This window comes from Stegostoma tigrinum, chromosome 4, assembly GCF_030684315.1.
Source record: "Stegostoma tigrinum isolate sSteTig4 chromosome 4, sSteTig4.hap1, whole genome shotgun sequence".
NCBI classification, from domain to species: Eukaryota; Metazoa; Chordata; class Chondrichthyes; order Orectolobiformes; family Stegostomatidae; genus Stegostoma; species Stegostoma tigrinum.
Window position 1 is genome coordinate 111,207,058 of NC_081357.1, and position 231,868 is coordinate 111,438,925.

The window sequence follows — 231,868 nt, forward strand, 5'->3', positions numbered from 1 at the left end:
TCTCGCTCTCTCTCTCGCTCTCTCTCTCGCTCTCTCTCTCGCTCTCTCTCTCGCTCTCTCTCGCTCTCTCGCGCGCTCTCTCGCGCGCTCTCTCTCGCTCTCTCTCGCTCTCTCGCGCGCTCTCTCTCGCTCTCTCGCGCGCTCTCTCTCGCTCTCTCGCGCGCTCTCTCGCGCGCTCTCTCTCGCTCTCTCGCGCGCTCTCTCTCGCTCTCTCGCGCGCTCTCTCTCGCTCTCTCGCGCGCTCTCTCTCGCTCTCTCTCGCTCTCTCGCGCGCTCTCTCTCGCGCTCTCTCTCGCGCTCTCTCTCGCTCTCTCTCTCGCGCTCTCTCTCGCTCTCTCTCTCGCTCTCTCTCTCGCTCTCTCGCGCGCTCTCTCGCGCGCTCTCTCGCGCGCTCTCTCGCGCGCTCTCTCGCGCGCTCTCTCGCGCGCTCTCTCTCGCGCTCTCTCTCTCTCGCTCTCTCTCTCGCTCTCTCTCTCGCTCTCTCTCTCGCTCTCTCTCTCGCTCTCTCGCGCGCTCTCTCGCGCGCTCTCTCGCGCGCTCTCTCGCGCGCTCTCTCGCGCGCTCTCTCGCGCGCTCTCTCGCGCGCTCTCGCGCTCGCTCTGTCTCGCGCTCGCTCTGTCTCGCGCTCGCTCTGTCTCGCGCTCGCTCTGTCTCGCGCTCGCTCTGTCTCGCGCTCGCTCTGTCTCGCGCTCGCTCTGTCTCGCGCTCGCTCTGTCTCGCGCTCGCTCTGTCTCGCGCTCGCTCTGTCTCGCGCTCGCTCTGTCTCGCGCTCGCTCTGTCTCGCGCTCGCTCTGTCTCGCGCTCGCTCTGTCTCGCGCTCGCTCTGTCTCGCGCTCGCTCTGTCTCGCGCTCGCTCTGTCTCGCGCTCGCTCTGTCTCGCGCTCGCTCTGTCTCGCGCTCGCTCTGTCTCGCGCTCGCTCTGTCTCGCGCTCGCTCTGTCTCGCGCTCGCTCTGTCTCGCGCTCGCTCTGTCTCGCGCTCGCTCTGTCTCGCGCTCGCTCACACGCACTCCTGTCACCCCCCACCGCACAGTGTCACACCCCAACGTATCTAACTTCCCCATCCCACAGTATCACATGTTGTATCCCCCATCGCAGTCTCTCCATCCCACAGCACCCCTCAGAAACCCCCACACAACTCTCAACTTCCCCCATCCTACAGTAACCCCCCCTCCCAGTGTCCCTCATGACCCCCCCAGTATACCCCACACACCCTTTGTGTCCCCCACACACCCCTCCCCCCAATCCTACAGTAACCCCCAAACACCCCCCATCCCACACCTCCCCCCTACAGTACATGCACACACCTGTCAGCCCCCCATCACACAGTGCCCCCACACGCTTCTCAGCCCCACTATCCCACAGTACCCCCCCTCATCTCACAGTACCCTCTCTCACACCTCTCACCACCCCACCCCACACTAACTCCCCAACACTCGCCCTGCCACCCCGCAGTACCCCCCCAACCCTGACCCCTCTCATCTCCATACCTCTCACCCCCCAACCCCGACAGCACTCCCCCACACACCTCTCACCACTCCCCGTCCCATAGTATACCCCCCACCTACCCATCACTCCTCCTCATTGCCTCCCCCCATTCCTTTCAACATGCCCCCTGTCACACCCTTGTCCTTCTCCATCCTTCTCTCCCCTTGCCCCTCTCTGCTCTGCCCTGCCCACCAAAAAAAAATCTGTTGGTGTTGATGATTGAAAGGCTGGTCAAAGCACCATGGTTTAAGAGTCTGCTTAAATCTAGAGAGAGATTTAGGGAGGTTTTTCCAGCCCCTAACCCTGCCTTCAACAGCCTAAGCGCTAACAAAATAATGATGGAGCGCGAAAACCTTGAAGGTTGTTGGGGAGAGTTGAAGCTATGGCGGGTTTGGGATGTAAGGATGAGAGTTTAGATATTCGGGCACACCTAAACTAGTAACCAGTGTAAGTCAGCAAGCACTAGCATGTTGTGTGAATGCACTTAGTATATACTTTGTAAAGTAAGGCCTCCTGTGCTGCAGTGGTACGTCCCTATCTCTGAGCTGGAAGACCTTGTTGCAAATTCCACCTGCTCCAGCCGTGTGTCTTGAAAACATCTGAACAGAGTGATTTAAAATATCTTCTTTCTGAAGCACACAACGTTGTTTAGCAATTCATATAATTCTTCAGCAGCATCTATTATGTACTAGATCAAGTATGAGCAGGTAGTGAGTAAATTAAAAACATGAATTGGGTGTAGTCTTTTAAAAACAAGTGAAATAATGAGAATGACTCTGGAGGTTTGTAATTTTTGAAAATGTTCCTGACAAATGGAAGTAATGGTAGTTAATTAGTTCTACTTTGTCTTTGTGAATGGAATCAGATTTGGTTCTTACCACACACAGAAGTTGGAACCTATTGACATGTGAAATTCAAGAAAGTCTATTTCCTGATCATTAAGGTTTTCTTAGGCCAGAAGAAAAGCTAGAGTGTTCTTTTGTTACAAGATCATATTTGTAATGAAATTAGAATTGCTTTGTCTGAAGCGTATTGATAAATTTTAGTTTTATGTCTAGCTTTTTTCTGGTTTCTTAGTTAACACACAAAAGACTATTCCTGTGAGCTGGAGGGCTCGGGCCTTGATTGGGTTGACCGAACTACTAACTCCCTCGAATTTGGCATCTTTTTTATCCTTTGCAGCTTTTAACTAAATTGATATTGAGTGCTAAGTTGCTCAAAATATGTTCTGCACACTTCCCACTTCCCAAAAACAGAACAGAAATGAAATAAATGAGTGACAAAACTACGATTAATTCTGAATAACAGTCAGTAATAAAAACAGGAGTAGACCAGTCAACCCATCAGGCTTGCTTCACTGATCAATGCAATCATAGCTTTTCTGTGCCTTTTACTCTGCCAATCCCCATAAGCCAGTATGCCGCTGGAAATTAGAAATCTACTAATCCCTATCTTAAATATACTGAAAGGTGGAGTTTTTGCAGTCCTACCAGGTAAAGAATTCCAAAGCTTCCCAACATTCTAAGAAAAAAATGCTTCTTCATCTTGAATGTTTAAAAATTTATTCCTCATTGATGGGGGAGCATGTCATCTGCATCTACCTTGTCTACCTCTTTAAGTACCTAGTAAATTTCGGTGAGATCACCTCTCATTCTTCAAAATGCTGGGGAATACAGGCCGAATTTGCCCAACCTCACTCGGTAGAACAGTCATTTCTTTGCACCTCCATTGTGACAATAACATCTTGAGGTAAAGGGACCAAAACTGCACAAAGTATTCCAGTTGCTGTCTAACCAAATTCCTGTACATTTGAAGCCAGACTTCACTACTTCTACACTCCAATTCTCTCGCAATAAGGGCTAACATTCCATTAGCCTTTCTAATAGCTTGCTGCACTGGCATGTTAGCCTTCAATGACTTATCTTGCAAGGACACTTGTATCCCTTTGTACATTTACACTTTCTGAGCTCTTATAGTTTAAAAGATAATCTGCAACTGTTTCTCATTGAAAAGTAGATAATCTCACATTTTCCACATCATATTCCATCTGCCATGTTCTCGCCCTTGCACTAAATCTGTCCAGATCTTCCTGACATTTCCACCTTACATTTTCCTCACAACGCATTCCCATTTAGTTTCGTACCACCAACGAGTTTGGAAGTATGACTTCTGGTTCTCACTAGAAGCCATTGATATATATGTTGTGAAAATCTGAAACCCGAGTACTGATCCTCGCAGTACCCTGTAAGTCAGAGCTATGTGCTTTAGTTTTTCTCACCAGCTTCCTGTGGAGTACTTTATCAAAAGCCCTCTGAAAATCTAAATAAACTGCAACCATTGGTATTCTTTTGTCAGTTTTGTTAGAATGTATTCAAAGACCCCAAGTTCATCAATCATGGTTTCACATTCCCAAACCAATGCTGACTGCCTAATCAAATTATCAATGAGGTGCCTGTTAATCCCATCATGCATAATAGATTCTAACATTTTTACCTACTACTTCTATAAATCTAACACATGTAGATTTCAGTTTTCTCCCTCGCAGCTTTATTGGTAAAGCCAATAGTGAACCAACACCTAAGATTGATTTGCAGGTATGTGAGATAATTCAAAGTCCGTTCATTCTTAACGTTGTGATGTGCACCACTGTTTTATTTAATACTTGTAACCTGATCAGTGAAGTGCCTATTAATATTAGATTCGAGAGTAGGATTATGTGTTGTTGATTTTGTTTTTTAAAAGTTGATCGCCATGTCTCCAGATTCATAAATCTTACGATTACTCGGTTCAATGATAGACATTTCATGTGGTCATTTGACAAGTAAGGAAATGTTCTGTTTAACACTGGGCAGGGGGTGATGCATGATAATTATTTTGCTATTTATTGAGTTTGAATGATCTAAAACAGAAGGAAAATATGTGGGGAATGCCTGATGGAGATATTCATAATGGCATGCTGGATTAGATTCCATTATCTCACTATACACCATAATTCTGTTCATGCCAAATATTTGTAGAACTGTAATTCACTCTTAGTTTAAAAGTGAGAGTGTCAGTCTTTCTTTCTTTCTTTCTTTGTGCAGACTTCTTTGTACAGGTTATAAAGTGACCATCCAATGTGTGATGGACTCATCGTAGTACAGAATGAGGCTATTCAGCCCAATTATACTGTGCCAGCCTTTACAGCAACCCAATCAACTTCACATCCGGGTGGCCCTGAAAGTTTATTCCCGACTTCCTTTTGAAATCATTAATCATATTTACTCCCACAATCCTCATAGATGACAAGTTCCGGATCATTTCCAGTTGGTGCACAAAAGAAATTGTTGTTATTGTGACCCTGCATCTCTTTTAGCTCCTTAAATCTGTGTCCCCTACCCCTTGCACCATCTGCTAATAGGAGCAGCTTTTCTTTATCTACCTGATCTAAACCTGTCGTAGACTTGTCTACCTCGATAAAATCTCCCCTTAGTCTTATTTGCTACAGAGAGATTAACCCATCTTCTCCACCCTCATCTTTTCACTGAAATGTTCATCCTTGGAATCATTTTGGCAAAACCCCTCTTCTTCCTGTCAAACACCCTCAAAATTTTATAAAGCTATGCCTGTTTTGTGACATGAAGCCCAGTGGAAAGAACTCAAGACTGAGTAAATATCCTCAGATTGAAAGGAATCCCAATTACAACCGCAGCTGGAACTACATGCAATACTCTAGGTGTTGTCTAACCAGCGTTTTTATAAATGTTTTTATGAGAAATCTATAAAATGCTTTTTTGTACAATATGGTTTTAATCAGTCTAAAAATAAATGTTTGAATTTAGCTTATGCTACCACTTTTAATAGGCTGAATTTTTCATTTGCAATGACTGCAAAGGTGGTAGTGTTTGTTGTTGTTAAAACTGTGAAGTGAACAGTCATTTCTGTACATAAGTGCAGTTAAATGTTGAAACCCAGAAGTTGCTGTCCATCCTCCATAGGATATTTATTGAAAACCTGTAAGTGGAAGTCTTTGGCAATAGCTTGAGTTGATGTGAACGTACCCTTTTTTTTAATGTTGCATTTGACTGTAATTTCCCAATACCACCACCACTCCATCCCATCATGGATAAAGGTCTTCCCTATGCACTGAGAGGGAATTGGCTAACACAGATGCAGAGTGGCACCACCAACTTAGGTTCCGTTCTATATTGGCTGAGGTTGCCATGAAGGACTCTCCTCCTCACCTCTTCCACTCACCTGAGGTGGTATGTTAAACCACCACCAGTCATCTCTCTAATGTAAGAGCCTGGCAATTTTACCTTTACTATGCTTTGAGTAGGTTTTAACAATTCATTACGTTTTAATTACTCCTACATGAACTCTAATTTCATATTTAGGAATGTCAAATTTCTTTATCATGATGAAAAAAATTGATTTTTTTACAAGTTTGCTTCACCATTTGTTTTGTTAATTGTCTGTTGCAATCTTTGATTTGCTGTCTACAAAAGGATTTAAAATAAACAATGATTATTTTATTTCCAGACTCGGAACATCTTAATTCTTCAGTGTGAGGTTCACTGCTTAATCTGTTTGATGGCATCATTAATGTCCAATACCTAATAGCTATCACTAGAATCAAATTTAACATTGGAAGAGTTGAAATTGGGACCACAGATATTACTGGTCTCTTGTGAGCAGTTTCCTTTGAGGTTGGTGTAATCACCTTGATGCTGACCACAACATCTGGGCCAACATTATTTGTTTGTTGAATATAACTTGCTTGTACAGTTGTAGCAAAATTCTATAGGTAATTCCTGAATTTGTGCACTTTGATTACAGGAAAAGATGGAAGATCTTCAACTCGACCCTCCGGTTACTGATACAACAACGTTGAGCGTTAATGATGAGGTTAATGATGAAGAGCATGTGAACGCAATGCTACAAGAATCTCAAACTCAGCAGCAGTTGCTGTTTGGAACTGAAAATATTGATCTAGGTCCAGATACATTCATTTCTGAGCCAACAGATAAAATATCTGATGCATGTTCAGTGAATCTCATGGATAAACTTAATGATCAGATGATGGAGAGTGTAATAATATCTGATTCACCTAGTAATAGTGAGGGTTATGCAGGAGATCTAGCAATCCTGCATGACTGTGAAGAGGCTTTAGAGATGGGATGCGGTGATTCAGAGAGTAAAGATTGTAAAGAGTCTTCTGGTGAAGATAGTGAACTCGCACCTTCTGTTGTACATGATGCTGATGATCGGTCTCCAACACAAGATATGAAATCTGCTGCACAAAATCTGGAACTAGCAATCGAGTCAGAAGAAAAGCATCAAATAACAAATCAAAGCCATGAAAATGGATCTGAAAGCCTGGTTGATTCAGAATTGCAGGAGAAGGAGACACTGGTGCCAGTTAGCACCCAATTGTCCAAGGATGAACATCTACCAGTGTGCACCATTTTTAGTCAGGACAATCGGTCTAAATCCCAGGTTCATGCTCCTTTGAAAGCAGATGGTTATGAACCCCAGATGGTGAAATCTCCTAGCTTTGGGACAATTATTGATACTCCTAATAAGCCACCATTATTTGGAGTACACCCTAGTCCTAGCCTCAGCAAATTTTTCACAGATGATGCCAGTTCAAGTTCATCGGCAGCAGAATTTTTTGACTCTTTCACGTCAACTTCTTTCATTTCAGTTAGTAATCCGAATGCTAGTGCTTCAGTACCTGACAGACTGTCATCCCTTTCTTCTTCCGGAATAGCCAATCAACACAATGGTACAACTCAGTCTTTTATCATAGGAAGTGATGTCACACCTTCTTCAGCCTCATTTATGCAAATACCTCTGTCACCTAAGCCTTTTACCCAGATCCAAGCAGCATTTGCAGGAAGTGATGATCCCTTTGCAACAGCATTGAATATGAGCGAGATAGATAGACGATATGATGCTTGGCTTCCTTCTGAGGACACCAGGAAGATTCTCATTTCTGTCGCTACCCAACAGTACAGCACAGTGTTTATCGACAAGGAAAAATTAACCATGCCAGGTTTGAAGTTTGACAATGTGCAAGTAAGTCAGTTTTTGTTTGTGTTCATATTGATTTTACAACGTATACTTGATGTGTTCTAACATTTATTGGGGAAAAATTAATTATTTGAATGTAAATGCTATGCTGTGTATAATAAAAATTCTAAAAGGCATCCAACCTGCTGTTCCTTTTTCCCCTATTTGAGTTGACTTCTTTTCAGAATTAGATACTTAAGTTTTTGTGCAGAATGTTGCCTTTTCCTTCTTTGTCACTGCCTTTCACTTGGATAGCGCAATGGAAGCTTAATGACATTTCTGAGAATTCATAGATCACTTTTCTAGTGTGTCGAGTCCTGCTAGGCTGTAGCAAAGGCTACAAATCCAAGGGATTGATAGAGGTGTTTAAAGTTGAGGATAGGGAAAAGTAGATTTAAGTTCTGAAGCAGTCATATTTAACTCAAAATCAAGAAGTTGATTCTGTCTACAGATGCTCTGTTTTTATTTGTAGAACAAAAACAGCTTGTTTCCAGTGATGGAAGATCTGAGAGAACAGGAACATTTATGGAGATAAAGCAGAGTTAATATTGGTTCAAAATTGCTAGTAGCTAGGAAAACATAAGACAGAATGGGGGAGAAAGGAGTATAGGTGGTGATGGAGCCGAGGGAAAGAGACTGTTAGTCAGACACAGGGATGGATAATGGTAAGCCGAGGAAGGAGAACAGCTGATAATGAGGTAGGTGAAAATGGGTTGGCTGTGCTGAAAGCAACTCGTGTCACGAGAGGACCTGGGTTGTGATATTCTGGATAAAGGACATTAGAGGTGTTCAGGCTCTGAAACTATTGAACTCACCATTCAGTTTTGAAGGCTACAGGGTTTCCAAGTGGAAACTGAGGTTCTGTTCTTCCAGCTTGTGCTGAGCGTCACAGGAGCACTAACTAGCCCAAGACAGAAATGTCAGCTAGGGAATATCGTGTTGAGTTGAAATGGCAGGCAACGGGAAGCTTGGTCATTTTTACGAACAGAACATAGGTGTTCCACAAAGTGGCCATCCAATCTTCTATTCCACCCTTTTTTTAAAAAAAAGGTGCAATGACTCTGTCTTTCCTTGACTAATAAACCACTATGCTAAATTTAGGATTATGAATGCAAGATATCTACCAGAAAGGACACATTAGACTTAAACTTGCCATCTGAAAATTGTTAGTATACTGTCAGCTTCACATAACATGTTCAAGTCCTGGAGTAGGATTGAATGAAATAGCCTAATAAACAGAGATGAACTTTTACAGAGCAACGGGAACTACCTCCAAAAATGCCAAACTGACAGCAGCAACAAACAGGTGGTCCCATTTAAGGATGTATTGTACTAAAATCTGTTGCAGATAATCAGTAAAATTGAATAGATTCTTCAGTTTTCATACAGGAGGTAATTTCAATACCATTAAGTGAGATTAAGTGATTCAGTGTACATGGTTAAAAAATAATATGTCACAGTGAACTTACAATGGTTTAAATGTGTACCTGAAAAATGGGAAAGAATAACGTACAAACTTGTGCAATTTAACTGCTGTACATCCATACAGGAAACAACTGGGCTACATAGTGTGTCCTACATATAAATGAATATGTAAACGACATGTACATTATGGGGAGTTGTAAGCATGGATGTATTGCTTCCTAATACCATCTTGCTGAAAGTGTTTTTGAGGTAAACCTGTTAGTGGTTGAGCGCAATCTGGAAGTTGCTGTCTCCTTAAGTTTCTAATGAAAGCAGTAATAAGTTTGCGTCTCAAGGATTATCAGTTAGAGAATGATGTAAGGCACAAGATTGGGAGCATATGGAACTCGCTGTGTTTGAGGAGTAGCCAGTGATCTAGGTAAAGAAAATTCTAATGTCTCCATGTTTATAGCCAAGTATTGAAAGATACCATTGATAATGCTATCAAGCAACTTGTGCTTGAGTTCTGTCATTCCTACTTGCAGCCATGATATAAAATTGGACAAAAGAACTGAATTCTAGCGGTGAGGTGAAAGTGGTTGCTACTGATGTCAAGGCAACACTTGATGTGTCATTGAGGCTTCCAACCAAAATTTAATTACAACGGCATGAGGAAAAATCTCTGTCCTCTGGTGGACTCACACTAACGTGTAAGTGGATGATTGTAGCTACTGGAGATCAATCATCTCCCAAGAACATCACTGCAGGAGCTACTTAAGATCATGTCCTCAGCCCAACCATCTTCAGCTCCCACAGCATGATCTCCCCTCCATCACATTATCAGAAATGGGAAGGTTCCCTTATAATTGCCCAGTGCTCGATACTTTTTATAACTCCTCAGGTGTGAGGCAGTTTGTGCATGAATGTAGTACGCGAACCTGGATGGCACCAGGCTAGGGTTGAATGTATTATCACAAACGGTATGCAGTGATTAATCCCAACAAAAGAAAAGCAAATCATCTCCATGACAATTAGTTACACTATCACTGAATCCCTTCCTGTCAATCTTGGGCATACCCATTGACCAGAAGCTGAACTGAATCAACCACATAAATACTTTGGGTACAGAAACAGCTCAAAAGCTGGAAGTCTGTGGCAAACAACTCACCTTCTGATTCCCCAAAACTTGCCCTCCATCAACAAGGCACAAATCACCATTGTGCTATGACATACTTATCTGGATGAGTGCAGCTCCAATGACACTCAACATAGCCTAGGACAAGAAACCCCATCCACCACCTTTGTTAATTCCTTCCACTACTATATAGTGCTATCACTGTGCCATCAACAAGGTACACCATTCATCACTTATCATATGTCATCATTCCTTCAGTCACTGGGTCAAATCACCAACAGCCTATTGAGTGTACCTACGCCCCAAAGACAGCAATGGTTCAGGAAAACGGCTTAACACCACTTTCTTGAGGATAGTAGGAGGTGGAAAACAAATGCTGACCTCCAGCCACTAACGCTCATGTTCCGTGGATAAACAAAAAGCAATATTACAAACAGGATCACGATCAAGTTCATTTTTTGACAAATTTACATCAGTAGTTTGTCTCAAATATGGACATCAACTTTATAACAAAGGCAATACATGTGGTGTAAGTTTTTTTAATAGTATTGGTAGAGTTTATGAATCATTTTATGTACTTGCTCGTGTTAAATGTAAATGCATAGAATGCAAAAGACTTGTTTTGCTCCATTCCCAATAGCATGTGCATTTCAAGATTGAAGGTAGCCTTTTAAAAGCTGTTTCATCTGGTATAAATAACTGACTGGATGTCTCCTGACCCTTTCAGGGTGATGCAGTCAAGGAAGTAATGCTGCGGTTTTTGGGAGAACAGGCTGCAATGAAGAGACAAGCTTTGACTGCAGATGCTGTGGAGCAGTCCTTTGTGGGACTCAAGCAATTAATTGTAAGTAAAGGACCTTGCATTTAGAATTTTGTCATGTAAGGTAACATTCTTTTAGGTGAGAATGTGAATTTGAAAGCACCCATTGTGTTGAAAGTATTATATTATAGTATAGTATTATTATATGCGTAGAGGAATGGCTAACCCATAATTGGGATAAGGGGTGCATTTTCAGTGCCACAGTGATCAATACTGGTGTCACAATTATTTACAAGATGTGTATTAATTTTGATAAAAGTGAATGTACTATAGCTAAATTTGCAGTTGACGCAGTTAGGTAGAAGGCAAATGGTAAGGAATATACAAAGTGTTTGCAGAGGAATATAGACAAATAAAACGAGTGAGCAAAAACTTGGCAGATGAAATATAATGTGGGAAAGTGAGATTATGCACTTTGGCAGGAAAAAAACAATTCTATTTAAAAGGAAAAACACTGTAGAAAGTTGCAAAACAGAAGCCCTGGTGCATAATCGTTTTTAAAATATCATACTAGCTTGTAAGTTCATCAGGTTATGAGGAAAGCAACTGAAATGTTGGCCTTTATTTCAAAGGGACTGGAGAATAAAATTAGGGAAATCTTGCTAAAATTACACCTGGCACTAGTTAGACCACAGCTGGAATGCCATGAATTATTTTTATCCCCTTATCTAGGGAAAGATGTACCAATGCTGGAGATGGTTCAGAGAAAATTCACTCAGTTGTTCCCAATTCAGGAGAGACTGTCTTTAAGAGGAGAGTTTAAGTAAATTGGGTCTGTGCTCATTGGCGTTTAAAAGAGATAGAGCTGACATAATTGTAACATGCAAGATTTTGGTGGATTTGACAGGGCAGATGTGTGGCAGAAATGTTGCCTGTCTCTTGCAAGGGAAAATGGGACCAGAGATCATAATCTGAGTCAGGGATCACCCGTTTAAGGATGAATTTCATCTGTGGGTAGCGAATTTGTGGCATTCTTTACTGTAGGGACTGATAAGACTGCATCATTAGTATAGTCATGGCTGAGGTTAACAGATTTTTAATCAGTAATGGAATCAAGGGTTACAGAAGAAAGACAGGAAAGTGGGGTCATGTATCATCAGATCATCCACGATCTTGTTGAATAATTGAGCAAAATGTTCAGGCTGAATGGCCTAGTGCTGCTCCTATATGTTGTGGCCTAACCCGAACCATCAGCCATGGTCTGTAAATGGCAGAGGTGGCTCAAGGTGCCAAATTACCAACCTTTCCTGTGTCATTTGTTCGTATTTCAGTGCTCTTAGAAGAACTGTTCAATTTTTCTGGGTGAATTAAAACCAAGATTTTTCCTTACCCAGGACTCTGGCATTTCTGATTGACGTTGAAGTTACTTCATGTTCTACTGCTCCCTATCGGTTAACTTGAATGTTTACCCTGAACAAAAACCATCAATCTTTCCTAAAAGTAGCCTTCTTTTAATGTAGAATTCACTGTTGTAACAAGTACCCTGTTTGAAATATCCTAACTAGATGTTGATGATGGGATATCTTTCTTTTGATGTTAACAGAATACAAAGAACTGGAGAGCTGCAGTTGATCTTTGTGGAAGATTACTCACAGCACATGGTCAAGGCTATGGCAAAAGTGGTCAGCCAACTAACCACACTACAGATTCAGTTCAGGTCAGTTGGCAAGGTTGTGATTTTGATGAGCATTTGTCATCATTTTTCTTCCAAAACCCTTTGTTTCTTTTTAAAAGAAACACAATGTTGTTCGACTCCTGGAATGCAACCAGCATTTTTTTTGTATTAAAATTAGTTACACCAATACATTTACTTCCTAGTATAGAACTTAAATATTTCTGGAAGACCAACATACTGTTGAATCTTTTTCGCTTTGCACTCATCAGGGCTATTGCAGGAATGCCAAATTTAAAACGTGGATATCAGTTTTTCTGTAGGAAAATCACCCGTTTGTCTTGATGATTACATTCTAAGGTTTTACTAATGTAGACAAAGAACTGCAGATACTGGAAATCTGAAACAGAACCAAAATCACAGCAGAAAATCGGGAGGTCTGACAGCACCTGTGGGGAGAAAACAATTAACACATTGAATCAAAAATTAACGTTTTGACACAAAATAACTTCTTGTAATGCTGCCAAATACTGTCAGATCTCCTGAATTTCATAGAAAATTTCTGCTTTTGCCTAAGGTCCTTGCTGTTTGAGATTCTTTCTGTTTGGTAAAACGCCCAAAGACATTTCACATGATTATGAAATTACAAGTTCATTCTGCTTTTAGCAATCTTTAAAAAATGCATAAGCTGTCTGGATATGGTACTGGACACAATTCTAATTCTGTGATGCTGAAGACAAATCAGTTGGAGGGAAGTTGAACAAGTGCAATTGGAAGTACGTTGTGTCGAATTGAGGAGAAAACTGAAATGCGAAGGAAGCATGAATACAAAGTTTTACTAACTGATTGAGTGCGCTAAGTCATGTCCCTGAGGAAGCAAGGGAAGAAAGTATATATCACACTTTTCTCCCCCCAGCTCAAATTCGCAATGTTGGAACATAGTGTCCTGGCTCTTTATCCAAGTTTAATTTACTGTCACTCTCCATATGCTTTGTGTAAATGATGGCTGAGACTCATGCACACCCTTGCTCCTGCTCTCTCTATTCCAAAACCTGGGCAAACACAGATTCTCCAGCTTAAATTCAGTTTCATTGGACAGAATCCTTTGACAGTGTCTCTGGCTGGTACTTGCCCCGAGTCTAAATCTGATGCATTGTCATACTATCCTTTATACGTTATCTTACAAATTCTAGCACATCCCTGGATTACATAACGTTAGTCTCATTTTACAATAATGTAATGCAGGTTCAGGAACAATAACAGCCCATGATTGTCACTATTGAAATAATTCAGATGTTCAATGAAATGCTATCAGGACATCTTGCTGTTCGTAAATTCATTCAAAGTATAAAAGGAAAGAAAGTTAATTCATATTTTCTGAAGAGCAGAATATGCATCACGTGTTGAGCAATACTTCACTTGACAATTGGATCATTCCGTTTGGGTATAAATAAACTATGTTGGGTTCCATTCGAAATCCTCCATCAGAATCGTTGTTTCCATCCTAAAGGGAAGTAAAATGCATTTGTCGCTTTGCACTCATCAGGGCTATTGCAGGAATGCCAAATTTAAAACGTGGATATCAGTTTTTCTGTAGGAAAATCACCCGTTTGTCTTGATGATTACATTCTAAGGTTTTACTAATGTAGACAAAGAATCGTTGTTTCCATCCTAAAGGGAAGTAAAATGCATCTTTTTCGCTTTGCACTCATCAGGGCTATTGCACTCATCAGGGCTATTGCACTCATCAGGGCTATTGCAGGAATGCCAAATTTAAAACGTGGATATCAGTTTTTCTGTAGGAAAATCACCCGTTTGTCGTTTTGCATTGATTTTAATACGAAAATAATAGACTGTTTTAAGTTAGAAAACCTCAAAAAAAAAACTCAGGATGCTCTAACTTGGTTTTACTGTCAACAGAAGTTACCTCCACTAACAATTTGAAATGAAACCTGTTGTTCCTCAGTACAACTTTGTGATTTGTTTGTGGAATTGCTGAAAGTAAGAATGTGTGCATGTTTTAAATTACCAAGGGTTGCATGATATAATTCGTACATGATTTTGTATTGTGTACTCCTGTTTGCCTAACCTTAACGATACAAATGAACAATGTGAAAAGAAAGCATCAACACAAGTAAAAGAAACGAGAACAAGACTTAAACAGTTAATGGTAGGGCCCTGGGTGGTAGTGTTGAACAGAGAGCTAGGGGTTCACCTAGGTAGTTCTTTGACAGTTGCGTTGCAGGTAGACAAGGTGGTTGAGAAGGCATTTAGCATGCTTGCCTTCATTACTCAGACCATTGAATATAGGAATTGAGACATCATGTTGAGGTTGTACAGAATGTGGATGAGGCCACTTTTGGAGTACAGTGTATGGTTCTGGTCACCCTATTATAGGAAGGATATTATTGGTTTATAAAATTCATGAGGGGTTTGGATGAGGTGAATATAGTTTTTTTTTCGCTTTCAGTCACCCTTTGGGATCATCCCCCTGTTGTTGCTTGTTGCTTCATAGATTAACAATTGGCTATGTTCCATCTGTTCAATTTTAACTATAACCATTCTCTCGGCCTCACCACGTAGCAAGCTGAGGCCCTGTGCTTAAATTAGGCCAGGAACTGAAATATAAGAAACACTTACATTGCTTTTCAATACAATCCTGCTGACTTTGAAGGAAATCTGTTTTTCTTAAAACTTATTATCATTGAAAGAATAGGAAAATTTGCCTAAATGACATGACAATAATCAATATTGATACTGCTCTACTTTACATGGTTTAGAATTGTGCTTACGTTCTGGATGTGTTTGTTTTGAGTAGCTGGAAAGGAACATTTTAAGTACGTTTTCTCCCATGTTTTCTAGCCATTTTTCTCTTGATCTACATATATAGACAAATGCATTTTACTTTTTTCCAGAATAGTTACATGGGTGATTACCTTTTTCCAAAACCTTCCCCAAATGGCTGATATTTTGCGTGACCTTTGTGGTAAATCATTGGTTCCAAAGACCTTGGCATTGCCAAACTTGATGTGCATACTTCCGGGATAGATTGCTCAATAGTAGTAGGAGTTAGAAACCCTGGTATTTTTCTTTGTTTCCAGCATTGCTAACTGGGGAGATTGAGACCGATTGTTTCGATTTATTGCATCCAGGTTAGTTATCTAACTTCAGACATGGGATTAAATGCCGCATTTCTTCTGTATGGTCCAGTTGTTCATCTTAGAATCCCTACAGCACAAACAGGCCATTCGGTCCAACAGATCCACACCGCCCCTCCGAAGAGGATCCCACCCAGACTCGTTCCCCTACCCCTGTATTTCACATGTCTAACCCAAACATCCCCGAGTACTGAGGGCAATTTAGCATAGGCAATCCACCTGACCTGCATATCTTTGGACTATGGGAGAAAACCGGAGCACCCAGAGGAAACCCACGCAAACACAGGGAGAATGTGTGGAGTTTGCACAAAACACCCGCCTGAGGCTGGAATTGAACCTGGGTCGCTGGCGCTGTGAGGCAACAGTGCTAACCACTGAGCCACCGTTTCACCCATCAGGTTAAATCCAAGTCATGTTGAAGTGATAAGCACTTTGGTACTGAATGTATGTAACATTTTCACATACTTTTAACATTTTTGATATTATTTTATGAGTGCAAGCTCAATAACAACAATATTTTCATTGTTACAGCTGTGGTTTGTGCGACTAGCCTTGTTGATGAAGCTAAGCTTATTCCAAAATGCTGAGACCGAATTCGAGCCGTTTGGGAATCTTGACCAACCAGATTTGTACTACGAGTACTATCCTCATGTATACCCAGGACGCAGAGGTTACATTTTATTGCATTCAAAATGAATGTGTTGTGTTTGATTTTCTCCAGTGGTAGAACTTATTAATTAAATGATCTGTTTTGTTAATGAGAAATAATAGCTAATGCCAACTTTTCATATTTCCATAGATAATTATGCATATGTACTTAAAACAATTGCCTCAGCAACTATTGGTATATATACATTATATGTTCAGTATATGTTCTAGAGACAGGGAGAGAAGGAAGCGAAGGATTATTGAAACTCTAATGATTATTAAAGCACAATTGATTTTGCATGATATAACAGAACTGAGAAGAATAATGCTCTCGAGAATGAAAAGCTAATATGGATGGGGTTAAGAACATTCAAGGAACTGTTATCTATTACATTTTAAGTGAGTGCTATAGGCCACATTATAATTACAATAAGATGGTAGAAAGATGATAGGTGAGCAGCTTTGCATGTATGTTTCAGAAAGATACAAGTACAAGAAAGTGGTGTTGACGGGCTAACACTAGTTCTGATACACAAAGTGGATATTTTGGTGAGAGCGCATTTGGGAATCGGTGATCGCAGTATAATTAGCTGTAGAATAATTGAATAAAATACAAAGAAAAATCAGAAAATACATTGAAAAGGAGTCCATTTTTGTGGGTTGAATAAAATGTAAGCCCTGGTGGGTTGGGTTCAAAGATTAGGAGATAAAACAGTAAATGAGCAATGGGAAGCCTAGATGGGAGCATGTGTTTATGTAATCACAGCCCCACGTGGAGGAAAGGGAGAAAGGAAATGGACTATTGATGGATCTGTTCACGGACCTGACTTTTTAAAAAAAAGTTAAATCATTGTTGACTGACTGGGTAGAAAGTAGATTTAAGATAGGAGATCAGCAATGATTTTATGCATGGCAGAACTGGCTTGAAAAGCTATGTGCTGATCTCTGCTATTTCTTATGGCATAACAGAGGATTGATGAGGGAAGGCCAAGTCTAGAAGGCTGCTTAAGAAAAGCACGTAGAATCTTTGCTTCACAAATAGAGTTATGAAGTAGAAAAGCAAACAGGTTATGCTAAACATTTGCAACAGATGGGCTAGCTCACTTGGAATTTAACATCCAATTTTGGGCTCCACATTTAGGAAATATTTTTCAAGACCTGACTGCAACTACAGAGGAGAGTTATTAGAAGGGAGGACCTTAGGTTACATAGAAAGAGTAGAGCATTGGGCTTCCACAGATACTTGAGTTGGATGACTTCCCAGGGTGCCATGATGAAAAGGAGCAAGTCTTGTCTCCTCCTGCTGCTACACTGTCCTGCAGTTAGAGCGCTGAATGAGTTCTGGAGATTTTTCCTTATTTCTCCCTGCAACACTGTGGTTCTCATTATGCTGTGTCTCTCGCTCTCGCTCGCTCTGTGTCTCTGTCTCTCCAAGTTGATGTACTAGACCATATATATATATGAGCCTATGCATTGCTAGCTGAAATAACATCCAAAATAAAACATGTTACAAAATGTAAGAAATATAACACGGCCTATTTCCTCTTGAACGTACGTTTAGGAAAATGCTGACCAATAGTTGTCTATATTTTTAGATTGACTAGGTTCCCCTGCAATGGCAGAAGTTGGGGGGAGTAGGGGGAGAGGGTTTTGGTGGTGATGGAATGTGTGTGTGCACGCACATGCGCAAACAAGGCGGAGCCGACGCGGGGGCAGTGGGAGAAACTCTGGGAGGCACGGCGTTTTGGATGTGGTGGAGCAGGCAGATGGAGAGGCAATCACATGGGGATTGTGAACATAATGCAAGGAAACAGGCCTTGGAAAATAAAACAACATTTAAAGCAAAATTATATTAAGTAGAACAATGTGAAGCAAATACTTACTATATCTGAGAGAAGGTTCAGTCATAACTTCTGAAGAGGAATTGGATTAATACTTTAATGTAAATATTGCAGATCTATGACAAAAGGGAGAGTCACCTTCCACGCTCCAGACTTCTATGATTTTGTTAAAAGTGGGTTTTCAGTTTGTGACATGGAAGGTGTGAATGAGTAGAAATCATTATACCATTTGGAGGGAGTGGAAAGAGGGAGAGCAGAGATGTCGAAACGGTGACAGATCTAAAAGTCTGACAAACTGGAGAAGATTTTTTTTCTCAATTTGGGGCCAGGGCAGAAGCAGAATATAATGGGATGGTGGGTACAGGAGGGACTCTGAGTAGGAGCAAGCAAATAAATTATCTATATATCACACAAAATACAGATCGAGCTGAGAACAATTCAAAGTTTCTCATTCACTGATGCAACTGGAGTCAAGTCAAAATAAGTTCATCCAGGTAGAGGAATGTAGTGGTGGCAAATGATTGTTTAAGCATCAATTCAAGGAGGAAGCAGAGGGGCTGTGGGCCATCCTCATGGCAGGTGGACCTGATGATGGCATCCACGGTGGAAAGGAGAAGGTGGGGAAACTGAAATTGTTAAAAGTGGTGGAGGATGCCCGAGTATTTGTGGATGTAGTGGACATGAGACCACACATGGAAGATAAGACCAGATGAGGGCTGAAACATTTTACCAGGTTGTCCTGTTGGGGAATCTTGGCAAGGAGGCAAATATATAAGTGGGCTCAGAATTTGGGGGACTGAGGTGAAAGAGTGTTGAAGTGGGATTAGGGAAGGAAGACTGCAGTAGGGAAGGAGCATGTGATGATCTTTCAGATACTAGCTTGATGTTTTTGATGGGTTCACAGCCCAGGTGGAGATTTAAAGATATTAAAGAGCTATGAGAGTGCCACCCCACCAGCAAACTTACTGATCCTGTCAGGATCGGACCTGCGAGAATGGAACACGCGATGTTCAGAGGGAGATAGGTTAGAGTGGGTGAGGGATAGCAAAGAAATTGGGAACTGGTGACATGACATTTTAATGAAAAGATCTAGAAATGGTTAAAAAAAACGTCCAGATGGAACAATAATTTTGAAGACTGATAAAATGGGTCTGTTGTGTGAAGGGAAGACAACTATCCGAAGAAGTAGATGTGAAAACAAAAGTGAGAAGAACAACCACTGTGCCACTCTTGAAAATTCTTTGGGGTAGGGATATAGGGTAATGCTGAGACCTTTGCTCAAGACCATTCAAAATCAGAGAGGAGAAGGCTAAAGAGGGTGTTGAAAACAGGATGGTGGTATAATTGAGAGAACAGATCATATAAGAAAGGTTAGAGGAATATCAAGTAGAGGGTCATTGGAGCTCCTAATTAATGTAATATGAGATAACATGGTGTGAAGCTGGATGAATACAGCAGGCCATGCAGCATCAGAGGAGCAGAAAAGCTTGACGTATCAGGTCAGGACCCTTCTTCAGAAAACTAATTAATGTAGTTGTTATTTTCTCTGTGTCAAGAGTCTGTAGAAATCTCTTCCCAGAGTACGTGGAAATAAAGTCATTGAATGTTTTTAAAGCAAAAGCAGATAGAGTCTTAATTAATGTGGGAGTCAAAGGATATAGGGGGTCAACAGAAAAGTGGAGTTGAGGCAGTAATCCGATCAGCTGTGATCTTATTGAAGGGAAGAGCATGCTTAAGGTATGGAGTGGCCTACCTCTGCTTCTGGTTCATGAGTTGATATGTCAGTATTTGAAACTTAAATCTTTGAAATCCGAGGAAGGCAAAAGTAGGTAGAAGTGACAATGAATGTGCCATGGGACTTGCCTTTAACCAGAAGGGTATGGGTTCGGGAGGCACAACTTGGATAGTTTGCATATCTTGGTTTACAAATTCCAGGAAATGGCAAGTGTAATTATTGATAAATACTGCTTATTGTGGAAATAAATTAATTGGCTAATCTTCTTGTGAGTACATCCATCCTGAGTTGGCTGATATCCTTTATGATTTAAATGGTTTATTGTGGTAATATTTGTGGCAAGGTATGCTAGTCTACTTGAATTACCTCCACAAGTTAATTTTTTTAAAAAACTGGGCTTTGTGGCACAGTAGTAGTGTGCCTGCCTCTCAGCCAGAAGACCTGGTTTCAAGTCCCATCTATTCCGGATGTGTGTGTCATGACATCTTTGAACCACACGGACTGCGATATATTTTGTAATCCAAGGTAGTGTCCCTACTCCTGGAACAGGAAACCTGGGTGACATCCCAACTGTCCCAGAGATGTTTCATTTTGATTTTTTTTAAAAATGACATTTCCAGTGTAAGCAGGAGTACCATGTTATGAGTCCAACAGCCATTGGTTAAACTGATGGATGTGTAAGTCTTTGCACGCTGTCATGATCTGACTAGAAAAAAAGCCAATACTTGTGTCTGCTATTCCATTGCTACCTTAGCGGTAATTTTTCTTAAAGGAATTGCCTTGAAAGTAGTGTTGTCATTCTCCATTGCTGTAAGGATACACACTGGTGTCCTGTTCTAATTTTGGTTAAAGGTCTGATATCATCAATTAATACTTGACTAAATGGTTCTTCAAATGCTGGTGTGGATATTGAAGATAGAGACGGTAAGGACTGCGGACACTGGAAGCACTCTGTCTGACCTGCTGTGCTTTTCCAGCCTCATCTGTTTAGACTGAGTATTGAAGATAGTCAGAGTTGGTTTGAGTATATGTTGAGACTTTCATCCTAACTGACATGCATGGCATGTTTTACAATGCTGCACTGTGACCTTAAAGTCTTAGCCGGGTAAAATGCTTGGTTATCGACACTTTGGTTTTCCATAGTCCTGCCATGGGAACTACATGTGATACTTGCAATATCTCCTTATGATGTGTGGTGGTACCATACGTCATGACAAACTGTGAGATTTTTAATCCATCAGAGTCTGAAGTATGGCTTCTGTCCCTAACTAGAATATCTGAGACTTTTACTTTTAGCTATTAAAGTATTGGTCTAGAGGGTAGCTATAGAATATTGCCTATTTTTTAAAGCAGTCATCATTGTTTCTTCTGTAACATTTCATAAACTGCGATGTCTATGTTTTTGTCATTCAACTAAAAAAATCCAAGAGTCCTGTCTCCAGTAAGAAAATACAAAATTGTCCTTTTATCATATAAGGACTTTTACTTGGGTATTTGAATTATTTTGTTTTTCATAATCATTGTTCACATGGTGCTGCTTTACTATAGAGTGATAAACTCAGGAAAAGAAATTACTTAGGAGCAAGAATGGTTAGTGAATTCAGATGCTTAATCAGCAGTCTTCAGCATCTGCTAGGAATAATGAGCTGTGACTATTTAATAGCTCTCTGCCAATTCCTGTCTGATCAGTTTAATCCCATTACATCCCATTTATCCAATGCCTTCGAAGAATGTTAGTGACTTCTCCAAAGCTACAGGCCTTTTAAAATGCGTGAACTGCGAGGTCTACGTTTTTGTCATTCAACCAAAAAAATCCAAGGCTCCTATCTCTTCAGTACTACTCAATTAAGAAGGAAGAAGAGAATTGCATTTAAGCAGTACCTTCCATGATCTCATGATGACCCAAAATGCTTTTCTGCCAATTAAATATTTTAAAAGTGTGGTCATCTACTATAATGTTATCCCTAAAGGGATTTGAATTATATTCCAGTGTCTTTCCCAGAATTTTTCAAATGATGATGTAAGAGACATCTTTCAAATAATAGTTCCTTTGTGAAAAAGACATCTCAAAAGTTTTCATTTAGTTATGTCAGCCAGTAATAGAAAACACTTGGCTGGGCAAGTGCAACAATATATGACCTTGAAACCATCAGGGCAAAGCGGTCTATTTGATTGGCACTCCACCTTTATCATTCAACCCTCCACCTCTTTGCAATATGCAGTAATGAGCACGTCCATAAAACGCGCTGCAGCAACTCATCAAAACCCCGTCAACAGTATCCTCCAAACATGAGCACTGTACCACATCAAGGGATGATGAGAGTACGAATATGAGAGTACCACCATCTTCAAGATTCATCTCCATAAAATACACGTGAACTTGGAGTACAACCTGTTGGGAACAGAATGAAAGTTTTAAAATACATCTTTTTCCTTATTCTCATCACCTACTTGTAAGCAGATAGCGATTTTCGTTTTTTTTTGTTTTGTTTCTGCCTTTTTAAAAAGTGGCAGCATATTTCCTCCAAATCCTCAGTTATATGGTTTGACTTTGTAATGTCTGGAACAACATTCAAAGGTAACTAGAGAAAAGGTTTATTTCACATGGCCTTTGACAGGCCATAGGCTTTTTAACTTTATTAGTCGTGTGGAGATAGGGGTTTCCTATTGTCAATCGGTATGTAGCAATCTTGATCATCAAATACCTGGTATTTCCAAATTGAATATTTAAAAGGCATTTTTGTTCTGTATTTGGGAGAGCGATATAATAATCAGCGAAATAATCAGTTACCATCAAGGCAAAAGCTTTGCTTGCAAATAAGCAGCAATCTGTAGCACCATCCCATAGGCTTAAGTGGAAAATCATTAAATACATCTATCCTGTTAGAAGATGTAAGGTGAAATTCTGTTGTCAGTTTTATTTATTCAACATTTTTGGCAGACTGTTATATTCATTATCCTTCCAGATCCATCAGGAGCTACCATTGATATTCTTTTCCTGATTTTTGGCTTCTGAGTAGCTCTTAGTAACTTTCTAAGTTCAATCATGGATTAACTAGCCACCTTTTGGCTGTTGAATGTGATTTATGAGCAGGCATTAATACAGAAATGTATTAATGTTGTCCTTTAATCCATTCAGAATGATAGAATTTCTTTCCTTGTTGCTGGGTCGGTAAAGTGTTACTGCTTCCTAGTAGTTCTATGGGAGATATCCAGCTAGGAAGTGTGCAAGCAATGATCCTGCATATAAATGAAATCTTTAAAGTGTAACTTTGTATTTTCATATTTGATTAATGAAGCTTACGAAGATGGTTCATGTGCAAAACTGAAAATTTAAAGTTCCAGGTTTTATAACAAATGGATCAAGGTGGATGGTTAAAATGTAATAAAGAGTGATTTGCTATAGTCATGCTGTGCTACCTCAGTGCTCGTAGTGGTGACAAGTCATTGGAGTAGAATTGAAAATACTTCACAATCAGCACAAAAATGTACAAACAAGTGTGTAATATAAAAATAACATTGTCTGATTATTCTTTCATTGACATTAATTATTAGAATTGATTTGCATCTACTGCAGACTGGCATAGCTCTTAGTCTTTGTAAAGGCCAATCAACAAAATAAATTGCCTACTGTCCCATCAAGTTTGTAAAGCTGATTACTGTGAGGACTTCTGAGCTACTACTCTTTCCCTGATTTCCCCACCCCCCAGCAAAATACTCAATAATCGAGGATAATGAGGAAAATTGCTTGTACATTCAGCCATGTACTGGGATTCAAGAGCTACTCTATTAATTTGCTTTATTGCACACCAGAAACCACTTTCCCATGCATCATATATAATTGATGGGAATAAGTAGATGCGAGAAGAGTAACGTTCTTGAGTTCATCGAAGAGACTTTGAAATGAAATTTTCCTTGTCAAATAGAAGCTTCAAATTATTTTCTGCATTTTGCTGGAAATGGACAGTTTTCTGCAGAAATAACATAAAAGTAATGTGCTCAAACACTGTCATTGCCATTATACTGATTCTGTACCTAAACTAGCACCGAATATCAACATCTGGTAGATTGTTTCTGCCTGATTTTATCTTAAAGCAGTTTGAGAATGTAATTGTACAATTTTGGAAGAGGAGTATGTAAGGGAGTAAATGGAGAAAGGGGACAAGGATTTGCTTTTTTCAACATTTGTCGTCTTTGTGCTGCTGTAACTCTTTTTCTCTCTCATGTCCTGTCACTCTTTCTTCCCGTTACTTTTCTCCTTTCTTCCCCTCACTCTCCTCTCTCCAGATCCATCAGGAGCTACCATTGGTATTCTTTTCCTGATTTTTGGCTCCTGAGTAGCTCTTAGAAAGTTACTAAGTCCAATCATCTCCTCCATTCCTTCATCCTCTCCCTGTGTAACCCCTCCTTCACACCCTCCGTTTCCCCGCACGCACTCACCCGTGCCCTTTCATTCCACCAACTCCCCTTTCTCTGCACAGCACAGTGTGATCCCTCTTCCACTCTACATGCCCTCTACTTTTCTCTCCTGTCCTCCTCTCTTCCCAAACCCTCCACCCCCACCATCCCCTCCCAAACAAACCAATGAAAGCTTTTGAAAATATGTTTACAGTTTATTGACACAAAGTTCCTTTACGTAGAATTAATTTGACAGAAGAATAGAAAGGTAAGCCAAAGGTGCACGACCATGAATATTGTTGCTCTTTTGCAGGTGATTTAATTGGAAGTAACCCTTGGAATTTTTTTTTAGTTGAAATTTGCATAAGCTTGAGATACGTTGCCAGAATTTGTCTTCAAGCAAATATTCTTAAATGCCACAAACAAGTTAAAAATAAATCAGGAATCCATTCAGTTATACTTGACAACATGAAAAGATAAATGCAAAATTTGTTGCTGTTATGTAATCGGTTTTTCAAACCCATTTTTAGGGTCCATGATACCATTTTCAATGAGAGTGTTGCATGCAGAACTTCCACAGTACTTGGGGAAACCACAGGAATCATTGGACAGGCTACACACTATGAAAATAGCTTGTATAAAGGTAGGACCTTGGAATTTTAAGAACATATTTGTGTGTTTTTCCGTTTGAATCCTACTCCTAAGAAATGCGGTCAACTCGTGAGGTTTGCCATTGCAGAAAAATCCATGGTGGATCCTGTTGTGAAGTCATAGCATGGTGAAAAATTTTGTTGGAGGTATTTCTTTTCCTGTTATGTATAGTCACTTGTGAATATATTTTCATACATTCATAAGTTAGCTTTTATTAATAGAGGGATCGCGTTCTGGAACCAAGAGGTTATGCTGCAGCTGTACAAAACTCTGGTGCGGCCACACTTGGAGTATTGCATACAGTTCTGGTCACCGCATTATAAGAAGGATGTGGAAGCTTTGGAAAGGGTGCAGAGGAGATTTACTGGGATGTTGCCTGGTATGGAGGAAAGGTCTTACGAGGAAAGGCTGAGGGACTTGAGGCTGTTTTCATTAGAGAGAAGTAGGTTGAGAGGTGACTTAATTGAAACATATAAAATAATCAGAGGGTTAGATAGGGTGGATAGGGAGAGCCTTTTTCCCAGGATGGTGTCAGCGAGCATGAGGGGGCATAGCTTTAAATTGAGGGGCGAAAGATATAGGACAGATGTCAGAGCTAGTTTCTTTACTCAGTAGTAAGGGAATGGAACACTTTGCCTGCAACGGTAGTAGATTTGCCAACTTTAGGTACATTTAAGTTGTCATTGGATAAGTATATGGACATACATGGAATAGTGTAGGTTAGATGGGCTGCAGATCGATATGACAGGTCAGCACAGCATCGAGGGCTGAAGGGCCTGTACTGTGCTGTAATGTTCTATGTTCTATATTGCCCTATCACAAGTGAAAGCAATTTGTATATTTACAAGGCTGTCACAAGGATTTTCAAAGAGAGCTCCTTCTTATCCTGTTTCTCCATGTGTAACTTAGGATCGCCATTCATTAACCATTTAAATGTTAGTGCTCTGCTCCCATCCCTGTGATGGTTTCTGCAGTTGAATAGTTGAGGTTTTCTTTTCTACAGATGGACTGAGCTGAAGAAGTCCTAGGAGGAGTTGGAAGCTCTTTAAAAATTTTACTTGTCAATGCTGCAGGTCATAGTAGCCTGGTTCAGCACTGCAGTCCTTTCATTGGATTGTCTTGCAGCTTGCTGTTGAGAAGCTGCTCTGTATGATGCTCTAAGTTTTTTTTCTTGGAATTCTGTTAAAATGGTATCTTTCTGTCAGTCTTGCCTAGACTAAACTTTAACATGTCTGCTATCCCAAATCTGCTGTATCATCTTTCAAAAGTAGATCGTGGAACCATCCATTGTCTTTGGTCAAAATGATGTTAAACCGTTTCATGCATCATTTTTGGATAGTTCTCATTGTCAGGTTATAGTGAGTTAAGAAGACCTGTTTACACCTCTGGGAGAACCTTTTATCAGGGAATTTCTGCTGACAGTGGAAATGCTCTTTCGGTTTCAAATGCTCGTGATTTCTTAGAGATAAACACAATCTAGCTCCAAAACCAGCTCAATCCATAAGTGTCATGTGACTTTTGGGAGTCATTTGGTGGCATTGTGTCCATTTAAAAGACAGATTAGCCTTCTTTCTGAAATAGCCAATACACTACACACTCGTGACACTTCAAATAAAGATGTATGGATGCATTCTGTTTGCATTTGTGTTTTAGAATTGTGATGAAACTTGATAAATATTTTTTCCAATACTTTTAAAATTCCCAGTGCTTTGAAGGATAGGCCAGAATGAACACAGTCTACTTTGTCATTATCTTAAATTATTCATCTCACTTTACATCATTCGGTCCCTCGCTCTTCGTGTGAACTCTTATTGTGTTTTGTATTCTTTTTCTTAGTTTATAATGTCATGAAATGAGAGGCTTCAAAATTTATTTCACCTGAATTTAAATTTCTTTGGATTAATTTAAAATAATAATGTATCTGTGAAAATTGATTCTTTTGTCTAGCTCATATCTTTTGATGTGTACTTAACCGCAGCCTGCAACTTCTTTTGTTAGCATCATGCTAGGATACCTACAAAAATCTGTTCTGAGAATGCCACCTGAGAATTATTTGGTTACTTTGAATATTGTAATGATACAGTTTTGCGACTGTTAGAGTTTTTTTGAAAAATGTTACTTGCCTGTCACACAGATCATTGATAACCTGGAAAATGGACTAGCTGAAGATGGAAGCATGATCAGTGTATCCTCTGAGAACAGGCAAGGTGTGGATTTTGTTACTCTCTAATCAAATGATCATTTTAATGTCAGTTTCGAGGATAACAATACCATTGCACAAATAGTGTTCGTTTAGAACATTTGAAATAGTGGAACAGCCTGTAGTAATCCAACTATTTTCAGAATTATTTTTTATTGAGCTTCTTTTCAACTTGGAATTGTTATAGAGACTTTTATATGTTCTTTGCAAGGACAATTCTGCATATAAAATTAATATAAAAAACTAAATTCAGAATCACAAAACCTTAAAACTCCTATAAATTTTGAAGGCTTTCCTATCACCTGTCAATAAAGTCTGCAACTGCACATCAATCTTAATCTTGATTTGCAGGCATTCCACAGCTGCATAGAAAAGATAACTTAGGCTGACTGAAAATTGACAGTCGAGTGCATATCTATGAAATGTTGGATGCATGCAGCTCGGAAAACAGGCACAACTGAGATGCATGACAATAGCTCTGAATGCTGGTGATCTGATTTCATGGCGCACCTGATAATTGTTTATCCCCATTATATGCATATGATTTTCATTGCTTGAGCTAAAACGCTTCAAATTCATTACCATGCCAAAATTGGGTATGTTTTCACTTTTGCACCACATTAAAGAATCAGTATTCTTCTGATAGAAATTATTAGTGGTAGAGTGCTTGGTTTTTTTACTCATTGCAGCCTTTAGAATTAAATTCCATTCTACAAATGTAGGGACTGGTAGAGAAAAATAGTGCATAGCTGCTGATCTGAGTCAATTTATTTGAGAAGATATTGACCCTCAGAATTAGTTGTTGGGAGGTAGACAGGAAGAGTTGGGTCTGATGCCCGTTTGTGGAAGCAACGTGCATCACTAAGTGAACGTGGTGTTTCGTTTTTGAGCTTTGAATTCATGCAAATGGCTGGGTTAAAATAGGAAAATGGGGAAAAGGAAAATCCTATTTTCCCACCCCTCTATGAAAATTTAGTATGGTATTATGAATGGACCAGATATAAACAATTTAGAGAAGCCCACTCTTGGATCTTGATCAGATGGGCCAATGGACTGGGGAGTGTGGAGTGGCAGATGGTGTTTCATTTAGATAAATGAGAGGTGCTGCATTTGGAAAGGCAAGTCAAGGCAGGACTTATGCACTTAATGGTAAGGCCCTAGGAGTGTTTCTGAACAGACTTTGGAGGTGAAGTTTACAGCTCATTGAAAGTGGAGTCGCAAGTGGATAGGATAGTGATGAAGGTGCTTTGGTTTGTTTGCCTTTATTGGTCAGTGCTTTGAGTATAGGAATAGGGAGGTCACGTTGCAGTTGTACAGGACATTGGTTAGGCCACTTTTAGAATAAATAGACATTTATAAAATCATGAGGGGCATGGGTAGGGTAAATAGACAAGGTCTTTTTCCAGGGCAGGTGAGTCCAAAACTTGAGCACATTGGTTTAAGGTGAGAGAGGAAAGATTTAAAGGGGACCTAAGGGGCAACTTTTTCACACAATGGGTGGTGCATGTATGTAATGAGCTGCCAGAAGAAGTGGTGGAGGCTGGTACAATTGCAACGTTTAAAAGGCATTTATATGGGTGTATGAACAGGAAGGGTTTAGAAGGATATGGGCCAAATGCTGGCAAATGGGACTAGATTAATTTAGGATATCTGGTCGGCATGGATGAGTTGGACCAAAGCATCTGTTTCTGTGCTGTGCATTTCTTATGACTCTAAATGCTTGCTCCATTTGAGACCCTCCATAGACTGCAAACAACATACTTTTACTAACAGGAATTAAAAAAAGACCTTTGATCACATTCAGACATATTTCAATATTGTCAACAGCTGATAACATATAAATCACACCGCTAATTTGGCCAATGAAATCTCACCAAATGTCAACGTGAAAAGAAAACATTGCTAATATTTGCATTATTATTCCTTTATCTCCTTTTTAATTCTGTATTGGGATGATGGAGGATGAGGCAATTTGGACAGGAGAGAAAAGCACATGATAACTCTGGTCCAGTAGAGAGTAGTAGAATATTGGGACAAAAAGAAGAATAGTAGGTGTCCAGAAACAACAAGATTTAAATTCAGTGAATAAAATGGAACAAACTGAATTAATCTCACATTGGCACTGCTTTTAAAACTCTACATATCCGAAACAAAATCCACTTCTTCCTGTCACGAACTAACTAGTTCTCTAACTCCAAGCATAGACGATCCGTTATTTCAGCTTGAGAAATTCTTGCTCAAAGTTTAGATTGATTAGAAGTAGAGTAGAATTATTTTGAGCAAATTCAACTGGACCCTTATTGTTTACAAAAGCAGTCATACTGATGTACTTGTTTTGTCAGTGAAAACTTAATTATTGCCAACAGTTATCACTAAATTACAATATTAGACTTCAAGACAAAACTATTTTATCCAGTGCATAGCTCAACCTAAGTCTAATAAAGTACCGCTCCTCAACCCTCTGTCTGTGTTGATTTGGCTCATTGTGGCTTAATTGGAGATATATGTAGCAGTGCTTGAGGAAGGGGATACAGCCAGAATTCCTGCTTTGATCAATGAAAAACAACCACTCAACATCCGCAGGATCAAATTAGGATGTGACACTCGCTTGAATTGTCCAACACAGTTTTATGTTAAATTTAATACAATAGCAATACTGCAATATATACAATAAGAAGACACAACACAACCATTCTCACTAATTAGAGATAATGGGAACTGCAGATGAGCATCAACAAACACCACCAATTCTTACTTGTTTCACTGCACACAAACAATGAGGGACTAATTTGACTGCACATCCATAATCGCACAAGCTGAACAGAAACATGCCAGGGAATTCCTGAAGGACTTGTATTCCGACTGGAACTCCATCAACAAACACGTTGAATTAGACCCTGTGTACAAAGCACTGAGAAACTAAACCAGAAGTAACACCATCCACCCCAGCAAACTGAGGAATATAAATAGCAAGCGGGATAGAATACCGACACTTCGCTAGAGATGCACTGATGATGTTACCTAGCAGGGTGATGAAACATTTGCAACCAAATCTACTGATTTGGCGAGCATGTCCACAACCTCGTTCATGACCCAAGCTACACGTCTTCTCAAAAACTTTAAAGCAATACTGTATTTATTGTGTCTTTTAATGTACCAAAACAATAGACATTTTGAAACAGAATTATCAAACAGTATTTGTCACTTTTAAAAGTTCACTCGTTGGACATGGGTATCGCTCGCTGGCCAGCATTTATTGCCCATTCCTAGTTGTCCTTAAAGTGATGATGAGCTCCCTTCTTGAACTGCTGCAGTCCATGTCCTGCACTGAGAGCCAAAATGCCTTTAGGGAGGGAATTCCAAGATTTTGACCCAGTGACTGTAAACAAACAATGATATATTACCACTTGACACTTATCAGCCCAAGCCTGGAAACTGTCCAGATCTTGTTTCATTTGAACATGGACTGCTTCAGTACCTGAGGAGTTGCGAGTGGTACTGAACTTCATGCAAGCATCAGCAAATATCCCTAAATCTGATGGAGGAAGTGTCTTTAATGAAACAGCTGAAGATGGTTGGGCCTAGGACGCTACCCTGAGAAACTCTTGCAGAGATATCCTGGAGCTGAGATGACTGACCTCCCAACAGCCACAACTGTCTTCCTATGTGCCAGGTATTACTCCACCCAGCAGTGAGTTTGCCCATTGATTCTAGTTTTACTATGCCACCTTGATGCCAAGGGCTGTCCCTTTCACCTCACCTCTGGAGTTCAGATCTTTTGTTTCAGCTAAGGCTGTAATGAGGTTAGGAACTGAGTGGCCCTGACTGAACCTAAACTATGAGTAGGTTACTGCTACTTGATAGCACTCTTGAAGGCACTTTATGTCACTTTACTGATGATCCAGAGGAGTAGTCTAATGTGGTGGTAATTGGCTGTCTTGGATTTGACCTTTTTTTATGTACATTGTTGGGTAGATTCCAGTGTTGTAACTGTACTGGAACAACTTGGCAAGGGAAGCAGCAAGTTCTGAAGCATGTCATCAATGCCACTGCTGGAATATCGTCGGCGTCCACAGCTTTTGCACTGTCCAGTACCTCCAACTGTTTGTTGATATTATGTGGAGTGAATTGAATTGGCTGAAGACTGACATCTGTGATGCTGGAGACCACCATGGGAGGCAGAGATGGATCATCCATTTGGTATTTCTGGCTGTAGATTGCTGCAAATGCTGCAGCCTTGTATTTTTCATTGATGTGTGGGGCCCATCCATCTTGTAAAGTGTGTTTCATTAATGCAATTTGGCTGTAATGCGATTGATGAATAGTGGATGCTGTTTGGTTAACACAAATTTTCTGCTGTACAGCTATAGCAATTTTCTGTAGCAATTTCCCTATAACGCAATTTTCTATGGCAATGTCCTTCAGCAAAGATCAAACAAGATCACAACGATCACTTGAGAGGAGAATGACCTGTATTAGTGAAACCATCTCCTTCAGTGAATTGTTTATTGTACACCACCACTCGTGACTGTGTGTGGTGGGCTACAAAGCTTAGATCTCATCCATAGGTTGTAGGATTACTTAACTCTGTCTATTACTTGTTGCTTATGCAGTTTGGTACACAAGGAGTCCAGTTTCGCAGCTTCACAAGGTTGACACATCATTTGTAGATATTTTGGTGCTGCCCCTGACATGGTCTCCTGCACCTTCATTGCCCCAGGGTTGATTGCTTGGCATGATGATAATGATTGAGTGGGGTATATGCCAGACCATGAGGTTGCAGATGATGTTGGAGTACAATGCTGCTGTTGATGGCCCACACCACCCTGTGGATGCCCAGTTTCGAGTTGCTGGATCTGTTTGAAGTCTGTCACATTAGCACAGTGGTAATGCTACACGATATGATGGAGGATATCCACAATGTGAAGGTGGGATTTCATCTCCTCCAGGATTGTGTGGTGGCCATTCTATTATGGACAGATGCATCTGCAACTGGCAGATTAGTGAGGATGAGGCCAAGTATGTATTCCCCTCTTGGTTCTTTCATCACTTAACACGGCCCAGTCTAGCAGCTGTGTCTTTCAGGACCCCATGAGCTCAATCAGTAGTGCTACTGCTGAGCTACCTTTGATAGTGGACACATTGAAATCCCCCAATCAGTACATTTTGCACCCTTGTCACCATCAGTGCTTCCTCCAAGTGTTGTTCAATATGAAGGACTACTGATTCGTCAGCCACTGGAGTGTGGTATGTGGTAACGAGCAGGCATTTTCCTTGTCCAGGTTTAACCTCTGGTCAAGAGACTTCATGGGGTCCAGAGTCAATGTTGAGGGGTCCCAGGGCAACTTCCCCTCAACTGTATACCACTGTGCTGCTGCCTCTTCTGGGTCTATTCTATTGTTGAGATTGAACATACCCAGGTATGTGTTTGGGACATTGTCTGTTAGATATGATTCCAGGAGTACGACTTGTCGAATGTTGCTTGATTCATCTGTGAGACAACACTCCCACTTCTGGCACTAGTCCTCCCCAGATGTTGGTAAGGAGGACTCGCAGGGTCAGAGGGCTATCTTTGCTGTTGTCTTTTCTGGTGTCTAGGTCAATGCCTGGTGGTCTGTCCAGTTTTATTTCTTTGGTGAGACTTTGTAGCAATCAACACAGCTGAGTGGCTTGCTAGACCATTTTAGAGAATAGTTTAGTGTCAACACATTGCTGTGACTGTGGAGTCATTTGTAAACTGTACGAGGTAAGGATGACAGGTTTCCTTCCCTAAAGGATGTGAGGGAGCCAAATGGGTTTTTCCCTGATAATCAGCCTGGTATTCATGGTCATCAGTTTCTTAATTCCAAAATATTTTCGTTGAATTCAGATTCCACCATCAGCCATGGCAGAATTTAGCTGAATTAATAGTAAGCAATAATATCACTCGGCCATTCCCTCCCGTGTCACCAAGGTTAGGAGATTTTAGGATAGGTAGTTAAGGACTTTTATATGGAATATATTAAGAGGAGAAAATGACAGGAGTAAGGAGGGAATGCTAGAGCTTGGGGATCTGGGCAGCTGAAAACCCATCTCCCAATGGTGAAATGGTAAGAATTGGAGGAGAACATCGTGTTTAGGGATTGGAGAAGATCAGAGAACATGAAGGACAAAGTCACAAAAAGTTAAAAGGATCAGAGTATTAAGATCAAGGTCAACTGGAGGCCAACATAGGTGAGCAAGTATGAATAGAAGTGATTCTGGTGAGATATTAGAAAGCACGAGATTTACAGTTGCTGTTGTGGTTGGTTGGCTTGCTGAGCTGGTTCATTGTTCTGCAGACGTTTCATTCCCCTGCTGGATAACATCATCAGTGCAACCTCTGATAAAGTGCTGTTGTGTTTTCCTGCCTGGTATTTAAATGGTGGAGTCTGTTGATCTGGATTACCTCACTGATGGCTCTCTGATGAAGGGTCTAGGCCCGAAACGTCAGCTTTTGTGCTCCTGAGATGCTGCTTGGCCTGCTGTGTTCATCCAGCTCCACACTTTGTTGTCTTGGATTACATCACTTTTGGTTTTCCTTCACAGTGGAGTGTAAGTGGGATCTGGCTCTATGTGTTTATTGATGGCTTTCTTAGTAGAGAGCCAGGCTTCTAGGAATTCCTGTGCTTGGCTCTGCTTTGCTTGTCCCAGTCAAATTGGTAGTTTTCCATATCCATGTAGATGGAGATGAGTGAGTATTGGTCGTGTCTTTTTGTTGCCAGTTGATGTTTGTGTACCAGATTGACTCTAAAACCTTATTTACAGTTGCAGTAGAACTTACGGAACTGGAGGACAAAAGTTGATGAGGGTTCAACCTCCTTCACAAGAACCATGTTTTGTTTGGCTAGAGTAGGCTGTTATCATTGTTGCTGCATATTACTAGCCTGCTGCGGTCTTATCTTCCTGCCACAGACAAGTGGTGAATGTGTACAAGAAACACTATGGAGGCTGTAGGTTTTGTAATTTGGAATGAATCTCTCTGGAAATGTGAGTTAAGTAATGTGTCCTTAATCATTATTAGCTGTTATTAGACTATTTAAAAATAGCTTCCTAATGTTTTAACAATGCAGTGCTCTACCTTGTGCGCAAGAAATTTAGCAAAATTTAGCCCCCTGTTTATCAAACAAACTTAGAGGGGTTACTGATATAAATTTCAAACACTGAGCCTTTCATGTTTTCGCCTGCAGTATTAGTAAATGCCCCAGTGTGACACCCCTTCAGAAGTTATGTTTTTAATGTCCAGCAGTGTAAGCAATGACATGAAACACCGTGTAACTTCTGTATTTGGGAGGTCTGATAAAGGTACCTGTGTAGTGAAGACCAACCTCTTGAACAATCCTTAAAGAAATTGCTTTTTGTTTTGTTACACATCCTGTTTTCAGTGGTCCGTGCCATGTGCATCGTGGTAGCTATCCTAGTGGTTAAGAAAGTACAACCATGCCCATTCTTATTTAGTAAATAATGTATGCTTTACAGAAGTAAGCGGACAGCAGTATAATTCTGTTATGGAAAGGAAGACTTTGATTTAATTTGTGCCTTAAATTTCTCAAATCTGAACTTCATATACAATGGGTTATGTTGATGTCCAATAATTATCACAGGCAAATATGGCAGCCAATACATGCAGTGCTGAAAAATGAAACTAATTGTAAACATTCAGAATTTCATCTTCAAATGTACTCAAGTTTAGCTGTATTGAAAAGGTGTTGAAGTGAGTGTCCCTCATTGAAATAACAGATTTTTCCAGTAACTTCATTTTTTTGGTAATTCAAGAATACTGTTGTATGTGCACCACGTTACTGACACTTAATGACTAAATTGAAGTTTGTGCATGAGACTTTGGGATTTGGTTTTACCCTGTTTACAATACTTGTAAGCTACTCCTGATGGAAAATGTATGCCGTAAAGTGCTTAATTATTGTTGCAGGCGTGAATCAATGGAAGTGTGACAGAAAAGGTGTGAATTGTACTATGCAGCAAGCCACTGGAGAAATTTGTAGAGTTTTATAGATTAGGTATGTGATTCTAGTGCAACAACAGATATAATTCATTTCCAATACATAAATAGCTATTTCCCATACATAAATACAGAAAAAACTATGTTATCAAACCTTGTTGTGACTGATTCACGTGTAACTGAAAGCTAATTTTAATTACTGCATAATTGTTGTCTTCAGATTTAGTTTGTGTCCTTTAATTTTTTTTCTTTCTGCCTATTATCACATTTTTGGTTTGTTGCACAAGGTGCAAGGCAGGATATAACGTTACAGAAGAATAAGCAGCTTTTGACTGGTGTATGAATTTTCTGTTCTTTGTCTTCAAATGTTGCTATGTTGAGACAGGGCCAAGAATTCTGCTTTTTGAAGATAAATGTTGGGGGATTGGTTCAAGACAGGATTAGTTCTTTAGCGAAGTCAAGTAATGAAAATGGCAGTGTCGGATGAGATCAAAAGTGAATATAAATAAAATAAGGTGGCAGCACGAAGGAGCAATTAAATTGGGTGGACTATCGTTCCAGCATTGATCTGAATTCAATTTTTGGCCTGGATTGATATATCCTTTGATTGAAGCAATATGAAAATCTGGAATAAAGCAGAAAATATTACAAATACTTGGGTGGAACAGCATCTGCTGAGAGAGATACCTTATTTTTAATGAAAGGCTCGTGACCTAAAACATTGACCCAGATATTCCATTGTCGGACAGTTGTTTTTGTGTAAGCAGGAGTCGCACAGTGACCCTGCAGCATCCTGGTTGTAGCACACTCCCGAAGAAATACCCAAGAAATGTAGTCTTCTGTTAGAAAATTATCTATACCTGCAACCCTTCCAAAATCAGAGACTTCAGATGGCTCTGATGAAATTAAATAAAATAGTTACTCAGGAAATGTCGGACTGTTAAATTGCTCATCTAACTCTTGAGTAACTATTCGGCTGTCCCCATGCTGACCTCACCCCCACCCAATCATGTGTACACATGCATACACATCCCCACAGGCTGACCCAATAACCCAGGGACCATCATCTGCACATCATCCTTGGACTCAATCCATTGCCCATAAACCATCCCCACCACCCTACCTGAAGACTCATCTCTGTCCTACCCTGACAGACTGATTTCTTCTATCCCAAGTACTGCATTACATCCCTTTCCATCTTGTACCTTAGCATTCTCCCCAGCTAGCACCCAACTTAGCCGGCATCCTGCTGCCTACGCACCTGGCATCTTTTTCAGCTGCCATCCTACTTATCTGGCACCTAATCATCTAGAAGCCCACCCTTTCCAGCTTTCCCTAACGTCTCACCTACCTTATTCACTGATGAGTTTGCAGCAGCTGTGTCTGTGTGTCCATCAGGAGCTTTACATTTGACAATAAGGCTACTGACTGCTGTGAAAAGAGGGTGTTTTTGCCACATGGAGACACATAGCTGAATAAAATCAACCTTTCCACTTCTCTAGCATAGTAAAATTAAATCCTTCAAAGACCTTCAAAATTGACCGCAGTAGTTCCTGACCAAACTTTTGTGGAATCAACCCCACACTCTACAAATAATCGATTCCAGACACTGGTTTGTATCTTAGCAATTAATTACAATGTAGTAACTTTTGCAAAAGTTACACAACAAAGATCAAATAAACAATTTAATCTATAAAGGTGTAGCTTTTGTTTTGTTTTCAGCCTCATTCACACAAAGGACAGAGAGACAAACAAATACAATTAAAGGATCAACAAATGAAAACAAGAGTTGGCCAGATTATCTAAGCAGTTTTCACAGTGAATAGCATAGATGATTGCTTCTTGGTTAATTTCCTGAAGATGGCAATCAGATTCATGTTTTCAGTTCATTCGGTGAATGAGTTTTTCATTCCTATTCTGTGACCTTTCAAGAGCTACTAATGGGAGATTAGGCAGAGAGCCATCAGATCTTCATGCTGACTAAACATGTATAGAAATGTTTGACCAGTAACCAACTTGCAGTTAATTTCCAGGCCTGGCCTCGTGAAAAAACAAGAACTTGTGTTAGCCTGTTTTCTTTGTAACACAAGCTGTTAAATACTGCCCAAAAGTCATCTTGAGATCTCAGTCCCTAGAACACAGCTCCAAACCAAAATTTTTTTAAAAAAGTAAAACTATGAAAGATCAGCAAAGGCTCCAACACTTCTATTGGCAGTTCTGTGTTAAAGAAAAACGGAAGTGCAGTTGCACATTTCTAAGGAGCCCTGAGTGGAATCTCCTGTCAAAAATGTGATAGAACAGAAGGCCCACAGTGGCAATTTGCCTAAGATTTGCTACTCATCAGAAAATCCAGCCCAGTCGGTGCGTTTGAGGTCAAGTGGTGAAGAGGGTCGACAGCTATCCGTGGCATCTCTGAATCCAGGTAGACGAAACCAGCCAGTATTTCTGTCACTTAACATTGATGTGGTGAATCCTGTTATAATGGTTATCTGAGTGTTGAGAATGCTTGAGATAGCTCTCAACTAGATTGGGAGAATTCTGGCAGCCAGGGTGGGGAAGAAAATCAGAAACTGGAGAAAGCTAAAATGGGAAAGTTGGAATTCGGAATTCAGACACACTATATTAATAGGTGACTAACAAGGCAAGTATGTAATCCGTGTAAGTAATGCAATACTGCAGCTACCCTTGAGGCTGCAGCTATATCAGTATGAGATTAGTAAGCTGTGAAAATTTAATTATTCATCAGTGTCGTTCATGTCAATGTTAACAGTGTGACCAAGGAGTGGTTCTGCACACTGATGTTGTATTGGTTTGTGTTATTCATTCCCAGTTTACTATATTCTGGAATATAGTAATTAGCAAAAATCAATAGAATTTAAAAACAAAATGTGTTATTTTTGTTATGAAATGAATCGACTGGCAGAATTTTGATCATTTGTATTCTAAATCGGCAGATAGTCTTTTGGCAACCAAGTGATTTTTAAAGGAAATTTTACATGGACTGCACAGAAGGCCACATTGCCATTATAAATCTGTGTGTTGATCTATTGTTCTCTTGCAGGAGAGAAACAAGGATTTTTTTTTCTTCCCCCCCCCCCCCCCCCCTCCCCTTGGATATAATAATAAATTAATTGTGACTTAATATCATGCATTGGCCAAGTCAAGAGCAAGTGAAGCAATGAAGCCAGTAACAAAAAAACAAATATTTGTGTGCCATATCTTCATGAGATGCTCCTGTGTCTTGCAGCCTCTATGCAGTTGTGGAGGTCACGTCTGGGGCGTGTGATGTACTCCATGGCAAACTGCCTGCTGATGATGAAGGTACGTGGGTGGCTGTGAGCTGCAGAATTACCGTATGTACCGTATAATCCGAGCACTAATATAGACATTGCAACAGTTTAATCAATTCCTGTCAGTGTAAATTGCTGGAGGTAGAAGAACTGGGGATATATAGTGGCTTGAAACCATACACGCAGGTTGAAATCAGTATCTGTTTCCACATGTAACTGTCTTATTTTGAAATGCATATAACTTGTTTTAAAATCAGAAAATGTCCTGTTCTGGAAAAATGCATTCTCTTTCTAATAAAGCATTAACCACAGAACCAATACTCAGTACCTCAATAGATGATCAGTGATGAATGATCCTGAGTACCTTGCTTGACCAAATGCATATTTGTTGATTATTGTGATTGTCTTATTTACTGAAAAAAATTAAGTATTTTGGAGGTGGGGGAACCGTAGGAAGGATATGGTAATGCTTGCTGTTCAGATCATTTTTAAAGCCTTGACTGAATCAAGATACTTAGACTCCTATGGATTATTTTTTGGTCTTATTTAATGAGCTGCTCTGTTCTTAGCTCTACATATAATATGAATGTTTATGGGATACTATTTAATAATTTAAAGATGATGAGAGAAGAAGCACAAAACGGTTTTTTGTAAAACTAGATAAGCAAACATTGCTAACTAATTAGGTAAGCTCTCTTTGTTTAGGGAAATGAAATCTATCTACTTTACACAGCAACATTTAGCGATGGTACCTCAGAACCCAGCCAGTCCAAATATTCAGTTGATAGGGCATGTCTTCTAAAGTGCCTCTTTGCCAGATTCTAGATCTTCAAATTAGAAATGCTACGAATGTGTACCATGTCAGGTTGCCAGCTGTGGTATTCAGCATGAAAAATCAGTGCATGTTTATATAGGTCAATTTATTATTGTGTAAAACATCGCCCTCTGCTGTTTATGTTAGCATTACAACTAGCATTGTCTTAGTAAAGAGCTGGAGGAATGCAGCAGGCCAGGCAGCATTAGAAGAGCAGGAAAGTGGACGTTTCAGGTCAGGGCCCTTCTTCAGACCGAGTCCCAACCCAAAACATCAGCTTTCTTGCTGCCTGGCCTGTTAACGTTTCTCTGGCTCCAGCATTTTCTATTCTTGCTATCTCTGATTGTCTGAATGAATTCATCTGGACTTTGTTTTAACACGTTTCCGAATAGCAGTTACTGGAGTTCTGTGAGAATGACCCATGATTTCCATCTGCTCTTTCCCCATGAAACTCAAGCACCTGTTTGGAAGTCAGCTAAGTCAGCAAGTTTAGCAATCAAGCCCAGATCTTTTGACCATTTCATCCTGCAAATAATACATTTGCCTGCTGAGGCATAGGAGAATCTTTACCCCATATACTTTTGGAGCTTCTGTATTTGTCGGACTTTAGTAAAGTGATTTGGGAGAAATGTGCAGTAATCACGAAGACTTTTGAGATCATGACATGCACACAACTGAATAGGATAATGGCAGCTGACTGGCTGCATCAGAAAAACTTTGTGGCTGAATTTTAATGTGAAAACTTTGGAGGCTAAAAAACACCAGTATAAGTCTTGACTTTATTAACAGTTAATAAGCACCCTCATGATGGACTAATTTCTGAAACTTTGTAGGTAGACAATGTTAGTGGGCATACTGTGAATTGTGTATATGTTCTTTATGTAGTTTTTTGTCCACAGATTAAGGTGATAATGGCCACCAGTGTTTGTAGCTGAAGTGTGCTTTGACATCTCTGGAAAGGTTTTAACACAATATAAAGCTTAGTTATTCATCATCCTGATGACTCAGTTTGTTGCACAGGTAATGTGATACTATTCAATAGGAAGGTCACATTTAACTTAGATTTGTGGTGTTAACTAATCTCGGTCAGGATAGTGCATTGATAAAGCTACTACAGTTGTCTCTACACTTGTAATTCTGAGTGGTTCCATACAATTGAATAGCTTACTGAAATCTGTAGTGTAGGTTTGAATGCAAAGAATGGCTACTTAGTTACTGACCTTGTGATTCAGGAATTGTACGCCATTAAGATGTTGAAACTTTCAGGTGCAGACATTTAATGTGATGATTGACAGAAAATAAATGCTACTTTTTCAGTCGAACCTAATACTCGACTTTTCTCAAAGCAGTGCATCCAGTAATTTGGTTGCTTAAGGCCTTTGAGATGCATTATAGCATCCTTCTGGTTAGTCTGAGATTTGCCAAATCCCTAAAGGGCAAGCAGGATGAATAGAGCTCTGAGAAAACTACAGTCACAGTTGGGATGAAAATTAAGGAAAGACTGGATAGGCTGGGTTTGTTACCCTTGGAATAGAGGACGCTAAGGGGGAAATCTGATGGACATACACAAAATTGAGATGCATAAACAAGTAGATCTCTTTTCCATGGCAAACGTGTCTAAGACCAGAGGTCAGGAGCAAATGGTTTAGAGAAGATCTGAGGGGAAAACTCACCACCCAAAGGATGGTAGATTTATGGAATGTGCTGTCTGAGAGGGTGGTGAAACAGTATTCTTACAACATTTTGAGTAGCTAGATGAGTAATTAAAACGGCAAGGCATAATAGGATATGGGCCAAGTGCAAGTAAATGGGATTTGTGTAGTTTTGGTGTATGTTGGTTGGTGTAGACATGGAGGGCTGAAGGGTCAGTTTCCGTGGTCTTTGATATTGAAAATCAGAGAAATCTCTAGTTCAAGCCATCGAACATAGAACAATACAGCGCAGAACAGGCCCTTCGGCCGTCGATGTTGCGCCAACCTGTGAACTAACCTAAGCCCCTCCCCCTACACTATCCCGTCATCATCCATATACTTATCCAAGGACTGTTTAAATACCCCTAATGTGGCTGAGTTAACTACATTGGCAGGCAGGGCATTCCACATTCTTACCACTCTGAGTAAAGATCCTGCCTCTGTCATCTGTCTTAAATCTGTCACCCCTTAATTTGTAGCTATGCCCCCTTGTACAAGCTGAAGTCATCGTCCTCGGAAAAAGACTCTCACTATCCACCCTATCTAATCCTCTGATCATCTTGTGTGTCTCTATTAATTCCCCTCTTAGCCTCCTTCTCTCCAATAAGAACCAGACCCAAGTCCCTCAGCCTTTCTTCATAGGGCCTGCACTCCAGACCAGGCAACATCCTGGTAAATATCCTCTGCACTTTTTCCACTGCTTCCACATCCTTCCTGTAATGGGGCGACCAAAACCGCACGCAATATTCCTATTGAGGCTGCACTAGCGTTTTGTACAGTTGCAGCATGACATTACAGCTCCAGAACTCAATCCCTCTACCAATAAACCTAACACACCGTAAGCCTTCGTAACAGCACTATCAACCTGGGTGGCAACTTTCAGGGATCTAAGTACGTGGACACCAAGATCCCTCTGTGCATCCACTCTACCAAAAATCTTTCCATTGACCCGGTATTCTGCCTTCCTATTATTCCTCCCAAAGTGAATCACCTCACATTTATCCATATTACACTCAATTTGCCACCTTTCAGCCCAGTTCTGCAGTTTATCCAAGGATCATGTCTAACATAGAGGAAGATGGTTGTAGTTATTGCACTGCAGAGTGATGTCAATTGCATGGCTCAATTCCAACACTGGCTAAAATTACCATGAAGGACTCTACTTCTCAACATCTCCCCTGACTTGAGGCGTGGTGACTCTCCTTTGAAACTACCATTACTTGTCACACTCTAATTAGGGAATAGTCCGTGGTCCAGGTGTGGACTTTACAATTACAACTACGATTAAACTTCAGAAATATTTCATTAGCTGTGAAGAGCTTTGGGATGTTATGGAATGGGAAAATGCGAAGTAAATATAAGTTAATGTTGTTTGTCTGTTATTTATGTGTTGACAGTAAGCAGTTCTTTCGACTAGATAAGTATATGGTCAGGTAGAATAGGGAATGGCTTCGAGCAATGCTTCATGGAGTTACCGTTAAAGGTGACTGGACATGTCACGACATAGTCATACAGTGCACAAAATATCCATAATATAGATTGCCTGGGCACTGTGAATTATAATGTGATTAAATTTAAGATTATCTCACCATAAACTGTCTGTGTTCACCACAACAGAGCATATAATTTCAGGAATGTAAGTTTCAGAGGAATAAGAAATTAATTGTGATATTCTGCTGAGCAAGCTCCCTTTTGAGGCAAAAATAGAAGTCTGTTGTTTGCAAATTTTAATTTGGGCATGTAATCTCCAAAATAGCTGAATTAAGCAATTAAATTGGAAATAAAAAGGAAAAAGGTGTTGTTCAACTACAAGGAAATAAGTGAGGATGAGATCTTTTATGTATAATGTATAAGTTAAATGTGATGTTGGGTCCAAAGAGAATCATAGTGAACAAAACAAAGGACAATAGAATTTGCAGCACAAAGAAAAAAAATTGAGCCTCTGTTCTACTACACTCTGATCTCAAACTCTCATTCCAGTGTTCTCTTCATATCTTTGATGTCCGTATGCTTCAAACAATGCTCCTATTAAGGGATGTTATAATGTATGTATCTAAACATTTGATTCAATTTTTCCATGTCTAATATCCAGTGTGCATAGAACTTCTGGCTTCTCACATCTCTTTCTAGTGATCAAACATTGAGTCAAGACCTTCTTTTCCCATCTTGGGTAGACCAAACTGACCTATGCCACGTTCTGAGTCATTCACTTTATCAAGCTTTAAATGGAAGCCACTAATCAATATTCCTGTTAATTTTAAACTAGGTACTTACTTGCAGACTTTTTCTATAAGTACCTTTGCCTTGTACTGCATTGATTTCTTCTTCAAATGTGGTGTTTCTTAGTTGTGTTTCTGCTTATCATATTTCTCATTGTCTTCCCATTCCTCCCCATATTTCTAAAGGTGCTCGCTGCTTTTGGACATAATTCTGTGGTCACGCTCATTTGCCATACACAACTAGCCCTTTGTGTCATAAATATTGTGCGCGCAAGGCCAAGTCATACCATTCTTTCAGTAAATTAAAATGCATTCCTTTTCTCTTTTTGTAAAAGGCATTGCAGGTGTCAAAGTTGGTATATTGGATTTGTGATGTTAAGCTGAGCAAGTTGTTTACTTTCTTTTTCCCTCTTTATCAGGATTATGTACTTGCAATTGATATGTACCATTCAGTCACCCAATACCAACCAGAACAAGAGCCTCAGCTTCTCAGTGGCATAGGAAGGCTGCTTTTGCAGGTATGATCAATGGAAGAGGTCATAATCGGGAGATTGTCCTATGTTTCATCCTTAACCTTGTTTACTGAAGCAGAAACTTAGGGAATTTTGTAATAAACTAATCAATATTCTGTGGCTATTATAGGGAAATCGAGCTATATCTTCTGAAAATGTTTTATACTAATGTTCCCAAACAATGTAATGACAGTCAGCTCTCAAATAGTTGAGAAATGAAGATAGCTGTGAAACAGCATGAAGCTTGAAACATAACATAGTAGAGTGTTTAATTGCACTTGTCTTGTTTGAATTATAAAATTCTAGAAGGCTAAAAATCAAATGTGCTCAAAAAATACATGTCAAGTATATGACAGTTCACTGACGGTGTAAGAAATTCTGCTGGAAGTTGCTGCAAAGGCAGGCATGATTGAATTAATAATCTAACAGATTACTTGTCACCACTGAATAAATTCATGCACAAGCAGACAGCAGCAGATCAATAAATTAATACAGAAGCATGTAAATTTTACGACTCCATCTGTGCACTTGTTAGCCTGCAAATTTGTTTTGATCCCTGCTTTGGGGCATAAGAGAAAAGTGAAAGTGAGGTGAATATTGGGCAGAAATGGTTTACTCCTTAGTACTGTTTCACAAGAGTAATGCAATTATTGTGTGAGGTAAAGATGCGATGAGAGATATTTTTGGATGTCAAAATGGGGCCAGTAGACTAAATGATTTGAGCAAGTTGACAGAGCAATATTCACGTAGAAAATCGAGTTTAAGATAAATTTCTGTTCGGTTCTCTGTAGGAAAGCTTAAAAGAAAGGCTATCGTGAAAAATGGCTAAAGAGGTACAATTTAAAAATAAAAGTCACTTAAGTAGAGAATGAAAATCAGAGGAAAAATGTAGATGAGCTGGAAAGGTGAAAAGAGACCACAGCATGCTAGAGCTTAAATTGAAGACAGCAAACTTGTTTTGATATTGTACATCTCTTTCTCTCTCATTAGTGTCATGTGTATTTGATCTTGGAGTCAGTACATATCTCTACAATCATCTAATTCACAAACTTCCCTTCGTATTTTTACCCAATTTCAATTTCTCTCAATCTATTCCGACTGAAAGAGAAGCAACAAAATGCTGGTAATACTCAGCAGGTCAGGCAGCATCTACGAAGAGCTGCCAAGTTAACCTCTGAGATAGAAATCACCTTTCATCAGAACAGCCCAACTGTGTTGATTTCCCTTGATGTGTGACCTTTAACCCTTTCAGGTTTATTGTTGCCCACCCATTTTATTTTGAAAATGTGGGCTAAACAGTATTATATCCAACTCTTAATGTTAGTCCACCCCCTGTCCGTCTTTTTGTTTTGTACCAGATCGTACTTAATTTCTTTGGAAATTTTTCTCCTATTTCTGTATTCTTTTGCCTTGTAGTCTGATGCTCCTCTCACTGCTGACCTCGCTGATAATGTGTTATCCCATCTCTCTCACTGTATTGGGTTATTTTTATTTGTTTCTCCCTTTCGTTCACCCCATACTGATATCTGTCTCTCTCCTTATCTCAACCAGTGTCAACTCTGGAATAATGTTCACCTAAATCTTACTTCCAGCGTCTGGTTATAGCCGTGACCAGGCCTAGCAAGAAAGTATAAGTCATTGGTAGAAATCTATATACATGACATGAATGAAGAGAGAGAAAGAATGTATGTTTGGTAAGTTTGCAGATCAGACAAAGATGGGTAAAAAATGTTCGTGAAGGAACATGGAGTTTGCAAAAAAGTTTGGCTCAGGGGGTGAAATATTACCGGCAGGAGTATAATCTGAGGAAAATGTGAAATAATCCCCATTGACAGAGATGAGAAAAACAGTATATTTAAGTCGTAAATCAATCTTGATACATTGGATCTTTTTGCTCTGGTGCATGAATCCTAAAAGATTAGTATCCAGGTACAGCCGATGATGAAGAAGGCACAAGGATTGTTACTGTTTGTTGCAAGGGGAATAGAAAATGAAGGTAAGGATGTTTTGTTACAGTGGTATAAGGTGTTGATGAGACCATGTCCAGAGTACTGCTCTCCTATTTAAAAAAAGGATATAATGCCATTGGAAACAGTTCAGCAAAAGTTCACTGAAGATAACTTATTCCTACAGTGATGGGATTATGAGGAACGGTTGGACAGATGGGCCCTTTATCCATTAGTGTTTAGAAAAGGAAATCTGATGTTGAAATACCTAAGACAGTGGACTTGAGCGGATGTACTCCCTTGTAGAAGAAGCTGTGTATTGAAGTGGGTCTGATTTACTTCAGAGATGAGAATGTATTCTATCGGATGATAATCACCCACTGGAATTCGTCAGGAGAGGGGAGGCAAGTGATGTCACAGCAGAATATTCAAAAGAAATAAATTCAAAATAAAATCAAACCAATTCAAAGTAGTTGTTTAATTTTTTTCTTAAACCTGCCGCTTCCTAAATGGATCTCGTGCCTCTTCAACCAGTGTCTACATAACTTGCCATTGGGCCTGCTTATAAACCTATTGCCATGTATCATTGAATCTTTCCAATCTTTGATAGATTGACCAGACAGTGTGTTGTTAGATTGAAGCTTAGACTGTAAACCTTCAGGCAATTTATTCAATATGTAACAAGTAAATGGCTAGTCTGAGCAACATTCAGTACCATGGCCCAGAAATTCCTCAATTGACACAATCTGCATTAGGCTACTGTTTACTCCATTTCAAATTGAACAAACTGCAATGGAGAGTGTTTTCTTTCATTTTCCCATTGGTTGGATTGAAAATAGAGCTTTTCCTGAGTATCAGGGCTATCTGCAGTATTTCTGATACTGTTTTGGCTCAAACAAATATTTAGGTACCTTTAGTGGCTTCTTTAAACAAGCATCTTGCAGATGCTAATGTGAGAATTAAAAAGTGTATAGAAGCTTCTGCAGTTGGTTGGTTTCTGAGCAGTATGTACCCGACTTAGCTTTTCTGATCCATTCTGCAACCGTGTTGTAGAATGAGTTTGATGCACTCCATAAAAATGCAAAGCCATGGATACTTCACTGAAGCAGTGCAAATCTCCCAGAAATTCTTGGATGACGCAGGTCCACAATTTGCAAACCTCACTTCTTTATGATGCATAAAAAAGCAGTTTTGGTCGTTTGGTCAACATTATTTAAACCTTGTGTGCTAAGCCTGTGCTGTGGAGTCGAGCTTTGAGACTGTCTGTCTGCTCGTTTTGACCAATTGACATTTCAGGCAGACCAATATAAGTTTATAATTGTAAATCCCTAGTTGCCAAATGGTCAAAAAAGCTTATAGCCAATTATTGATTTTATTTCTGCTCTTACAGTTCTGGGGCTGTCAGTCACAAATCAGCTTTGCTCTGCCAATTCACTTGTTAACGGATTAACACTAATACCTATAGGCCTGGTTAACTTGAGCATGCTAAAGTTAACCTTAATTCCATTAGGAACACAGCACAGACTTTAGTTATTATTTGCAGATTTCTCTCGGTCTAGATTGGCCTGCTCAATACGTATTCAGTTTGCGGACATTTTGTGAAGTATGATATTGCAGCCCTCGTGTTGATCCTATTACACATAATTAGTGCACAAAGGCAATTTGATTTTCAATCACATTAGAAGCATCACACAATGGAACCCTCACTTAACATGAATTAATTTTTTAAATCAGATGGGATTAACTAGTCCCTCCGGGGTTATAAGCCAAAAATTGGAAAATAGAACAAGTGTGGTCAGATCTTTGTGGGCAAGAACAGACATGATGGGCTGAACAGCTTCTGTAGGAGTGTACCATCCGACCAGGGACGAAGATTCAGGAGGCAGTCAGGATTCAGGCGAGTGGAAGTGGAAGACATTTATTCAAGTAAGAACGAGTTGATGCAGGGAGAGAGCCAAAAGATCTTCTCCGAATCTGGCCTTGACCTGAGAAAGCAATTTTTCCCTCAAATTGTGGCTCAGATCAGAAGAGAGATCATTGACACAGTCTAAATTTTATGCTGACACACAGCATTTTTGTACACTTTTCATGACGATGATCAAATACAGCGTAGTCACTGTCCTTCCCCCTTAGTCCGTACACTCAATCCTGTGGGATATCTAATAAATGATGAGCATTCTAATGGAAAGCCCCAGGTTCCCATGATCTTATGGTATTTACCAGACATCGTAATCTGTACATCTTGGAATCTTTCTATGCATCCTATCAATTCACATTCCAAAAGTTATTAGCTGTACTCTTTCTGACCTGTACGAGATTGCTTATCTCTCAGGGCTGCTTGAATTACATTATTCATTGCATTCCATGTGCTGCCTTACCAAATTCAGTCATTCCTTTCATATTTCCCGCAGTCCCAATTATATAGATTTAAAAACACAACAATGTTAGTGCTAACTAACTGCTATAACATTTGTAACATTAACTTCTGTTTTGCAACTACTTCTGTTAGCACTTTGTAATTCATAAGTTGCGACCACTCTGTCGTTCAGGGCTTACCAGGCATCTAATTAACTTTCACATCTATGTTTAGATGTATTTCCCCGAATGCTCCCATTATACATTTAGATGTACACGTACCTATCCTTGTGTTTGAAACTTCACCCAGTGATTATCTGAAGAATCTTTAACTCGAGCCTATTTCTTAATATTATTGGGAACTTTTTTTTAAAAAGTTACACAATATCCTTAGCTGTTGTTTTTGCAGCTGCTTAGGGAGTTAATCTGGCTAGTTCGTGGGTTAAGACTGACACCTGGTGTTACTAATTTACTGGGGCAGCCAAACTTTCATTACTGAGGCAAGAATCAATTGCTCATCTGCTTAGGCATCCTCTTAGCTAAACTGTCTTGAGTAGCCCTGATCAAAGGCACTGTTATGTTTCACTTAAAATGGGACAGCCTGCTCTAACATTTATTTTAATGCTTGTCAGCCATTCTGTGTCCTCAAACATGGGCTGCTCTTACAGCTTCCTTGAACATCCAAGGGACGTTATAACAAGAAGACTGCCAGAATTCTTTTGTTCCCAAGATGATGGCATAAAATATCGCATCCATCTATGACAAGCAGCTTTTGCATGCCGTATCCTTTCTCTTCCATGGGATTGCTGATTCACAAAATTAGAATGAAGAATCCCTCTGCCAGTCTTGTGAGCATGAAAGAGAACTTAGCTATTGGATTTGTCTGCTGCTTTTATTGATCGATCTAGATTCAATACAGAAGACACCAGGCACTTCACATGATATGTTGCATATCAGCCTCTGAACGTCTGACTATTAAATGCCGAGTTTAACTCATTCTACTGATCCCAGGCACCCTTAAGAGCCTGCTCCTAATTCGTTCCTCCTGGGCCGAACATGCTCTGACAAAGGGCCTGGTATTCGCCTCATCCTCAATCCACAACTCTGAGTAACTGACTCCATAATTAAGACCTGATCTGCCCCTGCTGGGCCCACAACTCCCTGCACTGTTGCCAGATCCAATGGATCTCCGAGCCATGCCGTACCCTAGATTTTCCACCTATGTGCCCTGAACTACTGTGCACACTCCATCAGCTACCTGGCCCCTTTGCATCCTGGCAGCCTACTCTCTCACCTGCTGTAATACTGCTTTGACAACAACTGTCTGTGCAATACTTTTTTTTTCAATTTCAGAATATCACCACTGAATACTGTGGTGGGGGGGGAAGGGGCATGGTTTGCTTTCCCATGACTCTTTCCCACCTCAAGGGATCTGTCAGAATGAATGTACAGCTCTGCATTTCTGATGAAGCCTTAATCAGAATCTCCTGTCAGAAATGCAGAGCCCTTCTGTGGTACAAAATAAAGGCACAGAGTGGTAGACTGTGCAATAAAATAAATCCTTTATTTTTAAACCAAGTTTTTTTACACCATGTTTTGAACTTTCATAAACCCGTTTTTTGAATCCTCTTGAACTATGTTGCTGTGGAGCACCTGTTATCTAAATTAAAGCAACCAAGCATATACTTGATGCATATTAAAAATATAGGCACACTGGTTTAAAAATAACCCTGTAGCATCTAAGTAGGAGGAAATCAAAAATAAGTTCATACTGTAGAAAAAAGAATATATATATTCCTGAAGATATTGCTTAAAGCTACTAACATGTACCTGTCCTACATTTTCAGCATCTAGGGTTGATAAGTGACCGTTGTGTCTAGAAGCATTCTCTCAACAACAAGCTTCATGTTTTGTAGGCGCACTGTATTCTGGGTGCAGCTGTGAATGAGAGTTATTGATCTCCATGCAACAAGCTGTAACTAAATAATTTAGTGTTATTACTCCTACACAAAGCTAGGCTGCAGATTTATTGGAACAAAACAAAATTTTAAAAAGCCCCAAAACATTTCTACAATGCGTCAGTGAAGCAAACACTGGCAAAAACACAATTATGCCGGTGTGTGTTTTTTTTTAATGGTGTAGTGAGTTGGAATGCTCTTGATTCGCCTCTGAGGTCTGGCTTTGAGTGTACCTCTGATGAAAATTATCTCCCCGACAGCAGTAAAGTTTCTAAGCAGAGATGGTTTAGGAAGTTGAGTTCAGTTCCACAGCACCAAACTGCCAATAATTCTGCACTAAACAGGCAGTCATACAGAGCTGCCATAAGAATGGCTGGTATGGACAATGAAGAGACTGAGGTCACAAGCATACTTCTGTTCCACCATAGTACATATTTGGAACAAGTTTCAGTGTTTTCTTCCTCCTATTCCCAGCTGTCTTTTATTTGTTGATTCTTAATTTGTTGCAAACAACTGTTGTTGGTTTCTTTAGAGTATGTGGCTGAAAGAGAAGTTATTATTTTTCCATTATCCTTTTTACGTTAATGTCTACTAGTTACAAAAGTGTTTGGTGTTCTTGGAATTATTTTTATTTGTGATGCATCGTCATTAAAGCAACTGATAAAACCATGAAGTACAAAATGATGGTTCAGTAATGGTCAGTCTCAATAATGAGTCTATGAAAGAACATCAACTCAGAATTCCTTACTGTTTTCACATTCTTCTTCTGAGCCTCATGATAGTCATGGAAAATTAGTTGTCATTACTCTGTTTCCCTACTTAATTGGGTATTCATTTTAAATTTCCAACACTTCAGTTTTCACATTGAACTTCTTAGGCTGCTGAGTAGTTGTAGAATTACAGCAATTGAATTCGTGAGTTCAAAATAAAATCAAACCTCAATCTTTCTCAGGCAAAAGCCAACAAACCACTTTCCCGACGTAATGTATTAGGTACATTGCATGTGTGATGCAGTGCAACAAAATGCATAAAGATGTCGATGACAAATCGAGAGTTGGGGCAATATCATTAGTTTAGGTATTTGCATCAGAAACCCAAGACTTTTTCAGTTGGGCCTCTAGTCTCAGCAGTAACGTTCCAGTGAGTTGCTAGTGCCTTTTGAGCCTCTTGAGACAGAGCAGTGACTTCTGTTAGAGATAGTTGGAACTGCAGATGCTGGAGAATCTGAGATAACAAGATGTAGAGCTGAATGAACACAGCAGGCCAAGCAACATCAGAGGAGCAGGAAGGGTCTGAAGAAGGGCCCAGGCCCGAAACGTCAGCCTTCCTGCTTCTCTGCTGCTTGGCCTACTGTGTTCATCCAGCTCTACACCTTGTTATATCAATGATTTCTGATAGACTGGTTGGGCCTGTTTATAGGGAGTGGGGGAGTGCTGGGAAGGTGGACATTAATTGGCAGGAGGAGGCAGTGGTGCTATGAAGGTAACCTAAGCACTCAAGCCCCTAGTGGCTCCATGGAATGGAAGGTTTAAAAATTACCTTTTGCATTGGCAGCTTCCAGCAGTCTGTTTAAGGGATGGCTGTGTTTATGGACAACACCACTACGAAGTGAAGAATAATCCATACATATGCAAAATCGTTACATAACATCACAGTATTTCTATGACTGCTTTGGGCAGTTGCTGCAAGCAGGGAATATTGCATTAAAACAGTAATTTTGTTGAAAAACTATCTGAACAGGGCATTATGTATGTCTGTAGTCATCTAACAGTGGACAAGATAGTAATTAATCTATCAGCTTTGTGTTTTGGATAGTGCAGTACATGAAGGGAAAAGTGAATATTTCAAGTCCTGTTAATCACTGTCAATTTCTAAAAACCCAGCCAAAGCACAAGATCTGTTAGCTGAAACATTGCATTTCCTAATGTTGTCAAGGTTCAGGTGACACTGGAAGTCGTTCGTGTCGGCTAGTTCTATGCTCTCAGTGCCATTCCTAAATTGGGAGGGCACTATCTATTAAGAGCTCCTGTTTAAGGTGCAGAGAAAACACCTCCATTTCTGACTAGTTTCCAAAGCAAGGGTCCTTAATTTATCAGTAGGCCTCTTCTTTGAACAAAGAGCCGGCTACCTATTTAAGGCAGCCAGCAGGAATTCTTGAATATCATTTAAGTCATTATATTGTGGCACATATTTTGGTTGTCTCTAGACAATTCAGTGCCATTGACCTTAAGGAGCAGGATGATCAGAGGCAGCAGGGGCTATTTTTCCTTTTGTTATCTGATCAATGGACTGTCAGAGGAATATTAAGGCCCACCAAGTGCAATCTTCAAGTAGTGTTGTACATGCCCAATTTCAGACACGAAGCTGTTTACATATGTAGACCAGGGTGGCAATGTAGAGATGGACAGCCGTTTGTACTGGGTTGAGAGAAACCAAACAGTCAAAACTGTTTAACCAGTGTTTGTGTGTGTGTTGTAAACTGAAATGTATACTTCAGTGTTCTACTTCCTTGTATTTAGATTGGTGACATCAAAACAGCTGAGCAATATTTTCAAGAAGTTGAGCAAATATCTCCAAAGTTAGGAAATGAATTACAACAGAATGTAATCATTCAAATGAACAGGTAAGTCCCACAAGGTATGCTTTCAAATATGTAGATTCAAGTTCACCCTACTGGGTGCTATCTTTTCATATTCCACACCCCCGTGTTAAGTATTTAGAATATGCGAAACAACTTACAATGCTTCAACAAGAGATGCTGATGGTGCAGTTCACAGGGTCAAAAACTACCTCCAGTGGAAGATGCATTGGTCTGGATTTTGCCATCAGTGGCGAATGAGTGGCTCACATTGCTCATTATTACTGCATCTAGCCCAAAGCTTTCATGGGCTATTTGTGTTGTAAGCCATAGTAATCAGAAGTATGATACAGGTATCAGAGATCAGGTAAATAATGAGGCAATTTGAGTCTGCTCCACCAAGTTGATTGAAACATTGAATGTTTCAACATTATAATCCAATCCAGCAAGTGACTGTAGGAATATTTGATACAATGTAAAATTATGCACAGAAAATATAAACAGAACTAAGTTGGGTTTGGGAAAAATGAGACAGTGATTTTGTTTTGTTTTAAATCTGGAGGAATCTAAATAAAAGTTAATTTTCAGCACCACATAGTTTGTTTGAGAAGAAATTATTCATTGTACAGGCAGTCCCAGGTTGCAAACAGGTTCTGATTTTGAGCCCACTTATGGGTTGATTTGTGCACCAGTTGGAACACAATGTCTACATTGTAATGTGGCCATTTGTAAGTACAAGAAATAGCTTGTATGTTGAATCTTGAAAATGTCATCCATGTATAGGATTGTGCTCATAAATATGAGCAGTTGTAAGTCAGATCTTTGATATTTTAGGGACCCCCATACAGTGAAAAAAGAAATGGATGGACGAGCTTTAATTCAAGCCTTTTTAGTACGTGACTAGTAGGTGAATGCTGCAATTTCACACCCTTTATTTGATTGAATTTTGAGGCTGAATCTCTGAGGTATAGTAGAAAGGCTGTGAAGTAGCAGAGAAATGCAGAGAAGCAACTTCTTGATTTCCACTTCTGACCACTCCTGCAGATGTCTGAAGTTGCTGTTCAACTGTTTAACAATGAGTGTTAACAGCCTTGCTGCTTTTACTACTGCAGAATTAGAGACATTAATTTGCTGGCCATTGGTAACCTGTCTATAGTTAACCATAGGAAAGAGATTATACAGCAGCCTAGTGGTTCAGAGGGGGCTGGTCACATTTTACAAGACACATCCCATGTCCTTCGTAAGACTTAGTAGTTTGACAACAGGCTATAATCATAACCTTGATGGAGTTGATCATAACTAATGCTTGTGTATTTCTGCTTTTCAGTTGTCGTCTTCTCCTGGCCTCTTCAAATTTGGTCAATCATTCAGTAAATTTATATATTTGATTGCAGTTCTGGGTAGATGCAGTCCATTTTGTTTTCTGTAGTTATTCTTATGTTAATATATTTCTTGTTAATCATTTCAATTTTAGTGACTTCTTGTTGTTCCATTTTTTTTTTAAACCTTCACTTGCAACCAACACTTGCATGTACATTCTATTTTGGAGATATTCAAAGTTTAAGAGATATTCATGTTAATTAGAACTGCAATGTTTGAGATTTTATTCAAATAATTCACGAAAAGCATTACAAAGGGAAGACAAGACAGTTTATTGGTATATATTGCAAGTGATTCACTCCAAAGAGATAAAAGTTAAGTCTAACTGCAGCCTCCTGACAGAATTCAATCTCATTAGGCTGGAGCTGGCAGGGTCCAGACAGTGTTGATGCATCTCCAATCAGGTTTATTTTAAAAAAACAGAATATTGCAGGAGCAGCATATCAGTTGGCTGTCTCCAAAGGAGAAGATTGCCAACAAAGTAATGCAGATTTTTGGTACACACTTACAGAATTCTGCTCCCACAGACTAGAATGTTTTGAGGGATTTTTGAAGGCGTCTCCAATATGGCTTTGCATGTATGATACAAGTTTCTCTTTTTTTTAAGGAGTTTTGAAGGTGGGAGGAAGGAAACCCGGAAAAGGGATTAGTTGGTTTGATGGCCAAATGCTGAAATAAACAACTTCTGGCCACCTACCCATCCCAGAGGAGTCGGCTCCTCCTAAACCACATTTTTGCAAGCTCCGTTGGAATCGCCCTCCACAACCTTGTGTATTTTCTATTTTAATAGTCAAATTTAAAACATGGTGACAGCTATGTACAACAGGGCATGGCTAGTGATAATCATATGAATGCGGGCTGAATATATTGGCATCATTCAAGTCCCAAACGGTGCTTAATTTCTAATGCACTTTTGCACTAAAATCTGCAAAACTATATTGCATTCCTTGCCCATGCAGTCAAAAGAGTGTTTGGGAGTTGCTGAAAGTATAAAACTATGATTTTCTTCATATAACAAAATTGGAAACTATAAGATAGATCCAACTCCTCCCAGCCCTACCCTTCCATGCACCTGGCAAAAATGCTAAGCATAACTTGTTAGAGCATTTCATTTCATGTGGTTTTATTTGTTCTGATTTTGCCTATATTTTGCCTGTAAGTTATTTAGCACAAATAGCAAAAGCACTAAAGATGTTAATTTGTTTTTAGGGCATTCCTCCATCTTGGTCAAAATAACTTTGCTGAAGCCCATAAATTCTTCACTGAAGTTACCAAATTAGACCCGAGCAATCCAGTGGTAAGAGTCTGTGGAGTATTGTTTAATATTTTCATAGATATAGTGACATTGTTCAGTCGCTTTCAGTTGTCGGTTTTGCCATAGACTTGGGATTATTTTTACATGTTCCCAAAAAAAAAGCCTGCTTTAGAAAGCCACACCAGCAAATCCACAATGTTTGTATAGCAGGAAATGTTATATCTTCCATGACGTGTGTTTTTGAGCTAGTGTATGTTTTTATATCTCAATTCCAAGGGTAGCATGGTGGCTTTCTGGCTAGCACTGCTGCCTCGCAGCACCAGGAGAGCTGTGTGGAGTTCTCCCTATGTCTGCATGAGTTTCTTCTCGATGCTCCAGTTTCCTCCCATAGTCCAGAAATGCTAAATTGCTTGTGGTGTCCAAGGATGTGAATGTTAGGTGGATTAGCCATGGGAATTACAGGGGTAGGTTGGGATGCCCTTTGGAGATTCAATGTGGACTTGATGGGTGGAATGGCCTACTTCCACACAGTAGGGAATCTTTGATCTCTGATCTTTCAATTTCCAAATGTATACGTTTTAGTGAAAAAGCCCTGTTGGAGATTCTATAATTTTCATCCAGCTGGCTGACATTTGAAGTAAAATTGTTCCCAAAAGATTGTCACCATCTAGCTCCTTGGTATTCGACTGTGCATTTACCCAGTGCTAAATCTCAACCAACACATCTGGTTTCAAGTTATGAGTTTCCTTATTTCTCTGCTTATTGCCAAATATGCCTGCTGTTCTTTGGGTAAAGTGCCATAAACTCCACTTTCATCTCACCACCCACTCAGCAGGGGAGAAGAAAATCATCCCCAGTTTGTTTTTTTTTCACCTATTGCCAACTTCCAATCCCATGAAATGTTAGGCCATTTTGCATCCTTTTGACCCTTCTACAAAACAGCTGTACTCAATAAACTCTTGCCATTTCTGCATGTTTCACACCAAAATTCCCCCAACTTCCCTTGTGTGTCGTCAGGAATATCATCAGCCTGTAAATCATCTTGCTATATTGCAAATTTTGATCACTTTGGGAATCTGATTACTGTATTTATGCTTTCAATAGCATAAGATTTTAAGAACCTCTAGCATTAATTTAAAACAATTAAAATGTTGCTCTGACCCCCAGTTATTCGACTGTTACTTCCATTTCAGTAAGTGACTGTTGAAAACATAAAAATTACAACTTTTAGAGAATTAAATGTTTTTTTTTAAAATCCAACAGAATGTGGGAAATGCAAAAGAATGTGATGAGCTCTCTGTGTTATGATAAAAGGCTTCATTCTGTGCTGAAATTATGAAAATAAAATCTGAGAACGTTCTGACAAAATAACTTTAGACCAAATGATAAAGCAGCTAGGTCAATGGCACACAGCTGCGGGTGTGCTCATTAATTAAATCAATCATCGGGCATGTTCCTGTCATTTTCACATGTTGTTTTTCTTTAGGCAAATAATAATGCAGCCGTTTGCTTGTTGTACTTGGGAAAACTGAAGGACTCCCTCAGGCAGCTGGAAGCGCTCGTACAGCAGGATCCCAAACACTACCTACATGAAAGTGTTCTTTTTAACCTGACCACTATGTATGAGCTTGAATCATCTCGCAGTACGCAGAAAAAGCAGAGTTTGCTGGAGTCGGTGGCCTGTCGTGAAGGAGACAGCTTTAATATTCAGTGTCTGAAGTTACTGTGAACTGCTTTCTGTCCAGTTTGTATTTAGTTATTGTAACTTGAAAGATGTAAATATGTAATTACGTATATTTTAATGATCTTTAACTGCAGCTTTATTGTCTATGTTGCAATTAAGTGCCCCACACATGATATATTTTGCAACAATCAGCTTCTGTTTTGGGGGGGGATAAGGAAACACTTCACATTTCAAATGCCTGTACCATTTTATATTTGTTTGCTCCTACACTCATTTCACTGTGTATTCTGACAGGGCTGTTCCAAATTGGTTGTTAAATAAATTAGAATAATGCTGTTGTTTTAAATAAACACAAATGTAAATCATGTTTATAATTATCATTCATTGGTCTTATCTTTACCTCAAACTCCTCTTCCGGTTTGATGAATGGGTTTTTTTTTAAGAAGGTCAGTGTGTTTGACATATTGATGTAGGTTTTGATATTTGTGATACCTCAAGTGAGACTTGAACCCAAGCCCTCTAGTCCTGAGATAGGGACACTATCATTGCGCCACAAGTTCTCTGCAAGAGGTAAGTTTCAATGTTGTACCAGGACCAAGAGTAATCAGACTACAAGGCATTTGTTGCTTGGTGGACAGTGCTTCATCCTTCCTAAAAGAGTTCCCAATGCACCAATTTTGGTTTCAATCTATTCAATAAATAAGAGGCAGTTCACTTCTAATCCACAGCATATGTTCTAAGAAGGTTAATCTATTGCCCAGAACCAAAAAAAATACAACTTTTGTTTGGTATCTTAACTAAGTCTGTTGTGAAATATTTAGAATTCCAGAAACTCTAGGAAACAGTAGTACATCAGGATTGAGGGCTACACAATCCGGAGACTACACCTGAATGAGAGACAGATCGAGCAATGAAACAAATTTGATTTATTTGGTAGTTTATGATATGTGTTTCTCAAATTTAAATATAGATTAATAGTCCGGTTGTGACACAGAACTAACAACCTTCAAGCAAGTTAAATGGTCTTGTTCAACAGGAAGCTGCCTCATGGTGGTGTTTATGTCAATCAACTGCAAGTAATTGGTTGAATTGGTTTTAATTATTGAGCAAGAAGCTAAACTAGCTAGTGAATCATAGTCTCTAAAGTAAGGCTAGGGATTTGAAATGACACGGTCAGTAAAGGACTTGCAATCTGGAAACTACAATGAGACATAAGGAGTTCAGGAACAATATAGATACAAGTGGATATTCATTGCAAGGGGAAAGCAATGATTTAATTTTTGTAACCAGTTACAATACTATCGTGATTTTATTCATAGTTGTAAAGCTTAAAATTGGTAAAGGATTTTAAAGCAGTTGCAAAGATTAACTGATAAATAAAGGAATGAGGAGAATCCACATTCTGTGCCAGAAGTGCCAGTTTTGATGGTTTTAGCTCCATGTTTTTGAGTAGTACCTGGCATTATTGCTGTGCATCTCTGAACTTTGTGGGTGGATAGATGTTTATAGATAGCCTGTTTATGGATGATGCCACCCTGCAACTTTGGAAATTACAGGAAAAGGAATGGGTGACCAAGCATTCAAAAATGAAAAGAGAGTACAGGTATCTGCTGCTGCCCAACCACTGTTCAGGTCCAAATGTTGATGAGCACAAAAGTTCATCTAAGGAGTAGAGCCAACGTTGAGCCTCTGACACTGTGGCTGCCTAGGCTACATGGGTACGATGACAACTGGAGGAGCCAGAGTGGTAGATAACCCGATGGGGACACAGATGTTTTTATAGTAGAAGATGAGACCAGGATGAGATATTGCCTCCCTGGTGCCAGGGCCCAGAATATCGCTAGCTGCAGATCACACCAAAGGAGCCAGCAGCTATGATCCACATTGGAGTAAATGACTTAGATAGCAAACAAGATGTGATTGTGCAGCCAGAATTAAGAAAATTACAAAGGGTGACCTCAAACGTAATTTTGAAATTATTTCCAGTGCTTCCTGCCAGTGAGAATTAAAAATGGGGAAGAGGCTGATGGAATGTGCAGGTGTTGGAGCTTTTGCCCGATTCTGGAAGATGACACCAGTAGAGGCTGTGCAGTTTAGACCTGAATAGAACTGGAACTGTGCAAGCTGTTTTGCTAGTGCTGTTGGGAAGAGTTTAAACTAACCGTCCCTCAAATGTTCTTCCCCACTGAGATTATCGATTTCTGACACCTGCTTTCTAAATAGCAGTACCTCACTTCTCATTAGGCTGGAAACATACTGCTGGAAATATTCACCTGAACTCACTCTAGGAATTCTTGCCATTATCTGTACTTTACACTACTACCCCAGTCAGAGAATTAAAATCTCCCATTACTTTTAATCGATAATCTTTGCAAATTTGTTCTTCTTCATACTTGTCACTAGTCTGGCTAAAACTACAACAAGAACGTCTGTCTGTATAGCATGCAAAACAATGCTTTCTACTATATCCTACTACATGTGACAACAATAAGTCAACCAGTCAATAACTTGGGTGTGGGAATGAAGCGATAATGGCCAAGAGAAATACCTGGGAGAGATTGATAACACTAGAACGGAGATTAATAAATTAATTGATGGGGTCAGGCTGAAAGTAATGAATATTAAAGTTGGGTTATTGTGCATGTGAGTGTGCAAGAAATATGGTAAATAGCATAGGTGGTCGGGGCTGTTGTGACACAGTGGTAGTGTCTTCATCTTCCAGCCAGGAAACCCAGGTTCAAATCCTGGAGTGCTGTAACTCTGAATAGGCTGATTAAAACATTTTAAGATGGGTGACTTCCATGTTCAGATTCCCAAGTGGAAATATAACAACATGGATGTTATTAATAATGGAAATTCAACTGACAAAAAAGCAGGACTGCCTGTTAAACATTCCTGGATGTGAGATATTCAGAAAGGAAGGGAATGTAATTGAAGTGTCACCCTTCTAAAGGCAGTATTGGAATGTTGGAGAATGAGGATATTGAACAGGAGTGAAGGAGAGAATCCATTTTGCTTGAGGTAGCAAATAAAAATGGTGCTATTAAATTTCTTGTAGTTTTTGCCACAGGCTAGTGGGAGATATAGAGAAGTACCAATTAGCAAGGATATTACATAGTTGCAAGGATAATAGAATAATTGAGACTTTATGTGACTAGGGTAGTACTAGTGTAAAGGAGAGAGAGGGGCAAGGATTCCTAGAGTAGGTTCAGATGAATTTTTCTGCAGTATGTTTTCAGCCCAATCAGAAATGAAGCACTGCTTCTTCGAAACCAGGTGTTACAACTCAATCATGTCGGTGGGGAAGAATGTTTAAAAAAATCATGATCACGATATTGTTAGGGTTAAGGCTTCCTACAGAAAAGGATATCATACAATCCACAGTGAGAAGAATTATCTGGAGAAGCCAATTGCAATGAGCGAAGAGTGAACCTGAGTCAAAAATTTGGAGTCAAAGGTTGGCAGGAAAAATGGTGACTGAACAATTGATACCTTCAAAGGGGAAATGGTTCAGGCATAGTCCAAGATATGTTCCTTTGAAAGGGAAAGACAGAGCAAACAAGACATAAGCTCCCTAAGTGCAAAAAAGATAGAAATTTTGAAGAAGAAAATTGTTAATGACAGGTGCATGAAAGACAATTCTAATGTCTCCCATAGACATATAAATAGTAGAAGGGTGACAGTAGAAAGAAAATGGGAATGATTCTGGAGCAAAAACAGATTTACACATGAAGGCAGAGAGCATAGCCGAAGTATTGATGAATTCACAACATTTTCTACTAAGAAGGAAGACACGACCCAAGTCATGGTATAAGAGGAAGAAATTGATTTGCGCAAAGGAATTAACATTGGTGAAGAGGTAGTATTGGATGGTGCGTTCATTCTCAGAGATAACAAGGCACTTGGATTGAGTGAGATATCTCCAAGGATATTGAGGAAAGTGAGAATAGAAATTGCAGAGATATTGGCAATAATTTTTCTGTGCCCCTTAGACACGGATGGTACCAGGAGCAGAAAGACTTGACTGTATATGTACATAATTTCTCCTGCCATATTTATTAAGAGACAAGTTAACAAAGCATACAGTTTCCTAGACTTTATTGATAGTAGCATAAAGTACAAGAGCAGCAGAAGATTGTACTGAATTTATATAAGACACTACATTGTCCTCAGCTGGTGTTCGCATCCAGGTCAGGTTGCCACACCGTAGGAAGGATATGAAGGCATTGTGAGAGTGTAGAAGTTTGGGAGAAGAGTACCAATGTTGAGGAATTTCAATTATGAAGATAGATTGGAGAATCTAAGACTGTTCTCCTTGGAAAAATGACCATAACATGTTGGAGCAGAAGTACACCATTAACCCAGTTGAGCCTGCTCCACCTCAATGAGATTATGGCTGATCTGTTAATCTTCCACTTTCCTGTCTTTTTTCCTCTTAACTCTTGATTCCCTTACTAATTAAAAATCTGTCTATCTCAGCCTTGAAAAGCCTCTAGATTGAAAGAGCTCTGAATAGAGCAAATTTAAAGGAAATGTCCTGACTTGTAAAAAGCTTGAGAATGAGCGGGCGCAGACCTCAAGCTATTCATAAAATAATGAAAAATGTGAAGAAAATATTTCAAACCACAATTGGGATTGGTCTGGAATGCACTGCCTGAGAGTGTGGTGAAGGTAGGATCGTTTGATGCGTTCAGAAGGAATGGGAGGATTATTTGTAAAGGAAGAAAAGTGCAGCACGGTGACTCAGTGGGTAGCACTGCTGCCTTGCAACATCAGGGACCTGAGTTAGATTCCACCTTTGGCGTCTGTGTGGAGTTTGCACATTTCACCTGTGTCTGCGTGGGTTTCCTCCTACAGTCCAAAAGTGTGCAGGCTAGGTGGATTGGCCATGCAAAATTACCCATAGTGTGCAGGCTAAGTCATGAGATTGGCCATGGGGAGTACAGGGTCCAGGTGGTGTGCTCTGCAGAGGATCAATGGGAACTCGATGGGCTCAATGGCTTGCTTCTACATAGTACAGATTCTATGATTCTATGAAGGGTTGAAAAGGCAGGGATGAGGAAAAAGGCAGGAAAATGATACTAGATGAGAGGCTTAGTAGGAGAGCTGGCACAGACATTTTAGACCACAAAGGCCTCCTGCACTATAACAATTCTGTCATCAATGCTGTGACGCTTATAGATTTTAGTTTCAGTGCACATTCTTTGGCTGATAACTCCATGAGCAATACAAAATGACAAATGTTAACAGACCTTTAATGAAAATGCATTAATACACACTTTAATCTCTAAATGAAGTAACCCCCCAGGGCAGAGAAAAATAAAACTGACATGCAAAGAACTATTATTTTCTGCAATTAGATTTAATACAAATTATATTTATGTTTCATGAATTTGAAAGAAGAAAAATTACATGATTTCTTTATCAGTATCAAAATATGAAGAAATACTCTGAACTGCCACCAGGGTGCAGGCTTTAGCTCCAGCACAGTATTCGCACTGATGTGGCAACGCTCAAGTATGCTCCTTGAACATATGAATAAAACATGAGTAACATTGAACTGATAATATACCAAATTCACCCCTCTGGCCAAAATGCACAAATGTGATCAGGAACACTAGGAGCATACAGATAGGCTGTTAAGATGAGTTGATTGGTGACAAATGAAATTCAGTCCAGATAAATGTGAGCTGATGCTCTTGGGCAAGGCAAGGCAAGGCAATACATGATGAGTGGTAAGACCCTGGGAAGTACTGAGGATCAGAAGCTAATGGGACAGGTTGATAAAGTGGCTAAGAAGGCAAATGGGATGCTGATATTTATTAACCGAGGCACAGAATTTGAAAGCAGGGAGGTGATGCTAAAACAATATAGCACAGTTTTGGATCGAATTGCTGATGGCCATAGTTTGAATCCTTCTGGTGCTAAACATATGTTACTACAGTATACATGGAATTGTCTCACCCAGTTACATTGAAGGTGTCGAGTAAGCTGGCTGATAGTATTAGGCTGTAGGATGGTTCAAGATCTGAGAGGTCGGTGGGGAGGGGCATGCTGTCTATGAAGAGGAAGAGAAATGGCGTGTACCTACAGTGAGGAAGGACATCATTTTTTCTTTCTCGTGTTCCCAACACACTGAGCTCACGACGCTTTGATTGGCTTCCTGAGTTCCCATTCCTTTTGAGTGGAGCATGCAGCAAGTTGTTCATGATCAAGCACTACCTCCTGGCGACTTTCTGACATAACATACTACTGTCATAAAATAATTTCTCAGAGAATTTCTGAAATACATTTTGATCAAGCATTGAAGTTTTGAGAAAGTGCCCCAGGAAATCTCCTGGCCTTTCAGAGGTCCCCCTCACAGCAATGGTTATGAAAGAATGATTATCTATCAAAAAAGGCTATGGTTCTAGTGTGGTAAAGTGGGGCTAGTGCAGGTAAGCAGTGCATTTTTGGCAGTAGAGACTAGATGGGCCAAAGGACCTCTTCTGTACTGTATGACTCTATGACTGACTCGGCAATGCTCCTACACTTAGCATCTGCCACTAAGTGTATCAGTAGGATTTACAGCCTGGTAATCAACCTGTTTGGTCACTTTATAAACAAGTCATTTGTGGCCATCAAGTGCTGAAGTTGGACTTGAACTTGCAGCTTCTGACCCAGAGGTAGGAGTGCTACTTTTGTACCACAAGAACTCAGTGGCAAACCAGTTAATCTTATATTTTCCCCTTCAAAACATAAGTCATCCCAAATCGGTTGTTGATTGTCATTCCTTTACTGTTAGTCAAAGATCCCAGAAATATCATTACCTCATAATCAGCACATGGGCTGCAGAAAATTAAGAAGGCCAAACATCATCTTTGGAGAAACTAGGAATGGGCAATGAGCTCAGCTTTGTTAGTTCAACCCACATTGCAATAAATATATTTTTAAAATTACACTTCAACCCTTAGTGTTGAAATACATGTCGATGTAGACTCATTAATTTATACATTCAGTCAAAGTCTTTTTTCACTTTCTTCTGAGATCTGGATGTCTCTGGCATGGCCAGCATTTGTTGACCATCTGTAATTTCCCTTGAACTGAGTGGCTTGCTAGGCCATTACAGAAGGCATTGGTGTGACTCTGGAGAGGAACATAGGGAAGGAGAGCAGGTTTCTCAAGCTATTGCTTAGAACAAATGCAATCTTTTGGGGTAATGTTAGGTGAGAAGTTCAAGACTTTGACCCTGTCACAGGGAGGAAATGACAATATCTTTCCAAGACAGGATTTTCTGTGATGTGGTGGAAATCTCAAATGTGCTGGTGTGCTAAAGTTCCAGCCATACTTATCTGTCCAGGTAGAGGTCTCTGCTGTATAAGGTTAGAAACCTTGACCAGCTGTTGCAGTGTGTGTCTTGCCACTGTATGTCAGTATTGGAAGAAATAGCTGTTAAAAGTGGTGGCTGGTCTGCTTAGACAAGTCTGTTTTGTATTGCATGTTGTCGAGCTTGAGAATTTTTAGTAGTGTGTTTCTCCAGGTAGGTGGTGGGCAGTCCAGCATACTGCGAGCTTGTGCCTTTTAGGTTTTGGGAGTCAAGAAGTGAATTACACAGTGCAGCTTCTAAGCTACTCGCGTCCTGTCCAATTAAGGTTATGCCGATGGCAAGTTTTTTTTGGTGGTAATATTATGAAATGTAAAATGGAGATGGATAAGCTTTTTCTTGTTGGAAATGATCATTGACTGACACTTGAGTGACACACGTTAGTCGTCCTCTAATGCAGTCCAGACCTCGATTCATACAGGCATGGACGACATCATTATAAAATCAATTGGAAATAATACTGAACACTGTGTAATTATTATCAAACACAGATCTGACCTTATAATGAGGGGAAAGTAGTCAATGAAGCAGTCACTGACCTATGAAACTCTGCAACAATTCTGGGGTTGATTGGTCTGCAATACCCATTGTGTTCGGTACTGCCCCAACCAGCAGAAAGGTTTCCCCTGATCTCCACTGACTTCAGTTTCCCAAGGAGAGCATGATGACACACTCAGGTGGATGCTGCCTTGATGTCAAGGGTGATCTCTCTTACCTAACATGAAACAATGAACTGTGGAATAACCTCTGGAACTTTGGGCCATGTTTGGACGTTGACTGGAACGAAGTATGGAGCTGTGTGGCTCTAGCAAAACCCAAACTGTTACGTACTGTGTGCTAACACTGTCAACACCACCTTCCACTATTTCTGATGACTAAGAATGGCTTAAGGTGGTAGTATGAGGTATTTCTCCTGCCTTTTCTGGATAGGGCATAGCAGGGTGATTTCCCTTTATCCTGTAGCTGACTGAACTGTAGCTGCACTAGAACAACTTGGCTCAGGTTAGTTCTGGAGCTCTTCAGCACTAAATCAGTGGGGCGCATAGACTTTGCTTTATCCAATGTGCTCAACCATTTATTGGTACCACATGGAAAGGGTTAAATTGATTGAGGATTGATTATGTGATGCTAGCAACCCCAGGAGAGGGTCGAGATGGATCAATCAGTCAATAGAATTGGTTGAAGATGGTTGCAGATAATTAAGCCATATCTTTTGTATTTCAATTCTGGGCCTCCACCACCACTGAAGACAAGGATGTTTGTGGAGTCTGTACTTCCTGTTGGCTGTTCAATTGCCCACCAACATTCATGGCTAAGTGTGGCAAGACTGCAGAGGCTTGATTTGATGTTGCTTGATTGGTTGGATCACTTGGCTCTGCCCACAGCATATTATTGCCTAGAGCTACTAGTCTGAAAATACCCAATCTTGCCTGGGGTTCATGTGGTGCAGGGGCAGTGCCTAACTCTGAGCCAGGGGACCAAAACCTCTGGCCTCACTTGCCCTGGAAGTGTATAATCACATCCTTGAGCATGTTGATTAGACAATATCTTTGGCATACAATTACCAGAAGTACCATGTTAGTGTAGTGGTCAGTGCTCCTGCCAGCCCTGTGAGAGCAGGGTTCAATTCCCTTATGGGCTATATGTACATTTGGTTTCTTTATGGGTTTTTGTGGCCTAATGGTAGTTTCCCTACTTCTGAGCCAGTGGGCCTGGGTTCAAGTCCTACTTGCTCCCAAAGGTGTGTAATTCATCTTTGATCAAGTTAACTAGAAAATGTCTGAGGCATACTCTTCCCATTGTTTTGTGCACAATCCTGTGTCCTACCTTCACCGGTTAGTAATTCATTTTCAAGTATACTTGATGGTAATGGGCAGGCTGAAGAATGAATTGACAGATTATGGAAGGGTACAGTGTCTCACAGCCAGTTTGAACTGTCTAATTCATGCAGTGCTGATGTCACACCACACAATGAATGGTGTCCTCAGTGGGAAGATGTGACTTGTGTCACCACAACAACTATGGGATGGTCAATCTTCAGGATACCAGCTTTGAGATGAAACTGTTCCAGGTAAATTGGTGAGAACAAGGTCAGGTAGGTTGTAGAATCTATAGAATTTCATAGAATCCCTACAGTGTGGAAACAGGCCCTTCGGCCCAACAAGTCCACACCAACCCACAGAACATCCCACCCAGGCCCATCCCACTAATCTACACATCCCTGAGCACCATGGCCAATCTACCTAGCCTACACATTTTTGGATTGTGGGAGGACACCGGAGCCCCCGGAGGAAACCCACACAGACATGGGGAGAATGTGCAAACTCCACACAGACAATCGCCCGAGGATGGAATTGAACCCAGGTCCCTGGCGCTGTGAGGCAGCAGTGCTAATCGCTGTGCCACCGTGCTGCCCCTAAATTATTCCTTCTAGTTTCCCCTTCTATTTGCCCACTCAGGCAGCTATATCGTCAGGACGTGCCAGCGTGGTCTGCGATGGTGCATTTAAACATTTCTTGCAGTGGACATCAGAGTTTATTGCGCATCATACATCATACCTTTACCTTCAGTGCTTGGCCCAAGTGTTCAAAGTGGAAGACTGCTAATGCACGAATGTATGCCAAAACACTTCACATCAATTTTGAGGACACTTGGGGCGACTTTCTCCTGTCTGTATTCCAATATGCCATTCCCTCTTTTCAAATCGTCCTACCAATGCAAGAGGACATACCTACATTTGGTGACGAAAGAATACAGTTAGGACTATGTCAGCCTGTTAATTGACAGTTTGCAGGACAAATCTCCTCCCAATCTCAGCACAGACTGCCAAATATTTGTGAAAAACAATGTGCAAGGCCAGCTGGGCTGGGTATGTCATTGTCAACGTTCAGTGGTCTGTCGGTTTTCGAAGCTATTTGATATAACTGAGTGGTTTGCTGCAGCATTCCAGACAGCAGTTATGAGGACCTTGGAGGGCAATGCTTTGCATCTGGAATCATACATAGGCCAGACCAGATAAGGACGGAAGATTTCCTTCCCTATAGGAATTAGTGAACCAATTATATTTGTTACAAGAATCTAGTACCTTTTTTCATAGCTACTGATGCTAATACAAGTTTTTATTTCTGATTTATTTTATTGGCAGAATTCAAATTCACAATTGGCATAGTGAGGTTTGAACTAGCATCCTATCAATGTCATTCTATAATACCTATTGTTATTGAAAATGTAGCGGTTGCTGATAATAAGTCAATATATTGAAAAAGACACTCCAAATTTACCAATGTAGAACACTCAAAATAAAATCAAGGCAAATATGAAATATACTAAACAAAACAAGCTGGACTCACAGTGAAATATTATGAAGCTTTTTTCCCCCCCACAGTTAATTTTTAACAAAGCCAGTTATTATTTCTTCTGTCCTGAAGTTTAAATTTCTGAGCTCATTAGTGTTAAGGACCTATCAGTGCTGCCTGAAAAACATCAAAATAAGTTCCAGTAAAAAGTTCTTTACAGTTATTGTTGAATTGCATGATTTGAAATTACAAAAAGACATGTATTTTGCTGCCACCATGTAGAATTCACAGTCTTTCATTAAGAAATTGAATGTATTTCTTGCGGGCTTCAAATTCATCAGCTGGGCGATAATATGGAGTCCAAACTGGTTCTCCAACAAACAGTCTCATAGCTTTCACATAATTCTGCAATATAAAACAAAAGGTAAATATATGCTTGGCAGTATACAGCTTAAACATTGCGAAAAGTAAAAGTTCAGATTTTTATATCTTTCCTCATCAGAACTAAGAACAAGAAACATGGAAGAAAAAGGACACAATTTTTACACAGAGAAGAGGGTATTGATTGGTTGTACCATAACTGACATAGAGACACTGCAAGAACAGTTAACGGTCAATCTTACTTCTCAAACCTGGCAGATAGATTCTGATTGGGTCAGGATGTTGCTATGCAGCAAAGTTTAATTATCTTTATGACCCCTTTTATTTAAATGGATGCAATGTATATAAAAGAACTATTTTTATCCACATAATCAGGATCCTGTGTATTTACGTACATGTAAACACATCACACTGTGTGTAAGGCTCATGATCTTAAACTGGTTTCTGTTGTAACTCTTAGTATAGCCCAGCTTATTTAATAAATGATTTTGAATGGCAGAATCATACCTAATGGTGGATATACCTTTCTAAAGCTTGCAAGCTTGGACTAATTGAACATGAGTGACCAGCTGCCTACTGTGCATGGTCAATGAAATGTACTGTTTGACACAGTCTACCAGTCATTGCGATGTATGGTCTGTATATTTGGCATCATATTAGTGTTGATACTCATACTGCGTTGCTCATTTGTGCGGTGGGCAAAATGTCTTTTCAGCTAAACTGTAGCTACTGGGGCTTCTGAGGTGAAAATGCAAGAAGAAAGGGTTTGCTTATTTTGTATGCCTCGAGGACCACTCTATTATAGACTCAACAAATGCCCACCCACACCACCATGGCGAAACTCCATTTTGTGCTGCCACCCTGCCACCAAAACCATCCCTTCCTAAATGCAGTGCCACCCAGTCCCTCCTCCCTAGACTGTTCAGGCTCATACAGCCCTAAAGACCTGCAAGTTGTCTTAGTCTCAAATTCACTCCTTTTTTGAAATGAGCCTCCTTGCAGCATTCACTACTGTGTTCTGACACTGCTGGGAATGTTAGAGCTACTAGCCAATCAGATTGACCAACAGCACTCAACACTAAGACTTTCTCCCAATGGGGAGGGCTGCAAAGCCACATGATATAGGAGGCCATTCAGCCCATCGAGTTTGCTCGGCCATTCAATGAAATCTTGCGTGATCTGATAATGCTTAACTCCACTTTCCTGCCTTTTCCCTCTCTTCCTTGATTGCCTTACTGATTAAAATCTGTCTACCTCAACCTTGAATCTATGTAACAAAGTCCCACTCTCTGCTCATTAAAACCACTGGCAGCTTTCACACTGCAAAACAGGCCTTTTTTTAATTAATGATGGGGATGATCAATGTGCCAGCCTGCAAATTTCAGTCCAATGACTGACTCCATGGCACAGCCCAGTAACAACCCAAAGCAGTCTTTAATGAACCTGCAACAAACCTCAAAAACTATTGAGTGCAACAAAGCGTTCCTTAAACAGCACACAGTATTCACTTGCATTTCTCTCTTAAAAAAAACAGATTTCACAACGTCCTACCCACAATGGCTGCAAATATTAGAAGGTGCAGAGATTTAGCGCTGTCACTATGCACGCCAAGAGTCTCACAGTGTGACGCAGTTCAAATCGAGATCCATCATCAATCTGCAGGCGTGGAAATTGATGGTAGAATGCTGAGCTGCGTGTTCAATTACTCCCTACACTCCAGTTATTTTTCTTTTAAAGTCTTGCCTATATCAAACAATTTACAGGATTATGCAAATCTACAGATATGCCACCGACACCCGTACAAGTGCAAACCTTTGGTAGCTACGTTATTCTGGTCTCAATGATTACATTTGAGAGGAGAGTAGAGTCACTCTATTCCTGCTTTCTACAAATCGCAATATCAAATAAAAATATATTTTACCCAATCTCTGGCATGGTCAATCATATGCTATCTCCATATTAGACTTAGAATGAAAAGATCCATTAATTATGTGTTTTTACCATATGGAAAAAAGGATCCATTTATTATAAAACAAAACCCACTCAATACAGATGCAGAAATAATGGGAACTGCAGATGCTGGAGAATTCAAGATAACAAAACGTAAAGCTGGATGAACACAGCAGGCCAAGCAGCATCTCAGAAGCACAAAAGCTGACATTTTGGGCCTAGGCCAAAGGTCTAGGCCTGAAACGTCAGCTTTTGTGCTCTTGAGATGCTGCTTGGCCTGCTGTGTTCATCCATGTTCACAATACAGATGCAGAATTGCTTAACATGCCATAGACATAGGAACAGCACTGAGCCGTTTGGCCTATCAAATGTGCTCCACCATTCAACAAGATCATGGCTGTTCTGATAATCTGAATAACTCAAATTAGAAAAAAAAACATATTTCTCTCCACTTAAACAGAAAAATATTTTCAAGCCAAAGACAGTTACTCTTGAAAGCAAAGAAAGTTTGCTCTATTGAAGAACAGAAAATGCAAACACAAACTCAATGCCTGAAAACACTTCAAACAGAACAGCCATAAAACCGTGTCAGGCGTTTTCCCTGAAGTGAGTTCAAGCAACCAAGACCAGTAATTACCTGGAGCCATGTAGTTTCCAAGAAATGCCTTAAGAAAATGTTTTGATGTGCCTTTTCATCAATTTTTTTTTAAAAATCTGGGCATCTCCACAATTCTTCAAACAAAGTCCTCAATAGTTGTTAAATATGAAGCATCTTCATAACATGAGGAACTCAATGCAGTTTCTTCAGTCTGGGCAGAGCAGTAAACACTCATGATTCAATATTCAGCTACTGCAGAATGAGTCCGCACAGCTCAGCCTGTGCCTTGAGTGCATTTTAGAAATAAGACTTCTGCTACCATTGTACTAAGCAAACTTTGATACTTTAAATACACGCAAAAATCAATTTTAGCTGCTGAAAATGTGACATTTTTCACAAGCATCTGAAGATCTTGCCTCCAAATTCTTAAATTCAATCTTTTTAACACTAAAAAAGCTGTCAAGTCTGATTTTACAGCAGGTTATTCTTTTATTCCTAAAGTCAGTAAAACTAAGGAACAATATTCCTTAAAAAAAATTCCAGTGACCTTGTTAATCTACAAAAGGAGGGAGATAATCTAATTTTAGGTAGGTTGCCCTTAACTGTACATCTCCTGTGACTGGTACCTTTAATTTTCTCTTACACCCTTTTCGAAGAGGGAGGAAGACTGCAGTTTTGTGTGTCAATGTCCAGATATCAGGAAGGAATAAACAATAACAAGGAGATACAGTCATTCCTCTGTATCCATGAGGGTTCAGTTCCTGAGAATGCCCACAAACAATGAAATTTGCAAATGTGGAGCTTATTAGAAATAGGTTAAAATGGTTAAAAATATCACAGATCTGTGATTTTTGCCCACGAATTTTTTTTTGTTGTTACTTATTTTTAACAGAGTTAGGTGAATTCGTGATTCATGATTTTGTGGACACAGAGGATTTACTCTATTAGGACTGTTACACTGTCTCAAAATTCTAATTAGACATTTCGTTATAAAATTATACATGCTCTTGAACATAGAGAATTGACCATTCAATTTCCTTTTACTGGGGAGTCAGCAATGAGATTTTTAACTTGAAATTGCTACTGAAAGAGGGGTTAGTGGAAATGTTTCATGCACACAATCATCAGAGCATGGGACTCTATGTCACAGTGAGGAGTTTTAAGGGAAAATTAAACATTTGAAGCACAGGTGAACAAAAAGCAGAGCCACAAGATTCATTTGAATTACTCTCAATTAAAAACTAGTCATAACATGATGAAATGAATGACTGCTTTCTTTGCTGCTAAACCCAATGGTTCATTGCCTCCAGAATTCTTTTACATTAGGAATTTCTGGTCAATATTTGTTTCATCACACTAAAACATGATTAATCAAACATCACGAAAGTCGCAACTTTCTTAAAGGTCCAAAAGGTTGCACTTTGGTTAGTCAACAAAACGAATGCAATCTGCACCCAAAATCACACTGTTTTCAAAAGAAGTGCTTTCTCCCCTTAACTGCAACATTTCAGGAAGACCTTTTAATTATAAAAAAAGTACAATATTTTACAAATTGACTTCCAAAGTAAAGTCATATTTAAAAGTGGTACCAGCGCAATTTAATTAATGCAGCAGAAAGCGGTTTAGAACAGATAATCAATGTACTTAATGACAGCGTGAAGCTACCTCCTGCAAGTCTAGAATGACTTAAAAAGAGCCATTCCACAGTTATATTGGAATGCAGTAGTTGGTTTTAGTGCCCCTTTAAAACAAAATTGAGAATTTTTAAAAAAATGTTATTACTGATATCTTTACACACAAAGGCCCACAACCAATGCAATTAGAGAAAACTGTCAGCGGCAATTAGTTAATTTAGTAGGTGTGGACTGTTTCTGCACAATTCTCTATAAATGAATGCAGAAGATCCGAAGAAACTTTATTTACACTGCATAAATTTGCTGTAAACATCCCTTCGTCTTTTGCACCAGTTACATGAGTTTTGGGTGAATTATGTCAATGTCAACCTAGCAGGAACTCCAGGAAATACAGCCAGCCCTAATCATAGGTTCTTTTAGAGCTACGTAAATAGGTAAGGGCCACATCACACTCTCAGAACTGCTGGATCATTTGTTAAGATCATGCCAGATCTTTGATTTCAACTCCATTTGGCTTCCCATCCTCCATATAAGTTTTCAATTTCCTTAGAGCCCCAAAATCCATTAATCCCACCTGCAATGCACTCAAAACCTGAGCATCCACTAGGCCCACAAGGGTGGAGAACTGTAATGATGCACAGATTTATCTTCATCCCAGTCCTAAATGACTGTTCTTTAATCCTGAAGCTACCATCACGTCTTTTGGACACTCCAGTCCAGCAATATAACCTCACAAAACTGACACTGCTGAGTTCTCTAAAAATGTATTTGTCCAATTAGATCATGTCATTCTAAACACTGCTGCTTTGGTTCAGTACGAATTCTTCTCCACAAATGTTGGTAGAGGTCTTGGTACCACCTTCTACTTTAAAGGTGCAGAGGAACATACAGGCAGGAAAAAGGTCTATCGACTCTGTCCCACCGTGCACCATTATCACAGCTGGTAGAACATTTCTATGTCTTTTACCCACCCCATTGTCATAATCCTGTACGCTACTGAAAATCAGAAACGTACAAATCTCAAAGTTAAATGTGTTTAAAGACTAGAGCGCCCACAAACCTCTGGGTTGACAATTCTAGACATTCACATCACTCTGAGAAAAAGAATTTTTCCTCATCTCAGAGTTTTGTGACAGTTCTGAGGAAGGGTCATGGGACCCGAAATGTTAACTCAGTTTTTTCCGTCTGCTGCCAGGCCTGCTGAGTTTTTCCAGCAATTTCTGTTTTGTTTCCTGTTTTGTCATATTGTCTTACTTTTAAATTGTGCCATCTGCTTCTAGACTCTCCAATAATGATGACTTATGACCCGGAAATAGGAGTGAGAAAATATCTGATTATTTTTTAAAGGGTGGGTGAAATCTGTAATTATTTTTTTAAGAATCTCTAAAATTTCGTAAGCATTTTCACCAATTCTGAAAGGATCAATTGTCATTTTCTTGGAAAATAAGCTCAGCAATATACTGTACGCCTTCCTTACAACCTTATTCATTTGTGTTGCTACTTTTAGAGAGCTAGGGACCTAACCACAAGATCCCTCTGTATAACAATGCTCCTAAGGATCATGCCATTTATTGTAATATTTTTCTCCGGCATCTGACCTCCCAAAATTTGTCTGGATTAAACTTTGTCTGCCATTTATCTGCTCAGCGTTCCAAATGATCTATATCATGCTGTATCCATTGATAACTTTCCCCATGATCCGCAACTCCACCAACATGTCATCCACAAACTTACTAATCAGACCATCTTCATTTTCATTCAAATTATTTATAAGCATTGATCCTTGCAGAACACCACTGGTCACAGAACTCCATTCAAAAAAATACACCCTCCACAACTACGCTCTATCTTCTATGACCAAGTCAATTTTTTATCCAACTTGCCAACTCATCATGGATTCCACGTGACTTAATCTTCTGGCCTAGCCTACCATGAGGGTCCTTGTCAGATGCTTTACTAATGTCCATGTATACAACGTCTACTGTCCTCATCAAATATCGTCAAAAAACACAATCAAATTTGGGAGACAAGACCTCTCCCACATAAATCCTTGCTGACCATCCCTGATAAATCCATTCTTCTCCAAATGGGAGTAAATCTTGTCCCCAAGAATCTATCACTATGAGAGGTTCACCAGCACATGATTGCCTGGATTATCCCTGTTGTCCTTCTTAAACAAAGAAACAACATTGGCTATTCTTAGGGACATCACCTGTGGATAAGTGGATACAAAGATCTTTGTCAAGGCCACAGAAATCTCCTCCCTAGCCTCCTTCAGTATCATTGGATAGATCGCCTCAGGCCCTAGGGACATATCTATCTTTATGTTTTTCAAAAGCACCTCCTTCTTAATACAGACATGACCCACAACATCAACATACCCCTCCCTAATCTTACCACCCCGTCCTTCTCCTTGGTGAACACTGATGTGAAATCCTCATGAAGGACCTCACCCACCTTGTCTGCCTCTATGCATAAATTCCCTCCTTTGTCCATGAGTGGACCTACTCTTTTCCTAGTTAACATCTTGCTCCTTATATATATAAATTGCCTTGGGATTTTCCTTAGTCCTACCTCACACTGATATTTCATGACCCTTCTAATTTCTTGGTGAAGTTCTTTTTTGCTTCCTTTATATTCCTCAAGGGCCTTGTTTGATTTCAGTTCCCTAAACCTTACATGTGCTTATTTCTTTCTTTTGACTAAACTTCAAATATCTCTTGTCAACCAAGATTTGCAAATCTTGCCAACCTTACCTTTCATTCTTACAGAAACATGCTGGTCCTGAATTCTGATCAATTCGCCTTTAAAATACTGCCATGTCAGATGTGGATTTACCCTCAAGCAGCTGTCCCCAATCTAATTTCTTCAGTTCCTGCCTGATGTTGTTGTAATTAGCTTCACCAATTTAGCACTTTCTCCCAAAAACCAGTCTTACCCTTAACCACATTATCTTATAACTTACGAAATTATCATTACTGTTCCCAAAATGAAACTTTGATGACCTGACACCCCCCTTACAAGGTCTAGTATAGCCCCTTCACCTAATTGGACTATCTACATATTGTTTAAAGAAACCCTTCCTGGATACATCTAACAAATTCTACCCTATCTATCCTCTGGCACTACGTAGTCCCAATTGATATTGGGGAAATTAAATTCACCCATTACACCAGCCCTGTTGTTTTTACATTGTTCCTTGATCTGCTTATATACACATTCCTCTATCTCCTTCTGGGTACTGGGAGGCCTGTTGTATAACTCCATCATAGCAATTACACTTCTCTTATTCCTGAGTTCTACCCATATGGCCTTACTCAATGGAGTCTCCAAGGTGTCCTCTCTCTTAACACAGCTGTGATATTCTCTTTATTCAATTATACAACCCCTCTAACTCTTTTACATCCCTCTCTATCTCATATCAAACATCAAAACCAAGGAATGTTGAGTTGCCACTCCTGAATTTCTCCCAATCAAGTTTCCATATTGGCTATGATATTGAGGTGCCATGAACTAATCCAGGCTCTAAGCTCATCTGCCCTAAAATAAATACACTTCAAATCACCAATCTCATTGTGTACATTAACCCGGCCCTGCCTGTTCTTCCTATCAGACTTACTTGACTTAACTTAGACCTTCTCCTCAATCACTCTACAGGCTGGCCTACTGCTAGCACATGGTACATGGCATGGGGAGTAATCCTGAGATTACAACCCTAGAGATCCTACTTTTCAATTTCCTACCTAAACCCTTAAAATCCCTTTGCAGGTCCTCATCTCTCTTTCTGTCTATATCATTTGTATCAATATGGACCACAACCTCTGGCTGCTCACTTTCCACCTTCAGAATATCCTGTGTCTGCTCAGAGACATCCTTGACCCTGGTATCAGGAAGGCAACACACTATCCTAGAGTCTCGCTTGTGGCCACAGAAACGCGAGTCTGTGCTCCTGACTATAGAGTCCTCCATCACTACTGCTCACCTGTAATTCAACCCTCCCTGTTGTACAACAGAGCCAATCATGGAACCACTGCTCTGACTGCTGCTGTTGCTTTCCCCTGAGAGACCATCCCCACAAAAGGGACATTGAGGGCATATTTTTTAAGTGAGTGGTAGAACAATTAGGTGGAACATAGTTTTTCACCCAGGTTGTGGTAGGAGTCCAGAATTCACTGCTTGAAAGGGTAGAAGAGACAGAAACCCTGAACTCATTTAGAAGGTACTCAGACCAAGCACTGGGAAATTGAAATGGTCTGAATGGTTCATTTTTCAGTAGGCGCACACATAATGGGCAGTCTGTCTGTAACATAGTCTTTGCTACATTTTCTAAATGTTCTCACTGTCTGAAGATGAAGGGCAGTAAGTGAATTACTGCTATGGGAGGTCACAATGGACACAATGGGCTAAATAGCCTATGCGGTGCACTAATTCTATGATTCTATGAATAAGAAATAGTAGCCCATGAAATCTGGGTAGCCTTGACCTGGGAGCAGCATCATCAGGAAGGAAGTTATGAAATAAGCTTATGAGCTGGCAGACACTAAGGAAAGCCATAGGCACAAAAGAGAGCTATAATCGGAGAAACTGGAGGACAAAGGCAATATTGATAAATGATAGCGTCATGGTAATGTCACGGGACTAGTCATCCAGAGACTCAGGCTAATCACCTGGGGGCATGTGTACAAATCCCACTATGGTAACTGGTGAAATTTACATTCAATTAACAAATACAAATATAAAGCTGATTATCAAGGTCAACATCATGACTATCATCTATTGCCATTAAAGCCCGTCTGGCTAAAGAACCAATGTTCTTTAGGGAACAGAAATATACCATGCTTATCTGGTCTGGCCGACAAGTGACTCCAGATCTGCAGAAACGTGTTTGACTCTTAACTGCTGCTGAAGGGGTCTCACAAGCCATTCAGTTCAAGGGCAATACAGAATGGGCAACAACTGCTCACCAGCACAGCTCCTACTGCATAAAATAATTTTTAGAAGTGCCCAGGAACAGACAAAAAAGACAAACCAGACAGAAATAGAAAGAGGACCACAGAGAACTCTTGTGTGGAATACTGGAAAATCAATCAAATCTGGTTCACATTAAAGTAGACAAGACCTTTGGAAGTACTGCACAAGCTGCCATAAAAGGACTAAAACCTAAAAAGGTGTGTGAATAGATTGGATGCAAAAGAACTAGATGTTTTCCCAGAAATGGCTAAGCTGCCAAACAGGGTGTTCCTACTCAGTCAGTACTAAAGGAATTCTGGAAAGCTACAGTAGCAGTGGTTGTCGACCCAAGGGGGAGAGCGTTCACAGAGTGGTAATTTGCTGATGATAGCCATACTCGGAGAATCTTGAAGAGGAAAGCTGTTGTTGGATAGTGCTCCTGAACTACCCTGTGTGAAATGGGGCAGCTACCCACTTGCATATTTGTGTACGGGGTGATGTGACATGGAAGAAGGATAGGGGCAAATGCTGGCAAATGGGACTAGATCTGTTTAGAATATCTGGTTGGCACTGACAAGTTGGACTGAAAGCTCTGGTTTCCGTGCTGTACAATTGTGTGACGCTAAATGCCTTTCTTGTGCTGACTATTTAAAGTGAAATTTACCTCTGATTGGAAGTATCATTTGCTTCCAATTCATGCATAACTTGCAGCGGTTTCAATTCATGGTCAAGTAAAAGCTAAGAAAATGGGTATTTTCTTGGTAATTCCTTCATTTGGGAATCACTGAGTAAATTTGGCTACTTTAGTTTATGTTTCCTCCAGGGAATTGTAACAAAGCTATGTGTTGTGATTATGGAATGAGTTGCACTCCCTTTCCCTGATCTTCCTTGTTTCTACAGGTTTGAGGGTGGCAAGGCTGCGCAGACCAGAAATATCAAACTGTTGGCTGACCTCATAGTGATTTTTTTTATGGGACTTAGCACCCCTAGATTGGAAATGCAGCTTAGAATGGGAGGACTATAACAAGAGTTTAATAGGAATTTAACTCCCATTCCATCTCATTTTCAGTGGCCGCTGGTAAAGTAGGGATTTTGGAGGAGATTGGTCTCAACCATGTTGACCTGTCTCAGTTACATAGCCTGTTAAAATTCTGTCAAGCACTATACACCAGGAAAGAACAGTTCAGTAAGGTATCTGAGTGAAAACTGGCACTCGTTTCGCAACAAGGAGAAACCACTTTTGGGCATGGAATTGGGAAAAAATAGTGAGAAAGGAGAAGTAACAAAAGCAATCCATCTTCTCTATTTTCTGATACTCTACTCAACAAGGTTCTGTTCAACCAGTGGAAGCTCTTATTGCACAGAGTTTACAACAATTTAACAGTAGGCTATTATCTGTACAAAACAGCGTGAGGAGCCGATAGTTCTGTGAATGACTTAGAAAACTGAGGATACTTCAACACTCCTAATAATTATATTGCTGTTGGAAACCTTGTGGGACAATGATTCTGATCCATATCATGGTCAACAGGGAATCCCATAACATACTGTAATGCATGTCGTGAAATCAACATTTCTCAATGTCATTACTAATTTCCTTCCTACATATCATATAATACATGCAGACATTGTTATCATTAGCAAACACTATGTCAAAATGAGAACATCAAAGACTGCAGCAGAGAAGGAGTCCAGGTGAATACTAGTCAGCTGGGCTTATGTACTATATGTCCCAAAGCTCATTGAGTTTGTTTTGATGCTTTTGAGAGGCTGTCATCATCAACGGCATTAGCACCACTTGTTTAAACTCTAATGAGATCAATAAACTCAATGATGCTGTCTGATGGAGCTTACATTCTCATCCAGCGTGAATCGATGATAGATGCCCGCAGGAAGAGTTATCATATCTCCCTCCTTCATGGCAATTCGGATCCATTTGTCATCCTTATCTCGTACATCAAAGTATCCACTCCCTGCTAGGATGTAACGAATCTCTTCATCTAGGTGAATGTGTTCCTGGTAAAAGGACTTGACCTAAAGCAAAATAACATACACCTTTGATATTAAAAATAAAACTGTGAGACAATTTGATATTAAGTTTTTAAATTCACTATCATTCATTTGTCAGCGTTTTAACTTTCCAGAGATATGGTGTCATAAACAAACTCTCATGGTTGGTTCTGAGGAAGGGTCACCAGACCCAAAACATTAATTCTGATTTTTTTTTTCCCCCCACAGATGCTGCCAGTCCTGCTGAGCTTTTCCAGCAACTTCTGTTTCTGTTCTCATGATTGGTGTCTGCTCAAGCAAGGACAGTGAGCCAAACTGAACCTGTACTATTCTACTGTTGAGTGAGAGGAGTCGGGGTGTGCAGCAGAGTGGCCCAGAGGAATGGTCTGTAATTTCTCTCTATTACAGAGGATGGCTGCTTTGCTGCACGACAGTGGCAAAATTCAACCTAACAAACCATTCAGGAACCGAGGAGAGGTCGGCTCAGATGTCAGTGATGCAGTGATTCAAGCTCAGCTCGGAATTATCGGTAATTATACGTTCCCCATGTTTTGTGAGACACATTGACAATACAGGCAGCAGTTACCAGGCTGAGGTCGCTGTGCTAGGCAGCGCTATCATTTTGTATTAATTATTTTCTTTCAAAATGCAGACACCACACGTTTCAGTGTGCTGGAATAATCCGTTTGACTGGGTTCAGCAGTAACTCAATTTAGAAGGGAGAATCTTTTTTACACAGAGGAGGGTGCCAAAAGATTTAACCAATCAATCATCAACTGCTGCAGCATTGCGTTCATGTGGCACAGTGCTGACTCCTGCTGTCCACACCACCAAACAGCAGGCTTTCTCACTTCCAAGGCAGTCTCAATTTTCAAAACTGGAGTATATTTCACCAAAGAAACTGTTCAGTTTGATAACATTTTACCGGTGATCAGCATACAACCAATTACTCTGAAGTAGTAGCTGCTTTGCAGGCAATGTGGCATCACTGCCATAGTGCATTGTAAGCTCCCATTAAACACTGACAAGATAAGTGGTTCATATTGGATCGTAGCATTTGAGGGGTGAAAACTGTTGGAACACGCAGAGAGCACCCTACATTTATGCTGTTTAACAAGTACTGGAGGAGATGGACATTAATTTCAGATCATCGATTAAAGCCATAAGCAGCATTCCTTCAGTACTCCAGTGGAGTGTCAGCCTAAATTATGTGCTCTATTCTGTGGTGGGACTAAACCCCTCATGCTTCTAACTTAAAGGTAAGGGCGCTACCAATTAAGCAAAGTTGACATTAAAAGAAAAACTTGCAGTTATATAACAAAGTTCCTGTCCATTGAACATTGCAAACTGCAAAATTGCCAATAAAGTGCCTTTGAAGTGTAATCACCCCTGTAATGTAGTCAATTAGTGCACAGGAATGAGATAACATCCAGATGATCTGTTCCTTCTTTTAAGGAGGCTGAAGGATAATTAATGACTAACACACTAGGGAGATATCCACCACTCTTCTTTGAAATACATTCACAGGAACCACACATTCAGCCAGGAGGGCAGATATGTTCTCAGATTAATAACTGATTGGAAAGATCACATCTCTGATACTGCAGTGGTATCTCAGTGCTACACTACAGTATCAATTCAGAGTCTGCATTCAAGTGTCTATGGCTATATGACTATGACTAAAGATGACAGGCCTGACAGCTTGCTTGTATATTAAAAAAAACTCAATCATGCAAACCATAAAGTAAACAATTACTTTTTCCTCATAGTTTGGCATTGTGTCTTTGTGTATATTTACTATATCCATCCAGGTGTAATTCCGCTCTTTACGGATCTTCTGCAGCTCCAGGTCATCCTCAAATTTATTAGGATCCAACTGTACAGCAAGAACACATGAGTGAGCCTTAAAGTGATGCACAGCAGGAAGACAACCTATATTTTTAAAAATACTTAATGCTCAATTGGAACAACAAACACAAAAATGAACGATGGACTAAAGTCTATCTGATGAAACCTTTTCGAGTGGGAGTTTTTCTTAGGATTTTCTTCCTTGCGCTGAAATGTCAACAATATCACTGATCTTTCCAATTATTAATTAAACTATAAATGTCATGTATAGAACTATACAATGTAGAGTATTAGCAATATTACTAATTGATCTAAGTTTAAATTAACCACATCTTGATTTACAGCCCATTCACCCATAATGTGATTTTTGTGTGACCTTGCACTGTATAAAAATCAACTTATAAATAATTGCCATAGAAAATCACGTTATAGGTAAATCACTATAGAAAATCACTATACTGTACAGTAGAAAGTTCACATTATCCAAACAGCATCCTCTATTCATCAATCAAATTATAGTCAATTCGCAGTAACTAAATATACATTATAACAGAAATAGCTGTATTCCAAAATGACAGAATTTTTCTTCAAAATACTCTACCATATCTACTGTCATTTTAACCCAAATTTCTGCCTGTGCTTTCAATCCTCTTCATTTTCCATCATTTCAGCATTCTTCACTTATATGAATTTGCTTCTGATCTTCAATGAAGAAGTCACAAGAAAATATTTAAAAACTCACACTGATCCTTTAAACACTCCCCAGCCAATTAATGTCATTTTCTGTAGCGATGCAGTAAGTCTGCCACTGAAGTATATTACAGCATCGTAGTTGTACAGAGACAAAGGCAATCTTTTTAGGATTATATCCTTGGAACTAAACAGTTCCCAATTATGTTTCCCCCGGCTTGTTTTTGCTTACACTGCTTATATTTCCAGCTGTGCAACTATGAAACTTATTATATTTGCTTTCCAGTATATTTTTTCATTTCTTTGCGTCTATCCATGTCTTGTAAGTCTGCTATCACTATTCATTGGAATGTTGTAGGAATGGAGATCATTTTGAATGTAGGAGGTCAGAATATATGATGCATTCTGCCAAAATGCATTCATCCTCATAGTTCCTTGCTCTCATATTCTGAATATCATGTTCACAGGAACAAAGGCACTGCAATATGGTGATAATAAGTCAATATCCATGTTTGTCAAATTTATTTACAGAACCTAGAGACTTGCAAGTCCTGAGGAGAAGCCCCTTCTGTAAAGGTGCTCGTTTTTATAGCAAAGTCTCTTGGTATCATATCAAACATGAGAAAGGAAGCTTGCTGCTGGGCTGTCACCCTCCCATATTAATGAGTTAGTATTCTTCTATTAAAAGTAAATGCTGGAAAACTGAAAAAAAAACATAAAATACTGGATAAACTCAGCAGGTCTGGCAGTGTCTGTGGAGAGAGAAATAGATTTAACATTCCAGTATGACTCTTCTTCAGAATTGTTCAGAGGTTGTCCTCTTAAACGACATTTGGAAAAGTACATGAATAGGTAAGGTCAGAAAGGATATGGGCCTGGAGCAGGCAGGGGGGACTAGTGTTGGGATTGTGTTCGGCATGGACTGGTTGGACCGTGCTGTATGATGTTATGACTATCACTCTTATGTTGAACATCACCTTAAAGAAGAAGAGGATTGCAAGGGCATTAAATGTATCCTATATGGGGGCATCAATGTCCATTGCCAAGATTGCCTGAGACCTGAAAGATATTACTATCATATCAGACCTGAAGGAAGAGATGACAGAACAAGAAAAAAGTCTGTTTGAATTCATTCTTGTCAATCTATCTGATGTAGATGGATTCATCTATAATGTCATTGGTATAAGTGCCAGTAGCATATTACTTATGGAAATAAAATCCCACCTACACATTAAGCACAGATTTCACAACGCATGTGATACTACCACCATGTGAACAAGAATAGACATAGAATAGATTCAGCAGCTTAAAATTGGAGCTCCACAAAGCAGTGTAGGCCATCAACAATTATGGAACAACAGAGCAGAATTTGTAAACCCTTAAACTCGCATATTCCCCTATTCATCCACCAAGCATATGGCCAACCTTTGTTCAAATGAGTAGTACAGTACTGAAAGCCTAAAGTAGCCCCAAACCTCACTGAAAATCAGAAAATCTGTTGCAACAACATACCTGTTCAATCATGGATGGTATAGTTATAGTCAAGCTAAGCCATCCAACAAACAACGGTACAAAGACAGAATGTGTTGCAAACAATTAGATGGAATTTATTTATTCGCAATTTATTAACATCTTAGCCATTTGGTAGTACAGAATTTGAATATTGCTGAAGAAAAAGGCTCTCTTTGTTGGAGCATTTTGTCTTGCAGTCATCAGGGCATCCATCCAGAGGAACACCAATGTAAATGTTTTATTTACATTTTATACTGTATGCGAAGAGAGTGCAGATTGGTTGGCAAGTGCATGCTGATTGGTAGTGTCATTGCACTGAGTTGAAACTACTCAGCGGGTGCAAGCAACACTGTGTGTTGGTTCAATAGCTGCATAGTGTAACTTAGGAAAAGAACTTGGCAGAGCGAGCTCACACATGTTGGCCTTCAAAGGAGTAGGACAAGGTTCACTAGTTTCTATTTTAACGCTAGCAGCATGATTGGTAAGATATGAGTGAAGGACCTGAATTGACACATGGAATTGCAATGTTATGGCTATCACAGGGGAGTGGATGATGGAAGGACAAGACTGGCAACTCAACATTCCAGGGGGGGTTGTAAAGGAGGAGACAGTGTCACATTATTAATTAAGAAGTCGGTTACCGCAGTAAGGAGGGATGGTATCTGGAAGGGTTGTCGAATGAGGTTTGTGGATAGTCACTAGGAATAAAAAGAGGACAGTCACACATTTAAGAGGGTATTATAGGTCCCCAAATAGGTAAGAGGGATTTGAACAGCCGATGTGTAGACAATTCACTGAGGTGTGTAAAAATAATGAGGGTAATTATATTAAGTGATTTCAACTACCCCAACATTAATTGGGATGATTGTGGTATGATGGGTTTAGAGGGGGCAGATTTCTTGAAATATATTCAGAAGAGCTTTTTGTATGAGCATGCAGAAGGTCCAACTAGGATCGGTGCGATGTGGGACCTAATCCTGGGAAGCAAACTAGAGAGGCGTTCAAGGTATCAGTGGGAGAGCATTTTTGTGAAAGTGACCATGACATTTAAAGCCTGTAACAGAAAAGGAAAAATATTGTCTATAAAAAAGGGTTTTGTATCAGGGAAAGGTAGGTCTTATTAAAATAAGGCAGGAGCTGGCGAAAGAAAAGTGGGAACAACTACTTGAGGATGAATCTACAGCAGAAAACTGGGAGCTGTTTAAAAAAGAACTGGGGAAAGCACAAACCCAACATGTTACCTTTAAGGTGAAACGTAGGAGCAGCAAGTCCAGAGAAATCTGGATGTCTAGGAAAATTCAGGACTGAATTCAAAGGAAAACAGAGAAGTATAATAGCACCAAAAGGAACAAATAAGTGGAGGCCCAAGTATAGAAAATACCAGGGGGAATTTAAGAAAGCCATGAGGAGAGCAAAGACGGGGCATAAAAAGACACTGGTGGGCAAGATTATCGACAATCCCAAGATATATCTCCAAGTAAAATATGTTCAAGCTGTAGAGCACTTTCATCAAGTCACAGCTGAAGTATTGTATGCATTCTGGTTTTTGCATTATAGAAAATGTGATTGCGCTGGAAGGTTGCAGAGAAGATTCACCAAGATTTTCCCTAGATGGTCGAATTTAGCTATAAAACAAAGGGTGGATACACCCTGGTTATTTTCTTTGGAGCTTTAAAGGTTGAGGGACAGACCTGATCAACAGCTGTAAGATTATGAGAAGCATCGACAGGTTGAATAGAAAGCAGCTGCTCCCCTTAGCTGAAGGGTCAATAACAAGAGGGGTCAATGTTAAGGTGAAAGACAGGTGGTGTCCTCCTCAAGGCAACAAGTTCTGACAGTGTGGGAGCAAATTACTGCAGATGATGAAGAGCTGACAAAGAGTCATCTAGACTCGAAATAGTAGCTTGGTCTCTTTCCACAGAGAGAGCTGTCTGACCTGCTGTGATTTCCAGCATTTTTTTGCTTTCAAACACTGGCACTGTCAGGGTGCTCATAAGTAAAACAATAAATTATTTTATGCTCATGTAGTGTTCTGAATTGATCACTTGATAAGAGTTATTTTTAATTTTACCAAAATATTTCAACCTCTGAAACTGCTGGCACCTTGTAGTACTCATCACCTCCACCTGTTTTTTTCTGCTGGATCAGGGATGTTTGAGGAACCAATACTGTCACTATTGAAATAATCATGCGACAACCTAGAGATTAGTGGTAGAGGATAAAACACCATAGAGGTTTTGCACTGTTCTTAGGTAATGAGAAGGTCTATTTCATGATAGTAATGAAATACAACTATATTTGTATCATTATGAGAAACTTAGGGAGCAGGAACAGATGTATATTTGCTCAAAGCTAGAATAGAAATATTTATCTCCACGACAGACTGTGTCACATCAGTAGAAAGGATGAGCTTAATGTAACCCCTTCAAAAGTATTACTTTATATGATGCTACCTTCACCCCACTTTAAATTTGTTCCATGCAACTTTTATTTAGCTTCTTTCTTAGATATCTGTGCAATTTTGTTACATAATCAACTGCTTAGCCAGCCAGATCCTGAGAATTCCAGAAAAGAAAGTTTGACTTTAATATCAACAGTGCCTGTTGTTTCCTGAAAATCTCATCCGTCATAGTGCATGAAGAGCTCAAAACTAGACAAAAAGACTTCAGGTTGTTTGTCATGTTGTTAATTTTTATTACTCATTTGTGGCATATGAATATCAAAGACTGGGCCAGCATTTATTGCCCGTTCCTAGCTACCTTTGAGAAGACAGCCATGAGCTGCCTCTTTGAACTGCTGTCGACCATTTGGATCAGGTAAATGCACAATGCCAATAGGGAGGGAGTTCCAGGATTTTGAGCCAGTAACGCTGACGAAATAGTGACATATTTCCATGTCAAGACTGTGAGTAGCTTGGAGGGGAACTTGCAGGTGACAGTATTCCCATACATCTATTGCCCTTCTAGGTGGTAATGATCTTAGATTTGGGAGGTGCTGTCTAAGGAGCCTTAGTGAATTTCTACAGTGTATCATCTGAATCGTACACACTACTACTGCTGGTGAGTGGTGATGGAGTGACTAATGTTTGTGGATGCGGTGCTAATCAAGTGGGCTACTTTGTGTTGGATGGTATCAAGCTTTCTGGAGTGTTAGTGGAGCTGCACACATCCAGACAACTGGGAACTATTTCGTTATGCAATTAATCTGTAATTTTTTTCTTCACTGTATCCACAAAGTTATAAATGTATACATCCAGTGAATAACATATAATGGAAGAAATGAATATGTTTTATATATGGGCCTATAATGTACTTTTATGAAAAGTAGATTTTAGAGCAAGTATGTACAAAACATAAGTGCTTTTAAAGCGATATTTTGCATTGCTGCATGGAAATATGCGTTTATCTGAAGGAACTTCAGATTTTTTTGGCTAAGCCCGAGAACCAAACGGTTGGGCGATTGAGGACACGTTGAAACAAATCAATATCGGGACATGTAGAAAACTTAGTGTGAGTGGGGGTTGGTCTGGTAATGGAGGTCTGGTGCTCTGGCTGGCGAACATGTTGAACTGTGGTAATAAAGCGTGAAGCTGGATGAACGCAGCAGGCCAAGCAGCATCTCAGGAGCACAAAAGCTGACGTTTCGGGCCTAGACCCTTCATCAGAGAGGGGGATGGGGAGAGGGAACTGGAATAAATAGGGAGAGAGGGGGAGACGGACCGAAGATGGAGAGAAAAGAAGATAGGTAGAGAGGAGAGTATAGGTGGGGAGGTAGGGAGGGGATAGGTCAGTCCAGGGAAGACGGACAGGTCAAGGAGGCAGGATAAGGCTGGTAGGTAGGAAGTGGAGGTGCGGCTTGAGGTGGGAGGAGGGGATGGGTGAGAGGAAGAACAGGTTAGGGAAGCGGAGACAGGCTGGGCTGGTTTTGGGATGCGGTGGGGGGAAGGGGAAGAGCTGGGCTGGTTTTGTGCTGCAGTGGGGGGAAGGGACGAGCTGGGCTGGTTTTGCGATGCGGTGGGGGAGGGGACGTGCTGGGCTGGTTTTGGGATGCGGTGGGGAGGGGACGAGCTGGGCTGGTTTTGGGATGCGGTGAGGGGGGGCGAGCTGGGCTGGTTTTGGGATGCGGTGGGGGGAGGGGAAGAGTTGGGCTGGTTTTGGGATGCGGTGGGGGGAGGGGTCGAGCTGGGCTGGTTTTGGGATGCGGTGAGGGGGGGGCGAGCTGGGCTGGTTTTGGGACGCGGTGGGGGGAGGGGTCGAGCTGGGCTGGTTTTGGGATGCGGTGGGGGGAGGGGAAGAGTTGGGCTGGTTTTGGGATGCGGTGGGGGGAGGGGTCGAGCTGGGCTGGTTTTGGGATGCGGTGGGGGGAGGGGAAGAGCTGGGCTGGTTTTGGGATGCGGTGGGGGGAGGGGAAGAGCTGGGCTGGTTTTGGGATGCGGTGGGGGGAGGGGAAGAGCTGGGCTGGTTTTGAGATGCGGTGGGGGGAGGGGAAGAGCTGGGCTGGTTTTGGGATACGGTGGGGGCAGGGGGAGATTTTGAAGTTGGTGAACTGTGGTTGGCTCTGTAGCACATTTTTTAAAACGTGTAAACGCGGCAGCCAGACGTGCAGTTCCGCAAATTTGTGTCAACCAACAGCTCACTAAAGAGAGAGAGAGGGAGAAAATATTCGACTCCATGTGAGAAGAGCGAGGTTTGCTGGTCAGTGCACTGTTGCCCTGGCCTCACCTTCCAGTACAAGATGCCGTGTTTCTCCAGTTCCTCCAGTGTCACCGCGACGTTGGGCTGCCTCTTGTGCGGCTTGCGCTGGTCATCGTCCGAGTCGTCCATGTACCAAGCTTCTACGCCCATGGCTGGCTGCTCTTTCACGGCCTTTTCCTTTCAGCAGGAGTCGGTGCCTGCAGCAAAGCGTTGCACAGAGATCACACACCCCAAGCAACTCTCGACTCCGCTAAACGGACAGGGGGAGGGGAGCTGAAACTTCAAACCTATCCCGAAGTGTATGCTTGTGAAATTGACAAATAATTTACTCTGGCTAAATGCAGCCTCATTGATTTCGTTTGTTTCAACGCACAAAGTTTTCTTTAAGCGTGCGTTCAGAAAAGAAAATAAAAATTGCTACGATTTTTGCCAGGTGAAACATTTTTATTTAAAGAAAATAGTTTTGCTGCAACCATAATAGTGTGCATTCACATTGTCATGAAAACTGAGAGTGAAACATTGATTTTCAGATGAGTTGAGATTGAGCAACCCTTATTGGGATTTTCTAATCCTTGTAGCCAGTGTAGAACAAAGAAACCCCGCCCAACACCACTCTGTTAAAGTCTCCGTCGCGGTTTGTGCACAGCAAACTCTCACAAACATTACCGTCAGGTAGTTGAGGAAGACTCAATGGCACTGTTTGAAGAAACACAGAATCTGGGCAATATCGGATGGCCAGTAAATGCTCGGTCTAGCCATTGACGCCCTCATCCCGTCAATGATTTTTTTAAGAAGTGTGAACTGTTCCAAGCATGTTCTTTATTCACAAGTATTTGTTCGTGGGATGTGGGCATCAGTAGGTGGGCAAACATTTATTGCCCAGCCTGAATGATTCTTGTAAGGTGACAAGACTTGGGCCTCCTCCTTGAACAGCTGAAGTCTGTGCAGAGTAGGAGCACCCTCAGTGTGTCTAGGTGGGGACCGACAGGATTTTTTGAACCAGTGGCAGCAAAGGAATGGCAAAATAGCTCCAGGTATGTTGCTTGGAGTGCTGGTCTTCCCGATGCATCAGCTGCCTTGTCCTTCTAGGTGGTTTCAGTCACAGGTTTGGAAAGTGCTGTCAAAGGAGCCTTAAGTTTGTCTTACAATTCAGGTCGTCATCTGTGGAGGCTTGATTGCATATTTTCTGCTTACGTGACCACCACAATTTTGTGGAGTGTACCATTTTATGATCAGGTTCTCTGTAATCAAGTAATTTTGTTCTTAGTTCACACCAGCATATCACATGCTCCAGGAGGCCAGCAGTGAACAGGGAAGATGGGCATCCACAGAAAATGAAGAGGCAAACTGGGGCAGGCTTATGTGGAAATCGAAGGTATTCTGCAAACATTAACGTTGTCATCATAGAACAGGTGGGGAACACACTGTAGTGGGAATTACCCTCTTGGGCTGACCAGAGGCATTGGTCCCTGTCTCCCCACCTCCCCATTTCAGCCCCCTGAGTCTGCTGACCATTCACTGATGTCATGGCTGATCTACTTATCCTTAATTCTACTCTTCTGCTTTTTCTCCATAATCCTAGATTTTCTCCATAATCCTAGAACTGACTAAAAAGCTGTCTATCTCATCCTTGAATCTATTTAACTACCCACCCTCCACAGGCCGCTGAGTGAAGAATTCCACAGATTCATTATCCTCTGAGAGAAGAAATTACTCTTCATCTCTGTCTGAAATGTCCAACCCCTGACTCTGAAAGTATGCCCTCTGGCTCGAGACTCTTCCCACAAGAAGAAACATCTACACTGTCAAGTCCCCTAAGAATTTTAAATGTTTCAATAAGGTTGCCTTTGATTCTTCTCAATTCCAACGCAGGCCCAACCTACACAACTTTTGTTGTAAGACAGTCTTTTCATGCCTGGTATCAACCCAGCAAACCTTCTTTGGACTGCTTCCATTGCCAGTGTATTTATCCTTAGATAAGGGGTATAAAATTGTTCCCAGTATTCCAGCTGTTGTCTGAATATTGCTCTGTGTAGTTTTGGCAAAACTACCCAAATTTTGTATTCCACTCCCTTCGAAATAAAGGTCAACATTCACTTTGCATTTCCCATCACCTTCTGAACTTCAGCTTTTTGTGCAAACATTCCTAAATCCCTCTTATTGCAGTTTCCTGCAGTCTTTCTTTTAAATACAATACAGTCCCTCTATTCTTTCTGCCAAAGTGCATAACCATACATTTTCCCACATTATATTCTATCTGCCAAATTTTTGCCCAATCACTTAACTGCCTATCTTCCTCTGCACACTCTTTGTGTCATCCTCAGCACTTGCCTTCCCATGTGGCTACTGGCTCCCCAGATATGCGAAGCTCTCTGAGATCCAGATAGCTGTAAACATAAATTACAATTCTCCCATGTGTGCAATGGAAGATGCTACCATACATGTTCTGGTTAAGTTTCAACTTCATCTGAATTAAGCTGTGGAATTGAACCAGAGACTATTGGCAACACCAAAACAATTACACAGATGCTTAAAAGTTGTGAGTGCACCCAGTACAACTCCTTTAATAGTTTCCATTGTGCTTTGGATCAGTGTTCTAACGAAGAGTCACTGGATTTGAAACATTAACTCTGCTTTCTTCCCGCACATTTGCCAGACCTGCTGAGTTTCACCAGCAATTTCTGTTTTTGTTTCAGATCTCCAGCATCTGCAGTTCTTTGTTTTATTTGTGTACAGGAATGTAGATAGGCTGGATGTATGGACAAATGGAGCACAATGTGGGAATTTATAAAACTGTCTGTTTTGGCAGGAGGCTTAACAAATATTATCTAAATGGTGAAAGATTACAGTGCTCGGAGATTCAGGGTGATCTGGTTGTCTAGCGCAACAATTGCAAATTGTTAAAATGGAGGCACAGCAAGTAATTAGGAAAGTCACTAGAATGTTATAATGTATAGCAATGGAAGTTAGTAGAAAAGTCGGATGTTAATGCTTCAGTTATAGAGGGCATTGATGAGAACACACCTGGAGAACTGTGAACAATATTGGTCTCCTTATTTAAGCAAGGATGTAAGTGTATTGGAAGTTGTTTGGAGGTTTAATAGACTAATACTTGGAATAGGCAGCTTGTCTTGCATGGAAATGTTGGAGAGGTTAGGCTTTTATCTGCTGAAGTTTAAAAGGGTAAGAGGCAATTTGATTGAAACATATAGAATCCTGAGAAGTCTTGGGACTTGAACACAAACCTCCTGGCTCAAAGGTAGGGATACTATTACTGTACCACAAGAACCCTGTTTCACTAGAAGACATTTCTTTTACTCAACCCGTTCAGCGATAATATTACACACCTCTGCAGAAGGTGGCACTTGGACACAGACCTGGACCAGGGGTGGGAACATTGCTACAGCACTACAAGAACCCACCTTCACTAATGGATACTTCCATATATCCAATTACCGTTAGATATTTCACCAATTTACTGTATAGCTTACAATATGCACTGCAGCAATTCAAGATCACAACTGTCACTGGGCCAGAAAACTAGAACTCCTCTCCTGAAAGTGCAATGTGTACACTTACTCCAATTAAACTTCAACAGCTCAAGAAGTGGGTCGCCACCATCTGTTCAAGGATGGTAACAAATACTGAGGTAGCCACTATATCTTCCAAGATAATAAAATGTGAGGCTGGATGAACACAGCAGGCCAAGCAGCATCTCAGGAGCACAAAAGCTGACGTTTCGGGCCTAGACCCTTCATCAGAGAGCTTCCATACTGGGAATGATTTTTTAAAAAGCCCATTGAACATGTTCTACATATTTGGAATAATAATTAGTCTCATTTTATTGCTCCTTACCTGTAGCTCAAAAAATGTGCTAATTTCAAATATTTTATTTATTGTTGTGATCCCGGGAGAGACCTTTGACTTTGAACAGAAAGGAATCCTTACAGCAGAAGTGGAAAGAAACATACACAGATTCACCTTTAAAAACTGTTAATGTAACAATTAAACCAAAACCAACATGTCTCAAACATGCAGAGATAGCAAGAACTGCAGATGCTTGAGTCAGAGACAACACAATATGGAGCTGGAAGATCACAACACCTCATATCCCACCTCGGGAGCCTACAGCCTGATGGCCTAAACATGGAGTTCACCAGTTTTAAAATCTCCCCAAACCCAGCCTCATCCCAGGTCCAACCCTCCATCTCATCCCCACCTCCTTGACATGACACAACCTGTCCACCTTCTTCCCCACCTATCTGCCCCTCCCACCTCACTGACTAATCCCCTTTACTCCCTAAATGCACTCACCTATCACCATCCCACCTACCTTCCCCAACCCACCTCTCCTCTCTCAATTTACTTCCCAGCTCTTTTTCCCCTCCCCATTTCTGAAGATGGGTCCTGATCTGAAGCGTCAACTTTCCTGCTCCTCTGATGTTGCCTGGCCTGCTGTGTTCGTCCAGCTCTATACTGTGTTGTCTCAGTTTCAAACATGCAGTTATTTGCTTATTACTTAAAATAAAAAAGTAAACTTCACTTGAATTAGTTGATACAACTAAGATGTGCCTCAAGTAGTACAAGCACTTCTATCCCTCACAAATGTGGCACCACATGTAATCTCCGAGTCTTTTCAACACAACCTCTGGCAATTAGGATTTCTTGGATGTGGACCTTGAATCACTATTACTGATAATTATATTCTATCTGAAATCATTGTATACATCAGGCACACATTGACAAACCTCTCTTCATGAGCCAGGATTGTCATGATGGCACAGTCCCTTGATAACTAACAAATCAACACGCCCAGATCATAGCCTGGTCCTCTAATACAAACACACAGCAGTTTAACATGAGCTAATCACACTGCTTTCAGGCTTCGGTCCTTTAACTTCCCCAAACTTTCCTTCACCAAGAGTGTTGGGAGTATATTATTCTTACTGCTAAACAGAAAACTGATCAATTCATAGTACTTTTCTTGCTTCTCCTGGCATCAATCCTGTGCTCCAAACCCACATCAAATGCCAGAAAGCTGACACTACTGCAATTTAGCATTCACCTCAGTAGCAAACTCAGTCAAAACCTAAGTTCTTTGGAATGATGTCATACCCGAGAAGTCCAATTAACCCTCCTTTCTAGAATTATCTTTGTTTCACTTTGCTCATAAACTGAAATTCTCACAAAAAGAACGGTCAGAAGCCACATGACCTTATAGTCCAACAGGTTTATTTGAAATCACAAGCCTTTAGTGTGCTGCTCCTTCACAATGTGAAGTCAGCACAGAAAGCCTTCTGAAAGCTTGCAATTTCAAATGAACCTGTTGGGACTGTAACCTGGTGTCGTGTGACTTCTGAGTTCATCCACCCCAATGCCTCCACATCATCACAAAAAGAAAATACAGGCTTTTTTCCAAAAGGCAGGGGTCATTGCATTAATAATCCAGTACTTGTCTGTTATCATTTTTCAGACATTGTATTCAGTCGTTGCAAAACATAGAACATAGAACATAGAACAGTACAGCACAGAACAGGCCCTTCAGCCCACAATGTTGTGCCGACCATTGATCCTCATGTATGCACCCTCAAATTTCTGTGACCATATACATGTCCAGCAGTCTCTTAAATGACCCCAATGACCTTGCTTCCACAACTGCTGCTGGCAACGCATTCCATGCTCTCACAACTCTCTGCGTAAAGAACCTGCCTCTGACATCCCCTCTATACTTTCCACCAACCAGCTTAAAACTATGACCCCCTCGTGCTAGCCATTTCTGCCCTGGGAAATAGTCTCTGGCTATCAACTCTATCTATGCCTCTCATTATCTTGTATACCTCAATTAGGTCCCCTCTCCTCCTCCTTTTCTCCAATGAAAAGAGACCGAGCTCAGTCAACCTCTCTTCATAAGATAAGCCCTCCAGTCCAGGCAGCATCCTGGTAAACCTCCTCTGAACCCTCTCCAAAGCATCCACATCTTTCCTATAATAGGACGCCCAGAACTGGACGCAGTATTCCAAGTGCGGTCTAACCAAAGTTTTATAGAGCTGCAACAAGATCTCACGACTCTTAAACTCAATCCCCCTGTTAATGAAAGCCAAAACACCATATGCTTTCTTAACAACCCTGTCCACTTGGGTGGCCATTTTAAGGGATCTATGTATCTGCACACCAAGATCCCTCTGTTCCTCCACGCTGCCAAGAATCCTATCCTTAATCCTGTACTCAGCTTTCAAATTCGACCTTCCAAAATGCATCACCTCGCATTTATCCAGGTTGAACTCCATCTGCCACCTCTCAGCCCATCTCTGCATCCTGTCAATGTCCCGCTGCAGCCTACAACAGCCCTCTACACTGTCAACGACACCTCCTACCTTGGTGTCGTCTGCAAACTTGCTGACCCATCCTTCAATCCCCTCGTCCAAGTCATTAATAAAAATTACAAACAGTAGAGGCCCAAGGACAGAGCCCTGTGGAACTCCACTCACCACTGAGTTCCAGGCAGAATATTTTCCTTCTACTACCACTCGCTGTCTTCTGTTGGCCAGCCAATTCTGTATCCAAGCAGCTAAGTTCCCCTGTATCCCATTCCTCCTGACCTTCTGAATGAGCCTACCATGGGGAACCTTATCAAATGCCTTACTGAAGTCCATATACACCACATCCACAGCTCGACCCTCATCAACTTTTCTAGTCACATCCTCAAAAAACTCGATAAGGTTTGTAAGGCATGACCTACCCCTCACAAAGCCGTGTTGACTGTATTTGATCAAGCCATGCTCTTCCAGATGGTCATAAATCTTATCCCTCAGAATCCTTTCTAACACCTTGCAGACGACAGACGTGAGACTTACCGGTCTATAATTGCCGGGGATTTCCCTATTTCCTTTCTTGAAGAGAGGAATTACATTTGCCTCTCTCCAGTCCTCAGGTACGACTCCAGTGGAGAGCGAGGATGCAAAGATCTTCGCAAGTGGCGAAGCAATTGCATTTCTCGCTTCCCAAAGCAGCCGAGGACAAATCTGATCCGGGCCTGGCGACTTGTCAATCTTAATGTTTGACAAAATTTTCAGCACGTCAGCTTCGTCTATCTCTATCCATTCCAGCATGTATACCTGCTCTTCAAAGGTTTCATTCACTACAAAGTTCGTTTCTTTCGTAAAGACAGAAGCAAAAAACTCATTTAGGGCTTCCCCTACCTCATCAGGCTCCACACACAAGTTCCCTATGCTATCCCTGATCGGCCCTACTCTTTCTTTGACCATTCTCTTATTCCTCACGTAAGTGTAAAATGCCTTTGTGTTTTCCCGGATTCCTTCTGCCAAGCCTTTCTCGTGCCCCCTCCTGAAAGTTTTCAAATGCCTCGTCTCTCTTCTACTTCTCTCGTCTACTTCTTTTGCCAATTAATTTAAATCTGATGATGATCCTCCTGTCAGTGTAAACCAGGAAACGTAACAATCATCTCTACTGACACTGTCACAGGGAAATCAGAACTAGGAATTTGACATTCTGGGATATTTGAACTTTAGGAAACACAGGAGGAAAGGAAAAGGTGGAGGGTAGAACTGTTAATGAGAAAATGAAATGAAGACAGTTATGAGAGATGACCAAGGCTTGGATGAGTCCATTTGAGGCAGTAAATAACATCAGAAGGAAGAAGACGCTTGAAGGAGTAATGTATAAATTGCCAAGCTGTAGCTACACTATAGAAAAGGGTATAAATCAGTAACCATGTAAAAATAGAGGAATAATTATGGGTGACTTTAATCTTCGTGTTGATTGGGCCAATCAAGTTGGAAAGGGTAGCCACGGCAACAGATTCAGAGACAGTGCATTAGGAACAGTTTCCCAGAGCAATATGTCATGGAGACAACTAGGGAACAGGCTATCTTAGATCTGGCCATGGGTAATGAGGCAGATTTAATAAATGACCTCAGTAAAAGATCTCCAAGGAAGTAGTCCTCATAACATGACAGGATTTAATATTTAGTTTGAGAGTGGATGATCTAGGGTCGAAAACAATTGAGTTTAACTTAAATAAAGGGAATTGCAATGAAATAAGTTTAGAGTAAGCTAAAGTGGACTGGGCAGACATATTAGTGGGAAAGACAACAACCAAACAGTAGCAAACACTTAAGGAAGTAATTCATGACTCTCAGCACCAATACACCCCCATAAGAAGGAAAGATTCTGAGAGGATAAACCAATCATGGCTAACCAGGGAATTTAAGGAGAGTATAAAGTTGAAAGAAAAAGTAGTTAAAGGAGACAAAAGTCAGTGATAGCCTTGAAACTGGGATAAATTCAAAACCCAAAGGAGAAGTAAAAAGATAATAAAGAGAGAGAAAATAAACTATGAGGCCAAATTAGGCCATTAACTGGCAAAAAGAGCATCTTTAAATAGATAAAAAGGAAGAGAGAAGTCAAAGTGAACATGAATGAATCTGGAGAGGAAGGAAATGGTGGAGTTGAATATTTTGCATCAGTCTTTACAGTAGAAGATACTTCAAACATCCCAATAATACTATTGAATGTGGGGGAAAAAAGCTAAGTATCATCACTTTCACGAAATTGGTGCCTCTTTATTCCAAGACTGCCTACTGGTCCTAGACTCTTCCCACAAGGGGAAGCATTTACCATGTCAAGGCCTCTAAGAATCATTTATGTTTCAATGAGATCACCTCATTCTTCTAAACTTCAGTGAGCAGAGTCCCAACCTGTTTAGCCTTTCCTCATAAGACAATCCCTACTACTAGTGAAGTAGTATTAAATTAACAGGGCTAAAAGCAGGTAAGTCCCCTATCCTTGATAGCTTGCATCCTAGCTACAGAGATAGTAATGTACTGGTTGTGATTTTCCAAAAATCCTGGAATTCTGGTCAAGTGCTGGAGGACTGGAAAACTGCCAATGTGACAGCCCTGTTCAAAAAAATGAGAGAGGCAAAAAGCAGGCAACTATAGGCTGATTAACCTAACGTCTATTGTTGAAAATATGTTAGAATCAATCATTCAGGAAGTAATAACTGCACATTTATAGAATCATGATCCAATCAAGCAGAGCCAACGTGGCTTCATGAAAAGGTAGTGTCTGCCTAATTAGAGTTTTGAGAGGATATCTCAACCAGAATGAGAGAGAGGAGCCAGTAGATGTATTTTATTTGGATTTGCAGAATGCATTGACAAGGTACGTCACAAAAGTTTGAGTCATAAGAGGTGTTGGAAGTAATACACTGGTGTGCATAGAGAATTTGCTAATGAGCAAGAAACAGAGTAGGGATAAAGGGTTTCGGCGATAGTAGGAACTGCAGATGCTGGAGAATCTGAGATAACAAGGTGTACAGCTGGATGAACACGGCAGGCCAAGCAGCATCAGAGGAGCAGGAAAGCTGACTTTTCGGTCCTAGACCTGAAGCATCAGCTTTCCTGCTCCTCTGATGCTGCTTGGCCTGTCATGTTCATCCAACTCTACACCCTGTTAACTCAGTAGGGATAAAGGCTTCTTTTTTTCAGCTTGGCAACCTGTAACCAGTGGGCTTTCACAGGAATCAGTGCTGGGACCACAACTGTTTACAATAACTATTTATGACTTGGGGAAAGAAAGTAAATGTACTATAACTAAATTTGCAGAAGACACTAAAGTAGATAGGAAAAAAAAGTGAGACAAGGGATACAAACAGTTTAGAGACATTATTGTGATAGCAACTGAGCAAAAAAACGTTGGAAAATGGAGGATAATATGGAAAAAAATGTGAAGTTGTTCATTTAAGAGAGCAAAAGAAACCTATTATTTAAATGGAGAAAAAGTGCAACAAAAGAGGCTTTGAGGATACTTGTGCATGAAACACATGAAACCAACAGACAGGTAATCAGGAAGGCTAATAGAGTATTGGCCCTTGATTCAAGGGGGTTGCAGTGTGAGGGTAGGGAAGTCTTATTACAATTATACAAGGTGTTGGTGAGACCACATCTGGAGTACTGTGAACAGTGGCCTTATTTAGACATCTTTTCATTGGCATTAGTTCAGCAAAGGCTTACTAGGAACAATCCCTGGTATGGAGGGATTGTCTTATGAGGAAAGGCTGAACAGTTTGGGACTCTGCTCACTGAAGTTTAGAAGAATGAGGTGATCTTATTGAAACATAAATGATTCTTAAGGGCCTTGACATGGTAAATGCTAAAAGGATTCTACCCCTCATGGGAAGAGTCTTAGACCAGAGGGCAGTCTTAGAATAAAGAGGCACCAATTTAAAACCAAGATTTGGAGGGATTTCTTTTCTCAGAATTGTCTTTGGAATTCTTTGTCACAGAGTCCTGTGTGTATTTAAGGCTGAAATAAATAGATTCCTGAACAGTTGGGGAAATCAAGGGTTACAGGGAAAACACAGGAATATGAACTTGAAGAATGTCTGATCAGCCATGATCCTATCGAATGGCAAAGCAGGCTCAAAATGAACAGGAGTAGGCTGCTCCACCTATTTCTCAATCTCAAAGTTTGCAAGTTTTTTTTGTTATTTTATTTGGTTGAAAGGTTAATTAATAGAACTCCATTCACTTTCTTATGTTGAAACTTTTACTATTTTTGGACACACTAATGTGATTTTCATTTTCCTGCCTTTTAATAGCACTGCTTTTTTAAAAAAAATTCTCATTCTGGTTCACATTTTTGCTCTTTTGCAGTCTCCTGTTTAAGGACTTTAGCTAACATGAATCAGTGTTATTCAATTTTTCCTCCTCCCACTAATCCTGATCTTGTTTTGGTTTTCAGTTTCAGAAGCAATATATCTGAACTTGTGCCCAAAGTAGTTGTTGTTTGCTTCAGCTAACTTAAGAGCAAACAGCACCAGTCTAAAGAACTGCCAGGGGAAATTCAATGATAGACAATGGAAATATTTCTCTTTAAACTTTCAGAAGATACAAGGATCCTAAATGACAATCTGTTCCTCTACATCACTAGATGCCTTTTTTGTCAGTTTCTATTGGTAAGCATGTCATCAGTGATGATCTTGCTGCAAAGAAGATTGGATGGAGGTGCTTAAAAAAAAACACAAGTCTCTAGACAGAATAGTTAGGAATGATTCCCTTTGTTGGAAGAGTCAAGATCCAGGAGAGGCAAATCTAAGGTAAATGACAAAAGAATCAAATACTTTTAAGTAAAACATTTTCCTTAAACACACTAAATGGTTGATATCCAAACTGCATTGCCCAAAGAGTCAAATTCAAATCATGAACCTGAAAAGGGTATTGGAGAAGCACCTAAAAGAAATGTTTGCAGTGACAGGGAAAGGGCAGGAACATTGGACTAGGTAAACTGCCCTGCCATCTGAGAAGTCACAAATGGGATTGAACCTTTGTGCAGTCATTAGCAAACATCAGCAAACATCCCACTTTTACCTTATAATGGAAGGTTATTGACTGAACATTTGGAGATGTTGGGCTTGGACACTGCCTCAAGAAGCTGGTGCAGCAATATCTTAGGAAGGAGTGGATTGGTCTCAGCAACCACAACCATTTTCCTCCATTCTATGTGTTACTCCAACCAGCGGGGACTCTCCCACTCCATTGGTTCAAGTTTTGCTGGGGTCTCTAATGCCAAAGTGAACCGAAAATTGCCTTGATTTCAAGTTACCCAAAGTATGCATCAGTGAGGTTATTTCTGTGACAATGCTATCAAGTAATACTTGATAGTAATACTCACTTGATAGTAATACTCACCTTCAAATCACTTTGCTGATGATGATGATCAAAAGCCTGAAGGGACAGTAATTGGCCACAGTGGTTATGTACAGCTCTTTGTGAACATTACATGCCTGATTATTTTTCCACACTGTTGCATAGATGCCAGTGTTGTAGATGCCCAAAGTATTCTGATATATTCATTATAGTTTTATAAAAGTTAGGCTTGGATTATAGATGCTCAGGAAGATAAGCAATTTCAGAGTACTTTCCTAAGTATTCTTGGATGGCAAATGATTAGAATGAGAATTATATAAATCATTTCATTGCAATTCTGTTTTTGAACAAAATGCAAAAGCAGGATCTACAAAACAGAACATTTATTTCATATGATTTTAGCTTTACAATCCGAAAACCAGCCTATGTACATTATTATATTGTAAAAATCAAAAGTCAAATCAATCCTATTTGTGAATGGACTCATGCACAATAACATTCATGCTTACCAATAGAATATAAATTAAATGATTAGGCAAAAGAAACAAAAACTCAAACCAGGGATCAAAAATTGTGTATTTGAACATTTCAGAAAAAAAGTTAGATCAGAACCTCTTACACACCAAGCCAAATGAGGTAAGTTCTTAGATCAACACTGTACAAACACTTGTTTAACAAAATGCAAGTGACTCTCACGCTCTTGGTTGAAAACCCACAAATTTAACGTACTTAAAAAGGACTGTAACAATGAGCTGCACATACCAATATACTGCATTGTGTTATTGAGGAAACAGCTATAATCCCTCAAAATTTTCCAGGCTGCAAAGTTGGGAAACTTAGCCAATTCCATTCAGCCACAGAACCTTTCCGAAAGGGACAAGCAAACAACAGTATTTTGGAAACTCAAGTATTTGCTAGCTACAATTTTAAATTAAAAAGGGCTAGGAAACCAGCCCATTATTTGCAATATATTATGATTTTTCAGTTATATTATTGACAGTGGAACAAGCTATGCCTGCAGTTGGGAATAAACAGTATTGTTGGAGCCACTGAAAAGGAGGCTTTACAAACAAAAATATGAAGTTTGCTTTGCATCACAGTGTGTACTAATCTCAGATTTGCATCCATGACCTACAAAATGTGTTTGACAATGTTTGTCAGCATGGCGGCTTGGAAGCTCCATCTTTAGCTAGACTGTCTGCTGCTTCATTTCCTGGGAAACCAGCGTGACCAGGGACATGCATCTGCAAAACAAAAGGAAAACATATTACATTTAGACATTCACTGCTATTAGCGTAGAGTTTCATAATATACATGCTTTGTAAAATCAGTTTGGGAATTGGATTTAAATAAATGATTAAAGGATAAATTATACATAATTACAAACAACTGACTGAAAACTAGTAACAATCTTAATATTTAAAATCAAAAAGCCTAGGTTATAGTTAAATGGTAACCTGTGTTTATCTTACAAGGTCAGAGTTAAAAGTGTGAAAACACTAAATGATGGACGACCCATCTGTAGGCCACAAGATCAACACTTCTCTTAGTAACAGATTTGTGATATTTAAATGAAATAAACAGAGAATAGATGATAAATATGAGAGCTTCTTGATAGATCCACCAACTCTGGAGAGAGGACATCCATATCCATTATAGATATATAAATTATTCATTAGGGTCACAGAATCAAAGATAGTCATGTTGAGGGTAAAATTAAATAGGTTCCATTTCTTTTTGAGGACATCCAATAGCCAGGAAAATGGGTTCTGGAAATTAATTCAGTTCCTTAGTTTTCATTTAGCTGCATGTTTCTCCCTGAATTTGATAGTTTGCTGTTAGCTTAGAGCAGGCATACAGGAGCTGTGAAATCAACTCTGGGACCTGGTAGCCATACAGAAGCTACTGGAGTGGACTGGAGAAAACAGTGAGAGTCTGTACAAAGCAGTGAGTCGAAGGCCTTCAGTAACCAGGGATATTCTGAATTTTTAAAATTTTTCAGCAAGAACTTGAGTGAAGACCAAGCTTGAACTGAGAAGCTCATATTTGTTAGCAAAGTTGGAGGGTCACTCAGTGAAAGTTAATGAAAAGATTGGCATAAAATCTTGAATCTAAAGTGAATTTGTGGATTTTTGTGTGCTTATGTAAGTGAAAGTGAGAAAGTACAAAACAAAGTGTTATTTATTTATTTACCAATGTTGGAATTCAGCTAATTCAAAGTCCAGGTGGTATGATATTTCAACTTAGAAGTATAAATACTTCAATTTTTTTTCTGCCATAACAGGCCTTACAGAACTTTATTCTAGGTTTAACATCGTTCCCTGTACGAATCAGAGCCTCACTTAAAGTCTTTGTACATAAAATCTCAATTTTCAGAATGCAATCTGGGCTTGTAGTGAGGACACTTGTACAATACAACTTCCTTTTGTTTAAAAACCATCGAGTCTTGAGTTGTAGTTTTCAGTTGATCACTGGGTATTCAAAATTGCTCCTGAAATGTTGGCTGTCTCGGACAATATTGATGCACAATTTTTAAAATCGAACAGTTGTCTACCTAGTCTGATATTTTGTTTAATACAGGGCAATATATTACTGATGCTGAGTTTGGGGTTCATTTCTAAGGAGGAGTCATACCACATTTGCAATGTTGACTATTTCTTTCTCCACAGATGCTGCTCAGCCTGTTGAGCTTTTCCAGCAATTTACGGTTTTGGTTCTGATTTCCAGCATCTGCAGTTCTTTCGGTTTTCATTCTTTTCAACAATAACATACGTAACTAACTAGCAGCCATGTGAAAGCATTTTGATAAGCCTTGCACAAAATTCATAACTGCAATTTCTATTAGTGGCTTATTGGCTGATTTCCAAGAGATTTTTGGACATTCCCAAACAGACACACTTTTAAGGTAGTACCAGAAATAATGGGAACTGCAGACATTAGAGAATCCACGTAACAAAGTGTGGAGCTCGATGAACACAGCAGGCCAAGCAGCATCTTAGAAGCACAAAATAGCTTTTGTGCTTCTAAGATGCTGCTTAGCCTGCTGTGTTCATCCAGCTCCACACTTCACTATCACACAATTAATCACACATGGGCGGCACAGTGGCTAGCACTGCAGCCACACAGCGCCAGGGACCCGGGTTCGATTCCAGCCTCAGGCAAGCGTCTGTGTGGCGTTTGCACATTCTCCCCGTGTCTGCATAGGTTTCTTCCAAGTGCTCCGGTTTCCTCCCACAGTCCAAAGATGTGCAGGTTAGGTGGATTGGCCATGCTAAGTTGCCTGTAGTGTTCAGGGGTGTGTGTGTTATAGAGGGGATGGGTCTTGGTGGGATGCTTCAAGGGGCGGTGTAGACTTATTGGGCTGAAGGGCCTGTTTCCACTGTAGAGAATCCAAATTAATCTGATTTAGGTAGTTAATCTTGGTACTTTCCCCTTGTAAGTTAATACAATCAAAAATTGTCGACAATCTGACAACTATTTACTGTTTGCCAGGTTGTGGCCAGGGTATTTTTTGTTCCATCCCCAACCTCCAGAAGAGGAGACAGTAAGAACAGTACCAATTTTGTCACAGAGTTTGTCCATGAAATAAAAAGGTTGCATACCCATTCAATATTTATATCAGAGGTCAATTTGTCAAGTCTTTCAAAGTCTTCTTTGTGGATTACTGATTCGCCAGTACTAAGCCTCCAGCCATTACACTTCCAAGATTTGATCCACTTGGTGATACCTATGCAAAAAAAAACAAAACGTGCATTTCGTTCACAAGCACAAGACATTAAAAAGTTCACTTAAAAGCTAATGAAGTGCTTTTATTGTGGTTACAGCTGCAATTTCAATGTAAAGAACGCAGTGGACAGAGTTTGGAAACTGGTTTGAAATTATGCTAAGGAATAAAGTTAAAATCATTAGATCCATTTATAACATTGATTACCTGGAAGAGAGCGCTCATCACGGTCAAAGAGGAAATGAAAAGAATTTAAGCAGTAAGTGGAGTACTTTTCACTTTTAAGTTTAGCTGGAGGTGATAGCTGAATGGTAATGTCATTGGACTACTATCAATCCAACAGACCTAGGTACTGTACTGGGCACCTGCAATAAATCCCACCACGGCTGATAGCAGAATTTGAATTCAATTTTAAAAGAATCTTGGATTAAGAGTTTAATGATGACCATGACACCATCCTGGTGGTTGGGAAAACCCAGCTATTTCATGGATCCATCATCCCTCCCCAGTGTGGCCTACATGTGACTCCATATCCACAGCAATGTGTTTGACTCAACTGCATCTGGGCAATAAACACACCTACATCCATGAGAAGGAAAATGTTAACAGAATGAAAAATTGTAGACAACATTTGTGAATCAAGTTATGGCCAGTGGACTTTTTATATCTCTAACCCCAGAAGAACAGAGAATTTGGCCCTGCATTATTCCTTACAAATGTTTCTAATTTGTTTAAAAAAAAAGACATATAGTGAGCCAAAGGGCACAAAATAAGCCTGGTCTACAAAGGGTACATTTGGCAGAAATCACCAGATAGTAATCGGACATAGAAACTAACTTTGTCTCCCTGCCCCCTCCTCCTCCATCCCTGAAGAAGAATTGGATACTATTTGGAGATGGATGATGCTATTTCCATGCATTTAGTGTCCTTATTCATTAAGATGGAGGTTGCTGGTTGGAGAGGTCAGTGGAAGAGTCTATACAAATATGGCTGGCCATGTTTGCCTCATGATAGCCAGTGTAATGCAAAATGTTGTGTCATGGCTGCCTTTCCGGTAACCAATGATACAAAGTTAGGCTGCATATTTACTTTAGCTCTCAGTCAATATACCAGTACACAAAGATCTTGGCACAGGAGTGCGTGTTCAATTCAGGTCAGAGCCAACCTTCCTAACTAGCAGACAGGATAATATGACTCTTCTACTGGACTCACAACAGTAACTGTTTGTCTCACCACAGATACTGTCAAAACTGTTGATTATTTCAGCATTTTCGGTGCCTATCATTCCACAGATTAGAGCCACTTACCATTAATGGTGAACATGCTGTCTGTAAAAATAACCAGCTTTTCAATGTTGTATTCTTTGGCTTGCTCAATTGCTCGACAAGCTGCCTAATAAGAAATAATAATTTTAGAAACTTTGTTCCACAACTGTTAGTAAAGTAAGTAACGCTTGAGTAAGTGGAGCTTTCACAAATCCAGTTGGCATGTCACAGTTGTGATAGTAATGTAATGCCATCAACATAATTTCTTATTAAATTATCAGAATCGATGCAATCACTTGTGCACTGCTTTTCACATGAACAGGATTTGAGAATAGCTTGGCTACATTTCCCCATTCAGAATACTTACAACTATTTCTGCCCTTTGGTTGGTCTGTCTTCCTGGAAGTCTTTCACTAAGGTTTCTGAGAAAAGAAATCAATATTCACAATTGAAAAGAGCAACATAAAGATCATAAATCCACACAATACCAAATTCCTGACCTCTGTTAGATTCATTGGAATGGGTTTGGGGGTTACAGAAAAACAGTGGTCACTGGTCACCAGATCTTGGAAAGTGAAATGGGTGACATGAGTCATGACAGATCATTATTTAGTTTTGCATTCAGAAGAGACGACAAATACTGAATTCTGAGCTTGGTAACCTGGAATTTGAATCAAGGAGGATGATGCTCAAGTTATTTTGTTCTGCCTCCTTCAGTTTCCCTACAATTTCAAGCCATCAGCCACAAAGCTCGCAAAAGCCGCCCACCAAGTGCGGCAAAAGAACAAAAAATCCTTCGGTGTTCCCTGGGAGCGAACGGGGTTAAACATTAACTTAGTGTGGTTCAGGAAGTCCACTCTAGAGTGAAGATAGTAAGCTGACAAGTTGCCCGATGTACTGGCCTATTATAAGTGCGTCATAAACTGAACCATCCAAGCAGAAACCTTTTCCTTGCCTCTGCCAATGTCCTTCAGTACAGTGTACTTATGTGAGGTGACCACCATCAAATATGGAAAACTAGAATACAAAGTGCACCGTCTTCATATCTCACTTGCTGGCAATCTTGCAAAGATATGAACATTCAACAGGTTATAAGCCCATAGCCAGTTCACTATATAGGTCTTTGAGAACATGGCCATTATCCACTTATTAAAAGTGGTCAACAATGATGCTTCAGAACAACCGAGCTGATGACAAGGAGACATGTGAGCTACCAAATGTGTAAAGCGTTCAGCATTTCTTCCCTGCATGTTTTGTAAATGTCTCACTACTGAATAGGTATGTGCAGAGGACTCAGATTTGGTCACCTTAGGTTGTCATACTTACCTTGCTGTCACTCCATGCTGTAAAAATGATTATCACCAAGGTGAGTCAGACCATGTTGATTTTCACCATCAAGTAATAGACTGCTATGGTTCTAAGTTAAGAAATGTGAAGTTAACAACTCCAGAGTCACATTTCAGATAGATGGCAATATGGCAATGTCCTGAACCATGGCATGTTTACTCCTGGTTTTGATTGACAAACCAAGCTTTTTACCGACTTGGGAGTCTGTCCATGTGCAAGTCTTGTGAACTGGCTCAGTAGTCCCTTCAGCATAAACTTCAATCTCAGTCACAAAGTTCCTCAAAACTATGGTCTTTCTCACAAGAAATTTCAGCTTGTTTTCTTTAAGGTTTTAGTTCATACTCCAACAGACAGTATTCCACGACCACAGTCTTCAACAAAAAAAAAGGAAAGTCTGTAGAACTTCCTTAATTCTGCTTACAGAGGTCTATATTACATAGATCCAGAAATGAAACAACTTCAACAACTGTGTATTTGCCTAGTCTTAACTTCTGGATCTAGCCTCAATCTTTTTCAGCCTGCCGCACTGCATCACCAAGATAAATTATAACCATCAGCTGAGCTAGATGGGTCTGTTTTTTTAAACATGGTTTTGACCAGCTCCAGATTACCAAGTAGTTTTGGTTGTCAAACTCTACTTCAGTCTTAGTTTCTTCATGAACTGGAAGTAGGGGCCATGCCAAAAACATACAAGCTTTCAAACCAAAGATTCCATTACACACAGTTAGTGTCTTACAATGACTCAGATAAATTGTTTTTGTTGCAGAGCACTTTGTTTTTAAAAAACACAAGCTTTTAGAACTGAATTTCATGATTTGACTGCTTTCATTGAAAAAACCTTACATCAGTGATTATTTTAATAACGTAGACAACAAAGTGCGGAGCTGGATGAATGCAGCAGGCCAAGCAGCAACTCAGGAGCACAAAAGCTGATGTTTCAGGCCTTGACCCTTCATTTTATTAACATATATTCCTTTACTTTTTTTGGTTAAGTTAGTAGATTTCATTACTAAATTACAGGAGGTGAATACCAGTGAGAAGTGTGGGATAGCGGCATTTAACAGCAGTTCTGGAGGTTGCCTTGGTAACAGAGGGACGGCACTTCTGGAGTACAAGATTATATTTGGAGTAAATTCTACTTCTGATATCACTAGGAACGGAATATGGAACTTACTTTATTTAGTAATTCCTGGAATGTGGCTGCTAAAGTGGAAAAAGGGACTATAGTCTGAAGGCAGCATTCTTGTTTTGGAGCATTGCAGGCGGAAGAGAATGAAAATAATCACTGGGAAAAAAATTTATATTGAATTTCTATCATTGTCGTTACAGATATCACAATAACGCATCAGCACTGGTAGAATCTAACAATTAAAGTGATCCATAACAGATAAACCAAAATTACTATAACTATAATCCCAGGAGATCTAAAATTCAATTAAAACTAACAAAAATACTGGGGATGGTGGAAATATGTAACATTCATTTAAAACTGATTTGAAGAGTGGAGAGTCTATAGAATGCTCAAATAAGCTCAACAGCAAAACAATAAGAATAGCTTTAAAAAAATCACTTAAAAATCATTATGATTGCAAATGTTGTTAGTTTTTCAAGTGAGTTTTCAAATGTAAAATAAATTCCTTTACTTACAGGGAATGACCTGGTCCCCAGTACACACCAATTCCTGCCCGAGCTCTATTCCTCCCATTACCCGAACAGCAGCCATCCGTATATACTGCAACAGCATCTCCTGAGCAAAAAAAAAACTTTGATTTTGTTTACAATAAAGTGACGTTTGGGAAAAGTAGTAGCTCCTGAAACAAATTCTTACAGCTAAAACATAGCTGAACAAAGAAAAGTTCATATATTCAACCGAGGAATTTATATTGCGCAAATGCACTCCATTATTACTTCGCTGCTTTAAACTGATGAAAGACTTCGAGACAGTTATATTTCACCCATCTCTATTAATCATGGCAAACTGGAGTAATTTGAAGAGGAAACGAAAGCAGAAATTGCTGAGAGAAACTCAGCAGGTCTGACAGCATTTATGGGAAGAGGGCAGGGTTAATGTTGTGTCTGGTGGCTCTTCATCTAGCAGTGGGAAGGGGAAGATGTAAGCAGATAGGCGGAGATGGACCCCAGAGAGATACGAAAGGGGTAGTAAACGAGGAGATTATGGAAAGCATGCCAGGTCAGAAGAAAGACTGAAGAAGGGATAAGAGGAGCTAAGAGTAACAGTGAATGGGTGAGCTGTACTGAATGCAACCCATATAATGTGCAGAGCTAGGGGTACGTAAGGATGGGTGTCTGAACAGGATTGGGAGTAAGGTGGATTTAAAAAAACTTGGAAAGATGGAATCAGGCTCTGAAGTTATTGAACTACCGGCTGTAGGGTCCCAAAATGGAAAGTGAGATGTTGTTCTTCAACCTGACGCTGAGGCTCACTGGAACACTGCAGGCCTGTTACTGAAATGTTGGCCGGGGAACATGGCGATGTGTTGAAGTGGCAAGCAACTGGAAACTTGGGGTCATTTTTAGGGACAGAATGTAGGTGCTCTGAAAAGTGGTTACCCAGTTTGCATTTTGTTTCCCCAATGTATAGGAGACCGGCCCCTCCCCAACTTCAGTTTCAGCATAAATACCACTTTTGCCTAGCTACTAACAATTAGGATGAAAAATCACTAGACTTGAAGTATTAACTTTGCTTTCTTCCCACAGATGCTGCCAGACCTGCAGAGTTTCTCCAGCAATTTCTGTTCTTGTTTCAAATCTCCAGCATCTGCAGTTCTTTGTTTTTTTTTAATTTAGAGAGGGGATGTGACCACATAGTAAGTCTTCTAGCGGCAATCCACATGACTGTCATGATAGAGACAATTTTCAACAGGTTTCAAATTAAGTTTTAAAAAAGGTGCAAGTTTCAACACCTGGGCACAAAGGAAACAACAGCTGTTCCTGCTTAATCCAGACCAAGTTGCTCAGATAAAAATGTGGGAAGACGACAAACAAAAAAGGTGCTGCAACACCAAGCGTGGAAGAGGACTTTGGTTGTCTTAACCACCAAACAGAATGCAGGTGACAGCAGATTTCTCCTTTGGAGGCTTGTGGAGATTTAAAGACCAGGGTTGCGCTAAAACTGGAAGTGAATTTGATCATGCCCAGAAGATTCAATGAAGGGACATTTTTTTCCCCCCCCAAAAGCCTCCTGGAAAATTCACAGGGGGAGTTTTGGATTTTGTATTAAAACTACACACAATCTCACTAAAAATTCTGACCACATTTGTGTTAAGTAGTTAACAAGGAAAATACCTTTTCTGTACCTTAGTGATTACTTAACTATGAAGTGATATTCGTCAAGGCTGATTTGAGTCTGATAATGTACAGTAAAAAGTTTTAAAATGTGAAAGCTTATCGGATAATCCTTTGAATCTCTCACTGGGAAAATCTGTATTCCTTGAAATAAGTTACTGTATGGAAATCATTAACAACTTGGTCTTGAAAGAAACATTAACATAGAACTAATCCACACAACAACTTGAAATTGGGCTGTTGACAAAATATTTCCAAGCATATTTAAAGAATGAAAATTAAAGGTATGCCCAAAAGTTTTATTGAAATGACAGATCATTAGAACTGGCGTAAGTGAAGTGAAAACATTTTGGGTAGGAATTCCACATCATGAGGCTCAGGTGATTGCAAGCAGTCGACAGTGGGAGGGCAAAGATATGGAATTGAGTTAATTAGAGAGAAAAGGGGCACCTAAGGGCACAGTAACTCGGTAGCATTAGCAAATTAGAAATTAAATATAGGTGAACAAAAGACAAAGTTGATGGGCAAGTAAGTTTACACTGAACAGAATGATTAACGCAGCCACTCCTCTTCATAATTTGACCTCCCACACCAAATACTTGATGTTTTAGAGGTGAATTAACCAAAGAAATAAAGAGCAGTTGAAGGGGTGGGGGTGGGTGGCAGGCTCTATGGCAGTGGCAACAGGGTAGGAATTGCTCAAGTTCTGTCTGTGTCTCCTGGCTGGGCATACTCTTGGTAGCAGAACAGTTGACATTTTGGGTCGGGACCGTTCATCCGATGAAGGGTCCTGACCCAAAACGTCGACTCTCCCGCTCCTCTGATGCTGCCTGATCTGTGTTGCTCCAGCTCCACACTGTATTGACTGACTCCAGCATCGGCAGTTCTTGCTATCTCCTTGGGCACATTCTTCATGTTTTTCTTTGGAACTGTTGTTTCTTTATTTCTCTTTTGTATCCAAAGTTCACCTTTTCTTCTTTTCTGCAGCTGTGGTGGAGGAAGGCGATCGTGAGGGCCTGCTGTGGCAGCAGCTTAGTGGAACCAAAGTCCATTACTCACGACTATGGCTTTGTCATCAGTAGGTCTGGTCCATTCCTCCTAATAAATAGCGGGGCAGTTTCATGATGGTGGCATGGCGGTTCCAGTTCATTCATCATGGGTATATCAGCAATGCAGTGGCTTTGGGTGGCAAGTGAAGTGACAACAGCTTAAATGTCAGTGACTCGATGGGTCTGGTCTGTCCCTCCTTGCTATGGCAGCAACACAGTAACTTCAGCAGTGGTAACATAATGGGTCCACACTGGGAATCCTTGCTTTGGCAACCTCAGGGACAGCTTTGGCAGCAGCACTCCATAGACATTTTAGAAAAATGGAAGCCATGGAGGGAACAACAGATGAACTTTGTCTTAACTTTGTTTCAATTATTTTTTCTTGTAATTTCTGTAAATAAAATGGCACCAAATGGTACAGAATTATACACACCTCACTGTATTTTCATAAATAAAAGTGACAAGTTGTTATTCTAGTTTATTCTATTTTTGTGGCACACTGGGAGTGTCCCTTTTTTCTGAGTTAGGAGACTGGAGTTCAAGTCTCATTTGCTTCAGGGGCGTGTAATGACATCTCTGAACAATTTGATGAGAAAATATTTCCATGCAGTTGAAAATAATGATGACAGAAGTTGTCTCAATGGACATGCTTGTTCAGCTAGTGCAAATAAATTGAAATGTTGGCATTGTGATACAATTTAACTACGCACCAATGCAAAATGCAAATGAAAGAAAACAAAACACAATTCTGAGCAACAAGTAAAATGCACTAAGCTCAAAATACACTCAAGATGATGGCAAAGATAGTTACATTAGAGACCATTAACATTTAAAAAAGGTAGAAATTCCAAACACCTAGTAATTAACTGACAAACCGAAACCAACACTATTTCGTGTCTTGAGAAAAAGACAACAAAAAATTAAACACAGGTTATTCTATTAGCACCATAATGGCATCCTATGAACTCAGTTCTACTTACTTTTATCACTGCACCCCTCTCTTCCAAGGATTCTCTTATCATATGAAACTTTGAAATGCCATTGGTTTTCTCAGAGACCAACTTGTAAAAAATGTACGTTGCAGTTTATTTTGATTTCCCTTCAGTGTTCCAAACAATTCATCCAGGTACAAGATTCAATAGGGGCCTTCCCATTGGCTTCTCGAAGGAATGCTGCAATTTATTTACCAGCATTGACTCAATCTCTCAGCTCAAACTTCAGCTGTCATGTGACTCCTGCACTGTGTGTAAAACATTAGAAAACTCACTTCCAGCTAAACAAATCTTCCAGTCATTTTCCCTCTTGCCACCTTGTATTGAAGACCTGCTCCTACTCCCAGGTTGCATTTTGAAGAATATCTAGTAATTACACAACTCCACTTTCATGGAGCTACTTGCTAGACAGCAGCCTTTCCAAACATTAGTCTTGTCAGCTGGCTACGCCCCAACTGAATTCACAAAGATCATCTCAAAACAAAGGAGCTCACTAAGTTCCATTCATCTCCATCCCAAAGTGATGCAGTCTATTCAGAGGTTGAAATGCCAATTAATTACACTTCAATTCCAAAGCTTTCCTGAATACTGAGGGGCCATGTAAATAAATATTTTACTAGAATAACTGCGCACATCATGTGTCCATATCTTTTGCGACAACTACCTGCAATGTTATGATTGCCGGCTTAAGACAAAAAAAAGTATGTTATTTTTAAATTGCAGTTATCATAACAGTGTTAGCTGACCTCCAGATGATCAAAGGGAATTTTAGTACAATAAAAGAAAAACTACATATCTTTAAAATTTAAGAACTACAGTATTAGATATAACATTGGGTTTTGCCTTCATCCTTGTGAGGAAGCATCTAACTCGTTCTACGTCTTCACCAGACTAAGATAAGGAACAGAAGCTCTGGATGGCATTGCATTGCTTCCTCTTCCTGTGATGTTACTCACAAAAAAAGGAAGGATGCAGAATTTTACAAAACTATTTCTACCATTTTCCTTTCTTCTTTTAATGTATTATTATCCTTCACTGGATCCTAATTATCAGCTTTGCTGCATTGGCTCACAATTCACCAATTTTATTTTTGGTGCTGACTTACTTGCGTTCCATGGGAAAATTCATAAAATTAGATTTTTTTCAGGCAATAAGGAGCAAAATTATGACGGTAGAACAAACTTAGGTAGTAAAGTCAGAGTCAGCGTCTTTCACAGTTGTCAGATACATTGGAAAGCAATGGATAAAGTAATACACAGGCAACCCGAGCAGGGAATATTGTAATGAAGTAATAACTAGTAGAACCCTGCTGGGAGTTGGGAGGCAGAAGATGAAGAGGAGAAATCTCTGCATTAACAAATCAGTGTGCAGTTTTTATGTCCAAAGGGTTACATAAAAATTGAAAATGCATTTGTGTCATTCGGTTATTTTGGCATATTTGGATAGCCAAATTCAATAAAACTACTGCTCTTATGAGATCTTGTGTGCAATAAATCATTCCATGGATTCATCTGTACTTTTTTTTAAACCTGCAAGACTGCTTCTTTGTTCCTAACATCCATTCTAAACTATGAAGTAACACTTCACCTACCCATGTAAGTAAACTTCTGTTCCAAGTCAATGAATGATTGCGCACTTTTAAAACGCTTTGGGCATGTCTCATCATCAGATGACAGAGAACGCTTTCCCCCATTACAGTCCTCTAGGTTCTTAATTGTAGACTTGATTTGATCACTACATTCTAAAGGTAAAGAAGATTTAAACAGTTAGATCTATTGCAATTTAATTAAAATATCCAGCTTTAAAGTAATTCAACTGCAATATGATTTGTTTGCAAAATAGGGATAAGTTCTAAGAAAGTAACAAAAAAAAATAAAGTACTATTTGAGATCATGCAAGTTTCAGGAAATCAATCACATCTGATGAAAGCACATAAATATTTAGTAATTTCAGAGAAGAGCAAGCAGGTTCCAGCACAGTTGTCCATGTCCTCTACTCTATTATCTTCAATTAATGAAGTGAATCAAACTGAACTGCCAAATCATGTGGACCAAATCCAGAGACACCCCCCACCCCCCGCCAAGGTCAAGTTAGTAGAACTCACCCATTTCATATAGGCATGGCACCTGACCTTCAGAGATAGGAGATCAAAGGGGAAAAATAAATAAATTCAATAAAGTTTGCACTTCTGGTTGCTATTCACTGCTATCCTCCTTGTTTTCAGAGACATTAAAACGTGGCTATGATGTCTCCATAACTAATCGTTCACTGCCAAAAGCTGTTTAATTACTTCATGAGACATGGGCATCACTAGCAAGGCTGGAATTTATTGTCCATTCTTAATTACGTTAAAGAGGATGGTGGTGAGTCAACTTTTGGGACCACTGCAGTTTTTAAGAACAATGGTCACTTTTGTGAAGTACTGGTGAATGCTGATAGAAATGTATCTCAAAAGGAGTCAATAACATCAAAAAGCAAAAGTAGAATGAGAATATTGTTTTTTCAAAATTTAGTTTTAATGCAAAGAGAATTGTTTCATAAATCTTAATTTGTTTCAATCCAGGTTAATTTGGTGTCCATAAGAATCATTGTATAATTTTTTTGCAATTCATAAATTTGTAATGAAAATAGTCAAATTACCTAGACTAGAGTCGGCAAAGGTAGTTAAGGGCAGGCACTTACATCATGTCTGTTGTTTCTTCCCCTGCCTTTCTCTATGCTTATGAAAAAGATTGCCCCAAGTTGTCTGTCGCTTCAAGTACTGAAACTGTTGAACAATGATCCCCACATTGTCTAAGCTATTTATACTGATCCATTAATTTTAGTCAGTTGTGATTTGTAATAAGCACCTCTGAAAACAAAATAAAAAAGTAATGTTTCGGATATTCTATGCAACAGATAACATTTAACCACCTTTCCAAAATTTTCCAAATCACTGATTCCTATATTTCAAAAATTGTTGAGCTAGGAAAAATTCAGTAAGTATCAAAATATTCACTTAATCATAAATATCTCAGCAGAATGTGTATCCTAGACATGTGCAATAGTCTTGAATTTCTTTTCTGATTTGTCTTCCTACAATTTTCCAAAGCTCCCTCTGTTCAGAAAGTGTTTTTTGCCATGGGAAATTATTTAATGGCAGGACAGAGTGTCAGATGTAAAAAAAAGTTTACAATGCCTTTTATGTCATCAGCAAAGAGTACAGGTGAAAGCATAAAATTGCAATGATAGCTTGATTAAGTGACTGGGCAGACATTGTGGCAGATGGGTTTTAATGTAAGGTCACGATAGCCTCTAAAGCGTTCAGAAAACTGAAAAACAAAAGTAAAATCCAAAAGAACTGCAGATGCTGTAAATCAAAAACAAAAGCAAAGCTGGTGGAAAAGTTCAGCAGTTCTGGCAGCATCTGTGAAATAAAAAAAAAATCAGAGTTAACGTTTCAGGTCCGGTGAACCGAACAACAGACATAATTCAAGTTCTGAGAAAGGGTCATCGGACCTGAAACGGTAACTCTGATTTTTTTTTCTCCTTCACAAATGCTGCCAGACCTGCTGAACTTTTCCAGCGACTTTGTTTTAGTTCCTGAAAAACAAAAGTGGTTATAGGAACCGTGTATCTACGTATATATTTAAAATCATGGACATGTATAGAAACTAATTAAGACTGCAAGGTTGAGTTTCCAAAATATCTGTGGTTTAAAAGGTTAATTTACAAAAGGAAAAAAAAAATTACAAATTAAGTTAGCACACTCTAGAATTTAGACAGTTATGGGCTTTTCTTTTAAAAAGGTTTAAGATATTAAAAATGAACAGATGGAACTATTCGTGCAGATTGGGAGTCAAGGACTGAAGGGATCTAACCTCAAAATTAGAACTAGAACTCTCTAAAAATGAAGCCTAGAGACACATCTTTACACAATTAGGAAGTAAAAAGTATTAAATGCTGTTTGCAGAATTTAAACTGTGTCAATCGTAAATCTGATATTAATAAATTTTTGAAAACGCTTTAAGGGATTTTGGGCAAAGGAATGTATATGGAGTTATATTCCAGATTGGTTCCAATATAATTGAATGTCAGAACAAACCTGAGTGGCTACGTGGCCTATTTTCTTCCCACTGTACATTTTATTGTTTCCCCAACAAGGAAATACCCAAATTACTTATTTTGGTGACACAAGATTATTTACACATTTGTAGCGATTTGTTGAAAGGATTGGAGACTATGTGGATGTTGTCCACGGGACTGAATTGTTTTCTGTTCTCTACCCCAGCTAAAATTGTGACTTTGGGACAGTTCCATGGATACTAGACACCAGATAAAGGTGGAATTGAGGAAATTTTCTTGCCAATGAATAATTTGTGGATATAAATGACCCTCTAATTATTGAACTTTAGCAATTAGGCTAACTTCTCTCACTCTACTGTAAATAAAGGCAGCTAAAGGAAGTTTAGTAAGTTTTGAATTAGTCTACACAACTTTCAAAATGTATCCATTGTCATGAATTCTAAATTTTGTAGCTAAAAGGAGCATTTCAAAACATAAGCATCTTACAAAGTGAGTGTGTTCTGGAAAAGTGTGTAATTGAAATTCATAGAAAACATTTTGGCTCTGAAAGAAGGTATATAATCTCTGACTGCCATGGGAATAAGGATGAAGGAAAGGTAAAAGCAAACTGGTAAGTATTTGAGTGTTGCATTATAGCCCATCTGTACAGTAAAGAATAAAAACCAGCTACTGTGATGTAACAATAAAAAAACCTGGGGGATACTGAAGACTTAGGCTCTATTAAAAAAGGAAAAAAAAACTCATTTCTTTAAGAAACAGAATGGAAATTGGAGAAATTCAGCAGGTCTGGCAGCATTTGCGACAAGTAAAGAGTTAACATCTGAAATCCACTGATTCTTCTTCAGTGCTGGACTTGAAACGCCAACTGATTACTCTCCACAGATGCTGCCATACTTGCTGAGTTGCTCCAGCAATTTCTGTTTTTGTTTCAAATTTCCAGCAGCCACATTTCATTTTTTATTGTTAGAGTTCTTGAGGATACAAGGAAAGGAGGACAGGTGAGTTGGAGACGAGATTAGAGCAGAGTTTGGAAGGAAAATGTTCATTGCTCCTGCCTAGGCTGTAATAGAGTAGACTATTCATGGTTTGACTACTGATGAAGGGTCTAGGCCCGAAACGTCAGCTTTTGTGCTCCTGAGATGCTGCTTGGCCTGCTGTGTTCATCCAGCCTCACATTTTATTATCATGGTTTGACTACTCATGGTTTATCAAGAAAAGGAATGGGAATCCGTGGGTACCTGTTACTGAAAATGTTTCAGGAAATAAATCTAGCTGTCCAATTTCTTCCATAGGATCATTTGGAAATTTCTAAAAATGGGGTGAATTTCAAAGCTTCAACTGGATTGTTACAATTTTGTCATGAATGTGACACTAATCAGCTTTGAAAAATTTAAAGCACTTGTTAGTCGTGTGTATTTACAAAAAAAGAGACAGAATTCTAACTTACACCTGCATTCAAAAATGTTCATGCCAAAAATTTTACTTAGCATGCTCAATGCAGAATGTATTCTTTTGAAAATTTACAATTGTTAATTTGTGTGCCACGTCACTTGTTTCAACTGTCACTGTGAAGTAGAATCATGTCCAAGACATTCAGCAGAGTTTCGAAAACATCCTTTACAAAGTCAAAACACATTAATCCGCTAGGCAACTGTCCCTGAATCGAAAACAATGTTGAAAACGTGTTAAACTTCAACTTTGCTAGATATGTTTTACTGGTCTGCAGTTTACATTTAAGTATTTCATTTACTCATTCCATCTCTTGATAAGATACATACACAGCTAAATGGTAAATTATCCTTCTCTTACATACTCAATTACACAATTAATTACTTGTAATTATTCAATAACTTACACATTTAAAAGTACAGACTTTACCTGTCGAGGTAGCTTGTGAACTTGATTCCACATTTCTTACAAAAGACCATGCATCATCTTCAGTACCAAACTTCTTGAAACTGGCATTGGGAAACTTGTCTACTTGCTCTTTACATTCATCCCTAAGAGGAAATGTGCATAATTTGAGGGGAACATAATGTTCCAATTATTTATATATGTTTTCATGAAATTAATTGATTTTTAATTGCAAGAAAAATACACTAGGCTGGTTAATGAAGTGGATTAGAAAGCAATCCGCACACCACTGGGATTTTGATTAATATTAATCTGATAATTGATGTTATGATGCCCTTTTTGGTGAAAGTGACTGCAAAAATTACAATCTACAAATTATTAATCTCACTTAAATCTACAATGCCCTGAAAGAAGTTACTTCTGCACATCCTACCTGTCAACTTTATAGTCTGTAATTACACATTTTGCCTGGGTAGCTGCTGCACCATAACCATTTGCATGACGATGTAATTGTCTCAGCAAGTTGAAATTGTTACAAACAGGAAGTTTAAAAGATCATTGTGTTTTTGGACCAACTTTATGGTTAAATGAAGTGAGCAAGTGACTTGTTTTGAAGCTTGCCAGACAAACGTACTGAGTGACAATTGTCAAAAGGTTAAAAGCAGGCCTGCAGAGGTGTGATGGAAAGAGACATGGTTTTCAAACTTGGAGACAACGGTAGCAATATTTGCATTTATTAAAGTCGTTAAACTGCTAGCATCAAATGTCCGGGTCAGTGTTGAGATGGTTGGATTGTAAGTGGTTAGATTTTAAACTGTCCATTTACCTCTTGAGGTCTAATGAACAGTTCATCAGCATGCTACCTGGACACTAGGCTGATGTGATTCATGTGATTATGAAGACCAAAGCTGGGAGGAAGGAACATCTTTTGGAAACCAGTGACGGATTGGTTCATCGACTTCCCAAACTACTGCATTTCCCAGCTAAGCCTGCCAAGATCCAGGGGAGAAAGAGAGCAGCTGGACATAAAATACCTCTATGGTTCGCTGCACAGCAATGCACGGACCAAATGCACTCCACTACTTCAAGGAGGCAGTTACCACTTCACCGGTATCTGGCAGCCACTCAAGTACATAAGTGTCATACTGAGCCTAATGATTTTTTGCACGTGATGTCTATAAGCAAGCAAGTAGCTTGTGACTTTGGCAGGATACAATGAGTTATTCATCCAAACTAGTGCAGAGAATTCAAGTTCAAATCCCACTATCACAACAGTATCCACTAAATTGCCAGAGTTTTGTGAACAATCCAGGCGATTCACCAATTTCTTAGTATTCAAGCTGCCACTATTTTCTGATTTCTTACCTACCTAGTGTTGTGGCCATACAATTTACTCACTTATATTCAGGGCAACTAGGAGTGAGTAGACTTCTAACCCAGGAACATTGAGTGGAGAATCACAAAAGACTACAGAGTCTTTTGAATGGACAAAAAATATTGGCAGGATTGGGGAATTTTGGGTACAAGGATTTAGGTATAGACTAGAATTTTTCTTGGTTGATCAATAGGATTTATATTAAACACAAACTTCAGAGGCATACAGATACTCGATAGGAAATATCCACTTTCCTTAGGGGAGAGATGACAGCCACAGGGCATGGGTTTAAAAGAATTAGAAGGATCAACAGACAGGAGTTAAATCACTTTGGAAATATTGAGGTTGATAGTCTGAAGCTAACATCGTATTGAGAGAAACTGGGATACACTCAAAGATAAAAAAGTGTAATGAAGTCTGAGATCATCTGAAGAAGGGTCTAGGACCGAAACGTCAGCTTTTGGGCTCCTGAGATGCTGCTTGGCCTGCTGTGTTCATCCAGCTCCACACTTTGCTATCTTGGATTCTCCAGCATCTGCAGTTCCCATTATCGTGGATGCACTCAAAAACTGTCATGTCCCATTGGTTTGCAGAAGTGAAGTCCACTGGTGGCCCTCTAATTAGTAAATAGGCAGGACCAAAATGAATGCCAACTTTTTTCACTTTCAGCAAGAAAAGGTTGAGAATTTGCACAGACCAAATATCATGAATAACAAAACACAAAGAAACAGAATGACCACAGGGCCAGACAGGAGGCTGCAGCTCATAACTATACATCACATTAGTCACAACTCAGTAAGGAGTGCCATTCTTCCACAGAATCACTGGAACACAAAGTAGCCAATTCACCCATCATATCTGCACTGGTCAGTTCCCTAGTCCCTATCTCCTGCCTTTCCCATATAGCCCTGCACACCACTTCTAGTCAAATTAGTTATCCAATGCCCTCTTGAATGCCTCAATTCAATTTGCCTCCTCCACATTTCCATACACTAACCACCCGCGGCGTGAAAAGGTTTATTTTTGCCCTCACAACTTGCAGTGGTTCCCATTCGTTCTGAGAAGTAGGTGGAACAGTGGGATCTTGCCCCAATCCAAGTGTTCTGCAACCCACAGGACCACCAACCACGAGGTAGAAAGTGGGTTAGAGCGAGGCCGAACGGTATCCTTCCGAGCCCTGTATCACAGAATTGTTATAATGCATAAAGAGACCATTAAGCCCATTCTATCTCTACTAGCTCTCTGGTGCAGTCAATGCACAATCTCCCGGATAACAAAGTGTGAGGCTGGATGAACACAGCAGGCCAAGCAGCATCTCAGGAGCACAAAAGCCGACGGTTCGGGCCTAGACCCTTCACCAACACACCTCACCCCGCTAATTTCCTTGCATATCGTTTATAAGTAAATAAATCAACCAGTTGCCCTCCAGTGCCTCCACCACACTTGCAGGCTGTGCACGCCCAACTGTAATCCCCAACAGAGATAATGGGAACTGCAGATGCTGGAGATTCCAAGATAATAAAATGTGAGGCTGGATGAACACAGCAGGCCAAGCAGCATCACAGGAGCACAAAAGCTGACGTTTCGGGCCTAGACCCTTCATCAGAGACCTCTCTGATGAAGGGTCTAGGCCCGAAAGGTCAGCTTTTGTGCTCCTGTGATGCTGCTTGGCCTGCTGTGTTCATCCAGCCTCACATTTTGTAATCCCCAACAACCGACCATGCTGGACTAAGACACCTCTTTCACCCACCAGGTTGCGTACACCCCAGGCTTCCGTCCGGCCTTCACCGCATAATAAAACCTTTTCTTCATGCCCATCGAAAGTGCCGTTAACAACCCACCAAAGCGCCACATCCAGCCGCTTTGGGAAAAACAGTAACTCGCCCTTTGTGAAGGCTTCGCCTCCTGATTGGCCGCGGGTCCGCCCGCCCCGCCCCGTCCCACAGCGGCAACCAGAGGCTGGGAGGAGGGATTGCAGCGCTGAGCGTTTCCTCGCTTTTCCCCTCATCGCCCCCGCGCAAACCGCTCGCGCGTGCGTGAACACGCATTGAGATCTGGAGATAACGCAGTGTGGAGCTGGATGAATACAGCAGCATCTTAGGAGCATAAAAGCTGACGTTTCGGGTCTGGACCCTTCATCAGAGATGGGGGAGGGTTCTGAAGTAAATAGGGAGAGAGGGGGAGCCGGGTGGAAGATGGATAGAGGGGAAGATAGGTGGAGAGGAGGCAGACAGGGCAAAGAGGCGGGAATGGAACCAGTAAAGGTGAGTGTAGGTGGGGAGGTAGGGAGGAGTTAGGTCAGTCCAGGGAGGACAGACAGGTCAAGGGGGCAGGATGTGGTTAGTAGGTAGGAAATGGAGGTGGGGCTTGAGGTGGGAGAAAGGGATGGGTGAGAGGAAGAACAGGTTAGGGAGACGGGGACGGGCTGGGCTGGTTTTGGGATGCAGTGAGGGGAGGGGAGATTTTGAAGTTTGTGAAATCCATATTAGTACCATGGGGCTGCAGGGTTCCCAAGCGGAATATGAGTTGCTGTTCCTGCAACCTTTGGGTGGCATCATTGTGGCACTGCAGGAGGCCCAGGATGGACATGTCATCCCTGGAATGGGAGGGGGAGTTGAAATGGTTTGCGACTGGGAGGTGCAGTTGTTTGTTGTGAACCGAGCGTAGGTGTTCCACAAAGTGGTGCCCAAGCCTCCGCTCGGTTTCCCCAATGTAGAGGAGACCACAACGGGAACAGCAGATACAGTATACAACATTAGCAGATGTGCGGGTGAACATCTGCTGGATGTGGAAAATCTTCTTGGGGCCTGGGATGGGGCTGAGAGGGGGTCATGTAGGGGCAGGTGTAGCACTTCCTGTGGTTGCAGGGTAAAGTGGTTGGGCTAGAGGGGAGTGTGGAGCGGACAAGGGAGTCACGGATAGAGTGATCCCTCCGGAAAGCAGGTAAGGGTGGGGAGGGAAAAAGGTGGGGTTGGATTGCAGATGATGGAAGTGTCGGAGGATGGTGGGGTGGTACGTGAGGACAAGGGGGATTCTGTTTTGGTTATTATTGCGGGGAGGGGTGTGAGGAATGAGTTGTGGGAAATGTGAGAGACATGTTCGAGGACGTTTTTGACCACTGTGGAGGGGAAGTTGTGGTCCTTGAAAAACATGGACATCTGGGATTTCCAGGAGTGTATTGTCTCATCTCAGGACCAAATGCGGCAGAGATGAAGGAATTGGGAATAGGGGATGGCCTTTTTGCAGGAAATTGGGTGAGAGGAGGTGTACTCTAGGTAGCTGTGCGAGTCTGTAGGCTTGAAATGGATACCGATTTCCAGGTGGTTGCCAGAGATGGAAATAGAGAGGTCCAGGAAGGAGAGAGAGGTATCGGAGATGGTCCAGTTGAACTTAAGGTTCGGGTGGAAGGTGTTAGTGGAGTGGATGAACTCTTTGAGCTCCTCGTGGGAGTACGAGGCAGCGCCGATACAATCATTGATGCAGCGGAGGAAGAGGTGGGGGATAGGGCCACTGTAGCTTTGGAAGAAGGATTGTTTGAGGAAGGACAGGTTAGGGAGGCGGGGACAGGGAGGTGCAGTCATTTATCATGAACCGAGTGTAGGTGTTCAACAAAGCGGTCTTCTGAAGAGGGGTCCAGATCCGAAATGTCAGCTTTCCTGCTCCTCTGATGCCGCTTGGCCTGTTGTGTTCATCCAGCTCTACACCTTGTTATCTCGCATTGAGATCTGGCTTTGGTCACACTTTTTACTGCCCCTCGTAACCATTGGTTGCCTGGATTATTGGCATAACATCAGCACAACCTGACTGGAATTGAATCAAATAATACTAAACATTGTGAAATTGCTAATTTAAATGAGTTGCCTTTGTGGCCAGTGTCCTGTTGAGTGATTTTATTTCAGTTTTCCAGCATCCATAGTATTTTCCAATATGCAGCTTGCTTGATATTATGCTGACTCAAGGTCTATTCATACACCTACACAATTGACTACACGCCTTCTCAGGATTGAGTCATAGAGATGTACGCCATGGAAACTGACCCTTTGGTCCAACTTGTCCTTGCCAACCAGATGTCCTAAGTAAATCTAGTCGCATTTGCCAACTTTTGGCCCACATCTGTCTGAACCCTTCCTATTCGTATACCCATCCAGGTGCCTTTTAATTGTTGTAATTGTACCAACCTCCACCACTTTCTCTGGGAGCTTATTCCTTATTTGTACCACCCTCTGCATGAAAAAGTTGCCCCTTAGGTCCCTTTTATAACTTTCCCCTCTGACCTTTATGGTGACTTTCCACTGATTACACCTGTAGTATTACCCTGATTGCCACTTTTGACACCTCATGGTATCTACCATACATGACACAGGGTAAAGGTTGTTTATCATAGTTCATTGCCACCAGTCACCTGTGTTCTGTACTCTGTTCAGAGCCTATCTAATTATCAGTGACAGACCATTGGTGACTCTAAAGAGTACTTGTCTTAGTTAACAAGTGTTGAGTACAGTTAACATTACTGGTCAGGCATAATTATTAAGGTCTCTTGGGAGCTGCACAGCATACATCTCATTCCAGAAAACACTCATGTATAATTCCTTTTTTCCTCCCAAAGACTGTATTTGACATCATCATATTGAATGGACCTAATACAACTTCACCATTAATTCTTTTGTAACCATTGTCTTATTAAATTACACCCATTTGTCGGTTTTCATGACCCACTTGGGCCCAGATATAATCTCTTAAGTCATATCATCCAGTAATCACCTCTACTTGCACTCAATTAAAGTTCTACCTGTTGTTTTTCTCCTGCTGCCGTTGTATTTATTTAAACTGGGCTAAATGTAAACAACTGTGGCTGAACGAGACATCAATGTGACACTGTATGAATCGCCAGTTGGCAACTGATTGTACTAAGAGCAGATCAAATCAAATCAATGCAAGCTAATTGAAAATTAAAACATGGACATTAAATTTATTTGTTGAAGGTCGACTTACTTCCTGGCAACCCCACCCAGCTTTGTAACAACTGATGATTATGGTCCTAGTAAAAATTGTAATCAGTAACCATAAAGGCTTATTGATAATCTTTTTATATGTAGCACGCAGAAAACACAAAACATTCTCAAGCTTAAACTCAATATGTCTGGGCATTGCAAATATTTATGCATCACCACGTGTTAACTATGAAACTTGAAAAGTACGCAAGGAATAACTTGTTCCATACGACATCTGAATCAGCAAAAAAATTCTATACTACTACCCTAAAGCCTACTCAAAAATATGATGCCAAGCTAAAAAGAAGCAATTACAAAGGAAACACCAGCTTGTTCAGAGTTGGGATTTAAATTCAATCTTAGAGGATGAGATGGAAGTGCTGAATTTAATGGAGAAATTTACAGTAGGCTGGGTAGGCAGTGCATGACAGGACTGCCAAATAAAAGGTGAAAGGAAGGAATGATGCACAAGAGACTGGAATTAGAGTTGCACATGGCATTTGTAATCTGGAGAATGTCGCAGAGATAAGGAGGGACAATCAGTTCAGAGGATAGATCAAGCATGAAAACAATAACTTTAAACATTAAGTGTCGAGAAAGGCCAATGGGATGTTATAAAAGAAGCTTATGGAATTCAGTGCTGGATTGGATACGGATACATAAAAACTGAAATTTATGGACAATGGAAGACTGACTATAAAAACAATGAAACTCTCAGGAACTCAAAACATCATAATCTCCATTGGCTTCTGCAAAATTCTTCAGATTGTGAACCCAAAGCATAATCAGGAATGCATTCCCACTGAGATGGCTGACTGTTCTGGCAGAGGGTGCGGTGGAATGACATGACAATGAATTACCTGACTGTTTTGTGTCATCATCTTCAGAGAAGGAGCACTGGTTTTCAGTAGACTATAGACAACATACCTCCTGATTGCAAAGATAGTAATGTAAAATGCAAAGAATTAGCTATGGGTAACGTGCACCCTATTTCCCAGTGGAGTTTAATGCATGTCCAGTTCTTGAAACCAGGTTGATGACATTCTCAATCTGTAGTCTTGAAATTATGGCCTCATTGTCCACAACTAAGCATTTGCCCTGCTCTTTGACCAGTTTGACAGCGAGTTGTTCAGTATGAGTCCATGTGCAAATGCAAGAGAAGGTAACACCATTGTTTGTGCAGCCTGAGGTTACACACTCTTTTGTCCTACAGGTTGATAGAAGGTCTAGATATCATTCTCAATAAACAGCAAACCTCTTTTCAAGTATAGAAGTTTGACAGCTAATGTCATTGCTCTAGTAAATGTCACCCACAAGCACTTATTTGAAACTTTAATCATGGGAATTGGGCATCGCAGACTGGCCAGCATTTATTGCCTCTCTGAGGTTGCACTTGGTGGTGCTGAGTTGCCTCCTTGAATAGTTCACAGTCCACATTCTGTAGTTTGAACCTCAATGCCCTTAGGGATGAAATTTTGACAACTTTCACTGCATAAACAGGCACACAAATATGAAGACCACATATTCAATCTGACGCTGAAGCCTAGAACCCAGTGCCTGCCTGGCTATCACCCTGTTTAGCCTTTTTCTGAAGAAGGGTCCAGATCTGAAACGTTAACTTTCCTGCTCCTCTGATGCTGCCTGGCCTGCTGTGTTCATCCAGCTCTACACTTTGTTATCTATATTTTACATAAATATATTGTTGATGCCACCATGAATGCCAGTGACTACACAATACCACTTACTTTGCGGAGTGTAAAAGTTTATTGATCACCACTTGTAAGTTTACCTCCAAGACAGTCACCATCCCAAATTGGTAATATATCACTGTTCATTCAGTGTCACTGGGTCAAAATCCTGGGACTCACTTCCTAACAGTATTGTAGGTGTATTGACACCAAGTGGACTGCAGCAGTTCAACGAGATGACTCAGGACAAACTTCTGAATGGAATAGAAACAGCCAACTATTACTGACATGCATGAGCCCGAACTCTGTACGTAAGATCATAGAATATGTTGAACACTCCCTGTTCCATGTCTATTAGGTCCCCCATTTTTCCATTACACTGCTACCAGTACTGGATCTGGTTCAAGCTCTAATCTAGAGAACTTTCTCCCAGTTTCTCTCCCTGTACATTTGCTGATAATACTACAGCCCAAGCGAGATCTTCCAAAACTGATTCTTTTTATCTGCTGTGCAGATATTCCTACACCATGCCATGTCTGACAAGATTTTCCATCAAATTCATACCATTTCTGATTTGTCTGACCTCATGCTTTGTTCCTCTCAGAACTGTAAATGAGTCATAGATGTCATCACTACAGAAAAAGGCCCTCCAGTCCTTCAAGTCTACAACAGTCAAAACAGCACCAAACTATTCTAATCCCATTTTCCAGGACTTGGCCCATAGCCTTGTCAAAGGTGATAATTGGCATTATCTTTCACTCATTAGCTTTTGGATTTGACAAATCACCTTCTGCCACTTAGAACATGTGCACACTGTTTAACCATTTCTGCTCTCATAATTCCTCTTCTAGAAACCCCCAAATCTGTTGTTCTTCCCCTGACAATTTCATATAAAAGGGAGAAATGCAGCACTTGCCCATTCACCAGATACCTTATGAATGTGCAACACCTCAAATACTCCTTTCATATGAAGCTATAATTTTTTATTTTTTTAACCCAGTATGCTTCGATCCAGTTTTCATAATGTGCTCACAACACTAAGGAGAACATCTGCAAACTCAACCTGAAAATCTCTATCGCTGGATTACCTCAATTTGTTATCCAATTTCAAATTCATCCTCCTCTTGGTCAGTTTCCACCATGGCTCTTGTAACTGCAAACATAGGTTTTGCATCACTGCACAAGAGTGGCAGAGTGCAAAGATCTTGTTTCTCTGGCTTGTATTCCTTTGGGGAGACAATGCTTTTTTTGTCAAAATTATTCTCTCACATCATCCCTTGCATCGTATATTTCCTCTTTCAATCTCAAATTCTCTGCTTGTAATTCATTGTCTTGTTCTAATATTTTCTCTGTCTGTTTTAATTCTGTAGCATGTAGCAGTACACTCTGCTATTTCCTTAATTTAATGTATAAATTGTCAGTTTCCTTTTATAAATTTGTAATTTGTTCCCCAAACTCCATATATTTTCTATTTATTTGCAAGGTGCATACATGGAAACTGTATGCCAGTTTATTCCCTTTTTTTATTTTAGTGTTGCCCTTCTGAACCTCCTTTGATAGACTAGAAAGTCTGTCAAAAATAGAATCCTAATCTCCATTGCAATCTTCCAAAATTCCTAATACATCATTTGCTCCAAATGCCAGTTTTCACAATCAAACATCCTAGCAACTGTTGCTTAGCAAATGCAAAAGCTATTGGGTTACTTAAGAATTACTCAACACGCATTCAACTACAATCCAAACTGCGACTTTGATGCTTCCCAAACTTAAAGCCAACTAAACCATGAATTCTGAGAACTACCTTGGCCATGACAACAATTTTTGATTTTAGAGGGTGCGTGATCAGTTACTTAATATAGGCAATCGATAATTTCTAGCAATTTTCTGATAATTTATTGAGAAACAGCATAGAGAGAGAGAGAGAGAGAGAGACCAAAATCTGTATTCCAGGTGTGTGTGTGTGTGTGTGTGTGTGTGTGTCCCATAGGAGTTGAGAATGTCATGTTGTGGTTGTACAGGTCATTGGTTAGGCCACTTTTGGGATACTGTGTGCAATTCTAGTCTCCTTACTATTGGAAACATGTTGGTAAATTTGAAAGAATTCCGGAAAAGTTTACAAAGATGTTGCCAGGGTTGGACCTTCTGAGTGACAGGGAGAGGCTGAATAGGATGAGGCTGTTCTCCCTGGAGCATTGGAGGTTGAGAGGTGACTTTACAAAGCTTTATTAAATCATGAGCGGCATGGATAGAGTGAATAGACAAGTTCTTTTTCCCAGGGTAGGGGAGTCCAAAATTAGAAGGCATTGGTTTAAGGTGAGGGGGAAAGATTTACAAGGGACCTAAGGGGCAATTTTTTTACACAGAGTGTAGTGCGTTAATGTAATAAGCTGCTAGAGGAAGTGGTGGAGCCTGGTACAGTCACAGTATTTAAAAGATATGTGGATGGGTACTTGAATAGGAAGGGTTTAGAGGGATATGGGCCGAATGCTACCAAATGGAACTAGATCAAAAACCAAAAGAGTGGGTGGACGCTGTAAATCAGGAACAAAAACAGAAGTTGCTGAAAAGGTTCAATAGGTCTGGCAGCAGCGTGAAGGAAAAAAATCAGAGTTTACGTTTCGGGTCCAGTGACCCTTCCTCGGGGACTTATACCAGGTTGGCATGGACAAGTTGGACAGAAGGGTCTGTTTTGATGCTGTACAACTCTATAATTCACTGTGTGCGAGTTGGTGTGGTGTCAGTGTGACTTGTTTAGTGGTAGAAGAAGACAGAATCAGCCTGGACCCTGGACAGTAAGTGAATAACATTGTATTTCTTCTCCTGCGCACTCCGGATGAAGTGATGCAAAAGGTCAGCAGTGGGTACCCGGTTACCATGGTAACAGTGCAAAAACAGGCATTGAGTCCCAAACATCTTCCCTCACTCGACGGAAGGGGCGGGGCGTCCGGCTGCAGACAAAGTCTCGCGAGGCTTCATGCCCCCTCCCTCTCTCTTTCTCGGCCGCTCTCTCAGGTCAGTAATGGGCGCGTTCGTGCTCCCCGTTCCTCGTCTCGAATAACGCTGCCGATCCGCTCGATATGGGCGGGCGAGACGTGGCGAGCGGCTGGTGGCCGTGAGATGGCTCAGATGCGAGCGCTCGTGCGGCCGGATGGCAGGAGCCGAGGTGGGGTTTAATGACACACCGGCGCGGCCCAGTGAGGGGAAGAGAGAAAGATGGAGGCCGGTGGTTTCTCGGCGGCCGGACTGAGCGTGCGCGAGACGGGCCGCGATTTCCCCGGACCCACGTTTCATTCTGCCCCGGAGGCCAGGCTAGGCGCGCGGTCCGCATTCCCCGGGACCACGTTCCATCCTACCCTCGAGGGCAGGCCAGGCGCGCGGTCCCCAATCCCCGGGCCCGTGTTTCATCCTACCCGCGAGGGCAGGTCGAGCGCGCGACTCTCCATTCCCCGGGCCCACGTTCCAGCCTGCGGTCCCACTCCCTACCTCCAGACCCTTGCCCTTTGTCGCCTGATATTCGGGACGTGGACCTCCCTTCTGCTAACGTGGTTCGGCGGGCCTTCAGTTTGATTTCCCTTCTCCCCTGCGTCCCCGATCGGTTTTGCGCTCTGAGTTTCTTGCTTCTGGTCTGTAAGTGCCCCTTAATCATTGAAACTGATTTTTTTCGCCCCTCTGTTCCTCATCAGAGACAGGCCATGTTTAGCAGCAGCGCCAAAATCGTGAAGCCGAATGGCGAAAAGCCAGACGAGTTCGAGTCTGGCATTTCCCAGGTAAGTCTCTGCGTTATTTGCAAGATCTCTTGAACGCCTTTGCTAGATGTTAAACCAAAATTAACATTTGAATTACTTAACTCAGACAAGCACTGAATCATTTGCAGTACAAATGAGAGTTCATAGTTTAAACTGTGCAATAGTCATTCAGCCCATAGCCGTGGATAGAGTTTGTGCCCTTTATCCAAGTTACCCTTCAAGTGTATCTCTGATCTTCTGTTGAAATGATTATTTTTGTGTTCCCACTTCCAAGACATTATGACTCCTGTAAGAATTTTCTCGAATCCTCCCTGTGTTTGGTGCTCAAAATGTTAAATGTGTGTCTCCTAAGATCTTGTGGCATCAGCTGATGGAAATAGATTTTTCTTGACATTACATAAGCCTGTTAATGTTGCACACTTCCTATTAAATCTCTTCTCTGCCATCTTTGCTCCAAATCAGCTGATAGTTGGCAGCCTTTTGGTCTGCATGGCTGTACAGTTGTAAGTTTCTTTTAGACTTTACAGTCAAGACTGTGTTTTGCTAACTGCAAATGTCTTTAATAGTATTTCACTTTTTTATTTTAGGCTCTTCTGGAGTTAGAAATGAATTCTGACCTGAAGGCTCAGTTACGAGAGCTGCACATTACAGCTGCTAAAGTGAGTTTTTTCTTCTAAAACAAAGTCATAGTCATATAAGTGTGGAAACAGACCCTTCAATCCAACATGTCTGTGCTGAACATGTTTCCTAAACTAAAGTCCCGTTTACTTGCTTTTGGCCTATATCCCTCAAAACCTTACCTATTCATATACTTGCCCAAATATATATTGTACTTACCTCATCACTTCCTCTGGCAATTTGTTTAATATACATGGCACCTGTCTTTTTTATGTAAAAGGGGAAAGGAGAATATAATATTCATATACAGTTATTTCAAGACTTCAAAATCCAGATGTGGAAACCTAATCAGTGAATTACATCTTTGCTATCCCTCTCCTTTATTACTTTTTATATGGGATTGGTAACTGATTATAATTGTACTAAAACTGCAAAAGGTGAATTAAATTTATTGGTAATGATTCACATCTTTTCCCCTTGCTTTTGTTCATCTTCCTGGACATGACTGTTCCTTATGGGTTTGTGGTTCTCCAGTTGTTTGCCCTCTAATAGCCAAATGAGGTTGGAAAGTTTAATGCTGACTGATTAAATGAACACTTGGGTACAGGATTTTGTTGGGGTTGAGGTTTAGACCACTGAGATGCCTGTAAATAAGAGTTAATAGTGCTGCTATTGTAAGTTACAGATTGTCGTAGAGGTACTCGTAAGACTGGGTGGATGTTAAAATTGTTATACATTTCAACTACTTTATCATCAATACGTTTTAAGGGGATGCTAAACAAAATTCAAGAGAAATGAGCCAGGTCATTAAAATGATGTTAAAAATCAAATTAGAAATAATGCCACATTTGTCCAAGTCAGCAAAATTGGTCTGTATGAAACATGCAGTACGATTGAGAGAATTTTTTTTAAGCCAGCAACGATCTTGGATGACTATCTCGAAATAAACAAATATTCTCACATTCTTTGTGGATTTGGTGTTTGTGTTTAGTACCAACGGTTAAGTTAGTGACTTTGGCGATAGATTTGTCCTGGGATCCAATTTGATTCATTACAATCTTATGTACCCAAGTCCAGTGAAAAGGTTTGTTTTGCATGCAGTACAAACAGATCAGACCATACAAATGGCATTCAGATAATAGGACCAGAGCAAAGAATACAGTGTGATCAGAGATAGTGGGAACTGCAGATGCTGGAGAATCCAAGATAATAAAATGTGAAGCTGGATGAACACAGCAGGCCAAGCAGCATCTCGGGAGCACAAAAAGTGACGTTTCGGGCCTCGACCCTTCTTCAGAGGCTCTAAATAGAAAACTGAAGCTTGAACATTAAGAAAATCTCTTGATGCTATGTTTTGTCCACCTGTCAGTGTGCCTGCTGGATAAGGCACTGGCCTCCAAAGTCAGGGATTGTGGGTTCAAATCCCATCTAGGGTGTCTGATTTTGGGCAGCACAGTGGCTCAGTGGATAGCACTGCTGCCTTGTGGCAGCAGAGACCTGGGTTCGAATCCACTGTCTGACATCTGTCTGTGTGGAGTTTGCACATTCTTCCCATGTCTGTGTGGGTTTCCTCCGGGTGCTCCAGTTTCCTCCTGCTGTCCAAAGATGTGCAGGCTAGGTGGATTGGCCATGCTAAATTGCCCCAAGTGTTTAGGAATGTGTAGATTATGGCAGTGGGTCTGGGTGGGATGCTGTGAGAGTTGGTGTGGACTTGTTGGGTCAAAGGGCCTGTTTGCACACTGTAGGGAATCTGAGCTCCAGAACCATAAAACAAACATAGGAGTGGAAGTAAGGCCATTCAGCCCATCGAGTCCACTACACCATTTAATCATGGCTGATGGGCATTTCAACTCCATTTACCTGCATTCTCTCCGTAGCCCTTAATTCCTTGCGAGATCAAGAATTTATCAATCTTTGCCTTGAAGACATTTAATGTTCCGGCCTCCACTGTGCTCCATGGCAGTGAATTCCACAGGTCGACCACAGAAATGTCTCGTTTTCCATTCTAAATTGACCCCCTATAATTCTAAGGCTGTGCCCACGGGTCCTTGTCTCCTTGTCTAATGAAAACACCTTCCCAGCATCCACCCTTTTTTTTAAAAAAAAGGACCGTGAGTGATAGAAAATAAAGGCCTTCGAAATATAGTTGCTAAAATGTAATTTTACTCTGATCAATGAAGAGGAGCTTGAATCTACAAGAAGTTATATCCAGAAAAGATAATGTCAATGTTTCAGCCACCTGATCCAAACTCAAAAAATGAAATTGTGCATTGCTTTTTTTAATGTAAACTTGGTTGTATTAGTTTTTTCTTTAGAAAGAGTTCCATTTAGCGTATTTTTTAAAACAGACTATGCACTTCTAGGAAAATATTTTGATCGTGAATGATTTGCTTAAAAGGGGTTGGTACCTTTGTTTTTACCGCTTTGCTTTTTAATGTTTCTTTTTAACTAGGAAATTGAAGTTGGCAGTGGCAGAAAAGCAATCATTATCTTCGTGCCAGTACCCCAACTGAAGTCTTTTCAGAAGATCCAAGTACGGCTAGTGCGAGAGCTTGAAAAAAAGTTTAGTGGTAAACACGTTGTCTTCATTGCACAGGTAATGTCAAATTTTGAACTTGTTGTAAAGTTCAGCCTGTAGTACCGTTCTAACTTTTCCTGTGTGAACTTATTAAAATATTTTTCTTTACAGAGGAGAATTTTGCCAAAGCCAACTAGGAAAAGTAGAAACAAGAACAAACAGAAGCGTCCCAGAAGGTAAATATCTTTTTTTTTAATAAAACACTGAGCAGTTCAGCAGAAATGATGTTTGGTACATCACTTGTTATAACATGATAGATGGTGGGGAAATCTGATTTGGAAAGCTGGGTAAAACACAAGTGCAGTTTGTTTTCCTGAGAAGCATGTCCGGGTGGATGTAATCAAATGGGTTGAATTTGGGCACTGACTTCCTAAGGAGTTGTAAAATTGGTATTGTGGAACATGTGGCTATGGTTTTGCGTTTTAGATCTAACACTTCACTTTTTTTGTCTAAATGTAGAAGTTTAGTTTGAAGCAATGATTTGGCTTGTGAAAGTGGGACTAGTTAAAGACTTGTTTGAAAGACAAAACAAACAATGGGCAGAACACAAAGTTATAGTCAAGTTGTGTAGTGAATTTTTAAAGTTAAAATATAAAGATTATTAGCGGGTTGACATTAGGGAGTGTTTTGGAAAACAGCGAAGGGACACCAAAAACTAAATATGGATCAAAAAATGTGGGACATTAAAGCAATTAGCTGGAATGTAATTGTAGACTGAGAGCTTTCCCAAATATGAAAGGAAGGGTAGCTAAAATAAACATTGATTCCTTGGAAGTAGAGGCAAAAGTAGCAGTTATTATGGGCATAAGGAAATGGCTGACCTTAAGCAAATGTTTTGTACCTGTTGTCAGAGAAGGCACAAGTTGCATCCAGCAAGAGGTTAACCTGATATTTTAAAATGTTAATTAAAAATTTTGCAAGAAATCATTCCAGAATCTAAATTTTGGAAGAAGAACACCAATTGTTGACCATGTCTGTAGTCACCTTCAACACTGTAAGGTAGATCATCAGGTCTTAGGAGCTTATCAACTTGACTCCCATTAATTTCTCCAGAACAACCTTTGTACTAATACGGACTTCTTTGAAGTCCTCATTCTACTTGGTGAGTTAATCTTATTTTTCAGATTTTTTTTTTTGTATCTTCCTCAGTCATCTTCCTAATCATCTAGCTCTTGTTTCTCTGTTCCCTATTTTAATTTCTCTTAATTCTCCTTCCAATTAGCCCACATTTGTCTTAGCTAAGCATTCTCTTTATACATACCCCTTTTATAGTCCATTTTGTTTTGTTGCTAGATTGAACTTGTATTCTATGCATCCTTTCCTTTTCCGTTTCTTGGTTCCCTTAGCTGTTATCTGTTAACTTTGCAATCATCAGATTTATTGCTGTTTCCTGCCATTTTAAAGTTTGCCCATTTCCTATGTACAGTCAATCTTTCTAATGTACTTTCCTGATCTAGTTTAGCGAAGTTGTGCCTCATTCTTTAATCATTTCCCTTGGTCAGACTTAACACCCTTGCTGCAGAATAAACTAACTCCCTTTCAAATGTAATGTAATGTAAAATTTTATCACATTGTGGTCATTCATCCCTAAAGGTTATTTTAGAACAAATTATTAATTTGCAGTTTTCATTACATAATACTAGATCTAAAATAGCCTGACCCCTAGCTTTTGAAGTTGCTGCTCTGGAAAACCATTCCTAAGGTACTCCAGAATCTTGTTGTCACAAGTCTAGTGCACTTCTGTATCCAGTCAATATACAGATTAAAGTCACCCATGATAACTGGAATAAGTGCTTCATGCTTTGCTCCTCCTAATTTTGTTTCACTGCTCATATTACCACTACAGTGTGGCTGTTAATTAACAATTTATGCTGCCTCTTAGTGTTTTAATTCCATCTGAACAGATTCTGCAAGTTCTTCTTTCTGATCTGAGGTCCTTCCTTATGAATATACTGATCCCATGTAGTACTATCAGTACAATTCCTTTTCCTTTCTTCAAAGGGTCATACTGCACTCGGTGTTGCCTGCTTCTCTTTCCACAAATGCTACTGAATTTTTCCAATACTTTCTATTGTTTGTTCAGCTTTCCAGCCTCAAGTATTTTGCTTGTCGTTTTCTTCCCCACTTGTTCTCTTCTAAATGCAGAATATTAATGAATATTCTGTTCCCATTTGTGGTGAACATGTAGCCATGTTTCTATAAAGGTAACTGTATTGTAACCATCTACCTGTACTTATACCGTTACACCATCTTCCTTGTTGCAAATGTTGCGTGCGTTCAGGTGGAGTGCTGTTATTTTTATCTTGTTGCTAGCATTTGGCTTTCGTAGCATACTTGAAACTTGCTTTGACTCCCTTACAGCTTTTCTTCAACTTTACTCCCTTCCAATTTGGGTTACCCCTCCGGTTCCTGGCCCTTGACAAGCTAATTTAAACCAACCCTAGTAGTAAATCTCCCTGCAAAAATATCAGTCCCAGTCCTCTTAAAATGTAACTCGCCCAGTTTGTCCATGTCCCTATGTCTTAAATGTGGTGCTTGCCCTCCCTTCTACACCAATTCTCCAGTCCCAGTCAGTTCTCCACTGTTGTACTAACTAGCGTGTGACATTGGGAATAATCCTGCATTTACTGCTCCTTAAGTTGTGCTTTGTAATTTCCTCCCTAACTGCCTGAACTCTGCTGTCATAACTCGTTCCTGATCCTAACTATGCCCTTGTCAATCTGGGCCATGACTTCTGGGATTTCCTACTCCCTGAGAAGGACATTCTACTGCCACTCAACATCATCCATGACCTTTGAACCTAGAGTCGGATTTTTATACTGTAGAAGTGTGTGTTTGAGCCCTGACTACAAAACACCCTTCTATCCAATCCTTTACTCCCATATGCTGAAACAGCTTAGACAGCCCTGACACTGTGGACAGGTTAGTGGCTGCACTCTACTGAGGAACTGTTATCATCACTAGTTTCCAGAATGACATACTGCTTGGCAAGTTACAGGGAAAAAAAGGACAGGTCCACAGGATAAGATGCTGAACTGGTCCGCGGCCAATTTTGGGGCCATTAGGCAGGCTGTAGCAGAGGTAGCTTGAGTGAGTCTGTTTGAAGGAAAACAAACGACTGGCAAATGGGGGTACTTTTAAAAGTATGATATCAAGAGTACAGGAACAGTATTCCTCTATTAGGGTCAAAGAAAAAGCCTGTAGGTTTAGGGATCCATGGCTGACAAGGGTTGTTGAAGCTCTCTTCTGGAAGAAAGAAGACATACGTTGGGTTTAAGCTGTCAGGCTCAAGTGAATCCCTAGATGACTAAAAAGTGTAGGAGCATACTTAGGGAATGAGAAGAGCAAAAAAGAGGGTAAGAGATGGATCTAGCAGAGAAGGTTAAAGATAACCCCAAGAGGTTCTGTTGCTATATGAAGAGTAAAAGGGTCTCGGGAGAGAATAGGTCCCCTTTAAAGACCAGCAAGGCCGTCTTTGTGGAGCCACATGAGGTGGAGAATTTTAATGAACATTTCTCCTCAGAATTCATAATTCTCACCTCAGCAAATAATGAGGGAATAAGGGAAACAAGTGGGGATGTTTTGGACCACGTGCATATTACCAGACAAGAGGCGTTTGCAGCCTTAAAGTGCATTAAGGTGGATGAATCCCCCTGAGCCTGATCAAGTTCATCCTTGGATGATATGGGAGGCTAGGGAAGAAATTTCAGAGGACCTTGCAAAGATTTTTGCTTCATCTTTAGCCTCTAGTGAAGTTCAAGAGACTAGAGGGTGGCAAATGTTTTTCTATTGTTTAAAAAAGGTAGCTAAGCCAAGCCAGGAAACGACAGACCAGTGAGCCTGACGTCAGTGGTAAACTAGTTATTGGAGAGGATTCTGAGGGACAGGATCAACCAGCATTTGGACAGTCAAGATCTGATTAGGGATAGTCAACATGGGTTTGTGCATGGGAGGCCACATCTGACAAATCTTTTGAGTTTGTTGAAGAGGTAACCAAGAAGTTAGATGAGCGTAGGGCAGTGGATGTTGTCTGTATGGACCTGAATAGCAGACTAGTCACAAGTTATGAGAGTTCCAGGGAGAGCAAGCTGATTGGATTCAAAATTAGCTTGATGGTTGAAGGTTGTTCTTGGACTGGAGGCTTGTGATAGTGGTGTGCCACACGGGTTGGTGCCTACGACCTTTGGTATTTGTTATTTACATAAATGACTGGATGTGGATTTACGAGGCATGATTCGTAAAGTTTGCTGATACACAGTTAGGAAGTATAGTTGATAGTGAAGGTTATCAAAAATTTGAGGGATCTTGTTCAGATGGGGAAGTGGTCTGAGGATTGGCAAATGCAGTTCAGTGTGACGTGTTGCACTTTGGAAAGTCAAACTAAGGTAGGACTTCTGCAGTGAATGGTAAGGTCATGAATGTTGTGGAACAGAACATAGTTTTTTTGAAAGTGATGTCATAGGTAGGCAGGGTGGTGAAGAAGAATTTTAACATGATGGACTTCATGGGTTGAGGCATTGAGTGTAGGAGTTGGGATGTTATGTTACAGTTGTATAAGTTGTTGGTGAGGCTGCACATGTGTATAGTTTTGGTCGTCCTGTTACAAGAAAGGCATAGTTAAACTGGAAAATGTGCAAAGAAGACTTAGAACAATGTTGCCAGCACTAGTAGGCTTGAGTTATAGGGAGAGGTTGCCAGGATAAACCTTTATTCCTTGGAATGTAGTTGAATGAGGGGTGACCTTATTGAGGTATATAAAATCATGAGGGGCATAGATAGGATGAATGCACATAATCTTTTTCCTTGGCATGGGGAATTGAAGACTGGAAGGGTAGGTTTAAAGGGAGAGAGGACAGAGTTAAGAATGAGCTGAGAGGCAACTTCTTCATACAGTGGTGCATATATGTAATGAGCTGCCAGAGAAACTGGTTGAGGCAAGTACAGTAGCAACATCTTTAAAAAAAAAAGGGAGGTGTTTAGAGGGATATGGACCGAATACGGGCAGTTGCAACTAGCTGAGAGGGCACCATGGTCAGCTTGGACCTGCTTCTGTGTTGTATTCCTATATGACCCTATGTGTGTTTTGCCCCCACCCCACTCTATGTTCCTATGTCTTCTATCTACATAAAACAGTAACTACAGCCATTGCTCAAGTTTTGAAACCCAAAGCTTAAGCTGTGTAACCCTTGACACTTACCACAGATGTTTGTCTGGCACAAGTGGTACAACCATGATTTCACACACCCCAGGATGCACACTCCAGTTGTCCTTGCTGGCTTGCCATTCTGTAGCTGTGCAAATTATTTGTCACTCTTGTAATAAACTTGTTATGAAAGCTTATTTTTAAACTTCATTTTACCTGACTTATTCCTTCATCTTTTGATTGGGGATAGTCAGCTGTTGGCTTTCCACAATGCACAGTCTCCAGAAAAGTGTTCATACATTTAATTTCATTACTATGATGCAAGGTTTGTGATTTGTAAATATTGTAATATTATTTGTTTGTCTTTGAATTCTCAAACTTTGATCTAGTGGTATAAATTTTCTGTATCTGAATGTGTTTAATTGTAAACTTGTACATGTTTCTTTTGCTTTGTTGACTTCTATCAAGACTGTTTGTTTGGAAATTTCCTGGTTTTTCTTTAGATTGAGAGAGTTTATAAGCAACTAGTGTAAAGAGTGTCTCCGAGATGATAGGAACCTGAGAATCTGAGATAACAGGGTGTAGAGCTGGATGAACACAGCAGGCCAAGCAGCATCGGAGGAGCAGGAAAGCTGACGTTTTGGGCCTAGCCCCTCCTTCAGAAATGAAGAAGATCTTTCTGAAGGGTCTAGGCCCAAAAAGTCAGCTTTCCTGCTCCTCTGCTGCTTGGCCTGCTGTGTTCATCCAGCTCTACACCTTGTTATCTCTAATGTAAAGAGTAGTGTTTTGAGTTTTTTTTCATACTGTAGATTTTGGATTTTTTTTGGTTGGAGGTGGAGGAATGTTCAGGGATGTTTACAATAACTACCTCTTTTTATTTTAAAAATGTTATCTTGGTGAGAGAAGTTTAGAAGTTGCAGACCAGAAACATTTGGCGAAAACTTGGAGTTATTTGAAGCAGAATAAGTCTAAGCTTAATGAACCTCATAGCAATTTATCTGAAATTTAAGATACATGATGATGGTTTTAGCATTTATTGGTATAGAACTGTCAAAATTAACGTAATATTAAACTTTAATGTTTTAGTTTTTTCCTTGTCAAATTTTTCGTATGCGTGTTAGTTTAAATTGAAGTCTTCAGTCCTCAAATTGACTGACTGTTTGTTTAATTACAAATATTCACTTTCAGCCGTACATTGACTGCAGTACATGATGCCATTCTGGAAGACTTGGTTTTCCCCAGTGAAATTGTGGGCAAGAGAATTCGTGTGAAACTGGATGGTACAAGGCTAATCAAAGTACATTTGGACAAGGCACAACAGAACAATGTAGAACACAAAGTGAGTTTCATTTCAAACCAGTAATGCAGATACACCATCTTAAGGTGCATTTGTATAATTCCTTATTTCCATTATTTATTAGGAATATTCTCAAGTTTTGACTTAATTTCCGGTGATCCCCTAATTAATATTTAGTGCATGCAATTCTGCTTTTATTACTGTTGAACCTATGCTTATTGAAACTTAATGTTTAATTTGCAAATTTTAAATATAGATAAGCAAGGGTTGGATTCTCTGAACAGTTGTGTGCTATGTGTTTTCTGGAGTGTTGAGTACAATGATGGAATGGCCTTTTCCCACTATTGGGTATTTTGTGCCAGCTGTTGGATGCAATCCTGAATGCCCCTGAAACTAATCCTCTAAAAAGGAGGTGAATGATGTAAACTCCTCAGGTTTTTATAGTTAGTATGTACTGTACAATTTGAGAGATACCTGTTGCATGTCATTGAATGGTAAATGGTTCATAAATTTTAATAAATAAAACAAAGAGGATGTTGGAAATCTGAAAAGAAAACAAATAGCTGGAGAAACTCGAGATCTGGCAGCATCTGTGGACAGCAAGCTGTCGATGTTTTGAGTTGACTGATTCTTTAGAACTTCTGAAGAAGCATCACGAGTTGAAATGTTAACTTTTTAGGGGAGGTGTGGCCTAGTGGTGTTGTCACTAGACTGTAATTCAGAGTTCCGGGTAATGTTCTTGGGACCTGAGTTTGAATCTGTCATGACAGCTGTTGGAATTTGAATCCATTAGACTCTTAATTCTAGATTTTTCTTTTCTTTTTAATGGTGACCATGAAACCATTGCTGAATGGTGCATTCCATAAACCACGTTTGTATCTGGTGCACTAATGCCCTTTTAAAGAGGGAAACTGTCATTCTTGCCTTGCGAAGCCTGCATGTGACTCCAGGTCCACAGTAATGTGGTTAAATCTTAAAATTAGTGATAGGCAATAAATGCTGTAACATCCGCATTCTGTGAATGAATGAATAAAACATTTTCTTCACTTGCATTTCAGAAGACCAAAGCCACAAACTTTGCCTAGCCTACTGACTTTGTATAGCTTCTTTTTGTTTGATTCAGACCTAACAATGTCACACTCCACCTCTGTGTATTATGTTTCATATTTGATCTTTGTGTTGGCTTCCAACCACGAGCCTGTGCTCCCATACTGCAGTCCCCTCCCAAAAAAAACCCATGCCATTGTCATTACTTGTATCAAGTCCTGCTCAGCAGCCAGTCCTATGCTTGTGATATACATTTGGCTGTTAATGAGACATCGTGGTGATTTCAGATTCCTCAATGGCTTCAGGCCCTCAACTTATTTCTTCCAGCCTTAGTGTTTGGAATCCCTATCACCCTGGTATCCCTACCACTGCACCACAAGACCCCAGATGAAGTACCTTTAAATTAGATTAGATTCCCTACAGTTGTGGAAACAGGCCCTTCGGCCCAACAAGCCCACATCGCCCATTGATGCATCCCACCCAGACCCATCTCCCTATAACCCACACACCCCTTGAACACTATGGGCAATTTAGCATGGCCAATCCACCTAGCCTGCACATCTTTGTACTGTGGGAGGAAACCGGAGCACCTGGAGGAAACCCACACAGACATGGAGAATGTGCAAACTCCACAGTGACAGTCACCTCAGGCTGGAATCGAACCCAGGTCCCTGGTGCTGTTCGGGCTGCAGTGCTAACCACTGTGCCACCCTTCCTTTTGTGATGACACGGTTAGATATCATGGTGTTCCTGGTGGTTGAATCCAACTACTTGGGCCAAGTTAGGCAAATGTTTGGAAATGCTTAATTTGGCTGCAGAATCCTTAACAGCTGTTCTGTACACACAATAAGAAGTGTGTAATTCCTCATTTCTTGGGATGTGCTCTGCTGGATTTTTGAGCCAGTTTGCTAATGTATGCCCCATTTAACTAAGTTCAACCTGGCAAATTTGAGAGAAGAGCCTGGTTAGTATGTTGGTTGATCCATCATCTGTGAGTGCTATAATGTTAGGATGTGTCCAATCTCCGGCTGTTTGTAAGTTAAATTGGCTGATTTGTCAATGGCTAAAGTATTGTGGACTTGTCTTTCTCTAGTTTTATGAACAAGTATGCTTCAGTTGACTTGATCTGGAAGATGTTACTGCCTCCTTTTAAGTTACCTTGGCTGTGTCCTTGAACTACCACCCTCCGTTCCCAGACCAAGCTGGGGAACGACTAGCTGTAGTAAGCTAACCAACAACATGTAGCAAGTCCTCAAAGTGCCAACTAGAATTCTCTGGCTTTTCATTCCCTAAAGGGCATATCGCAATGTTACTGAGAGTATCTTTTTGTAAGTACTGCAGTTATTGTGTACTGGGACATGAGAAAAGGTTTCTGGAGGAAATTCATTCAGAACAATTCTTGTTATTATGTTTGTTTTTCACTAACTTGTTGGTTTGGAATCTGACATTCTGTTTTTCCCTCCCCAGGTGGATACATTTTCAGCTGTCTACAAGAAACTAACTGGCAAGGATGTTGTATATGAATTCCCGGAGTTCCAACTGTAAATTGTAAAGAATGGCCTGAATAAAAAAAATCAATACTGCCTTTGTGGTTGTGCTTGTGTGCCTTAATATTGCAGAGGTGTTTGGTTTCTCTCCTTAATTGAATCAATTTCAGTTCATTGTTGCATCTGGCTTTACTTTAAATCGTAGGAACACTTCCATCTTCATGTAACTAAAGTGATTGTGCTGCTGCAGTTAAATATCCAATCAGTTTTGAACCCCAGATTATGTTAATGGCAGGACATTTAGTGGTCATAATACACTTGAATGTTGGGGAGGTTAGTTGGAGTTTGTTGTTTGTCTCACTGGCACTTTGCTGGTTTTTCTTACCATGTATGTTCCTGCAGCTGGATGTCAAAACCCCTCTGGTTATGGAGCTGGACCTAATTTCTGAATTTAACTACCTCACTACTTAAAAGTATATTTCAAAGTGAGCAAGTATGAAAACTTGTGTAACTCCATTGTCAGACCTCATGAACTTAGCTGCTTAGCTCACTGAACTTAGTGCTTTTAGTGATGTAATGTTTCTGCGTTGCTTTTTGCACTCCGTTCCTTGAATCCAGGAATCAAATGTTTTATCTTTTGGTAAGCTAAATTTTCCATAGTTCCAGAGGACCCTAAGGCTTCTCATTATGGAGGAAAAAAATTACTGGTGTTGGTTTATCCTGAAAATCACCATTACCTTGGGTAAGTTTGAAAAGGCAGACCTTGGTGGAGATGTTTGCTGGTCAGCAACTGAACCATGTGTCTGTCACAAACGATCGGTGCAGCCAATTGAGCATTAGCTGTGTGGATAGTGCAAAGTTGCTGCAAGTGTAACGGGCACATTATAACAAGTTGAAACCCTATTTGGGTAAGTTAGGCAAGAATCTTCTTTCTCTTTTGCTTCCTTGCATGTGCTGTGTAAAAGATTGAGATGTTGATTAGAGTTGCCACTCTCCCATTTTAAGTTTAGCACATTGGTGGAGAGAGGATCTTGGATGCAATTAGATTATCTACCCACAGTAAATTTACCATGGAAAGCATGAGCTGAAAGGTCTCCAGGTTGATATGTGACCAGCAGACATTGTTTGTATATCATGGAATGTACTGTGACATAAATTATGCAAGGTGCATGACCCTGTAAAATCCGTTGCATTTTCAGTATCTTCTATTCTCAACTTCACCTTCCACACCAGCGCTTTATCCACTGGGGTTCTCAATCGTAACTGTTCCATTACCTGCACTTCTCCATTTGCTGTTAAAACTACATCTTAATAACCTAGAGATTTGACAGATTGCCCTCTGCAGTTTTCACCTTGAACACTCCTATGTCCCATCCCTGTCAGTTGCAACATTCCATAATGGACATTAACTCTGACTTATGGTCTAAAATGGGTAGATCATAAGACATAGGAGTGGAAGTAAGGCCATTTGGCCCATCAAGTCGACTCTGCCATTTAAATCATGGCTGATGGGCTCCACTTCCCTGCACTCTCCCCGTAGCCCTTGATTCCTTGTGAGATCAAGAATTTATCGATCTCTGCCTTGAAGCCATTTAATGTCCCGGCCTCCACTGCACTCTGTAGCAATGAATTCTACAGGCCCACCACTCTGGCTGAAGAAATTTCTGCTCATTTCCGTTTTAAATTTACCCCCTCTGCCCTTCCATTTTCATTGTTACTATTTAGAGCCTTGTTTCTAGGTGGAACAACGTTTCAGATGAGCATCAGTGAACTATACTCACAGCTTAATGTGGTCTTCCCTACAATGTGAAGCCCAAACTTTGTTATGCTGAACATGTCTGTTGTTCTGCAGATGGGAGCTTGAGCTTCCAGTCAGTTGCCATTTAAACTCCGCCTCCCATTTTGACCTCAATCCATTCTACTTGAAGTTGAGTGCACAGCATTTCAACTTGTAGACAATCTTGGGCAATTTCCACCCGTCTAGATTTACTGTTAAGATCAATCACCACCATTTTGTCAGCAGTTGCTGGTGGTAATTTTCAACATGTTCAGAGATGTGATTACACAGCTCTGGAGCAGGTGGTTCTTGAACCCCAGCCTCCTGGCTCGGAGGTAGCACCCTGCACTGTAACAGAAGAATTCTAGTGGGAGCTGAGAAGTATTTCCAAGTTTGTGAGCAAGTGAATTGGAAATCGCCATAATCTGAGGAGTGTAGGCTGCTCTCTTATCCAAACAAGGCAGCTTGTGGTGAGTTTTCCCTGAGGGTCACCAAGCTCCTGTTTATACATGCAATCAATTTTCCTCCCCTGCTAAACAAATCTCTGGCTGGATGTCAAAGTTTTCAGAGCACTACGTTACCTCCCTCTGTGTGTTCCCAATATGTCAAATCGTCATTTTGCTGTCACTGATCTTTGGCAATGTCCCTATTTCCCACCACCTCTTTGTTTCCAACTTCATTGTCCCAAACACTCAGCTCATTTCTGCTTGTTCTCTGCAATGCCAAATCTAACCCCCACCCAACACCACAGCTTACCAAGACTCTACACTGCCTTGATACATCTGTTACTTTAGTCTGACCTTGTCTTCTCAGAACTTGATTTCTTTGCAACTTCCGGATGACAGCAGGGGTCTAGAATGGTGAGGAGGCTGTACAGATGTAACATAATTGAAGTGGCCAAATACATGGAGCAGTAATGTAGATCCAGAGTGCACAAAGCAGTATCGGAGAGAAATCTGCAATACATTGACGGAGAGGATCAACTGAAATCCGATTGAGTTGATTTGAAGGATAGAACAATCTACTGGTCTTAGTTTCCATGTTTGAAGTCTTGTCTAATGTGTTCCTAATTACCACTGTGACTATTCTGTTGCTGCAGTATGAAAATTTGCCTTTCTCTAGCACAGCTTATGTATGGTTTCGAGCGGTATATTTGATCTGCCCCCTTACCACTTGATTTAGTATTGCATTTCATCTTCAAACAGTGCAGTGAAGCATTCAAAGGTGCACCATAGCAGCCAACTTTTTTAAAAAAAAAATTGATTATGAAAAGCAGTGTACAAATTCATATAATATGGCAGCCAATTTACACAAGGCAAACTTCCATAAATCAAGAATTGGTAACAATGAGGTGCTGTTTTTGAGATCGTGTTCTAACAATTACACAAATCCTACAATTACAATGGACGAACGTAGAACACTGAACAATACACCTGAGGAACAGGCCTTTTAGCCCACTATGTTCATGGTGCTCCTGATGCCATTCTAAGATAATCCCACCTGTCTGCTCATGGTCCATATCCCTCAAAACACCACCTTGTTATCATGTCTGCTTAAATGTTGCTATTGTCTCTGCTTTGCCACCTACCCTGGCTGCATGCTCCAGGCACCTACCACCTGTTTTTTAAAAAAATAACTTGCTTTCCATATCTCCTTTCCCTCCTTCACTTTGAGTTGCATGCCTCCGCTGTATTTGACGCTTACACCATAGGAAAAAGACCACAAATGTTGCCACGTAAAGGGACTGACAGTGACTCAGCATCATGTCTCATCTAAAAGACCAAAAAGTGAAGATATTGCAGTACTTCAGTCCCACACTAGTGGGTGAACGTTTTCATGCACTAGCCCTAGACTGGAACATCAACTCTTAAATTTATGATGCAGAAACAAGAGTGGTACCAATTGAACCATGGCTGACACCAAGTCTGTCTGCTGTGATCCCACAACAAAAAGTACAAGCACAGCAATGTCAAGAGAATGCTAACACCTTCAAACTTTCACCAAGTAACAAATAACACACCTAACACAGTTGTGCGAGATGAATCAAGGGCTGTAATAGCTCAAATCAAAGATCTACTGCTACCATCTCATTACTATTGAGAATAGCTACCAATTTAACTCACTTTACTGCTCTATACATCCAACAGAGCATTTAATGAATAATTCCTGAACATGGATTATTTTTAAAATGTGTTATTTGTTTTTCTCAGAACTGAGTTACCATAAAATCTTTTGGAGATCTATTTTCAACTATTTAGCATTTTTAAAGTCAATTTTCCGATTGCTTTTGATTCATCTATTCAAACATATTATGACATGCCTCCTGGAAAGTGAGGATTGTATGTCTGCCCCATGGCCCAGAGGTAGAGGAAAATATTTTAATCAGCATGTTCAGGCATGTTATGACACACCTTTGTGGCCAGTGGGATTTGAACAGGACTTTTGGTCCAAAGGTGGTAGGACAGTATCATTGTGCCACAAGACAGCAAAAGTCTCTTAACACTCTCAGTTTATGCTATATTAAGCCTTGATTTTATTGAGCATTTCAAGCAATTTCATAGGTATATTTCCAATTGATTACTCCCGTAGATAGACATGGTATCCAGGGATACTAGAGGATATTGATGCAAGTGCATTCAAAATTGAAGTTTTGAAAGGCATATGTTTTTGCCTAGACAGACAAACCAGAGGCCAGAAGAGCACAGCAGGACAGGCAGCATCTGGAGGTAAGAAGCAGTCAACGTTTTGGGTTACCAGTCCTGAAGAAGGGTAATACCAGAAACGTTGACTGTTCCTTTCCTCCAGTTGCTGCCTGGCCTGCTGTTTGTCTACCTTGCATCCAGCATCTGCAGTTTTATAAATCTATAAATATGTAATTGCTTGTTTAATTTTTCTTTTGCCTATTTGAGGGGATTACAAGTCCAATTTGCCAGTGGCTTTTATTCTGGCAATCCACAACAGGAGGTCAACAACAAATTAATGTTTGCCATTTATTATAGGAGTGTGATGGAATATTCCCCAGTTGCCTGGATGAGTGTGAATCCCACAACACTCGAAGTTTGGCATGATCCAGGACATGGCAGACCACTTGACTTTTTAAGAAAGTTCATTCATGTGAGGCGAGCCTCTTTGGATGGCTCAACATTTGATGCCTATCCCTAATTGCTCAGTGGGCTGTAAAGAGTCAACCACATTGTTGTTGGTCTGGAGTTCCAGTCCAGATGTGGATGGTAGATTTCCTTCCCTAGAGGACATTAGTGAACTAAGTGGGCATGTTTGTTAAACAACAATTGACTGTGGTTAGATATTCACCACTGGGCTTTATTCCAGACGTTACTGACTCTTTTTACTGCAGTGTCTTAAGTTTTTTGGCCTTTTAGATGAAAACATGATGCTGAAACTGTCAGTCACAGGGTGGGAATATCAAATACTAGGGGGCATTGATTTAAGGTGAGGGGGGTGGAAAGAGATATGCAAGGCAAGTTTGTTTTGTACACAGATGGTGGTAGTTACCTGCCAGGGGAGGTGATAAATCTGAGACAATGGCCAAGTTAAAGAAGCATTTAGACAGATACATTAGCAGGCAGGGAATACAGGGATATGGATCATGTGCAGACAGATGGGACTAGTTTAGAGTGGTATCTTGAGCAGCATGGATGTGGTGGGTTGAAGGGCCTGTTCCCGAGCTGTATTGTTCTGAGTTCTATGTTCATCCATTGTGTTCTAACCAATAGCTGTCCTTCAGTCAGTCTCAAAAACAGCTCATCTCAATACCAAATTTTGATTTATGGAAGATTGCTTTGTGTAAATTGGTTGCCATATTTTAGATGTTTTATGATTATGAAAGGCACTATACAAATTCAGTTTTTTAAAAAAAATGTTGGAAGACTGCTTTGAAAGCGTCACTGCACTGTTTGGAGAGGGAATGCAATGCTAAATCAAGTGGTAAGAGGTCAGATCAAATGTACAGAGTGTTTTGCTGTTCAAACATCACCAGTATTGGGGTAATTTGTCCTATGCATTCATGTGAGTGAGATTATTCCATCAGGTTCCTGGCCTGAGGCCTCTGGGAGGTGCTGAATTTGTGGAATCAGGTGGTGAGCAATTCAAGGCAGAGTATCCAGCCTCTTCTTCTGTTCGGATAGCCATGGTGTTTAATTCTATCCAATCATACTGAAAGTGCCACTTAGAGTGGCACTGTGTTTCCCATTCCTGCAGTTGCTGCTTGTTTTCCCCAAGGATATCATTGGCCCCCTCCTGTTTCTTATTGACACACTGTCTATTTTTTTGCAAAAGTAATTTTGAAAGGAATGTGAAGATGAGATGCATGTCTGCAGGGCAAAAGTAGGGAAGGGGGAGCTTTAGCTGTCTAATTGTAATGGGAAAAAGATTTACTGAACAGAACGTTTCTTCCAGAAACCCAAACAACTCTTCCAGTGTGCAAGAGTGCCCTCAGGTGGCCATCCTCCATAATACATCCACTGCCCCTTACGTCATTACGGATTTTGAAAGTTTATTCTGTGTTTTTAGACACACCGTTACCTGACTCTTGGTGTAAAGCTGTTGCTTTTATTTTAAAATCAATATCTGACATAATTTTTAGGCCACTGAATCATTTCACTGCCTCGCGATCATTGTTTGTGGTTGTCACCACACATCAGTTTTTTTAAAAAAAATAAGCAAATGAAGCACTGTATTTAATCTCGTGAGATGGGTTGTGGCAGCTGAACCTCATGAGAATAAATCTGGAGTAGAGTGGCAAAGCTAGTGTTGTGATTGGCGGGAGATCAGTGAGCAGGCAGTTTTGGCAGACGTGCTTGAAGTTGAGGACAGGAATTAATGGCCTTGTGGGAATGCTATAATTGAAAAACTCTCCTGTAAGCTTTAAATCCCTGTCTCAAAGTAAACCTACCTGCCTCACAGGTCTTCACTTCTAGTTTTAATCATGAATTATTTGATTTTTACAATAATTCACAATCAATGATTCTTAATTCTCATTCAAGCTATTCAGTTGCACCCTTGATCTTCCTGAAGATCTTTTAAATATTTGCAAGATTTGTATTTATATTTGAATTTTCAGTTCAGATGGAAATTATACCCGATACTGCAGCAGTTTGTTTTCTATTGATGTTCTTTACCGGTCGAAGTTCTCACTTGTGACACTTTGGATGTGAACGAAAGTGAAGCTAAATTTTTAAAATTGGAATTTGTTTTCCACATTTCACTCACTAATAAGATAATGTTTTTGGACTATTTTCCACAGTCATGGAATGCTGAAAGGACAGAAGGAAGACATTCAGATCCTTGTGTCTGCACAGGGTACTTGCCAGAACAACTCCCTTCCTCTTTCCCAAAGCCCTGCAAATACATCCTTTTCAGGTGCTTCCCTAATTTAGTTTTGCAAGCAACCATTGATTCTTCACCTGTCACACTCAATCAGTTCTCTTCCAACAATAGGAACAGTTTTTACTTACTCTGCCTAGACCTAAACGCTGTAGTACTTTTAAATACTTCTTTCAAGTCTCCTTTCAACCATCTCATAAAGAGAACAGTCCCAACCATTCTAGTCTTTTCAGGTAACGGAAGTTTCTGATCTATGGACCATTCTCGTATACCATTTATAGAGTCATAGAATTACACAGCATGTAAACAAACCTGTCAGTCCAACCTGTCCATGCCCATCAGGTTCCCAATCTGCCCACCTGCCTGCACTTAGCCCACATCGCTACTATTCAGGAGCTTATCCAAATGTCTTTTAAAAGTTGTAACTGTATCTGGCTCCACTACTTTCACTCACAGTTCATTCCACACACGAATCGCTCTCTGTGTAAAAATGTTGCCTTTCATATCCTTTTTAAATCTTTCTCCTCTCACTTTAAAAATATGCCCCCTAGTTTTGAACTCCCCCACACTAGGAAAAAGACGTCTTATGTCTGATCCTCATGATTTTATAAAATTCTATAAGGCCGTATCTCAACCCCCTAAACTCCAGTGAAAAATGTCCCAGCCTTTCCCATCTATTTTTATATCTCAAACCCTCCATTCCTGGCTATATCTTTTCTGACCCCTCTCCAGTTTGATAACGTCCTTCCTATAATAGGAAGACCAGACTGCAAATAATACTCCAGAAGAGGACTCATCCCAGAAGACTTTGCATTGGTTGTAAAATGCACTGCTAGAATTGGATGCAATGATCCAGTTGAGGCAGGAACCGTATCTTATAAAGATTCATCATAATTGCATCTGTAATAAAAAGTTTAGGACAAATTTGCTTTTCAACCTGCTGCGTCATCCTCAAAGGTTATAAAAATATGCCCTCACTTCCTTTCTAACTGCTTTTTCTTTAAATTTTACGCTGTCTCTCTTCATTCCTCCATCCAAATGTATAATATTACACTTTAATTTTCATTAACCCCCTACCCCGCAAACCACATCCTCCCATCTGTTCTCTTAAAATCTGTTATTCTGCTCCTCACATTTCACGGTATTTCCAAGGTCGCTATCATCTCTACCTTTTGAAATGATGCCCTGTAAAAGGTAAAATGTTACCAGACCATATGGCTGCTCTCATTAATAAAAGATGGCTGGCGGTGGTTTAGCCTGAAGGTCACCATGCCTCAGGCAAGGGGAGAGGTTGAGGAGGAGAGTCCTTTATGGTAAGCTCAGCTGGTTATACTGTGCACCCTAATCTAGGACATTAAGATCTAGAATTGCAATGGTCCCAGTTTTTCTAAAAAAATATTCATGAGTGAGGGTGCCATTGGCTAGGCCAGCATTTATTACCAAATCCTAATTTCCCAAAGGGTAGTTAAGAATCAACTGCATTGCTGTGGGTCTGGAGTCACATGTAGGTCAGACCTAGTGAGGATGGCAGTTTCTTTTCCTAAAAGACGTTAGTGAACCAGATGAGCTTCTCTGACAATCAACAGTGGATTCATGGTCATCGTTAGACTCTTAATTGCAGATTTTTATTGAATTCAAATTCCACCATCTGCTGGTAGAGATAGTAAGAACTGTTGATGCTGGAGTCAGAGATAACACAGTGTGGAGCTGGAGGAGCACAGCAGGCCAGGCTGCAATAGAGGAGCAGAAAAGCTGACGTTTCGGGTTGCGACCCTTCTTCAGAAACGGCCATTTCTGAAGAACGGTCCCGACCCGAAATGTCAGCTTTCCTGGTCCTCTAATGCTGCGTAGCCTGCTGTGTCCTCCAGCTCCACACTGTGTTTCCACCATCTGCTGTGGTGGGATTTGAAAACCGGTTGCCAGAACATTACCTGGGTCTCTAGGTTAACAGTCCAGTGAAAATACCACTAAGCAATTGCCTGCCCTCCTGGAGAAATATTGACTCCCAAGAGGATTTCACTGTACAGCTTTCACAGTCCTATTTACTAATTACATGCCTATGGAAGAATTTTGGATACTCTTTTGTCAGCGGCCAGCCTCTTCTCATATTTCTCTCCTTCCTCTGATTTCCTTTCTCATTTCCCCTCTGAATTTTCTCAATCTGGTTCTGACTTGTACTATCAAGCTTACATCTGCCATGTGCACTCTATTTACTGCTTCAACTCATTCACTTTTTCATTATCCAGCGAGCTCTGGTCCTCACTTTCCCCTTGTGAAAATGTAACTAGACTGCAACCAAATAATCTTCTTAAATGCAGCCCATTGTTGATTGTCATTTTTGCCTGCCATATTTTGATTACAATTTGACGGGATCGGAAATGTTCTCACTCCACTAAGATTGCTTGTCCTGCTAAATATTTTTACCCTTGTCATTTTTCATAGTTGATCTAAAACTTCTGAGTATTCATTGCTGCATCTGAAATATTCACCTATTAATATCTGACCCACTTGACTCAACTCATTGGCCACGACCAGATCCAGACTTGCCTCCTTCCTTGTTGGGCCAGAAATTTGGTGATGAAGAAAATTCCCCTGAACACATTTTGCAGTATGATACCTTTTTTCTGCCCTTACACAATTACATCTCAGATCACATAGGATGATAAAAATCTTCCATTATTACTGCTGCATCCTATGGTTTTCCTCTTTGTCTTTCCCATTAATTGCTACAGTAAGGATAATGTTACACCTATTGTTTCTTTAAATTTAAAACAAGCAGATTCTCTCTTTGACTACCAGCACTTGTTTCTCTAATTATGATAAACTTCAGGCCTCTCTGCCTTTCTAACCAACATCTCAACCCTTCCCTGTCTTCATCTGAGCTTATGCAAGTGTGCCTTCCCGACTTTCTGCTCCTGTTCTTTCTTTCAAATTTTACTCCTTATATTCCTCACTTCTCCAATTAAATGTTTCATTTCACACTTATTTGCTTTAAATTGCCTCGGCCATGTGTTCCCTCTCCATTCCACCAATCTTGTTCTCTTGAAGTCCATCGCTTTCCTCATAGTTCATAGTTCTTCCACTGTTCTTCTCAATCAGTGTTGTTGCTGCTCCTCCTTTCCTATTTTTTTCTGAATACCATTTATCCAGGAAGATTTAGCAATGTGTCTTATCCTTTTGTTTTTTAGATCCAGCATTCCATTATCTCAACACCATTATAGTTCCACATGGCTCTTTGCAAGTGCAGCACACCAACCCTGTTTACCATTCTTTGTATGTTCATGTACAAGAACTGCAAACATTCCCTCTTACTTTGATACTATTGTCTGATTCTCCAAAATATTGGGGGCCTTGTTAATCCTTAATACCACATCTTAGTTTTGGTATAGGTAATCATAGAATCTCCACAATGTGGAAACAGGCCATTTGAGTTCACACCAACCCTCCAAAGAGCATTCCACCCAGACCTACCTCTTACCCCATCCCCCAAATTTCCCATAACTAATCCACTTACCCTACACACTATGGGCACTTCAGCATGGCCAATCCATCTAAACTGCACATCCTTGGACTGTGGGAGGATACCAGAGAAAACCCATGCAGACACAGGGAGAATGTGCAAACTCCACAGAGACAGCCATCTGAAGGTGGAATTGAACCTGGGTCCCTGGTGCTGTGAGGCAGCAGTCTTAGCCACTGAGCCTCCATGCCACACTTAATGAGGCTGCTGTCAATGAGGTTGAGTTATATTGCACAAACGATTGACACTGGACTACAATTTACTTTCCTCTTTTTCTTTGCGTTTATTTGTGAATGTCTTAAAATAAATTCACTTTTAAAATAAACTGCATTTTGTTTTTCAATTTCACTCTCTGCCCTTCCTACTGAATGACATTGACAGTCTTCCGAAAGGTCACAAATTGTGTTCCTTCACAAATGAGCTCAAAATGAGAACAGTGGCAGGCTATTCAATCATACAGACAACAGAAGCAAGTGTGGTCATGTCTCGGTGTCATTTTTCCTTTTGTTATAGCGGTGACTGTACAAGACTATTGGCTATGAAAGACCGTGGGAGATCCTGAAGCCATCATGCATGATATAAAAAATGCATTGGTTCATGCCTCAAATCTACTTTGTATTATTTATGAGAACATGAACTGAAGCAGGGTTAGGCTTTCTGTGCGTTGTCCTCACTTTCCTGCTCTGTCATTTTATGCCTCTGATCCCTTATTGTGAAAAAAATCAAAATGATTTCAGACTTGAATACGCTCTGTGACTGAGAACTTTGAGGTCGAGATTTCCAAAGATTCAAAGCAATGGGATGGTGGCAGGACAGGACCAGTTCCCGATTTACTCAGTGCCTGCCTCAAGGTGCTGAAAGGTGTTGAGGAGTCAAGCTCTGTCGCAACCAATAAACAGTATTGGAAAAATTGGGGAAATAAATAGTGACATCTTTAAAAATGTTCGTAATACGGACGAGGAGGTGTTGAATGACTGAAAACATAATGTTGGATAAATCACCAGGACCTGATCAGGTGTACCCGAGAACTCTATGGGAAGCTAGGGAAGTGATGGTTGGGCCCCTTTCAATATTTGAATCTCAATATTTGTATCATCGATAGCCGCAGGTGAGGCGCTGGAAGACTGGAGGTTGGCTCGTGTAGTGCTATTATATAAGAAATGTAGAACTATAGACCTGTCAGCCTGACATTGGTGGTAGGCAAGTTGTTGGAGGGAATCCTGAGGGACAGGATTTACACATATTTGGAAAGGCAAGGACTGATTAGGGATAGTCAACATGGCTTTGTGTGTGCAAAATTGTGTCACACCAACTTAATTGAGCTTTTGAAGAAGTAGTGAAGTGGATTATGAGGATAGAGCGATGGTCATGATCTATATGCATATCTGTAAAATGCTAGACTGGTTAGTGAGGTTAGATCACATGGAATACAGGGAAAACTAGCCATCTGGATATAGAATTGGCCGGAAAGTAGAAGACAGAGCGTGATGGTGGAGAGTTGCTTTTCAGGCTTGAGGCCTGTGGCCAGCAGTGTGGTGTTGGATCCACTGCTTTTTGTCATTTATACAAATGATTTGGATGTGATCATTGGAAGTATGGTGATTAAGTTTGCACATGACCGCAAAATTGGAGGTGTAGTGGACTTCGAAGAAGGTTATGTCAGAGTACAATGGGATCTTGATCAGATGGGCCAATGGATTGAGTGGTGGCAGATGGAATTTAATTTAAATAAATGTGGGGTGCTGCATTTTGGGAAGGTGAATCAGCATAGGCTTATACACTTAATGGTAAGGTCCTGGGGAGTGTTGCTCAACAAAGAGAGCTTGGAGTGCATGTTCATTGTTCCTTGAAAGTGGAGTCACAGGTAGATAGGATAGTGAAGAAGGCGTTTGGTAGGCTAGCCCTTACTGGTCAATGCATTGAGTAACAAAGATAGGAGATCATGTTGTGGCTGTATAGGACATTGAGTAGAGAGAGTAGGAACTGCAGATGCTGGAGAAACTGAGATAACAAGGTGTAGAGCTGGATGAACACAGCTGGCCAGGCAGCATCAGAGGAGCAGGAAGGCTGATGTTTCGGGCCTTGACCCTTCTTCTGGTATAATTACAATATTTAAAAGGCATCTGGATGGGTACATGAATTGGAAAGTTTTGGAGGGATCTGGGCCAAATACTGGCACATGGGAGTAGATTGATTTTGGGCATTGTGTCAGCATTGGTTAGGCCACTTTTGGAATTCTGGTCACCGTGCTATAGGAAGATGTTGTGAAACTTGAAAGAGTTCAGAAAAGATTTACAAGGATGTTGCCAGGGTTGGAGGATTTGAGCTATAGGGAGAGGCTGAATAGAATGGGGCTATTTTCCCTGGAGTGTCGGAGGCTGTGGAGTGAGCTTATTGAGGTTCATAAAATCATGAGGGGCATGGGTAGGGTGAATAGACAAAGTCTTTTCCCTGGGGTGGGGGAGTCCAAAACTAGAGGGCATGGGTTTAATGTGAGACGGGAAAGATTTAAAAGGGACCTAAGGGGCAATGTTTTCAAGCAGAAGTTGGTGCATGTATGGAATGAGCTGCCAGTGGAAGTGGCGGCTGGTACAATTACAACATTTAAAAGGCGTTTGGATGGGTACATGAATAGGAAAGTTTTGGAGGGCTATGGGCCAAATGCTGGCACATGGGATTAGGCTGATTTAGGGCATCTTGTCAGCATGGCCAAGTTGGACTGAAGGGTTTGTTTCTGTGCTGTACATTTCTATTGCTCTACGACTCTCAAAAGGAAATTACTCCCTCCACCTTTGGCCAGGCAGTTGTAAAGGTTAAATGGGCATTAATTCATTCTCAAATGATGACCTTAAGAACCGGCAGATAATGTGCCCAGTTTCAATATTTCCGTCTCTTTGCTTTATTGATCAATTTTGCTGTGCTTCTGACATGAGCAGTTGACCTTAAACTCTTAAAATATCTCTTGCTGCACACATAAAACTACAGAGTTCAGTGATATTATGAAATGAGTTATCATTACATTTGGAAATATTATACTGGATGAGGTCCAGCAACAACATGCATTTATAAGGGAATCTTAACATTCCAAGACAATAAGCATAGAAAAGTGAAGTCTGAAAGGTTTGCCAGAAAATATCCTGAAATCTTCTCATGCCTGGTCACAGAGCCAATTAGTAGCGCTGCTTGCAGTGTCTGTCAACAAACCTTCATGCAGAGATGTGTGGAACATGTACTCAGGCATAGCAGGTTTCTGTTTCTATAGCAACTGTGCATTGATTACGAGGACAATTTGTAATGGCACTCAGTCACTTCTTCCATCTTAGAAAGTCATTCTTTGCTTTCGTCTGTGTCAGTGAATTATTTGGCTAATGACTTATAATCTCACATAAAGAAAAACCTACCTTTATTTTCATGTATCTTAATCAAGGCAAAACCGTGCTCTATAATGGAAGCAGCCATTTTAACCGTAATTTTCCTGCGATTTTACAAAATTGTTCAGTTAGGTATTTGTCATGTTACTGAACTGGTCTCCCTACTAAATACTCTAATTTTTCACACGTATTCAAAAATAAAATGCAGAACAAGCAAGATGATGCCAGGCATTCTGGGAAAGAAAGATGTCTGACTGCTTTCTTTAAAAGAAATCTTTCCATGGGTTTTTCTTAAAAAAAAATTCTTTTTCCACCTTCTCATATCCTCTGCTAATGACTCCTGCTGGGTCATGTATCACAGATGTCTTTCCCTAGTCCTTATCCGTGGGTAGACTGCGTATCAGTAAAGGCCATAAGACTCTAAAGGACATCACAGCTTGATCAGCACATTAGTTTTCAGCAGATGATCTCTGGGTGGTGATCAGAAGCAGAAACAGCCAATTATTTTTCCTTACTGTAGACAGGGCTGCCAAAATCAATTTTAGTGCTTCAGTTGTGAGAATTCAGCGCGGATTTGGAAACAAACTAAGAACCCTTTTGTCTCAATGGTGCAGTTTCAGAACTGAGTAATGATTTAAACTATCAGTCAAGCAGGAGGGTTAATTTTTTTTAAAAATCCTGGAATGTATTCTCTTAAATGTAGAAAATTGCAGTCATTTCTATAACATTAATTAGGCTCAGTTTTAAATTTATACCTTTTACCTTGATATCATCGAATTTTATGCCCCCTATTATCGAGCACCCTATGTTTTTTGTTTCCACTGGGATATTGCATTAATTCTTAAATATCTCAAAAAAAAGAATGATTTAGGTGGTTCTGTTGGACTTGACAAGCTGAAAATAGTACACACCATTTCAAAACATTCAAGCCCCCTTGTTGATCCTATAAGTTTTATATTCTGTGCATACGAGGATAAAAACAAGTTACCTTCAGGAACATCTTTGCAATAAATGAAACTTGACCAAGATGTGGCAGTACTGAAAATGTTACCATGGGAAAATAAAACATAAACATATGATGTTTAGGAAAATAGTGGTTCAATCCAGATAATGTAACTATAACTTTGCACTGTGAAAAGCCAAGAAACTGTCAGTGAAATCTTTGGTAATTTGCCTGACAGAAAAGCAAATAAGTTTGAACATTCTGCCACAGGGAAAATCACCAAGAGTTTCCTCCTATTCAGATTGCAAAAACATTTTCACGTGCTGTGGAAAGAGTTTGATATTGAAGCTGAAATGTGTCATTTTGCTGTTTTGCCCTATTTTTAAAAAAAAGCCAAAAAGGACGATTTTTTTTTCTTGGTGCTACCCAGTCTTGTATTTTCCCATAGACTCCTTTCACAGCTGCAAGCGTCCCAGCTGACATTTGTCAAACAGGATGTTTTTTTTATGGGTTATGCTTACAATTTTACTCTTTGATTTGCTGAGCTGGTTCCTTGGGCAGGCTATATTAACGAGTCAACCTAAAAAAAACTGTCAAACATTGGTAAACAAGAATAGCAATAAAGCTCATCTGTGGAATGGGAGAGCACGCTCAGGATGATTCCTCACTCGCTGCTCTGTCTTCCATCATAAGGTAAGAGGAATTTTTAGTCTGCTTTTGGCTCTACAGTTAGCTAAATATTTGAAATTCTAAGTTTCAAAGGACAGTCTTAGCTCCTGGCTATTAAAAGACAGGAAGACGGAGCACATTAGCAAAAGAATGTAAGGACCAATAGACTTATTTCAGTAGTTACTGAAGATCTGTCTACTGTATTAAAGCACTCTAACTGAGAATCAATTAACTCTTAAAATGCTTTGAAATTTGGGTGTGCTAAAATAGGAGCTATTTTCCAAGCATTGGAGTTGGTGTGGTGATAGGAATGTTTTTGTTTTGAATTGCTGAAAACATTTGAGAACTAGTGGACTTAGTTTAACTGTGAGCAGCAAAATATCATTCAGGCTATTACCTTAAATAGCTAAAAATGTGTTTCAGTTTAACTGTGTTATTTTGAAACTGAAATTTTCAACCTTGCCTGACACACTGTTGATAGATTGAATTTTAATGTGGGAAATGTATTGTTGTTGTTTACTAATAAGTTACAGTTGTATGGAACTTTATAAATTGAGAAAACCACAATGAGGTTCCATTGCATAAGACACTGGTTGGAATAATGGTGACTGGATAAACTCAGAAATAGTCTTTAGGTCCTGGAAATTCCTGCAGTAGTCTATTACTTAGCATAGCGCTGGTGTGAAACTTGTGCCACCATCATGGAAATGGAATACATGTGGGAAAGTGTGAGCTTATGTTGTTCAGAAAAGTAGAGATGTCGACGGGGAATTGTTTTGGAAATCTGAAGTACGAAGGAACATAGGAGTCCTAGTTCAGGAATTTCTTAAGTTTAATATACAGGTTCATTTGGCTATTAGGAAGACAGATACAATATTAGTTTTCGTTTTGAGAGGGCTAGGATACAAGAGCAGGAAATATAGTGTGTACTGCTGAAGATATATCAGGCTCTGGTCAGACCATTTTGGAATATCGATAGCAGTTTTGGCCCTGTATGTAAGGAAGGATGTGCTAGATTGGAGGAGTTCCAGAGGAGGCTTACAAGAAAGATCCCAGGAATGAATGGCTTGTTGAATGAGGAGCAGTTGAGGAGTCTGGGTCTGTCGCCAATGGAGTTTAGAAGGACAGGGGGTAGGATCTCATTGAAACTTACAGAATACTGATAAGCCTGGATAAAATAGGCATGGAGAAGATGTTTCCACTACTGGAGACACTAGAACTTGAGGGCACAACCTCAGAGTAAACAAATGCTCTTTAGAACTGAGATGGAGGGATTTCTTCAGCCAGAGGGTTGTGAAACTTATTTCTGCAGAAGGCAGTGGTTGCCAAGTCATTGAGTGTCTTTCACTCAGAGACAAATAAGTTCTTGAGTGGTAAGGGAATCAAAGATTACAGGGAGAAGGCAGGAGAGTCGAGTTGAGAAACATACCAGCCATGAGCAAATGGTGAAGCTGATCTGATGGGCCAAATGGTCTGATTCTCCTCCTATATTTTACGGTCTAAGTGTCCTTGTTGTGTAGACACACTTGGCACTGGGGCAAGGCAGGGGATGGTGTGATGGTGGTGGTTGTCTACATTGATGGTGGAACTGTCAGAAATGTGATGGATGATGTCATTGTATATTGTCCTTCCTTGCACTAAGCCAGAAGAAAAGGAACCAAATACGAGAAGGTCACATCATCACATACTGCTGAATTCTAATTCAAAGAAATAAGGTTTGGGACCTGGCATAACTGAGCCCCAATTTCCTCTGCCACCCATTTAGATCAGGTAGCTTTTCACACTTGCCTAACTGAGGAATAACAGGGTTTTGGTAATGCTTGGCTTGGAATGGAAGCACCTGAAGAATGAAAGAGTAAAGAAAACAACTAACTAAGTTGGAGAGTTTTGGAGGTGGGGAAGAATAAGTTAGAATAAGTGGAATAAGAGTTATGCTTTTGACACAAGGAGCCTGCATACATTAAAAGTTTAAGGGTGGGGAAATGTTAAACACTGATAATGTTTAATGAGTTAAAGAATGTGTTTGTTTCATTTCAATACTGTAATGGTTATTTATGAAAGAATTTTTATCTTTAGGAGTCAATGAACTTTTTGTGAACACTATGAACAGTGGACTGGTTTTACTTGTGTTCCAAATTGGCCTGCTGTTCCTGTCCCTGATCAGATCTGGAGAATCTCAACATATAGCAGATGAATCATGCTCAGTGCAGATCCTAGTCCCTGGCCTGAAAGGTAGTTGCATATTAAGTTTGTGATTTGTGAAGCATGTAAGACTGCATTTGATTTCCTGTTGCACTTCTTACCAAACTGCATTAAATTATATTAACTCTGTAATGGATGCCATTGTAAGCTTGATGGGCGCTAAACAGGTGGTGCGCTTTATACAACAGTGATGGTGCAGCAGTTGATCGTGGATGAAGACCACTGGCTGATTTATTTACTAAATCCAATGCCCAATCATGAACTAGATAAAACAGATACAGCTAAGTTCCTTATCTGTGCTGAGTTAGTTGATCTTAGCAAGGGCAACAGTGGATGTGATAAAGCTGCTGCAGCCCATTCCTGATCACTATCCAGCGAGAACCACTAATAATATGTGGATGGAGCTTGAAGACAGGATCGAGTACGTCTGTGGTAGCCCTCACAGTTGATGCTCATTGTCAGGTACATTAATGACAAAGGGCTATGGACAAAATCATGGAGTTTTGTTGGAATGAATCCCCAATGTAAGGCAGTAACTTTAGATAATTATTGGACAAAATAAAGTGGATGAAAAATGGTCTGTTGCTATTATTGTGGATGTTTAGTGTCACATTCATGGCTGAATGCAGTGTTAAAAATCAAGTTTAGGTGAGGGATTTTTTTAGATGAATTTAAAATGTTTATTTCCAGTCATTCATGCAGAACGATCTAACGTCTGTGAATCCATTATTGTGATGAAACACGCCAGTTGTATTTCTGTAATTAGAACAAGAAGCTGATCCCTTGAGATCAATTTTGGCTGGTATTACTTGTATGGCTCAGTGACCCATTCTTTCACACACTTGTTCAACTTCCATAGCCCTGCTATATATGTTCATGTTTGTGATATATGATGGTATCTGCCTGCCGCAATGTGCCTGTACATGAATGATCAAAGAGTGGTAGTATTCTGAGATTTAGAGGACCATGCTGAGTTTAATTTAACAAACACAACTGATATATGGCTGATATAGCATTCTAAGGAGTCATTATTCACATTTAATGTTTCAAAGATGACATTAATTTGTCAGTGGGGTTTGCTCTATTGTAAGTTTATGGACTCTGATGCTACGAGTACTGCCAGTTCAAAAGTCACAAAATACTGATGTTTTTCATGGCATCATAGAATCCCTACAGCATGAAAACAGGCCCTTCAGCTCAACAAGTCCACACCGACCCTTGGAGAATCCCACCAAGGCCCGTTCCCCTGTAATCTACCTAATCTACACATCTGTGAACACTATGAGCAATTTAGCATGGCCAATCCATCTAGCCTGCACAGCTTTGGACTGTGGGAGGAAACTGTAGCACCTGGAAGAAACCCACACAGACATGGGGAGAATGTGCAAACTCCACACAGGCAGTCAGCAGAAGGTGGTATTGCACCCATGTCCTTGGTGCTGCGAAGCAGCAGCGCTATCCACTGTGCCGCTAATCTCATAAAGGAAATGAGTACCTGGCAGCAGGTACATATTTCATCTGTTGTTGTGGCGCACATAGTGAAAACGTCACTTCAGTGTTTCTGTTTTTTATCATCCACTTTTTTTCTAATTTTCCATCTTCAGCAAGTTGATTGTTGGCAGTCTACTCTAATACTCTATCTCCAGGTAATGCTGGGATCTGGGAGTTGTAGTGTAAAATTTGTGAATGATTTTATTATCCCAGAGATGACACAGCCAGTGCAATATGAAGAACAAAATGAAAATGTGAGTACTTCCTTATTTTCTCCTCTGCGCACTCCTAAATCGTCTCCCCTGTGATCTCTGCTTCTGGACACACCCACTATCGGGAACATCCTCCCTGCATCTACCCTGTCCAGCCCTGTCAGAATTTTCCAGGACTCCATGAGGTCCCTTTGGCCTAGTCATCATTTTCAAGGGTGATCTTTGATCAAAGAATCACAACAGCTCAGAAGAAGGCCCTTTGATCTATCAAGTCTGCACCAGGTCTCCAAACGAACAATTCATTGAGTGACATTCCCCTATCTTCTCCCAAAATCCTTGCACATTTTTTCCTTTTCAGGTGCCAGTCTAGTTTCCATTTTAATGCCTCAGTTCAATCTGCTGCCTCCACACTCTCAGGCAATAAAATTCACCGCTCCTAATACTTCAGAGAAGTAGTCAAATGGAGCATTCGAAAACATTTGCAATGGCGCACGATTGAATTTTAACACAATTAAATGTAAAGTAATGCGAATTGGAGCAGGATATTTATGCATATTGAAGGGCTGCCTGTTTACTAAGTAGAAAAGTAAGTCGAAGTATGTTTACCAATAATACTTTGAAAATATTCAATCAATGCACACTTCCTGAAAGGTTAATCAAACACAAGATCACATCTTGAGTAGTTTTGAATTGGGTCAAAACTTGTTTTTGCCTTATACTGCTCTCAGAATATTTTATTATATTTCTTCCACTCTAAAGAAAGAAATTGCAGTTACATTGCCTCTTCCACACACTCAGGAAATCTCAAATCTTCATCGACAATGATTAGCTTTGGCAGTATTGAACTGCGACACAGGGAAAAGTGACAATCAGTTTGTGCACAAGGACACTTTTCATGGATCATTTTCCAGTTGGCAGGCAGTAACTAATGGGGTGCCATAGCGATGGGTGCCGGGACCCCAGCTATTCATAATATACATTAATGTTTTGGATAAGGGAAGAAAATGTAACATCTCAAAGTTTGCAGATGATACCAAGTTGGGTGGGAGGATGAGCTATGACGAGGGTGCAGAGATCCTTCAACATGATCTCGACAGGTTGGGTGAGGGGGCAAATCATTGGCAGACGCAGTATAATTTGGATAAATGTGGGGTAATTCACTTCAGAAGCAAAATCAAGAAGGCAGATTACTCCCTGAATGGCTGTAAGTTGGGAGAGGGGAATGTGAAGGGGGACCTGGGTGTCCTTGCGCACCAGTCGCTGAAGATAAGCATGCAGTTGCAGTGGGCGGTAAAGAAGGCAAATGGTATGTTGGTCTTCATTGCGAGAGGTTTCGAGTACAGGAGCAGGGATGTGTGTTTGCAGTTATACAGGCCCTTGGTGAAACCACACCTGGAATATTGTGTGCAGTTTTGGCCTCCTTTTCTGAGGAAGGATGCTCTTGCTCTCAAGGGAGTACAGTGAAGGTTTACCAGGCTGATTATGGGGATGGTAGGTCTGATATATGAGGAGAAATTGGCTTGGTTAGGATTGTTTTCGAGAGAGTTCAAATGAGTGAGGAGGGACCTCATGGAGTCCTAGAAAATTTTGACAGGGCTGGACAGGGTAGATGCAGGGAGGATGTTCGCGATAGTGGGTGTGTCCAGAAGCAGAGGTCACAGGGGAGACGATTTAGGGTGGAGATCAGAGACATATTTTCATCCAAAGAGTGGTGAGCCTTTGGAATTTATTACCACAGGAAGTAGTTGATGCCAAAACATTGTATGTATTTAAGACATGACTAGATATAGCACGTGGGGCCAATGGGAAGAAAGTAGGATTAGGCTATTGAGTTGGACAATCAGCCATGATCATGAAGAATGGCAGAGCAGGGTCAAAGGGCCAAATGGCCTCCTCCTGCTCATAGCTTCTATGTTTCTATGACCCTCAAACAGCAATAAAATGAATGGTCAAGTAATCTGACTCGTGGTTGTTTCGGCTGAAAGAGAAAAATCATTCGGGAGGTGACAGCCTCGAGATATTATTGCTGGGCTGTTAATCCAGAGAGCCAGATGATGTTCAGGAGATCTGGGTTCAAATTGCACCACAGGAGTTGCTGGAATTTGTATTCAATAGAAGAAAAGGAAATACCTGGAATTAAGAGTCTAACGGTGGCCAGGAAGCTGTAACCAATTGTCAGAAAAATCCAGAGATAATGGGAACTGCAGATGCTGGAGAATTCCAAGACAATAAAATGAGAGGCTGGATGAACACAGCAGGCCAAGCAGCATCTCAGGAGCACAAAAGCTGACGTTTCGGGCCTAGACCCTTCATCAGAGAGGGGGATGGGGAGAGGGAACTGGAATAAATAGGGAGAGAGGGGGAGGCGGACCGAAGATGGAGAGTAAAGAAGATAGGTGGAGAGAGTATAGGTGGGGAGGTAGGGAGGGGATAGGTCAGTCCAGGGAAGACGGACAGGTCAAGGAGGTGGGATGAGGTTAGTAGGTAGCTGGGGGTGCGGCTTGGGGTGGGAGGAAGGGATGGGTGAGAGGAAGAGCCGGTTAGGGAGGCAGAGACAGGTTGGACTGGTTTTGGGATGCAGTGTGTGGGGGGGGAAGAGCTGGGCTGGTTGTGTGGTGCAGTGGGGGGAGGGGACGAACTAGGCTGGTTTAGGGATGCAGTAGGGGAAGGGGAGATTTTGAAACTGGTGAAGTCCACATCGATACCATATGGCTGCAGGGTTCCCAGGCGGAATATGAGTTGCTGTTCCTGCAACCTTCGGGTGGCATCATTGTGGCAGTGCAGGAGGCCCATGATGGACATGTCATCTAGAGAATGGGAGGGGGAGTGGAAATGGTTTGCGACTGGGAGGTGCAGTTGTTTGTTGCGAACTGAGTGGAGGTGTTCTGCAAATCGGTCCCCAAGCCTCCGCTTGGTTTCCCCAAAGTAGAGGAAGCCGCACCGGGTACAGTGGATGCAGTATACCACATTGGCAGATGTGCAGGTGAACCTCTGCTTAATGTGGAATGTCATCTTGGGGCCTGGGATAGGGGTGAGGGAGGAGGTGTGGGGACAAGTGTAGCATTTCCTGCAGTTGCAGGGGAAGGTGCCAGGTGTGGTGGGGTTGGAGGGCAGTGTGGAGCGAACAAGGGAGTCACGGAGAGAGTGGACTCTCCGGAAAGCAGACAGGGGAGGGGATGGAAAAATGTCTTGGGTGGTGGGGTCGGATTGTAAATGGCGAAAGTGTCGGAGGATGATGCGTTGTATCCGGAGGTTGGTAGGGTGGTGTGTGAGGACGAGGGGGATCCTCTTAGGGCGGTTGTGGTGGGGGCGGGGTGTGAGGGATGTGTCGCGGGAAATACGGGAGACGCGGTCAAGGGCGTTCTCGATCACTGTGGGGGGAAAGTTGCGGTCCTTAAAGAACTTGGACATCTGGGATGTGCGGGAGTGGAATGTCATATCGTGGGAGCAGATGCGGCGGAGGCGGAGGAATTGGGAATAGGGGATGGAATTTTTGCAGGAGGGTGGGTGGGAGGAGGTGTATTCTAGGTAGTTGTGGGAGTCGGTGGGCTTGAAATGGACATCAGTTACAAGCTGGTTGCCTCAGATGGAGACTGAGAGGTCCAGGAAGGTGAGGGATGTGCTGGAGATGGCCCAGGTGAACTGAAGGTTGGGGTGGAAGGTGTTGGTGAAGTGGATGAACTGTTCGAGCTCCTCTGGGGAGCAAGAGGCGGCGCCGATACAGTCATCAATGTACCGGAGGAAGAGGTGGGGTTTGGGGCCTGTGTAGGTGCGGAAGAGGGGCTGTTCCACGTAACCTACAAAGAGGCAGGCATAGCTGGGGCCCATGCGGGTGCCCATGGCCACCCCCTTAGTCTGTAGGAAGTGGGAGGAGTCAAAAGAGAAGTTGTTGAGTGTGAGGACGAGTTCAGCTAGGCGGATGAGAGTGTCGGTGGAGGGGGACTGGTCGGGCCTGCGGGACAGGAAGAAGCGGAGGGCCTTGAGGCCATCTCCATGCGGAATGCAGGTGTACAGGGACTGGACGTCCATGGTGAATATGAGGTGTTGGGGGCCAGGGAATTGGAAGTCCTGGAGGAGGTGGAGGGCGTGGGTGTTGTCACGGACGTAGGTGGGGAGTTCCTGGACCAAAGGGGAGAAAATGGAGTCCAGATAGGTGGAGATGAGTTTGGTGGGGCAGGAGCAGGCTGAGACGATGGGTCGACCAGGGCAGGCAGGTTTGTGGATTTTGGGAAGGAGATAGAAACGGGCTGTGCGGGGTTGGGGAACAATGAGGTTGGAGGCTGTGGGTGGGAGGTCCTCTGAGGTGATAAGGTCGTGAATGGTGTTGGAGATGATGGTTTGGTGTTCGGGTGTGGGGTCATGATCGAGGAGGCGGTAGGAGGTGGTGTCGGAGAGTTGGCGTCTGGCCTCGGCGATGTAGAGGTCAGTGCGCCATACTACCACTGCGCCACCCTTGCCTGCGGGTTTGATGGTGAGGTTGGGGTTGGAGCGGAGGGAGCGGAGGGCTGCCCGTTCTGCAGGGGAGAGGTTGGAGTGGGTGAGAGGGGTGGAGAGGTTGAGGCGGTTAATGTCTCGACGGCAGTTGGAGATGAAGAGGTTGAGGGAGGGTAGGAGGCCTGGGGATGGTGTCCAGGAGGAGGACTTGTGTTGGAAGTGGGTGAAGGGGTCAGTGGAAGGAGGGTAAGGTTCCCGGTTGAAGAAGTAGGCATGCCCACCATCAAACCCGCAGACAAGGGTGGCGCAGTGGTAGTATGACCTCTACATCGTCGAGGCCAGACGCCAACTCTCCGACACCACCTCCTACCACCTCCTCGATCATGACCCCACACCCGAGCACCAAACCATCATCTCCAACACCATTCACGACCTCATCACCTCAGGGGACCTCCCACCCACAGCCTCCAACCTCATTGTTCCCCAACCCCGCACAGCCCGTTTCTATCTCCTTCCCAAAATCCACAAACCTGCCTGCCCTGGTCGACCCATCGTCTCAGCCTGCTCCTGCCTCACCAAACTCATCTCCACCTATCTGGACTCCATTTTCTCCCCTTTGGTCCAGGAACTCCCCACCTACGTCCGTGACACCACCCACGCCCTCCACCTCCTCCAGGACTTCCAATTCCCTGGCCCCCAACACCTCATATTCACCATGGACGTCCAGTCCCTGTACACCTGCATTCCGCATGGAGATGGCCTCAAGGCCCTCCGCTTCTTCCTGTCCCGCAGGCCCGACCAGTCCCCCTCCACCGACACTCTCATCCGCCTAGCTGAACTCGTCCTCACACTCAACAACTTCTCTTTTGACTCCTCCCACTTCCTACAGACTAAGGGGGGTGCCATGGGCACCTGCATGGGCCCCAGCTATGCCTGCCTCTTTGTGGGTTACGTGGAACAGTCCCTCTTCCGCACCTACACAGGCCCCAAACCCCACCTCTTCCTCCGGTACATTGATGACTGTATCGGCGCCGCCTCTTGCTCCCCAGAGGAGCTCGAACAGTTCATCCACTTCACCAACACCTTCCACCCAAACCTTCAGTTCACCTGGGCCATCTCCAGCACATCCCTCACCTTCCTGGACCTCTCAGTCTCCATCTGAGGCAACCAGCTTGTAACTGATGTCCATTTCAAGCCCAACGACTCCCACAGCTACCTAGAATACATCTCCTCCCACCCACCCTCCTGCAAAAATTCCATCCCCTATTCCCAATTCCTCCGCCTCCGCCGCATCTGCTCCCACGATAAGACATTCCACTCCCGCACATCCCAGATGTCCAAGTTCTTTAAGGACCGCAACTTTCCCCCCACAGTGATCGAGAACACCCTTGACCGCGTCTCCCGTATTTCCCGCAACACATCCCTCACACCCCGCCCCCACCACAACCGCCCTAAGAGGATCCCCCTCGTTCTCACACACCACCCTACCAACCTCCGGATACAACGCATCATCCTCCGACACTTCCGCCATTTACAATCCGACCCCACCACCCAAGACATTTTTCCATCCCCACCCCTGTCTGCTTTCCGGAGAGACCACTCTCTCCGTGACTCCCTTGTTCGCTCCACACTGCCCTCCAACCCCACCACACCTGGCACCTTCCCCTGCAACCGCAGGAAATGCTACACTTGCCCCCACACCTCCTCCCTCACCCCTATCCCAGGCCCCAAGATGACATTCCACATTAAGCAGAGTTTCACCTGCACATCTGCCAATGTGGTATACTGCATCCACTGTACCCGGTGCGGCTTCCTCTACATTGGGGAAACCAAGCGGAGGCTTGGGGACTGCTTTGCAGAACACCTCCGCTCAGTTCGCAACAATCAACTGCACCTCCCAGTCGCAAACCATTTCCACTCCCCCTCCCATTCTCTAGATGACATGTCCATCATGGGCCTCCTGCACTGCCACAATGATGCCACCCGAAGGTTGCAGGAACAGCAACTCATATTCTGCCTGGGAACCCTGCAGCCATATGGTATCAATGTGGTCTTCACCAGTTTCAAAATCTCCCCTTCCCCTACTGCATCCCTAAACCAGCCTAGTTCGTCCCCTCCCCCCACTGCACCACACAACCAGCCCAGCTCTTCCCTCCCACCCACTGCATCCCAAAACCAGTCCAACCTGTCTCTGCCTCCCTAACCGGCTCTTCCTCTCACCCATCCCTTCCTCCAACCCCAAGCCGCACCCCCAGCTACCTACTAACCTCAACCCACCTCCTTGACCTGTCCGTCTTCCCTGGACTGACCTATCCCCTCCCTACCTCCCCACCTATACTCTCTCCACCTATCTTCTTTTCTCTCCATCTTCGGTCCGCCTCCCCCTCTCTCCCTATTTATTCCAGTTCCCTCTCCCCATCCCCCTCTCTGATGAAGGGTCTAGGCCCGAAACGTCAGCTTTTGTGCTCCTGAGATGCTGTTTGGCCTGCTGTGTTCATCCAGCCTCACATTTTATTGTCTTGTGTCAGAAAAATCCATTTGGTTCACTAATGACCTTTAGGGAAGGAAACTTCCATCCTTACCTGGTCTGTCCTACATGTGGCTCCAGGGCCACAACAATGTCATTGACTCTTAACTGCCCCTGGGCAATTAGGGATGGGTAATAAATTCTGGCTACCCAGTGTTGCTATAATTCTGAGAATAAATAAAAAAAATTTGCAAGAATGCCTGGAGAGTAATCTATACTTTATACAGTCTTGTGAGATGGTTTTACATGCTGCTGAACAGACAAATCCTTTATTTATTCAAGGGACGAGGGCATTGTTGGCCAGGAGGCTTTATTGCCCATTCCTAATTGCCCAGCAGGCAGTTCAGAGTCAACTACATTTGTGTGGGTCTGGAGTCACGTGTAGGCCAGACCAAGTAAGGATGGCAGTTTCCTCACCTAAAGGACATTAATGAACCAGATGGGTTTTTCCAACAATTGGCAAAGGGTTCATGGTCATCATTAGATTCTTAGTTCCAGATTTTTTATTTGAATTTGAAGCAGAATCAGTAGCAAACCACATGCTTCCTCTGCCCTGCTCCACCATTCACTAAATTCTCAGCAGATCTTTGACCTCATTTCCACTTTGCTGTCCCCTCACTACATCCATTGATTTCCTCAGGGTCTGTATTCTGAACTCAAGTTTAGAGTTGGGGAAATCAGGCTCTCAACACCTACTTTGTCAAGTCCTCTCACAACCATAATGAGATCACAAAATATTTTGCTAAACTCAACAGAATATGGATTCTTTCCTATGAATCATTATCCCCATATTTCAGGAATCAATCTCAAGAGCTCTCACTGTACCCCACGTGTGCAATGGTGACCCAACCATGTGTAATGTTTAATTTGCAGCAAGTCTTTCTTGTACTTGTATTCCAATTCCCTAGTTATAAAGGCCAACATACAATTTACTGAGGAAGGGTCACCGGAACCGAAATGTTAACTTTGGTTTTTTGTCTTCACAGATGCTGCCAGACCTGCTGAGCTCTTCAGCAGATTTGTTTTCGCTCCGGATTCACAGTGTCTGCAGCTCTTTCAGTTTTATACAATTTATCTTCCTAGTTGTGAGCTGAAATTGTATGCTCAACTTTATCTTTTATACAAAAATGCCTAAATGACTTGCAACATAAACATTCGACTGATTCTCATACATAACAAAAAACATTTTCCCTATTTTTCCCAACAAATTGAATAATTTCCTTACATTATCCTCCACCTACCAGCTCTTTCCCATTTAAATGACATTTATATCTCCTTGCAGGCTCCTTGTGTCCTTCCTATGGTATATATTTCTACCTAAAATTATATCTTCAACAAACCAAAAATACTCCATTTGATCACTTCGGCTAAGGCGTTAGTTTTGATTTGAAGTGTGGTATTTGAGACCTAGACCCAAAAATGCACTTTCATATTAAACTATACTTGCAGCAATATGTCCATTGACATAACTTGCATTCATCCTCTGTTTTCTTCCTCACCATTTGTCATTGTTCTTGAGCAGTTTCAAAAATGCAAAATGTATCTTTTTATCGCTGTGCTCAAACTGTTTACTTTGATGGAGAAGTAAAGGACCTTAACACTACTTCTTGGAACATATCAGTTTGAGAAATTTCATTTTTAGGTATACATTTATTTATAGCCTAGATTTTATGGCCTCAGCTGTGTGTGATTTTGCTGGTTTAGGGAGTGGAAATATAAAATATGAGGTGTGCCCAGCTTGCCATCTTTCTGTCTACCCCTGACCCGTGTCCGATTGTGTGCCATGTGGATAGGTATCAAGATTGGCAACTCTCCCTATTTTAATAAAAAGCAAAATGATGATGCTCATACTTGTAACTTGTTACCAATCCAAATGACTGGGATATTATGCTACTCACACCATAGTGTGGATTATGTGGGCAGGAGGTTAGCAAAGAGCCAGAATGTTTGTCTAGCTCAAGTTTAAAAAAAGCAAGAATTGAGGAACATTATTTGGTATCCTGTGTGGGTCAGCATCCTCCTTTATATTCCTACCCTTCTCATTCCTGTTTGGCTGCTCTCCAAACCCAGTCCACTCACTCTCCTTGCAATTCTCCCTTCCTCCTAAACTGCTCGATTAACACTCCCCAACCCCTCACCCATCCAAAAAGGAATAGCTTGCCTGCCTCTGTCTTCACTTCTGTGTGGGACAGCATGCATTCTCCGTTATTCAGGGAACTACAACCGTCTCATGATTAGTATAGTGTGCTGCCACTAATTCTCCTTACTGTACTGCATCTAAAGGCCTATTTGGTAAACTGTTTTAGATGATGGATCACTAGTGAGACTTAATGAGAAGCAGCACTAGTGTTAACAAGGTGTAGTTTATTGAATGTTAACTGTAGGTAGAGTTTACATTAGTTATTAAACACAATCACTAAGACCATCAGAAGACAATGTTAAGACACCTGTCCATTAGGGGCTCAAGCTATACTCCTCTTTTCCTCAACCCAATACTATCTGTACCTCCACTCTAAATTAACACCTTAGCTGAAGTGATCAAATGGAGTATATTTAGATTTGTTGAAGATACCTGCTTCGTGCAACCTCCAATATTAAACCTTTCACAAAAAGTCTAGCATTGCCTATGACTCAGTTATGGCATGGGAATTGCTAGAGCTGATTGATCAGATTGGCAGTCAGACCTCGATGATTCCCATTGAGTGATGCTCGTGCATTGGTTCCCCTGTATTATGGCTGTAGGCTGACATCTTTCAGGAGTGTTTGCTGCTGGCTGACTTTCCTTCTAGTGGGAGGACTGAGCAGTGTGCTGATTTCTCCCCCTGTAAAATCAAGTTTCATGTCAAAATTACCTTTAATTTCCTCCTTCTTTGAAATAAGTCTCTTATTTAGCACTTATTGACTACTTCTAGATATATCAAGGTTCTTGATACATTCTAGATACAATTTCTTCCTATATTTTAGATTACAGAAAGCTGAACTACCTCTTACAAATTCACACTGTCTCTAATTAGCTCATGGTTTGCAAACTGTTTATTATTAATCTCTTAGCATTGTCTAGCAGCATGCCTGTTTCTTGAATTTCTCTTAATGCACTAAGAGCGTGATTATTTGATTATATCCTATGAACTGCTGTCAATTTTCAGCAAGGTTATTGTTATGCCAATCAACTTTTGAACAATATTCGAAACATATCACTGTTGCAAACTGATTTGAATTGCCTACAAGTCCTATTCTCTGCATCTTTCTCACCATTTGGTTGTCTATAATACCAATCCTGTATTGTTATTATTAATTTCAGTTTAATTCAAAGAAACATCCCAAGACCACCTCAGCTCGTCCCCTCCCTGCACTGCATCACAAAACCAGCCCAGCTCGTCCCCGCCTCCCTAACCTGTTCTTCCTCTCACCCATCCCCTCCTCCCGCCTCAAGCCGCACCTACATTTTCCACCTACCAACCTCATCCCACCTCCTTGACCTGTCTGTCCTCCCTGGACTGACCTATCCCCTCCCCACCTCCCCACCTATACTCTCCTCTCCACCTATCTTCTCCTCTATCCATCTTCGGTCTACCTCCCCCTCTCTCCCTATTTATTCCAGAACCCTCTCCCCATCCCCCTCTCTGATGAAGGGTCTAGGCCTGAAACGTCAGCTTTTGTGCTCCTGAGATGCTGCTTGGCTTGCTGTGTTCATCCAGCAACACACTTTGTTATCTTGGGTTTGAAAGGTAGTTTGGATAACATTTTTGAGTGTGTTGGGCAGCAATTCAGTTGCCATGTTGCCAACACTACACTAATTGGAGGGTAGTCTGTGTGCAATATTATAAACTGGTACAATGAGAAGACTGCAGGTGTACAATGGTTATTGTTTCTTAAGTGTATGGATCTGATTGACTAGTTTCTACATCAGCTTATATGAAAGAATATTAGTTATTGCATTAAGTATAATTCCTATCTGTCCCGTGTAACTCAGTGATTGTAATTAAAATCTAATGCTTAATCATTAATGTTTTAATTTCTAATGTGATAATTACTCTGCAATGTACAGGTAGCAGAGTACATTTTCGATAAATGATAGTGAATACTGTAAATATACTACCAATGCAGTTAATATTCCAGTGTTCTAATTATATGTGATGTACATTGCCAATTTAAGTAATTGCATTGTCTCTCACAGGTAACAAATTGCACTCCTGTGTGGGAAATAATTGAGAATAATTGGGGGTATACTAAAGTGAATTTGAATACTGGCAAATTTCTGACCTGTCAGACTGAGATTGCTAACAATGTGATGTTTGATCATGCTGACTCAGTGAATATGAACAAATCCATTTATACATACATATGCATTATTTCTGTATAGCTGTTTTGCCAATGAGTATGATGCTGCGTTCTTGTATTGTGTTACAGGTGAGCCTGGGGAAAAGGGGGAGAAGGGAGAGCCTGGAAGGCTAGGAAAAGTTGGCCCAGTTGGACAACCAGGTGATTTTCTACAAATGTAAATTCTACATTGAAAAGAGACTCATGTGTCTATTACTAAACAACACACAAAATTGTAACATTAGATGCTAATGTTTATGACATGCTGTAGAAAGTTTAATTGGATTATTGCTCTTTCCATTTGTTTCACCAGTCTGGTCAGGTTCTGGCAATAAAGAGGCTTTGAATTTTGGCATTAGTTCAGCCTTTCATGTGTTAATTTTTCATCTCCAGTGTATCCATTTTGCTACTTTCGAATTCAGCAAATGTATTATGGGCAAAGTGCAAAATTTCATGGGACTTAAATTTGATAGCTTCTTTATAAAAAAAAGCGTCTGTGGCATTACGATTCACATTTAAACCTGCAACTGTTGATTATCACGCAGGCGGCATACTACCTTCGTCATGCCTGCTCATTTATATCAATAATGTCAAACATTTCGCTGGAAGTGCTCACTGCTATTGATGGTGAGCAACTAATATCACTTAGGGCCAACCTGCAAATCTTAAAAGGGAAATGCATTGTGGTGCAGCAAGTGTTGGGAATGATGCAGGATGTGACTGCGTCCTGGAACACATTAAACAATGGCACGACATGTGAGAGAGCAAATTCTGAGATAGTAGGAACTGCAGATGCTGAAGAACCTTGTTATCTCAGAGAGCAGATTCTGATGTTTTCAAACTCTTCACTGAAGGCTTTGTGAAGGAAACAAATAGGAGGAGAAGTACCCTCTATCCATAGAAAAGCAGGACCACACTCAGTGTTAGGAAAAGATAATGAGCTACGTTCAAGCCATCAATACGGCCAGCAGCGATCATCTCCCCCACCGACACCATTTTGATTTAGTCCCCTCACTACTTTTTACCATTTGTTTTGGTGAATTGGTGTTAGTTGTGTGATCAGTTAACTTGATGGAGGGTTTCTTTATATTAAAACAAATGAAGGTATGTTTGCACCAAACGGATGGGGTGACTTCTGGACAGGTCTACAAGTCCCGGCTTCAAAAAAATACCAGCTTGGAGGACAGTTTACTGGAATGCTTTGACACCTTGCCTGTCCTGTTGAATGCTGAATTTGCACAACTTTGGCTTACAGGACAATGCTTGGATGTCAGGTGGCTTATGCTCAATAGAAACTAAAGTGTCAGCCAACACTTGTTGCATCATCATTCTTGGATCCCTTCTTTGCTGTGCAGGTTGAGCATCATGGCCAAGATGCTCTGTTGCCTACTACCTGTGCTGCTTTCTGCATTGAATACAGGCCATTCATGTCTGATGTCTCACCATGTTTAGATTTTTCCTCAAACCTATCCTTCAAATTATTTTATATTTAGCGCAATATACAGCACCATTTGTGATTCCAAGCAGTCAATGCCTAAATGCAGCAAGGCCTGTGCAATGACCAATTCCACAAGAGAATATTTAACCATCACCCCTTGACATTCATTGGCAGTACTGTCCTGGTGTTACATTTGACCAGAACCTGAACTGGTCTAGCCATATAAGTACGGTGGCTACAAGAGCAGGTCAGAGGCTAGGAGCCTTGCAGTAAGTAGCTCAATGCCTAACTCACAGGAACATAGGAAATAGGAGTAGGAGCGGGCTATTCAACACATTGAGCCTGCTCATCCAGCTGGCTGAACATCCAGGTCAATAACCTGTTCCTGCTTTCCCCTCATTGCCTTTTATCCCTTTAGTCCTAAGTCATAGAATCATACAGCATGGTAACAGCCCCTTTGGTCCAACTCATCCACGCCAATCAGGTTTCTTAAACTGGACAACTTCTTACATTTGCCTCTGTTTGCCCCATATCCCTCTGAACCGTTCCTATCCATGTATCTATCCAAATGCCTTTTAAATCTTTCCCTTTTAACTTTAAACTTATACTGTCTAGTTTTGGGCTCCCTGGACCATTGTTATTCACCCTATCTATGCCCCTCATGAATTTATAAACCTCTATAAGGTTACCTCTCAGCCTCCTCTGCTCCAAGGAAAGGAGTCCCAGCCTATCGAGCCTCTCCTTATAATTCAAACCTTCCAGTCTCAGCAACATCCTCGTATGTCATTTTTGTACATTTTCCAGTTTACCCAGCTGTCCAGTGCTATATCCAACTCCCTCTTAAATCACGCAATATTTTGGCCTTTATTGCTTTCAGTGGTAGCGAATTCTACAGGTTAATCACTCCCTGGGTGAAGAACTTTCTCCTCATTCCAGTCTGAAATGGTTTACCCTGCATCTTTGGACTGTGACTCCTGGTTCTGGGAAATCAATCGCCATCAGGGCAATCCTACCCTACCTGAAGGGAGAAGTATAGGATTGTGTTAAAGTGGTGTGTGTGTGTGTGTGTGTGGAGGGGTTGTTGGTGCGGTGGGGGTTTGCTGATTGGGGGCATATGAGTGGGGGCAGTGGTTGGATGGGTTGGGGAAGCAAAATTTGCAGTTTGTAGATCATGAGAGAAGCTATGAGGTGGAAGTGGAATGTAGGAAAAATTAGGAATGACAGCTTTCAATGTTTTCAGCTGCGCCCCTGGCCACAGCCTCAGGCATATCATTGTTGAATGATTGGTGTTTTCACAATTTGCAGACCCAAGGAGCATGTGCATTCATTTGGTTTTTTTTTGATGTGATTAACTGAAAAGCTCTTGGTAAAGTAGCACACACAGGAAGACCCTCATTAATTATTCACCAACAGAAAACGGGTTGTGTGGCTACAGGAAAGAATATGGTTCATGTCCAGCATCCTTCACACTACAATAATCAAAGAGGTTTGGTGCTGTTGCAAAATCATTGCCACCCTAAAATGAGGAAAACCAGTTTATCATCCCCTTAAGCTTCTAATGTCTACAAGGTAACTAATTAGCTTATCTGTAAATGGATGGCTCTTTCTGAAATAGGAGGGCTTCAGGAAAGGAGGAAGCTGCTTTGAACAGGCCCTTGGCCAATTATTAATGTTGAGGCAGAGCTCCAGGAATAACGGCTGTATTCATAGTCTTCTCATTGCAATATAGCAACCTCCTTCTGGTTCAAATGCCAGTTACTGAAGTTTTCAATGTGTAGAAAAATTCTTACGCTTATCAATTCTTAAGCTAATCAGCAGTCAGAGCTTCCAGGTCTAAGTTGGTGGCAAGTGTAACCAAGCAGTAGCATTCAATACCATTTGCACCTCTGCTGATGCTGTAACAGCCCACATGCGGATGCAGCAAGACCAGGACAACTTTCATGTCTGTGCTGACAAATTCCAGGTGACATTTGAGCCACACAAGTCCAGGCAACTAGCATGTCCAACTAGCAAAGCAGAATCTAACCATCTACCCTTGACATTCGAGATAACAAAATGTGGAGCTGGATGAACACAACAGGCCAAGCAGCATCTTAGGAGCACAAAAGCTGACGTTTCGGGCCTAGGCTTGACATTGTCCTATTATCAACATCCTTATCAAGGTCGCTTTGACAGTTGCTTCCCAACCTGTGGCCTCATTCAATTGGTAGGCCAAGATCAGTAGATGCATGGGAAGCCCTAACATATGCAAGATACCGCACCGCCCCGCGCCCCCGCCCCCCCACAAGCCTCACACTATCCTGAACTAATTTGGATCTATATTGTCATTCCTTCAATGCTTTCAGATCAAAATCCTGGAACTTCACTTGTAGGAGTACACTAGATGGATTATAGCAGTTCAACAAGGCAGCTTACTATTACACTTAGGAAATTAGAGGTGTGTAACTAATGTTTGTTTTGCCAATGATGCGCATGGTTTTTGAAATAATTAAAAATGAAATCTCAATTTTATCATGACGAGGCTAAAATGTTTCTCTCCTTTAAAAAATAAACTCTACCCTTCACTCCTATCTCTCACAACTTTGTACTGTATGTTTGAGTGTGCACCCACTCAGTAATGCACTCTCTAATCATTAAAATGGGCAGACAGCCCAAATCTTGCTTGAAGCATCCATCAAAAGCAATGAATGTGCATTCTGGTCACAGTACTCATATTTTGATGTTATCAAATGTGGTGGCCTATGGGTGTTAGCGTTGCTGATGCTTTTAAGCCTGGAATTGATAACTTTTTGATGGGTAATGAACAATATCAAGGGATTATGAAGCTATGGTAGATGAATTTTGTTTACGTGCAGGTCAGATTCTATTTGATTGAATAGCAGAGTAGGCTTCTGCTGGTGAATAGCTTACTTTTAATCTTAAGCTTCTATAGATAGTGGAAAGAAATTCACCCAGGATTCTATCATTGCAACAATTGTTATGATTAATTATAATACTCGTTTATCACGGAGGTATTCTTGTGAATCTCCTGTGCCACGTTTCCATAGGCTTAGAAATAATTATCTTACCAATTCTTTATTTTCTAGTCCCTACAGAAGGCCAAATTGAAAATGACATCCTTTCTGTGGTTATTGTGTTAATAAGTAAAATAAATTTAGGTTAAGATTGAAATGTAGAGCACACTGTCTATTTACCAAACAAATATTAATTCTCCATGTTCACTTCGTAGGTTGGGATACTAAATTTCAGCTGTAACGTGATAAACGTGAAAATTATTATGATCTTCTGAATTTTGGAAACAGACAATTTCCCACATGCTGAGTGTTTTGTGTTTGTACCACCCAAGTAGTACCTAACTGCGATTGCATGTCATGTGGACATAAATGAATCTTCAAGCTGTCATTAGCTCACCAACTACAACATGGTTTGTTTTCATAATCACTGCTTGTAAGTGGTCAGGCCTTTTTGTTTAACTTAAAGGACAGGAGGTCACACACTAATGTAGTTCAGCCAGAGAATGAATTCAATGACTAGCTGGTTATACCATGTGTTTATACTTAGTTGTATTTGTAGATCAAATGTCAATTTTTGAAATATTTCTGTGTAAATCTGTGAGGACCTCCAAAGTTTTCGAACAAAAGTTCAAACCTCAGCTTTTGCTACTTTTTCACAGAAGTGTTGTGATCTGCCACTGGACTGATGATTAAATCACTCCCACTTTAAAACACTGTATACATTATAATATCTTTATTAATTATGTTTAGTGTTCTACAACTATAGCTTAAAACAGAAAAGTTAGACCACCTTATCCAACGCTGATACAATCAGCTCCAACCTCTTCTAATTCACATTACATTCTGACTTGGGCAAGTATCCCCAATACTTCATTTGTTGTAGGGCCAATATTGTGGAATTCTACTCCATCTAATTTTATTGTGGGAAGATCCTCTTCACTAGACCACAGAATTTTGAGGAAAATGCAGCAATGTCTCTAGGGTCCCCAAAGGTGGGAAATAAAAATACAACTTCTCTAGCACTGTTAAATGTTGTTTCTTTATTTAAAGAATGTCACAAGCCTAAAGATTTGCTTTAGGTGGACTCATTGCCAAAATATCAACTGCTGCTAATTCTTCACAAATTAATCTGGATTCTTTGTTTTTCTCTCAGAGGATTGTGAATCTTTGGAATTTCCTTCCTCAAAAGGCAATGGACAAAGAATCTTTAAATATTTTTGAAGCTAGAGATGGATACCTTCTTGACTACAGAGAGGAAGAAAGATTATTGAGGGTATGCAGGAATGTAGAGCTGAGGTTAAAATAAGATCAACCTTGCTCTTGTTGAATGGTGAAGCACGCTAGAAGGGCCGATCGGCCTGCTCTTGTTCTTTGTTTGCATGTTTGTGTGTCTTCATCTCCACAATATCTGGTTAACTCCATTTCTGCTTTTGTGACTTGTCTTTATTGATTTGGTGAATCACCTGTCTAGGTTAACCTCCTTACATGAGTGTTTGATAAAGATCATGTGAGGCCGGTAAATTTAAATAGACAAAGTTAAAATTAAAGTTTGCTGCCTGGACTTTCGCAGGTGTCTTCCTTTATGCCTATGGACTTCAAAATCACAAAACAAATGCCACAATAATAATTGAAGATTCTGAAATTCTTTGGGAGTGATGCAGTTGATTTGTGGAGTCAATGAGAAATAAAATAGTTGGAAATGTTTTACTGAAACATCTACAACTTGCTTTTGCAGGACCTACTGGGGAAAAAGGCCAAAAAGGTGCAATGGGTCACCCTGGCAAAGTAGGCCCAGCTGGGTTAAAAGGTATTTTAATAATTTTGTCTGCTGTTTGTAAAACAAATTTATTTGTGATTCGAACTTCTTGATTTTTCGTGTCAAACATAATTTTCTCTTATGTAGCAATGTCTCATGCTTTCCTTCATTAATTGTTGTTATACTTCTATCAAATTCGGATAACTTATACTTGTGCATATGTTTGTGAGATGTATGAGCTGCAAAATTATTTTGGAGGTCTAAGGCGACATGTAATACTCAGGAGATGAACATAAAGTATGCCCATAATCATGCCCATAAATACCCAGAAAATGGGTGTATCATGTTGAAATTCATATTGGTGAGGGTGTTATCACATACAAGGTGGATGGTGGTCGGAAGTATGCAGGCAAGCTGGTCATTCATGAATTAGTTTAGAAGACTAATATACCATTTTGGAGCTACATCTAAACCCCCTATCAACATTACGGTGGCACAGTGGCTCAGTGGTTAGCACTGCTGTCTCACACGGACCCGGGTTCAATTCCACTCTAGGGTGTGTGTCTGTGTGGAGTTTGCACATTCTCCCCGTGTCTTGCATGGATTTCCTCAGGGTGCTTCAGTTTCCTTCCACAGTCCAAAGATGTGCAGGCTAGGTGGATTGGCCATGCTAAATTGCTCACACTTTTCAGAGATATTTAGGTTAGGGGGATGGGTCAGGGTGGGATGTTCTAAGGGTCTGTGTGGACTTGTTGGGCTGAATGGCCTGTTTTCACACAGTCGGGATTCTGTAGCTAAGCATGTCATCAGGAGCAGGAAGACCCCCAAACCCGCTAGTGCTGTTTTAAAAAAGCTCAGCTCCTTTGTGATTAATTTGTTCCTAATACTTTGGTTTGAGAAGTTTTTCAAGTTCTTGTTTAGATATTTTCTAATCAACCTGTTCAGAAGGTCTGTGCTTTTTGGGGATATCCCAGCTTTTGCACAAGAGAATTGCTCCAAAATGTGACTGCACTTGAGGGCATTCCCTTGGAGAAGAGCAAGCTGCAAGCTTTAGAATCACAGAATCTCTACAATGTGGGGGCAGGCCATTCAGCCTATTGAGTCCTCACCAACCCTACGAAGAGCATCCCACCCAGATACACTGCCTACCCTAATCATATAGCCTTGCATTTCCCATGGCTAATCCACCTAACATGCACATCTTTGGACTGTGGGGGGAAACTGAATCACCTGGAGGGAACCCACGCAGACAAGAGGTGAATGTGCACACTCCACATGGACTGTCACCAGAGGTTCGAATCAAACCCAAGTTCCTGGTGCTGTGAGGTAGGGTGCTAATCACTGAGCCAATGTGCTGCCCAAGTATCCTGTACTAACTCTGCCCTTTAATGGAATTGAAAGGATTTACACTCTCTAAGTATTCAACTTGGTGCGTGTTTGACCATAGGCAGCAAAGTAAGAAGGCCAGTGATTGAGATCCTCGAAACTGTTGTGACAACTTAATTCTATGTTAGTTCTCTGTGCCAGCAGCACTTTTGCCAGTGTGGCAAAAGAAAGAGTGGCTTGTGGCTGATAAGGGCTGTCGGCTGACAACATGGCTGATGAGTCCAGTACATTAACTCGTGTATAATACGCATTCAACAAAAATCGTGGTGCTGTATGAATAGCAGCCTGTTGGTGTTATGAAACATTGACCAAACAGTAGCAGCCTTACATTACTCAGCACAGCATGTGCAATCTTACATATATGTGAGGGCAGCACTTGCCTTCAGCTATAGGTGATAACAACTGAAGAGCAGTGTTTAATGAGGAGGAATGGGAGTAGTAAGAGGTAGAGGAAGAAAAAGAGAGATGGTAGCCGAGACAGCCTTTCTCAGGGTGGGCGATCTATAATGATTTCATCTGAGTACCACTTCAGCATTCGCATCCAAACTCCCATTCACCAACAGTCCATTAACTCTGTTCCTAATGCTGGAAGTGTACCCTTTGCCATAGTGCAAAAATGAAAGCTACCAAAACAGAAACCTTCCAAGCCAATATAAGTGTAAGCATGAGTGCTGCACAAACGGGTTTGCCAGCCACCCTGCTGTATTCTCTTTGTGCTTGTCTTACATGTATCTTTGCCTATCCTAGAACTTCTATACAGTGTTACATTGCTAATGGAAGGCTGCAGAGCTTTACTAGAAAAGACTTAATATTGCTTTGGAGAATTGAGCAGCTTTAGGCCTACAAGGCCTTACTGTCAACTATGCCATCTCTGCATGGGCAAAAGCAGGCTGCTCTGGTACTAAGGACAAGGGAAGTGGCAGAGTAGCAGTGTTGGGAGAAAGAATACTCCCTTCTTGGGACATTACAGTAGGTTTAAGTTCCTGAAATCCAGTGTCATCATTTACATAATAATTTATTTCCATACAGGTACAAATGTTACTACTTACACAATATCTATTACTCTGGTTTATTAATTATTGGCATTGTCTACATGTAAGTCAACAAGAGTCTTTTTTTTATTAGAATTAGGCCTGATTGTCATTTCTCACCACCTAAATGTTTTTTCTCTGTTAACCCCACACCCCCCACCCCTTCATAAGACAGTATCATTTTGTAGAGATTGGCAGTTCTCTGCTCTCTCACTCAATTTCCCATTGATGATTTATGAACCTGGATATTGAACATATGCAAGCATTTTGTGATACAAGAGTCAAGCCCATCTCAGTCTCACTAATATATATAAAGAAAAAAACTCACTCCCACTAAGGGTTACTGAGTAGCATATCCATGCTGATTTTCCCACCATCTCTGTAAATAAAGTTGACCCAATAGTAATGTTGTTACTATTATCCCAGCCAAGGTTATACTCAAAATAGATCATGAGCCTTCGTGTTTTGGATGGCTTCATAGAGGTTTACCAGGATGATGCCTGGATTGGAGCATAGTGGCTACAAGGAGAGTTTGGACAAATATGGATTGTTTTTACTAGAGGCTTGGGGGGAGGGGGTGACTTGATATATAAATTATGAAAGGCGTGGAAGAGGCGTTTTCCCAATGCAGAAATGTCAGATAATCGAGACCATAGTTTTAAGGTGAGAGGTGAAAAGTTTAAAGGAGATGTGTAAGGCAAAGTTTTACACAGAGGGAGATGGATACCAGGAACATGCTGCCAGGAGAGCTGGTAGAGGAAGAGATCATAGCAATGTTAGAAAGGCATTTAGATAGAGGCATGATCAGGCAGGGAGTATAGTAACACTGACTATGTGCAGGTAGAATGGAATAATGGTCAGCATAGATGTGATAAGTCAAGGGTCTGTTACTGAGCTTTACTGTTCTATGTTCGATTCCAAATTGAGCAGTTCAGCTATCAATTGTGCCATTGTACGGACAGTATTTGACAATCTTTTGATTGAGGATTTTTTTTTTGCTGCTGACCTGGATGTCACATTTAAATAAAACGTGTAATGTAAAAAGTCTGTTTCTTTTACAAAGAGGCAAATGCATAGGGGTCACATATCAGAAATTTCCCAAAATTTGACATGTTTATTCAGAAACTCCACGCAATATTTCAAGCCACATTATTTAATATTTACCCTTGGCATATAACATTCCCTTCCAGGAAGAATAAAAGTAATTAGACATTTCATCTATTGTCAGCATGCTGTATATTTTGAGCTATCTAAAAGTAAAGGCATATTGGGTAAATGTGTTGTACGTGGGGCATGATTATCAGCCAATTTAGTCAGAAATCCACAGTTAATATGCATTAGAATTTTCATTTGCTGTTGTTTAGGTGGGAGGCTTCCTGCCAGGATTACAAGTTCTTAGGCTTAAAGCCTCACTATTGTAATTATTGATATTATTTGATCTTTTTGTATTTGTGGAATGGGAATCGAGACCTTATGATATCGTCAGATGATGCAGAATCAAAGGGGAGAAGATAATTAAATGAACAGATGGACATAATTCAGTCTCCAACTTAAAGTATTTAGCCTTTTTTTAGATTAGATTACCTACAGTGTGGAAACAAGACCTTTGGCCCAACAAGTCCACTCCAGCCCTTGAAACATCCCACCCAGACCCATCTCCCTCTAACCCACGCATGCCTGAACATTGCGGGCAATTTAGCATGGCCGATCCACCTAGCCTGCACATCTTTGGACTGTGGGAGGAAACCGAAGCACCTGGAGGAAACCCACGCAGACACAGGGCGAATGTGCAAACTCCACACAGACAGCCACCCAAGGCTGGAAACGAACCCAGGTCCCTGGTGCTGTGAATCTGCAGTGCTAACCACTGAGCCACCGTGCTGCCCTAAATTTGATTTTATGTAATACTTTGATTTTATGTAAGTATTAACAGTTAAAGAGCAAAACCAAGAGCAATTAAAAGCAGAGAAGTAGACTTGTTTGGAGCTGATCAATTTCTCTATAATACAGGTTGAGGAACCAGAAAATTTAAAACTCAATATTCAGTATGCTACTACTGTTTAAACTTGAGATTACAGAGCTGTTTCCATTATAAGTCTGAACAAGGTAATTGATAGTAAAATATGACTACAGGAAATAATGTTTTGTCGGTTGCAGGAACATACAAAAATAAGATTTTAAATACTACAAATATTTTCAATTATATCATCAGTTACATTCAAACTAGAGTTGAGAACAATGAGGGGGTGTGATTGAAACGTATAAAATTCCAAAATGGCTGGACAGGCTCGATGCGGAAGGATTTTTCCGCTGGTTGATGGTCTCTATTCAGATGTCTCAACGTCAGGATTTGAGGTAGGCTGTTTAGGACTGAGATGAGGAAACATTTCTTTGGAACATGTTCAGCGTGTGGAATTTGCTACCACGTAAGGCTGTGGAGACCGGGTTACTGAGCACATTCAAGAAAAAATTTGATAAACTTTTGGGCAATAATGGCATCAAGGGCTTTGGAAAGAAATAGGGAATATGCAATTGGGACAGAGGATTGGCCACGATCATGTTGAATAGTAGATCAAGCTCAAAGGACCCAATGGCCTAATGCTGTACCTAGTTTCCATGTTTATTATGATTAGACCACAGATGGCATATTATGGTAACTTCATTTTGTGTTAATTATGAATCAGTTTTGTTTAATTACATTAAATGGAAGGCATTAAATAAGATTCGCTTGTTATTTCTTGTTAATTTCACTTATTAATTATTTTGGAGACCTCATCTTGAGATTTCGTCAGGAGCTAATTTTTTTTAATTTTCTTGGGCTCTTTTTGGTTTTCGGAGGCTACCTTTTCATTCTCACTAACTGTTACAGTGGCTGATACAATCTCATAATAACATTATCTGTTGAATGTCAAAAGATAAGTATTTGGACTCACACCACCAAAAATCATCAATCCTCTGTTTAACTTAAAGCCACAACACACAAAGAAAATGCGAATTTCTTAGACATGACTTTATTTAAACTGGCACAAGGCAACAGGCATAAGTTAATAATAAAAAAGGTTTTTTCAAAATAACTCTCACACACTTCTACACACCAACAGTCATCACACCTACCAAAGACTGGTGAGGTAACAGTACATGCATTTCCATTGCATATATACAAAGTTGATAGCTTTTAACCAGGCAGTTACTACTGCTTTTATTGCACCTCAGGCTTGAACCTCTGATTAAAATTTAGCCATTTAGCATTGTTTGTTACAACAGCAACCATCAGTTTCTATATATTGTATTTCCTGAACTGGCTTCTGGGATGTCAGGACTGATGCATGAAGAGTGACTGGAATGGTTAGGATGATATTCACTAGACACTAAAAAAATGTGGCTGGGATCTCATATGCACTAATAAAATTCTAACAGGCCTGCACAAGGTAAATGCAGGAAGGATGTTCCCATTGACCAGGGAGTCCAGAACAGAGGTCACAGTTTAAGAATATAGGGAGTGCCATTTAGAATTGAGATGAAAAAATTCTTCACCTAGAGAGTGGTGAGCCAGTGGAATTCTCTGCCATATAAAGCGGCTGAGGCTAAAACATTGTGATCAGAGATAATGGGAACTGCAGATGCTGGAGAATCCAAGATAACAAAGTGTGAAGCTGGATGAACACAGCAGGCCAAGCAGCACCCCAGGAGCACAAAAACTGACATTTCGTGATGAAGGGTCAAGGCCCGAAACGTCAGTTTTTGTGCTCCTGGGATGCTGCTTGGCCTGCTGTGTTCATCCAGCTTCACACTTTGTTATCAAGGCTAAAACATTGACCGTTTTCAAGAAGGAATCAGATATAGTTCCTAAGGCTCATAGGCTCAAAGAGTATGAGTGGAAAGTGGGAATAGTGTACTGTGTTGGATGACCAGTCATGATGACATTGAATGGCTGATCAGACTTGAAGGGCTTACTCCTGCTCCTATTTTCATGCTCCCATGTAACATTTGTGGCTTTAAGATAGGGATTTCACATTCGTTTGCAAGGAATTCATTACTTCCGTAATTTAAAATTTTTCGCTCACAGTTAGTTTGTTCGTTCATTTGTTGACTGGAATAAAACTGTTTACTGTGTTTTACAGCTTCCATCTCCCCTTTGCTGTCTGCACTTTTGTATTTTTGCAACCTCCTTTTTCTCTCCAAGCAGCATTCTCTCCACTCCCGCATTGCAGCCTCCCTCCCTTCCACTGACATGGAGACTCCTGCTCACCCCCAGCCCTCCTGTACCTCCCCTCTTGAAGCATTTATTTATCCTCTGCCCCTCTCTCAACCTTCTCATTTCACCCTTGCATCACCCGTTTCTCTGTCACTTCGCTGCTTGAAATTTGAAACTTCCTTCTCTACCTCACCCCTCTTGGAATGCTTCCCCAAGTTCTTTCAACTTCCCAGCCTTACTCAGTCCTGGACCCCACAAATGAAAGTTCTGTGACAGAAAGTTCAGCAAGAAGGTTTTCATGCCTGCTCTTTGCAAAACACATCCCAGCCTCAACCTTGGATAGCATTCTGTCCAACCCTTTTTGGGGCTATCAGAGGCAAATTCACTTTCCATTACCTTACATTTTGAGCTTTGAGATAAAGAAATATTTATCCAAGTTGTGGAGTATGTTGTGTTAGGAACTGAATTCTTGCAATGTTTCACTCAAGGAAAGGTAAGGCTGAGTCAAGATTATCCTCAATCGAATTGTTTTCTGGATAAAACAATAAAACTATGCCAAAGCTAAGTGTGTATGCATGTGAGTGTGCTTCTGACATCAGAAGTTCAGCTAAAACAGAAGGATAACAGACTCTAGCTCAGAGCAGAAACTGAAGGAACTCAAATTCTTCTTTCTTAACTTATCAGGAAACAAAGGAGACACTGGTGATCTCGGACCAAAAGGGGAAAATGGAGATCCAGGTAGAGTATCCAAAGCTTCTATTGGTGTACACCTGCTTTGTATCAAGTCTGTTTCTTTAATTATCTGTGTGATTAATGGCCTGTGTATATTCTCTTCAGGCTTACCCTGTGAGTGCGGCCCACTGAGAAAGGTAATTGGAGAAATGGACATTCTTGTGACACAATTAACAAATGAACTCAATTTCATTAAAAATGGTAAGTTTTATCACTTATACCAAGGTAGACCTCTTTGCCTATAGTGCTTTACCCCTTACTGTCGGACAATGCTTACTTTGTCTTTTACAGAAGATGGTTCAGTTATTAACCTTTCACACTAAACCAATTGCTAAATACAAACATGTGTACATTTAGGGTTGTATTCCATTTGCTTTTGATGTATTGTGCACTATAAGATGCTGCACATTGTTAAATAGAGCTAAATACAGTTATTAGAGTTTCTGTTCTGGGTACAATTGACAATCTGAGTGCAAATTGTGCTTAAAATTCCTGTTTTTCTGAAGTTACAGGTCAAGTTCTCACCAAATTCATTTGCATGATTACAAGTGCAAAATCTTCCGTGAATGGAGGAAATGGAGCAGTGTAACAGAATGTTATTATTTTTTCTTCCCTTGCATTAAAACATTCAGTTCTGTACTTAACAGTGGTAAACTGATTTTTAAAATAGCTGTAATTGAACACTTCCAATAAGTGTGAGGCCCATCATCTCAAAGAAAATCAATTTTAATTTGCTGAAAATTACTTAAAAACCATAAAGAATCATTTATATTCATTTGCACTGATCAGCTCCTTTCTAAATTGGCCTTCATTTAGTATGTAAAAATTTTTGAAACAAGCTGCTAGTGTCTACAGTCAAAAGACAGCTTAATTTGAAGAACCTCTTTGAACAAGCACAATCACGATTTTGATCTGGGTTGTTGTCAAATTTGTGGACTGAATCAGCTACTGTCTGATATTTTTTGAAAACACTATAAAAATTAAGGAAACTCAATTTAAACTTTATAAAACTTACTTACAAAACCTATTCACCTTTTACTGATTTCAGTGCAAACTGACAAAAACTCTTTGTTATGAAACTAAGTATAGAGGTGTTCAGAGGTTCTAGGTTTCAATCATAAAGTTTTAAAATTTTACCACATGAATTTTACCAACAACTTGGCCATTACAATCGTTCTGCTCTTTGAAAGAGTTATTTATTTAGTGGCATTTATTTAGTCTTATTATTCTGAAAATATTAACTCACTTTCTTCCCACTGTTTTTATTCATTCACTGGGCGTGGGTGTTAGTGGCAATGCCATTATGTGTTGCTCATCTTATTGGCTCTTGAGAATGGTTTGCAATCTTCTTGAACTGCTGTTGTTTGAGTGGGATAGGTACAGCCACAGTGCTGTTAGAATGGGAGTTGCAGATTTTGACCCATTGAGGGAATAGAGAATTACTTCCAAGTCAGGAAAGTGTGTAACTTGGAGGTAAACTTGCAGGTTATGCCACTGTCTTTCTAAGTTGGAGAGGTTATGGCTTTGAAGTCTGCTGTAGAAAGAGCCTTGGTGAATTTCTGCAGTGAATCTTGCAATGGTCTGCTCTGTGTTGGTCATAAACAGACTGAATTAAAGGATGAGCTGCCATTCAAATGGACCACTTTGTCCTGGATAGTGTTAAGCTTTTTGAGTGTTGTTGGAGTTGTACTCATCTAGGCAAGTGGAGAGTACTCTGTCAGACTTGTATTTTATAGATGGTGGATTGATCTTCAGGTGTCTAGAGGTGAGTTACTTACTGTAGAATCCTGATATGTTCTGTAACTTCATAAGGTACCCATGTCCTAATTATGCTCAGTTCATAATTAAAAGTAAAATTCTCATTTCTCCCTTTCTTCTTTTGGTGACAATCTCAAATTTCTTGCCCTCTAGTTACAATTTCACCAATAAACATGGTCAAATGGTATAAGTTGGACCAGATAAACTAAACTTAAGAGGATATAGATGTCACACTCTGATTATAATGGATGATGGTGTTGTAGTGGTAATGTCAATGGATCCAGAGGCCTAGGCTAATAGGCTGGAAACATAGCAAGCGGAAATTTAGTTAACTACTAAATTGAATTAATTGTTAAAATTCTGGTATTGGGAGCTAGCCTCGGTAATGGTGTCGTGTGAGATATCATCAATCGTGGCAAGAACTCATCTGGATCACTAATGTCCTTTAAGGAGTTAAATGTGCTGTCTTTATGTGGTCTGGACAATATGTTACTCCGGATTCTCAGAAATGTGAGTTAGACTTCCATGTGAAATAGCTGAGCAAGCCATTGAATTGTAACAGATCACTAAAAATAGGTGCCAACAGCATTGTGGGAGTACCTTCACCAGATGGATTGTGGTGGATCAAGAAAGTAGGTCCTCCGTTATCTTCTCAAGGAAAATTAAGAATGAACAACAAATTTGCCAGCGATGCCCACATGCCATGAAAAAAACTATGCAGTATGGAATTTTATGTTTCCTATATAAGAACATGCTTACACTCATTAAATATACTCATTTTGATTGTTCCCTTCCTTACCAGCTTAAATCATAGTTTGCATGGGGGACATATGTATCTTTGTAAAGCTGCTTATATCTTATTAAATATAACAGAAATCAAAGTGCTCACTTTTCAGCACTGCCCTCCCCTGCAGCTGTTGCTGGAGTACGAGAGGTAGAGAATAAGATTTACCTACTGGTGAAGGAGGAGAAGAGGTACACAGATGCCCATGAGTATTGTCGTGATCGAGGAGGACTACTTATAATGCCTAAAGATGAAGCAACCAATAGCCTCATTGCTTCTTACATCAGCGAAGCAGGTCTCAGCAGGGTATTCATTGGTGTTAATGATCTGGAGGAGGAAGGCCAGTTTGTCTTTACAGATGGGTCACCCCTACAGACCTTCAACAAATGGCGTACTGGAGAGCCGAACAATGCCTACGATGAAGAAGACTGTGCAGAGATGGTATCTTCTGGGGGCTGGAATGATGTCACCTGTCATATTACAATGTATTTTGTCTGTGAATTTGATAAAGATGCTCCTTAATCCATGCCAGGTCCTGATGTTGTAGCATTATATTATTCCACATCCACGATGGAGAAATCAGTATTAGTTTTAAAAGCTATGATACCTCAATGGGGGAATGATTAAAACCACCAGAATTTTTGTTTTATAAGCCTCATTTTCACTCGCATTCTTATACGTATTTTACAAGTAGGATAATATATTGAGTTTTAGCAGAGCCATTTTCTTGTGCTTTATAATTTCAATGAGCAAGACTAGAGGTAATTTGACATTGGATGACAGTTTAATGGGAGAAGCTTGATGAAGTCAATGAGAATGAAAATTTCTCAGATTTGTATAATGGATTATTAATCTGATATTACGTATTTTACACTGTCACAAACAAAATTACCAGTCAAACTCATCTCATTCGTTACTTAAGTTTCTCCTTCCTCATTTGCTGTTGGTTGGAACTTTCAATTTCTGTTTCAAAGCTGTAAATGACAAACTATTTCTTGCTGTTTTCGGCTCAACAATTCATAACCTGCTCAAAATGAACATTAAAGTGAGCTCTATTGTGATTCCTTTTCTTGCCTTTCCGTGCAAGAAGTGAGTGGTTAGAAATTGCTATCCTCATTTTCTATGTATTTTAATGTGTTCCTATCACAGAATTTTATGCAATAGAATTTCAGAGATGTCAGGAAACACAAAATGTGAATTGCCTGTATCTGACATTGTGCTCAGCATCATATTTGCTGGTCCAGAAGCAGCTCTGTGACAATGACTGAGGACTTTGGTTCCCTATCTGTTGTCAGGAAACTTTCACCCATTGGGATTGTACCGCTGCAGCAGTACAAACAGGGAAACTCAAGAGGTTTGAACTCGAAGAGAACAGATATCTTAGAAGGTTGTGAAGCTGGAGGAGATTACAGAGAAAGCAAAGGGTTAGATTATGAAAGAATTTGAAAAGGACAATGATGACAAATATACAATCAGAGCAATTTTAAACAAGTAGAAGTGCAGGGTTCAGGGCTGAACAGGGCTTGGTCTGGAACAGGGCCAGCAGAATTTTGATTGAGTTCTAACTTATAAAGGGTAGAATGTGGGAATGTTAGTCAGAACTGTATTGTAAAAGTCGTGTTTAGAGGTAACTAAGGCATCTGAATGATGGTTTAGCAGTAAATGACCTGAAATAGGCTGAACTTGAAAATATTATTGAGTTGGAAATAGGTGGTCCTAGTGATTAAGAAGCATGTGTTTGGAAGCTCAAGTCAGAGTTGAATATGAAACAATGGTTGTAAACAGACAGCTGCCAAGGAGAAAGATGGAGTCAGGAGCAAGTGAACAGAGATTGTAATGAGGGACAAAGATATTGGTTTAAGTTTCCTCAATATCTCGCAATCTCCAGTTAGTTTCAATATGTATTCCCAGTGTATAGCACCCTTATCTAGTAGCTATTTTTATTTTACCCCATCTGTGCACTGTGACTCAGCAATTTTAACTACTCAAGGGTAATATCTGAATTCTCTGGTATGTGTACTAATGCTTCCATCAATTGGTGAGTGACGTAGACACCAGTTTGCTTAGAGGTTGTGACAGTTCTGGTGGGCTCATTTCCTAGGCCTAGTACAAAATGGCAGCTCCACAAGGCAGCTTCAAACAGAGTCTAATATTTCTCTGATTAAGATTATATCAAAGATTGGAAAGGATAGTGCAAGAGCAGAATTGTAGCACCCCTGAGCTTGGCAGGAGACCTATGATTTCAGCACCTCTATTTTTTCAATGCGCATATAGACAGAAGTATCCAGGGTAACCACTTAAATGGAAATGAAAAGTGTAATCATGTCTCCTCTGGTTTGAATTTGTTATTATGCAATATCTTATTGTACCTTCTGAACTGTGTAATGTATTTGGTTACCATAAATTTAGCTTTAATTTCTGTGATTCTGTGTAAACAAAATATCTTACGGATTTCCAAGTTTCATTAACATAGGCTCACTTTATAAATCCATTATCCTTTTCATGTAGTTTCTGGTAACACTAAAAGACGTTGATGAACCCAGCATCTCTGTACATCTCTGTACTCAATCTACTGCTGGCATTGTGTATGGCATTGTGATCAATTCTACTGATTTTGCCAATTTCTGATACAACTGATATTAAAAATGTTCAGTATCATGAGAGGGCACAGTTGTCACTTTTATATTGATATCCATGTTCAGTTGATGTGATTTGGTGAAGATAATATACCCTAAAATAACATGACTATTTGATCTATCTCTTAACAATAGTAGGTAATCTAGTCTTAAAAAACAGTAATATGAAAGTAATTCATAATTATAGTATATTGTGTTTTCATTATAATTAACCACTTTGCAACACTAAACATGATGACGTGACATAATAAAATCATTGATCTTATCCAGCCAAGACTGAATATTTAGGTTGTCCTTTAGCCTTGTGCTACTGGACAGAACAGTGCAAAGTAGAATATATTTGAACAAAATATGTGATGAATATTGCAATGAATTAAAATAACCCTTTTCATTAAGAAAAAAACAAAAAAAAAATATAGAATCTGGAAATCTGAAACAAAAATTGAAATTGCTGGAGAAACTCAGCTGGTCTGGCAGCATCTTGGATAGAAACCAGAGTTAATGTTTCATTCTTCGGAACTGATTGTAGCTAGGAAAATGTTGATATATATGCTGAAGATGGGGTGGGAGGGAGGGAGCAGGAATAAATGATCATTAGAGATGGAGCCCAGAGAGAGACGAGTGCAGTAGTGCAGACAAAGGAATGGGTGATGGTCAAACTGGTAGAATGAATAGCTGCTGATTGGGCCCATTAGTGGGTGACAATGGGTTGGTTGTGGTAGTAGTTCATGTGAGTCGAAGCCTGATGCGTGGGGTTGAGGCAAGGATATGGAAGACGGTGTTCAAGCCCTAAAATTAATGAACTTGACACTGACCGCTGAAGGCTGCAGGGTCACCAAGTGGAAGATGACATCCTGTCTTCCATTTTGAATTTCACTTTGCTGGACAACTGCAGCAGGCCCAAGACAGAGACTGGGTGACTGCTTTGCAGAATAACAATGTTCTGTCCGTAAAATGACCCTGAACTTCCAATCGCTGTCCACTTCGCTGTGTTCTCTGGCCAGCATCTCTGTGACAGGCTAAACTCTGGGGCAAAAAACAAAGTTGCTGGAAAAGCTCAGCAGGTCTGGCAGCATCTGAGAAGGAGAAAACTGAGTTAACGTTTCGGGCCCGGTGACCATTCGTCAGAACTCTGGGGTACTGACTTGTGCCGGCTCTCAGACACCTTCTCCTATCGCTCCCCAGACTGTGATGCCATCATCAAGCATCAGAACATTGTATCCACAATGGTTCATAATTTCATTTCGTTTTGACATGCCCCCTCTGTCACCTGCAAACTCACAGCTCCCTAATCCCATACTGTCTGCTTCTCCTTCCTTCCCAAAATCCACAAACCGGGTGATGTCATGGTGATACCCTGAAAGTGGCAGAATTGGCAGCTAATGATCCTTTGGATGTGGATGCCAGTGGGTAGTAACTGGGGACCAGGCATATCTTTTCAGTCTTGTGGGAAGGATACCAAAGGGTCAGGGCAAAAATGCAGAAGAGTGGTGATACATGAGATACATATTCCCTTGCCCTTCCTTGTCACCCTTCTGCAAGAACTTTTCCTTGCAGGACATCCTGGTCCACTGCTCCCCACAACTCCAACACCTCTCCACACCCCATGGCACCTTCCCATGCAATCGTAGAAGGTGTCACTTCTGGTTATTTACTTCCTCCCTACTCAGTATCCAAGGCCCCAGACAAACCAATGATTTACCGGCAGTTTACTTAATGAATTCTGCTAAATTTGTTACTCAAAATGTAGTCTCCTCTACACTAGGGAGATGAAATGCAGATTGGACAGCCGCTTTGTAGAACATCTGTATCCTGCCCGCAAAAATAACCTTGACCTTCTGGTTGCCTGTCACTTCAACGCACCACCATGTTCCCTGGCCAACATCTGTGTCTTGGGCTCGCTGCAGTGCTCCGGCAAAGCTAAATGCAGACTGGAAAAACAGCATCTCATTTTCTGCTTGGTGACCCTACAGCCTCAGGTCTTTATTGAGTTAAATAATTTTAGAATCTGAGCACCTCCTCCCATGTCCTTGCCACACACCAAGCCTTACATTACATTATCAGCTATTAATGGTTTCCATTAACAGTTACTGATTCTCCCAGAGTGACCATTACCCATTCTTTTGTCTGCCCAATTGCTGTTCTTTCTTTCTTTCTAGGCTCCACCTTCACTTAACATTGTCTTGTTGCCCCCTCTCTCGCCTCTGCCACTCCATTTTGGGCATATATACCAACACCTTCCTAGCTACAATCAGTTCCGAAGAAGGGTCACTAAATCCAAAATGTAAACGCTGCTTTCTCTCTACAGATGTTATGAGACCTAATGAGATTCTCCAGAAATTTTTGCTCTTGTAGCTTTTATTATGTTTCTTTACTCGAAATTGGAAATGAACCCATGTTATTCCTGTAGATTTTACAGTTTGTATTATTGTTTAGTTTTTATTTCATTGACAATTTAAAGAAAGACTGAGGGTCTGTAAATTTATGAATGGCTGTCACACAATGGATACAAACAGAATATTTCCTTCTTGAGGAAGAGCAAAACCAGAGGCCAACATTGTAAGATAGCCGCCATAATATCCAACTCAGAAGAAACCTTTTCACCAAAAAAGGGTCAGAATGAGGAACTCTGTATCATGCACAATGTGTGAATCATATAGAATCACTGCAGTGTGGAAACAGGCCATTTGGCCCAACAAGTCCACACTGTCCCTCCTGAAGATCATTCCCCTGTATTTCCCACATATAACCCACACATCCCTGGACACAACAGGCAATTTAGCTTGGCCAATCCATCTAGTCTGGATATCTTTGGACTGTGGGAGGAAACTGGAGCAGCTGGAGGAAACCCATGCAGACACAGGGAGACTGGGCAAGCTCCACACAGACAGTTACCTGAGGGTGGAATTGAACCTGAGTACCCAGTGCTGTAAGACAGTAGTGCTGAGCCACGGTGCCTCCCCAAATAGTATAACTATATTTAAAGGTAAGCTAGACAAACATAGGAGGGTAAAATGAATATATAGTTCCAATGATAGACAAAAAAAGGATACAAAGGGGCTTAGAACAAAGATCAATACAACACAGCAACAGGCCCCTTTGCCCCTTCAAGTCTGTGCCAACACATTTTGGCCTTCCATGCTAAAACTGTCTTCTGTTTTAAATGAACCATAACAACAGCATCAAGTGTTTGGCTGAAAAGCCTATTTTACTGGGTATCTTTTCTGCTCCTGTACAATACTCCGATATTTTATGCTTGATAAAACGTCACATTGTCTCTTGAATTCCTTCAGACATGCAATGTCCTCGCTTATGTCACTGAAATGAATGTATGTGCAGCAAACAGTTCAGAAGTTAATGGCACATTTGTCTCAATTGCAAAAGGGTTTGCATATAGGAGCAAAGAAGTTTTCCTTCAGTTGTGGAAAAGATTCATGAGGAAGCGCCTGCAGTATTGTGTGCAGTTCTGGTCCCTGTAGCTAAGAAAGAATAGAGGGAGTGCAGTGGAGGTTCCCCAGGTTGATTTCTGGGATGGTGGTCTATCCTACGAGGAAACTAGTGTTGTATTCTCAGTTATTTAGAAGAATCAAAGGCGATCTCATTGAAGCTTACAAAATTTTTAAAAAGATAGACAGAGTATATGCAGAAATGGTGTTTCCCCTAGAACAAGGAAACACAATCTCAGAATAAAAAACATGTTTAACTTTGGTGGAAATTCTTCGCTCAAAGGATGGTGAATTTTTCAAGTTCACTTCATAGAAACATATAAATTAGGAACAGGAATAGGCCAGTCAGCCCTTCCTACTTGTTCCACCATTTAAGATGATCATGACTGATCATTCAACTCAGTACCTTGTTCCTGCTTTCTCCCCATTCTCTTTGATCACATGACAACTTAAAATTATATCAAACTCCTTTTTGAAAATATTCACTATTTTGGCCTCAACTGCTTTCTACTGCAGGGTTCCATGGAAACTCAGCCAATGAATTAGTTTAAATCAGAGATTGATAGATTTCTAGTCACTAATGACATCAAGGGAAATGAAGATAATGCTGGGAATATGGCTTTGAGGTAAATAGTGAATGATGAACTGGAACAGCAAAGTGGGCTTATGATGGGCTGAATGGCATACACCTATATTCATTTATTTTCATGACATTTGTACATTCACCTAACAGCAATTACCTGTTGTATTTGGTGACTCCCATTCTTAGGTTATTCATATACCAACAATGTTGATGTTACTTCTCCTTATTACTTACTTCTCCTTACTTCTCGCATCTGAAACTCATAAACCTTTCCTTTGCTAAAGTTACTGGCAAGAATCGCGATCGCAAGGCAGTGCCAAAAATCTCTCTTCATCCTCGACGGTTATAAACCCAACACTGCACAATGTTATTACTACTACGATACCTGAGGACGAAAGTACTTTTCACATACACATGGAGCAAGAAAGGTTCTAATGAAAGGTCTTCAACCTTAACTGTCAGCCTGATTCTAATTCTTACAGATGTTGACAGGTTTGCTGAGTGTTTTCCATGTTTTTCTGCTTTAAATTCATATTTCCAGAATCTGTACTTTTTTTATCTTTGACTTGTGTGTGTGACTTCCCTTAAGCCTGAAATGGTCTGGTGTCGATAAATACAGCCAGCTTTTTGGCCTTACTTAAACAGTCTGGTTGAGCCAACAATATCAAATTTATTGCATCACCCCAACTACTTACAGATTACAGGAATATGATTAGCATGATTATTATAGAGACTAGTAGGAAGACATTAACCTTCTGTATGTCTTATCCCAGCTTCTACTTTACTCTGACCGAGTCCTCATGACATCATCACAGTAGGTGCTGCTAATTGCCTGCAGTTGAGCATTAACCCTTCCAGACCCATACACTTCCCCCAACTTTCTTTGGTACCATACCAGGATTGTCATACATCTGTTCAGATCCTTATGTTATTTTACATTTTACTACCTCATCTCAACTTCTCCACACAAACCACTGAATGTATTTCCCACAATGAGCACCAGGAGTATTTCCTGCACAACTGACAACTGAGTATACTTATAGAGTCATAGAGTCATAGAGATCTGCAGCACAGAAACAGATGCTTCAGTCCAACTGATCCACGCTGGCCAGATATCCTAAATAAACCTAATCCAATTTGCCAGTATTTGGCCCATATCCCTCTAGATCCTTCCTATTCATATACCCATCCAAATGCCTTTTAAATGTTTTAATTGGATCAACTTCCACCACTGTCACTACCCTCTGGCATGAAAAAGTTGCTCCTTAGGTCCCTTTTAAATCTTTCACCTCTCACCTTAAAGCTATGCCCTTTAGCTTTGGACTTCCTAACTCCGTGGAAAAGATCCTGTCTATTTACCTTATCCATGCCCCTCATGATTTTATAAACATCTTTTAGGTCACTCCTCAGCCTCCAATGCTCCAGGAACACAGCAGATTCAGCCTCTTCCTCTAGCTCAAACCCTCCAACCCTGGCAACATCCTTGTAAATCTTTTCAGAACTCTTTCAAGTTTCACAACATCCTTTCCAAGCAGGGCGACCAGGACTGCATGCAATATTCCAAAAGTGGCCTAACCAATGTCCTGTACAACTGCAACATGACCTCCCAACTCTTATACTCAATGAACTGACCAATAAAGGCAAACAAACCAAACACCTTCTTTACTGACCTATCTACTTGCGACTCCATTTTCAAGGATCTATGAATCCGTACTCCTAGGTCTATTTGTTGAGCAACACTCCCCAGGACCTTACCATTAAATGTGTAAGCCCTATGCTGATTCACCTTCCCAAAATGCAGCACCTCACATTTATTTAAATTAAATTCCATCTGCCACCACTCGGTCCATTGGCCCATCTGATCAAGATCCCATTGTTCTCTGACATAACCTTCTTGGATGTCCACTACACCTCTAATTTTGTTGTTATCTGCAAACTACTGACTATACCTCTTATGTTCACATCCAAATCATTTTTATAAATGACAATAAACAGTGGACCCAGCACCGATCCTTGTGGCACACCGCTAGTCACAGGTCTCCAGTCTGAAAAGCAACTCTCCATCACCATCCTCTGCCTTATACCTTTGAGACAGTTCCATATCCACATGGGTAGTTATAGGCAGTTCTCCCTGTATTCCATGTGATATAACCTCACTAACCAGTCTAGCACATGGAATCTTGTCAAACACATTACAGATGTACAGATAGATCATGTCCATTGCTCTGTTCTCATCAATCCACACCACTGGTCTCAGTCTGAAGAGCAACCTTCCACCACCACCCTCTGTCTCCCACTTTTGAGCCAGTTCTGTATCCAAATAGCTTGTTCTCCCTGTATTCCATGTGAACTAACCTTGCTAACCAATCTATCGTGAGAAACTTTGTCAAAAGCCTTACTGAAGTACATACAGATCCAATCCACTGCTCTGCCCTCATCAATCCTCTTTGTTACTGCTTTAAAAAACTCAATCAATTTCATGATACATGATTTCTCACGCACAAAGACATGTTGACTAACCCTAATTAGTCCTTGCCTTTCCAAATGCATGTAAATTTTATCCCTCAGGGTACCCTCCAACAACTTGCCCACCACCAATGTCAAGCTGACCAATCTATAGCTCCCTGTCTTTCCCTCTGCCACCACTCAGTCCATTCGCCCATCTGATCAAGATCCCATTGTATCAGTGATAATGGGAACTTTTTGTGCTCCTGAGATGCTGCTGGGCCTGCTGTGTTCATCCAGCCTCACATTTTATTATCTAAGATCCCATTGTACTCCGTTCTTAAATAGTGGTGCTACATTAGCCTACCTCCAGTCTTCTGGCACCTCACCTATAGCTTTAATATAGTTCTCATTTAGTATCTCCCCTATCTCCTGCGATTCCACACATAGATGGCCATGCTGATCTTTAAGGGGCCTTGTTCTCTCCCTAGTTACCTTTTTGTCTTCAATGTGTATTTCCTACACTGAGCTCTGGGAGTATTTCAAACAGAGTGTATTTTCCATAGTGAGCACTGGGAATATTTCACACAATGTGTATTTCCACACTGAACTCTGGGTACATTTCATACAGAGTGTATTTCTCACACTGAACACTGGGAGTATTTCATACAGAGTGTATTTCTCATACTGAACACTGGGAGTATTTCACACAGAATGTATTTCTCACACTGAACACTGGGAGTATTTCACACAGAGTGTATTTCTCACACTGAACACTGGGAGTATTTCATACAGAGTGAATGTTCTACACCAAGTCCTCGGTACATTTCAAATGGAGTCTACTTCTACACTGAACACTGGGAGTATTTCACACAAAGTGTATTTCCCATCCTGTATACTGGGAATATTTCATATATTCTGAGTATTGGGACTATTTCCCAATTCCACGCACTTGGAGGTAGTGAATGCAGTTGCTCAGTTTCCAGGTTAGCTCTGCTAATCAAAGTTACCTAATACTCCATCTTCTGTAATTCTCCCTCTGCAACACTGTCTTGCAATTAATGTTTGACGGTGTTCTACAATTTGAAAGTCATTGTTTCTGGCCCCTCCTCCTGCTCCTCCTGGGTCCCTAACCCACGGGAGCCGCTTTGCCCAGTTCCAGATCAAGCCATGACAGACATCCCTCCCCTTTCCTACCTCTGGGCTGGAGGACAGGCCCTCCATCCAGACATTCCTCACCTCCTGGCATAGACCCTGCTCTTGATACTCCTTGGACAAACCTCACCAGTTCCATTCAAGACAGGCTCCCCACCACCCCCAAACCCCGCACCACCCCCAAACCCCCCCAACCCCCACCACCACCATGGAAATCTCTTTGAATAGAAACCTTGCTTCTCCAAATCAGAGTCTAAGTCCAACTCCCTCCCCAGGATAGACCATCAATGCTCTCCTCCCAACCCTACCAATCCAGGCCAGGGGCTCTCACTCCAGTCTCTCGTAGGGCCGCCCTCTTCCTTCACCCTCACTCCCCACCTCACCCTAGAACAGATCCTAGTTCCCCTTCCCTTCCTCAATCCTGAGACCAACCTGCAGAACCTTATTCCTGAACAGGCCCTCAGTTTCTCCCTCCATTAGGACATACCCTTATTATCCCTTAGCGTTTGCACCTTGGGCCTAATGTTTGCTCACCCACCGTCCCATCCTCTAACCTGGGACAGAACCTCACTATCTCCACATCACACCCCCGGGATAGTCTCTCATTCTCATTCCCACCACCCTAGTGCTGAACCACACTGCTCCGCTCGATCAGTCCCCAGTTTGGGATATTATCGACTGTCAATATCTCCACCCCTGTGGCAGAGACTCACTTTCCCTACACCCCTGGGACAGAATAAAGATTACCCTCTAACCATGAATAGTCTGGCCTCTCCAACACTAATAGACATAATGTTAAAACACACACAAGTCTGCATGCATTAACTCCCTACTGCGAGGGTTTTGGGATGTTAAACCACATCTCACCAAGATCACTGTCGAACCACACATCACCAATATCATTATCAAACCACACCTCACAAATATCACTATCAAACTCCACCTCACCAATATCACTGTCAAACCCAACCTCACCCATATCACTATCAAATTCCACCTCACCAATATCACTATCAAATTCCACCTCACCCATATCACTGTCAAACTCCACCTCACCAATATCACTATCAAACTCCACCTCACCAATATCACTGTCAAACCCCATCTCACCCATATCACTATCAAATTCCACCTCACCCATATCACTATCAAATTCCACCTCACCCATATCACTGTCAAACTCCACCTCACCAATATCACTATCAAACTCCACCTCACCAATATCACTGTCAAATCCCACCTCACTCATATCACTATCAAATTCCACCTCACCCATATCACTATCAAATTCCACCTCACCAATATCACTGTCAAACCCCACCTCACCAATATCACCATCAAACTCCACCTCACCAATATGACTGTCAAACCCCTCCTCACCAATATCACTATCAAACTCCACCTCACCAGTATCACTATCAAACCCCACCTCACCCATATCATTATCAAATTCCACCTCACCCATATCACTATCATACTCCACCTCACCAATAACACTGTCAAACCCCACCTCACCAATATCACTATCAAACTCTACCTCACCGATATCACTGTCAAACCCCACCTCACCCATATCACTATCAAATTCCACCTCACTCATATCACTATCAAACTCCACTTCACCAATATCACTGTCAAACCCCACCTCACCAATATCACTGTTAAATCCCTTACCAATATCACTATCAAACCCCACCTCACCAGTATCACTGTCAAACCCCACCTCACCAGTATCAGTGTCAAACCACACCTCACCAATATCACTATCAAACCACACCTCTCCAATATCACTGTCAAACCCCACCTCACCCATATCACTATCAAATTCCACCTCACCCATATCACTGTCAAACCCCACCTCACCAATATCACTATCAAACTCCAACCCACCAATTTCACTGTCAAACCCCACCTCAGTATCACTGTCAAACCCCACATCACCAATATCACTGTCAAACTCCACCTCACCAATATCACTGTCAAATTCCACCTCACCCATATCACTGGCAAACCCCACCTCACCAATGTCTCTATCAAACTCCAACTCACCAATATCACTATCAAACCCCACCTCACCAGTATCACTGTCAAACCCCACCTCACCAGTATCACTGTCAAACCCCACCTCACCAATATCACTATCAAACTCCACCTCACCAATATCACTGTCAAACTCCACCTCACCAATATCACTATCAAACTTTACCTCACCGATATCACTGTCAAACCCCACCTCACCAGTATCACTGTCAAATCTCACCTCAACAATATCACTATCAAACTCCACATCACCAATATCACTGTCAAACCCCACCTCACCAATATCATTATCAAACCACACCTCACCAATATCACTATCAAAACCCACCTCACCAGTATCAGTGTCAAACCACACCTCACCGATATCACTGTCAAACCACTCCTCACCAATATCACTGTCAAACCCCACCTCACCAACATCACTGTCAAACCCCACCTCAGTATCAGTGTCAAACCACTCCTCACCGATATCACTGTCAAACCACTCCTCACCAATATCACTGTCAAACCCCACCTCACCAACATCACTGTCAAACCCCACCTCAGTATCAGTGTCAAACCACTCCTCACCAGTATCACTGTCAAAATCAATGTCACCAATTCTACTGTTAAACTCCACCTTCCCACTATCACTGTCAACATGTACCAGCCCAACTTGAGGACTATTACTGCATTTCTGTCTGACTGCAACAGATGCACTGCTGCACTGTTAAATTCCAGTAGCCTCTCTAAAGACCTGTTAATTACAACCAGCCCCACCCAAGCACTGCCAAACTCCACCAGTCCAGTGGGAGGACTGACATACTGCATCATCTCTGCTGGATTACTGCCAGATCCCAGCAGCACCCCAGAACACTGTTAAAGTGTGGGAGGTTCACTGGGGTACTCTGTCAAACTCCAGCAGTCCCATTGCAGCACTGTAAAGTCCACTGGCCCCACTGTAGCACTCTCAAGCTACAGCATGGCCCTGTCAAACTCCACCACAGTTTTGTGAAACCCCATGCCTCCCATTCTAGCTTTCCCATCTCACTGCCGCTAATTCCCAAGGCTTAAAAACCCATGGCGATTCTCCCCTCACCTCCTTTGATAATAAAGGAATGAAAAACGGACCCTTTTCCCTCATGCCTAATTCGGCAAAATCTGTTTCTCTTCTTTGTGAAGTGATGCCATTACTTGGAACAGTATTTACCCAATTCTGTTCCTCTTATATTTCTTACACTGGGAAAAAGTTTCAAAACAAATTACTTTTCACACTAGAAATGATTAACATCAAGTGGATCATTGGTCCCCTTTTAAAAAGTGAAGAGTTACCAAAAAAAAACTGTAGCATGACAATTTTTCTCCTTAGACATCAATTTCCATTTAGTGCTGAGTTCCTAATGTTTTAAAGTTCCTTAATTTTTGTCCTATGTTACAAAACTCAGGGATCATGTTATGTACAAAGGTTGAGTTGGGTTTGGTGAGTAAGAATCTGTGCCAAACAGAAAACTGCTACATCTGACAGTTTTAGCTGAAGATCTGCGAAAAAAAGAAGCTGCTCACGTAAAAGGCGGGTGGAAAGGGAATTTAGTTTTATGTATCGAATCACTGCACAAGAAAATAAATCTGATGAAGCTCAGACTTTCAGTCTGTTTCCCATTTTGCACAATTTGCAATGCCTGATGATGCCCAGGTCAGTGACTGCTTGATAATAAGTTCACCCTGCAGATTTACAGTTGGGCTGTTGAACAGAGAACAACATTTTTGCATTTCAAAGCCATTCACTGGAATGCTGAGGCTCTAAACCAGTTCACCAAAGGAAAAGTGGTATGTCAAAAACATAACTTGCACATTCCAAAATAATGTTAGTTTTGAATTGGTATAATTGTAATTTGTATCAATCTGAACAAATTGAAGCATTATAATCAGAATATGTGATGAGATTTTCTTCTTATAAATTTTCAGTGGCCTTTTGACATTTAATGCTATTACTTCTGTTGTTTAGATGTTCAGGAAATTCTAAAATTCTTACTGATTTGGAAAGTTAGGAAGCCCTATTTAAAATTTATTCCAACAGCAATTGCTAAAATGCATAGCTATAAGCCTATGAAAAGCCAATACATTAAATTAATTTTATGCATCACTTAACATGTAAGTAGTGGAAAGATTTAATTATATACAGTACTTTGAGTAATTAGGAAAAAGATGACAAAGTACTGTGCAGCCTTTGATAAACTGATTTGCATTTGGATATCACATTAAAGATGAAAAACATCCTAAGGTACATTAGAAGTAGACATTTTTCCCCAGACTATGAAGAGTAATTAAAAGCTTGATGATGAGTTGGGTTTTTAAATGAGGAGATACATAGACAGCCAGGGCAAATTAGGAAAGGAAGTACAAAAATATGGCAGCAGCATTCAACAGTGAATGAAGGGAGAGAGATATGCACCGAGGTATTGTCGCACAGAAGTAATTTATGGTTGATGTAAAATATACAATAACTCCATATTGATTTCTCTGTCGTTGTCCTTGAAGAAAATTCTAACAGTAAGCAGCTGTTGCAAGCTTCGAGCTAGAAATTCGTTTGTGCTGGCAGGTTGATGTGATGTGAGGATAGGAACAATTTTCATTTTGATGGCTGTTTCCACTGATTCCTTTGAGGTTCCCTAGTTAGTTTACCTGTGGACCACATTTTCCAAATACAGCTGGTCTGCATAAGAATAAACTGAAATGCCTTATGACTGTGGATGAGAGAGCTAGCTCTTTCGTGTCCCTTCCTTGTACTGAAGAGACCCCGAATACCAATGCAATAGGGATAAGGTATTGCAGAGGGTTGCAAGAATATTCTATCATACCTAGCATAAGGATTTGTCATACTGCGCCAATTGCACATATAATGTATTGGATTACAGCAAAATTCTGGATTGTAGAGAAAATGTTTCAATTTTGACATTGTTCTGTACATTGGATTAATTCAAGTTTGGCAACAGAGAAAAAAAGGCTGCTGTTTGTTTTCTTACAGCACTTTCCTTTGTCAAGAATATTTTAATCAGGGAGAAAAAAAAACATGTAGAATTTCATCTGTTAAAACGGATTGAACAATGGCAGCTCGTCCAACTCAGAAAAACATGGAAAATCTTTCGGACTTTGTCCAGTTGAATGACCTGGCTTGTGAAACAACAGGAGCAAAGGTAAGCTCACATTGGTGCTCATGAATTTGACAAGGTCTATATGGAATGTAGAAATAAGTAAGTTATTTTCGATTAAAGGGGCTTCACTTTCCCAAAGTAATGTAAAACCATTGAAATACTTTGGTAGTGCAGGCATTCTTGTTACCTCAGAAAATATGACAATTAGTTAGCACATGATTAAATCACATTGAAAGCCAAAAAAACTACATGTGTTTGTAATTTTGGCTAAGCCACTGGAGAAATACCCTACAATTTTTCACATATTAAGTAAGGTGTTTGATATTTATAGACTATGGGCTCATTTTCATGTCACATATAAAAGGCACCATCTTTGATTATACAGCACACCCATACTTAAGAGTCTCAGTTTTGTTTGTGAATCTTGTTTGGAGAATAACTAGTCTTAAAACTGGTAGGATTCAAAACATTTATTGTTGATGCTCATAGGAATTAACTAAACAGTGATGACTATTACTGACACAATTAAACATACTTTTACAGCAATATTAGATTAATGTCAAGCTCAAGTACATCAAAGGTGCATTAGGCTTCATCAAATTCTACACTATTGCTCCAAAGACTTATTTATACTTGTGCCTAATCAGTGAATTCAAATGTTCCATCACCATTATCTCATTCAATTAGCTTAAATATCCATTCCCTCCATCACTGGCATGTTACAGCAGCACTGTGTACTATTTACTATATTCGCTATAGCAAGTTGTGAAAGGATCTTCAGCAGCACTTTCTAAACCTATGACCTCTACCTTGAAGGATGAGGACATTGAGTGGATGAGAAGGTCATCACTTACAACTATTTTCCAAATTGCACCACCTTGACTCAGGAACATCATAGTAGTCCTACAATGTCAATGCTTTAAAATCATGTAGCTCTCTATTTAACAAACATGTGGTAACAGGTACTGTAACAGTTCAAGAACAGCGATCTCTATCACTTTGTAATGATAATTAGGCATGAACTATATATATGGATTTGGCTGAAACACCATATCTCAAAAACCACTTTATCAAGAAATGAGCCATAGAGTTGCTGTGACAGAATTGGAGGGCTGCATTGATTCCTTGTACTACTCCTTCACTGGCCACATCAAGTTTTAATGTAACTCAAGCATTGATATCGCCAATTCTGTAGGTGTCAACCATATTTATCCAGTGTAGAATCAAGTCAGCCAAGTTTCTGTAGTTAAATAGTAATTAGTTTACCACAAGCGAAACTTACTCCAGAAAATGTACAGATTATTGCCAAGAAGGTAACTGCCCTTCTTGAAATCTAATGAACACACTCAAATCCAAAGAAAATAAGAGCATAAAAACTTTACAAGGTGATATTAAGTACTTTGGCCAAGTGGCAATTAAACTCTGGACAAAAGACTGATTCACAGATTGTCCCAATTGGTGTTCTACAACCAAAGTTGCTTGGAATGTGCAAACTGCTGGCATTAGGGTGATTTCCTGGAACAACAATGATTGGCTCCTGGAAATAGTAAAGTAGGTTCTTAAATCATCTTTAGGATTCCTGCATGAGTGGTGAAGGTGACTTTTATTGGGTTTTCAGCTCACTCATTTGAAGAAGTGGTGCAGGGAAAGAGTGGGAGAGTGGAGTGGGCATTTATTCTTCAGGCAAGTTATTTTGGATCCCCTGGGCTCAAATTTAAGTCGCTTTGTTCAACATTTCAACCTGGGCCATGTAGCCCCTCTCAGACGATCATATAAACTGTATTTTTCTATCCCAAATACCCATTCCTTGTAAATGCAACATTATTGCTGTTGTATCCAGTGAACTTTCCCTTGGAAAGCCTTCTCTGTGCCACTTCTTCAAGTGAGTGAGCTGAAAACCCACTTTATATGTGACATGAAAATGAGCCCATAGTCTATAAATATCAAACACCTTACTATGTGAAAAAGTGTAGGGTATTTCTCCAGTGGCTCAGCCAAAATAACAAACACATGTAGTTTTTTTGGTTTTCAATGGGATTTTCAAACATTCAAAATATACAGGTGCTCACATTTGCATCCAGTCAACATTAGTATACAATATAACAAAGTGTGAAGCTGGATGAACACAGCAGGCCAAGCAGCATCTCAGGAGCACAAGAGCTGACGTTTCGGGCCTAGACCCTTTTGTGCTTTTTGTCAGCTTTTGTGCTCCTGAGATGCTGCTTGGCCTGTTGTGTTCATCCAGCTTCACACTTTGTTATCTTGGATTCTCCAGCATCTGCAGTTCCCATTATCTCTGATCACAACATTAGTATACAGTAATGTTTGAATCACTTATCTTCACAACAGTGTGATAGGGTAATAATTAACAGCAGTGATGTGCTTTTTGTCTGCCGACTGGAGAAACCTGTGCCATCTCTTGCATGGTAGGCCCATTGCTTTAAGTAACTCAAACACTCAATTGGCAGTCTTAAAGAATGCTGAGGTGGCAAGAAAAAAAACCGCACAACCCCCAAAAACAACGAAGTGCAAACAACTCATTACGGATTTGCTGGTGAGGCTGCCCATGGGTATTCCAGATGTGAACTAGATTGGAATGGAAGCTAGACAATGGTGAGGTCTACACTTGCCAACCTCTGGCCATTCTGCCACCAAACCTGCCCAAGGCAAGGGTATTTAATTAACCAACAATGTTATTTCCTGCAGAGAAGGAGGACATTCATCCCTTCGGTCCCCAGAATGTGAAAATATCCATTTTGGCAGAAAGCATAAGAAAGAAGTATATTGTCTAAGTGGTGAGAGGCTGCAAATGCATGGATTATACAAGGTTAATATGCAGGTTCCACATAAAATATCAGGAATGTTAATAGAAATTATGATTTATTATGAGAAGAATTGATACAAAGAGGCGGGAAGTTATGTTTCGGTTATACAGGGTTTTGGTGAGACTGTACCTGGAGCACCGTGTACATTCCTGATTACCATAATTACAGAAGGATGTTAATGTGTTTGAAATAGTTCAAAGAAGGCTTACCAGGCTAATGCCTGGAATGAAATGATTACCTTATGAGGAAGAGCTAGACTGGCAAAAGCTGTATTCTCTGGAGTTCAGAAGATTCAGAGGCAACTTAATTGAAACACATAAGGTCCTGAGGGAAATTGCTTGGACAGATATCAACAGGGTGTTTTCTCTTTTGGGGGAACCGAGAACTAGTTTGAAAGTATGGTGCTCCCATTTGGTGTGGCACAGTGGCTAGCGGTGGTGCCTCACAGTGCCAGGGACCTGGGCGCAATTCTACACTCAGCTGTCCATCTGTGTGGAGTTTGTGCATTCTCCCTGCACTTGTGTGGGTTTCCTCTGGGTGGCTCCAGTTTCTTCCCACAGTTTAAAGATGTGCAGATTAGGTGGATTAAGCATGCTGTAGTGTCCAGGGATGACATCTATTTCAGGATCAGGAGACATATTCAGAGGGCTGTGGGTCTATGGAATTCCCTTCCTCAAAGTCAGTGGATGCAGAATCCTTAAATATTTTTAAGGCAGAGAGGGTGAATTAACATTAACAACTATTCACCCTCCCAGCCTGATCATTAGCAACGCCTTTGTCTCTCCAACAGTCTTTCTCTCTCTTTGGGCTCTATCCTGTCATTTACTCCCTACCCCACCCACCTCCCTATTTTCTGCATATAAACTGACGTTTTCCCAGCCATTATCAGTTATGAGGAAGGGTCACTGGACCCGAAACATTAATTCTGTTTTCTCCTTCACAGATGCTGCCAGACCTGCTGAGCTTTTCCAGTAATTTTGTTTTTGTTCCTGATTTACAGCATCTGCAGTTCTTTTGGTTTTTATTCACTGGCACTTACGGACTTGGGGAGCTCTCTTGCTCCCTCTGGTGCCTTCTTTACAAAAGTGCAAAAACTCCATCCATCACAATTTCTAATCTATAGAACACCCTTTTGTTAAAATGGCTAATGTTACACTCTGATAAATTTGGCAATGATAACTTGTATGATACCAATAATAGCTATATTAGTTAAGTAATTAATCTTCTTAGTTGTGTTATCAAATATAAGTCAGGATTTACTTTGTTTCTGGTGGTTTTAGAGTTAACTTGCCTTTTTTGAAATTAAAGAAACGTTTGATGGATATTTGCTTCCCAATGTATTCTCCATGCACTCTATGTACCACCCACTCCCCATTTCTCTCACTTTTATTCACAATTGTGGGATATTGGTTTTGAAAAAGGTAATGTTCACGTTGTTCTGATGCCTTGCTCTAGAATTTGTGAACACTGTCGGGTGTCATGATCACACATATATTCTTTCACTACCTGTAAGAACTGTGTATTCTACTCAGCATCTGTGTTTACTCATACCAATGGAAAATTAACACATGGAGGACCATGGGAAAAGACTAATTTTCTTTCTAAACCTATTTACTTTTCAGATCCTGTTTGCAACAGATGATTGGTTTGCAGCTGCAGAGAATCTTTTGAAGGTCAGCTGGATGGTTTAATTAATTTGCAAGTGGTGAATTGGGCAGTAAATTGAAATGGTCCATCTATATTTTTGCATACCACATTCTTAAATAATGATGCTTTATTGCATGTGTGTTTTGCTGCAGATAACTTTTAGGCAAAATGTGCCATTTGAAAATAAGTAGCATGTTATAAAAAAAAGGGTATGGCTTAAACTTTTTAAGACTCTTGAATCAGATTTGTGACCAATGAGCCCCAAGAGAATTTTCCGTACAATGGTCTGTTAGAAATACCTTCTTACTACTTCAGTATACAGATTTCACCCATCACTTGAAGACAGAGCGAACCATAAGTCAAGGAACTTTATTTCCTGCTTTTCAATAAAAACTTCTGTTTATATAGTACCATCAATGTGGAAAATGACCCCTCGCACATTATAGGAGAGGTTGGGAGGGGAGGAAAGCTGGAAGCCAAGGAGACTTGGATCTTTGGTGGAATTAGGTTAGGAGGTTTCACAAAGTAGCATTGGGATGATTGAAGACTCTGCTACCAATAGTACTGATAATAAGGGGGATTGGGTGGGGAGGGTTTGACAACTCTGGAAAGGCGTGAGTTTTAATTTTTGTGCAGGGACCAAAGAAAGACTGTGTTATAATCTGATGGAGTGCCTTGATTCAGAGGGAACCTTCTGGCATTTATACCCACCCCACATTTAAAATTCATTTTTAAGAAACAGGCTGCCCTACTAGTGCTGACCTGCCATGCTATGTTGTTGCACTGGCCACGTAATACTGGTGTTATGTGAGCTTCTCGCAAGTTCAATTAACTCTTGATTATTTACATCTTTTGTATGGACTGCCCACCCTCCAAATTATGGGGATGATCAAAAGAGCATCTGGGAAGGGATCGTACGCTCCAGCTGAAAATACACTGCGCCCATTGAGTTCAGGCCCCGATGTAATCTCAGATAACAAAGTGTGAAGCTGGATGAACACAGCAGGCCAAGCAGCACCTTAGGAGCACAAAAGCTGACGTTTCGGGCCTAGACCCTTCACCAGAAAAAGCCCGAAGTCTAGGCTCGAAATGTCAGCTTTTGTGCTCTGAAGATGCTGCTTGGCCTGCTGTGTTTATCTAGCTCCACACTTTGTTATCTCGGATTATCCAGCATCTGCAGTTCCCATTATCCGTATGTAATCCCATCCCCATTGAGTCTAATGAAATTCATTTCGTGTGGAATCTTCCAGATGACAGGTCCATCCAATTAGTGTGGCTAGGTTTGAAATCTGATCGAAGAGAATTTCAATAATGCACTTATCCAATTTCTTTGTCTGAAATTTTAAAACCAATAATTTATTAGCGAGAAGTGCCAGAATGGAAAGCAGAAAATTTCACTAAGTTTGGAAAATGGATGGATGGCTGGGAAACCAGGAGAAAACGAATTTCAGGTAAATAAAAATCTAATCCACATATTTAGCTTTTAAGGTAATCTTATGATGTTTCTTTCAAGGATCTTAGTGAATGAAATGCCATAAAAATGACTGTTTAATTTGATATGTATCAGACAGATGACAAATCAAGGCTTGAACATGTTGTACGTTAGGATCAAAGCCCCTACCAGCCAATGAAATTATTTTGAAGCATAATCCCTGTTGTCTTGCAGGAAACACAGTCATTAATTTTGACCACAGCAAACTCCCACAGACAGCAATGTGGCATTGACCAGATAACCTTATTTAAGAAAGTGATGTTGATTGAGGAATAATTGTTGGCCACAGCAACAGGGGATAACTCCCTTACATCCCTTTGTAGTGGGGCTGTGGGATCTTTTCCATGCATCTGCTCATTTAGATAGGGCCAAGGTTTAACAGCTCATTGAAAGACAACACCTCTGGAAGGCCATGGAGCACATCCCTGATTTTCATGCTCAAGGCTCAGGAGGGATTCATGTCTCAGAAGTGGACATGTAACCAAATAAAAACCAAAAGGACTGCGGATGCTGTAAATCAGGAACAAAAACAAAGTTTCTGGAAAAGCTAAGCAGGTCTGGCAGCATTTGTGGAGGAGAAAACAGTAACTTTTTGAGTCCGGTGACCCTTCCTCAGAACATGTAACTCATGGACATGAGACCAGTTGAGTCACAGTCAACAATCCCTCTAAGCTGAGCAGTTGCACATGTGTGCAGCCACTCTGATATTCCATCCACAACGATTGGCTTTGGCCCACTGATCATTGCATTGACTACTGGTTCTGGCATTCACTGCTGTGCACAAGCCTGGAGGCCTTCACAACCAGTAAGGACATTACAGGGAGCTCAAGCGACAGCTGACACACAAACTTCTGGCAACAGCCTTGATATAAAATGTTTCCATGCCCATACTAGGAAAAACATACTACGGTACACAGGCAGTGGTAGGGCCGTGGGGAATGTTATAGAACAGAAAAAAATCTACACGTTCGTAGCTCCTTGAACTTAGAGTCACAGATAGACAGGGTGGTGAAGGAATCTTTCAGCATGCTTGCTTTCATTAGACAGAGCATTGAATATAGGATTTTGTACATCTTGTCGCAGCTGTACAACTTGTTAGTGAGGTCACATTTGGAGCACTGCATGCAGTTCTGATCACCCTATCATATTAAGGATGCTATTAAACTAAAAAAAAGTACAGAAAAAATTATTAGGATGCCACTTGGGTGAGAAGATTTGAGTTATAAGGAGAGGTTGAATGGGCTGGGACTATTTCCCTTTCCTCGATGGGGTGACCTTATATAGCTCTATAGAATCATGAGAGACATGTATAATGTAGATAGCCAACAGCTTTTCCCCATGGGAACACAGTCCAAAACTAGAGGGCATAGGTTTAAGGTGAGAGGAGAGAGATATAAAAGGGTTTAGAGGGGCAATTTTTTCCACACAGAGATGATGTGTCTGGAATAGGCTGCCAGCATGGTGGTGGAAGTGAGTACAATTTCATCATTTAGGAAACACTTACTCAGGTACATGGATGGTTTAGGCATGGACAGATGTGAACCAAATGCAGGCAAATGGGATTATCTTAATTTTGAAAATTTGGCAACATAGGCAAGTTAGGTTTGAAGAGCCTATTTTCATATTGTAGACCTCAATGACTCTATGGTGAGTTCTCTATTAAATAGATAGGAAACGGGCCACCTCATGGATCTGTTGGATACAGTTTTAGCAATTGTGGAATGGAGCCAGACAAACCAGGAAAAGTCTGTTTTTGGTAAAACAAAGGATGTAAGACAAAGCACAGCGGATGCTGGAAATCTGAAGTAAACCCAAGAATCAGAAATGAAATCCTGAAAGAAAGGCAACTGGACTCAAAACATTGATTCTGCTTTCTCTGCTCAGGTCTGTTGGGTTTCTCCAGCAATTTCTGTTTTTGCTTTAGTGTCCATCGTTAGTCCTCATTTGCATGGGCTGGCAGATCATAGCAAAGGATAGTACCCGAGACATGATGATGGACAAAAATAAACTGACTTAGAATGTGGGTGGCTGGATTAGGCTTAACTAAGTATGGTAAAACGGCGCACCAAAGCTGAATACATGAGCTCATACTTAAGAAGAGCTATATGGGTGCAGTTGGAAAATACCTGGCACTTATCAGGCATTTTTCCTGGCACAGCCCAGTAACTTGAAGAAAGGAAAAGGCACAATACTGGATAGGAGCAAAAGAGAATAAAAATTAAGAATTGCAGCAAAGACCTTTCCTGTTAGTTACACACAAGGCAAGGGGGGGTTGATGTTAATCATGCAGCAATTCATAATAACAAATTTATTAGCTGAGGTAAACTTGAGCCTGCATGATGGATTTGAAAGTTTCCAACAGGATGAATTGTCGATCTATAAAAATCTAATGTTTCAGGGTATTCAGGGTAAAAGCTGACTGAAGGGATTGAACCACATTCTTGTCCTTTAGAATGACCTGACAACCCTGAATTTGGTAAGACGAAACAAGTTTTGGTTCTCCACCATTCTTTAACCACGTCCAGGATGCTCAGAAGGCAATTTTGCAAGCCTTTCATTCTTCCACCATGAAACATAAATCACCCCAGATATGCCTCACTAACACATGCTGTAATTTTATATACTTCCTCTCCTCTGCTCCTTTATTCGCTCTGAAATTGTTGCCTCTATTGGCTTGCTCAATAGCCTTTCTTCTAGCAATCCTCATGGTTTTTCACAGCTGGATTTTCAAGATGGAAGACTACAGACTTGAATGCACCTTGTAAATGATTGATTCAGTCATTTTTTTTTAATGCCTCGATATGTGAGATTTGATGGTTGGGCCAGCATTACTTTTAACCATCCCTAATTCCATTTAGGAGGTGGTGGGGAGCTGTCATCTTGAAATTCTGCAGTTCTTGGGGTGGACGAACACCTCAGTGCTGTTAGAAAGGGTGCGCCAGAATTTTGATTCCGTGACGTTGAATGAATGGTCACACATTTGGCAGGACTATCTTGAAAAGAATGTAAAGTCTGCCTTTCCTTGGCAGAATCCCCCAATTACTTTGTTATCATTTGGAGATTAAAGAGAGACCAAATTCTTCTCTCAACTTCACATTTCCTCTCTGAGTCAATGTTTCCTCAGCTTGTTGACTCTCAGCTGCGCTGGCAAGACTGGAGCACACATGAGTTCTATTATTTCATCAATTTCCCCCCCACTTCTTTCCTTCTGCTCAGGTACTAGCCAATGTATTGAGCATGGAAATGTCCCTTGTGTTGTGAGGCACATTTACATGTCATACCTTATTGTTTTAGTGATTTTGCAACTAATTCTTCTCACAAACCACCAAGGAACACATTGTGATGAAACAAGTTCCATTCTACCAGTTCTGTGGCATAAAATTAGGGTCCAGGTTTTGGTTGTTTGTGGAGTGTACATGTAGCATTTATCTTTAAAGAAATATATTTCCACCAGAAACAAGTTTGGTATTAGTTTACAAAGTACAATTGATCTGATTAAGACAACCTTATGTTTCTTTATACTCCATTTATATTCTATTCTAGTATGAAGGAAAAGTCATCATAGTCCTACTGGACCATGGGTCTACTCTCTCGCTAAAGATTCAGATTTAATCTGAGGGTGACCATGCCTCAAAAAAGGGGAGACGTTGAAAAGGAGAGTTCTTTATGGTAACCTAAGCCAGTGTAGGAATTGAACCCACATCGCTTACATTGCAAATCAGCCGTCCAGCCAACTGACCAGAAGAGGTGGTGAAGACTGGTGCAAGTGCAACACCTAAATGGCATCTAAGAGGGTGTGTGAATAGGGAGGGTTTAGATGGATATGGGCCAAATGCCGGCAAATGGGATTGGATTATATTAGGCTATATGGTCAGCATTGACAAGATGGACTGAAAAGTCTGTTTACATGCTGTACATCTCTATTACTCTACGTCCTATTCAGGTAGTTGGACTTTGGGGTTGTCTACTTTTATCCTTGGACAATGCATGATTAGCCTTGATGCTGATTAAGCCACTAAGAGAATCCTTTAACTTGTGCTTCACATCTGATTTTGCTGCAGTTTTTTTCCCCCATCAAGTGAACTAAAACTTATTCTTCAAATGCATATTCCATATATGTACTTCATAGGTCATGACTGGTGTATTATCAAGTTGGGCGTGCCTGGAATCATACATGGATTTGATGTAGATACTTCTTACTTTACTGGCAATTATGCTCCTCGTATATCGATTGCAGCAGCAAACCTAAATGCTGGTAAGTAAGCAGCACGTCATTAGACTGTATGGCATTCAGTGGTATTCAGGTCATATCTCAATTCTGCACAAGTGCACCAGATAATTTGTCTTTACCCCTCACAAGCTTTACCCCCTTGTTAGAATTCGATAAGCGGGCTAGAACTAAGTGGGTCAGCAGATGGTTTTCTGCAGGCATCTGCATGTTGGGTTCCTTGGAGAAGATTATAGATCAACCCTGATATCTCCAATATATTTCTTAGGATTCTTCTGTCTCCCTTCAATCTTGTCGACTTGAAATGAAAAGTAATCTTGTAAGTGAAAATCATTGTGGAGATTTGTCATGCTAATGTCTTTGCTTGGTTCACTGAGATATGTCGTTAAGTAAACAAAACTTCATCCAAAACGTAATTCACTCATCTCATATCTGTAGGGCATTCCACATCACTTTATAGCCAGTCAATTCCTTTTGATACATCTTTTTCCTATGTTAAACATGGGAGACATGGCAACATGGACAATTTGGTCCAAAGGGTCTATTTCCGTGCTGTAAACCTCTATGACTCTAAATACAGCAATGTCCCAAAAAAAGCACTTATTACCAGTTAATTTGTCTTTTATGGTGGCACTGTTTCTTTGAATAGTGCTATGAAAATTTTTGCATCCACCCAGGTGATTAAATGGGGATTTGTTTAATATCTCTTCCAAATGATGGCAGCTCCGACAGTGCCCCACATTTTTTTTAATTGATCTGTCAACGTTGGTAATGTTCTCAAACAGAGTGTTAACAGATGCTCCTTTGACCCAGGCAAAAAGGTTAACATTGAACCAGTATCGTGCTGTCATTCCCACCAGAACTCTCGGGATGTCACACTCCTGCTGCTACAACATGGTCAAATCTTTTTGTTACTCCAGACTCAATCTGCAGGGTTTGCATAATCCAGAACTCCTATTCTCCTTCACTTGGTTCTTTAATTTTGCCCAGCTGCTAACTCCTCGGATTAGCTGTCGGTTGCACATTAGCTGTTATCTATGAGCATTACAATCAAGTATATTGAGCTCACATATCTTTAATACCTCCTACTGACCAGATGAAATTCCAGATCTGCCCCCAAGAGGGGAGAAAATAGGAACTGCTGCTTCGGAGAAGGAATTTGAAGCTGTCGGAAAGGTTTGTCAGTGATGAAATTTAATTTCCTTGCGGTAGATGACTAAAGGTTTTAAGTATTTCTGCTAGTTATGATAGTTAAATTTTTGCATAACCATGATGGACATTCGGGTAGATTTCTGGTACATTTGTGTTAAAGGTGCCTGGCATGTTCTGAGTGTAGATATGTAGATTGCAGGTGCAGTTTCACCTATTGTGTCTTGCATGTAGTACATAGCCATGATGAGAATGCCATATTCTCAGGCCAAATTAAGTAAACAAAAAAAAGTTTGCTGTTTAGGGATTAATAGAATGGATTTTCCTTTTATCTTGATTGACAACTTGAGTGATGGGAGTTGTTGTCAGGAATTTACAAGCAAAGGATCAAGAATTGTTCCTGAATTCCTGAATGATACTCGTATTGCACTAGATTTTAGGAGACTTAATTCATAATATGTATTCATACATCTTACTTTTATAAATTACATTGAATAAATGCTATATTGATTGTAATTGGGTTGAAAGACTATAAATTACTATTGCACCAATAGATCAGTACAGCATCAATCAGCCATTATAATAAGTGAATGTCCCTGCAATAATGTGTAAATGATATAGTAACTTCAGGCAAGGGGCAAAAATGTGATTACATTCCAACATCTAAAAGCTGCTGCATAAAGTGTGCTACTCTGCCATTAACTTTGCAACAAATCTTAGTCTCACAGTTAATATTCCTTGAATATTGTGAAGTTTCTTGATTGTTGCAGCAGACATTTAGGAAAGCACCACAAAATGTTTTGCCTTGTCTTGTCATTACAAATACGAACACTGTTTTAACTAGGCACCAAATGTTAATTATCACAGTAATATATCTGACACTGACTGTTTTTTAACCTTTTTGTCACTTTCGCCTTTGTCTCAAACATTCTGTTCTCTTTCTGTACCTCATCAAACATTTGAATTCACACACTGAACTTCTTGCTCCTTTTTAGCCCTGCTGTAGTTTATTTCCGAATCCTGCAGTCTAATTTGATTTGAGAGACATGAACAATTTCAAGTTTCCCTTTTCACTGAGGTCTCAGATGTCTTGTTTCTCTTGTTGTGCCATTAGCAGTTCATTTTGGATACAAAAAGATGTTAAAATCTAAACATGCGCAAATTCCAAGTTTTGACAGCTGCCATTAGCAACCTTTCCGCAGAAAAAAAGTAGGGCATTATTTATTTAACTTTTTGTGCACTTCTACACTATTTAATTATATGGCACTCATGTGATCAGTGACGGCAATTTACCATAAATTGTTAACTAGGCGGCAGCAAGAGCAGTCTGCCCTTAATCTTCTTCCTCAGTCCTCTGCCCAAAGGCAGGTCTGACCCATCGTGCCATAAACTCTTCAATCATGGTTTGGGCAAGGTTGCAGGTCCCAAATTTATCTCAGCTGCAAGAGGGATCAAGCTGTGTGTGTTACGGGAATTAATTTGATTCACATTTGTGGCCTAAACAAGGGAGGCAATTGAACAACTCTCAAGGACATGCTGTGGCAATGTATACTTTTACATGCGGACAGTAGCCTGGAGCCATGAATAGTGATGGCAGAGGCTCCACATTTCTTTCCATTACAAGGTTATCATGAATCTCACCTGTTTTACTGCCTGGAATAGTTTAGAATAATTTACTAGTTGATACTTAACCTGTTTGTTGATACACCTTCTTTGGATGTCAAGTTTCTGGTGTGGACTTGAAACCCATTCTCTTCCTCAGAGGCAAAGGTGCAACATAGTGTTACTACAATACTTTCTGGTGCCTTTAATACAGTTTAGAAATAATGAGCAGGGTTTTCCAAGGAGTGGTAATCTCATACACGTTGCCATTTCGCCCATTGGAAGAAGGAAGGTCTACATTTCTGGGAGGAGATTCTGCTCAGGGATCCCTCAGCAATGTGAAGGCAAGCTTCCATTCTGCCAATTCTTTAGTTGTGCAGAACTGTTAGAGGAAGGCAAACCATGCCCATTTTCAAATCTGTCAGCGGCCATAGTCCGACAGATGGAGGTTCTGACAGTTGCTCTCAAACCAACAGTACATAATGTAGTGCTGGATGAACACAGCAGGCCAAGCAGCACCAGAGGAGCAGGAAAGCTGATGCTTTTGGCCTAGGCCCTTCTTCAGAAAATAAAGTCAGCTTTCCTGCTCCTCTGATGCTGCTTGGCCTGCTGTGTTCATCCAGCTCTACACCTTGTTATCTCAGATTCTCCAGCATCTACAGTTCCTACTATCTCAGTATATAATGTAAGTGTGTTATTAGGATGCTGGGAGGGTAGTGCGCCAAATCGGTAGAGGGAGGAGAAACAGGGTGCCAAGTAAATTGTATGCCAGTTGGGAATGGTGCCAGCAGGGCTTGTGTAGGGTGCTGGGATTAGAATACCAGATGAGTAGAGAGCAAGGTGCCACATTAGTCAGGTTCGTGCTGGGTAGAGTGTTAGGGAAGTAAGGTACCAGCTGTGAGTAGAGGGCCAGGGATGGAATGCCAGGTTGGTAGGGGTAGGTTCCAGGTATGTATGATGCCAAATAAGTAGGGTGTCAAGTAAGAACTGGGTAGGAGTCGGGTTCCAACTGGGTAAGGTGTAAGGTGGCAAGGTAAGTGATGCAGTGTTTAGGGCAGAGTCTGTGGCATGTTGGGGGTAGGGAGAGGTGTAGTTGGGGGTATGTGAGGTAAGCATATGTTCTGTTGAAAAATTACTTGGCAGTTTTGATTTTTATTTTAGAATGTTTTACTATAAACTGGTAGACTGTTCTTAAAATAAAATTATAAACAATAAAAGAAAGTTTTCAACTTTCTCTTGTTTACTATACCTTCCATGATAGTTGCAGTCGGAGTTCTGGACTGAATTGGTTCCAATGACAATCCTGCAACCAGGCTATGTTGATATTTGCCATAATTATTTTACTGCTCAGCAACTGGACCGATGGACTCACATCAGGCTGAACATGTACCCAGGTAATCATTCAATGGCTGTTCCTTAAATATGAAGGAACTAAGGAGAAGCAAGGTGCTCCTTAGTGTGAACATCACTGAGATTGAAATGAGACTTTTCAAGGAAGGAGAATGATGATAATTTTCCTTGGCTCACAATTTTCCATTCACAGCTTCTAAACTAAAACTGATAAAAGAGCTACATAGAAATAACGCAATACAGCAATGGCTGCACCATAAGCAACAATCTTTTTTACATATCGGACCAAGCACATTGAGATATTTAATGCTCCTTATTTCCTTTCTTCAGATGGTGGAATTGCACGACTCAGAGTTTATGGCACAGGCCACAGAGATTGGCCATCAGTTTCACCAAAGCAAGAAATAGATCTGGTTGCAATGCCCAATGGAGGTGTATGCTTGGGATACAGTGATGCTCATTTTGGACACCCTAAGAACATAATTGGTAATTCATTGCAATGCATTTACTTGCAGGTATTATCTCACATTTTGTATCGCTAAGAAACAACAATTGGCAGTCCTTGTGGCATTTGCAGGTCCAGCCTTTAACATAGCAGTTTTCTCACGATAGGAATCTTATCCCTTTTCTTTAAATATACCACTTTAAAAAGAAACTACGCAATTTTGCCTGGGAGTATTACTAGAAGAGTCAATTCTATGAGCAATAATGTTAATTCCTAAATCACAGATGCATGCATTACATATAGGTCAATTGAGATATATTTATTTGGATACATATGAAACCATATCTGCTGTGCCATGAAATATTAATTTCAAAATCACCAAAATTTTACATATTGAACACTCAGTAGTTTGTCTCACTTCTCCCAATGGTGCCAATGAGATAGATGAACCACTAATATTACAGGCTAATGCTGCTTGACAGCTTAGATTCGCCCCTTTCTTTTATCTCCCTTACCATTTTCAGTAAAGACAAATTAAGTAACGACTTCTTCTTGATTTCTCTTTTTAGTATTTTAACATTCATAACATTTTAAACTATAACCTATCCCTGAAGGCATTGGAAGATCCAGTGTAATGTCTGATGGATGGGAGACAGCCAGGAGGTTGGACAGACCAACAATTTTAAAGGTAGGCAACTTATGGTCAATTCCCTGATGTTGGTACTGATGTAACTCATTACGGGCACTTTCACCTATAGTAGATCCCAATGGCAAGACTTTAAATGGACATCACTTCTGCTCAGAAATATAGTGGCTGGTCACATGCAGTCATGTGGCAGTCAGCCTATTAGATATAGGGCGCCTAGACAATCAAAAGGTAGGGGTAGTCTGAGAGTAGCAGGCCCTGCTGTTTTCTCCTGTGTAAGAAGGTCAGGACATCACATTTGATAACATCCACTTCTTGCCCTCCAGCAGCACCAGTCTGGCAATTTGCGAGAAGTTATAAATTCTGGGTCAGCTGGCACTGACACAGCAATATTTGAAGACCAGAGCAAGTGATCTTACAGGCACTTCATTCTGGGTGCAGTGAGAGTATCACATGCCTGTGCAGCATATTGTTCTATCTCCTTACCCTGTCCCTGGTAATCCTTGAAGCAAGGCCCATTGCTCTTAACCAACTAACAATTGCCCTGGCACTTCCCCCTTAATTAAAGGGTTCAGTGCACTGAAATTTCCCTTATTACTCTTGACCCACCATCCTTTATCTCTGTCCATCCCCACTATCATCATTCATCTCCTCTGATACACTTTATTCTCAGCACATCAACGTTGACCTACCATATATAACTCTTGAACTCTCCATAGTCATGCTTACACTACTGCAGGTATTGATCTGCCCTCTACAGTCCAGCTCCCTCCCTCCACTTCTCTCAAGCCTTCATGGGGCTACCCTCCCTTGGTTAGTGATGCCCTTTTTCCTCTTTCACAGCTGCTGTACAATTTCAATGAATCAATGGGTCCTGTGCCTCTGTTCCCCAGACAAGAACAAGCCGCTCCTACTCTATCTCGACTACTAGATCCTAACTCCCCTGCTGTGCACACCTTTAACTAGTCACAAACCTGAGGGCAAGTTTCTTGTTTGTTGCATACTTAATTTGAAAGGTAGAATTTTATGTCGAAGTTATCTTTTCATGAGTTTGATTTTTTTTTAGAATCCCTATAATGTGGAACAGCCTATTCAGCCCAATGAGTCCATGCTAACCCCCTGAAGGACATGTCATTCAGGCCCATTCCCATATGCCTGCATTTCCCTTGGCTAACACACCAATCCTACACATCCCTGTACACCATGGGCAATGTAGCGTGGCCAATCCATCCGACCTGCACATCTTTGGACTGCGGGAGGAAACCAGAGCACCCAGTGGAAACTCATGCAGACACTGGGAGAATGTGCAAACTCCACACAGTCACCAGAAAGTTGAATCAAACCCGAGTCCCCGGTGCTATGAGGCAGCAGTGCTAACCACTGAGCCATCGTGCCTCGCAGGTACATTAAGAGATAGTTCCCACTGTTTGATTCGGATCCATTCTCAAATCTACCACCAACTTTCATTCTAATGTTGGAAAGCTGGCATTTTGCTTTCTCCTCAATTAAGTGCCTATGGCCATTTTATTTCCTATTCCCAGGATCCTGACACTATTTTGCCCATTTTTTGATGTACAGGTTGCTAATTTTTCTAAAAGCTCATTTCTAAACATGATTTTGACTGTTTTGCCTAATTGTTTGTTTTTCTAGGTAGATGATCAGGGTATTTTACAGGTACCTGGTTGTGAATGGGCTGTTTTTAGACTTGGTCATCCTGGCGTAATAACTCACATTGACATTGATACAAGCCACTTCAAAGGTACAGTGAAAAGTCAATAGACAATAACAGACTCTTTAATTACATAAATAGCCTGAAATTTAAATCTTTGGATAATATTGCACAAATGCCTAGCACACTTACATGATATTACCTTCCTTGTTCTTAAAATTGGGGCACTAAGCTATGGAAGAGAGTTTTAAGGATACATAAACCTCTGAGAAAAGAAATTCTCTTCATTTCTGTCTTCAATTCATTATCTTTTGTTTTGAAAGAGTGACCCCCTAGTTCTAGATTCTCACTTAATTGCCAACACCATTTCTAGATCCACCCTGTCAAGATAGCTTGCAATTATGCAGCCCCCTTCATAATCTCTCAACCTCCCCAAGTACTTCACAGTGAATAAAATGCTTTTGATATGAAGTCGTAGTGTTAATGGGGAAACAAAACAGACAATTTGAACCACAACAAGTTTTCACAAGCAGCAAAAATAACTAATAACCAGATAATAGAACTGAGGGGAATGAGAGCAGACTTTCAGGGGGCTGATGGCTTACAGCTATTCCTATGTCTTCACCTAATTTATTTTACTGTTGTTGCTTGAGGAGGAAATGTTGGCTAGGGCAATGGGAAGAACTCCCATGCACTACTTTGAAATAATATCACACAATCTGTTACAGCTGCTTGAGAGGGTAGATGGATCCTTGATGTAATGGACCTTTCACTTGAAACACTCACTCAATTCTGCACTGGAAGTGTCTTCCTGGATTTTGCCCTCATGTCTCAAAAGTGGGATTTTAGCTCACAGCGTTTTGACTTAGACAAAAAAGCCTTCTCCTGAGTTATTGTGATACTAACCAAGAGAAAAAACACACATGCTTATGGAATTTGGGAGTTAGTTTTAACCGATTTTAACTGAGTTTACATTTTCTTTTTGACGACTGTAATGTATTCAATGTAGCAGTATGTAATTTCTACCATACTTTAGAGTGTAGAAATTCTATAAGATTACATAAGATATAGAAACAGAATTCAACAGCAACCATCCTACCATACAAAAATGAAGCTGTGTGAGAACATTATTAAAATGGGCAACAACACAAGCAGGAGCATAGAGCTATGCCAAAAGGAAGAAGAATACCTCTTTCAGGTGTTCTAGGACAATGGATAGCTGAAAAACTGGGCCAGAAGATGCCTACTAAACAAACAACACCAAGAAGATACCACACACACATCATGCTACCTTACATCAGAAACGCTTCGGAACTAACCACAAGACTCCTACAACCACTGGGCATCAAAATAGCGCACAAACCATCAACTCTACGACAATTGCTCACCTGAACCAAAGATCCATTACCTACACTGGATAGGACAAGTGTCATCTACAAGATTCCCTGCAATGACTGTGACAAACACTACATTGAGCAAACAGGAAGGAAATTAACAACAAGGGTACATGAACATCAATTGGCTACAAAAAGACATGGCCAATATTCACTCATCACCATCCACATGGATAAGGAGAACCACCAATTCGATTGGGACAAGACCAGGATCCTGGGACAAGTAAAGCAGAGGCAAGCACAGGAATTCCTAGAAGCCTGGAACTCCACGAAGAAAGCCATCAATAAACACATAGAACTCGACCCCATATACACTCCATTGCAAAGGAAAACCGGAAGTGAGGTAATCCTGCTTAACAGACTCCAGAGTTTACATACCAGGTGGGAAAACATAATGGTGCTTCATCAGATTTTTATGATGTTACATAGCTGGGCAGTGAAACATCTGCAAAACAATGAATTAACTCGGCGAGCCAACCAACCACCACATCCACAACCAGAGCTATGAATCTACTCTAAACCTTAGAAACAGAATTAAGCCATTCAGCCCACCGAGTCTGCTCAGCCATTTGATCATGGCTGATATTACTCAATCCCATTCTTCTGCCTTCTCCCCACAAGCTTTGATCCCATTACTAATGAAGGTCCTACCTATTTCTGTCTTCAACACGTTTAATTATTTGGCCGCAACAGCTTTCTGTGGCAATGATTTCCACAAATTGACTAACGTCTGGCTGAAAAATAATCCTCCTCATCTCAGATCTAAAGGGTCGTCCCTTCACTCTGAGGCTGTACTCTCAGGTCCTACTCTCTCCTCCTAGTAGAAATATCTTCTCCACTTTCACACTACCCAGGCCTCTCAGTATTCCATATAAGTTTCAACGAGGTCCCTCTTATTCTTCTAATCTCCACTGAGTACAGACCCAGAGTCCCGAACTGCTCCTCATATGACAAGCCCTTAATTCCTGGGCTCATTCCACTAAATGTTTTCTGGATCTGTCCAAAGCCAACTCATCTTTCTTTGGATACAGGGCCCAAGATTGTTCACAATATTCCAGATGTGATCTGACCTGAGCCTTATACAGCCTTCGCAGTACATCTCAGTTCTTATATTCTAGCTATCCTGAAACAAATGCTAGCATTGTGTTTGTCTAACTGCCAACTGAAACTGCATGATAAGAGAACGCTGAACTTAGACTCATCAGTCCCTTTTTGCCTCAGATTTCCAAAGCCTTTCTCCATTTAGAAAATAGTGTATGCCTCTATTTTTCCTACCAACTTGCATGCCAGCAGGACACAAAGAGCCAATTTCCAGTCTTCTGCGACACTCAGGGACTCCAGAGACTCCTGAAAAATCACCAGCAATATCTCCACAAACTCCTCAGCTATCGCCTTCAAAACACGAGTGTCGTCCGTCTGGTCAGAGTGATTCAGATCTTTCAGCTTCCCCTGTATCTTCTCCTTAGTGATGGCCACTACAATCAGCTCTGCCCCCCAACTCTTTCGAAATTCTGGTACATTGCTGGTGTCTTCTACTGTGAACACTGATGCAAAGTACCTATTCAGTTCTTCCGCCATTTCTTTGTTCCCCTATGCTACTTCTCCAGCCTCCAGTGCAGAAAAGGTGGCCAAAATTATGTAAAGGTTTTGATACTGAGTTCTTGGGAGAAGTTAAAGAGATCTTTGGAGAAAAAGAGAAGGCTTGGGGAGGTGAGATTCAAAGTTGATTATCGAAATGCCCTTCAATCTGCCCTCATAAACCAGATGAAAGAGAACATGCAGTGGTATAGGGTTCAGTTCCTGTGTGTGAATTTAAACTACCTATCTCTTCTGTGAGAGTTAGAATGGCTCCTATCGTTTGCTGAAACTTTAAAGGTAACAGCCTTACCTAAGGTGAAAACAGGAGCAAAAATGTTAACATTGCACTCAAACATATTCTTCATCTTTTTGTCACCAGGTAACTTCCCTGATAGTTGCAAAATTGAAGGATGTTCCATAACTGAAGAAGAAGAGAAGGAAAAGATTGCTACAAAGTGGAAAGACTCTTGTGGTTTGAAATGGAAGTTAGTGCTGCCAGTTACTAAGGTATATGTTGAAGGAAGTTGGACTTCTACAAATTTCATCACTGGTGCCCAGTCAAGAGACTAAACAGAGTATGCTATACCCAAAATTCCTAAATATGAAGTCATGAGAAGTAGGTTCTCTGGTAACTGTTTACCAGCAAAAGAGACACTTACTGTAGCTCTGTGAATGACTAATTGAGAAGCTCTTTCAATAGAAGGGCAAGCAAAGTTATTGGGCTGAGTGACCTCCGTTTATGCTGCATGATTCTAGGAGTAACTGAGTTAACCCTAACGCTAACCTTACCATTTACCGTCTCATTACTGAAAAGTGGAAGAAAGAATTAATTTGACTACTTGCATATCTCCTAGTGTCTTATATAAGTTTGGGACCCTGAAACAGGTTGTCCAACTTCAGAAGACTCAAAGAAGAAAAAAAATCTTAAAACAAAATGTGGCCTCACAGAGCAGTTTTATTGATGGAGTTGTGTGCTATTCTGGTTTAACAATTTATAATCTGCTTGATATGAGATTTGATTGGAAATTACTTAAGTTTCTAAATAAAATATTTCTATTTTTTATGCGAGTCTCCTTGCATTAAGAAAATTTAATCATTAAACATTCCAAACTGGAGCTCCTTTTATGTGAAAACTGCTCAACACTCTTTACAAGTAGATAATATACAGTGGTTTGTATGTCTAGTTAGAAAAAGAATGTGTTTCATAAACTCATTCACTGCAGGCTCCAAAGCTTGTTAATTTTTTACATGGTGGTCTTAGCTCTCCGATGGGCATTCTTCAGGATCGTGTAATGTTTTTAATTCTCTTACCTGTTCAGAATCCCACACAGTGGGAGTAATGATTGGATTTATTCATGCGGTACATTGCAGATCTATCCCGGGAATGGGAATTACTTTCTTTTCGCACTTGTTTGTTCTGTCAGAGGGTTGCTTCAGGGGCTGTTGTGTGAAACAGCAACTTTAGGCCTTTCACAGATTTATGTTTTCCCCTTGACTGTGCAGCTGCTTTATTTCATTCATACAGTTAGAGCTTTCTTTCAAATGAGGAACATTAACTTTAAATAATCCTTCACTCCAGGGATTAAGGGACAGAGGAGCTGAAATAAATGTAGATTTCCGTTGTTGGGTCTACTGTTGGGTTAATTCTTTACCAATAGTAAATAAGTGGGAATTTAAATGTCTGCACCTAATTGTGGAAATATAATCAACAACCATTTAATTCAAAAACCTTGTACCCGCTAGCTCTGTCCTTTCACCTTCCATTAAGGGCAAGTTCCAGCTTAGTTACGGCCAATAAATGTTAAAATGTCTCCTTAATTAACAACTCCTTTAACCTTTACAGTGTCACTACCAATCTCACACTCCTGAGAAATCCTCCTCCAGGCTACAGGTTAAAATTTTCAGCCTGGAGATTCTTAGTGCTTGAATTGCATTGATGGGCCACCTGTTTGAATGATTAGAACCCATGAATCAGGAGCAGACGTTGACCATTTATCCTTTGACTCTGTGCCACCATTTAGCATAGAATCCCAACAGTGTGAAAGCGGGCTATGTGGCACATCAAGTTCACACTACCCTTCCAAAAAGCATCCTATCCAGACCCACCCCGCTACCCTATTCCATGATTTTTCCACCAAGACTGCACATCCCTGGACACAATGGACAATTTAGCATGATCAATCCATTTTAATCAAGTCACTTCTTACTTCTAAGTTCCAATAGATACAACTCTAGACCACCCAATCTTTCCTTATTAAGACATTCTTTCCATTCCATGTATTAGTCTGGTAAACCTTCTCAGAAATACTTTCAACACATTAATATGTTCTCGATTCTCATTGACTCCCACCTCTGCCAGGTTTGCATAACTTACACTGGCTTTCTCTATGCATTTTCCCAAATACAACAATAATTAATGATCATGAAGCTTGGTGGGACAAATGGTAAATGGCCTGATCCTGTTCCTAAGTGTGGTTTATTGTTCCCTGTGAAAAGTAACTTCCTATTATCAGTCTTAAAATTAATATTTTATTAGCTTTAAGGTATGTCCTCTTAGCTTGTTCTCAACTTATTTAAAAGTGTTATTCTGAATTAATAATACATCATCTACTTGGGCATGATAACCACTTGGGTGTCTTTCTTTGCACTGAAAACTCTTTCATTTCTCCGCCTCATGTGGACCCCAGACACCAGCGATCTGTTTATAGTTATTTCCTGCACTGCTCAAGCTCTAGAATGTCTTGCTTGACTGTAAACCACCATTGTGACTGGTCTTAATGGTCAAGTTGTTACTTTGACCAGATCTCTGGCTTGTATTCTGTTTCTTTGGCAAGATAGTATTTATTGATTTCAGCTTGGTGTTAGTCATCTATGTTGAGTATTAGAGCTAAGATGGGAATGTCAAAGTGACAAATCGATCAACGAGTAGTGGTGAACATTTTAGAGGTCTGATTGGCCTAGTCCTGCTCATATCAGCTGAAGCCCTTCACATGAACTTTATCAGTGTCTTTTTTGAAACAATATTGTAGGATTTACCACACTCCTCTTGAGTTATTTCTTTCAGGGAATCAAAGTAATTTATCAGGCATAACTGTTAGTTTTAAAGCCATGTTGACTACTGTTCATTAGGTTATTTTTAATTTTACTGTTGATAGTTGATTTATTATTTTATCTAGAATTGAGTAGGTCAGTTGTTGCTAGTGTCTTGTTTGGACCAATTCCTTCGTGAGGTTTCCCAAAGTATTACAGTTCCAGATGGGATAATCCAAATTGTTAAGCTCATGGATGACGAAGGATGAACTGTGCACTCATCCCATCTCCAAGTTGGTTGCAGCAAGGTACATTTTTTAAAAAGATCCTTCCCCTGTGAATGCTTTTCTCCAAGTCCAAATGAATTTATATTTTAAATGGAACCAATTTAACCAGAGTTTCTTGAATTAACGAAAGAGTATGTATTAAATGGTAAATGCGAAAAGTGATAAATAACACATGCCTTTAAAAGATTAGAAATGAGATTGGAGTCAAAAAAAGATAAGTTAAAAAAAAGTGCATACATGAGTCTCTGAAGAATGTGGATAATGTCAGTGATAGAGATGTATGCAGGTAACTCGTTGATTTTGAGATACAGCTTTGCAGTTAAGCTGAAAGGCCTTTGTATTATTTCCTCTGGAGACTGTGATTTCATTTGCCTTCTGATGTCCCACAAACGGAGAGAGACTTTTTTTTACAAGTAATGCAGAGATGACTAAGATCAGCTCTCAGTAATAAGTCCTTAGCTGTGATCATCACGACACACAGACCAGGATTGAAACTGGCTTATAATACCCATTCTTGTGTATTCTTGAAAACAGAAACCACCAATGTTTCTTGCCTAGACTGACGTCTTTTCTTCCATCATTTTCACAGTGAAACTCACAGGAGATTGCCATTCAGTTTTTCTCCATTTAAAGTCCTTGTCTCTGACATTTCCTTGATACCCATCTGATGTGACATTCCATCTTCTTGATTGAGGTTGAGGACAATCTAGACATGCCTTGCAGACAATTACTGAATTTCATTGCTCAAAATTTACATTCTTAGCCATTTTCTGGCTATATGAAAGCTTTAAGAATTCTCATTGGAATTAAAATTTCAGAATGTCCGTAGGTGATCTGGAATTGACCGCTGTGGTAATAACAGTATAATCTATCACTATTTTGAATATGTGCACTTTATTAGTTGTGCACAAACACTTTCAATCTGTTAGGACCTTCATTCTGTATTTACTCTATCACAATGATTGTCATCAGTTTCTTCCATAGTCTTTCTCAGCGCTCTGGTATAAATCGCACCTACATCAGGGATGTACTTGCTTAAAGCTCTTTCAACTCGTCTTGGACCTTCATCTCAATTATGAAGAAAATTAATATTGCTAGAGGCATGTCATCTTTGATATTCTTCCCCCAAGTAGTACTTGGAGTTCAGGTCAATAAAATCTACCCCTTAAAAATCCAAAAAAAAGAGCTTTTGAAAGGGTCATATTTTGGAATACTGATAACCACATTCAATTCTGTCAGTGACATCTCGGGCCATTCTAAGAATCTAATTCTATCACTATTTATCCTCCTGGCAACATTACATGATTCCTTTAATTACTTCAGCGCACTTCTATCAAAGAAAATTTACACTTTTGCTTTTGTTTTGTTTCAGTTAAGGGGGATTATTTTAATGAAACCGTGTTTGATTGTCTCCCTTTGCTTGTTTAAAAGCAAAAGTGTGTAAATTGGCAAAGAGAAACGTAACATTAATATTAAATGCAAAAGACAAAGGATGTGGGAATATGCAGCTCATTATGAGAGCAAGCTTAGGGTTTAAAGCCTGTGACATCCCTCTATTGTTTGAGTCTTGTCAGTTTTACTGTATCTTTGGCACATGATCTCATTGCGAGGACAATAGCTTGTAGTTCATCTTCTGCTTCATTTCCTTCTAAAAGGTGTTTTCTAAACAGTTTTATTTTTAAAAAATGCTCCTTCTCATCATAGTTAGATTGTAATAACTGCCTTTTCCTTTATATTTCAATTTAGCTCAAACCACACCAGCAACACTCCTATTCCATCGAAATGAAAGATATCCTAACTCACGTGCGACTAACAATTAAGCCAGATGGTGGAATCAGTCGGATGCGGCTCTTGGGATATCCACGCCCTCTGCCCTCAGGAACCCTGTGAAAAGAATCTTTGCAAGTGCATTGCAACTTTTTCTCTCAATTACATTAATTTTTCTGTAAATCTACTTATGCTAGATTGCCAACTCATTTTTTTGTTCCCATTTGTCTTGCGCCAATGGTATTACAAAATTATTGGCTTCTTGTGAGGAAGCTAGAAGACTGAAGTTATCAGGGAAATCTCTCCAATCCCAATTATGTTGTTTCTACTACTGCAATACAGTTGTGAAGGCAATGAACCTATCTGAAATCTTAGCTAGTCTGACTTTATAACTTATAAATAATGTGTTCAAATAGCTCTGTAAATCCTGGTATCATATCTCTGCTGACATGACCAAATTATTTCAGATTGAGGAGGTTCCCTTGTTTTGAGTAAAATGAAGAAGTCTCTGGGTCATGATGCACAGCTGTCAACGGTAGAATTGGCCAATGTCCATGGCTTGTTTGATTTGTAATAACTGTGCTGATCAATTCAATTTTAAGGTGTCTACTAACCCCCACCCCTTGCAAGGAGAATGAACTGACCCAAACATTGCCAAAAATCTTCAGGGGTAATGGTATGCCTGTTTTTACCTAGCGATGCCTGAGGGATTGGGTTTGGGGCAATCCCTCCTTCGTCTCATCTATTGATGGTGGGGAGATTCTACCTGACATGGGCTCCTAAAGAAGTGGCAAATGCCAGGCTTTGGCACATTCGAGATAAACTTAAACCCCCATCAGATCTCCACACTTTTGTCTCAATTATTTCAGAACTGAATGGGATGCAGAGATAAGAGGAACTGCAGATGCTGGAGAATCCGAGATAATAAGGTGTACAGCTGGATGAAGACAGCAGGCCAAGCAGCATCATAGGAGCAGGAAGGCTGACGTTTTGGGCCTAGACCTTTCATCAGAAATGTGGGAGGGGAAGGGGGTTCTGAAATAAATAGGGAGAGGGATGCATGCAGGTTTTTGGAGTCTCTTTTACTCTTAAGCAACATTTGTTAACATTCTCTAAATTGAAATGTAGATACTGTGAAGGTATGCAATTGGCCAGTTGAGGGCCACAAGTTACTGGCAGTGGTATCATTGTACATACAATTGGTTAAACACTGATAGAACATTCATCTCCGCTATTTTTAGCGGCGATGTTAGGGATCGATGGTTGTCTTAACATTTTAAAGAAAGAAATATACTATAAGTGTGTTTATGAAATATATGAATAACTGCAACTTCCAGCCTACTACTCCCTTCCTCATGCGTAAAATGTACAGTCTTGACACACGGTAGATAACATTAATTACTTTCAATAGTTTAATCATCTCTTTATTATTGGGGATATTTTACCTTCTTTAAATATCTGATCACTACTCTGGGGTCGGGGCCAATACAATTTAAACAGAAGATAGAAACCTTTGTTACCTTTGTTCAAAATTGTTTGTGCTTGAAAGAAATCACCAATTATGACTGTGTATTAAATGTTAGGTTGATGGCATCTGTGTTAACATTTGATTGGGTGATTTTTGATGAAATGATCAAAGAGGAGACATAAAATAAAGATGAATAACTGAATACGCACGAGTTGTCTTATTTGTCACTCTTGGTAGTGCCATTTTTCAGCTGAGTCACTAAATTGAGGATTCCTTGCAGCTTTCATGCAGATGTAAAATATCCCATAAGGTTCAATGAAAAGCAGGAGAACCCTAGCTAACATATGACTTGCAAGTGGTAATTAAATGATCCATAATTATTGCTGTTTGTGAGAACTTGCTGTGAGCAAATTGGCATTCACATTTCCTATGTTATACATCACAATTGCACTTCAAAACAATATCATTCGTATTAAGATAACACAGTGTGGAGGTGGTAGAGCACAGCAGGCCAGGCAGCGTCAAAGGTGCAGAAAAGCTGATGTTTTGGGTTGGGACCCTTCCCCTCCCTAAAGAAGGGTCCTGACCCAAAACGTCAGCATTCCTGCTCCTCTGATGTTGCCTGGCCTGCTGTGTTCCATTAGCTCCACACTGTGTTATCTATGACTCCAACATTGGCATTTTTTACTGTCTCATAATTAGTTTTAAAGCACCTTTTGGGAAGCTCTGAGGTCACAATATGTCATGTACAGATATAAGCCTGTCTGTGATGAATGTACCTGTGAGGGAAAAGTCCTGTCAGGCTGACTCATTAACCTAATTGGCCTTTACAACTTTCACAATTTTCCACATTTTCAGCTACTTGGCTGAAGTGTTATTTTCTCATTGCCTCTGCCTTTCAGACAGGAAAGAAAGCTAGAGAAAGAGGAAACAGATATATCAGTTTTACTGCACAGCTTGGTTGAGTCAATGGCTGAGGAAATAAAAAAAAAACCTGAGGTTTATGTTCCACTGATTGTGTTTCAGGTTTGCTGAAGAAACTTGTGGACTTTGTATATGACAAAGAGATCAAGTTTTTCTCCAGGATGAGAAAAAGGCTCTTATAAAGTTGTGGATTCAGAAGCTATTCAATAACTGAAGGTGTGCAGGGCTAAATAATATAAGCATTTTAATTTCAATGTTGAGTGATCAAAAATCACAATTTTATTTGGATCTCTAGAATGATAAGCAGGGTATAATTGTCTTCTGATTAGTTATTCTGTGTATTTTCAGTGGATGGAGATTTCCTTTAAAATTTCCAGAATATTTAATATGAAAACACTATAAATAACTCACCTACAAGTGGAGAGTCATTACTTTTCTGGATGAACATTGAATTCCATCTAGTACAAGCAAGAGAAGGTCCTCTTTGGGAGAATTGGAAGGATGCCAAGCTCTTTAAGAAAATTCACCCAGGTTCGGCCTATCTCCTTATTTTGACTTCTTAGGATATATGAGCCAGACAAGATTTGCATGAAAATCCATAGGCATTAGGCATTTTATGATGTTGTAACTTCGATAATAGTTGTAGAGTCATGGAAAATTCTCTACTAGGGTTACGGAAGTAACCTTGAGCATTGACTTTAAAACTCAGAATTGCAAAATGTAAACACGAATTAGTTCAACAAACATCCTTTGTAGAAAAAAGTGCTTCCACATTTACGTGACATTTTGCCATTCATGCAAAGAGCATTGAAACCATAAGGAGCAATCAGCATGACTTTTTAAGCAATAGGTCATGCCTCACTAATCTACTGGAATTCTTTGAGGAGGTAACTGAAATGAGAGGTGGAAAGTTAGCCAATGGCTTTTTGATATGTGCACATTCAGAAAGCACTTGATGAGGCTCTTTATCTCAGACAATTACAGAAGGTAGTGAACCTTGAATTGAACAGCAGATTAGTTTGGGGAATTGGCTAGACAATAGAATACAGAAGGTGATGA

General features: G+C 40.6%; 6 protein-coding genes across 14 annotated transcripts in view; 4 read left to right on the forward strand and 2 right to left on the reverse strand.

Annotated features, from left to right (window-relative positions):
- trappc12 (trafficking protein particle complex subunit 12) overlaps positions 1–57,167 on the forward strand; it is a 63,095-nt gene extending 5,928 nt beyond the window's left edge. For 2 of the 4 annotated variants that reach the window (XM_048531883.2, XM_048531881.2), the window contains exons 2-12: positions 6,305–7,546; positions 10,807–10,923; positions 12,443–12,556; positions 16,201–16,339; positions 24,822–24,934; positions 27,077–27,149; positions 38,368–38,441; positions 43,554–43,652; positions 52,425–52,528; positions 55,073–55,160; positions 56,605–57,167. In XM_048531883.2, coding sequence (XP_048387840.1) covers positions 6,311–7,546; positions 10,807–10,923; positions 12,443–12,556; positions 16,201–16,339; positions 24,822–24,934; positions 27,077–27,149; positions 38,368–38,441; positions 43,554–43,652; positions 52,425–52,528; positions 55,073–55,160; positions 56,605–56,847 — 2,400 coding nt within the window. In that variant the 5' untranslated portion in view covers positions 6,305–6,310 and the 3' untranslated portion in view covers positions 56,848–57,167. Of the gene's footprint in view, positions 1–4,016; positions 4,081–6,304; positions 7,547–10,806; positions 10,924–12,442; positions 12,557–16,200; positions 16,340–24,821; positions 24,935–27,076; positions 27,150–38,367; positions 38,442–43,553; positions 43,653–52,424; positions 52,529–55,072; positions 55,161–56,604 lie in introns of all 4 variants that reach the window. The other 2 variants (XM_048531884.2, XM_059645601.1) reach the window with 2 other exon arrangements.
- A 10,114-nt stretch (positions 57,168–67,281) lies between these two features.
- adi1 (acireductone dioxygenase 1) lies at positions 67,282–88,000 on the reverse strand. Its single transcript, XM_048531888.2, has 4 exons — positions 87,756–88,000; positions 80,741–80,860; positions 78,829–79,008; positions 67,282–67,866 (listed from the first exon to the last, which is right to left on the reverse strand). Exons 1-4 carry the CDS (start codon positions 87,876–87,878, stop codon positions 67,747–67,749), a joined length of 543 nt encoding a protein of 180 aa, XP_048387845.1. The 5' UTR covers positions 87,879–88,000; the 3' UTR covers positions 67,282–67,746.
- An 11,765-nt stretch (positions 88,001–99,765) lies between these two features.
- Positions 99,766–120,306, reverse strand: rnaseh1 (ribonuclease H1). Of its 2 annotated transcripts, XM_048531434.2 has the most exons (8): positions 120,125–120,306; positions 117,024–117,145; positions 112,672–112,821; positions 107,381–107,480; positions 104,754–104,808; positions 104,429–104,513; positions 103,000–103,124; positions 99,766–100,641 (listed from the first exon to the last, which is right to left on the reverse strand). In XM_048531434.2, exons 1-8 carry the CDS (start codon positions 120,226–120,228, stop codon positions 100,555–100,557), a joined length of 828 nt encoding a protein of 275 aa, XP_048387391.1. In that variant the 5' UTR covers positions 120,229–120,306; the 3' UTR covers positions 99,766–100,554. The 2 variants fall into 2 exon arrangements, with proteins under 2 accessions (XP_048387391.1, XP_048387392.1); XM_048531435.2 differs by lacking the exon at positions 112,672–112,821.
- A 7,729-nt stretch (positions 120,307–128,035) lies between these two features.
- On the forward strand, positions 128,036–141,067 carry rps7 (ribosomal protein S7). Its single transcript, XM_048531604.2, has 7 exons — positions 128,036–128,065; positions 128,737–128,820; positions 129,387–129,458; positions 131,870–132,013; positions 132,107–132,171; positions 138,327–138,477; positions 140,950–141,067. The coding sequence occupies exons 2-7, from the start codon at positions 128,746–128,748 to the stop codon at positions 141,025–141,027; spliced, it is 585 nt and encodes a 194-aa protein (XP_048387561.1). The 5' UTR covers positions 128,036–128,065; positions 128,737–128,745; the 3' UTR covers positions 141,028–141,067.
- A 15,421-nt stretch (positions 141,068–156,488) lies between these two features.
- Positions 156,489–190,533, forward strand: colec11 (collectin sub-family member 11). 4 transcript variants are annotated; one of them, XM_048531731.2, is made up of 7 exons: positions 156,489–156,616; positions 158,669–158,824; positions 171,869–171,940; positions 177,966–178,037; positions 185,283–185,336; positions 185,436–185,531; positions 187,985–190,533. In XM_048531731.2, exons 2-7 carry the CDS (start codon positions 158,695–158,697, stop codon positions 188,392–188,394), a joined length of 834 nt encoding a protein of 277 aa, XP_048387688.2. In that variant the 5' UTR covers positions 156,489–156,616; positions 158,669–158,694; the 3' UTR covers positions 188,395–190,533. The 4 variants fall into 4 exon arrangements, with proteins under 4 accessions (XP_048387688.2, XP_048387690.2, XP_048387691.2 ...); XM_048531733.2 differs by having other exon boundaries at positions 188,003–190,533; XM_048531734.2 differs by lacking the exon at positions 177,966–178,037.
- An 11,013-nt stretch (positions 190,534–201,546) lies between these two features.
- Positions 201,547–230,087, forward strand: allc (allantoicase). 2 transcript variants are annotated; one of them, XM_048531817.2, is made up of 12 exons: positions 201,547–201,849; positions 203,182–203,350; positions 207,756–207,806; positions 209,144–209,231; positions 213,402–213,527; positions 214,597–214,676; positions 217,513–217,645; positions 217,932–218,087; positions 218,661–218,734; positions 220,343–220,451; positions 223,713–223,840; positions 228,397–230,087. In XM_048531817.2, the coding sequence occupies exons 2-12, from the start codon at positions 203,261–203,263 to the stop codon at positions 228,538–228,540; spliced, it is 1,179 nt and encodes a 392-aa protein (XP_048387774.1). In that variant the 5' UTR covers positions 201,547–201,849; positions 203,182–203,260; the 3' UTR covers positions 228,541–230,087. The 2 variants fall into 2 exon arrangements, with proteins under 2 accessions (XP_048387774.1, XP_048387772.1); XM_048531815.2 differs by having other exon boundaries at positions 201,548–201,983.
- Positions 230,088–231,868: the final 1,781 nt, after the last annotated feature.

What these genes read in the sequence shown, in the direction of transcription:
- rnaseh1 (XM_048531434.2), bottom strand. Translation starts at nt 120,228, where the DNA reads ATGTGGCGCTTTGGTGGGTTGTTAACGGCACTTTCGATGGGCATGAAG. An exon ending in ACAGAAGTTTACTTACATGG is followed by an intron (nt 107,481 to 112,671) that starts GTAGGTGAAGTG and finishes TTTTTTGCTCAG; the next exon opens with GAGATGCTGTTGCAGTATAT. An exon ending in CTGATATAAATATTGAATGG is followed by an intron (nt 100,642 to 102,999) that starts GTATGCAACCTT and finishes TTTGTTTTGCAG; the next exon opens with ATGCATGTCCCTGGTCACGC.
- adi1 (XM_048531888.2), bottom strand. Translation starts at nt 87,878, where the DNA reads ATGGGCGTAGAAGCTTGGTACATGGACGACTCGGACGATGACCAGCGC. An exon ending in ACGGCATCTTGTACTGGAAG is followed by an intron (nt 80,861 to 87,755) that starts GTGAGGCCAGGG and finishes CTTGCTGTACAG; the next exon opens with TTGGATCCTAATAAATTTGA. An exon ending in GATTCACGCTGGATGAGAAT is followed by an intron (nt 67,867 to 78,828) that starts GTAAGCTCCATC and finishes TTTATATTGCAG; the next exon opens with AATTATGTGAAAGCTATGAG.
- allc (XM_048531817.2), top strand. Translation starts at nt 203,261, where the DNA reads ATGGCAGCTCGTCCAACTCAGAAAAACATGGAAAATCTTTCGGACTTT. An exon ending in GTGAAACAACAGGAGCAAAG is followed by an intron (nt 203,351 to 207,755) that starts GTAAGCTCACAT and finishes TTTACTTTTCAG; the next exon opens with ATCCTGTTTGCAACAGATGA. An exon ending in TAGTGCTGCCAGTTACTAAG is followed by an intron (nt 223,841 to 228,396) that starts GTATATGTTGAA and finishes ATTTCAATTTAG; the next exon opens with CTCAAACCACACCAGCAACA.
- colec11 (XM_048531731.2), top strand. Translation starts at nt 158,695, where the DNA reads ATGAACAGTGGACTGGTTTTACTTGTGTTCCAAATTGGCCTGCTGTTC. An exon ending in TGGCCCAGTTGGACAACCAG is followed by an intron (nt 171,941 to 177,965) that starts GTGATTTTCTAC and finishes TTGCTTTTGCAG; the next exon opens with GACCTACTGGGGAAAAAGGC. An exon ending in AGGGGAAAATGGAGATCCAG is followed by an intron (nt 185,337 to 185,435) that starts GTAGAGTATCCA and finishes TATTCTCTTCAG; the next exon opens with GCTTACCCTGTGAGTGCGGC.
- rps7 (XM_048531604.2), top strand. Translation starts at nt 128,746, where the DNA reads ATGTTTAGCAGCAGCGCCAAAATCGTGAAGCCGAATGGCGAAAAGCCA. An exon ending in TCGAGTCTGGCATTTCCCAG is followed by an intron (nt 128,821 to 129,386) that starts GTAAGTCTCTGC and finishes TTTTTATTTTAG; the next exon opens with GCTCTTCTGGAGTTAGAAAT. An exon ending in AAACAGAAGCGTCCCAGAAG is followed by an intron (nt 132,172 to 138,326) that starts GTAAATATCTTT and finishes ATTCACTTTCAG; the next exon opens with CCGTACATTGACTGCAGTAC.